The sequence below is a fragment of the Halichoerus grypus genome, chromosome 7 (genome assembly GCF_964656455.1).
Source record: "Halichoerus grypus chromosome 7, mHalGry1.hap1.1, whole genome shotgun sequence".
In the NCBI taxonomy this organism is placed as follows: domain Eukaryota; kingdom Metazoa; phylum Chordata; class Mammalia; order Carnivora; family Phocidae; genus Halichoerus; species Halichoerus grypus.
The window spans coordinates 150535848-150808286 of record NC_135718.1 but is presented as its reverse complement, the minus strand read 5'-3'; the positions used below and the strand labels follow the sequence as shown (position 1 = coordinate 150808286).

The window sequence follows — 272439 nt, the reverse complement described above, 5'->3', positions numbered from 1 at the left end:
ACACTTAAAATAAATTTTAATTTTTTTTTTAAGATTTTATTTATTTGCGAGAGAGAGAATGAAAGACAGAGAGCATGAGAGGGAAGAGGGTCAAAGGGAGAAGCAGACTCCCCGCTGAGCAGGGAGCCCGATGCGGGACTCGATCCCAGGACTCCAGGATCATGACCTGAGCCAAAGGCAGTCGCTTAACCAACTGAGCCACCCAGGTGCCCCAACACTTAAAATAAATTTTAAAAAATAAAATATCTCAGGGGTTCCTGGCTGGCTCAGTCAGTGGAACATTCAACTCTTGATCTTGGGGTCGTGAGTTCGAGCCCCATGTTGGGCATAGAGATTTATTTAAAATAAATAAATTAAATTAAATTAGTAAATGAATAAATAAGATGTCTCAATTTCCCTTGCATCCAAAATCAGAAGTAGGTATCCACGTGGCAACATCATTGCTACAACTGCTATAAGAAATTAGAATTCCGTTTAAAAGCTCTTGACAGTTTCCAATTCTTTCAGTTAAATAGCAAAACAAATGTGCTTGCCATTATGTTCAAGATCTCTGAGCAGTCAGTGCAATGGCGCTGACTTTTTTCCTAATTTTCCTCAATCTAACCACTGTATAATCCTCATTCCATCTTCTGCCATTCCCCGGCGGTGTTAGGAGTTTTTCCTCCTCCCTTTCTATCCTTATTCACCCCGACAATCTGTGTTTATTTGCCATTAAATCAAGGTCTCCTATACCCTTGGATACTGAAAGTCCATGTTCATCTTTGCAAATCCTTAAAAAAGATTTGGACAGTATTATGTTTCCTGGATACTCTATGCTGGTGTTGTATGTAGATGACCTCAGCCTCTAACTCAACAATGCCTACCAGTAGGACTCAACAATTTTACTCTCCTCTTTCATTTAAAAGGGCTACAAGGTGGGGCACCTAGGCGGCTCAGTCATGATCCCGGGGGGCCCTGGGATCCAGCCCCCACGTCAGGCTCCCTGCTCAGCAGGGAGCCTGCCTCGCCCTCTCCCTCTGCCATCCCCCCCACACACACCCGGTTGTGCTCTCTGGCTCTCCCTATCTCTCTGTCAAATAAATAAATAAAAATCTTTAAAAGGGCCATAAGGTTTCTAAGGAAAAATTACAATTTTGTTTGACATGAGTCTATTACCTGTGCCATGTCTTTTCACGCAACACCTCAATACCTCCCAGTAGAAGCCATTCTCAAGGTCCTGAGGACAAGTGCAATTTCACCATGTTGCACCTTTTGAGGCATGGCTGCCTATTATTAACAATAACACCGGGTATTCTTCAATTGCTGACTGTTTAATACAAGAGACTGGAGCTGGGCTGCGGGAAGCGGAAGGAAAATGTTCCCCCTCAAACAGGGCTTAGCCAGGTCTTCCTGATTAGGATAAGAACTTTCCAACTTGGGGCGCCTGGGTGGCTCAGATGGTTAAGCATCTGCCGTCCGCTCAGGTCATGATCCCAGGGTCCTGGGATCGAGCCCCACATCAGGCTCCCCGCACAGTGGGAAGTCTGCTTCTCCCTCTCCCTCTGCTGCTCCCCCTGCTTGTGCTCTCTTGCTCTCTCTCTCAAATGAATAAATAAAATCTTTAAAAAAAAAAAAGAACTTTCCCTCTTTTGTCAGAAGATGGAATCACTTTAGGTGGGATGACGGTAGGTCACAGAGACAAGCAAAGCCCTATTGCCTAATACAGGTCTTCTCTGGACCTTGGAGAGCTGGACAGCCTCCCTGCCCAAGGGCTGTAGCCGCAGCTCTAATTCTGGAAGAGAGACCATTTACCTCTATAATTCTATATATAATCTGGCTCCTCTTGAGCTGGTATTCATCAAAAGACACCTTGACCTCAACATTTTAAATGTTACCAGATAATTCAAAAGACCTCCAACTCTTTCCTTGCTTAAGATCAACAACTGTAAGAAATACCAAAATTGAATTAAAGACAAAAATAAACAAGGAGTTGAACCAGTTCAGTGTGATGTTTTGAATAACGACAAATTCCCAAGATGTTTTAGGGACACAGAAACTTCTGGATATGAACTTAATTTCATAAGACAAATGGAGACATTTTTCCTGATTTATAAATAGCAGTGTGTGCCTTGAATGAGGACAGGGATACAGGTCAGAAAGTGACATTTTTTTCCAGCTTGTCACTCAACACCTTCTCTCAGAGGATCTTTGCTACTTAATCTATGTCTCTCCATGTGCCGAAGAGCTCTTGTAGTTCAAAATTTTATGATAACAAAAGGCATAGCAGTGATTACCTCTGGGCAGGAGGTTAGGGATCTGGGGTCAGTGTATATAGGGAGGGGCGCTAGGAAGCTTCTGGGGACTGCTATGAGGCCATTTGTCAGCAACCTCCCACCTCCCACTTTCAGGGAAGCTGTCCCAAGACAGCTGTCCTGAGGGGCGCCTGGGTGGCTCAGTCGTTAAGCATCTGCTTTCGGCTCAGGTCATGATCCCCGGGGTCCTGGGATCGAGCCCCGCATCGGGATCCCTGCTCAGCAGGGAGTCTGCTTCTCTCTCTCTCTCTTCCCTTCTGCCCTCCCCCTGCTCGCACTCTCTCTCTCTAAAACAAATAAAATATTTTTTAAAAAGAAAAAGCAGATTTTCTATTTTAAAAAATAATTATAAAAAATCAAATTAAAAGCTTGCTGTTTCTCGATCAGCCCAACGTGCCCGCTGCGGGACAGGCCACACACGTGTCTCCTGACCCTCTTCACGTCACTCTGCTGGAATTGGGACTCGGAACCAACACAAGGCAATGCGGATACTCTGGCTGCTGTGAATGGCAAAGCCATTTGTCCCAGTCCAGGAAACTGTGGCAGGCTAACCCATTAACTCACAAGTAGGGGGAAATCTCACTCACCACAGCTCCTGCCACCACCATAGGTGTCCCCAGGAACACGGCTTCCTCCCTGGGCTCAGGCCATGTCTGCTGAGGCTGGCTGGGTCATTCATAAAAGCCTCAAGAATCATGCTAGAAACCCCCTCAGGTAGAAGCTGGTGGCGGAACAGACCGTAGCAGCAGGTGCATTTCCCCCCGATCCCCGGGACGAGCACCATGACTGTGGCTCCGGGGAGAGGATGCTGGCTTGGTTTAAGACGCACTACCTGCTCTTCGGCCACTTTCTTGGGCTTCTTTGCAGCTTCTAGGGGAAGAAAGGGAAGACGCACAGGCTTTGTTCCCCTGGGACAGCTCATGAGAACGGGCCACTGCTAGAGGATGTGAGAATACCTCTATGCAACAGTCTGGCGCCGCGGATATCATCCCTCCTGGCCACCAGCTCCCAGCGGCTGTCCCCTCACCAGTCCACCGCTGGGCCATGAGGCCCCTGAGGTCAGCACTCTCTCTGCTGAGGCTATCTGCCCACTCTCGAGCACAGGCTCAACCCCTGGATTCGTCTGCTCAACTAACTAAAAATGAAAACTATCAGTATGCCGACTGTGAGAAATGGAATCGGGAAGATGGGGACCAGAGGACCCAAGGATGCTTCCTGGATTCAGCACTGACCACTCAGCTCCCTCTGGAAATCCCAAGGCTAAAGCCTCAGGAGCAGGAATAGCTGGCAGGGCACACGACCCTTACCATGTCAGCCCTGAGCCCCTTCACAGCCACACACAGAATGAGGCCCCAGGACACGCCTTAGCTACCTAACACCCTGACTGCTTTAGACCAGACCCCAAGAGAAGCCAGTAGTCAACATCTAGACCAATCTCAAGTCGGCTGCGAAGTGCAGCTTCTGGGCATCTCCACGACTGCCCCGCTAGCCCAGGACTTCAGCATCCAGCCCAGCTCTGCTCCCCCCACTCCCCCGCACCCTGAGCTCCCCCCACTCCCCTGCACCACTGCGGCTGGTGAGACGCCTGCACTCTACCCTCTAGTGGCCACAGGGGGAACAGCAGGAAGCCGAATCTGGCCGTTGTCCTCAAGGGGAACCGAGATGCACAAGGTCACTAGCTGGACTGTCCTTTCTCTTCCTCCCATCTTTTTGTGGATGGTTGTAAATCTTTTATAGTGATGCAAAAGCCTAAGCCACGTTTCTACAACCATTTAAATTGTTACTTCAGTCAAAATTCTATTGGATCCTTATGTGTATGGTTCTCTCTGTACACTCCCTGAATTCAGTTATTATTATCTTGGCAGAAGATGTGAGTCATAACCCCCACCACCAGAGAGTGCTGTCTATGGGCTACGCCAAGGAGCCTCTCCCCCAGGAAGGCCACGCTAATATCATCCTTTTCTGCGTGGGCCAGGATGCAAAGGTTTGGAAACACTGATCCAGCAAGATTCAAAAAAGGGTTTTGAATTAAATCAAATAAGATGCCATGGGGACGCCTGGGTAGCTCAGTCGGTTAAGCGTCTGCCTTTGGCTCAGGTCATCATCCTGGCGTCCTGGGATCGAGCCCAGCATCGGGCTCCCTGCTCGGCGGGAAGCCTGCTTCTCCCTCTCCCGCTGCTTGTGTTCCCTCTCTCGCTGTGCCTCTGTCTGTCAAATAAATAAATAAAATCTTTAAAAAACAAAACAAAAAACAAAAAAGATGCCATGAATGAATTAATGAATGAAATCAGAGTACTTGCTTTGCCTCTTAATAACTGCAAATCACCAGCCTCTCCAAGCCTTGATTTTTCAACTGCGATAGAAAGAATTTACAGGATTATGAGGATTAACAAGGAATGACATAAGTAAAAGCTATAAAACATTATACAAATTTAATTATTACCTTGGACGTTAAGAGTTACACCACCGTTTCCCTAACAGACCACTCCCTTCAATCTCACCTTTCTGCCATATACCCTGCTCTCATCAACAAACTATTCTTCAGACGCCTTTTCCCCCCAAAATCACTCTCCACATTAAAAAATGTCGTCAGCTCCCCTTTGCCTACTCAGTCAAGTCTAAACTCCCACCACAAGGATCTCAGTCATCTGGCTGTCACTCCCTCTGTTTTCCGTGAACCCAACGGATGGGCGGGGGGAGGTGTCCAAGTCCAATCTGTCAGGTACACCAGCCACTAGGGGGCGTAAGGTCCCAGGGTCGGCCTATATTGCAGAAGTTTATCCAGAGAAATCAGAAGCAACACAAAGGGGCAAGTTCAACGCATGAAGCGGGGAGGCCGAAGTCAGAGCTGCAGAAACAGCGTCAGAATGGGATTTAGGCGGAGTACCTGGGTCACTCAGTCAGTTACACGACTGACTCGATCTCAGCTCAGGTCTTGATCTCAGGGTCATGAGTTCAAGCCCCACATCGGGCTCCACGCCTAGCATGGAGCATCCTTTATTATTTTTCTTTTTTGGAGCCTACTTGAAAAAAAAAAAAAAAAGAATTGGATTTAGGGGCAAGGGAAGGACATAAGCCATGTAGTTTCATAAGGATGGGCTCAGTTACACTGTCCTGACAACCAACCTCCAAACCCCAACGGCTTAACACAACAGAGACTTATTATTTGCTAATGCAAAGTCAGCAGCAGGCCTGGTGTGGGGTGACTCATGGTGACTGTCTTCCATGAGGCAGTCTTGTTGCAGAAGTTATGATACATCTGGGGGATGGTGCAGGCTTTTCTTTGCTTCAGCTGGAAGAGAAACCTGTCACTTCTACTCATACCTCACTGTCCACAATTAGTCAAACCGCCCCACCTTCTTTCAAAAGGACTGGTAAGTGTGGCTGTGCTGGATAGAATCCAAAAATGTCACCCACTAGGGGATGGGCTGAATGGGGGATGGGCATTAAGGAGGGCACTTGTTATGATGAGCACTGGGTGTTACACATAAGTGATGAATCCCTAAATTCTACTCCTGAAACCAATATTACACTATACACTAACTAACTAGAATTTAAATAAAAATTTGAAAAAAAAAGAATGTCACCCACAATCCCTCCCCTCCCTCTACATGGAGGTCACTCCTCTCATCAATAGTGCAGCCTACTTCCCCTCTCCCTAAATCTGGGCTGGCATGGTGACCTCCTTTGACCAAGAGAAATGTAGGAGAAATGACAAAGGTGCAGCCCTTAAGCCCTTCTGTTTTTGCTCTCTTGGAACCCAGCCTCCAACGTGGAGCGGCATGGAGGAGAACTAAGGAGCCCCCCCCGGAGCTCCCAGCTGAATGCAGCAGCGTAAGCCACCTGTCTCACGGGGAATGATATGCATTGCTCAGTCAACCCACAGAACCCAGAGAAATAACCCAAATGTCCATCTGTCACCAAACTGGCCCTTCAGCTCGTTAAGCAATAGAAACGGACAAGAGACAGGGGCACCTGGGTGGCTCAGTTGGTTACCTCTTGATTTCGGCTCAGGTCATGATCTCAGGGTCATGAGACGGAGCCCCAGGTTGGCCTCTGCACTCAGCACAGAGTCCGCTTGAGATTCTCTCCCTCTCCCTCTGCCACCCCCCTCCACACCCCCACTCCCCACGCCCCTACTCCCCACGCCCCTGCTCTCTAGAAAGAAAGAAAGAAAGAAAGAAAGAAAGAAAGAAAGAAAGAAAGAAAGAATGAAAGCTCTTTTAAAAAACAGAAAAAAAAGAAATTGACAAAAGGCTAAATGGAGTCCCAGGCAAGGCTTTATTGGGGCTTTTGCTTGAGCACAAGGGAGGCAGATCAAAGAATCCTCAAGTGGGCTCGCTGAGAGGTCAGGCAGAGTTTTTTAAAGAAACTTCGGTGGCGGGAATGCCGTCCATTTCTGTGTCAGGAAGGACGCTGGGTTTGAGGTTGGCGATGAGAGAATAACTACCACGACTTCCAGTGTTTTGATGAAACCTCAGATGCGAGGCCATGTGGCCGAGGGTCCGTGATTTCACATTGTTGGAGCCTTGGCTGTATCCCTGGGGGTTGCAAACTTCTATAAGTTTGCTGTGGCCAAACCAAGAAAGAAGGGCATATGCAGATTTCTATATAAATTATGATTCCATGAAAGATTTTGAGGAGGTGAAGAGGCTGGTATCTTCCAGAGTGCAAAGCAATTTGGAATGTAAAGAACTTCTTTGGGTTGAGTTCCATTGAAGTTTGTCAATGACCTGTATTCCTGAACAATGAAACGTGAATATTGGGTTATGGAATAGTTTCTCTTGATAAATAAACAACGAACAAATACTGTGCGGAGAAAAGAAAAAGGAAGGAAGGAAGGAAGGTAGGAAGGGGGGGAAGGGTGACATGGAAGCATGTAGACGTGGGGATTCATTAGCACCTGTGCGCTTAAAGGTCATGCCTCTTCATGCATCTTCATGTCTAATTAGCAGGTTCAACCTCCACCCTTGAGCATGATTTTCACTATTATTATGAGGAGGGAAGTCGGTGAAAGGTCAGCAGTGGGGTCTGCTCACTGTCAGTCTTTGTAGCCCACATGCTCCTTTCAATAAGCATCCTCCCTTTGCACTCGCCCAAGATGCTACTCAAGAGGCACTGAGTTTTAGCTTTTTTTTCTTCCTCATGGAGGCAGCCAAAGAATGCTGGATTCTGCGGTCAGGGTTGAGGGGACCCAAGTCCAGTCCCTGCTCTGTCTCACATCAACTGATGATAAATAAATAAAACATGGCAAATCCACACAATGGAATATTATTTGGCGATTAAAAGGAATTAAGTACTGATACATGCTACAAAAAGGATGAACCATTTATACGAAATGTCCAGAAGAGACAAATCCATAGAGACAGAAAGTAGATCAGTGGTTGCCTAGGCCTGAGGGAGTTGGGAGGGGAAACAGGGTGTGACTGCAGTGGTTATGGGTGTTTTGGGGGATGTTGAAAATGTTCTAAAACTGACTATGGTAATGGTTACATGACTCTGTGGATATTCTAAAAACCATTAAATTGTACATTTTAAATGGGTGGGTTGTATGATATGTGAATTGTATCTCCAGTAATGCTGCTTTTAAAAAAACCAAGGTTGGGGTGACTGGCTGGCTCAGTCAGTGGAGTGTGTGACTCTTGATCTCAGGGTTGTAGGCTGGAGCCCCACGTTGGGTGTAGAGATTACTTAAGAATAATTAAACCTTTTAAAAAAATTAAAATTAAAATAAAATAAAAACTGGATAGTTTTCAGTTACTGGGGAGGTTTTAAGTATGTCTTTAACTGTGTTTGGAGCAACTTCTTCAATTGTAAATTTTATGAAATCTAAATGCAGATCAACAGTTTCTGGTGAAAACTTAGCATACAAATTGAGCTGAGCTGTGAGTGTTAAATACACACTGGATTTTGAAGAGTTAGCAAGAAAATAAATTTTTTGTTATTGACTACATGTTGAAATGATAATACTTTGGCTACACACACAAATGTATTAATTTCACGGTTCTTTTTATTTCTTTTAATAGTGTCAATAGGAAATATTAAATACATATGTGGTTTGCATTATACGTTGTTTGATTTGCTCTTCACCATTAATTAGGGCCTAAAGCCTAAAGTTACATGTAACTTATAAATTTTGCCCAGTAAAAATACAAATGACCGAAGACTAGCCCAAAGGTGTATTGCTCAGTTTGTCTCTAACTTAGTTGACTTACTCCATCATGCCCTTCCTGACTCTACCAATCTCTATTCTGCAAATGCTCTTTGTTTGGGGTTTGTTTTTTTTAAGGTTTTATTGATTGATTGATTGATTGATTGACAGGGGAGGGGCAGAGGGAGAGAGAAAATCTCAAGCGGACTCTGAGCTCAGAGCCCACTTCAGGGCTTGATCACCTGACCCTGAGATCACGACCTGAGCCGAAATCAAGAGTCGGACACTTAATCGACGGAGCCACCCAGGCATCTTGTGAATGCTTTGAACCAGCTATACGGCAGGTCAGTTTCCTCACTGAGTTGAATAAACCTTTGACACATGTTTACTGTAGAGTTGTATGAGTCATGTTTCAACTTTTTTTTTTTAAAGATTTTATTTATTTGTCAGAGAGAGAGAGAGAGAGCCCGTGGCAGGCAGAGGGAGAAGCAGGCTCCCCACTGAGCAGGGAGCCCGATGCAGAACCCCATCCCAGGACCCTGGGGTCATGACCTGAGCGGAAGGCAGATGCTTCACGGACTGAGCCACCAGGGGTCCCCATGTTTCAACTTTTTAAAATTATATTTTGACAAAGCCCTCCAGTATGGTCCAACATATTCAGATCACTTCTTTAATGTAAAATTTATAAATACTTGGGCCTGCTTCTCCCTCTCCACCCTGCTTTTACTCTCACTATCTCTGTTGCTATCTCTGTCTCTCTCAAATAAGTAAATAAAAATCTTTTTTAAAAATTACAAATACTTCAAATAAAATGTCTAAAAGAAAAAGAAATTCACAGCCTTGTTACCCTAAGAAAATTTTGTATTCATTCTTACCATCTCTCAATTTTTGACTATACTTTTTCACATAGATGTAATTATAAAATGGATGCTAATTTGCATCCTCAATAGGTACATGCATAAAAATCATAAACATTATTCATGTTTTTACATGTTCTTCATGATTATCATTTTTTTTTTAAAGATTTTATTTATTTATTTGAGAGAGAGAATGAGACAGAGAGCACGAGAGGGAAGAGGGTCAGAGGGAGAAGCAGACCCCCTGCTGAGCAGGAAGCCCGACGTGGGACTCGATCCAGGGACTCCAGGATCATGACCTGAGCCGAAGGCAGTCGCTTAACCAACTGAGCCACCCAGGCGCCCTCATGATTATCATTTTTAATAGCTGCATATATTTCATTGGCTTTTGTGTTCTAACTTAACAACTTGCTGATTGTTGAGAATTTGGTTGCTTTCCAACTTTTTACTCTTACAAAGCATGCTACAATGAACATTTTCCACATATGTATGTATATGATCTTTTGCTTCTGTTTATTTCCTTAGGGCAGATTCCTGTGAGAGGGATTACTGAACTTCAGAGTGTGAACAATTTTAGGGCCATTGAAAGGCGCTGCTATAATGTGTCCAAAAAAAGGTTGTGACCATGTACACGACCACCACCAGTCAGTCTACTGATGTGCCCGTTTCCCAAAATGTCCCTACCCTGATGAAAGAGTGTAATTTTGTTTCTGTTTGTGTTTTGCTATAAACTATTCCATGCAAAATAGACTCTCAATTTAAATGCTGCTTATAATTTCCTGTTTCCTATCTGAAGGAAAACGGGCGCTCTGGGGCACCTAACACAAAAATGATTCCTCAAGTGGAGCTCCCACACTGGAACTGAGGAACCCACCTAGCCGACTTCCACAGCCAACAGCCTTTGTTGTGGAGAAATGGATGAGCCCCAGACGCTCAGCCTCCAAAACACAGGACTGGAGCGAGATACTGGTGTGTGGGTAAAATCAGACTGAGGAATGAGTCGAGGATGAATGGAAACATGGAATATAGCTAGAGCACTTCTCCTGTAGAAGTTAAGAATGTGCTCAATAGGCACCATCCTTAAACACAGCGGCACTTGTTTGCTAGAGCTGACGTGGGAGCTTAAACAAAAACTCATTTTCTCACAATTCCGGATGGAGGCTGGACGTCCAAGATCATAAGGTGTGGGCAAGTGTGATTTCTACCGGAGCCTCTCTCCTTGACTTGCAAATGGCCCCATCTAGCAGTGTCCTCACAAGGTCATCCCTGGGTCTGCATTTAAGTCCTGATTACCTCTTCTTATATGAACCCGAATCATATTGGGTTAGGGTCTACCCTAATGACTTCATTTACCTTAATTACATCTTTACAGGACCTATCTATAAATACAGTCATCTTCTAGGGTCTGAGGGGTTAGAACTTCAATTTATGAATTGAATGAGGGGTGGGGGACGACACACACACAATTTAGCCTATGACAGTAGTTTCTGCAATATTTGTTGCAACTTTGTAGACTTAAAAGTTGGTAAGGTTAAGTCCCCTGGAGGGGTCGTATTTATTAAATCACAATTAAAATAGGCACAAAATAATCAGAAAAAAAAAATATCCCTCTTTACATTGTCCTGCAAAGAGCAGTAAAAGGAGATTAATCTCAGTAACTCTTTCCGTAATCCCCTTTCTCCCACCGCTCTCTGTCCACCTGCAGAAAAGCCACCTGCGCACCCCGCTCCCGGGCTGCTTCCCCCGCCACACACTCACCCCCGCAGGCCCCGGCGCTTCGGAACGTGGATTCAGGGAGCTCCTCACGCTCCCAGAGCGGCCTTTCCGGATGGGCCCCTTCCGTAGGTCCGCACTGCCCAGCGCGGGGCCGCGGGCCGGGATGCACCGCCGGGGGGGGGGGCAGTGGGGCGCGCCGCAGGTGTCGCAAGGCGCGAGGAGGCTGGCAAGGGACCGGGTCCGCCGCGGGGCCCCCGTCCCCAGGAAGCCGAGCATCCCCGGCACTCCCGCCGCCTCCCCGGGGCCCCTCCCGCCGGAGCGCGGGTCCCACCGGAGCCCCGGGGGCGACACGGGCGGAGTCCTCCTCCCACACAGCCCGGAGCCCGCACCTTCTCCGCGGACAGATCCCCTCCGAGACTGTGGTCGGGACCGCGAGGAAAGGAAGCAAGACAAGCGGCCGCTAGATGTCCCCTTTGTCTCATCACAGCAGTGCAGGGCGCGGCCGGCCCCCCCCAAGTTTCATTGGTCCTCGGCTGTGGCGAGGAGACAGGCTTCGCGGCCACGGAGGTTCCCGGTGGCCCACCCCGCTCGGGTGGAAGCAAGTTTGGGGGCGTGGCGTCCTGCGCGAGCCCCACATTGGGTGTAGAGATTACTTAAAAAAAAAAAAAAAAAAAACTTTAAAAATTTTTATAAATAAATAAATTTGTTTTTTCTAGTCTCATTTGAACCGATTATAATGCCTGCGTGAGTCTCCCCTATGAGCAAAACAAAATCTTTAACTGGGATCATTTTCATATCTGTATGAGATTCATTTTACCTTTTTTCCGAAAACGATCTTTCAACAATGTTAAGAGGTAGATTCACTGTAATGTTTAAGAAGTTGAAGCTTCAGGACCTCTTCCAAGGCCCTCTACTTAATGCATTATTTTTCTTAAAGAGCCCCCCCCCAACTTGTATAAGCTTCAGGCCCAACAAATCCATACCCCCCTCCCCCTCCCCCTGCTGACTGCCAGCTCCCTCAGCCCACATTGGGTAGTTGAAAGATTTTTATCTTTTTTAATTATTATTTTTTTAAGTAATCTCTACACCCAACCTGGGGCTCAAACTCAACAACCCTGAGATCAAGAGTCCCATGCTCTACTGACTGAGCCAGCCAGGAGCCCTAAAAGACCTTTTTTTTTTTTTTTTTTTAAGATTTAGTTATTTATTTGAGGAAAAGAGAGAGTGGGGGGAGGGGCAGAAAATCTCAAGCCGACTCCCCGATGAGTGCGGAACCAGTGCACGGGCTCAATCCCACGGCCCTGAGATCATGACCTGAGCCAAAATCAAAAGATGGCGGCTTAACCGACTAAGCCACCAAGGCACCCCAAAAAGATTTTTTTTAAGGTAAAATCATGACTCCCATAGAAATATAAAAAAAAAAAAAGAAATATAAAATGAACATGTTAACTACTCATTAATTAGTCCTATAGAGCAAAAATGTAATTTATAGAAATCACCTCCTTTCTGCAGAGAACCCAATCAGATCGGTACAAGACAAAAATCATTCGCATTTCTATGAACATGGACCATCTGCATCATCATCAGACTTCTGAGTTAACTTCTTTCCCTACAGAGTTGCAAAACAGTCAAAGATAATGAAGAATACTAACCTCTGCAGAGTCCAAAATCTCCAAGGCGGGTCCTCTAGTCTAGACAAATCCTAGTATTCCGCTGGGAGGGATGCTCAGTATTCGCCATTTCAAAATCCTTCACAATTTTTCCTTCACTAACAGCAAGAATTTGGGTAGCAAAAGTCACAAGTTGTTTCTTATTTCCTGAGTGTACTGTTTCCCACTGAGCCTCCCTCCAAGCCCTGTTCCTCTGTATCCTGGTGGCTGGCAACTTATGGAAATTCTTCCCAAGGCCTCCAAAGCAGTGCTTGCTTTTGGCTGGTTGCTGATGCAAACGAGGCCATGAATCCTGCCTGTCACTGTCCCCCACCACCCGCTTGCTCTGGGACCTTGACACCGCACTGCCCACAAGGGCCAGGTGATGAAGACTCTCTCTTTGACCAGACTACTGTGAGGTACTCCCCAAACTATGGATGGCTTTCTAGTGAAATAAGGGACATCAAGTTCATTACTAAATTGTGTTTATTTTTGCCATTTGACACTCCTTACTTTCTCGTTTTCTGCTTCCAGAGACTTCTCCCTTTAATCAGTCACTCAGTGGTTTTTAGGTTTGACTCTTCACCCAGCACATTCAACAGTCTCTAGAAGTACCTTCTCCCAAAATGTGCAGCCCTGACTTGAGACCTTTGCCAGGCTATGTTCGATTTGTCTCTTTAGTATGGTTTCAAGACTATCCTAGCTCAAGCATGGTCAATGCCCAGCTCCTTTGCACTGTTACGGGAGTCTCTTGGCAAGCACTCCCATGTAATTCCTATTCTTTCTCATTGATTTATCTTTTTTTAAGATTTTGTTTATTTATTTGAGAGAGAGAGAGAAAGACCACGAGCAGGGTGAGGGGCAGAGGGAGAAGCAGACTCCCGCTAAGCAGGGAGCTAGATGCAGGACTCAATCCTGGGGACTCCGGTCATGACCTGAGCCAAAGGCAGACACTTAACAGACTGAGCCACCCTGATGCCCCCCCCTTTCTTAATATTGTATTTATTTATTTGACAGAGAGCATGAGCAGGGGGTGGAACAAGGGGAGAGGGAGAAGCAGGCTCCCCGCTGAGCAGGGAGCCCAACTCTGGGCTGGATACCAGGACCCTGGGATCATGACCTGAGCCAAAGGCAGACGCTTAACCGACTGAGCCACCCAGGCGCCCTCAATGATTTATTTTTTTATGTGCAAAACATTAACATGGTTCTGTTAAAAAGAAAACCAGAGACCCCAAATGGTGTTGTTTAGGTTAAGGCCCCAAGTCAGTAGACCAAAACTTACTGCCTAACCTAAAAGTAGCTTGAACCCCCCCAGAAATCTAACCTTTAACCAGTCAACAAAGGATTTCCTGGTCAGTACTAGGAATTTTACTGATAGACCCCTACCGTTCCTCTTAGGAGACGACCTTGCCTAAAAGAATAGATTCTTTGTTAATAATTTCCTTTTTCCCACTCCCTCTCTACCTTTAAAAACCTTCCCTTTTCTGTAGCCCTTTGGAGCTCCCCTATACTTGCTAGATGGGATGCTTCCCGATTCATGAATTGATTAATAAAGCCCATTAGATCTTTAAAATTTACTCAGTTGAAGGGCACCTGGATAGCTCAGTCGGTTAAGCATCTGCCTTCGGCTCAGGTTATGATCCCAGGGTCCTGGGATCAAGTCCCACATCAGGCTCCTTGCTAAGCAGGAAGCCTGCTTCTCCCTCTGCCTGCCACTTTCCCCTGCTTGTGCTCTCTCTCTCTTACAAATAAATAAGTAAAACCTTGAAAAAATAATAAAATTTATTCAGTTGAGGGGCACTTGGGTGACTCAGTCAGTTGAGCATCCAACTCTTGATTTCAACTCAGGTCTTGATCTCAGGGTCGGTGGTTCAAGCCCCATGTTGGGCTCCATGCTGGGCATAGAGCCTACTAAAAAAAATTAAAAATTAAAAAAAAATTTACTCAGTTGAATTTTTGTTATTTAACGGTTACAAAAATCAAAACTAGGCAAAACAGTACACTCAGAGAAGTGACACTCCATCTCCTGTCTCTTTCACCCTAATCTTATCACCTCTTGTAGATAACCAATCTCATTAATTTTATCTTCCTGTGTGTTTCTGCAAAAATAATATAGTACGCATTCTTTTTTTTTTTTTTAAGATTTATTTGACAGAGAGAGTCAGCGAGAGAGGGAACACAAGTAGGGGGAGTGGGAGAGGGAAAAGCAGGCTTCCCACCGAGCAGGGAGCCCGATGTGGGGCTCGATCCCAGGACCCTGGGATCATGACCCGAGCCGAAGGCAGATGCTTAATGACTGAGCCACCCAGGCGCCCTTATAGTACACGTTCTTATTTTATCTCCTTTTCTTACTAAAAAGGTAGCCTTGCTTTTTTTTTCATTTAGCAAATATATCCTGGAAAAATACCTCAAATCAGTTAATACGAACTGTAGGGGAGGAAATATTTTTCCTTATTCTCTTCTAGGTTCTTAAACTGATATAAGACAGATTAACGGGAAAAAAAACAAACAGAAGTTTAATGCCATGTATACCTCCTGTACACAAGGAAAACTCCCTGAAATTGCTGAAGCCAGCACCTTAAAGACAAAAGAAGCTGTTGGGGGGGAGAAGTCAGTTACGGGAGGTGACCTAGAGAGGCACAGTAAACAAGAGTGAGGTTGTTATGCAGATTTACCTTGCGGCCTTCTCCATTCAGAAGTTTCTAGAGATTAGGTCACTTCCCTCTTCCGGGTATAAGTGAGGGAGACACCCTTACAAATGGAGATTTCCCTTATAAATGCAAATGTCTCTTACAAAAGGGTCAGTTTTCACATTTCTCTTCTGCCTGTAATTTCTTAAAAATAACCACTTTAAAATAATCAGTATGCCAGAGGCATACTTTGGGGTGGGATATTTTGCTCCCCTTCAAAGTCTTCACTATTTTTTTACAGTTGCATAGGATTTCATTGTGTGAATATATCATAGTTTATTGAACCAAATGCCTGTGTATTTGAACTTTTGGGGGTAGTTTCCAATATGTTGCAATTACAAATAATGCTGCAATTAAGTAATTTTGTGTACATGTATTTTTGTATTGTTAGAGCTCAAGCTTCAGGATCAGTTCCTAGACATGGGGTTGCCAGGTCAAATATTAACTGTGTATGTCGTTTTGTTAAGATATTGCCAAATTGCTCTCCATCAGAGTTATACCTTTTTGTATTCCCACCAACAATATCTGAGTACTTCTTTCCCCACAGCCTTGCCAAATCGAGCATATTATCAAATGAAGGGAAGCAGAACGTCACCCCCAAATATGCCTCTTTGGCATAAGGATTATCTTGAGCGGGATGTTTTAAAGAAACTGTCTGCAGGAAAAGCTCCGAAAAACAGAAGTGACCCTTTGTAAGAGATATTTGCATATATAAGGGAAATCTCCATTTGTAAGGGTGCCTCCCTCACTGTAACAGGAAGAGGGGAGTGACCTAATCTCCTAACTTTTATCTTTGGAGAAGGGAAAGACTTAAATCTGCATAACCTCTTTACCCTGGCTTACTGTGCTTTACCTGAAAACCTCCCTTAACTGGCTCTCCCCCGCCCCCAACATCTTTGTCTTTAGCTAGAGACAGTACTTAAGATGATGACTCACACCCTTTGGGGAAGTTACTTGGTTTTGCTGGGTATCTCATGCATATAGGAGGTGTACATGTTATTAAACTTGTTTTTCTCCTGTTAATCTGTCTTCTATTAAAAAGGGTTCTCTGCCAAGGACCTAGAAGGGTAAAGGAAAATTATTTTTCCTCCCCTACACAAACATTTCAACTTTCGTCAATCTGATGGGTGAGATGGACTATTTTTATTCCCTCATGCTTAAGTATCTCCAACAAACCCTGCCTGTAATTTAGCATCGCCTTGGGAAGGGCCTTGCCAGAAGGGCCTAGCTCCACCTGGTGGTGGCATCTAGTTGCAGGAAAAGCACCCTTTCTCCACAGATACCTGCCCTCGCACTTTTCCTTATCTATTAAATTCCCTGCCCTTTCTTTCCTAATTCCTTTGGGCTGCGACATGTAACACACTCCAAACTTTTTGAGTTGAGTACTAAGCCAATCTGCACCTGATGAGGGAGCAGAAGGCAAGCTGAGGACAAAGCACAAGCTGACACCCGCCACCCCCACCCCAACTCCCAGGTGGGATCTGTGTGACATTCCTCAGGCACTCCTGAGGTCTGCTACGGGAAAGAAAAACAAATGGTTAACTTACAGAGATCACAGTCCAGCAAGACATGAGTCTCCCTCAGTTACAAACTGCCTTAGTGATTTACAAGAAAAAAGCATTCTTATCAATAACCTAATTTCCAGAACAAAACTCCCACTGTCTTCATGTTAATGATTTCCTAGAGGGAAAAACAACCTTAACTTAACAATGACAAGGCCTCCAATATCTTGTAGGTCCTCTTTAGCATACAAAAATTTTTGGAAAACCTCCCTTTTTCGGGGTGCCCGGGTGGCTCAGTTGGTTAAGCAACTGCCTTAGGCTCAGGTCATGATTCTGGAGTCCCAGGATTGAGTCCCTCATCAGGTTCCCTGCTGGACAGGGAGTCTGCTTCTCCCTCTGACCACCCCCTTTCTCGTTCCCTCTCTCTTTCCCTCAAATAAATAAATAAAATGAAGGAAAGAAAGAAAGAGAGAGAGAGAGAAAGAAAGAAAGGAAAGAAAGAAAGAGAAAGAAAGAAAGAAAGAAGAAAGAGAGAAAGAAAGAAAAAGAAAGAAAGAAAGAAAGAGAAAGAAAGAAAGAAAGAAAGAAAGAAAGAAAGAAAGAAAGAAAGAAAGAAAGAAAGAAAGAAAGAAAGAAAGAAAGAAAGAAAGAAAGAGAAAGAGAAAGAGAGAGAAGAAAGAAAACCTCCCTTTTTCCTTACCCCCAACTCCCAAGTATATAATCAGTCACTGCTCACAATCCCGGCTCTTTCTGCCCATGGGTCCTCTCCCTGTGCTTTAATAAAACCATCATTTTGCACCAAAGACGCCTCATGAATTCTTTCTTGGTCATCGGCTCTGGACCTCACCCCACCGAACCTCACCTATATTCAAAAACTGTATCACACCCACACCGTTTACTATCTACATTAGGTGACTTGACTAAAAGATCTGCATTATCAGACCTTACTATTCTAGAAAACTCGGCCCAGAAGATGAAGTTGCAAATAACTAGACATCCCAACCAAGCCTCGTTAGAGTAAAATGGCTCATCAAACAACAGTATTTAGGAAACCCTCCCCTACTTGCTTTTCCTAAGTTATCATGCAGAGGCCCCCCCACATTGACTTAGTTTAAACCAGACTCCAAAACTCTCGACATCTTACCTTTGCCCGCCCCCACTGAGACTCTACTTCCTCAACGTCGGTCTTCCCTTAATTACAGCAGACAATCAACTCAGCTTTGCCTTGCTGACAGATGATTTGGGGGGTATTTGCAGGGAGCCAGCATTCAACTTAAGCAATAAAAAATAAAATGAAATAAAATGAAATAAAATTTGGGGTGCCTGGGTGGCTCAGTTGGTTAAGCATCCTACTTTTGATCTCAGCTCAAGTCTTAATCTCAGGGTGGTGAGTTCTGCCCTGCTGGGCTCCACGCGAACCTACTTAAAAAAAACAGGGGCACCTGGGTGGCTCAGTCAGTTAAGCATCTGCCTTCAGCTTAGGTCATGGTCCCAGGGTCCTGGGATCGAGCCCCGCATCAGGCTCCCTGCTCAGCAGGAAGCCTGCTTCTCCCTCTCCCACTCCCCCTGCTTGTGTTCCCTCTCTCGCTGTGTCTCTGTCAAATAAATAAAATCTTTTTAAAAAAAAACAAAAACAGCGAGCAAGCCGTGTGTGCCCCTGTCACTAAGTTCCAGACGGGGAAAGGTATGGGAATTGTCCTTTGTCATGCCAGTAATTGGGCTTCACCTTCTTTACCAACCTTATTTCACGAATCTACCCGCAGTTTTGTCTTTTTGCCCAAAGACTTTAAAATTTAGAGGATGTCTTCATCTATTAGGGCTCCTGTAACAACGTAACATAGATTGGGTGACTTGTAAACAACAGAAATTTACTTCTCACAGTTCTAGAGGCTGGAAGTCTGAGATGAGGATGCAGGCAGAATTAGCAAAGACCCTCTTCCAGAATATGGGCTTTTTTTTCTTAGTAACCTCTCTACCCAATGTGGGGCTCGAACTCACAACTCAGAAGTCAAGAGTCGCAGGCTCTTTTGACTCAGCCAGCCAGGCGCCCCCAGAATACAGGTTTCCTGCTGGGTCCTCACATGGCTGGAGGGGTAGGGAGCACTCCGTCACCCCTCAAATAAAGCGCTAATTCATGAGACTCCACTCTCAAGCCACAGGCCCCTCCCAAAGGCCCCACTTCTTAATCCCATCCCCTTTGGAGGCTAGGATTCCACGGAGGAATCTGGGCAGAACACAAACATCCAGGCTATGGCAGAGGGCAACCTGTAGGCCACCTGGAACTTAGCTCTATGTTAATGTTGGGGGCTAGAGGCTGTCAGGATCTGCTCCCCCCCATGATCCACTCTTCTTTTTTTTTCCTTCTCAATTCCACATGCCCAAGGCCAAAGGTGACACCATCAGGCCCTTTCTCAGGACTAAAAAGTTTCTCAGCCAACAGGGCAATTTCTCTGCATCCGTAAGGAATGCTTCCTTGAAATCTCAGATCCAGCCTGGGATTCTGAAGGCACCAGTGGGAGCCACACACTGGAGCCCCAGATCACACTCCCCCAGGCACCACTCACTCTGAATTCTGTAAGTGGTGCCTCAGGCCTCGAGTGGGTTTGTGCACCCCCTGCAGGGCCTCCCCACATGGGGTCTCTTATGCATGAATTTGCCAAAAAGCATTCTGGAGTTCTGTAGAGTGACAGTGCTGGGGAGGTTTAGGGAAGCTTTCTGACAGCTCTTCCCATACAGGTAATTAGTATCTGTAACCCTGATAGAGGCAGCACAGTGAGTGGTCTTTCGAATTCGGGCTCTGAAGCCTGTCTATCCAGCTGACATTCTGGCACCACTGTTCACAACTATATGACCCCGGGCAGAGCCCTGAACCTCCTCCTGCCTCAATTCCTCATCTGAAAATACAAATAATAACAGTGCCTCCTCTTAGGTGTAAGGATTAAACGAGTTAGTGCATTTAAAGGATTCAGAAGAGGGGCACCTGGGTGGTTCAGTCGTTAAGCGTCTGCCTTCGGCTCAGGTCATGGTCCCAGGGTCCTGGGATCGAGCCCCGCATCGGGCTCCCTCCTCAGTGGGAAGCCTGCTTCTCCCTCGCCCACTCCCCCTGCTTGTGTTCCCTCTCTCGCTGTGTCTCTCTCTGTCAAATAAATAAATAAAATCTTTTAAAAAAATAAAATAAAATAAAGGATTCAGAACAGGGCTGCCTGGGTGGCTCAGTCGGTTAAGCGCCTGCCTTTGGCTGAGGTCATGATCCCAGGGTCCCTGCTCCGCGGGGAGCCTGCTTCTCCCTCTGCCTGCAGCTCCCCCTGCTTGTGCTCGCTCTCTCTGACAAACAAATAAATAAAATATTTAGAAAGAAAGAAAGCAAGCATATTTAGGACAGTGCCCAGCACTAACAGGACTCTAGGTTAACTATTATTCCAAAAAGCACTAAGCAAATACAGCTTCAAGCTCCTGCCCTCCAACCAGACTGTTGTTCCCTGTGGAACAACTTCAGCTACATCAGTTCTTCTGTGGTTCCTAAATTTGCAGCTCCATATAGGGAAAATATAAGATGACCACTTTTCACCTAAATCTGCTTATCTCAAGCTCTAAAGGGTATGCATCTTTCTCACATCTTTTTTAAATCTATGATGGTTTTTTCTTTTTTTTTTTTTAAGATTTTATTTATTTGACAGATAGAGACATAGCGAGAGAGGGAACACAAGCAGGGGGATTGGGAGAGGGAGAAGCAGGCTTCCTGCTGAGCAGCGAGCCCGATGTGGGGCTCGATGCGGGGTTCGATCCCAGGACCCTGGGATGATGACCTGAGCCAAAGGCAGACGCCTAACGACTGAGCCACCCAGGTGCCCGATGTTTTTTTTCCTTAAGATTTTTATTCTTTTAAGTAATCTCTACACCCATCGTGGGTCTCAAACTTACAACCCTGAGATCAAGAGTCACATGCTCCGCTGATTGAGGCAGCCAGATGCCCCAATCTACTATGGTTTTAACCTGATACTAATGCCACCCTTCTCAGCCTGGACATCCTTAAGGATTTCAACCTGTGTTTTGTGGAGTACTCCCCTCCCAAAAAAAGACATTGAAGCATGGCAGAATATGCCAACCCAAAAGATGCCACTTAAGCATATTGAAATTTTGAGCTGAAGGCAATTAAGAAGTAGATACAAGAAAAGCTCTCTGCCCTTCCCCTATCAACCTAAAAGCAAGACATCAATTTGTAAAGGTGTTTCTCCCATCTTCTCTACCAGATAAGACAGAAGTTAATCACTGGTGAGAGCTCTAGACCCTTAGCCCAGAGATGGCACCAGAAGAACCTACATAACAATCCTTACAAAGTAGCCCTTACTGGGGTTCCTGACTGGCTTAGTCAGTGGAGCATGCAACTCCATCTGGGGGTGTGAGTTCAAGCCCCATGTTAGGTGTAGAAATTACTTAAAAAATAAATAAATAAGTAAAGTGATTACATAGGGAAGAAAAAACTATTAAAAAAAGAAAAGTAGCCCTTATCTTCCATTCATTTTCCCCATATATTTATTTTCCCATAATTTGCTCCCCTAGAAACTCCTTTTCCTTTGTCTTATCACATCTCTAAAAAATGTGTTATTCTTTTGTTAAGATGCTACAAAAGCCCAAGTTCTTTTTTTTCTTTTTTAAGTAATCTTTTCACCCAATATGGGGCTCAAACTCACAACCCTGAGATCATGAGTCACATGCTCTACCAACTGAACCGGGTGGGCACCCCTATTGAAGCCTGAGTTCTAACCACTAATTTGAGTTACTCATCTCAGAGTGCTCCCATGTGATTTCATGATATGCCTGTTAATATAATTGTTAGTCTGGGGGCGCCTGGGTGGCTCAGTCGGTTCAGGGTCAGACTCTTGATTTCAGCTCAGGTCATGATCTCAGGGTCATGAGATCAAACCCTGCGTCAGGCTCTGCACTCAGCAGGGAGTCTGAGATTCTCTCCCTCTCCCTCTGCTCCCCCCACCCCTGCTCATGTTCTCTCTAAAGTACATATATTTACTTGTTAGTCTGTCTTTTGCACTCTGAGTCACAGGTCCCCAACCTGAGAACCTAGGAGGATAGATGGAAAAAGGCTTTTTCTTCCCCTACCATAGACACTGACTGCAGGTGTTCTGTGTGTGAATAATTAAAGTCACAATCTTGTTTGGAATGTTGCCAAAACATTGGTGGAAAGGGGTGAGGAAGGCCTGAGGCCTTGGGAGTTGTCCTTGCTCCTCATCTAACCCCCTGGCTACACTGCCCCTGCCAAGCTCCTTCCCAGGGCAGGTAAAGAGATCTCATTCTCAGCACTTAGCTTTTTTGTGTAGGTTGTCTCCCCAGGGAGTTTCAGTGTGGTTTTTACTTACTTACCACAGCAGTTCAGAGGTAGGAATAACACTCGATCCAGGAGCCCAGCCACCTAGAAAGGACTCAGCATACCAGAGATAAGTAAATGAGTCCACTTCATTCTTTTCTTGGCCCTGCACCCTGTTCTGCTGACTCTACTGCCCATTCACCAAGAACAAAATGTTTGTGGTGCCAACATTTAAATATTCAGGGTCTGGGGTGCCTGGGTGGCTCAGATGGTTAAGCGTCTGCCTTTGGCTCAGGTCATGATCCCAGGGTCCTGGGATCGAGTCCCGCATCCCTGCTCAGCAGGGAGCCTACTTCTCCCTCTGCCTCTCTCTCTCTCTGTCTCTTATGAATAAATAAATAAAATCTAAACAAATAATAAATAAATAAATAAATAAATAAATATTCGGGGTCTGGGATCCTCTGTCCACCATTCCCCTTCCACTTATTTTCATTTGGCTTGCACACAAATAACAAGAGGTAACAACAATGACAGCCAACAGAGCAGCTCCTTAGTTATCTCAACTTACCTCATTCAAATTTTGGAACGTGATACTTACTCATTCACCCTTTATTGATTGGCACAATGTACCAGACACCAGCACAATGTACTGGGCAAATACAATAACACAAGCTCCCCACCCTTAAGGAAGTTGGTGACATCACCTAAGGAGTTATAAATAATAGATTTATTACTGAAAACTATTGCATTATTTCCACATAGTTTAATAACCAACTAGGAATCAACTAGAAACAGAAACTGAATATAAGTGTTGTTCTAAAATGACTTAGGTGGCTGGGTCACCTGGGTGGCTCAGTTGGTTAAGCCTTTAGCTCAGGTCATGATCACTGGGTCCTTGGATCGAGCCCCATGTCAGGCTCCCTGCTCAGTGGGGAGTCCTCTCCCTCTGCTCCTCCCCCCACTCATGCTCTCTCTCTCTCAAATAAATAAATAAAACCTTTAAAAATAATAATAAAATAAAATAAAATGACTTAGGGGCACCTGGGTGGCTCATTCAGTTGAGCATAGGAATCTTGATTTCAGTTCGGGTTGTGATCTCAGGGCCGTGGAGTCCAGCATCACCTCAGGCTCTGCATTCAGTGGGGAATCTGTTTCTCTCTCTCTCTCTTTCTCTCTCTCTCCCTCTCTCCCTCTCCCACTGCCCCTCCCCTTGCTTGCACTCTCTCTTTTTTTTTTTTTTAAGATTTTATTTATTCATTTGAGACACAGAGATACAGAGAGAGAGAGAGAGCATGAGCAGGGGGAGAGGCAGAGGTAGAGGGAGAAGCAGGCTCCCCACTGAGCCAGGAGCTTGATATGGGGCTCCATACCAGAACCCTGGGATCATGACCCAAGCTGAAGGTAGATGCTCAACCATCTGAGCCACCCAGGCACCCCTCTCTCTCTTTCTCTAACATGAATGGATAAATCTTTTAAACAATTAAAATATAAAATAAAATAAAATAAAAGATTCAGTGGGTATGTATCTCTCCACCAGTTAGTTAACCTTCCTCCCCCATCACTTCTCACTGGCATACTGGTTTTCCCTTCACTCCTTTCTCTCCTGCACCCTCTGATGATTTCACTTTATACTTGTCCAGCTGCTACCACCCACTCTGTCTTGAGTTCCTTTCTCCCCAGAGAGGTTGCAGACCTGGACCAAAGGAATCTTAAAGTCTGCATTCAAAACTAAATGGAGTTAACACTTATGATGAGAACAGAGTGATGTATAGAATTGTTGAATCACTATATTGTACACCTAAAACTAATATAGCACTGTATGTTAACTATACTGGAATTAAAATAACTTAATTAGAGGGGCACCTGGGTGGCTCAGTCAGTTAAGTGTCCAACTCTTGACTTCAGCTCAGGCCATGATCTCACAGGCCTGAGATTGAGCTTGGGATTCTCCTCCTCTCTGCTTGTGCTTGCTCTCTCTCTCTCTCTTATAAATAAATAAATGCCTAAGTAACCAGAAATCATTTTTAAAAATAATAAGTAAAATAACTTAATTCGAAAAAAATGGGGTTAGATGCTGTCTTTTAACTTCAAGTAAAATACTAATTGCTGGCCCATCACTTGTTTTTGTGCAGCCTGGGATCTAAGATTTATTTTTACATTTGTAAATGATTGGGGAAAAAATCAAAAGGTCATTATTTCATGACATATGGAAATTATGAAATTCACATTTCAGTGTCCATAAATGAAGTTTTAATGGAACACAGCCATGTTCATTCACAGTCTATGGATGTTTTCTTGCTATACCTGTAAAGTTGTATAGAGATTATATGTCTAAAAGTATAAAGAATTTTCTTTGAAGGTATCTTTGAGCTTGCTGGGTAGATGTTCATCCCCTGAGTCGGAAAAATTCATGGGCAAGAAGTTATAGTTGAAATTAAATGGTAGCATCTATGTCTAAGGAATATTGTGATTTGACCCCTTTATGAATTTTGTGATGGACGAGCGTGTGGAAGTGGCGGCCAGTGGGTGACATAGCAACATTAGAATGGTGATAACAGTAGGAAAGAGCATCATGGTAGAAGCCTTCCAGGGAGTATGAACAACAAAACCAGAATATAAACCAGAGAAATCAATGCTTCCATGTCTTCTCTCCACAGCACATTTTAGTGCAATATAAAAATTAGGTCATGTACATTTTCTTTTAAGATTTTAGTTATTTATTTGACAGAGAGAGACACAGCGAGAGAGCGAACACAAGTAGGGGGAGTGGGAGAGGGAGAAGCAGGCTTCCCACTGGGCAGAGAGCCCAATGCGGGGCTCGATCCCAGAACCCTGGGATCATGACCTGAGCCGAAGGCAGACGCTTAATGACTGAGCCACCCAGGCGCCCGAGTCATGTACATTTTCTTATTGAACTTCTTTGTTAAATAAACTTTTGTAATAGTAATAAAAATTTTATTCTCTGGTCATTTACTTAAGTTTGCCAACCCCTGGCCTAAAATATCCAGTTTGAAGGCGATTGTGCACAGCTCTTGTGTGAGGTGACATAAAGTGCTTTCCAGATCTTGCATTTGCTTCTAAAAACTTCATAGGGTGGGTATTATCACCATTTGTTAGGTGACAAGAGACTGACAGAGAAAACTTTGCCAACATCAAAGGCTGGAGTCAAATAAGGTCTTCAACTCCAAAGCTGGCCATCTTTCCAGGACACAGCACAATCCTGAGAGCTCTGAAGGGCACAGTCTGAATTATAACCAGTCTTCTTTGGACATCCATCCATTGGTCCTAATTTTCTTCCTTGAGGCCATCCATACAGTAATCTTTAAATTGTTCTGTATCTTTCCATCTTTATTTGTGACCAGTTGGCTTTTTGGACCCAGAGGCAGAATCTTACACTTATTACTATTGAATTTTGGTCTATAAGATGGAGCATATCATTCCTGCCTATTGAGATTTTTTTAGTTTTAATTCCAATGTAGTTAACATACAGTGTTATATTAGTTTCAGGTGTACAATATAATGATTCAGCAATTCCATGTATTAGTGCTCAAGATAAGTGGACTCTCTTTTTTAAGATTTTATTTATTTATTTGACAGAGAGAGACAGAGAGGGAACACAAGCAGGGGGAGTGGGAGAGGGAGAAGCAGGCCTCCCACGGAGCAGGGAGCCCAATGCGGGGCTCGATCCCAGGACCCTGGGATCATGACCTGAGCCGAAGGCAGACGCTCAACGACTGAGCCACCCAGGCGCCCCGAGATAAGTGGACTCTTAATCCCCTTCACCTGTTTCACCCATACCCTCCACACACACCACCCCCCCAGCCCCTCTGGTAACCATGTTTGTTCTATTGAGATGTTTTTGAATTCTCATTCTGCAAGCTGATGATGTTGCTCTTCTCTTTGCCATCCACAAATATATGTACGCCTTCTGATTTTCACTGGTCACTGCCAAGCATGCAGTGGCTTTATCCTTCATTCCAGAAGGTGGCACTCATAGGCCACTCTGTCCTGTAGATCCTGTTGGGATGACCGACCGATTCAAGTGACAGTCACAGTTGAAGGGGAAACCCAGGTGGACATCATTACTTTCAATGTCCTCTCCTAACACCCACACAGCCACTTCTAAAAAGAAAGTGAACTTGTTTCAGCTCCTCCTCCTCTTTCTGCATTCTTTCCCATTCAGGAAACTTCTCTCCCAGTTGTCTTGAATCCCAGACCTTCCACTTGCCTAGTACTAGTTGTGAATTTGGGTAAGTTACTAACATTTGTGCCGCTTTTCCCCATCTGTGGAATAGGGAAATTAATAATACCCTATAAATAAATTAATGGATGATAATAATCATTCAACAAGTTACCCCTCCAAAAAAATTTTTTCCATTTCATTAAATTTTCACAGCTAATACCAAAGGGGTACTAAATCAGAGGAGCTACAGAACTAGAGCTTTTTTTCCCTTAAAGTTGCATTTTCTTCATTTATTCCCCTTAAGTTGTCCCCATACCCCCATAAAACATACTTGTCCCTTCATTCAGAAATGGACCAAACCTATTTCCTTCCCTCATCCTTGATATGTAGATTCTGCTGTGGGTTTTTGTTTTTTGGTTTGTTAAGTAGGTTTGTTAAGGGCCCAGCATGGAGCCCAATACAGGGCTTGAACTCAGGACCCTGAGAGCAAGCCCTGAACTGAGATCGAGAATAGGTCACTTAACTGAGCCACCCAGGTGCCTGTATTTTTTTTTTTTTTTGAAGATTTCTTTACACCCAACATGGGGCTCAAACCCACAACCCCAGGATCAAGAGTTGCATGTTCCACCAACCGAGCCAGCCAGGTTCCCCATTCTGTAGAATCTGTTAAAGACAGAACACACCCTGGGGCGCCTGGGTGGCTCAGTCAGTTAAGCATCTGCCTTTGGCTCAGGTCATGATCCCAGGGTCCTGGGATTGAGCCCTGTGTCAGGCTCCTTGCTCAGTGGGAGCCTGCCACTCCTCCTGCTTGTGCTGTCAAATAAAAAAAATCTTAAAAAAAAAAACAAAAAACACAACACATCCTTGACCATCATTTTATCCCCAATCACACTGGGTTCCTGTCCCCATAGAATTGCTTCCCCGCAAGTGTTAATTCAATGTAAGAAATGTCCATTTGCATCAACCCCATTAAGCAACAGGCCAATGGTAAGTTTAAGGAACAGTATCAGGCTCTGTGGAAGGATACCTCAAATCTCTTAATAAGACCATAAAGATTTTGAATATCCAAGTCACTCTGGAAGTCCCTCTTCTTTTAACAGACCTTAAGGATTTAAACAAACTCAATGTGAAAAATAAACGTTTATTACAAAAATGAGTTTTGACATTTCAAAATGAAAACAAACAAGGTGTTTTCCAACTTTGTCAAAGGGGCTGTGGTAAATTCCAAGGCTGGTAATAAATGCCTCCTACTCACCACAAGTGACTGAGGGAGTGAGGAACCATTCACCTCAGACTTGAACAATGAATCACCTCTGCTTCCTTGCCGTGTTTTCTCTACGTTCCTCCCACCCCATCTCCCAAGTAGGATACAAAGCTGAAACATACTTTAAAAATCTCATTCTTACTGAACCGTTTCATAATCTCTACTTTTATTGTTTCATTATTTCCATCTGGAATATTTATTTTTTTATTGGTGCATGACCCTTAACTGATGGTTTGGTTGGCTTTGTTTTTCCTTTTGGATTCTTGATAAAACACTCCATTCTGTTAGGGATTTCCAGATAAGGGAATAAAACATGGCAGAGTGGGGCTCAGCGTCCTCCACAGAAAGAAATAAGCAAAATCAGCCCTAGAAAACCCCTTATTTGCCCTCTTACTAGTTAATAAATAGACTGGGAGACTGTGGTAGATGGGGAAACAGAAATCTAAAGGCAAAAAAGGGTCCAGATGGACAGAGGAAAGCAATGAAAGGCAGGCCCACCTTGCTTACTGCTGCTCACTCCCATGCAGACAGCTTCACAGCCTGGTCTCAAACTCTCTTTTCCTTAAACAGCAACCCCCTACCTCTACCCCACTTAAATAAAGTAGTAATTACTACTTTCAACTACTACTAAAAAAGGAGCTCACCAAAGGGTTTGAGGAACCCTCCTGCCTCAGGCTCCGGAGCAGTTTTCCCACAGCCTTAGAGAAGTCTATTAATGCATCTGGTTGGCAGAGGTGGGAGGGTGGACTTTCTCCTCTCACTGGGTGGATCAGACCAAGCCGAACCCCAGAGCACAGCCTCAGCTTCGGGGGAGGGGAGGGGGGTTGGCACTCCTCCAGAAGGCCCTCCTCCTGCCACAAGAGGGCTCTATAGAATGAGGGTCCAATGCTCAGGCGCTCCACCTTGAGACTGGAACCAGGAAGGGGTGGGACAGGGAGCCAGGACCAACCCAGGTTGCAGGAAATGGGGCCTCAGGCAGCTTCCTGTTTGTACAAAGGAGCCCAGGAACCTCATTTCCCCCACTTCCCACAACAAGAAGCTTTGACAAACCAAGTTTTTATTTCCAGCAACATCCAGCTACATACAAACACACACCGACAAAATCTCACTGAAGAGCTAAGAAGCCCTCCAACATATACTGGATTTCAGCGGGGCTAAGACACGACACACACACACACACACGCACGCACACGCACACGCACACACGCACGCACACGCTCAGCAAAGAGCTAAGACGACTACATACATTCCCACAGCCCTGCAGACATCTCAACAGCGTCCATCCAGTTGCTCCAGCCAAGGGTGATGGTTTGAGCTGCCAGCTCCAGCTTCCTTTTCTTTAGATCAGTGGTTTTAAAACTTTTCTGCTCCGTGACCCCTGAAAGCTCACTATGCTCTCCATAACCAAAGCTCCTGGGTTTTTTTTCCTACAGACACAGCTGGTGTCGGTCTGCTTGTGCTGAGGATCCCAGTGGCACTTCCCATGGGAAGACAGAACTAAGTGGGCTGCAGAGGCAGGAGAGACTTGGTGTTGTCACCAAACAACCTTTTCAGCTGCTCGGTCTGATGAGAGCTCCCCACTCTGAAACGGCCGATACCTCCTTGGCATGGGAGGAAAGGGCCGAGGGATAAGCTCAAGATCACTACTCGTGGGCCACGACACACAGGGGGTAGAGAGTGCCCGCCACTGTTGTCTCCTACTTGGAAGGAAGTCAACGGGCATCAGTCAGGACTCCTGCCTGATCCCTCATAGGGATCGGGAAGGAAGGCTTTTAACAAGTCCCAGGCCACTCAGCAGTGGTGGGAAAGGAGGGGAGGGATGCAGGAGGAAGGGGTACATAGCCGATGTTAACAAAAAAAACCACATCTTAACTAAAATAAAAGTGGGGACCCCTGTGGGGGCTAGAAGACACATAAGGCGTCCTGTGAAAGTACAGACATCACGGGCCAGAGTCTGGTAGCACCGGCGTAAGGCAAGCACAGAGGACAGGATATGAGCTGGACCAGGGTCACACCAGGAATGACGAGGTCTGCCTGAACTCCCCCTGGGGAAATAAAAACATCCAAATCAACTCTACCCTCTTCTATAGCTGATCATCTCCCATACCTGTAGACACAGGCTAGAAGCCCCCTCCTCATCCCAGGGTAGCACACTCACTTCACTGCGAGCAGTGGGCTGGCTGTAAATCACCTTCTTACTCGAGGTCCTGCAGACAAGTCAGAAGACAGAGATGCTCAGTCCCCTAGTGCTCTCCTTAGCCCCTGCTTGCCAACTCCAGAGGCGGGACTGAGAGCTTTACAGAAGCACAGAGTTCTCAGCAGGGAGGTGTGGGTGGAGGGAGATAGAACAAATGGAAAGCCACAGGGAACAGGGAGAGGTAGAAACCCGGATGTCCACCCAACCAGGGCTGCCTCCACCTCCAACCCCTTCCCCTGGGCCCATCTCAGCTTCAAACCACAGGCATCCATGTTTTCAACCTCAGAGATCCCCAGGACAGCACCTCACTCACCCTTTCTTTGTTCCTGAAAGAGAAGAAACGGGACCGTGACTGTGAGCAGGACAGAAGCGAGCCAGGCACAGAAGGGTGGGAGAAACAGCATGCAGTAGGTAAGTGGTGCTCACCCGGGAGATAACCCCGCACATGTGGGCTCACTATCAGGTCAGTACTCAGATGGCACCCCAGAACCGTGCCCTGAAAGGTGGACGATAAAAAGGAGAGCCTTTGAGGGCAAATACTCACTGTCAAAGTAGCCTCGTCTATAGGCGAACCAGATGCCCAAAATCAAGAATCCAAGGAGAATGAGTGTGACGAGGACAGCTGCCACGATGCCCCCCACATTCAACTCCGCTAGGGGACACAAACGAGAGGTCAGTGCCCTGAAGCCTCACTCACACCGCTGACACCGCCACCAAAGCCAGGATGAAAAGCAGACCCCAGTCCCCACCCCAGGCCTGAGCTCAAGCCCCTGCTCCATACACCCTTGCTCACCAGCTTCCATGTGCACAGCATCTGACTTCACGGGGGACCCATACCCATTCTGTGCCTGACAACTGTATTCTCCAGTATCAGAGGCTGACACAGGATCGAAGACCTGGAGGGAAGAAAACCGTTGGCTTCCTGCCTGAAAAAGCCAAGTACCTATTCTTGGTTTTTTGTTTGTTTTGTTTTTTGTTTTTTAAATAAGTTCTACGCCCAACGTGGAGCTTGAACTCACAACCCCGAGACCAAGAGTCGCACGCTCCACCAACTGAGTCAGCCAGGCGCCCCCTATTTTTGTTTTTTAATTGCACTAGAGTTGACATATATTACGTTACTTTCAGGTGTACAACATAGCGATTCAATAGTTCTATATATTATGCAATGCTCATCCTGAGAGTGTCCAAGTACCCATCTTTTGTCTTCTGACCCTGATGCCAAGTTCACCTTGTTGCTGTTCTTCTTCCCCACCTTCAAGGGTTCTATAACCGTGCCCCCCACACCTTTCCTTGCTCCCCCATCCCTACCAGCTCCCCTGTCTTGGGATTCAGGCTATAGGAAGAGTTGCTGAAGGCACGGGTGCTCTTGGGGTCTGTGGGCATCTGGACCCCGTCCTTGAACCAGTAGAACTCAGAAGGGGGAGAGCCGTCTTTCTCGGAGCAGGTCAGCACTGCCCGACTCCCAATGGTGGCAGAGGAGGGAACGTTGACCGTAGGCTTGGACGGAGGCACTGTGAAGGGACAGAAGGGGCTGAGCACAAGGTCAGAGAGCGCTGCCTAGAGGCTAAGTTGCTGATAGCGCCATCCATCAGCTCTAGCCTCTATCCCTCACCATGCCCTCAGCTTCCCCCTACCCAGGGGCGCAGCCCCTCTCTGCTGGCACCGCGACTCTGAATCCTCCCACCCATGAGTGTTCTCACCATCAGTGAGCTCCAAAGCTTAGCAGAGCCTGTGAGGGTTGAGGGAAACAATGAATGCCAAGACCACACAGAAAAAGCGTAGCACATACCAAGCACAGTGAGCTTGACGGTGACCTCCCCATAGGTGTTGCCGCCTTCATCAGAGACCATACACGTATACATCCCCGTGTCTTTCCGGGTCACAGAGTGGAAAGTGATGCCACTATGTGAGAAGGTAACTCGGTCCTCATAGGAAGCTACCGGGAGAGAAGGAGGAGGGGCTGAATGAGCTGGGGGCCAAGAGAAGCTGGGGATGGTGGCAGGAGAGGCCACGGGAAGTGCACGGGACCGGAGCCCCAGGCTGCACGTCTCCCCTGGAATCCAGGCCCAGCAATCCCTCCACAACCTGGGCCATCAGGAAGGAAGTGGAGCAACTCACCCGTGATCTTGTTGTTATAGCAAACGAGGCTGGTGATGTCACCTTGGGCAAACTTCCACTCCACACGGGGAGAGGAGAAGCCGGAGTAGGAGCAGGACAACTTGGCGGCTGCAGACAGGACAGAAGTGAACCGGGGGAAGGTGCCGCAGCAAACGGGAGAGGGGAAATGGCCCCCAACAGCAGTCTGTGCTGGACGCTCTCCAAGTCCCGGGGGGCCTGCACCTGCTCCCGCCAGCCCCAGACACCCCCCCACAGCGGTCCCGCACTCACGTTTGTTCTCAGCAACTCGGACTTCAGGTTCCGACGTGTACACTGCACCCCTGCCCAACTCCAGGGAGCCTGAGGAGGACAGAGGCGGACCCCTCAGGAGGGGACAGAAGAGCCTTCCCGCTGATGGAGCACCCGAGGCCGGGCTCCTCCCACGGCTTCTCCAAGGTGAAGAGATTCAGGAGATCCAAGGTCCTCCTGGGTCTCAGACCCCATCACCAGTATCTTAAATATTTTCTTTAAATGCTTTTTGCCACAACTGCAGGCCAATACTTCCATTATCAACGGAAATAAAAATAAAATATTTCTTTCAAATGTCATTTCTTTCACTTTTTATGTTTCCCTCTGCAACTCCCAATAATCTTTTTTTTTTTTAATTTTTAATTTTTTAAAAGATTTTATTTATTTATTTATTTGAGAGAGAGAGAGAGACCAAGCACAAGCAGGGATAGCTGCAGAGGAAGAGAGAGAAGCAGGCTCCCCACTGAGCAGGGAGCCCGATGTGGGACTCGATCCCAGGACCCTGAGATCATGACCTGAGCCAAAGGTAGACGCTTCACCAAATGAGCCACCCAGGTGCCCCTGCAACTCCCAATAATCTAATTAGATTCCTACTAGTCCAAGAACAGCTTCCCAAATGACATTTCATGGTTCAGAGAAAGCTTCTCAACGAATAATTAATTGCAACCACTTGTCAGACACTCCTGGCAGGAAGCCAGCAAAGCTGGAGGCCAGGGAGGCAGGGAGGGAGGCGAGGAGGCAGGGAGGGAGGCAGGGAGGGAGGTGAGGAGGCAGGGAGGGAGGCGAGGAGGCAGGGGAGGAGCAATTATGAGGATAGTAACAACACTCGACATTTGTAGGCCATTTTGTGTTTTTTAAAGTGTTTTCACATACATTATGTCGTTTGATCCTTGAAACAAGCATGACAGATCAGCAGGACAAGTGTTATTACCCCAGTTTTACACGAGGAACCAAGCCAATGAGAAGGAAAGAACCGTGCCTAAGATCACACAGCTGGGTCTGAGAGGGAGCCCTGGCTCTAGCCAGAAATGGGCTAGATCCTCTCCCGAGAATCTCCCCCTGCCCAGTGGAAAAGGAAGGGAAGAGGTGGTGGGTATTGGGGGTGAAGAGCTGGGTGAGGGGAGGCAGGGCTAACTAACAGGGCAGCGGTGGGTGGGCAGGAGGGTCCAGCATTCGACAGTAAGCACCAGTGACGGGACTCTGGGAGATCCAGGCTCCGCTGCAAACCTGAGCTTGCACAATCACCCCCATTCGTGTTTTCCATGCTCAAATTCACCACGTGTGCTTTCTTTATCCTTCTAAGAGTCCCGTCTTCCTTAGATTAACGCAAGCACATTTTTGCTTTCTGTAATTACTCACATAACTGAATATGGTCTTGAGACTCCCCTTTCTCACCTGAAACATGAAAGGTTTGAACTAGATGTTCTCTAAAGTCCTTGAGGGTTTTTGTTTTTGTTTTGGCATTAGTATTTATACTGGGGCACCTGGTAGCTCAGCCGGTTAAGCGTCTGCCTTTGGCTCAGGTCATGATCCCAGGGTCCTGGGATTGAGCCCCACCCACGTCGGGTTCCCTGCTCAGCGAGGAGTTTACTCCCTCTGCCTGCTTGTGCACTCTCTCTCTCTAACAAATAAATAAATAAAATCTTTAAAAATAAATAAATAAAATTAAATAAAATTTTAAAAGTACTTTTATACATTTATCTCAATTTGACACAACACTGTAAATTAGTCCAGATAAATATTCTCTCTCCCGTTTTACATATGAGAAAATTAAGTATCTGGCCCATGTTTTTCATAGCTATGAAATAGCAGAGCTCAGATTAGCACACAGGCTCCCCTTACACCCTCTTTTTTCCCTTTCTTTTTTTTTAAAGATTTATTTTTATTTTTTATCTTTTATTTATGAGAGAGAGAGTGAGAGTTGGGGGAAGGAGCAGACAGGAATGGACAAGCAGACTCCAAGCTGAGCTGGGAGCCTGATGTGGGGGGCTCGATCTCACGACCCTGAGATCATGACCTGAGCTGAAACCAACAGTCTGATGCTTAACTGCCTGAGCCACCTAGGTGCCCCTTTTCCCCTTTTTATACCATACTTTTATAAGCCATGCTGTTTCTCAGAAAAACCGTGGCTTAATAGGGGAAAGACTATGTAATAAATGTCATTCTTTTAAAAGTCAAGTCCATTTTACCTGTGAATTATTTCTAATACATTGTATCTGTATATTTGGCATTACATTTTAATGTCAAATTTATAACCAAACGTAATAACAGATTAGAAATTAAATCAAATAGCCCTCACTTAATTGAAAACTGAGCACTTGGACATCTCTTACTCAGCTGTTATTGGGACTGAAATGAAAGCTGATAATGAAATGCTTTGATTTTTGCCCCAGTCAGCTTTCTCTGCTTTGATGATGGGAACTCGGTTTTTTTAAGATCCTCAAATTTTACAACTTGCTACCTGTGATGTGCAGCGTGATGCTCGAGCCTGATCTCCCTTCAGGAATGAAGAACTTGTTTTCCAGCTGCTGGGACTTCTGCCAGATGAAGGCCCTAAGCTACCAGCCCTTTTGAAGACAGGCAGGGGGCGTGCCTCCCACATGGGGCAGGGGCAGCTGGTATCCAGTGCCTCAGCAATGAATGAGAGGCGGAAGGCAGCTCCAGGGAGCCCCAGCTCTACTGTCCCAATGCCCCAACCCCCAACTTGGGGCAACACAGAAAGGCTATTCCTGCCCCAAAGCTCCCCTGGGGAATAGGCTGAGGCTACAATGCAACTCAAGTTCTCCCTCCATCCCATCCTACTCCTTTTCCCTTCCCTGCCCTTCCCTAGGTGTGGATCCCAAGAACACTCCCTAATAAATGTCTTGGTACAATAACTGACATCTCGGAGTCAGCTTCCTTAGAATCCAACCTATGACACAACCCAAATAAAGAATAGCTTCTAATTAAACTAAAAACTATTGTCCGAAATAAAGGGCCACCAAAAAAGAAATCACAGCATATGAATTTGGGGATTGTTTCTGCATCACTTCTTTTGCTAAGTTCTTTTGAGACCTCTCAGACCTTCAGATCTAGAACATTCAAGAATAGGGGCACCTGGCTGGCTCAGTCAGTAAAGCATGCAACTCTTGATCTCAGGGTTTAAAGTTCGAGCCCTATGTTGGGTGTAGAGATTACTTAAAAAAATAGATATATTTATACATATATATTTTTTAATTAAATTAAATTAAATTTTTTTTTTTTTAATATTTTATTTATTTATCTGACAGAGAGAGACACAGCAAGAGAGGGAACACAAGCAGGGGGTTGGGAGAGGGAGAAGCAGGGTTCCTGCCGAGCAGGGAGCCTGATGCAGGGCTCGATCCCAGGACCCTGGGACCATGACCTGAGCTGAAGGCAGCCGCTTAACTGACTGAGCCACCCAGGTGCCCCTAAATTTTTTTTTTTTTAAGATTTTATTTATTTGACAGAGAGAGACACAGCGAGAGAGGGAACACAAGCAGAGGGAGTGGAAGAGGGAGAAGCAGGCTCCCCGCCGAGCAGGGAGCCCGATGCGGGGCTCAATCCCAGGACTCTGGGATCATGACCTGAGCCGAAGGCAGACGCTTAACGGCTGAGCCACTCAGGCGCCCCTAAATTAAATTTTTTAATTAAAATTAAATCTTTAGGGGCGCCTGGGTGGCTCAGTTGGTTAAGCAGCTGCCTTCGGCTCAGGTCATGATCCCAGAGTCCTGGGATCGAGCCCCGCATCGGGCTCCCTGCTCGGCGGGGAGCCTGCTTCTCCCTCTCCCTCCGCCTGCCTCTCTGCCTACTTGTTCTCTCTCTCTATCTCTCTGTCAAATAAATAAATAAAATCTTAAAAAAAAAAAAATTAAATCTTTAGGGGGTGCCTGCATGGCTCAGTCGGTTAAGCATCTAACTCTTGATTTTGGCTCAGGTCATCATCTCAGGGTCATGGGACTGAGTTCTGCATTAGGCTCTGCACTCAGCGGGGAGTCTGCTGGAGATTCTCTCTCTCCCTCTCCCTCTGCCCCTCCCCCTGCTCACACTGTTTGTCTCTCTCTCTCCCCCTCTTAAATAAATAAATAAATCTTTAAAAAATTAAATCTTAAAAAAAAATTAAAAAATAAAAAATAAATAGAACATTCAGGAATCACATCACATACAAACACAAACGTCCTGGGCTACAGCCATCCTCCCTGGCTCCTCAACAGTCCTGACCTCCGTTGCCTAGTCCAGCCTTCTCCTGTTTAAAACACAGGGTCTGCCCCTCAGCGCCATCCCAGCCCAGGATCTCGGCTGACCACCTGTGGCCTGATGGCCAATACTCAAGCTCTACTGTGCTTGCGAGTCCCTGCATTTGTCGAGCCCAGCCTCACCAGCACACCCTCCTTGACACCTCACCATCACGGTCTACATTCCCCCTGTCCCTCCTGAACAAGCCTCTGGAACCAAGCTGTCTGACTCAAATCCCAGCTCTGGTACCTCCTAGGCTGAGTGACCTGGGCAAGCTACCTTAGTCACTCTGAACCTTGGTTCACCTATCTGTCAGATGGGGATAATAACAGCTTCTACATCAAAGGCCTGGGGTTGAGAGTCAAACAAGCTAATACAAATAAAGTGCCTATAACAGGAAGCACCAAATAACTATTATATCTTCTCCTATTATTATAATTATCATCATCTGCCCATAGGTCCTTCTGTACACACTTATTTTTCTGACTTCAAAGTTTTCTTCAATAAGACATATATAAATAAATATAAACTCTGCCTGAAAAATGCTTATATCCCAGCCCACCAAACCACCTGTCCTCTCTCATGGTATCTGCCTTGGAAAGGCTAACTCTTTTCTAGAACTTTCACAGACAGACCAGCAGAGTGGAGGGCTCTCCCTCACTGCACCCTATCTCCCTCAGGACACCCACAGACTCCCTGCCCATTGTCCTCAACTATTTTGTATTTCCCTTGCCTCATCATGCCCCACCCCTTTGCCCTGAAGCTTGGACCTGTACTTGGCTCACTGTACGCGCACACACAGATGTCCCGCTAATGCACGTGGTAAACCAAAATAGAAGGAAAATTCATCCTTTTCACGATGACGCTTGATTTACTCTAAGTTCACAGTAAGAAAAGCCACAAAGTCAAAGGCATCAATAGATTTTTGGCCCTTTCATGTACAGAAAGCCTGCCCTCAATCTTGTACTCCTCCATAGGACTCCTCAGTTCAGCCCAACACACTCATTCAGTAGATCTTTGGCTCTCACCTTGGAATTAAAATTGCTTTTACCAAGATCACCAGATATTGCATCCCTCAATTCTAAGATGCCCTGATTATATGATATACATCGATTTAATAATAGCTGCTTGGGGGGACATCATATTAAATGTATACCTAGGCTGTAAGTTACAGCCCAACTTACAAAACACTGAAGTAGTCTTAGAATTAAGGATATCCACAATTTGCTTTTTCAGTTCCCTTCAGTGGCCTCTGTAAGACGCCAGGCCCTGCAGACGGCTCCCTTCCTCAGAAGTCACTCTGGGAGCCCCTGGGCAGCTCATGATCTCAGGGTTGTGAGATGGAGCCCCGCATCAGGCTCTGTGCTCTGTGTGGACTCTGCTTGAGATTCTATCTCTCCTTCTCCCCCTACCCCTCCCCCTGCTTGCTCGCGCTCTCTAAGTAAATAAATAAATAAAATCTTTAAAAAAAAAAAAAAAAGGAAGAAGAAGAAGTCACTCTGCCCTTAGGTTTCTGTGTGCCGCCCCTCTGGGGACAACCATTCTCCTTTTTGAACCTTGCTTTCTCTGTCAATCCCTTAATATGAGTGATCCCCAGCATTTCATCTCAGGCCTTTTTTCCTTTCCACATTCTCTCTAGGAAATCTCAAACACAGCCCAAAATTCCTGTGCACCCACCCGGGGCCAGCTCCAGTCCGCGCCTCCCACCAGAGCTGCAGATGCCTACGGCCGAGCCTCCTTGCGTCCTCTCCACCAGGACTCCACACCCCCTCCTGCTCCCCTCTCTAGGTTGGTGGTACCACCATGTACTTGCTCACGCAAACCAGAAGCCTTCCCGCAGTCACCACCTCTCCCTCACTCTTGTCAATCAAACAGCAAGCATTACATCGTCACCTCCCAAATGTTCCTCCAGTTTTGGCCACCACTTTTTAGTACCATCATCATCTGAGGAATTGCAACTAGTCTCTCAATTACACTTGTTTTCTCTGTCTTGTTTAGTCTTGACCCACGCAAATCCATCCTCCATCCCACTGCCGGAGGAAGAGCTAATACTTGAGTGCTTACTCTGTGCCAGGCACTGTTACAAGCATACCACACGGACCGCCATGTATCCCTACAAGACCCTTAGGGGTTGGGTAATACTGTTATTATCATCTCTATTTTTTTTTTAAAGATTTATTTATTTGAGCGAGCGAGAGAGAATCTCAAGCAGACTCTCCGCTGAGTGTGGAGCCCAATGTGGGGAATGATCCTAAGACCCTGTGATCACGACCTGAGGCAAAACCAAGAGTCAGCCAATTAACCAACTGAGCCACCCAGGAGTCCCTATAATCTCTGTTTTCTACACAGGGAAACTGAGGCCCAGAGCAGCTGAAGCGGTGGTGCAGATTCAAACCAAGGCAGCTTGATACCCTACAGCCTTCCTAAAAATGCACATCTAACACTTGCTTCTAGTTTTCAAGGATTCCACATTGCCTCTCAGATAAAATCCAAATTCTTCACCCAGACAACCCTCTGATAAGCCTTTCTACTCTTGCAGTTTATCCTCTAGCAGTAGAGACTCCTTAAACTCCCAGCAAAGAGCAGTTTCACAACCTCTACTTTGCTCCTGCTATTCCAGCTCTGTGGAGCACCCTTTCCCCTCTTTCTTCATCTGGTCAGCAGCTATGCATCCACATTATTTTCCAAGAAATGACCCACCCACCCCCAATCCTACCACAGCCGGCTTCAGACCTCCTTCCTAGGCTTTAACTACCCCATGCAAAACAGGGGCAAAGCACTGCCCACATTACAATGACCTCATCTGTGCACAGGTATGTCTCCCCTACCAGACAGTAAACCCCCAGGGAGCAGGGACCATGTGTTATTTATTATTCTGAGTACTCAGCACCTTAGCATAATGCTTGGTACAAGTTGACAATGAACAACATAGAGTCTTAACAAATTAGGTCACAGCAGACCATTCACTACAACATCTACTTGTTAAAGTTTATCTACAAAGATAAGCCCATTTTTCAAACTGGCAGGCGGGGCACGCCCAAATGAAGAAAAAACAAACTCAATCCATAGTTCAATCTTTTTAAAATTTTTAATAAACTGTTCTATTTTCAGGGGGCGGGGGAAAGATGACTATTCCATTAATCTTTTTCTTTTGTTACAGATTTTATTTATTTTTAAAAAATATTTATTTATGTGTGTGTTGGGGGCAGAGCAGACTCCCCACTGAGCAGGGAGCCCCAGTTCAGGGCTTGATCCCAGGACCCCGGGATCATGACCTGAGCCAAAGGCAGATGCCCAACTGAGCCACCCAGGCACCCCTCCATTAATCTTTTTCTTAAACTTAGCTTCAGAACTTAAAAATTAAGTGGTTTTTTTAAAGATTTATTTTTAAGTAATCTCTACACCCAACGTGGAGATCAAGAGTCATACACTCCATCGACTGAGCCCTCCAAATGCCCCCAAAATTAAGTGTTTCTAAATTTCATAGTTTTGAAACAGAATGAAACTTCTCTGCACATGGGCAATTTCCAACAGCCATTTTGCAATAGGGACTGATTTCTGCCCCTGGGTTGCAGCATGTCTGCAGGTGTCTGCATGCACAAAGGTAGAGGCTGCTTTCTGCATCCACGGAGGTGTGCAGACAAAAGTGGAAGTGCCAGGAGGTTTTTGATGCAAGGTCTACAAGGGCTCAGTCAGTCAAGCGTCTGCCTTCGGCTCAGGTCATGATCCCAGGGTCCTGGGATCGAGCCCTGCGTCGGGCTGCCTGCTCAGCCAGGAGCCTGCTTCTTCCTCTCCCTCTGCCCCTCCCTCTGTTTGTGCTCTCTAATAAATAAATAAGATCTTAAAAAAAAAAAAAAAAGCACCCAACTCGTGATTTCGGCTCAGGTCCTGATCTCACAACCCGGGAGATCAAGCCCTGAGGCAGGCTCTGCCCTCAGCGGGGAGTCGGCTTGGATTCTCTCCCTCTGCCCCTCCCCCTATTCATGCATGCTTGTGCTCACTCTCTCAAATAAACAAATCTTTTTAAAAATAATAAAAAATAAAACAGCAGCAGAAAGTGGGGGAAAGATGTGAATCCATTTAAAACACCCCCACTCTCTTCATGACCACAAGAACAACCAAGAGACTCCAAGTAGGCCCAGGTCAGCTTAGGAAGAGACTCTGATCAAAGCATTGCCCTTTCTGCAGAGGTAATTTTCAAAATGGTTTATGCTTGTTATAGACTGAATTGTGTTCCCCCTAAACCCTAGTACCTCAAAATATGACTGTATTTGGAGACGTGGCCTTTCACAAGATAATGATGTTAAAATAAGGCCCTTAGGACATGCCCTAATCCAATCTGACTGGTGTCCTTTATACAGACACCAACTGAGCTCCCGCAGAAAGGACCAGCAGCAGGAGTGTGGCTTCACAGGAAACCGACCCCATCAGCACTGTGCTCTTGACCTCCCAGCCTGCAGAACTGTGAGAAAGTAAATCACTGTTGGGGCACCTGGGTGGCTCAGTCGGTTAAGCATCTGACTTCAGCTCAGGTCATGATCCCGGGGTACTGGGATTGAGCTCCACATCCAGCTCTGAGCTCAGTAGAGAATCTGCTTCTCCCTCTTCCTCTTCCCCTCTCCCAGCTCATACCCTCTCTCTCTCTCTCTCATAAATAAATCAAATCTTTAAAAAAATTTTTTTTAATTAAAAATCTTTACAAATTAAAAAGAAAATAAATTACTTTTGTTTAAGCCCCAGTCTGTGACATTTTGTGATGGCGGCCCAGGTGGATGAATACACAGGTCTAAGTTGAACTTCAGCAGTGGGCATTCCGGCTGAATCCCCAGTGACTACAGCCTTGACTTAGGTAATTATGATGACATTTCCACATAGTGAAAGAATCAACATTCTGCACAGCAAAGGAAACCATCATCAAAATGAAAAGGCAACCCACTGAATGGGAGAAACTATTTTGCAAATCACATATCTAATAAAGGATTAATATCCAAAAAATTGAGAACATATAAAGAACTCACAACTCAACAGCAAAAAAACCCACACAATGCAATTAAAAGATCTCTGGGCAGAGATCTGAATAGATGTTTTTCCAATGACATACAGACAGACAGCAGGTACATGAAAAGATGCTCAACATCACTCACCATCAGGGAAATGCAAATCAAAACCACAATGAAATGTCACTTCCTGTTATTATCAAAAAGACAAGAAGTAACAAGTATTGGTAAGGATGTAGAGGAAAGGGAGTATCTGTGCACTGCTGGAAGGAATGCAAACTGGTACAGCCACCCTGGAAAACAGTATGGGGGGTTCCTTAAGAAAGTAAAAATAGAACTACCATATGATCCAGCAGTTCTACTACTGGGAGTCTATCTGAAGAAAATAAAACCACTACTTCAAAAAGATACATGCACCCCTATGCTGACTGGAGTATTATTTACAATAGCCAAGATACGGAAACAATCTAGGTATCCATCAATGAATGAATGGATAAAGAATATGTGGTACATATAGGGGCGCCTGGCTGGCTCAGTCGTTAAGCATCTGCCTTCAGCTCAGATCATGCAGGGTCCTGGGATCAAGCCCTGCATCGGGCTCCCTGCTCAGCGGGAAGTCTGCTTCTCCCTGTCCCACTCCCCCTGCTTGTTTTCCTTCTCTCCGTGTCTCTCTATCAAATAAATAAATAAAATCCTTTAAAAAATTTTAAAAAAAGAATATGTGGTACATATATACAATGGTTTATTATTCAGCCATAAAAAAAAATTGAAACCTTGCCATTTGTGTTAACATGGATAGACCTTGAGGCCATTATGCTAAATGAAATAAAGAAAAATACCATATGATCTCACTTATATGTGGGATCTTAATTTATTTTTTTTTTAAGATTTTATTTATTTATTTGACAGAGAGAGAGCATGAGCAGGGAGGAAAGGGAGAAGCAGGTCCCTGCTGAGCAGGGAGCCAGATGACACAGGGCTCGATCCCAGAACCCTGGGATCATGACCTGAGCGGAAGGCAGATGCCCAACTGAGCCACCCAGGCACCCAGTAGGATCTAAATTTAAAACAAAAACAAAACTAAGCTTGGAGATGGGGGGGGGGGAAGGGTGATGGAGGAGGAAACGTACAAACTTCCCATTATAGAGTAAGTCACGGGGATGTAATGTTTAACGTGGCGGCCATAGTTAGTATACTGTACTGCATACCTGAAAGTTGCAAAGAGTAAATGTTAAAGAGTTCCCATCACAAGAAAAAAAATTCTGTAACTATGTATGGGGACAGATGTTAACTAGACTTACTGTTGTGATTATTTTGCAATATACAGAAATATCCAATCATTACGTTGTGTACCTGAAACTAATATATCTCAAAAACGTAAATAGGGGCACCTGAGTCAGTCGAGCGGCCAAATCTTGGCTTCAGCTCAGGTCATGATCTGAGCTGGGAGCGAGCCCCACGTCGGACTCCCCACTCAGCAGGGGGCCTGCTTCTCCCTCTCCCTCTGCCCCTCCCCTTCACTGCTCATTCTCTCTCTGTCCCTCTCTCTCTCTCAAATAAATAAATAAAATCTTAAAAAAAAAATACATATGGCCATCCCAAAGGTCAAAGTAGATCAATTTGTACTAGCACAGAAATATACCCAAAAATATAAAAACAGTATGTAGAATGATTCTATTTTTTAAAATAATAAAAATAATCTGAGTATATGCAGCACAAAATCTCTAACAGACTCCATGCACACAACTGTGCATATTATCTGAGACCACAGGCAGCCTTTCTTTTCTATCTTCTGCATTTGTGTAATGAGCAAGCATGTATTAAGTGTTTTAATTTAGAGAAAAAGGAAGGGGAAAAGGGAATGAAAAAGGGGAAAAAGAAAATCAGATCACAAGGAGGAGGAAAGAATAAAACAAAGCCAGAAAGGAGAGGCAAAAACACTGATTAAACTTTAAAGGTGGGGAAAAAAAAACTTTAAAGGTGAAACGAGGTAACAGGTAAGTAAGAAATATGAGATTAGGGGTGCCTGGGTGGCTCAGTCAGTTAAGCACCTGACTCTTGAGTTTGGCTCAGGTCATGATCTCAGGGTCCTGAGATGGAGCCCCACACCTGGCTCCCTGCTCAGCACAGAGTCTGCTGGAGATTCTTTTTCCCTCTCCCTCTGCCCCTCCCCCCACTTGTGCTCTAAATAAACAGACAAATTAAATAAAATCTTTAAAAAAAAAAAAAAAACAAGAAAGAAATATAAGATTACTATACCATCAAGATCCTGGAGAGTAGAGGTGAGTCTGATAAATTTCAAGGAGAGAAAAAGGGTGACAGCACAGGTACCTGGAAATAACTGTAGTTGGCAACAGTAGGTAGGCGGAGTGGCACAAGGGGGTGGGAGTGGAAGAGAAGGTGAGTTGGGTAAAGAGAAGGGGAGGTGGTGATGTAGCCACTAATACCTAAACCAATCCCTACATGCTTTCGTACATGTCAGAAGAGAGTTGGTGATGTAGAAATCTGTAGGACTGAGCATATAATTCCTGAAAATCACTATGTATCTGAATAATAAAACAACTGTGGCAAATTGTATTTTCCAAAATAGACATATGGATCTATATGTTTATCTCATCCCACATGCTTTCCTTACGCTGGGACTGAAGTAGAGTCTAGGTTCCCTCCTCTTGAATCTGGGCAAGTGTCATGGCAGAAATGACACAGTGAGCCCTCCCATCAAGGTTGGTGCCCTATGCATTGTCTATTTTTTTTTTAAGGTTTTATTTATGTATTTGAGAGAGAGAGAGACAGAGAGAGAGAGCATGAATGGTGGGGAGGGGCAGAGGGAGAGGGAAAAGCAGACTCCCCACTGAGTGGGGAGCCCAATGTGGGACTCGATCCCAGGACCCTGAGATCACGACCCGAGCCAAAGGCAGATACTCAACCAACTGAGCCACCTGCACCCACACTGTCTCCTTAGATGCTAATCACAAAAATGCTGTAAGACAGTACTACTGTTATAATCCCATCTCACATGGGATGAGAACACTGAGCTAATAGTTGCCCAAAATCATACAGCTATAAACAGCAAAGTGGGAAGGGAATCCTTTTTTTTTTTTTTTTTTTAAGTAATCTCTACACCCAATGTGGGGCTCAAACTCACAACCTGGTGATCAAGAGTCTCACTCTACTGACTGAGCCAGCCAGGTATCCCACGGTGGGAAGGGAATCTTAACCCAAGTCTGCCTAATTTTGAGGCTCCAAAAGTATGATGCTACAGAGCATCTCCATCAGACAAGCAAGGAAAGCCCACTCAACCTTCAAGATCCTGTTCAAATGCCCCTTGATCCATTATGACTTTCCCCAGTCAACATTAATCTCTCCCCAACTTCTAGGAATATAGTCTAAGAAAATAATCAAAGGTTAAGCTTAAAGATGTATGTACAGGGACAATTTCATATTATTTAGCATAGCAAAGAAAAAGAAAACCTAAAAGCCCAACAAAAAGTGAAGAGTTAATTATAATATAGCCATGCAGTAGAATACTATAGAATGGAGGTTGTTTAAAGCACATTTTGTTTAAAAATACATATATGTAATATATATATAAAGTATATATACATATATATCATATTATTCATAGAGGAAAGACTGCAATTAAACACAAGTACTGTTTATTTCTTGATAATAGGATTACATGTGATTTTTATTTTCTCTGTATTTCTGTTTTCCCATTTTTCTGCACTGAGCACATTATTTAATAAAAATTTATCTTTTTAAAAACTTTATCTCTTTCCTTGTATGCTCCCAAAACATTCTGTACTTCGATGACAGCACCTGGCATACGCTGCCGCTTGCTGCTTAGTCAATATATGTCTGTAGTCCTTGGGAAGAGAATCCAAGTTGTTTGTATCTCCCCAGCTCCTAGCACTGTATTTGCCCAGAAAAGTGTTCCATGGCCCCCACCAAAGCACACCGTGATAAGGTGGTCACAGAGGGCGAAGGTGTCCAGGCTTAACAGAACCCACCAACAACCACCCTTGTATATGCAGATCAAACCCACCACAGAAAAGCTTCCTTCTACTGCTTTATTAAGAAACCTTTGTTTCCTCTATACATCCTGTTAATTACTAGAATGTTCCTTAAGTTGCTTTTGTACCATGAATTTGTTTGAATTCCATTTTTTTTTAAAGGGAAGGAAAAGGAGGGAAACCAGCCAGCCAGCCAGCCAGACTCTGGTTTTCTCTAAGAATGCACCCAAACTTCCCCTCTAGGCATCCGAGCTTCATAGGCCCCTCCAGCTGTGCGGGAGCTACAGCTGTGGAGTGAGGAGGAGAAAGCCAGGGCCTCCAGCTCCGAAAGGGTACTCAGTTTACCTAAGGTGGGCTAACTGTTTCCAATGCCCCTGGCTCCCCTCAGGACTTCTTGATGTCAAGTGTGATTCGCTGCTTTATCCCTTATCTCTAGCAGAGTGCTCAGAACACTGGAGACACCAACATTTCCTGGATTAACAAATGAATTTGGGCGCCTGGGTGGCTCAGTTGGTTAAGCGACTGCCTTCAGCTCAGGTCATGATCCTGGAGTCCCGGGATCGAGTCCCGCATCGGGTTCCCTGCTCGGCAGGGAGTCTGCTTCTCCCTCTGACCCTCCTCCCTCTCATGCTCTGTCTCTCATTCTCTCTCTCTCAAATAAATAAATAAAATCTTTAAAAAAAAAAAAATGAATTTGACAAAGCAATACCGTTAGAACCTGGACCTAGGGCTTCTACCCCCCGTTTGCCCTTTCCTCCTCCCCACCGCTCACCCTGTAAAGACTGAACTCGCTCCTGGAGGTTAGGGTAGGACGGATAAGGAATGCGTGGGCAAGAGGAACGCTCTGTGAGCCCAACAACAGGCTGGGCTGAGTCTAAACCGCCCTTCTTGGCTGCACTCTGAGTGACGTCAGTGGCTGGAATGGCCCTCAGGATGGCAGAAGGCGTGATCAGCAGTGTGGGACAGGAGAGCTTTCACTGCACGGCTCCCTCCTGCCCTCTCTGCAGAATTTCCAGTTCTACCTGCTCCGCTCCTCCCCTTCCCCACCCAGCTCCCCAGTACAAGGGAAGGTTGTGCCCAGCCCACCCAGGGCTCACTCCAAGGGCCTGGCATCAAGCTTCCTGTCAGCCAGCTGTTTCCTCCTGTCCTATCCCCAACATTGCGAAACTAATGCCACAGCCGGACTTTAGACAGAAACCCTGCTTATCAGGGAGTCCCAGACAGATGAACTCTGAGTTTTCAATGCCTGGAAAAGCCCAGTATGCATCCACTCACGTGGCTTCCCACAACCCACTCCCCACAACGCTGCACCCTCTTTCACAATTACATCTGACAAGTGGTCATCCAGATCTTTCCTGAACCTCTGAAAAGGAAGCGAGTCTGAGTTTAGAGGTCCCCAAGGTCTCTCCTCAATACTAACAGATGTGAAAAATAAGCTCCATTATTTCCTACTCAATCATGCAAAATGGGTACAGTTTTTCACTCTATCTTTGAGCAAAGGTGTCAGCCCTTTCAGTGTCCACAGAACAGGTGGCCCCTGACCCGGTGACTTGGGGGAGGAGGGTGGGGGGGCTAGACAGTGGTGGGATCTTAAAGACCAAGACCACAACACCCGTAATGCCAATATGAAAAGATCTCCGGGGTATCCAAAGTGAAAAAAACTAGGTGCCTGATGGAGTACATGTCTGTGGTGTACATCAACGTATTAACCTGTTCTAAGTATAAATAAAACTTTTTTATTTTTTTAATTACAAGAGCTCTACCCCAAACCAAAACTAGCTTGGAGACCCCAGGCATGCCTAGGTCACAAAGAAACTAGAAACACTGTAAAGTGAAAGAATCCCACTACCGGGCATTTCCCAGTTCCTAGTTCCGCCTGGCTGCCTGGCTGCCTGGCAGTCGTCAGCCGCCACTAGGTTTCAGGTTTCGAGGGAATAATTCTTTCCTGGGAGTAAATTCAACCAGTGGTAGAGGGAGGGGAAAGGAGAGGTGACTCACCAATGTACAGTTTGAGGTAAAGCTAGCAAAGCTGAACAGCAAAGGTGGAAGGGCTTGAGTCAGAAACATCCATAGAGAAGACAAGCACTCAGACTGAGCCACACATGGGGCAGCAGCTCCTGTCTTCTGGAATGTCAGGTGGGGATCCCCCACTCAAGTGGGATGGGAGGAAAGAACCAAGGTTCCAACCCAGGCTCCCCCTTCTTCCCCGTGGTTACACCAAAAGTCCTCCTATTCACACATGACCCTGCTATAAGTAGAAATGCCTCTCCCTGCCTGGGAGATTGCTGGAAACTTAGAATTCTAAGTGCAGGCTCCCCAGGAAGAGGGAGACCGTGTTTTTGGTCACTGGTTGTGCTTTTCCCAAGCCCAGTTCCCTCAGTGTTTGGGCTCCAATCCCTGCCCCAGCAGCTCAGGCTTTCCTCTCCACAAGGCTTCCCAGGGCTGGCGCTGGGCCTTTGCTTGAACTTGATCATATCCTGCCCTTTGTTCTTCCTCCCTGATGGCAGAGCCCACAATGAGCAACAGCCGTGGTGGGAGAAGAGAGAACACGAGGGCACCCACATATGCTCCAGACACCCCAGGGCCAGAGGACAGACCAGACACCCAAGAAAGAGCCCTTACCTTTTTACCTTTGCTATTTGGACCTTGAGAGCTTGTTTGGAGGTTCTAGCAGGGGAGCGCAGCTACTCGTATACCCTTGACCGAAGAACGGTCCTCCTCTATCGGGGAAGGTCGTCCTCTTCGACCGAGCACGCAGCTTCGGGAGGGACGCACATGGAGCGGTGAGGGAGGAAGGGGACACCCGCCTAGCCAGCCAGATCAGCCGAATCAACCCTGGCCATCAATGGGGTGACAGATGTCGCAGCCAGATCGCCCTCACATCCTACCTTTGCTATTTGGGATCTAGAAGGAGGAAACCTTGCTTCCTTTGACCAACTCTCCTGGGGCAGCATTCTTTCCTCCTCACAAAATCCAAAGGGGTTAACAGCTGCCCAATGATAGTCATCCCTTCATGTACATGTAATGTAGCTATTATCCTGGTCAACCCGCAGGACAAGCATTATTACTCCTGTCCACAGATGGAAAGACTGGGCACTAGTCTAAGATCACAAATAAGGCAGAGAGCCAAACTAGAAACCCGGTGAGGTCATCTGATTCCTATCTCCATCCTCATTTTACTAATCAAATTCCTCCCCCCAGGTCTAGCCGGATTTAAATGTGATATGGTCAGTTCCCCCATCCCCTGGGCATGTCACTTCCCAGGACCCACTGTCCTGTCAAGCTAATGCAACATCACCTCAGGCTCCATTTGAATCCCTGAACAGACTAGAGGACATCCCCAAGCTCAGAATGGGGCTATCCCAACTCTTTCAGTGCCAGTATGGGCTACTGGGGGATGTCACAATGCAGAAAATGAGGAGAGAAAAAGAAAGAGGAGAAGGAAGAAGGATGCCGGCTTCAGGAAGCTTGTAAGCCCGACACACATGGTCGCAGATAGCATCACTGATGGGAAACTTCGGGGGGGGGGGAGCACTGTTCAGCATGAGGTTGAGTACCAGTAGGAGCACCACAAAGAATCAAAGAAGGCCCATGGGTGTCATAAGCAGTTCTAAAATACAGGCAGAAGAAAGAAAGGTGGAGAATAGGAGAAAAGTGGAAACTGAATCAAGGAGGAAAGTGGAGGCATAGAATGAAAAGGACAAGTGAGAGAAGGTAAGAGAGTGGACCCGGGGGCGTTATGCCAAACTTATGTTTGAGATCATGGTTCCTGTGCCACAGGGTGCTTGAGATGCTGGATCCAGCAGTGGAAAAAGGAGAAGGGGCTCAGGAAACTTTGGTTCCATTCCCAGGTCCTTTCATCAACCTGGAAAAGTCATTTCCCCTCTTTGGACCTGTTTCCGTATCTGTACAATAGGGAGAGGGTTAGACTTGCCTCTGGTCCAGTTTACCCCAAGGGCTTATGTTTTTGTGATAAGGGACAAAGAAGTTGTCAATCCACCCGTCTAAGAGCAGGGAATCCATTTCCACCCTTCAAAACTGAGCAAAATGAACTGCCTTATAACCACCGATGCTATTGTAACTGTTCATTTCTTTTACACTTCCTAAAGCATGGACCTCGAGGGAAAAACAAAGATTCCTACAGATCACCTACTGACACAAGAATCCACAGAAGCACACTTACAGGCACTCATGAATCTGACAGATATACGTCCAGCTGGGGACACAGGGTGCCTAACTGGGTGACCCAAACCATACACTCAGTCCGCCCAAACCTATCTATAGACAGAGGCATGCCCCAGCAAGTGAGCCTCATTGTTCCACAGGAAAGGGAGTTTACAAAGGAAACAAAAACTCCCAGAAGCGGTCGGGGGAGGGCAGAGTCCTGGCTGTGAGAAGGATCCAGCCAACCAACAGACAGGTCCTCCCCCTGGGAATAGACACTCAGTCAACAACATTTATTAAGGACTCTCGAGGTAGCTACCCCAGAAAGGAACTTTAAGTGCTGTGCTCTGAGAAAGGTGAGATCTCAAATTTATTTCTTCAGACTTTGCACCCACTTTACCCAGAGCAACCACCGCAACCCAAAGATCCGGGGGAGCTAAGGAGCCTCCTTCAGCAACAGCCAGGGAAAGAGATGTCCACCCCACCTGACCTCCATTAGATTTTCCGAGGGCCCTTCAGGAGCAGGGCATTCAGGGGCCAGAGGAGTCAGGGGTGCGAGGCTCAGGCTTCTCTCGGGTGGTGCGCGGATGTCGGGTGCGTGTTGGAAGGCAGGATGGCCCTTCCCGGGTGCGTGCGGAGAAGTACGTCTGGATGGATGCGTGCAGGGCCCTCGCCAGTAAGTGAGGCTGGGAAAAGTGGGGCTACCCCCTCCCCTGTTTCCGGCTACGTGCGGAAGCCGCGGCTCCCTCCCGGTGGGTGTAGGGGGACCGGTGTGGGGGGAGGGGAGCCAGCCACCGCCAGGGTAAGGAGGGGATACAGGGGAGGGCTGGGGTGGAAAGGGGCACCAGGAGGGTGAGGCTGGCAGGTTTCTCAACTCCTCCCCTCCCGCGGGCGAGAGGCGTGGGGAGCGCCTCCCTCCAACCTCTGACCCGATCCACCGATTCCTCCCGAAACTCCGGGAACTTACACAGGATGACCGATGTGAAGAGAAGCAACTGTTTCCTCCCGGTTCTCGCCTCCGTCCCCATGACGATCAGGGTCCCGATACGACACGGCGGCTGGAGCCCCGTGGAGAGACACAGCTTCACCCGCAGCCTCCCGGAGACTAAAATCCAGCCACCAGGTTGAGCTCCGCCCGGCCCCGCCCCCCCACGACGATTGGCCGGCGCCCCGCCCTTGCGCGTTCCGATTGGTGGAGGGAGCCGCCGCTCCCTTGAGTGACTCACCGTCGCCAGGTGCGACCTCTCCCGCTCCTCCCCACTCGGAGCGATTGGCGCCTTTCCAAGCCCGAGCTGCCTCCGATTGGCCCAGGAGACTGTCGCGTAAGGAGACCGGGCCTCACCTTCTGCAGGTGAGGACACCCTGATTGGGCGGCGTTCCTGAAGTAGGGACTTTCTGACTGGCTGGGTCCTGAGTGAGAGCTGGAGGTGGAGGGGAATACCTCGAAGGGGGAGGGAGGCAAAGTGGTGGTACGGCCGGGCCGCCGAGAGCCGCCTGGTTGCGTTTTCTGTGGTTTGTGTGTTTGTTTGGATGTAAACTGCTGGGGGCTACGGAAACCTTGGCCAGTGAAAACCACACATTCATATGCGAGGGTGCGGGGAGAGGACCGGGAGAGAAGTGGAATGATACCTGGAGACGAGCCTCGAACCGTGAACCTCTGTCGACCCCATTGGCAGCATTAAGCTTTGCGGGGGACTATGCAGAGAGAAGGGAGGGGAAGGAGAGGGGAAGGGAGCCCTCAACCCAAAAGTGGGAAAAGCAGGATTGCATTCTCTCAAGAACTTTCAACACCCAATATATACACCAAACACACCCAGGTAATACAAACTGACCTACAGACAGATGTTCTATAAACATCACTGTGAGTGACTGCATTTGTCCTTTACACATGTTCGATGAATCAGCGGAGCCCTGCATTTCAAAATTGTTTCTCTTCTTTCTGTGCCTGATAGTTGGGTGCTAAGCCCCTCTTGCCATAGACTATGTTAATACTCGAGCTTTCTGTTAATATTTATATTATTGTGTCGCTTTTAATTGAAACTCAACACTTTTACTATTTCTAGCTTTTATTTTACAATGATTTAATTTTAACTGATCTTGCCTGTTGGAAAACTTCCTGAACATTATTTCATTGCAAGTAAGAAGCCCACACCTTTATGCAAAACGGTAGTATTCTTCGACCTTTTTGCATCTCGCACCTTTGCTCCCAGTCCTTGGTCCACTTCTAGTTCCACTCAATTTAAAGCAATGGTTATCAAGCACCTAGTGGGTGTTGTAGGGAAGGAAATACAGATAAATATAAATCACAGTCTCTGACTTCAAATGGCTTACTATCTACTCCCAAGACTAATACAGGAAACAAGACAATATGTTACCAAAAGAAACGTCGTGTTACTAAATCGAAACAAATATTTGGGTGCCCGCCATGTGCAAAATTCTGTTCTTTACCCTCAAAGGAATGTAACGCCTTGAAGAGAGAGGCAGATACAAGGGAATGGAGGAGCCAGGGGAAGGAACCAATCACCGGGCGGGGGGTGGGGGGGCTGTGAGTGTCAGAGAAAACTTCAAGATGGGGGAACTTGAGCAGAAGGTTAGAGGAACTGCAATACTGATCAGGAGTCTTTAGGAGGAAGAGTCATCTTAGAGGTTATTTGGATCATCCTCTTGCCCTATATAGGAAGGTCCATACAACCACAGAGTTTAAACAGCCTCTGCTTAGGGCGCCTGGGTGGCTCAGTTGGTTAAGCGACTGCCTTCGGCTCAGGTCATGATCCTGGAGTCCCTGGATCGAGTCCCGCATCGGGCTCCCTGCTCGGCGGGGAGTCTGCTTCTCCCTCTGACCCTCCCCCCTCTCATGTGCTCTCTCTCATTCTCTCTCTCTCAAATAAATAAATAAAAATCTTTAAAAAAAAAAATAAATAAATAAAAAATAAACAGCCTCTGCTTAAACTCTACTGAAAATTCTCAAGGCAGACCATTCTGCTTTTTGTAGGACTCTTTTTTTTTTATTAAGGTTTTATCTATTTATTTGAGAGAGAGAGAGAATGAGAGAGAGAGCACAAGAGGGGGGAGGGTCAGAGGGAGAAACTGACTCCCCACCCACCCAGCAGGGACCCTGACGTGGGGCTCGATCCCAGGACTCCAGGATCATGACCTGAGCCGAAGGCAGTTGCTTAACCTACTGAGCCACTCAGGCACCCTTTTTGTACAGCTCTTAACTGTTAAAATATCCTTTATGGAATCTGCTTCCTGGTAACTTCAGCCTTTGCTCTCTGGAGTTACAGAAAATAATCTCATTATTTTCCTTCCTTCAAGTATTTTAATATTCTTATTGACAGCCCTTCCTTCAAGTATTTTAATATTCTTATTATGAGCCTTGTAAGTCTTTACTTCTCCAAGCTAAACATCTTTAAATCCTTCAAAGAGTATTCATACGGTATGGTCTCACAAGCCTCCCCCACCCCCGCCCCCTACCCCCATCGCACCCCACCCCCTGCCTGGAGATAATCTCCTATATTTTACTGCCAAGATCTGATCTGGGCACTGGAGAAACCATCTCTCCGTGAGATGGACAGATCTCAATTCAAATCCATTCCCCCAGTTTCTAGCTAGTCCTTTGCCAGCTCACAACTCTCTGAAAATTTCTGCCTCCAGAAGGTAGTTAATGACAGTGATACCTTCTAGCAAAACAAGGATTAAATAATGTAACACATATAATATGCTTACACAGCACCTGGTCCATTTTAAGCACTGCCATGACGGCTATTTCCATCACTTGTACTTACAGCACAAGAATGCATTCACAAATATAATAGCCATATCACACCACTGAGTTAGTTATAGTCAACTTGTGGCAAACTAAAACCCACAAGTCTTTATTTTCACTCGGACTACTATTAAGTCAGGTCTCTCACGTCCTATACTTGTACAGTTGTTTCTTAACTAAAGTACATTTGCTTTTAACCTTATTTGATTTCATATTTTTTGCTTTGAAAATGAAATATTAATGTATAGAAAAATAGACATAAAAATAATGTCCAGGGTTAAAATTAAATGAAAAAAGTAAATACAAATAGTATGCATCCCAGTTATTTCTATACAAAGTATTTGTGTATACAAGTATAAAGCATGCAAGTAATTTTGGAGCATGCAAATGATCTGATACTCCAGGTTCCATAAAGTTGCTTACATAAATAGTTCATAAATTTCATTGTCATTGACATTTGTTTCTTGTAGTCTTTTTTAAATTCTTTTCGTGGGGGGCAACCCAAATGTGACACAAATCTTATAGTCTTTTTTTTTTTTTTTAAGATTTCATTTATTTATCAGAGAGAGGGCACCAGCAGGGGAAGGGACAGAGGGAGAAGGAGAAGCAGACTCCCCGCTGAGCAGGGAGCCTGAAGTGGGACTCAATCGTGGGATCTTAAGATCCTGACCTGAGCCAAAGGCAGACATTTAACCGACTGAGCCACCCAGGTGCCCCAATTTTCAGACTGGTGAGTTTGCCTGCAAAGTAGAAAATTCTGGAAGGGATTATTAAACATAAATCTTGATTCCGTCATCCAATACATTAGCATTTGCACCTGAATTTCTGTTATATGCAAGTTTCATAAACATGCTTTCTATAGCATAATCCAATAGGGTAATAAAAATATTGAACAAGGATGGAGTTGAAAACAGAATCCTGAAGTGACCTCTTTCCAAGCCAGCATGGTACACTCCCAACATTCTAGGTATTGATATTCCCAGATGTTCCTGTTGAGAGATGCCACGTTTCTGTCATATATTTGTCTTATGGATACCTTGAATTTTATAAGCAATCCTGTTAGTCATTTTGCTTTGGTCTCTAGGAAAACCAAATCCAAATCTGCAATTCAAGTCCAAAAATTGATATACATTCCTGACTCCGTCTGACTTTATCCTGACTTCATCTGACTATCCTGACTATGCTCTTCCATTTTCCCTTAGCCTTGACATATTTTTTAAAAAATCCTTTATCCTTTTTGAAATGTAAAGTTTTGTGCACGTACAAACATGCATAGTGACATGCTTCCCTTCAGGAATAAGGACTGACTGCCGCAGTTGTTGGCTTCTTTGGGAGTTCACTAAAGAGAGGCACCTAGTCCAAAGGCACACCCCTTCCCAGGGTCACCTATATCTAATGACTAATCCTCGTGTGTCATTCATGGGTCATCTTGAAAGAAGTTTCAATGGAGTAGTGGGGTAGGCAATAAAACCTGCATGGAGTAGGCTAAGGAGAGAATGTAGATTAAGGAAGTAAAGACTGACTACAAGCAGTTCAAAGGAGATTTTGCTGGGAGGGCAGCAGAGAAAAGGAGCAGCAACCTGGAGGGCAGGTGGAGGAAGTCAGAGTAGGTATTTTGTTTGCATGGAAACACTGTATGCTAATAGCAATGATCCAGCAGAGAGAACAAAACATCCATGCTGTATGAGAAAGAGGGGACAGTTGCAGTACCGAGTTCTTGAGGAGAGAGGAGATGAGATGGCTCAAGCTGAGCATTAAAAGGGAACAGAGCTAACCATCCTCCGTAACAAGAGGGAAATGCATGGTACAGCTGGTTCGTTTGTTCGTAGAAAGTGACTGCTTTCTGTTCTTCGTGGAGTAGAAGGCAAAGTCATTTGCAAAGAGTGCAGAGGGAAAAGGAAGTTCAGGAGATCTAAAGAGTGGGGAGAGCCTTCTGTGCCAATAGCACTCCCACAAATATGGTGAGTGTTTCTAGAATCTGCCCGACTTTCTGTGACAAGTGTGGTGAGCACCAGCCTACAAAGTGACGCAGTATAAGGGCAAAAGATCCTCTGTAGGCTCAGGGAAAGTGGCATGATGACAGGAAGCGAAGTGGCCATGGTGGGCAGACGAAGCTCATTTTCCAGTAAAAGGCTATAAAAGTACAAAGAAGATAGCACTGAGGCTTGAATGTGTTGAGCCCAGCTGTAGATCTAAGAGAATGCTGGCTGTTAGGAGACGCGAGGGAGGAGATAAGAAGGGCCCAGTGATCCAGTTTTAAGCTTCATATTTTGTTTTATTAGGAAGACAATGAAATCTTGAGGTTGTGTTTAAAAAAATAAATACAGGGTGGGGAGAAGTGGAGACAGGAACTGAACACACTAGGAAAGTGTGTATTAGTACTGGTGAGCAGTGTTAACTGCCTACTAATATTTTGGACATAAACTTGAAGAAAGACCAGTCAAACTGGTGTAAATTTACTCTAGCTGTTTGACTGCAGGAAAAGAGTAAGTGGTTAGTTGGGTTTGACCATAGTTGGTTTTTTCCTAAGCAAGTGGATGGAGAAAGCAGCAAGAATGCTAAAGAGGTTTACATCTCTTACTAGTTCTTACTAGTTCTCTGTCCTTCCAGGGTTTCTTTTTGCTAAACATAAGCAATTATAAATAAGTAAGCAAATTAATTAATTATTGTGTGGGTATACATGCACACACATCTCCATATTATCTTACTTTTTTTTTTACACAAAAGATAGCATAGAACATTTTTTATCATGTAACAGTGCATCTTGGAGGTCCTTCCTGAGTACACAGAGAGCTTTCTCATTCTTTTCTACAGTTACATAATATTCTGTTGTAGGCTTATGATGTTTATTTAGCCAGTTTTAACTTAGAAACACCTGGATTACTTCCAGTCTTTTGCTAACATAGGTAATGAAATGAATAAACATGTACGGGTATCACTTCACATGGATGGAAGCTTATTTGTAGGATAAATCTCAGGACATGTGAATGCTGGATCGGTCAAAGGTATACGTAGATATTGACAGATAGTCCTCCCTACAGTTCGTATCCATATATATTTACGTAACTATTAGCATATCTATTCTCCCATAGTCTTGCAAAAGAGTGCTTTATCAAACATTTGCATTTTTGCTAATCTGAATAATGTGAATTAAAACCTCAGTTTAGGGGCGCCTGGGTGGCTCATTCGTTAAGCGTCTGCCTTCAGCTCAGGTCATGATCTCAGGGTCCTGGGATCAAGCCCCACATCGGGCCCCCTGCTCCGCGGGAAGCCTGCTTCTCCCTCTCCCACTCCCCCTGCTTGTGTTCCCTCCCTCACTGTCTCTGTCTCTCTGTCAAATAAATAAATAAAATCTTTAAAGCTAAAAAAAAAAAAAAGAATAAAGCAACCAGTGACTTTAAAAAAATAAAATAAATAAAAATAAATAAATAAATAAAACCTCAGTTTAGTTTTAATTTGTGTATCTCAAACTGAGCATCCCCTAACTTTAAGAGTCCTGTGTATTTTGTGAACTGTCTCTTCATATGTTTCGCTCATTTTTTATTGGGGTAGTCTTTTTCTTATCCATTTGTTTTTTGTTTTTTTTTTTTTTTTTTTTAAAGATTTTATTTATTTATTTGACAGAGAGAGACATAGCGAGAGAGGGAACACAAGCAGGGGGAGTGGGAGAGGGAGAAGCAGGCTTCCCGCAGAGCAGGGAGCCCGACGTGGGACTCGATCCCAGGACCCTGGGATCGTGACCTGAGCCGAAGGCAGTCGCCCAACCAACTGAGCCACCCAGGCGCCCTTTTCTTATCCATTTGTAAGGGCTCTTTATACATTTAGGATTTAGACCTTTGTGTACACTCTGAGTTGATTTTTCCCCCAGTTGGCTGTTTGTCTTTTGACTCGACTTGTGTGCTGTTTGTGTCTTTGCCAGGCGGGCAGAAGGCTTTCAATTGCTTGTTTTGTACTTTATCCGTCTTTTCTTTAATGGCTTCTAAATTTTGACTCAAAATTAAAAATATCTTCTCCACTTTAAGATAATCAAAGAATTCTTTGTGTATAAATTTTTTTAATTGAGATATACTTGATATATAACATTATGTTAGTTTCAGATGTATAACAATGATTCGATATTTGTATATAGTATGAAATGACCTCAAATCTAGTTAACATTTGTTACCATATTTAGTTACAAATTTTCTTTTTCTTGTGATGAGGATTTTTAAGATCCACTGTCTTAGCAACTTTCAAAAACGCAATACAGTATGAAAGAATTCTTATTGATAGTTTCCATTTTTACTTTAAAGTTTTGATCCATGGGGCGCCTGGGTGGATCAGTTATTAACTGTCTGCCTTCGGCTCAGGTCATGATCCTAGGGTCCTGGGATTGAGCCCCGCATCCGGCTCCCTGCTCTGCAGGAGGCCTGTTTCTCCCTCTCCCGCTCCCCCTGCTTGTGTTCCCTCTCTTGCTGTGTCTCTCCCTGTCAAATAAATAAATGAAATCTTTAAAAAAAATAAATAATAAAGTTTTGATCCATTTGAAATTTAGTTTGGTATATGGTGTGGTTTATGGAATTTATCTATCTATCCATGCACATTGTTTTAATTACTAACAGCTGCTCCCCTTCATTGATGCTTTTTCTAGCTTTTCTAGCTATTCTTAATTTCAACTAAACGGATATATTTAGGAAGTTAAGTCTTCTCATCCAAGAATCTTTTAAGTCTTTTCTTTTGTACAAGACTTTTTTTAAGGTCTTTTCATTGTGTTTTAACATTTCCTTTTTATAGGCCTTGAACTTTTTTTTTAAGATTTTTTTTTTTTTAAGTAATCTCTACACACAACGTGGGGTTCAAGCTCACAACCCCAAGATCAAGAGTTGCATGCTGCACCAATTGAGCCAGCCAGGCACCCCATGGTCTTGAACCTTCTTTTTCTTTTAAGATTTTAGTTATTTATTCAGAGAGAGAGTGCACAAACGGGGGAGGAGGTGGGCAGAGGGAGAGAGAGAATTTCAAGTAGACTCCGTGCAGAGAGCACAGAGCCGGTCACCGGCTTGATCCTACCACCCCAAGATCATGACCTGAGCTGAAATCAAGAGTTGGGTGCTTAACTGACTGAGTCACCCAGATGCCCCGTGAACTTTCTTGATAAGTTGATTCCTAGTTATACAAAGGAATGAGATAATGATGAACCATGCATAGAATCTACTGGATTATGAGGAAAACAGAGGTGTAAGTAAAATAATAAATAGCAAAATTTTGGTAAGGTCAATGAATCGGATGACTTGATAGGCTGAGGAATAATTAGGAATGGGAATAGAAGCAGAATGAATCAGTGGGAAGGGTATCCCACTGGGAAATCTGACAACTTTATTTTTTAAGATTTCATTTATTTTTTTTTTTAAGATTTTATTTTTAAGTAATCTCTACACCCAATGTGGGGCTCAAACCCACAACCCAGAGATCAAGAGTCACCGGCTCCCCTGACTGAGCCAGCCAGGCGCCCTGACAACTCAAACTTCTTGACTCATGTTCTCTTTAGAGTCTCCAGCCATGAGCTTAACTTATGTTTTCTTTCAGTTTTAAAAATCTGCTTTCCTATAGTCTTCTTCTTGTGTCTAACTGTGCTTAGTTTCTCTTCTTTGGTTAATAGGAATCCCAGGAGACATGGGATATAAGTCCCATGTAAGCATGACCAAAATGAAGCTGGTAGGAAGCTGAGAGAACAAGCAGACAAGAAAATTCTAGAGAGAGATACAGATGGGAACAACATAATTAATTAACTGGACCTAACTGACATTTAGAGAACACTATACTCCAAAACTGCAGAATATACCCTCTTTTCGAGTGTTCATGGAACATTTACAAAAATTGACTGTACAATTGGCCAAAAAGCAGGTCACAACAGAGTTTAAATCTGTGCATACAATGTATGTTTTCTGACCACAGTGGTGGTTAAATGAGTGTGTCCACATTGTAAAAATCCATCCAGCTGCACCCTTACGATGTCTGTCTCTTCCATTAAATATATTTTCTTTGAAATATGACATACACTCCCACAGCCTGTCACAAGTTCCCTTCCACCAAGTATCAAAATCCGTACGCTATTTTATATACCTCCTTGTGTTTATTACATATATGTCTCTAAATCCACACGTTCCACATGGCACATACTTTACATTTGTTATCCTAATAAACTTCCACAACTATCCAAAGAGATGTCTTTTATTTATTTTTTAATATTTTATTAATTTATTTGACAGAGAGAGACACAGCGAGAGAGGGAACAGAAGCAGGGGGAGTGGGAGAGGGAGAAGCAGGCTTCCTGCTGGGCAGGTATCCCTATGTGGGGCTAGATCCCAGGACCCTGGGATCATGACCTGAGCGGAAGGCAGACGTTTAACAACTGAGCCACCCAGATGCCGCAAAGAGATGTCTTTTAACCCCCATTTTACAGATAGTTGGAATAGTTAAAAAGTAACTGGTGGTGACCACTATGTAGCCTTTGCTTGTTACATCATAACCTGCTACCTTTCATAAGTATTTTTCCCAACTCTCTCCCCTTGCATTTTTCTCCCTGAGAATTACTAAAGACCTCAACAAAAATTCCACATCTGCAGAAGTAACGCCTATAAGCCAGGTCCTGGTGGAATTGTTGGCCATACAAAAATGAAATCAGCAAAGGTGAAGAGCCATTAAAGTTATAAGACAGCATGGTAACTGTGTACCTTATCCCCTGTTCTCCTGGTTTTCCTGTCCTTTATGGAAGCCAGTTATATAATATTATCTGGTTATTTTTCTCCCTTTTTCTTCAGTTTAAAAGCCCTCTGGATGAGGACAGCAAGTGTCCTGCCAAATACATTCTTCTAATTCTTGTGAAATTCAGAGTAATAACAAAAGAGACTGGAAGCTTCCCAAACAGGGGAAATGGTGAGCAAATGCCAGGGTCAGAAGGGAATGGAGTCTACTTAGGCCACTAAAGAAACCAGGCTGGCGGCGGCAGGCACAGAATGAGAAGTTTGGAAAGGCAGGGTGACGCCAGATTCGGGCTACAGATTGCTTAAAAGGCCAGGCCAAGACATGTGCCTGGGCCACTAGGCAACAAGGACTTATTATAAATTATCAACTCTGATAAGATAAAAATGTTATTTTTAAATTTTTTTTTTTATGATTTTTAAGTTATCTCTACACCCAACGTCGGGCCCAAACTCACAACCCCGAGATCAAGAGTCACATGCTCCACCGACTGAGCCCGCCGGGCGCTCCAAGAAATCAACTCTCTCTCTCTTTTTTTTAAGTAAGCTCTATGCCCATCGTTGGTCTTGAACTCACCACCCTGAGATCAGGAGTCACATGCTCTGCTGACTGAAACAGCCAGGCTCAGGCAGCGATGTTTCAAAAAGGCTGGAATTAGGGCGCCTGGGTGGCTCAGTTGGTTAAGCGACTGCCTTCGGCTCAGGTCATGATCCTGGAGTCCCTGGATCGAGTCCCGCATCGGGCTCCCTGCTCGGCAGGGAGTCTGCTTTGCCTTCTGACCCTATCCCCTCTCATGTGTTCTCTCTCTCTCAAATAAATAAATAAAATCTTTAAAAAAAAAAAAAGGCTGGAATTATACAATTCTGGAAGTTGGCAGGCTGGTGAGGCTCAACAAGCACCTACGGAGAATTTGTGTTGTTCCTTTGGGGCACTGCTGGTCAGGGACTGCATAGCCGGTTCCTGCCTTTGAGGAGCTCAAATCAACTGGGAGGGGTTAACAACAAAAATGTCCAGTGGTGGATATGACACGAGTAGATGGGCAACACAACCTGCTGCAGACAAAGTCTGGGAGAGGGAAGAGGCCAATGTAGTCTGGAAAGAAAGGCAGAGAAGGCAAGGGAACGATTGCTGGTAGACTTGGGCTCCCCAGCCTCAGCTGCCAAAATAGCTATGAGGAAAGGGAAGAACTTTACAGGGCAAAGTAATGGGTTGGAACAGCTATCAAGATTATGAACCAAACAGTTAATGAGGGAGAAAGAGGAATGGTCTCTTAATCGATGATCAAGCCAGAGGGCACGGTCGGTCGTGTAGCAGGCCAGCTCGGTTTACCTCCAGGACCCTCTCTGACCCTCACTGGCTAAACAGAAGAAAGCAAATCATGTAGGTTGGCAGGCTAGGATGGAAGCTAAAAACCTAGTTTATGGTGATAGAAGAGAGAAAAGATTAAGGATGCAGCGCCTGGGTGGTTCAGTTGGTTCAGCGTCTGCTTTCGGCTCAGGTCATAAACCTGGGGTCCTGGCATTGAGCCCCCCCCACATCCGCATCCAGCTCCCCACTCAGCGGGGAGTCTGCTTCTCCCTCTTCCTCTGCCCCTCCCCCCATTCTGTTCTCTCTCTCTCTCAAATAAATAAATAAAATCTTAAAAAAAAAAAGGAAAGATTAAGGATGGAACTGAATGGAAGGGGGCCCCAGAAAAATTCTGGGGATTTTAGAGTCCTAGATCTTATCAGGATGGTTGTTACAAGTGAGCATACAATTGTCAAAACTCAATGAACTGAACACTTAACTGTGCATTTTATTGTAGGAAAAGTATGCTTCCAAAAAAAGAAGAAAAGAAATGCTATAATAAAATTATAATACTTGAGGAGTGGGAAAAAAAGACTAGAACAGTTAAGATGCAAACAAAGAGGGAAATTAGACCCCAGGAAAAACTTGAACCAGTCTGAGAACCAAAGGGATGTGGGTATTTGAGGAAAGTACAGACACCTACTATTTGCCAAACCTTGGCATAGAATCACATATTTCGATTTATCTGCAGACCTAGCACTACCCAGCTAAATTCACACAGTATTGTGCTGTGGTTCACCCAGGGGGAGGATGGGAGAGCGGTGACAGAGGACCCGCACAGCCCAGGCCAACAGCAGATTTTGTGGTAGTGCAGGGTGGGCTGTGCCATAAAAGATGCGGGGGGGGGGGGGGCAGTCCTCCGGTCCAGGAGGCAGAAGGGGAGAGAAAGGCAAGGAATGCAAGCTATGTCTGAAGGGATTTCTCCAGAAACTTGAAAATTCAGAAAATTGGGTCCATCTGTGACCCAACTTTCTCTTTCACAAATAATGGAATGGAATTTTATTTATTTATTTAAGCTTTTATTTGAAAGTAAGAATTTATTTATTTATTAAAGATTTTATTTGAAAGTAATCTCTACACCCAACATGGGGCTCGAACTTACAATCCCCAGATCCAGAGTTTCATGCTCTACAGACTGAGCCAGCCGGGCACCTCAAGGAGTAAAAGCTTCAAACAGCAAACCTAAGAAGTCAGAGCTCTGATGTGAAAACATGTAAAAGGTCTGGAAAGATATGCATCGAACTATACCCCACACCAGAGGGAAGTTACATACCTACTGGGTAGTGTTGAATTTTGTCAGCAAGCATGTGCTTTCTCATTTCCTTTATCAGTTAAATTCTGTTCAATCCAGTGTTGGATCAAAGAACAGTGTTGATAAAAACTGGGGCCTGTCTTTGGTGGCTCATACCTGCAATCTACGTTTGACACACCCGTGGGCATGAAGAGTGACATCCATCACTCACTGCTGGGCACCGCTCTTTCATTTACTCAAGCCAGTGACAAAGTTTCAGGGAGGTGAGGTTGGGCTGGGGACCTGAAAGTCTGGGGCAAGGGCAGGCAAACCACGTCTAGAAAGGACTAGATAATAAAAATGTTAGGATTTGAAGGACACACAGTCCCTGTCACACTATTCTGTCATTTTTGCACAAAAGCAGCCGTAGACAGTATGTAAAACAGTCGTGGCACAAGGCCAACCAAGCGAGGCCTGTCTGCTGACCTCCGCAGCAGTGGGCCTGCCTCCAGACTGCACATCAGATTCACTTCAAAGGCTCATAAAACCACTACTACCCAGGTACCACCCCCAAGATTCCAAATCTGGGGGAGGGCCCAAACATTTTTTGTTTGTTTTTAGGTACCAGATGATTCTGATGTGTATCCTGGGCTGAAAACAATTGTTCTAGGGGCGCCTGGGTGGCTCAGTCATTAAGCGTCTACCTTTGGCTCAGGTCACGATCTCAGGGTCCTGGGATCCAGCCCCACATCAGGCTCCCTGCTCATTGGGGAGTCTGCTTCTCCCTCTCACTCTCCTCTGTGCTCTCGTTCCTCTCTCAAATAAATAAATAAAATCTTTTAAAAAAATACACACACACAATTGTTCTAGAAGGAGAATCATAGTCTCAGGAAACTGCTGGAGTTTTGGGGGCAGGAGTGGAGGGTGCAGGGTGGGGGACAGATGAATGGAGAAGGACCCAGGGCTGAAGTCTAGATTAAGATTAGGACTATGTGCAGTCCACCTGACAAATTAAGTGCTTCCAGTATTTTGATTAAATGCTCTTTATTGGATGCTTTTGCGTGCACAGCACTGTAAGGAGCTGCCCCAACCTGAGGAGTGAGCCCCTTCACCACCCTTAGTTAAGGCGGCGATGGGGGCGAGGGAGAGGGGCAATAAGTTAGCCGCCTTCTACCTAACCTTCTTTCTGGGACCATTCTCTATAGGCTCCTGCGAAGTTGCGAGCCCTGTGGAGACAAAGGGGGTGAGGAAGGACAGGCCCGGGAGGCAGTCCCCAGTCCCTCCCCAGCTAGCGCCCCACAGCTTCCCCATACCCTGTGTATCCAAGGCCTTGGGCCAGCTGCGTGGCCTGCAAGCCCCGCCTGCCCATTTGACAGAAGAAAATGAGGTTCTCCTCTTCCAGCTTCGGCTTCTCGGCGGAGTACAAAGCCTGGAAAGCAGCGGGCTCCATCTGCAGGGCACTTTCCAGCTCAGACACTGGGAGGAGTCAAGGGGGTAGAATGGAAAGTCGGCAGTGGGCGATCTCAGGTTCAGACCGGGCCTGGAAGGACTGGATCTTGGGGCCCGGACAAATCTCCAAAGGGCCCCAAAACAACATACGGTGACCACTCCCCCTCCCCTCCAACCTCAAGGGCCAGACAGGCCCACCTGCGCAGGAAGGCAGCCAAACAGCTGAACGGGAGCCACCTCCCCAGCAGCGAGGAGGAGCGGCGGGGGGATACCCAGCGGGGGTGGGGGGGGGGAGATCAAGCGTAGAAAAGCGGGTCCGCCCCTTCCTCGCCGCCTGTAATCCGCTCGAACTGGAAGGGCCAGTTCCGCTGCCAGAATCCGCCTCCCACCAGCCCTTCTCCAGCAAGCTGGGGTGGGGGGCCTTAGAGGAATACAGAACCCCCTGGACCGTGCTTTCCCCACGCCGCCCTAGGAGCCCCTCCTGGACGGCCTCTAGGCCACCCGCGCGGGCGTCCTCTGTCCCATACCCGGGATGTTGAGCGCCCCCGGGATGGTCCCCGCTGCCGCCTCCTCCCGAGACCTCACATCGATGAGCCGGGCCTGGCCGGAGGCCAGGAGCGAACGCAGTTCAGGGAGCGAGACCGTGGGCGCTGAGGAAGGAGGCACGAGAGCCCTGAGCGGAGCGGGCTGCCCGGCACTGCTGCGCGGCGCCCCTCCACCTGGCAGCGCCCCAGCCCGGGAGCGGGGGCGAGCGGACCTGAGCCACGCCCCTCCGCTCCACCTCCTCCCGGGGGCTCCATGCGCTCCCAGGGGGGCCGCAGGTAGGACGGGACGAGGTCCCAGGTGTCTCCCCGCAGCTACCTCCAGCCATGGTGCGCGCCGCCACCGCGAACCGCAGGAATGCCGCCCCGGGCCGCCCCCCGGGTGCCCGCAGCATCTCCCCCGCCCTCGCGGAGCCGGGACCGGAACCGGAAGCGAAGGCACCGCCTCCCGCACCGCCCCCGCAGCACCTGTTCGCTGATAACCCGCGCACCAGGGAAGTTCTTGCGATTGCCCAGCGCCGGGCGGGCAAACTGGTCTGGCCTAGGCACTGGGACTCAGGGTGAGGAACACAGGAGCAGCACCCCACCCTAACCTTGGCCCAACCCTTACTGGGCAAAGTGCAATGCGCCTCCCTCCCTCCTGCCCCAGGGCCCACAAAAGGAAAACCAGGGGACAACAGTGGCTCTGAACGTTTTATCTTTTAAAAAAAAAAAAAAAGTAAAGAAAGAAAGAAAAAGGAAAGGAAAAACCATCCCCACAAGGGGAAGGCCCCACGTGGGCCCGTCTGTTGTTCTCCCTGGCTCCAGAGACTTCTGCACAGGCCTTAGCTGCTTGTCGGCTGATCTCTTCCTGCGGCAGCAGCCACTCACTGCTAGGTATCCTGTTCCCCACTTGTCGCTAAAGCCTGATCCCCAGAGTCCCCGAGTGCACATCTGAGCTCCGGGGTAAGGAAGAAACAGGGACAGCGCCAGAGCCCTGGGGCAAGCCAGAGCATGGCTTGTGAGCAGACCCTCTGCTGGCCCTCTCAGCAAGCACAGGGCAAGCCCCCACGTTGCCTGGGTCCGGTATCCAGCACGGAGACAGCACATGCATCTGCAAGAGCACAAGGCCCGGGGGGCTGCGCGGTGGAGCCGGGCCAGGCTGTCAGCGCGCACCCAAGGGTGTGTTTCACACGACCGCAGGTGGCTCTGTCACAGGGCCTTGGGTCAGAGCCACGCCTTCTCAGCTCCCCCTGGTCCCCCGCCAGAAGCGGGCAGTGAAGGAAAGGGGCACGGGGTTAGGCTGTTGCTCCCGGGCTATGTGCAGCTCTCAGAAAGGGGCAGTAGGGCCCAAAGCCCCCAGGTCCCCACAGTTAATTGCTGTCATTCTTGATGACAACCTCGACTCCGTGGTGCCGCAGCTGAGCTCGGAGCAGCAGGTTCTTGTTTTTCAGATCTTCCACCTGGCATGGAAAGGAGGCCGTGGAGACAGTGAGCAGACAAGCTGGCGCGGCCAGATCCCGCACCGTATTCACACATCCGCTAGTGAGGGGAAAAAGATGAAGCCCCCTCTATGGAAACCAGAGGCGGGCGTCCCTCACTGGCTCACTGGCCATGGAGTTGAGGAGGGCTGGAATGAGGAGGGGTCTGACCTGCTGTCGAAGCACATCATTGTCCAGCTGCAGCTGGTCAAGCCCCTGCAGTTCTTCAGACAACCGGTGGTTACTCTGTCGAAGCTCCTGGATATAATCACAGGCTTTGGACAGAATTCCACCTTTACTCTGCAAGAGAAGGCCAACGAAATGAGGACTAAAATAGGTGACACCTGGCTTGCCTTCCCAAAGCACACACTTTGGACCTCCTTTTCCCCTAAGGGTAAAATGTGGTAGAACATTTCACAAGGATACAGGAACCTCAGAGAAAGATAAGCAAAGATTACTGCCGTGTGTGCCCTCTCTACCATTTCTGGAAACAATACCAGGAGACAGAATTCAGGCATCCTGCCCACTACCAGGGTCTTGCCATGACCTGGCCAGACTTGGTGCTCTCCATGGAGCAGTCTGGGATGATCTTGGACAGCTGCACAATCCAGTTGTTAATCTTGTCTCGGCGGCGGCGTTCCACTGCGGGCCAAAAGGGAGGACAAGGTGACTCAGTGAGAACTCAACCACAGGCCCTGTAGAGCCACCTAAGCTCTCCCGCTCAGACACCACCGCTGTCCCCAATCCCACCAAATAATACCTACCTTCATTATGCTGAGCCCTGCGCTTCTCATCCCGAGTCGTCCTGGGAGCTTCTGACTTCCTGACAACAGAGCCCGGGGTGGCCAGAGTAAGGGAAGGATAAAAAAGTAAGATCGGAGGTTGGGGTACGGATTGACACAGGACTTGGCAGGGACCAAGACCACCATGGCAACTGAGAAGAACCGGGGCCTACTCACGGGGAATAAGGGTGAGTCCTGGGGGCAATGGAGCGCTGGCTTCCCCCCTGCAACACTTCTTGTGGTGACATCATCACAAAGAACTGTCCTGTGAAGATGCAGGGTAGGTTGTGTCAGGACATGGGACTTAGGAACCTCATCAAGCTCGGAGGCCAAGGTCCTAGGCGCCTCCTCTAAAAAGGGAGGCTACTTCCTCCTGCTGGAGGGGCAGCCCCAGACTCAGTGCTGCCCAGGTCTTAGGGGGCAGTGAGGGGTCATGGGAAAGGCCCACCGCCCCCAGCCATGCCCCACGGCCGATCCTAGCCCCTCCGGCCGGCACCCTCACACAGCTCACCAGTGCCGGGAGGGGTCGCCTGCCCCAGGAGTGCCTCCGAGCCCTGGGTGGTAACGACAGCTGCTGCACTCCCCGATGTGGCACCCCCCGCCCCATCTCCCACCGCAGTGCTGGGGAAGTAAGTATAGTGCGTCTCGGCGGCTGTCCCCTCTGCGTCAACCGCATCATCACTGGTGAATGCACCCTGGATCACCGCCTGGGAAGGGCAACAACAGGACAGAGTCCAGTGACAGTCAGCTACTTCCCACTGAGCTACTCTGCAGCTTCTATCCCTGGGGGGGGAAGGAGGGAGAAACAGCCAGAAAGGGAAAACCTAGTGCGTTGAGACAAGGCAGCCCCAGATGCCTCACGCCACCCCCAGCTCCACCCCCATCTCATGGGTTCAGCTTCATCTTACTCCTCGCTGCTCCAGTCCCCTCCCCAGCCCAGGCCCTGGCACCTGGGTCATGGATTGAGTGGCAGGATAGCCACTGATGGCGCCAGTCCCCTCAGTCTGGCCATCCAGCTGCCCCTCAGACACCTGGATCACCCTGTACATCACCTAGAAGCAGGGAGGAAAGGGAAAGGTGCGGAGAGAGAATACAAGAGTCAACGCTGGGGACCCCGGGCCTCTCAGAAAGCTTCTCTCGGATAGACCCCTGAAACAAGAGTGCTTCAGAGACAAAGCTTCAGCAGTCCCCCCTTCTGTCCCCAGAGGTTTCAGCCTAGCCCCCACCCCACGGCACCCCACCCCAACCTCTACTCCAAACCTCCTCCCCCAGCCCCTCCCCCCACCCCCTCAGGAGTCCACATCTTCACCGCCTCCTCCAAGCCAGGTCTCCCCCCCGGACAGGCTCATTACCTCCCTCAACCCCAACCCCAGGTAACACCTGCAGGCAGCTGGCCCCCTCCCTTACCTGGCCCCCATTCTCAGTTCGGAAGACGTACTTGACGTTGGGATCAGGGAAGGTGGCAGCTGACTGGATGCTGGCAATAGCCACACTGGTTGGGTCCTCCCCAGTTGCCACTGCTCCTGAATTAAAAGAGCAAAGGAAAAGTCTGCGACTTACTGCCTTTCTCCCTCTGTTCCACCCGCATGTCATTCAGAAGGACCAGGGTGCACAGGAGATGCGCCCATGGGGGAGGGGGAGAGGCCAGGCTGGGCTCCTGGTCTCAGGTCTGTTTCGACCACTCACCCTCCTGAATCTGCACTGTCCCCTCTTCCGCTTCAGCTGTTTTCTGCTGCCTGTTTGCGACAGGACAAAAGAAAGAAGAAGGGAAGAAGGGAATAAAAAGCTCACTGACCCAGTAACATATGGCTTCCAAACTCAATGGCATCCCCGATAGATGCTGGGTTAGGTTAGAATAACAGCAGCTAGTATTTACTGAGTGTTTACTGCGTGCATAGCACTGAACTACGCACTTAACACACGTTATTATTTAATACTAAGAACAGCACAATGGGGTAAGTAGCACTACTTGCATTCTGTAGATGAGAAACCAGATCACACAGCTAGTAAGTGATGGAGCTGAAACCGGAATCTAGGTCTACCTGACTCGGGAGCCAGTGCTCTTAGCCATTCTGCATTCTCCCAGGCCTCCCATCTCCCGCCCCAGACCCTACCTCTTCTTCACTCACCCCTTCATCTCTCTGTAAGGGGGCACATCCGAGGAGCTGGTCCTTCTTTGGAGGTCTTCGTATCTCCTGCCTCACAGGCCTGAGTGCTAAGTCCTGATAGAAATCAGGGAGTTTGCAGTGAGTCCAGGAAACTGAATAGCCTCTGTTTCAAGAAGCTAGGTTCCATGAAGACTCAGCCAAGAACATAATCCAATCAATCCACAGAGGACAGTCCGTTTCTTCCATTCTGATACTGAGAAGTGGGCTACGGTGTTGAAAAAGTAACTCTACAGATAGTGTTCCTCCGCCCTCCATTATCGCTCCAAGTCATGGTGGAGAGGGGATGATTATACTTAAAGACTGAGACACAACAATATCTGGATGGATCACGACTAAAGTTACCATGATGGGCCACTACTTCGGGATTAGGAAGGCCATGTTTAGACCACCACTACCAAAAACACAGGGCCACTGAACACTACTGCCTCTTCCAGCCTCTGAGCCACATGCGGTACCAAAAAATTTCTGTTCTCAAATCTAGGAAGGGGAAAACTCCCTGAACCATAAGGACATACTCGGCCCTTGGGCCTCATTCTACTTGGCCCCTTGGGCTCCTGCTTTGCGGTGTCCAGATTTATGTCATTTGTTAAAGACCCTCAAGTCCAAGTGTATCATTTTCAAGCCCCTCCCCTATTTTCTTCACCAAGCCTTCCCTAGAACAACACAGTTGCTAAAATGTTGCCATGACAACTCCAAATCAACTGAACCTCAGCAAGAAGGGAAAAAACTCCAGGCTCAAGGTTCGGAAGGAGAGACAATGGAAAAGGAACTCATTTGCAAGGTGTCCGCCTTAGGACCCTGACACCCAGCCGGAGGGCAGGAAAAACAAAGAGCTGAGGAGACAAATGCCTCCAGAAAGATACAGCTCTATGTACAAAGCAACAAAATTATCCCCACACGAACGGGTAAGATTTTGGTCAAGTCTCTACCCATAAGGTCCCCCAAACCTTCCTATCTAAGGAAAAAACTTCAACGGATGAGCCCTGGAAAGTCCGCATCGAAGGAAAGTGTTGACCAAAAAAAAAACCAAAAACACCAAAACCCAAAAAACAAACAAACAAATAAAGAAAAAAGAAAAAAGAAAAAAAAAAAAAGAACTGAAAGTGAAACTGTCCGGAGGAAGTAACGCTGCAAGAAGATCCCAGTCCCTAAGGGGAAGTAGCACCAGCGTTTCGGTACCACCTACCTGTCCATCCTCAAACCTACGAAGGGCCCCTCCGAGGCTTCGGCGCTGACTGCAGGAGGAGGCGATGGAAGAGACGGCAGGGCACGGGAGGCGTCTCTATCGCCCACGGCTGTCAGCCAGGGGCAGCCTCTGAGGACACCCAGCAACCGGGTCGGGCTGCTTATTCAAATCTTAGTTGGACATCCGGAAGCATTTCCTGAGCATTAGGGGATGCGACACGGAAACGCGGACAGGATGTTGTGGCGTGCACGCTCGGGCCAGGAGGGCCCAGCACGAGCCCCTGCTAAGTCTGGACACAAAGGGGAAAATCACCAAGATCCCGAAAGCAGTCCGGCGCCCCGACCTTGCCCGAGAAGGCGGCGTCTCCCCGCAGGCCCCGCAGCCGGCAGGCGCGAGCCCGCGAGCCCGGGAGCCCGCGAGCCCGGGAGCCCGGGCGGCCGCCGCGCTCGGCCCGCGGCCCGGCGCTGCGCACGGCGGCCAGGAAAGGGCGCGGGGCTCGGCGGGCCCGCGGTCCCGGTCCGCGGCTGGCAGCGCAGGAGGGCGGGGACGCGCGCGCTCGGGGGCGGGGAGTGCGCTCGGCCCACAAAGGGGGGCGGGAGAGAAAGAAGCGGGCACGGCCCCCTCCCTCAAAACAAAGGCTTCCTTCCCGGGAGGTCCGCCACCTGAAAACGGGCAGAAAATCAAGGCTGCCCTGCCTGCCGGCCCACCCAGCCTCCAGACCCCCGACTCGCGTCCGGTCCCGAACTCACCGGCCGAGGCCGCCGAGGCCGCCGATCTCCCCAGACCGTGTTCTCCCTCTCCGGACTCGGAGAGCTCCATGGACAGCTGCTCATGCGCACTCCCGGCCTGCGGCCATGTTGGTGAGGGGCGGAAGTGTCTCTCTCGACCCGCCCAGCCTCCTCAGCCTCTGAGCCGCCCCGCTTCCGGTCTTTCCCGCTTGATGTGGCTGGAAGATGCGGATGGGTGGGGGTGTCGCCGGGGCGGAGACGAAGGAACTTCCTGGGATCCGCGGAGAATGACACTGAAGTCTTTGTCGCTCTCGGCAAGAACGGGAGAAAGACAACTAATGTGTGCTACCATCTTTCTGCTGGACGGGGCGTTTTTAGGGGTAGAAGGGAGCGAGGCAGGCTTAGATCAAAGGGAAGGAAGTCGGACGGAGGCGCCATCTTTAACAAGGGCCACTTGGGAGGCCATCTTGGATCAGGACCCTCTTTTGGTGTCCACTGGAGAGGAGGACAGTTATGGGTATACTCTTTTGTATTAGCGTCAGCAGTTACTCACCCAAAGACCCTCAGAGCTTCGAGTTTTTGAGAGGCTTTCAGCTGCCGTGAGAAGGATCTTGATTCTGTTCCTCTCAGTTAAGACCTACCCTTAATGGATGTGGAGCAGTGTGGTGTGATGAGAAGAGTTTAGCCTCTGGAGCCAGACGAACTCGGGTCTCCAACCTGCCGCTCTCACTTCTTACCTCTGAGACCTTTGGCAAGCCTTTGACTTAATCAACCTCCCTAACTGACCTCATTTTACAGGTCTCCCATCTGTAAAATGGAGATACCAGTACCAACCTTACAGAACTGTTATGTAGACTAACTAAAGGGCATAGATTCTTTGCGTGTAGAATACCTAGCCTTTACTGGTAGATAACTAGCATTATGTAAATAAAAGTTTCTCTTCCTCATTTCCTGACCACCGTGAACCTAGCTCCAGTTTCTAGCCACGGGTCTCCATGACAACAACTGAGGAAGAGCACCCAAACAACAACAGCAAAAGGACGTTTTGCCAAACACGAAAACGCGATCCCTATCACCTACGACTCTAATAAGAATAATGAGACCCCACAGTTTACATATAAAAGTACAACTTTTATTTGGAGACATTGCTTCTTACTAGAATGGAACCTGTGGCCCCAGCCTGTCTGGAGAAGCAGTCCCATGGCCTGAGTTATGCCATTCCCCTTCCCTGAAATAGGAGGAAGGTATTCCAGAGGAAAAAGGAGAAGCCAGGGAGATCCGTACAAGGCCTCTTTTCCTAAAGGTGACTGGAGGCAGAGGGTAGAGATTCTGGAAAGGGGGCCAGTCCCTCCTTTGAGGCCTTTGAGGCCTTGAACGAGCTCCTTGACATGTTCCTCCTAATCTAGAGCTAAGAGGGTCTGGAGGTATCCAAGAGCAGAATTAGGATGGGCAGTTCAGAAGTGTTTATGTGTGACAGGCTCTGACCTGGCCCTGTCCTCCCCTCCTCCACCCTGGGCTTCCATGAAGGGAAGTGCACAGCCTCAGAGGAAGGCAGGAACTTGGCTGGAGTTCCCTCTTCATTCTTCACTTTGAAAAACCTCTAAGTATTCTGCCTACTCTATATTCCCTTTGACCAATGACCCCACTCCCTCATAACAGGATCTTGGTGACTTTCTTGGGAATATCCAAAGGGATAAGTGAGTGCTTTGTGTCTGAGACAAACTCAGGTAAACCAACTGAGGCAATGCTTCCCACAGTCAAAAAGAGAAGCTGGAGGGTCAAAGCCTATGGTGTTGGGCACTCCAGCTGCTCAGGCTGCAGAAGAGACAGCTAGTCTGGGACCCTGGAGATTGGGGACAACTTACTGTCCTCTTTGCCCAGTGCTATGGTCCTACTCACAGTCCCTCACCTCTCGCAGGGTTCGCCTGTGTTTCAAATGCATATGATCGGCGCTGGGGGGACAGAAGAGGGACAGGGGGCTGGGGTTCCCTGGGGGGCAGACTATGCCGACTTCGGTGTCCAGACCCTTCTGTGTCTTCAGGTGGGAGCTCCAGGCAGCTAAGTGGCCGAGAAGAATAGGCAGGGATCATACTACAGGGGGAGGTTCTGGGGATGAGGCTATAGTCCCCACCCCCAGTACAGGTCTGGGTCCGCCGAACTCCCTGAGCCTCAGTCCTCTGGCGGTCCCGGGCTAGGGCCACAGCAGCATCAAAAGAAAGACTGCCTCCATTCCTCCAAGAGGAACGGGAGGCTCGGGACGCCCAAGCCCTTTCCCCAGGAGTCCCATCAAGCCGACCAGGCCTCGGGCATGGGTTTGCAGGTGCCACGTGGATCTTGCTACACATTGCACTAGGCATCTTGGCAAATTGTGGTTTGGGGGGCACCACAGGCACAGAGCGGACCTGTTGGACCTGAACCAGGGTGGAAGCCAGGCGCATGCCCACACCACTAGCCGAGCCAAGAGGACAGGGGCACAGATTGCAGCCCTCTGGACTGGGCTGTCCCTCAGGCTCCATCTCCTCTGGCTGGGGTGGCTGTGGGGCTGCCTGTTCTGACTCAGAGGACTGGGAATTGCCCTCTTTGGCACTGTCAACCTCCAGGGACTCTACATGTGACCCTTCAGGAAGGGAGTCCTTTCCTAAATGGTCACCTCCAGCCCCCTGGTCTCTCTCAGACTCTCCATCCCCACTCTCCTGGTCCATGCTGATCTCCCCTTCTCCTTCAGCTGCTGCTTCTGGGCATCTGCCATCTTCACCATCTCCTTGGTCTTCTCTTGCCTCTTGGTCCTCCTGCCCCTTCTGTCCTTTAAACTCATCCTCTCTGCCTCCTTCAGCCTCTTGTTTGTGTACAACTTCCCAGCTCTCCTCAGCAACTTGGTTTTCCTGGACCCTACACTCTGGGTCGCTTCTGGCTTGTACCTGGCCTTCCTCTCCTTCCTCAGCGTCTTCCTCTCTCTCAGTCTTTCTTTCCGTCTGCTTGTCTTTGCCCTGCTCTCCTCCGGTTCCCTCCACATCCTTAGCTTCCTCCATACTCTCATCCTCCTGCTGACCTTTGGACTCCTCTCCCTTGACCTCTGTCTTTTTCCCACTCCCTTCTTGCAAACTGGCCATCACCTCTTGGCTTCCCCCAGCCTGCCTTCCTTCCTCACCTGCCTCTCCATCCTCCACCTCACTCTCTGGACTCCCCTCAGCCTCCTCCCTGATGTCCCATGTGCTTTCAGGCTCAGCCTCCTTGTCCTCCCCAACTTTGCAGCATGCCTGCTCTCCCTCAGCCTGCCCTGGAGCCCCCTGTCTTCCACACCCTGCTGTCTCTTCCTCCAGATTTCCTGGACCCTCCCAGGTTCGGTGTTTGGGCTCCAGAAGGGGACTTAGGTCATCATAGGCACTCAGGAAGACTTCCTCCCCACTTTCCTCCTCTCCTTCGGGCCTGGGTTCAGCAGAGTCCGGGGAACAGCAGCTGGGAGCCAGGACAAACTGCGCCTCATCCAGAGACAGGTCATCCAGGGGTGGCTCCACAGAGAACTCCTCCACCTGTAGGCATAGCACTGGGGTTCAGGACCAGGTGGCCCTGTCCACCCTCTGGCTTCCTTACCACCCCCAAACCCAGCACAGCTCCTCCTTACCTGAGGCCCAACTCCCAGGAGCTCCTCCAGGTAGCCCATCCCAGGGTCGTCCTCCCCAGGGGAGAAGGCTGCTCCTGCTGCTCCTGCCTTGGCCACCTCCCCATCCTCCACCCCCACCCACTCAGGCTCTGAGCTGCTCGAGTCCTCTAGGAAGGAGAAGGAATCCTGCACCTCCTGGGACAGGCAGTCCTCCAGGGCAGGGGCCATGTCCTCTGGGCCACCGTCAGCCAGGGGACCTGTGGCTGAACTTGCCTCCAACTTCTCATCTGTTGGGAGAAAGGTATTCTCAGGAACACAAAGATGAAGACCAGCCTCGATCCTTTCCAATGTGGGTCTTCCTAACATTGCTATGTACAGGGCCAACACTCCCAGCCTAGATACTCCATGTGGCTGATCCTCTCAGATCAATATCCCTAACTACTGGCTTGACTGAGCTCCCACCAGCTGCCAGGCACCAGGCTGTACATTTCACAAGGCATTATCTTATTTTTTCCCCACAAAACAACTCTATAATGTAGGGTATTTATCCTCACTTTAAATATGAGGAAAGCAAGACTCAGATTTGTCTAAGATCCCAGCTCTGCCACCTCCAACCTAAATCAACAGCAAATAGTTTAACCTAGGTCTCTGGTTCCACTGCAAGCAACAGTGACTGTGCCATAAGATTATTTGAGAATGAAATAAGCTGATGCCTGCAAAGTCCTTATCACGGCACCTGGCACATAGTAAGCCTTCAATAAATGTTAACTATTAGTATTAATACCATTATTATTATTATTATTATTTTTACCATCATCTATTATATATCCCCACCTTGTACTTAGTAATCCCTACTGTATATGTCTGACACAGACTCCCATTCTTGGGTATATCAGTGATCTGAAGGATGCCAGAGATCCTCTCTCCATGAATTTCACAGAACCTGATAATATTACTGGATCCCTCCAACCTGGAATCCAGGGAGGCAGCTGAAGGTAACCACCCAAAGCCCAAGGCCCGAGGCCTCTGCCATTCCCAGGACAGATCCCTGGCATCAGAGCTTCAGCTCAGAGTTCTAGTCCCTTCTCCCAGTCCTCGGAAATCCCTGGGGCCTCACCTGGGGGGCCAGGGCCAGGGCCAGAGGCAGGGTTTGGCCGGGGCTGTAGGGTGGGGCACTCAAGGCCACGGGTGAGCCTGGCCAAGGAGACGTTAGTGATGATGTTTGGGGGCACACTGAGGATGGAGGTGATGTGTAGAGGGAGGTTGACATTGTAGGGGTCCGAGATGTGGACTCCAACACAGCGCTCTGCACGGCTGCTGCCCCCGGCGCGGATCACTGACCGCCCCACTCGTGGCGTGCCTGGCTCAGAATTCGTGCCGCCCAGGGCCTCTGCCTCGGGCTCCTGTTCACCTTCTGCTGCCTCCACAGAATCATTCTCCAAGCTGTCCGGCAGCAGTGGGCTTGGCCGGGGACTGCTGGGTCCTGCCAGCCCCTCTGGCTCTGTGGAGGAGAGAGAGGGATAAGCTCAGCTGCGAGGGGCCCAGACACCTCGGGAAGGTTCTGGCGGATGTCCCCTGCTTTCTCAAGCCTGAGAGCCAGGACAGCCTGGAGGGCACCCGGTCCAGCTTCCCTGGGCCACTCCTGCAAATGCTCCACAGCCAGCCCAGTGCACCTACGCTAACTTAGGAACCCCCTTCCCTCTCTGCAGATACACTCACTGGCCATCACTGCCCCCCACCCCCCACAGACACACACACCACTCTGAACCTCTATGTACACTCATATGAACACACCCATTGATTAGATGACAAACTCACTACTAAACCTAACATCTGGGACTGCGGCAGGTGTGTCATAGGCACTCATTATATATTTTTGAAATTAGCACACACGGCCTCGTGCACAGACACAAACACAGGAATGCACACACTATGGGCTCATCCCTAATACTGTTATTCCTTTGCAGACACAGTCACAGACATGCTTGCACACAGGTGTTCACCAGCCTGTGCATGCACGTATACACACGCACCGAGTGCACACCTATACTCACCATCACTGGCCCCAGCTGCAGCACTCAGTGAGTCCATGCTCTTGGCTGGCCGCAAAGTCCCCTTCTCGGATTTGTCCTCTGCAAGACACGGATGTTTGTAGAGCCAGGGTCTGGTACCCCTTCAGCAGAGCCCCCCTACATCACTGCAGACTTACCCCTGTCTTCAGCCCCCCGGGGAAGTTTACGCTTGGTCTCGTGGCCAGAGCGACCCAGATTGAAGATAGATCTCCACTTCCTGACCTTCAAAGACCCCTTTCTCCTGGAGGGAATAGAGAAAACATTAGGGTTGGAGCCTGGTGGTCAGTATGGGGGAGGAGGGCCCAGGAAGGAGGCCTTACTTATGCTCTGCAAACTCGATGATAGTGTGGTAGGGCCGCATCTGTGGGGGTCCGTCACCAGCCTGCAGGATGCTAGGCAGGTGGTAGGGCAGGGACCTGGGCGTAAGGTCTTCGGGGCTGCCTGATGCACGGGCCCCTGGAAGTGATCGCCATCCACTCTCCATCTCCGCACCTAGGAAAAGAAGAGGAATTGGCCAGCCAAGAACAGAGATGAGAGAGGGCTTCAGGTATCCAGATCCTCATGGCACCCCCCACTCACCAGCTAACTACCACGCTACGGGTATACTCAGAGGCCTTTGGAAGCAGACCCTCTGTGTCTAGCTCCTCAAGAGGGAATCCTCAGGGACATGGGGCAGGAGATCCCAGGACACTGGCCCTGTGGGCTAGGGGTGGGAATGATCAGTCAGTAGCCCCAAGAACCAGGATGGCTGCGGGAGGGGTCTGCTCAAGTACAGACTACACCATCGTCTCCCCAGGGTCTTCTCCATGTGACCATAAGCAACATCCCTCCATGAGACTCAGTTCTCTCATCTGCAGAACATGGAGACTGAACTAGGTGACCTCTGAGGCCCTCTGTCACTCTGACATGACTCCGGCAGAGTGTGGTGGTGTGGTGGGTGGGAGGGACACTGACCAGAGAGAGCAGCGCCCCCGAAGAGCTGGTCCACGTGCGTGAGGATGAACTCGACCACGATGGACTGCACGCGCACCTCCATGAAGGCTGCTGTCCCATTGAAGCCGGACGCCTCTATGTCCTTAGACCTGTGGAGATGTGGAGTTATTCCCCTCCAGTCCCACCGTACTTCCCCATTGGAATTCTCCCTAAAAATACCCTAAACCCTCTCCCCTGCATGCCCTTAACCTCATCTCCACCTCTTACATGCATGATTCAAGTCTCAAATGCCACTTCCTTCCGGAAGCCCTCTTGGACACCCCCCTCAGAATTAATCTCTACTTCCTTGGCACACGAGAGTGCCTTGTTATAATGAATATCAGGATTTCTTTCGGTCTGCCTTGCGTCACAGAGAGTGATATGCAGGCCAGTTCTCCAAGAGACTGTAAGATGTTTGCTGAACAAACATTCCACAAGGACTCTTCCTGTTCCAGTCCCCAAGCTCAGTGATACAATGTAAGAAGACACAAAGGCCTTGTGTCCAGTGGGTAAACCGCATCCCACTCAATGTACTTCTGAACCTTCCTGTTTCTCTCTGGGCTCGGCAAGACCCCCACAGCCGTCTCCAGTGCACCCACACAGACACCCCCATTCCCGAGCAGCCTCTGGGGCTAGGCTCTGCCCAGACCCCCACCCACTGCTCACGCATGTGCCCACCTGAGCAGGTTGGGGGCCCACACGATGGCCAGGTTGCGGGCGTGCATATTGGTCTGAGCACTGAATGAGGCCATGTGCACCAAGTGTCGCATGAGGAATTCCAGGGTCCTGCAGAAAGGAGGCATCAGGGGCTAAGGGTCAGACAGAAGACACCTAGGGCAGGGGTAGGATGGAGGTCTGGGAGCCAGAAGAGAAGAGACAAGTCAAGGCCCCAGGGCTGTTTGGGGGTGGTCGGGACTCTGGGAGCGGGGGAGCCCCACGCACCTATAGTTTGGGACAGGGAGTTCTCGAAGCACCTCTAGGATCTTGACCAAGCGCTCAGGCTCCAGTTGCACTCCCACGGCATCCTGGGAGGATGGGAGGAAGGTTCAAGAAACAAGTCAGCTCTGGGGCGCCCGGGTGGCTCAGTCAGTTAAGCGTCTGCCTTCGGCTCAGGTCATGATCCCAGGGTCCTGGGATCGAGTCTGCGTCTGGCTCCTTGCTCAGCGGGCAGCCTGCTTCTCCCTCCCTCTGCCTGCCCCTCCCCCTGCTTGCACTCTCTCTCTCTCTCTCTCTCTGACAAATAAATAAAATCTTTAAAAAAAAAAAAAACAAGTCAGCTCTGCCCCTGCTTACTCCTGGGAGCACTGAGCCCGACTCTCAGAAACAATTCTGGGCAGTACCCCCACCATCCCGCACCCCAGATCTTTCGAAGGATGCTGACATAGCAGAGAGAGCTCAGAATTTGGGGCCTACAAGGCCTGCAGCTGGGTCTTGACTATGCCACTTAATAGCTTTGTGACCTTGAGCAACTTCCTGCCATTCTGCCTTAGCATCCTCCTCAGAAGGCTCTGGCCCAGGACTACCTTGGTGGTCCCTCCCTGTGGGTGCTCCAGGGGCTGTGCGGTTATCCCAAGGTGCCCAGGAAGGCCTGTGCCCACCCAGTCTAGCCTGTGTGGCCTGAATGGTGTGGGCTGCTATTCTGGATTTCTAAATGCTATTCTGCTCAATAAGATGCAACTTATTTGTAAAGTGTTACTGAATTCAAGATAGCATTTTTGTCATGTGTTTTCTTATTCCAAAGATGTTCGACATACAATCTGCTCCTGGAGGGGCATGCCTGAAAAAGTGCTGACTTCTAAGAAGGGTTCTCATTCTCTTAAACGTAAGGAAGCTCTGGTCTAGGTGATTTCCAAGGGCCCTCTGCTCTCTGTCTGGGTTCTACTTTACCCTAGTCTCGCCCCTGCACTGTGTGTGATCTGCAGGCCTTACGAGGAAGGGCAAAGAGAAGAGGGACGGGAGGGCGGAGGTAGCAGGCCCGGGGGGATTTGCAGGGAGGGGTCTTTTCATTCTCAGGTGGTCTTGGTCATTCAGCATCACAGGACACTGTCTGGCGTTGGACACACTTGGGAGGTCAAAACCAGAGCAGTCGCCCCTCAGCCTTGTCTCCCACCCTCCTTGCTTCTCAACTCACAGCAAACTTATCATAGAGGCGGTAAGTGAGCAGGGGGTCTGGCAGTTCTCTGAAATAGGCCTTGCACAGGGAGGAGACGCAGTGAATGTCCTGGAGGTAAACATCTTTCCGCAGGTCTGGCTTCCGCTCTGCCTCAAACTCCTGCCTGGGGAGGTGCAGAGTGGTCAGGAGTGGTGGGGGCTGGGGGAAGGCGGGAGAGGTGAGAGCTGAGCCCAGGGGCCCAGGCAGGGTCGAGGGTCAACATGCACGGGCCTCGGAAGGAGGCTGTTGGGCAAGCAGGCATAGATGGATACGTCACCGCGCGGAGTGGGTGTGAGGGTGGGGGAGGGGCTAGGGAAGGGGGCTGCGCATGAGCAGGCATGCGTGTCAGGGGTGTAGCTGTGGTGTGAGGAGCAAGGGTGGGGTATGTAGGACTCAGTAAAAGTGGGGAGATGAACATACCTGTGTTTCTGGGTAGGTGTAAAAACGGAGGGGTGTAACTCTTAGAAGGAAACATAAGTGTAAATCTTCATGACCTTGCATCAGGCCACAGTTTCTTGGATAACACACCAAAAGCACAAGCCGCCAAAGAAAAAATAGATTACACTGAACATCAAATGACAACCTTTTGTGTGTCAGAGGACTCTACCGAGAAAGTGAAGACAACCCGCCGAATGGAAGAAAATATTTGCAAATCATAGACTTGGTAAGTGTCTAATATCCGGAATATGTAGGGGCGCCTGGGTGGCTCAGTCGTTAAGCGTCTGCCTTCCGCTCAGGTCATGATCCCGGGGTCCTGGGATCAAGCCCCACATCGGGCTCCTGGCTCAGTGGGGAGACTGCTCTTCCCTCTGCCTCCCCCCTCCCAATCCCCAGCTTCTGTTCTCTCTCTTGCTCTCTCTCTCTCATAAATGAATACGATCGTTTAAAAAAGTACCCAGAATATATAAAGAATTCTTACAACTCAAAGGAAACAAATAACCCAATTTAAAAACGAGCAAGGGATTTGAACAGAAAGTTCTCCAGAGAAGATACACAAACCAGTAATCTGCTTGAGTCGCTAGCTATTGGGAAACGCAAATATAGGTGAAGTATCACTTCACACCCACTAGGATGGCTGTAATTCAAAAGACACACAGTAGGGGCGCCTGGGTGGCTCAGTCGTTAAGCATCTGCCTTTGGCTCGGGTCGTGGTCCCAGGGTCCTGGGATCGAGCCCCGCATCGGGCTCCCTGCTCCGCGGGAAGCCTGCCTCTCCCTCTCCCACTCCCCCTGCTTGTGTTCCCTCTCTCGTTGTGCCTCTCTCTGTCAAATAGATAAAATTAAAAAAAAAAAAAAAAAGACACAGTAACAAGTGCTGGCAGATGTGGAGAAATTGGAAGGCTCGGGGCTGTGAGATGATGCAGTACCATGGAAAAGCAGCCCGGCAGTTCCTTAAAGACTTCAACATGGAGTAACCTTATGACCCAGCAATTCCACTCCTAGGTCTATAGTCCAGAGAATTGAAACCATAGGTCCACATGAAGACTTGTCGTGAACGTTCACAGCAGCATTATTCAGAATAGCCAAGAGGTGGAAAAAACCCAAATGTCCATCAGATGATGGATGGGTAAACGAAATATGATTCAGCCACAGAAAGAGATGGAAGTGCCAGCATCTGAGACACCTGTATGAACCCTGGAATCATGCTAGGGGAAAAGCCCGACACAGAAGCCTCCAATTAGACGAGTCCACTTATATGGAAGGTGCAGAGAAAGCACAGTCATAGAGATAGAAGGTAGACCAGTGGTTTCCAGAGGCTGAGGGAAAGGAGGAAAGTGGAGCGACTGCTTTCGGGTGTTTCTTTTGGGGCTGAGGAAATGTTCTGGAATTAGATAGCGGTGATGGTGGTGCGACCTTGTGAATGTACCAAAGAAATCACTGGATTGTACATTTTTAAAGAGTGAGTTTTATGGTATGTGAATCATATCCGAAAATTTTTAAGCTGGGTGGTTGTATGTGGGAGCGGAGACATATGTGTCCGTGTAGACACATGCATGCCAGCCTGGGGGGGAATGGGGTGCGTGGTCGCAGCCTTTCCTGAGGAGACTCCGGAGCGCCTCCCTTAGACAGCACCTGGCACCCATGTTTTTCCTTCTCCCCCCTTCCCCTGGCCTCCTGGCCCATAGAGCCCTCCCCTCACTGCCTGACTCACCGGAGCTTCTGGATGTTGGAAGAGACCCCTGAGAGACGGTAGATCCCGTCCACCACTCCGTACTCCTCCACAAATTCTGCACAGCTCTTTAGCACCTGCGGCACTGGGGACACAGATGGGGCAGAGAAAGAGAAATCAGGTCTGGGAGGTCAGAGACCACCGGGGACCTGAGAGATGGAAGCATCGGGGAAGGGGTTCGGGGAGACTGGAAGCAGAGCTCATGAATAAAAACTTGTCAGCAGGATTCTTAGAGGACATCAGCTCCAGCCTGCCAATCTCTCTGCAATCTCTCTGCCCATGGGGTTTGGAGCCTCTGCATAAATCCCCCCAAGGGAGGGGGCGCGCACTGACTCTCCAGACTGCCCATTCCTGGTAGAAAGCTCTGCTTCATTGAACTGAAATATGTCGCTCTGTAACGACTAGTTTGTTTTCCAGAATTTTCAAAGGGGTAGCAGTCTGGTTGGAAGGGCACTAGGAGTAACAGGACAGGTCTCGAAAGTACATTTATTGAACACTCTGTATAAGATGAAGGAACATTCGTTGTCCTGACCCAAATGGGGCAGAGCTGACAGGGACTATTGTGAAGCACCCTCTCTTGTAAGCAAGTGCGTGGGCATTGGGTCTGTCCTAGGAAGGTACACAAAATTGGGACTGGTCAGTTCAGGAGACAAACACCTAGGTGCCAAGCACTGTGCATTAGGTATTCTAGTCCCCAGATAAGAAAACTGAGGGTCAAAGAAGTGACAAGTGCCTAGTATTGCCCAGCTAGGGCCAGGATCCAAATCCAAGGGTGCAAAAAGTTGTATTCTCTCTCCCAACCCGGCCCCCCTCCCCTGTTACTAGACTTTAAGCTCCTTAAGGACAAGATCTAACTGTGGCCAATTTTTTTTTCTTTTTTGGTGCCCTCTCTGAGGCCCGAGCAGAGTGACCAATTTGATGTCTCTCATATTTTCTGACATGGTGTCTCAGACACAGGAAACCCTCCAACACCAGGTATGAAATCCCGTCTTCACAAGACCACATATTTATCTTTCTGAAGCCTTCCCTGCCTTAAATCCTTTGCTCCATAAACATCTTGCTTCACCCCAATCTTCATTGCTCACCTCGCAGATCTAGAATGAAATATAAACTCAGCACAGTATGTTTAAACCCTTCACAAACCAGGCCCAGCTGCTATCCCAGCCTCAGCTCCAGTCATTTCCCCGACAAACCCTCCGATCCAGCTCTTTGCTACTCCGTGAACAAGCCTTGGTATTACCTTGCCTGAAAATACCCTTCCCTCTGTCTTCGACTGGTCAACTCCTATGACCCCTCAAAACACACCTCAAACATCACCTCTGATTGTGAACCCTTTGCTTCTATCTGTATTATAGTACCTACCGCACTTCGTTATCACTAGTTTCTTTTGTGTCTACACCTCTGACACATAATAACATTTTCCCCAGCGTTTAGCACAGTGTTGAAACAGAATAGGTGCTCCATAATGGTTTATTTATGACTCAGCGAAGTAATCAGTTTTGAGGCTTGGTGACATCCCTTGGAGATTGAAATAGAGAATATTGCCTAAGAAAAAGACTAAGTTCAATTAACCAAGACTTGCCAGAGAAATCCCTGTCACGTGTCAGTGTCAGAAAGAGCTGCTTCTCCTTAACCATCTATTTTTTTTTTTTTCTAATGGGCTTTATGAGTCTTATACCTGATTATGTTTTTCTCTTTACTTGAATTACCAGGAAGCTCAGAGCCCACATCTAGAAACCATATAGCATCACTTGATATGCATTTCTGGGTACCTATCTTACCTCCTCTTCTTGTTTCTCCTTCAACACAGTTCCTTCAGTCATTTTATTCTATCTTTTTGTAAAATTTTGGGATTTTTTTTTAAAGATTTTATTTATTTATTTGACAGAGAGAGACACAGCGAGAGGCGGAACACAGGCAGGGGGAGTGGGAGAGGGAGAAGCAGGCTTCCCGCGGAGCAGGGAGCCCGATGCGGGGCTTGATCCCAGGACTCTGGGATCATGACCCGAGCCGAAGGCAGATGCTTAACAACTGAGCCACCCAGGCGCCCCAAAATTTTGGGATTTGGATCACAATTTTGTCACAATTTTGTGTACCTTCCTATGACAGAGCTGAATCCTATGCACTTGCTTACCCACACACTTCCATCCCAAGTTCTTGGGGAAATTAAGTAATTAAGTAAGATGGAAATACAGAATGAAGGAAATAATAAACCCATCAACCACGATTGTAAACCCTCCTTGTATGACCCCGTTTCCACACCCTTTGCCCGCCTGCACCCCAGAGCCGGGATTTGGGTGAGACAAGGAAGGCACAAGGGTGAAGAATTTAAGGAGGCACCCACTCCTAGGGCTGTGCAGGTGCCAATTGCGCACACACACGACCTTGGGAGTGAGAGCCTCCTTAAGAAAGAGCCACCCAGGGGGCGCCTGGGTGGCTCAGTCATTAAGCGTCTGCCTTCGGCTCAGGTCATGATCCCAGGGTCCTGGGATCGAGCCCCATATCGGTCTCCCTGCTCCGCGGGGAGCCTGCTTCTCCCTCTCCCGCTCCCCCTGCTTGTGTTCCCTCTCTCGCTGTCTCTCTCTCTGTCAAATAAATAAATAAAAATCTTAAAAAAAAAAAAAAAAAAGGAAAGAGCCACCCAGGGGCTCCCGGCTGGCTCAAGAGCCATGCGACTCTTATTCTCGGGGTTATAAGTTCGAGCCCCACACTGGGTGTAAAGATTACTAAAATAAATAAATAAATAAACTTGAAAGAGAAAGAAAGAAAGAAAGAAACAAAGAAGAAAGAAAGAAAGAAAGAAAGAAAGAAAGAAAGAAAGAAAAGAAAGAAAGAAAGAAAGTAAGAAAGAAAAGAAAGAAAGAAAAAGAAGAAAGAAAGAAAGAGAAAAAAAAAGAAAAAGAAAGAAAGAAGAAAGAAAGATCGAACCCAGGGCACTGATGCAGCCCCGAGAGTGAGGGTTTTGTTAAATTTTGTACGCTGGTCCCCTCTCTTGTCTTGCCTCAGTCCTGGCCGTACAGTTCACCCACCATCCCTCCTTCCAGGACCCGGGCCCATTTGCCAGGGTGGCCCTGCCCTCAGGTTCCCAGCACTGAGTGCAGAGGCGGGGCAGACCCTTCTCAGTTGGGTTGCTGCTCTATGCTCAGGTACCTGACGCCACCCCGGCTCTTCTGGCCGCCACATTGCTCCATTGGCTCCTAGTCCACTGTCACCGAAAGCCTAGGCTTCTTTCACAGGAATGGCAACCAGGCCAGATCTTCCCCCATCCTGCTTTCTCTGTGGATTTTGAATCTCCTGAAAAGGCCCTTAAAGGGCACCTGGGTGGCTCAGTTAGCTAAGCATCTGACTCTTGATTTTGGCTCAAGTCTTGATCTCAGGGTCGTGAGATCAAGCCTGGTGTCTGGCTCCATGCTGGGCATGGAGCCTCTTAATATTCTCTCTCTCTCTCCCTCTCTCCCTCCCCCACCACCTCTCTAAAAAAAGGGGAGGGGGCGCCTGGGTGGCTCAGTTGGTTAAACGACTGCCTTCGGCTCAGGTCATGATCCTGGAGTCCCGGGATCGAGTCCCGCATCGGGCTCCCTGCTCGGCAGGAAGCCTGCTTCTCCCTCTGACCCTCCTCCCTCTCATGCTCTCTGTCTCTCATTGTCTCTCTCACAAATAAATAAAATCTTAAAAAAAAAAATTTTTTTTAAATAAATAAATAAATAAAGGGGAGGGGGCGAAAAAGGAAAAGAAAGTATTTGAGAGCCTAAGGAATCAGAGCCACAGAGGAAATGGGTCAAGGAGATGAGGGGAGAGATAACAGTCAGAGAGAGGTGGGGAGTCCAGGAGATAGAGATCAGAGTCATAGGATGGGAGATGAAAGTAGGAGACAGAGCTGAGGTGATGGAGTCAAGGAATGGAGACATCGGGGAGTGGGGGCAGGGGCAGGGAGGAGAGCCCAGAATTTAGAGACCTGGAGAATCAGAAACCTGAACAAGGTAGCAAAAAGGTAAAGTTTAGGAAAAGGAGGAACTCAGAACAGGTAGGGCTTCGGGAAGGAAGAGACCCGCCTTCCTAGGGCCGGGAGCAGGGAGAGGGCGCTGAGATGGAGCAGATAAGGATGGGGAAAACTAAGCTAATCAGGGAGGATAAACTAAGCAGGAACACAGATCTCCACTAGCGTGGGCTTTCTTTCGTGCTGAGTCTTGGGTGAAAGGGAGAAGCCCTTGCCAGCGTCGCCCTGTCCTTTCACTTCCCACCTGTCTGTGCCAGGGGAAGGGGGGATGGGGAGAGGCCGCCACTGCTGCTCTGGAGGCTGAGATCGCGCCACCCGTGGGCTCAGGTGAGGTTCTGAGGAGGGGCAGGAGGGGCTCCTCTCCTCCTCCGGAATTCACTAGGACCAGGCCCCGCAACTAGATGTCTAAGCCTTCAGAGAACAGGCCCCTCACCTGCTGGGAATGCAGAGGCTGGGAGAGGACACAGGAGTGGGGTCTGGGCTGGCTTGGGGTGGGGGTGGTCTGTGTTGTAACACAGGGCTGCCAGGGGCCACAGGGAAGGGCAGCACCGGGGTGAGGAGACCGAACTGAGGGTTTGCAGAGCACTGGAGGAACATCAGCCCCATTGGATCATGTGGCCCTTGGCCAAGAGTCATGGTTCTCAAGAGGAATCCCTTGTAGTGGAGTCAGCCCTGTGCCGGCAGCCGGGCTCTCCGACCCGTGGGAAGAGAAAGGCAGAGCAGAGCCTTCACCGCTGAAGCTGTGTAACACTCTGCTTTGGGGCCCGGGGTTTCCCTTAACGAGGCCAGTGGGGATGGGGGCCTCTGGGGGAGGAGAAAAGGGGAAGGAGGTGTTTGGGGACGAGGGGGCGGGGCTAAGGGCAGGAAATGAGCTAGGAACCACCATCACCCTCCCTCCACTGCAGGAGCCACAGCCCAGAGCAGAGGAGAGGACAAAGAGGAAATGACAGATTGGGGTGGGGTGGGCTGGGGAGGGGGGGAAACGTGCCCTGCTCTGGGAGGAGCTCCAAGTGCCAAAAACAAGCTGGACTGGGCAGCCAGGATACCTGCGGTCAATTTCAAATCAAATCAAGCTAAGTTTGTGAGTGGATACTCCATGCCAGGATGAGCCCAGGGTTGTCCCTGCTCCCGCGGGCTTCCGAGCCCCTCTGGGGAACCCAGGGAGGCAGTAGACAGGCCCCAGAGACAGTCCCACATCCACTCCTTTGCACCCTGCACCCCTATCCTCCACCCAGCCTCAGGGCATCTCTCTTCCCTTCCGTGCATCCCCCATTTTGGCAGCTTCTCCCCTCGCCCTCCGCCTTGAACCTGTTCCTCCTGGGCACAGGGAGGGTCATGGAGATTGGGGGGGATCCCACCCCACACCCTCACTTGCAGCCCACCAAGGCTGCAGAGGGCCCAGAGCCCCACAACCACGTCCCTGGGCACTCTCCTCCAACCAGGAAACCCCCATCCTCCCCAGTGCCACCCTCAGACTTTCCTAGGGCCCTTCTCCTGCTCCTTTCATTCAGACCCAAGGACCGCCTGTTGGCCCTTCTGCCACTCATCTGCTGACCCTGTCGTCCCCCCAGCCTCCCGCTCTGTCCCCAGCAGTGATGCCGTCGCCTCTCTTTTGCCTACCTCTCTGAGTTTCTCATCTCTCCATCCTCTCCCCACCCCCAGCCTCCCCATCCCCAGGTAGTTACACAAGGGAGCCCCCTGCCTTCTCTACTCAGCCATATTTCCTGCCGCACCTGCTCGTCAGCTTCCTGGGCGCTGACCCCAAGCCACTGCCCTTTCGCCATGTCCCTCGGACTGGACCGGACTGCAGAAGCTCCACGCCCCCCACCCAACAGCAGCCCTGAGCCGCCTCCTTACCCTCCTGGCCCGAACGCTGTAGCTGTTCCTGCAAGTCACACCCAAACACCCTCTCCTTCGAGCTGCCCTTCTTCTTTCCTTTCTGCCGAGACTTCATGGCTGGAGCCCCTGGGCCCTGGCCCAGCCACCTCTGCCCCCCCAGGACCTTTGCCCTACCAGCCCCCCATAGGATCCCAAGCCAGCCTCTGGGCTTGGCCCGGCCCCAGGGGGCAGGGCTCCAAACTGGGGGTGGAGGGTGGCCTGGGCAACAGGCAGCGGCTCCTGCCTCTGCCTCTGGGCCCCCCCGGCTACTACGCGGAAGTAGCCGTGGAAGAGGAAGCTGCCAGGACCCTGGCAAGAAGCTGTGTCTCGTGGCCCAGGCTGGTACTCGCCCCTCTGGCCCTGCTCAGCCGTGGGGGAGCAGGAAGCTGTGCAGCTCCTCCAGCCCGCTTCCTGTTAGAGCATCTTTGCAACCACAGGGCCTGGGGTGGGGGAGGCAGCTGACATTCACATCCTCAACCCTTCACTGGGACTTCGCTCATTGGTCAAGGCGAGGTGACGTCAGAGCCCTGGGGTGGGGTGGTGGCGCCTGGGGCGTGAGCAGGTGACTGACACCCTTAGAGACCAGAATTCGGGGGGGTCCGGGGTGGAGACTGGAGGCTGGCTTGAAAGCAAGGTGGCACAGCACCCTGGAAAGCACCCCCCGGAGGGAGGATGCCCAGGCTCAGCCCCGGACGGGCCTGTGACCTCAGTCAAGTCACATTACCTCGCCGAGCCTCGGTGTCCACACGTGTGACCACGAAGGGGGCGAACTAGGTGATCTTTAATCCTTCCAGCTCTTTTTGTGGACCTCACTTGGGTGTTAGCTTCCTTGTAAAGAGTGTATGTACTGCTGTTCGCTCCCAGGCCTGTTTTGGGGAGACTCCGACGTGTCCCAGGAGTGATGACACCGCACACGAAGGCGCGGGCTGTGCGGGAAGGGGCTTTTCGCTCTGTCGGCCTACCCGGGAACTCTCAGAGGTGGCAGAGGGCATTTCTTTCCCCCTCGCCTCCCAGCCACAGGCGTCCTAGCTCCTCGCCTACTTGGGGCCGAGGGGAACGGTGCTGAGAGGGTGTTGAGTTGCCCAGGGGCAAGAGAGAAACCAGGCAGAAGAGTTTTATCTGTTTATTTAAAAACAGAATATCATTTTATGTACAAATATGCACATATTTACACAAAATGTACATCCTAGGACCCCAGATCGTTGGGCTCCACATTCAAAGTCCTGGGCTGGCTGGGGAGCAGGGGATGACGTCTCTCTCTTGGTCCAGAAATCCAGCAGATTTCAGGCCAAGTAGGGTTTGGGCACAAAATCTAGGTATTCTGGCTGAGTGTGTTCAGGTGGGCCAGGCAACAATGGACCGTATCTAACCCCAGCCCAGACCCGCAGAAACTGCCACAAGAGCCCCAGGTTGGTGACCCCGAGGACCCTGGGGGAAAGGAGACATTCCTGCCCCCAGCAGCTCCTTCCCCCCTACCAGAACCAACCGCCCCCCCCGTCCCTTGGGCTGTGATCACTACCCCGTCTCCCCTATACCACAACCAAACAAGGAGCCCTTGTCACCCAGTCCCCGCAGCCCTCTCCCAAGGGACCACAGACAACTGCCTATGCAGCGAGGAGCAGAGAGGCGGCTAGGGGAAGGGCCCAGGACCCCACCCTGTCCTCCTGCAGCCAGGGACCCAGGGGCTCACGCCCCGACTCAGACTCCACAGCGCCAGGCTCCCTCCCAGGAGACTGCCTACATTCAAGTGCCTTAGAAGGGGCACCTTTCCGAGGCACAAGCACAAACCCCCTGCCGGGGTCTGCGCAAGGCCCAGCTTTGTTGACTTCCGTGGAGGCTGGTCTCACACTAAGCAAGCCAAGTAATAACAAACATCCAGATAAATCAAAAGTTTTGTTTTTCTTTTTAAAGATTTGTTTCTCTTATTAAAGTATTCGGAGAAGTATTCCTTAAAGAAACTCCCCCAACAGTTTTATTTATAGAAAATATGCACATGCAGCAGGCCCAGAGGCCACCAGAGGCCACCAGAGGCCACCAGAGAACACCAGAGCGCCAAGGGCTTCTCCAGTAAAAGGGTGCTAGTCTCTGGCCCACCCCTGAGCTGGCTGCTTCAACGTTCGCCCCTCGGCTCCCAAGTGGCGGGAGCCCGGCTCCCCAACTCAGGAGGCCAGAATCCAGTTCCAGCTATGCCAGCACACCTGGGTCTGACCACAGTCTCTGCCCCTCGCCTCCAACTCTGCGTCATTAATACTGCTCTGGGGTCTGAGGAGATAACCTGCGCTTCCAGGTAGAGGTCACACAGCCACGCCATACACGAGCCAAGCCCATCACAGTTCGCTTGGACTCTCACACACACACACACACACACACTCTGTCTGTGAACGCACACAAGCGCAAGCGCGCGCACACGCACACACGAAGGGGGTGGGGAGGACTCAACCGGCAGAGCCCCCCATTGTCGAACAGAAGGGTTGCAGGAAAAGGTCGAGCAGTCAGTGGGATGGGGAGCATCTTCCTCAAGAAATAAGGTGTGTAGGGAGGCCCCCGCGTGATGAGTAGACATTCCCCAGGTCAGCAGAAGGAGCCAGGCTCAGGGGAGGGAGGCAGGCCTGGGTCAGACCAGATGCCCCCGCCCATTGATGTAGATGCCATTGCCCGTGGGTTTGGCCCGCAGGGTCCCATTCTCTTGAACAAAATGGTTCATGGCCTGTTTGATGCCTTCATCCCGATCTTCCTCCTCCTCTGCCCGCCCAGAGCCTGGAGACAGCAGTTCCGTCTGTGTCTCAATCTCCCTCACCGTGGTCAGCGTGGAGTAACTGCGGCCCTCCGGCTCTTCACTCTGGACACCAAGGGCAGGGGCGCGTCAGGAGCCAAGGCAGGGCGGCCAGACCGGGGCGGGGGGGTCGGTGGGGGAGCAGTGGGGTCAGAGGTCAGGTGCAAGCTCAGGGGCTCAGAGCTGGGGGCCGGTAGTGAGCGTCAGGCATGGGGAGGGACAGCCGGAGAACAAAGGCACAGCAGAGGTGCCAGGGCTGAGACACGGGGACTGGTGCGGGGCCGCTGGCCCACCCACATCCGGGAGCAGGAGTGGTGGGGACGCCGGTGGGGCCGGGGGCCTCACCATCACAGAGCAGCTACTGTTGTCCTTGAGACTATCAGGGTGGCCCTCGGCTCTCAGCCCTACACTCTCCTCCGGCTGTGGGGCCCGGACACGGGGGAGGAGTCAGAACAGAGCTCCGCCTCCTCCCTCACCACCGCTCCCCCCACCCCGACCTGTCCACTCTCCCTGGTGCAGACGTCCTCACCGCCCCACCCAGCCCCAGCCTGGAACCGGTGCCGATGGTGGCCTCCCAGAGCAGCCCCCGGGCCCGTGCTGAAGGGAGCCAGGCGGACGAGCCCACAGACCCAAAGCAGCTGCGCCCCCAACTCCACCCCCAGCCCCAGCTGCGAGTCCGGGGCCAGGCCTGGTGGAGGGCCGTGCTTCTGGTCCGCAGAGGGACCCCCGGCCCTGGGGATGCACTCAGCCTTGGCACAGACCTGGCTCCTGGGGTCGGCGTGATGGGAATGCAGCCTCCGGATGGAGTTCTCCCTGGTCAGGGTCAGCTCCTCCTCACTAGGAAAGACGCACCCCTGTTAGCAGCTGGGGGTCGTAGCGGCCTCCCAAGGTGGGCCTAGCTCTGGCCAAGCCTATGTGACACCGGACCGGAGGGGCCGGGCGCTGTGCTGGCCCCACAAGTGTGACTGAGAGGCTGCAGGGGGCGGGGCGTGTGTGCGCGTGCGCTTGCACACCGCGTTAGAGTGTGCGTATTTGGTGATACCCGGGCGTATGGATCCGACCCTCGCTCAGCAGTACGGTTCTCCCCATTCAGCTGCGGCCCAGCCCTTCTCACTTCCCAAAGGACTCTGCCCACCTCCGAAATAAGCTCCCAGTCTCTCTTCTCTCCCAGGCCTGGCCCCCACCTCCTGCTCACCTCGTCTTTGCTCCAGCTTAGCTTGACCCGCCCGAGAGCAGCCAGTACTCACTATTTCTGGGTCATCTGCTGAGCCTTGCGCCGGTGGTACCGGGACATGAGCACGACCACCACCACCAGAAGGCAGAACAGGAGCGCGGCGATCACACCCACCACCACCACAGAGGCTGACACCAGGTCCACCTGCTTCCCTGGGGCATCCTGAGGGTCTGCTGGAGACAGGCCTCTGTCTGAGGGGGGATGCTCAGATCCCTGACCCACCCCCAGCCCTCACAAACCCTGCCACCTGGTCCTCACCAAACACATCCCAAACCACCCCCCTAGCTTGACCCTCTGCAAAGTTCATGCAGTCCCGCCCCTCCGAATCAGCACTGCCCCAATTCACCCTCTCCGGCTCGCTTGCTAGTGCCCCTCCAGGCCCTTGGCCCAGGCCCCCACGGCTGCCCCGGTGCTTACCAAGAACATCCACAGTGACCTGAGAGTCCCTGGAGGAGAGCTCATTGCTGACGTGGCAGACGTAGATGCCACTGTGCTCCGTGGTCAGCGGAGGAAAGCCCAGCGTGTCCCCTTCCGCTCGGACCCCACTGGGCAGAGGCCCGTCCAGCCTGGAGGACAGGGAAGCTGGGGCGGGCGGAGGCTGCCACCACCCGACGTGCCTGGGCAGCTCTCCACCTCCCTCCCCCATGACGTCACCCAGAGCCGCTGGCTGTTCCCACGGTGCCCCTCCCTCCCCCAGGCAGGTCCAGGCAGAGGCCCCTTCTCCCTGCCGCCCAGCCTGACCCGGGCACCCCCCCACACACACCCGGGGAAGATCCACACGTGTGCCATCCCACAGGCTCCCACGGGCATCACGTCATCCAGCCCCGGGTACCGGGCCGACGTGGCACGAGGTCCACACAACGGGACACCCCTTTCCTATCTGGGCTCAGATGTACTTGGAAAATGTAACCGCACGCCCCAACACCCAAGATGTTGCATGGCAGGGATTACGAACAGAGCCCGAGGAAGAGGCCACTGCACGGCTCAGCGGCTCACATAGGAGAACGTGCCTGTCGGGGGCTCCCACACAGGTGCACCTGACCCCTGCCTGGTCCCTGGACGTCTCTGGCCGTGGCGCCGGCAATGCCGGGGGGTCATAGTGCCACTTTAAGAGCAATAACAGCCAGCTGTATCTTTTCGTCTGGTCCGCTTTAGGCACTCACATAAATACATAAAATGCGACTCTTTAAATACTGTATTGTAGGGGCGCCTGGGTGGCTCAGACGTTAAGCGTCTGCCTTCGGCTCAGGTCATGGTCCCAGGGTCCTGGGATCGAGCCCCACATCGGGCTCCCTGCTCTGCGGGAAGCCTGCTTCTCCCTCTCCCACTCCCCCTGCTTGTGTTCCCTCTCTCGCTGTGTCTCTCTCTGTCAAATAAATAAATAAAATCTTTAAAAATAAGTAAATAAATAAATAAATACTGTATTATATTTCATAATTTGAAAGTTAGGGGGAGAAACCAAGGACTTATTGGCTTATTCCCTACCAGTGACCATGTATCGCAGACTCCCTGGTGCAAGTCAATAATAATATTTGTGACCATGCGTATTCTTGCATAGGTCTGCGCATGTGCCCCAATTTATTTGGGGTTCAGGATATATTGTCCCAGCCCATAAGGAGTACACGGAGGCCCTGTGAGAGCAGGACCCTGGTCCCGAGCTATGCCCTCCCCCGGGGCCAGGCTCTTACCGTGTCCAGTTGTACGAGGGAGGGGGGTGCCCTTCACTCAGGCACTTGAGTGTAGCACCTTCTCTGCCGACCTGCCACAGCTTTTGGTCTTCAAGGCCCCTCACAGAGGCCTCAGCGAGGACTGGAATGGGAGGTGGGAGGAGAAAGAAGGGGAATGACGCTTTTGATCATGCTGTTCCTCGAAGGACCCCTGCCCCTGCCACCACCCCGCCCCCCCTTCTCTGTTTCTCTGTCCTTCTCCTTTGCAGCTGAACCTAGCCCAGCGCATCCTTGCTGGGTCCTTGCCACACAGCTCCCTCCCCTCTCTGAGCTCAGAGTCCACACAGATTTATCTGGGCAACAAGCCTCTAAGTCCCTCGGAAAAGATTCACACTTTTTCTGAATCCCCTGTTGTCGCCAGCGGACTCACGGAACAGGTGTTCGGTAAACTCTCCCTGATTCTCCAAAGGCTTAACGATCCTACTCATTCACACATTTCTTGAACAAACATTTGTTGAGGACCTACTTTGTGCCAAAGGCTGGGTTAGTATGAATAGAAAAGAGTCCTATGCCTGAAGAGGCTCAGAGTTTAATGCCAGGAAAACCTTATCTATTGCTCACTCAGTACCACCTAACGCACTACGCATTGTGCGAGATGCTTGGTCTTCGTGGCTTCTAATTCCCGTCAGAACCCTGTAAAGTTCATCTAATTATACTCCTTCTGCTGCTGGGGACAATGCAGACAAACAAGATTGAATAACAGCCGGTATGGAGCAGAAGTAGGGCTTGTCCAACGAGCACGAGGGCCAAGCAGTGGGGCCGGCAGCCCTCGGCAAGCCTGTCTGCCTTCATGGGCGCCTGGGTGGCTCAGTCGGTTAAGCGTCTGCCTTTGGCTCAGGTCATAATCCCAGGGTCCTGGGATCAAGCCCTCCATCGGGCTCCCTGCTTGGCGGGGAGTCTGCTTCTCCCTCTGCCTCTCCCCTTGGCTTGTGCTCTCGCTCTCTCTCTCCCCCCCTCAAATAAATAAAATCTTAAAAAAAAAGAAAAAAGGCTCGTCTGTCTTCGGGTATTTCCAAAAAAGTGCTTTCAATCCCATGTTTATACCCGATTCTCCCAACAACCCTGTGGAGCAGGGCAATCTCCTTTGTAAACAGGAGGGCACAGAAGGTCAGAAGGTCAGAGGGGTCTGAGTGGTCTGTCAAGGTCATCTGGGATGGGCCCCCGGGCGTCTCCCTTCGCACTAGCGCTCTCTAGGCCACATTAGGGGGCCTTCGGGATCCAGCCTGGCCAGACTGGGATGGCTCAGGGTCTCTCTACCCAAGATCCAAGTACTCACAGGCCACTTGGAGGATGTGAGTGATCCTCTGGTCCTGGAGCAGCCCAGGGTGGGACACCACGCAGGTGAGGGGCTGCCCATTCATGCTGCGGCTGGGCACCAGGTGGAACTCTGAAGTGACAGCAGCTGAGCGGGAGTGCTTGAAGGAGCGGCTGGACGCTGTGCCCTTGACCTCCGTGTCCCAGGTCACGCTGGGGGCTGGGCTGCCCTCTGCTGTGCAGGAGGCTGCCAGCGTCAGGCCCTGGCCCTCTTCTAGCGCTGGCCCGGGGTTCAGTGAGGGCAGGGGCGGTACTGCAGGCGGTGGGAGGCAGGGGTCACGGTCAGCACACCCATCAGGAGGCCCCGCCCCGTCCCAGCTCAGTCTTGCACACGCAAACATTTTCAGGCTCTTTTTTTTCTCTTATTTCACCAACACAGGCACCAGAGGAGTGGTAGAATTTCAGCCGACTTCGTACCTTTCTCTACTGTTTGATTTTTTTACCATGAGCATGGATCATTTTTTAATAAACGTAATGAAGTAAATACAAAACCAACCAGACAACATCTATATCCTAATAATCACAGCCACCACCTATTAAGCACTTGCTATGAGCCAGGTATTGTGCTAAACACTTTATAAATGTGATTTTATTTAATCCTGTCAACAGACCAGCAAAGTAGGGATCATTATCCCTGAGTCACAAGAGAGGAAACTGAAGCTCGGGGAGGCTAAATGATTTGTCCCAGATCGTCAGCTCTAAAGGGGATGAAGTCTAGATTCACACTCAGGATTTTGACCCCCAAGGCTAGTGTTACTAAGTTCCACGTGGATAAAGGGAAACTAAAGGCCTTTATTTTTTATCTTCCTAACATGAACAGCTCAAGCACAGGATGGAAAAGATTTAACTAGACCACAGGTCTAGGGCATCCGTGGACCATAAGAGCCCACAGTGCAAAGTAGTGGTTTAAAAGTGATTGTGGTCTCCAATCCAACCACATTCACCGGAGGTCCAGATCAAGAAAGGTATCAGCCACGCTGGTCAGAGCTGGGTCTGCCCGTCCATATCTCAGCCCCACATTTTTAAAACCATGGAGCCCAGGACTGCGAGAGAGGCTGTGAATGAGTGCTTTTGGTAGAACTGTTGCAGAAACTAGCAGGTGTAGCTTCCAGAAGAGGAGATGGGGGTGGGGTGGGGAGAGGAACGACAAAGACCCCCAGCCCTTTGAAAGGCTGAGGTGCGGAAGACAGAATGAGCCTGGGCCACATTGCTTCCGAGGGCGAAAGTGACCAAGGTGGGGAGTGCAGGTCAACAGAAGGAAGAATATTCTAATACATGGATTCTTCCCCGAGGCTGACAGAGCTGTAGGTAGCAAGCTGTTGAGGTCACTGGCAGAGAATTTCTAGATTGGCTGGGAGGATGGACTGGATGAGGATCCCTCACCCCTGCAGGACCCCCTTCCCTCTTCTTCCTGCTCTCCCTGGGCCCCATGCCTTTCTGCAGACCCCATCTCTGCGTCCCCCGGCTTCTGCCCTCGAAGGCGCGGGCGCGGACCCGGGGCCCTGCACCCGCAGCAAACCCCCCCCCCCCCCGACGACCCCGGGCAGCCCCACTTACCCAGCACGCGGAGCCGCAGCCGCGCCTGGAAGCTGCCGGCGGGGAAGGTGCTGACGCGGCACTCGTACTCGCCCTCGTCCGCCTGCACCGCGTTGCGCAGGAGCACCGCGCCGTCCAGGGGGCTCCGTGGGGGCGGCGGCTGCTCCACGCGGCCCTCGTAGGCCGCGCTCACGTGCAGCCCGTATTGGAAGTGCAGCAGCGCCAGCTCCCGGGGGCCCTCGCCCGCGTCCACCCGCGCCCACGCCACCTGCCCCACCTGCTCGCCGGGGTCCCCTCGGTAGAAGCAGGGCAGCTTGGCGTCCTGGCCCAGCACCACGGTCACCAGGTCCGAGGTCTCCAGCTCGCCTGGCCGGCACCGGCCTGCAGGGGGCGGACAGGAGCGGCCAAGATTAGGGGTGCCGCCGGACCGGGGGCGGGGGCGGGGGCGGGGGGGGTGGTGGACACTTATGCGTGATGACAGCGAAGGCCACCAGAACTCCTGGAGCACTTTCTGCTTGCCAAGCGCGTTCCGTCCATTACCTCATTAGATCCACAAAACCTTCCCAAGAGGTGGGCGTCATTATCACCTTTTAACAGCTGAGGAACCTGAGACCCAGAGACAGGAAGTGATTTGCCTAAGGCCACCGGGTCGCTGGCGGCAAGAGTCACACCCTCGCCCAGCCCAGGATCGTGTCCTGGGCAATTGTGAGGTGGGAGGCTCTAACTGGAAGAGAGTTACCCAGCCTCTGCCCTCGGGGAGCTCACGGTCCTCTCCGGGAAATGGATTTTATGCGCCCAAAGACCAGGGAAGCCAGGGACAAACTTTCACCGAAGGTCCAACCTACCACGGGGAGTGGGGCGGGGAAGTGACTGCTTTCTGGAGGTGTGGCCAGGAGCCAAGGCAGGGGTTGAAAACGGTTGGCGTCTAGGATGGGGCATGTAGTGTGGGAAGGGTCCATCCCAAGAGGCCCTTCAGAACATTCTTTTCATGGCTTGAAGATGAGAGACCTGGATTCCCAGAGAGAAGAAGGTATTCTATGTGGGAGGAATGGCACGAACCGAGGCTCGGATACAGGAATGAGCAAGTCACTGAAGACAGAGAGGCCCCAGGTCAGAGGCCCGGAGAGATGAGGTCAGGGCAGACACCCCGCGACAGGGTCAGGACGGGGAGCCAGAAGCCGAGGAGCAGAGACGGGGACCAGCGAGGAAGGGTGTGTCGATGAGGAACAGTAAGAAAGCACCCCGGGGTAGCTCTCATGTCACCTCATTTTCAAAGAAGGATCCCTTCCTTGCCCTCGTGGAACCTGAGATCTGTCCAGGAGGAAGAAGTACATTTGTGGACAAATACAGAAAGGTGTGACCGTCTCGGATTTAGTGCTCAGTGGTGCATTGCAGGCTAGCTGTGGGATGGGACAGTTACTGGGGCCCTGAGTTCTGTGGGAGGGCCTGAGGCAGGAGTTGGGTAGGACCAGGAGGGGGACAGACCCGGAAAGGGGTTCCAGGTGAGGGGCCAAGGTGGGCAAACCCAAGGGGTGAAGAGGCTGGTTGGTTCAGGAAGCAGAGAGGGAAGGACACACCTAAGGCAGAGGGTGTGTGTTGAGCAGGAGCGGGACACGAGGTCGGGCCTCCCACACCAGGCAAAGGGAGTCATGGGGGATCACTGCAGCGGGGGGCCAGTGGCGACGTGCCCTCCGACTAGAAAGCAGGGACCCTGAAGACCCGAGACTCACTAGGAACCCTTCGTGCTGTGGCACGGGGAGGAGGGGACAGCCCTGGGGGAGACTGACCAGAAGGAGAGATGAAAGACAAAAGACGGGCGCCTGTGTGGCTCAGTCGTTAAGCGTCTGCCTTCGGCTCAGGTCATGATCCCAGGGTCCTGGGATCGAGCCCCTGCATCGGGCTCCCTGCTCAGCCGAGAGCCTGCTTCTCCCTCTCCCACTGCCCCTGCTTGTGTTCCCTCTCTCTCTCTCTCTCTGTGTCAAATAAATAAATAAAATCTTTAAAAAAAAAAAAAGAAAGAAAGACAAAGGACAAAGGCAAGTCCTGGGTTTCTAGGATGAGTAACTTAGGAGGGAGGCAGGGCTTGAGGAAGCTCAGGGTCGGGAAGAATAAATGTGGAGCTGGGGAATAAAGTATGGGAAGCATAGGGCTGGGGGCAGAGTGAGGGCTCTCCCTGGGATGGCAAGAGCTCCTTGCCTTGGAACGGACATCCAGCAACTCCCAGAAGAGCATAGCCCCTGCCGCTGACCAGCACCGCACACCTTGCTCACACTGTGCGCCTCCTGGAAGGCCCTCCTCCCTATGTCTGGTAGCTCCTACTCATCGCTGTCTGGGTAACTCCTACTCATCCTTTAGGACTCCGCTTAGACATCACTTCCTCCCGGAGTCCTCCCTTCCCCACCCCCACCCCACCCCCACCTCGGGCAGCGTGAGGTGCCCTCCTCTGTTCTGCCCTAGCGCCCTGCTCTCACCTCGCCATAGTACTTTATCCCCTGGATGGCGTTCGCCCTTTTCTTGTCTGCCTCTCTCACCGGACAGAGCTCCCCGAGAGTAGAAACTGGGTCTCACATCACACAGGGAAACCTGGTTTCTGATTTCGTGCTCAGTGGTATGTGGTCGGCATTCTTGGCACGTAACTGGTGCCCGATTAATTTTATTGACTGAGTGAATGAATGAGAGAGAGAAAGAGGTAGAAGAAGGAAAGGGTAGAAGGAAGGGGAATGAATCTTTGGTTGGGCTGGGCAGACAGGGAGGGGTTGGCATGGCAACCAGGGGTGGAGGCAGGATAGGCTGGCTACCTGGGTTCGCTGCCAAAGGGAGCAGCTCTGGACTCACATAGGGAGAAAGAAGTGGGCGGAGGGGGCAGTTACGGAGGGAGAAGGTGAAGCCCCACTAGAGTGGACCAGAAGGTTCCAGTGAGGCAGAGCCTGGGCCAGGGGAAGGGGGTCCCATGGTCCTGCTAGCAGGGGCGGAGGGAGGGAGGATGCTGTTGGGAGGACCCGAACAGGACGGGACAGACCTGCAGGGCCAGATACCAGGGCCCTGACCTGCCTAAGCTGGTCTTGGTCCCACCCAGCCCAGCCTGGGAGTCCAGCTAACTACCCGCACCCCTCCCAGACACCTCCTCCCGGCGCTGGAGGGTGCAGGCCTGCCAAGGAGGGGCTGGAGGTGGGCTTGAGATAGGGGCTCATCCCCCAGCACATGGTGTCTGTGGTCCCACGGATCCCAAGCCCTGCTCCACCAGGACGCTCAAACCTTCCTAAAGACTATTTCTGGGACAATGTCAGATGGCTTATTTTCCTTCCCTATCCCTACACTTGCCAACCATCTGCCCCTCTCCACAACTAGTCACCCACGTTTTCCCCGACATATACCTTCTCCAGGGCACAACAGGCATATATATGCCTGAGTCACAATCCTCCACGTCCCTCCCTGTGGGTGCAAGATCCCCACTCCCCAGTGATAAGCTCAAGCTTTGTGGGATGAGGTACCCAGGAAAACAGGAGAGTCCCTTCAGGACCTCTCCCACAGCCCCCCACTGTCCTAAATCCACTATTCAGCGGGAGCATCTCAGCTGGGGGCAACACCCTCCTCCAGTTCATGCACACACACGCGTGCGTGCACACACACGCACGCACACATGCGCTCACACACACGCACACACACGTGCGCTCGCGTGCACACGTGCGCTCACACGCGTGCACACGCACACATGCACGCACACGTGTGTACACGTGCGCTCACACAATGCACACGCACACACATGCACGCACACGCGTGCACACATGCGTTCACACACACATGCACACACACACACACACGCATGCATGCACAGGCTACAACGGAAGGAAGAGAGACCTTGGGCTCTAGAATCCCAGTCCTGGGCTAACCGGACCCAGAAGCCCAGACTTCCAGGCCAGGGCAGGCCAGGACCGCCGCCTCCTCCTCTCCCCCACCCAGTGCCCGCCCGGCGTCAGCATGATGATGTCACCAGAGCAAAGGAGACACACCGCCTGCCTGATGAGGTCACCCCGCGGGCATGTGGTTGCCAGGCTGGGCCAAGCCCACGGACCCTTCCGCAGCACATTGTTTGCTGAGGCCGGTGGACTCTGCTGGCCGGGCGCTCCTCCCTCCGACCGTGCCCACCCCTCCTCCCGGGAGCACCGGGACGCTGGTCGGGAGCCGCGGTGATTCAGAGGCTGCCACACAGCAGCAGGCCTAGCCGCAGCCGCCACCAGCCACCAGCCACCACCTTGCGCAAGGGAAGGAACAGGCCCAACTGGCCAGACGGGATCCCTGCCCTCAGCCTCCCCCACCCCTGGCCAGGCCCCCACGGGCCTCTTTGGGGCCCTGCCCTCTGTGTACCCCGCCCGCTCCCAGACAGGCCCTCCACTCCCGGCCTGGGTTGGCTGCCTGCTCCCTACGCCGGGCCTGGGTCCCAGCTTCCCTCTCCGGGTGAGGCCCGGCCCCTGACCTCAGGAGGGGACACTGAGGCTGGCAGCCTCAGATCACAGCGTCTTTGGGGAAGGAGGCTTTTCTTTACGAGGGGCCTTTCTCCATCAGTATCCCTGCTGGTGCAGAGAGGGGCACACGCAGGGGTCCTGGAGGGAGGGTCTGTGAGGAGGAGGAAGGGAGTCAGTGTGAGCCTCCACGTCTGAACGTGGGGCATCTTCGGGAGAGGACCTGGGGGGTCTCAGTGCTGGGCTCACAAGTGAGGCCGGCTCCTTACTTCAACGGGGGATGTTTCGCACTTGTATGTGCTCTCGTCTCATCTTTAGGGAAGTGTAGGTGCTTGGCGGCGGCGGGAGAGAGGAGCCGTGCAGTGGCGCGTGCGTGTGAATGGTGTGCGGACGCTATTCCGTGTGCGTCTCACAAGTCTGTGTCCCCGGCCTGCGCGACTCTGAACGCAGAGTAAATATTTTGATGTCGGTTTCTCCCGGGGCTGCCGCGTGTCTGTCTGTCTTAGCTGCCCTTGGTGTGTGGCTCTGCACCCTGGCCTCTGCGTCCCAGCTGGAGTGTCGCCAGGCACCCCTCCCCACCTCACCCCAGACTTGAGGGCAGATTCATCTCAGGTGGAGGTAGGTACCCAGAGATGAGGTCACTGTCCCTCCAGGTGATGGGAAATTGCCATCCGGGGCTCCCCAGCAGAACAAAACAAAAGCTCACCCTACCCTTGCTCCTCAGGTTCCTGCTAGAAGGACTCCCACCCTTCTCACCACTCCCCCCGGGAGCCCCCCCAGCCCCTCTGGCCCCCCAGGAGGCCTCTCCCTGGGAATCTGTCAGGCCTCTGTTGCAGCCAGCACCAGAAAAACCAGCTCTAGCTCCAGGCCTGGGGTGAGGGTTGTCTGGTGCGGGTTTGGTGGGAAGGGGGGGGGGATCTTGCCTAGGGCTAAGGGGAGGGGTCCAAACTGTCTGGGGGGGGGGCTCATTCTCCTTTGTTAACTCTTGCCTCCCCTCACCACACAGCAGCGGCCTCTACCAGACAGAGCTAGAATATGGGGGAGAGTCTGGGGTAAGAGAGGACCTGGGAGGAGCCCCGAAGCCCCCCATTCGGGACAGGTGGCATCAAAAACCTGCGAGCCCATTTTCTTCCCCCCCTTTCCCCCTACAACCTTGGCCTTGGAGTGCTAAGGAACTCTGAAAACCAGGAGACTCTCCCTCTGCCTTCATCCCCATCCCTCATTTAGCCCCCATTGTCCTAAGCCCCCCAGCTTAGTGAGAGCTTCCCAACCCCGGGCAAAGTGCCCACCCACAGATTAGTGTCTGGGGAGGGGGGCCACACCAATCCCAAAGGGAGGCGAGAACAATGCAGGAGGACAGGCCTTGAGGCAGCCGGGCTCTGGCCCAGACACAGATAAGTCCCCTAAACCCCCCGGAGCCAGAGTCTGAGCCCGGCTGAGTCACCAAACCAGCCACACTGTGGGTGGGAGACCCGGCACTCAGCTTCTCCCAAACTCCCGAGATCCTAGCCACCCCCACCCCGAAATCCTGCCAGCCAACCCCCCCAAAGTGGGGGCCAGCTCTGCCCCACCCCAGATCATCGCGTCAGCCCAGCTCTCAGGACACACCAGTCTTAAAGGCAAGCGGGAAGGGGGTGGCCAGCAATCTAGGGGGAAAGCTCCTGAGGCCAGAAGCTCCCAGGCCCAGTGAGACAGGTGACCCCACCTCCTTCACAGGCCCCCAGGTCTGAACTTGACCTTCGACCTTCGTGTTATATTCAGTGTTCAGATCCAGCCCTGGCTCTTCTCCTCCCTTCCCTCCTGACTCAGCTCCTCACCCCGCTGCCAGCCCTTCTCTTGGCTAGCTTTTGGTCAGTGCTAGGGGAAGTTGTGGGGGCCAGAAAGTCCTGGCCTCCTCTCCTCACGAGGCCTGCTCCCTACGGTGGCTGTCCTCCTCAGCCTGGAGGGCTCCAGGGCCCCGACATGGTGCTCTAGAAGCTGGGACCATGGGCTCTGCGGCAAACCCCCCACTGCTATCTCTGTAGTGGGGGTCCCCTTAGGCCAGCCCCCCTGAAACACTAGGGTGGGGCCAAGGTCACTGGGGCCACAGGGCTTCCCTGGGATTCCCCTAGTCCCTGCTACCTTGGGTGGGGAATATGCCTCCCTTTCTGGCTTCCCTGGGTTGGGGTAGGTCCTGTAGGAGAGGGCCTGCCCACCTCTGTAAACAGGAGTAGAAAAGGAGGGATGGGGCCCCTCCCTTTCTAGGGAACTAACCTCAGGTAGAAAGCTGATCCTAATCCTTGGAGGGCAGACCACAGAATTCAGGGAAGCCCTCACCCTCTGGTCCTGCAGGACCCAGTTGGGCCCAGACAAAGAGCTAGAAACTAGCATCCTACTGGAGGGGTGCCTGTAGATTTGGGCCCCTCAGCCCCAGGGCAGGAGATGGGGGAGGGAGAAGGGAGGGGACCTCACCCGGAAACTCATCCCATTAAGGAGAGACAAAGAGCTGTGGTGTCAGGAGCCTCCCAAGCCTGGGCTCCTCTCCCCATTGGGGTGGGGCAGGGCCCTGGGGCTCAGAGCTCTAATGGCCCAGGAGTTGGGGGGCGGGTGCTCTGATTTGCAGCAGGGCAGGGGCAGAAGGCAGCGTCCAGGATACAGCCACCCTCGGTCCCCGCTGCGAGATGGGTCAGGACGTGTCCCCTGGCGTCACCACAGCTAGCCTGGCCACCTCCTCCAGCACCCTCCACCCCCCCCACCCCACCCCGCCAGGGGCTGGACAGTCACAGAGCCATAGGACTGCAGAGCTGGAAGGCCCGTGGAGACCGTCAGGTCCTACCTCCCGGTCTGCTGAAGTCCACCCTCTTAGCTGCCCAAGGTCACCTAGCAAATTCATAGCAGAAATGGGGCCAGAATGCAAGACTCCTCTGACTGCCAGCCCAAGGCTTTTTCAGAGGCAAGAAATAATCCTGCTTCCCGGGGGGGTTACACACGGAGGAGCCAGAATGGGGGTGGCAGTGGAGGTGGGCATCAGGCTGGGAAGCTGAGGTTGGGAACCAAGCTCCAGGCTTCAGACCACCCTCCAGCTCTGCACAGGTCCTAAGCAGCCGCAGGAGAGTGGTGGCTCACTGCGCACCGGCCACCTGGGATAAGCCCGGGGCCAGGGTGCCCCCGAAGCCATGGCACCTGTCCATCAGGCAGTGGGCAAGGTCAGGGTGATGCCCTGATTACAAGAGGTCTCCTCTCCCCTTCCCTGGGCTCCTCTTAGCAAGAACAGCTTTGTGTCCTGGAAAAAGAAGGCGGGGACCATGTCTTGTCCCCACTGCGTCTCCAGCACCTAGTACCCCAGCTGCACCCAGCGTGCACCCAGATGTGCGAGCCTTTAATGGGCGTGGGGCTGGGAGACCAAGACACTCACCCTGGTCATACTTCTAACACTAGGAATCTTTTTTTTTTTTGAAGGAGAGAGAGAGAGAGCGAGAGAGTGTGTGAGCAGTGGGTGGGGGAGGGGCAGAGGGAGAGGGAGAGAGAGAATCTTAAGCAGACTCCATGCCCAGCGCCAGCCCAATGCAGAGCCCAACACGGGCCTCAATCCCACGACCCTGAGATCATGACCTGAGCTGAAATCAAGAGTCTGGCGCTCAACCAACTGAGCCGTCCAGGCGTCCCTAACATGGAGTAATCTTAAGACGTCACTTGCCTACCTATTTCTTTCAGTTTTCCCATCTGGAAAATGAGGCAGTTAGAGTGGTGACCTTTCTGACCCCTTCCACGTCCTGAGACCCCATGGCTCTGTCCTTCAGGGGCGGGTAGATCCCACAGAAAAGTGGCTGCCACGTAAGTTCCCTGGCCCCAGGGACCGGACCCCACCCTCTGGGCCTGAGCACGTGAGGAGGGTTGTCTGGAAAATGGGAATTAAGACAGGGGTGAGAGGCAGGGGTTGGAGCTCAGTATCCTGTGATTGGAGACTGGCCAACGACCCTTCCGTTCCTTCCATTGTAAGATCAGCGCAAAAGGGATGCCCACCCACCCACACATCTATGCCTCATTCTCCCCACAGCTTCAGCTGGGGACCGAGTGGGGAGTCACTGCTGGGCGCTGCCGGACAATGAGACTCCCTTGCAACTGCACCTGGGCCGATCTAGGTAGGGCTCTGTCTTCCGAGGACCAGGATCCCTCAGTTACTCTTTACCCTGGAAACAGCCTAGGGAATCCCACTGTGGCCTCACCGTGCACACACACACACACACACACACACTCTCTCTCTCTCTCTCTCCCCCACTCCGAAGATTATAAATTCCTGTAATTTATATGCACTAGGCAAGAGCAACATAAGGCATCTACTCGAGGAAATAAGGGGACAGGGAATAAACAAAAGGAGGCCACACCCTATCTAGAAAGTACCCTACCCTAGACCCCCACTCATCTAAGTATCACGCCCACCTGACCACCCTGGCATTTAACAGTGTGCCCAGGGAAAGAGAAGGGCCAGAGTGAAGGAGCTTCCAGCTCCCCAGTTGTCTCCCAGCAGGGGCTCCAATCTCTAGGACATCATGGAGAGGAGAGAAGGAAACAGGAATGCCCTGTCCACTCTCTGGGGCAGCAGGCTTCCTACACCCTGATGACTGCTAAAACCAGCTCAGCCCTGAGTCAGCCCAGCGCCAGTCAGCAGTTTTGGAGCCTGGGGGGGCAGGCGAAGGAGCCTCCAGGAAGCCCTGGGGTGAGAGGGTCCCCACTTGTGCCACCCCCCCCCCCCCCCCCCGCCCACCTGCCCGGGGCCAGCACGTCTCTCCCCCCGGAGGCAGCTCTGGCTTAGGCAAGGCGATGGCAGAGGTGGTTGGGGACCCCAGACATAGTGACATGGCCCGGGGCAGAAACAGGTCAAGAAGGGGGAAGAGTGACCCCGGCTCTCGTGGGGGCACTCCTGGCGGGGGGAGTGGGAGAGAGAGATCGGTTCCTCAGCCCAGAGTCAAAGGAAAGAGAATGTTTCTGTGTGCGCGCGTCAGTGCGGGTGTGCGTGCGCGTGCGCGCGCTGGCTTGGCCTCAGACGCAGGGGTCCTGACGGTCCCGGCGAGTCCTACCTGTAAATGATGCCAGCAGCAGCAGTAGCAGCAGGGCCTCGGGCCCCCACATCTCGGCTCCCAGGGACAGGGCCATCGGTCGGAAGGCAGAGCTGCCCAGTGGTTCTGAAGTTCCCCCGAGTTCTCCCTGGGAGCCGGCTCTCGAGCTGGAGAGGGCACCGACCCAGGAGGCAGGAGATCGCCGAGTCCACCTGCCTGTCCCTCTGGGGGTCTCTGCTGGGGACCCAGCCCCGCTCTGCCCACCCAGCTAGAGCTACCCCCAAAAAGCCGTGGTCGGGAGCTCCGAGCTCCCCCAGAGCTGCTTCCCACGCCGCGGCCAACGACGACGGCGGCAGAAACCTGGGAACCTGCTCAGCAGGTCAGAACAGGTGCGTCTCCGGGGGTGGGGCCTGGCACGGAGACTCAGCAGCCACCGCCCCCACGGCCTGGGCTGGCTAATGGGCGCCACGGAGGGAGGGAAGGACCTGGCGGGGGGGGGGGGGGGGCGGGGATCCCATCGTCAGCTCCAGGCTTTACCTGGCAGCATGGAAGGGGCTGGGAAGGGAGAGGCAAGGTGCTGGGGGGGCGGGGTAGAAGAAGGCCCAGGGTGGCTCAAAGAGGGAGGCACCAGGCCAGGAGGAACAGCGGCAAGGCCCTTGTGGGTGGAAAGGAACCCAAGCATCCCGCACCCTAACTAGCCTTGCTGCCTCCCCAGGGCCTTGCCAAGTTCCCCAATCTCCTGGAGGGGCTCGGCTTTGATGCTGAGAATCGGAGAAGCCCGGAACTGAGAAGTACGGTATTGACCCGTAGACCTCATTCTCCAGACGAGAAAAGGGGCCCAGAGAGGGGAACGGGCTTGCTGGAGGACACACAGCTTCGATAGTAACACGGTTTTCTTGGACATCTCTATCCCTGAGACAGGGATCTAGTTCAAAGACCCTGGAGAAGGAGCTTAAGTGACGCCCTCCTGGGTCCCACCGTCCATAGGAGAAGCCAAAGGACTGACGGAGAAATTAGCCCCACAGACTCCTGGCCTCCCTAGCGGGACCCTCTCTCAGCTTCAACACCTCCCTGTTACCCGGCCAGGAATCCCCAAAGTGCATCAGCACAACTCTCCATGGTTCATTTTACCCTTTTATGCCATGGTCACAGGACGAGAGCACATGTCTGGACTTGGCAAGGGTAATCTTCATTTCAAATACTCTGTCCTTGTATCCTTGTAAGTATACTCACACTCGTAGGACCATGTGCATAAAATGTCACCACCAAGTCACACAAAACCTTCCTGGCCAATCTGGGATAGCCAGAGGAAGGGAGCAAGCTCTGAACTCCCTGAAAACTGGGTGAAGGGGAGGGACAACCTCACGGACAGACTGGGGCCAAAAAAAAAAACAGGTAAGGGGCGCCTGGGTAGCTCAGTCGTTAAGCATCTGCCTTCCACTCAGGTCATGATCCCAGAGTCCTGGGATCGAGCCCCACATCGGGCTCCCTGCTCAGCGGAGAGCCTGCTTCTCCCTCTCCCACTCCCCCTGCTTGTGTTCCCTCTCTCGCTGTGTCTCTCTCTCTTTTTGTCAAATAAATAAATGAAATCTTCAAAAAAACAAACAAACAGGTAAATATGGAGTGAAACCTGAGAAAAGGAAATATAGGTTAAGCTTTGCAGCAGGACTCTTTTGTGTGGCCAGAGGCAGGAAGGAGGACTCGAGAGCACTAAGGGAGGGTCATCTTGCGTAGACTATTTCCCACACCCCACAGCCCACACCCCCAACTCTGTCAAAATCGCATTCATCTTTCAAAGCTGACCTCAGATGCCACATCTTCCACGAAGCTTTCTCAGCTCCTCCCACCCAAAATGAATCTTTCTCCCTCTGCTCTTCCCCAGCCTCTGCTAGTCCCTTTATTATAGCTTATGTACCCATAATTTGTGCACATCTTATCTCCTTACCTAAATGTAAGCTTCGGTTCACAAAGCATGGATTGGAGCCTGCTGCGTGCCAGGGACCCAGCAAATGTGTGAAGCTGAGGGACGGGACCAGAGCTGGGGTCTGTGAACTCCTGGAACCGTCAGGCTTGTTTAATGACCTCGTCTCCGTCACCCCTGCTAGGTCAGCCCGCAGCACTTGGCACGGAACACACTTTTGCCAAAGGCATGAATTGGTGAGTGAATGGATGTCAGTATGGAAAGGGTGGTCCAGGAGGGTCAGTAAAGTGGAGATCCCGACTCCCCTGGTCCTGGGCTATCACCCGGACCCTCACCCTGCCTCTGGACCATGACCCCCCACTCTGGTCTAGATCCAGCTCTTGGCAGTGACCGTGCTCGTGACCTCTTCTTTGTGGGCTATTTCCAGTGGGTCAGGGGTGGCCTCAAGGGCCAGGCCAGATGCCCAAACTCCCCAGTTTCTCTCCACCTCCATCTTGGCAAACCCCTTCCCCTCCTTAGGATGCAGGTCCCCGCCTGTGCCAGAAGGGCAGCCTCACCCCGATGCCGCTTTGAGATCCGCTGAGGCAGGGGTGGAGTAGGGCCAGGGGGGATGGGAGGGGGGAGCATCCCGTGTTATAATTATAATTATCACACCTTGGATCCTATCGCATGGTTTCAGAGGAGCTCCTTTCCTTCCCACGGATTCACCCCTCCTGGTCCAGGAAACCGGAGGAGAAACTGAGGCATGGGGGTGGGACAGCAGTTAGGTCATGGGGTGGGCATCCAGCGCCTGTAGCCCCTCCGCCTTCCCATTCACAATATACCCCCACCCCTCCACAGTGCCACCGGCCAGGAAGTCTGTGAGCCCCTCCATCCTCACCCCTACTCCAGCCATATGGAGCACTGAGGGGAGGCGGGACTTGCCAGAGCTGGTGTTAAGGCCAGGATGTACCCAGTGTAGAGGCCAGGGAGCCACCCCTGGCCTTGGCTTGAGGTAGGAGTCTGGCCCTCCCTCATCTAACAAATACCCATCTCCAATTGCTCTCCGCCCTGTGCCCTCACCCTTGTGCGTCTCACGAGGGCGTGCTCTTGGGGGAACAGGCCGTCTCACTTAGGCTTTTCCTTCCCTCCTCTGGGACGAGGCCTGGGGAAAGGCAGATTCCAGGGCTGGGGCTGGAAGAAAATCCTGGCTGGGGAAGACCTAGACCAGTGCCTGGTTTCCTGGGTTCTGTTCTTTCTTCCTCATTGAACCCCCATTCCCCTCGTGCCTCACTACCTACCCTTCTCCCACCCAAATTCCGGGCCCTACGAATGGGAGCAATTCAAGCCCAGGTGGCATCTTCAGCGTGTGTACCCGCCTGAGAGGCATCACCGTGCGTGCCTGCCTGCCTTAGTTTACTCACAGACACTTAGTGAGCACCACTTTGTGGCAGGCTCCAGGGAGGGGACAGGGACACCTAACACAGGGTGCCTGCCCTCCGTGAGCCCTCAGTTAGGAGAGCTGGGAGACAGAAACTACAGGACGCTGTAGCCCACCAACCTGTGTTCCCTCCATGTCTCTGTGCACCTGCCGCGTCCAGTTTCGGGCTGTTCCTGCCGAGTACAACTGCAGATGTTCACAATCTGCTTGTGTCCAAGCATCTGCTTACAACTCATCTCTGTCCCCATGGCAGGCTGCACACCTAAGGCAAACCGGTCCGAGTGGGTTGTGCTGAAAGTTTTGTTTGTGTCAATGGGACTTGGAGGTGAGTCAGGGAGGGACAAGGATGGGTGGGGTGGGGTGGTGAGAAGAGTGAGAGTGAGGGTCAGGCTGAGTGAGGGGGAGGAGGAGCCGGTCAAGGCGGGGGGAAGGGTTGGGCTGGGGGGCGGCCAGGAGGATGGGTTGGGGTAGGAGTAAACCAGAGAGCTCCTTAATGAGTAATATCCCTCTTTGCAGTGAGATCCCAGGTCACAGAAGAGTCAGAGGCTTGGGGGCAGGGGCAGGGGAGACCCTCGGGCTTTGGGAAAGACGAGAGTGGATTATAAATCAGTGGAACTAGGTAGAAGCCTGCGTGCGGACAAAATGTCTGCCACCCATTGCTACCTGGCTTGGTTTCTCCATGTGAGAGGAAGCGATTTCTGATCTGCTCATTGCCTCGGTTTCTACAGCTGGTGCAGAAAGGCTTTGGGGGTGCTGATCGACGTGGTGGTGGAAGATTGCTGATATGGAATTTGATGCTATCCCCCAGGACCAAGGCTTAGAGCTCACTTCTGCTCCTTCCTAGGATGCCCCCCACATGCAGAGATCCCCATACGGAGCATGGGTTCCAGCAGCTTTTCCTCCACTGGAAAACACCTTTGCCCCCTGGGGCTGGAGTGTCACCGTGCCCAGTATTAGGATGGTGGCATCCTGTTTTCCAAGAGATTGCATCTGAAGGTTCCATCTGACACGTGCTGTGCTGTTCCTATCTCCCTGTGCTGCAGGCCCAGTGACGCCCAGTGACGCCCAGTTCCCGGCCCCATTCCTTCATGGCAACCACACTTCCTGGTTGCCTCCAACACCCCTTGGAGCTCAGGGGGCTGGAGCTGCTTGTTCCTAAAGGCGTCTACAGCTGGAGTGACCCACCTGGGGGAGATGGCTCAGCAAAAGGCACGTGCGGGCCCCGTTCCCCAGAAGGCCGTTGGGTGAGGGATCCCCTCCTCCTTGCTCTCACCCCATAGGCTCCCCAGGCATCTGCAAATACAGGACCAACTCAGGGCCCAGGGCCTGGGGTAAGAGACAGATGCCTTTATTGTTTGACCCTGTGTCTCTGGATGGGCTGGCACTTTTAGAAGGCTCCAGAAATAGGTCATGGCAGGTCTAGGACGAGAGTGGGAGCCCTCATGGAAACCAGTCTCCCAAGCGGGGACCGTGGCAGCAGGGGGCACAGCAGCAAGGAGGGGTAAGAGCAAAACAAGCAGGGTCCTGGGCGCTTGGCAAGAGAACGGGTTCTCGTGAGGATCCCAAGCTGTGCCCCCTGCCCTCTCCCAGTCTCCATCCCAACCACACAAGGCATGAGGCTCCTCCCAGGAAGCGCACCTGCAGGGACACATGTCGCAGCCCCCAGGGCCCAGGTGGCCTGCAGAGGCCGCACCACCAGCGGCGCCTTCAGGAAGCACCAGGCCTTTGGAGTCTCTCACGTGCATCCAAACATTCAGCTTGGACGCGGCGGGTATGGCGCCTCTGCCACCAACGACAGCCACTTCCTGGCCATCGCCTGAGCTCCTGTCACCCCGACTCAGCTGCCCCGGTCTGTGGCAGAAGGCTCGGGGTGCAAGCCGAGCAGGGCAGGCCCCGGACTCCCCTCCTGGGCATCTCCCCACACCGGCCCCAAAAGGCACGCAGGCCTTCCTTGCAGGCAGCCCTAGTCGCTGCCCTCCAGCATCACCTCGAAGCATTTCTGAGCCTGTTTCTCCTCCAGTTCTAGAAGTGGTGGAAAAAAAGAAGGGCTAGGAAGCCAGAAAGAGGGTGAGAGTTCTTTCCTGTGATAGTTTGCAAGATCAGGGAGCACTGGTCCATGAACTAGAAGGAAAGGGTAGAGGAGCAGAGATGAGTCTCACTCCCCCTGCTAGCCTGCTTCCCTCCTGGGCCCAGGCCTCCATGCTCTAAGGTCTTCTGTGGGGAAATCCTACTCCCCGGAAAGGGCCCATACACTGCACCTCACTCAGGTCCTCGTCAGGAACTGATACCCTAGGACCGTGCCCGGGGACAGCCTACAGTCTATAATGTAGCCAAAGGGGAGAAGCCTGGCCACTCCTGGAAGGTTCCAAAGCTCCTTGCAGGAAAGTCAGAGGGTTGGCTCTGTTCAGCAGCACAGAGAGAAAGAGAGAGAGAAGGGCAGACTCAGAGAAACACAAAAGTAGAATTGGTGAGAGACAGATCTCAGGGCACACGGAGACAGGCAGACACCTAGAGAAAGAAAGGAGCAGGGGTGAGAAATAGACACACACGGAGAACGATGAGGAGTAATTCAAAGAGACAAAGAAGCTGAGACAAAGTCTGCAACAGAGACCGAAAGACCTGAAGAGAAATTTCTGAACGACTCCTTGCCCACTGCTGCCCCTTCCACCTACTTCCCTCTCCTGCTCTCCACTTCAACCACTCAGCATGGACCCAATGACATTTTCCTACTCAGTATCGCCAAGTCCCTTAATTCAAGTTTTTCCCCATCCTTAGCCCACCTCCCCCCACCCCCAACCTGCCTGATTGCCTCTCCGCTCCACCCTGTCTGCTCACAGTCCCACCTTTCCCTCACACTCCTTCCCGCTCACGTCTCAATCGAACGAGCTCTCAAGATCTGGCCTCTCGCTGTCTCTTTTCCTGGCCATTCCTCTGTCCTTCTGTTCATCCATGTCCTTATTCTGGCTGAACTAAGAGCAAAGAGCCAGAATTAGGGCCAGGAAGGCATGGGGCCAGGCAGTCAACTGGCCAGAAGGAGCTGGGGAAAAACGTAGAAGGTCAGAGGACAACAGAGGAGCCAGAGAGGGTGGGACAGCCCGGGGGACACAGGCAGAAGGGATGGAGGAAGTCTGGAGAACGTCTCCAGCTGTTGTGCCCTGAACAGAGCTGAGAACCAGGGGTGGCGCCAGGGTCAGAGTGAAGTTAAGGGAAGGAGAAAACAGAGTAAGAGTTCTGTGAAGGATTGAGACGAGCAGACAGCGGTCTGGGGCTGGGACAGACATCTGAGACTGGGAAGCTGGGCTCTAGGCACCCTTGCTCACCAGAAATGGCCACCAGAGGGCCCTGTCAGGACTGGGAGACTTTCAGGATGATCTGGCCCCCAGCCCCCTTCCTGCACAGAGGTTGTCCCTGGATATTATTGGCAGGTGAAAGCAGGGCCAGAAAAGGAGGAGCCCTTCTGGCTGCTCTTCTCCTATTCTCACACAGTCCCCTTTCAGGGCTACCCTTCACTCTATCTTAATGCCCCTTAGTTTCTGGAACACTGACAGGGCCATCACAGACCACTTTAGATGCTGCTCTGGGGTATAAAGTATATGTCATACAAAGGCAGACTGGCTTTTCTTTCCTTTTTTGTCTTGTTCTCCCCCCCGCCCCCCACCTTCCTCTTTCCCCTGGATTCTTTTCTGCCTTCTCCAAGATTCGGGCTTGATTCCGACTAACCAGAGGAGGTAGGAGTCCTGAGCAGCTCCTCCCCTGGGTCTATGTAATGGAAACACCTCCAGCTACTAAATGGGACTGGAGGGGGGATGGCCAAGGAGTATGTGAGGTTCAGGTTCTACATCCAAGTGAAATGCAAACCAGCGAGGACGCAGAGTCAGAGTGGAAGCTGAGAGAAGGAACACTGAGCTGTGAGAGAAAAGCTGGAAAGGCCCCTGGGGTGGGGAGTTCCCTGTTCTACCCAGAAGAGGCAGAAAATGAGTCTATCCCGGGGCACCTGGCTGGCTCAGTCAGCAGAACATGTGACTCTTGATCTTGGGGTTGTGGGTTCGAGCCCCACGTTGGGTGTAGAGGTTACTTTAAAAAAATAAAAGCTCTGGGGAAAAAAAAGAAAGAAAATGAGTCTGGCAAAACGCACATATAGGCCACAAAGGGCCAGCCCCCAGGCAACTCCTTGCCTAAATCCTGGGAGTATGATAGATCTTGAGTCCAGCTGTTAGGAGCCTGGCCAGTCAGAGAAGTCTTGGGGAGAAGGCTGGCTTTTGGATTTCAGTGAGGGACATTAGAAGTTGGTGATATGGGGAGCACCTGGGTGGCTCAGTTGGTTAAGCGTCTGACTCTTGGCTTGGGCTCAGGTCATGATCAGAAGGTCATGAGATGGAGGCCCGTGTCAGGCTCTGCACTCAGTGAGGAGTCAGCTTCAGATTCTCTCTCTCCCTCCCCCTCTGCCCCTCCTCCCACTCGTGCTCTCTCTCAAATAAATCTTAAAAAAAAAGTTGGTGATTTTTTAGAGATTTTGTTTCCATGATCTGAGGAAACTGAGGATCCTCTCTGTTAGACCTCGTAGACCCTGGGAAATCTGGAAATGAGTGGGCAGAGACTTTCAAAGCTCTTACTGGATCTCGGCTTCAGGAACAAGTGGGAAACAGGTCTTGTGACCCTCTGGTCTTTCTGCGCCTTCCTGCCCATACTCTCTCCATGCTGTTTTCTCTGAGGACCAAAAGTTCAGGTCAGGGGGCCTATGCCATCAGACCCCTGTATTACACGTCCGTCCCCACTGCAGCCCTGGTCATTCTCTATGCCTCCATTCCTGGGGCATGATGGGGAATGAGCTGATGGGTAGAAACCAAAGGCAAAAGTAGCAGCCATCACTCCCATTTGCAGCCCGGCACTGGGGACACACGGCCTGTTTCTGTCCCACACTCTGTTTCTGCAGAGTAGGAATCTGTCTGCATTTCCTCCTGTAGCCAAAATTAGTCAGCTTGGATCTGGGCCTCTTCATTCTTCACTGGGTCCTGGAGGGACAGAGTTGGGAAGAGGCTCGGGGACTTGGCTTGAATAAAAGGGAGATACCAGGGAGGGGCGGGAGACTGTTTTTCTCCCTCCTCCCCCACTACACCCCATCCAGCTTCTAAGGCTGGGCAGCTTCTGCCCTGGATCTTATCAGGAGAAACTCCCTGCCCTTCATCTCTAGTTCCAGATGCCACCGTCCCTCAGTTTCCTTGCATTGTATCAGCCTAAGAGGCAAGCTGAAATAAGGAATTATCTTTCCCAGGACTCAGTAGTGAAAAGTTCTCCAAGGCTTCAGCATTTTTCCCTCGCCGCCCCCCAACCCAACCGCACACACACACACACACACAAACACGCACGCACGCACACACACACACACACACACACACTCTTTCTCTCTCTCTCTCCCCCTCCCCTCTCTCTGACGACGTGCCCTAAGAGGCAGGCTCTACCACCCTCTAGTGGCCAGAGCAGAAAGGACGCTCCCAGCCGATCCACCAGGACCTTCAAGGCTCTAGCAGGGAACGTCTTCTGAAAGACACAGCAGTTTATAAATGAGAAAGCTGAGGAGGCCTACAGAGACTCACCCTGAGAGTCAGGGGCACGGTTGGGACCAGAACCCAGGTCTCCTGACTCCCAGGCCAGTGCTTGGGCCCCGTTCCCGGCCTCCCCCTCTGACTCATCCCTGGGGAGGGCAGGTGGATTTGGAAACGGGTGTCCCCCCTGCCCTGCAGAGCCACGCCTGTACCTCAAACCAGCTCGCAGCTTTGATAACAGGGGTCCTTCTGGGGCCCTGGCTGCCCTCCGACTTCCAGGATTGTTCTGGACCTCGCGCAGCTGCCGTCGCCACGGTGACAGCACCGTCCGTTCCCGCAGCTACCCAGGTCTCCTGTCTCCACGGTAACCGGTGCTTTGCGACCTTCACTTTGCAGCGGTCGCGCTTCCGGTGCAGCGGCGGTTGCTGGGCGACGGCAGCGGGAGGCAGGGACCCGGGTGGTTCCCGGGGTAGAGGGGGGTGGGGGGGTGCCATGGCGCTGGCGGGGCCCCCGGGGGGCGCGGGCTGGACCTGGCGGCCGGTGGCTCGGGACGCGCTCCTGGCGCGGGCCTTCCACTCCTGCACTGAGCTGCGGGGCCGCTTCTACCTGGTGGGGGGCCTCCCGGCCGGAGGGGCGACAGAGCCGAGCGGCGACACAGTGGTCTTCGACCCGGCCGCGGGCCAGGCGGTGCAGGTGGGCGCCCGGGGCGGCCAGCGGCGCAGCCACCACGACGCGGTGCCCGTGGGCGGACGCTGGCTCTGCGTGGTGGGCGGCTGGGACGGGGCGCGCCGCCTGGCCACGGTGGCCGCGCTGGACACGGAGCGCGGAGTGTGGGAGGCGTGGAGCGCGGCCCCCGGCAGCCGCCCCCCCGCCGGCCTCAGCAGCCACACCTGCACCCGCATCTCCGACCGAGAGCTGCGGGTGGCAGGCCGGGAGGGCGGGACCCGCACTCAGCGTCGCTACGGAAGCATCTACACGCTGAGGCTGGACCCCGGCGCCCGCACCTACTGGTATGGCACCCCCTGCCCCAAACGTCTCACCCTCCCTTCATCCATGCTCTAGAAGAGCGACGGCTCGGCAGAACCGCGGGCACCCTGTCCACATCCCGACCCCCTTCCCCCGCATCCACCGTGACGAGAGCGCGAGCGTGCTCTCTGCCGGGATCACCCTCTTCTCCTCCGCCCACTGCGCCGTCCGGCCTCCTTTCTGGGCTTGCCGCGGAAGAAAGGCGCTGGGGCCCAGGCAGTACTTCTGCATCCCCACAGCTATAAGGAGGAGGGCTGCCACACAGCCTCCCGCTCGGGTCACTGTGCCGCCCTGCTCCGCACTCCCGGGCCCCACCCAGCTCACCAGCTGCTGCTCTTTGGGGGTTGCAACTCGCCTGAACCAGAAGTAGCTGGGCATTGGAGTCCGGGGAAGATTAAGGTATTATCTACTCACATCTTGCTGAGGGTGGAAGGGGGCTAAAATGGTGAGGCCCAAATCCCCCCCAGCCAACCCCTTCTTTTCTTCCGGAAGGAGGAACCACCTGCTGCCCCCCATTTGATGGAACAGCTTGCCAGGCTTGTGAGCACTGGGCAGGGGTCCCAGCAGGGGCCTCGGGGACTTCGGCATCACTCATGTTCTGTGGTGGGGCCCTTCGCTGTGCTGTTTGGTGGAGAAACTCTGACCAGAGCCAGAGACACCATCTGCAACGACCTCTACATCTATGATACCCGTGAGGGCTGGCTTGGTTAAGGAGGGGAGAAGGTGGGGAGAAGGTGGGGACACGGAAGAACCTGCAGGCGCAGAGAGAGGACGGAGTGATGGGTAGGGAGGAGCAAAAATTGACAAGTTAAAGGAATACACAGAATATTCAATGGTGAAGAGGGTCACAAATCAAGTGAGGAGAAAAAAGGCGGGCAAACCTTTGGTCTCGTGAGGAGCAGAAGCCCCACGGTGCCCAGATTCTCCTGCCTCACTGAGCACTTTCTGACCCAACAGGCAAGTCCCCTTCCACGTGGTTCCACTTCCCCTGTGCAGACCATGGGCTGAAACGCATGGGCCATCGGACCTGCCTTTGGAATGATCAGCTTTACCTGGTTGGGGGTTTTGGTGAGGATGGCAGGACACCTAGTCCACAGGTTTGCATCCTGGACCTATTTATCTAAAGAGTAGTGCCAAGACACAGCCTCTGGTTTGTCGCAAACTCATAAAACCATTACCACCAGAGCTATCCACCTCATTTCAAACGCTTATTAAATTTCAATCTGAGGGCGCCTGGGTGGCTCAGTTGGTTAAGCGACTGCCTTCGGCTCAGGTCATGATCCTGGAGTCCCGGGATCGAGTCCCGCATCGGGCTACCTGCTCAGCAGGGAGTCTGCTTCTCCCTCTCCCGCTCCCCCCTCTTGTGCTCTTTCTCTCTCTCACTCTCTCTCTCAAATAAATAAATAAAATCTTTAAAAAAAAAAAAAAATTTCAATCTGAGAGTCAACTTTGTCTGTGAATCTTTTCGGGGGGAGGGTAGTCAACAAGTAGCCACATCTTTATTTGCAAGGGAAAGGATAAAATATGGGACCTCCTCTGATATCATGAGCTATTAGCCTGCTGGAACCAAACCCCACAAGTCATAGGCTTTCCATGCCTCATGCAGATCCCACCCCTAATATTGGGAGAAAGCTTCAGGCTAGAGCTAAGCATTCTGACCAAAACATTTAATTAACAAAAAAATATTACAATAGCAGAGAAAATAATAATAATAACAATAAAGAGAAATTAGAAGAAGTGGGAGTCAGGGTAGAAAAAAATGCAAAGGCCTTGGTCCCTAGGAGACCAACACTCCGGCTGAGCTGGACTTAGCCCCAGCCCCTTCTGAGTTCTCCTTGGCTGCTGGTTTCTCATCTTCCCCCATGAGACGAATGTTGTGCTTTTCCCGGAATTCATTTAATTCTCTTCCCTTTGCCTGAAGCTGCTGTGTGAGTGTCTCAATGATCTTCTGTATCTAGAGAGCAAGTGACAGGGATTACATGAGGCTTTCAGGACTCCCTTCCCCTGCCTGATACGGACTATGGCTGGGGATGTGATGGAGGGATGACACCTCTAGCCTCACCAAGTATTGACAGGAGAGCCCAGCCACTAAAAGTATGCCTTTCTCAAACACAATGATTTATAAACTTTAATGTACGTAAGAACCACTTGGGCTGTTTGTTTTTAACATGCTACTCCACGGGGCGCCTGGCTGGCTCAGTCGGTAGAGCATGCGACTCTTAATCTCAGGGTTGTGGGTTCAAGCCCCAAGCCGGACGCCGAGATTACTTAAAAAAAAAAAAAAAAAAAAAGCCACTCCACAGGCCCCACCTCCAACTGTTCTGAATCAATGGGTCCGGGAAGCTGCATTTTAAATCAGTCCTCCAGGTGACCTGGATGCAGGTATCCGTGGACTACACTGTGAGAAACACGGCTCTCCCTGCCCCCTCTCCCCTAGATGGGCCAGGTCACAGAGCGCAGGGAAAAAGGCTGGCAGCCCGCAACTACTCCTGTCTGAGTCTAGACTTAACAGAGCATAAACAGCACAGGCTAACAGGCTTTTTATGCTGTCTTCAACATGGGTGCCTACCCACCAGCCTACACCCCGGCCCCCCTCCCGCACCTCAGCTGCCCAGAGCTTCTCGGGGATCCCTGCTCACCTGCTCCTTGTTGTTCTCCAGGGCAGGCAGCACCTCTTTGACCGTCCGCTCCACCAGCACACCTCCAACCATGCGGTAGCACTTGCGGGCCTCATCCACCTCCTTCAGCGTGTCAATCACGAGGCTGCGGCAGGAGGACAAGGCGCAGCTGAGAGTTTGGCCCCACCGACCGCACCCGGCCCTCACAAAATGGCCCGGCCAACGCTCCTTCTGTTTGCTGCTCCCCAACCTCCTCACCTGTGCTCGTTCAGCTCCATCTCCAGCTCAGCTGCTTTGGACGCCAGACCCCGCTGTTCCTGCCGAAGGCGGTTGAAGCCAGCAATCACCTTAGAAGACGAGAAAGACTTAAGTGAGAGAGGAGACGGTGGACATGGCAGAGGCTCCAGAAACAACACAGGAGGGCAAGCTCTGGACACCTACCTTGGAAAAGGAGCGGAACCCACGTTTGTGATTTCTACCTTTAGTCTGTCAGGACTTCCACTCACGCAACACTTACGGAGAGCCTACGTAGCGTGTGAGAACTGTGCCCGGCCCTCCTGCGGCTTCCGCGTGGGGAGGGACAGGCACGGGTACTACGGGGGGGGGGGGGCGGTGCTCAGACTTGCAGGGAGAGAGAGCTGTCCGCAAAGGCTTTGTAGTGGGTAACTCTCATTTGGGTCTGCCCAGCATTCCTCCCACAGGGAAACTGCCCTTCCTGAGCTCAGTAGGCTGCTTGCGGGGCTACTATTCACAGGACCCATGCTCCCTGACCACGGGGGCAGCGACCTGTTCTATACCAGAGTCTCTGTACAGGAACTGATTTTGGGGAAAAGACAAAGAGGTCCAGAAGACAGTGGAAGCCAAGACAACTAGCTGTCCTGCACAGATGATCCTCGGTCCCTCTTCCTGAAATCCCCAAAGCTGCCCTAGTTCTTGAACTTGGTGTGACCCAGTTCTTGAATCTTTCTTTTCATTGTGTTCAATTCTCTGAACGACCCACTCTCCTTCCAAAACACTACTTAAAAAGAAACCAAAAAAAAAGTTGGCCAGAGTCCGTTTCTGTAGCCTAGAAACCCTAACATAGGCTTGCGGAGACACACTGCCATCGCTGAGGCCTGAAGGATGAGAAACTGGGGGAGGATGGGGTGCAAGAGATGCGTAAGAAGTAACGTATGTAAAGGCCCAGAGGAATGATTACTACCAGCTCCTTGTTCCCCAGAAACGGAGCAGGGAATTAACACTTCGTGAAAACCAGACTGGGTACTACTGTCACCACCCCCGTGACTTTCAGTACAGGGCTGAGGACTGTGTGTGGAGAGAAACATCAGATGAAAGGTAGAAAAGGTAATGAGGACAGAAAATTGTGGGGGTGAGTGGGGTAGGAGAAAAAAAAAAAAAAGAAAACCTGGGACCCAGGGACAAAAGACTGGGTTTTCAGGTTTTGTCTCCGCCACATACTGGCTCTATGGCCTCAGACATTTAACCGTATGGTTCTCAACCCTGGCTACACATCAGAATCCCCAGGGTAGCGTGAACAGTGGCATCTCAGAACAATTACACAATCACTGGGTGAGGCCCAGGCATCAGTATTTATTTCTTTCTTAAGATTTTATTTATTTTTAGAGAGAGAGAGAGAATGTGCATGCACGTGGGGGAGAAGCAGAGGGAGAGAGAGAATCCCAAGCAGACTCGCACTGAGCCCAGAGCCTGGGGCTCGATCTCATGACCCTGAGATCATGACCTGAGCCAAAATCAAGAGTGAGACAAGTGGGACACTTAACCCTGAGCCACCCAAATGCCCCAGGCCTCAGTATTTTTAAAAGCTCTCCCACATAATTCTATTAGTGCAGCCAGAACTGAGAACCACGGGGTTACTCTCTTTGAGCCTTAGTTCCCTCACGTGTGAAACACACAGGGAACCTACTCTATTGAGCTGTTGTATCCTGTGAACCAGTTAGTATGAAAGGACTCTGTAAGCAGGAGAGTACATTAACTACTATCTCGGCCTTCTCTCCAAACCCACACGGCCTCCCCTCCGGCCCCTCCTGTTCAGCGGAGAGCAGTGAGCCCACCCACTCAAACTACTGCTGAAGCTCTCACTCCCATTCACATCATGTCCAGTCTCACTGCCACTAATGAACAACCACCTCAACCTTACTAGGATCTTTTATCTCTAGCTCTCTCTGCAAGGCTCATCGACAGCTAGTAAGATCCTTTCTTTTTTTTAAGATTTTATTTATTTATTTGACAGAGAGAGACACAGTGAGAGAGGGAACACAAGCAGGGGGAGTGGGAGAGGGAGAAGCAGGCTTCCCGCGGAGCAGGGAGCCCGATGCGGGACTCGATCCCAAGACCCTGGGATTATGACCTGAGCCGAAGGCAGACGCCTAACGACTGAGCCACCCAGGTGCCCCCAGCTAGTAAGATCCTAACGGCTGACCTGTGCCACCCCTACATCCCTCTACTGCTCAAAAAGCCAAGGAACAGGTCTGGCTAGGACCCTGCCACTTGAGCAGCGGGCTGCCTTCTCCAGGCCCCCACCCATCCATCTCCGTCCACTCCGTCCACTCGTTCCAACAGATGCCTTGAAAATCTAACTCGTCTATAAGCTGTTCTTCCTTCGCCTCCACTGCGTATACCAAACTATTCCATTTATAGTTAGCTTTTTCTCCAATGTCAGTGTTACAGATCAAAATAATTTCACCTAAGGGGCGCCTGGGTGGCTCAGTCGTTGGGTGTCTGCCTTCGGCTCAGGTCATGATCCCAGGGTCCTGGGATCGAGCCCCACATCGGGCTCCCTGCTCAGCGGGAAGCCTGCTTCTCCCTCTCCCACTCCCCCTGCTTGTGTTCCCTCTCTCGCTGTGTCTCTGTCAAATAAATAAACAAAAAATCTTAAAAAAAAAACAATAATAATTTCACCTAAGAAAATTCAGTAACTAAACCAGATTCTAGATGCTCTCCTAGCACCCAAATGACCCACTCTTCTAGATGTATGTTGTTAAATACACCAATGAAATCAGCTTAAGAGTCTAAAATTTCTGAGGCCTGAACTTATTTTCCTTAGTAATTAGTAAGAATCTACTTTTCAACCACCAATTTAACACAACTAAAGGCAAAAAAGAGATTTTTTTTTTTAATTCCAATTTTTCTTCAAACATTCTTGTTAATAAACAACCCCTATCTCCTCCTGGTCCAGTTTATGAACTTGTAATCAAATGTCAAACTAGAATAAATCTATTTAAATGTATGAGTTACCCACGGTTATTATGGAAAATTTCAGCCACTGGTGTACTTAAAGAAAATGACATCTCAGCAGCTAACCGTAACCTAACTGGAAATTAGATGTAAAATAAACTGATATTAACCTGCCATCTCTGAGGTCTGCCACATAATGAAGACAGAAAGGCTGTGATCTATTCTCACATTCTTCCTGTTAAAATACAACTTTTCTAATGGTCTTCTCCCTTATGGCTAGAATTAAATTTCCTTCTCTTTCCCTCATTCCCTGTTCTCCTAAAGTTGTCTGGTATAAGCAGGGACGGCCAGGTCAGTGTTGATTCTCTCAGCCCTACTAAAATCATCATCTTACATGTAAACATCCCTCCTGAAAAAGAATCCAATTAAATTAAAATACCAGCTGTTTATTCTATTCAAAAGTAACTGCAATCCTGGTAACTATACAGAGCTCTTTACATTCTCATAATTGGCACATACAAACAATTTTACACAGGACATGGTTTTCTTCCCTCCCCCCACCCCAGCTTTACTGAGATATGACATATGACATTGTGTAAGTTTAAGGTATACAACATTATGACTTGATATATGTACATATTGTGAAATGATTACCAAAATAAAATCAGTTAACACATTCCATATGTTAACCCCTTCTATGTGCTCACATATAAATACGCATCATGTCTGGGTGGTTCAGTCAGTTAAGTGTCTGACTCTTGATTTTGGCTCAGGTCACGATCTCAGGGTCATAAGATGGAGCCCCACGTCAGGCTCTGAGCTGAGTGTGGAACCTGCTTAGGATTCTCTCTCCCTATCCCTCTGCCCCTTCCCCTCACTCAAGTGTATGCGGCACTCTCTCTGTCTCTCAAAAAAATAATAATAATAATAAAGCATATCGGGGCACCTGGGGGGCTCAGTCGGTTAAGCGTCTGCCTTCGGCTGAGGTCATGATCCCAGGGGCCTGAGATCAAGTCCCGCATCGAGCCCTCCATCGGCCTCCATGCTCTGCAGGGAGCCTGCTTCTCCCTCTAACCCTACTTGTGCCCTCTCACTCTCTCTCTCTGTTAAATAAATAAATAAAATCTTTAAAAAAAATTAAAAATAAGGGACGCCTGGGTGGCTCAGTCGTTAAGCGTCTGCCTTCGGCTCAGGTCATGATCCCAGGGTCCTGGGATCGAGCCCCACATCGGGCTCCCTGCTCTGCGGGAAGCCTGCTTCTCTCTCTCCCACTCCCCCTGCTTGTGTTCCCTCTCTTGCTGTGTCTCTCTCTGTCAAATAAATAAATAAAATCTTTAAAAAAAAAAAAAAAAAATTAAAAATAAAATAAAGCATATCAATTCCTTAAATTTTTTTTAAAGATTTTATTTATTTGAGAGAGAGCGAGAGACAGCAAAAGTGGAGGGGGAGCGGTAAAGGGAGAGGGAGAAGCAGACTCCCAGCTGAGCAGGGAGCCCGATGCGGGACTCGATCCCAGGACCCCAGGATCATGACCTGAGCTGAAGGCAGATGCTTAACCAACTGAGCCACCCAGGCACCCTCCTTAAATTTTGATAGAAAATTATTCCAGGGGCGCCTGGGTGGCTCAGTTGGTTAAGCGACTGCCTTCGGCTCAGGTCATGATCCTGAAGTCCCTGGATGGAGTCCCGCATCGGGCTCCCTGCTCGGCAGGGAGCCTGCTTCTCCCTCTGACCCTCCCCCCTCTCATGTGCTCTCTCTCTCTCTCATTCTGTCTCAAATAAATAAATAAAATCTTTAAAAAAAAAAAAAAGAAAATTATTCCAATTTTATTGCGTTCCTAATTTTCAACCATGCAGCCTGCCTTCTAATCTTTATCGTTATCTTCTTTGAAATTTTAAATATGCAAATGCAATCTCTTTTTAAATACCTATTTTTTCCACAGTCCTACAGTAAAACACCTTCCTCCCACAGTTTGTAAGTAAAAGAACACTACTATATGCCAAGCACTCTGCTACTCTTTATCTCATTTAATTCTAAAATAAAAACACATTTTAAGACATGTACTTCACTTTATAGATCAGTAGAGCAAGGCTGGTGGGTGTGCATGTGTGTGTGTGAAAATAACACAGTGAACCAGTACTTCTACCCAGGTTTGTTGAACTCTAAGAATCCAGTTCCTACTGATGTATTATTACTGGCTTGTCATGTATCACCTCTCATTAAGGTCAAACTAGGGGGTGGCCCCTGGCTGGCTCAGTCAGAAAAGCGTGCAACTCTTGATCTCAGGGTTGTGAGTTCCAGTCCCACGTTGGGTGTAGAGATTACTTAAAAAAGAAAGTCTTAAAAAAAAAAAAGTCAGGGGCGCCCGATGACTCAGTTGGTTAAGTGGCTGACTTCGGCTCAGGTCATGATCCTCAGGACCCATCAGGCTCTGTGCTCAGTGGGGAGTCTGCTTTTCCCTCTCCCTTTGCTGCTCCCCCTGCTCATGCTCTCTCTCAATAAATAAATAAAATCTTCAAAAAAAAAAAAAAAAGTCAAACTATTTCCGATGATTTATTTTCCCGTTTCCTTCCTTCTTTTTTTTTTTGTTGTTGTTGTTTATTTAATCAATACCACATAGTGTTGATAACTTCAGGAAAAATCTATAATCATTACCTTTACCTCCGAAATGTCCTTTGGTCTTCTTACCTACATGATGTTTAGTCTTACTGGGTTCAGTGAAAAATAGAACAATAGGTCAAGAATTATGACTAGATGCATCTGGAAAAGCATTTTCTGGGGTGTCACTCACTAAGTATCTTCTTTTCAGTTTAGTGCCCCCTTTCCTGACAAACATACTCAACTATCAAGAAAATGTCTTTGACCAGGGGCACCTGAGTGGCTCAGTCAGTTAAGAGTCTCCCTTTGGCTCAGGTCATGATCTCGGGGTCCTAGGATCAAGCCCCACGTCATCAGGCTCCCTGCTCAGTTGGGAGTCTGCTTGTCCCTCTCCCTCTGCCCCTCCTCCCTGCTTGTGTGTGTTAACGCTCTCTCTCTAATAAATAAATAAAATCTTTTTTAAAAAAAGAAAGACAAAAGAAAACGTCATTGACCTTACTACTCCAACAAATAACAGTTCTCAGCCCTTCTCTTCATCTTCTATTTTAGGACTAGTCTGTACTCACTGCTTCTACTTCCCCACCTCCCATTCACTCCCAACCCACTTTAAATTGCCTTCTATCTATACTAGTTATTAAATTATTATTACTTATTAAACTACCCTCTCAAAAATCATGAATGGCCTCCTACCGAATTCAACAATTTTTTCTCAATTTTCACTCTGCTTCTTCAAACTCTCTTCCTTTAAGTAGCAACACGGTAGGGTGGAAAGAGCCCAAACTTCTGAGTCTGACATGGGTTCATGTCCTAGTATTGCTCTTTACTTGCTATAATGACCGAGTTACTTAACTTTTCTCTTGGTCTCCTCATTTATAAAATGGAATTCATATACCATACGGAAGGGTTTCTAAACATCAGCACTGATATTCTGGGCAGGAAAATACTTTTTTACAGGGGGCTGTCCTGTGCGTGGTAGGAGATTTAGCAACCTCTCTGCTTCTACCCACTAAAAGCCAGTAGCAGCTCCTACTTGTGACAACCAAAAATGTCTCCAGGCATCGCCAAATTTCTCCTGGGGTGAAATCACAGCAGGCTGAGAACCACAGCCTCAGGGTAACAACGAGAACGAAACTGAGGGAATATGTCCAGTGCCCAATACAAGGAAGGTTCTCTTCTCTCTTCTACCTTCCAGGACCCTTTGGTTCATTGGTTCTCCTACCTCTCTTAACACTTCTTTCCTCTTCCTGAAGTTCTTCCTCTCACCCCCACAGTGGAGACAGGATCTAAGATTCTTTCCATAGTACTTCTCCCTTTATTACCTAGACTATTTCAATTCGTATCTTAGCTACTTCTATGGCTTCAACAATTGCCTTTATTCTACTGCCTGCAAACCCAGGCCTTCTCAGAAATTCTAGACCCATACTTCCAAGTTAGAGGAAGGAGCTCTGAAGTCGGTCAGAAATGATTCCAGTCTAACCATGAGCAAGTTATCTCTTTTTTGAATCTTTTCTTCACCAATAACATAAAGATGATAACTGTCTCCTAGGGTATTGTGAAGATCAGTTAGTTACATCAAGGACTTAGGACAATATCCAGTATATAACAGGTTGTCAATAAATAGCTATTAGTACAGAACATTTCCACTTAAATATCCTACGGATACCTTAAACTCAGGTCATCTGAAGCGGAATTGATCATCTTTTTTTTTTTTTTTTTAAAGATTTTATTCATTTATTTGAGAGAGAGAGAATGAGAGAGAGCACATGAGAGGGGGGAGGGTCAGAGGGAGAAGCAGACTCCCTGCCGAGCAGGTAGCCCGATGCGGGACTCGATCCAGGGACTCCAGGATCATGACCTGAGCCGAAGGCAGTCGCTTAACCGACTGAGCCACCCAGGCGCCCCGGAATTGATCATCTTTTACCCCGTTTGAAACTGTTCCTTTTCTTGTCTCCATTTCTTTCTTTCTTTTTTTTTTTGAAAAGATTTTATTTATTCATTTAAGAGAGACAGAGACACAGAGAGAGCCGGGGCAGAGGGAGAAGCAGGCTCCCTGTGGAGCAGAGAGCCCAATGCGGGACTTGATCCTAGGACCCTGGGGATCACGGCCTGAGCCAAAGGCAGATGCTTAACCGACTTAGCCACCCAGGCACCCGTCTCCCCTATTTCTGCTAATGACACCACTCTAGCCCTCCAGGTAGGAAACCCTGGTTTCATCTTTGAACACACCCTTATCCCAACAACTGCCAAATTTACTGCACCTACTTCAGCAATTTTTCTTAAGCTCTCTGACATCACCCTAGTCCAAGCCTTCATTACCCACGGAGTCCGAACTACTCTTGTAGTCTTCTAAATTATCTCCCTATTTTTGGGCTCTCCAAATTCATCCTATACACTGCTGGTAATTTAATTTTCCTAACACTTGGATGACATAGAAAAATGTTCATGATATATTAGACTTAAAACAAAGACTACAGGGGCACATGGATGGCTGTCGGTTAACTGTCTGCCCTTGGCTCAGGTCACGATCCCAGGGTCCTGGGATCGAGCCCTGCATTAGGCTCCCTGCTCAGCAAGGAACCTGCTTCTCCCTCTGCCCTTCCCCCCTACTCACGCTCTCTCACTCTCTCGCTCACCTCTTTCTCCAATAAATAAAACCTTTAAAAAACAAAACACAGATTACAAAAGTATACATTGTATAATACTAATATTATAAAGTATATAAATACTTTTTTATAGTATTTGTCATGTCCTCCCTTTCCATCTACACAACATACAAAAATATAAAGGAGGGGGAGAAACCTCCTTTGGAGTATTATCAAAGGATATATTCCAAAATGGTAATAGTAGTTATCTTTGGAAACTAGGATCATGGGCAATTTATTTTTTATTTTGTACTTTTTCCTGTGTTTTCTACATTTCCACAATGAACATGTCTTGTTTTATGTAAAAGAAAAATAACAACAGCATACTATACATCCTTCTGTGACTCCCTCACTGCTTACATTAAAAAGTTCCAGATTTATAGACACTGGAGAAGGTATGTGCTATGGTGAGCACTGTGAATTGTGTAAGACTGATGAATCACAGACCTGTACCTCTGAAACAAATAATACATTATATGTTAAAAAAAAAAAAAGAGAGATAGTAGGAAGGGAAAAATGAAGGGGGGGAATCGGAGGGGGAGAAGAACCATGAGAGACTATGGACTCTGAGAAACAAACTGAGGGTTTTAGAGGGGAGGGGGGTGGGGGGATGGGTTAGCCTGGTGATGGGTATTAAAGAGGGCACGTATTGAATGGAGCACTGGGTGCTATATGCAAACAATGAATCATGGAACACTACATCAAAAACTAATGATGTCATGTATGGTGACTAACATAATAAAATTTTTTTTAAAAAGTTCCAAATTCTTTGCCATGCAAAGACTCAGCTTGCTTTAAGCACCACATCTTTCTTATACCTCATGATTTAGCTAAACTGACCAGTCACTGCACTTCATGTCAGCCTGTGCTTTCCTAGTCTAGCTCTCCTCTTCTTATCCTATTCCCTATATCCTATTTCCATTACCACTGTTCCAATCTATCCATTCCTTCAGGCTCAGTTCAAATATCTTTAATATGATCATGTATACATGGAAAAATATGTCTGTCTGATTCTCAAATCACCCACTCAATTGAAAGCCCTGCTCTTCAAGTTACTGACTTTGGGTAAGTTAACTAAAGTCTCTGAAACGCAAATATCCTTACCTATAAAGGGAGAACAATATAACCTGCTCCAAATAGCAGTAATTAAATAACAGAGGAAAAAACGAGTACCTAGTACAATGTGTTACTTCCTTCCATCTTGTATATAAGGGACATATGTAGCTCACATTTGCAGGAGTGATAAATCATATATATATATATATTTTTTTTTTTTTAATTTTTTAAAGTAATCTCTAGGCCCAACACGGGTCTTGAACTCACCACTCTCAGATCAAGAACCACATGTTCTACCTACTGAGCCAGCCAGGCACCCCAATAAATCTAATATTTTTTACCCAGTGTTCTCTCTGGAACACAAAGGCCACATATTGTTAAGCAAGAACAGCCTCAGAACTCAATTACCACAACTGCTCAGTTTCTTTTGAGGGCTTCTTCTCTTTCTCCATAACCCCTTAGATATTGGTTCCACCCTTGTTCTGCTTCTTTTTTCACTTTCTGTACAAACCCTAGATGATTTGGCCCATAACCATGACTTTGTCTACCATCCATAAGCTTATAATTCTCTAATCCGTATCTCTGACTCAGATTTCTGTAACTCAAGATTTATAAGTCAAACCGACTATTAAAAATGTCTCTACTTGAACATCCTACAAGAAACCCAAACTCAAAACCCCCAAATAAACTTATTCCCCAGCTCCCCGCCCTCGACATTTCCTATCTTCCTACATTCCCTATGACACCAGCATCTATCAAAGACAGAAATCTGAGAAACATCCTAGATTCCTATCCCTTTTTCTTCACATTGAAGGCTTGTATTCCATCCCACACTCTAAGTCTACCTGCACCCTAAACATGCCAGGCAGGTTCATGCCTCAGTGCTTTTAAGCATATGAGTCCCTCTACCTAGGAAATTCTTCATTTCCTTCTTGCTTGACTGATTTCTCTCTCATCCTTTAGAACTGAATTGAAGGATTATGTCTTCCAGAAAAAACAACAAACATACTATATTCCAGTCACTGTGCAAAAACACTTTGCATGCACTTCTTGTCTAATAATCAAGAGTGATGAGGTATGCACCACTATATTTTTACAGGAGGGCAAGGTGAGAGAAGTAACTCACAGGAGGTCATCTACACATAATAAACAGTGGAAATGTGATTCAGGCACAGATCTGCCAAACGCCAGTGCACTTCTTCCGCTCTTAGCCACCCCCACTATACCACAGCTCCCCTTTCCCACCCACTCCTCAAATCCCATAACCTCCTGCTTAGTTAGAGGGTCCCTCTTCTAGCTACCATAAAGAGGGGCCTATGTGGAATATTGTACATCTTTACTGTTTGGTTTGTCTTTTCTCAAATGAGTCTGTGAGCGATCTTGAAAACAAGGTCATTTCATGTATCCGTTTTCCTGTACCAAGCAGAGGGCCTCAGCACATGGTAGAGCCTCAGAAAATATTAGGTTCCTTCTCCCTTCCCTTCCACCACAACGGCCCCCCGCCCCCACCTGGGGACTGAAACTATCCTTTCCCCCGCTCCGCAAAATCCCACAGCACTTTATAGCTATTAGGACACTCATCCTTTGCCTCATGTTAGCATTTTGTAGGTCTTATTTTACTATGAGCTCTTTGAAAAATCTTTATGCGGACACCTTTGCCTGTAGTAACTGTTCAACAAATAACTGATAAGTGAACCTGTAATTAAAAGAGCTGTTGTTTATGTTTCCTTTCTATTATGTAGATATCTTCCCACCTCTATTAATCACTAGCCCCATCATTAGCAAACTATGGCTCCCACGCCACAAAAGGCTTTCTGAGTTATTAATCAAACGTTTCCCGATGCTAGACACTGGGGGAAATGCAAACTCGGGTTAGAAAAGAGTTTCTGGCCGCTAAAGAAATCCAATCTAATAAGGACTTGCGAGTCAAAACAGTATGGAACACTAGACTCTTCAAGTATGTGAGTCACGTGGCTCTGCAGAGTGAGGGCGACTGTCAACGTCGTTTCAGGGTCACGTAACAGACCACACAACCAGCCCGTTGACTAATCCCCCGGGATTCGTTACGAGCTGCCCGGCCCAGCCTATCCTGTCTGAGGGTGCGGAGAAGTGGGGAAAGCGACGACCTATCTCCCCTCACAACCGTGCATCCTCCCACACGCTGCATTTCGGGGCTCTGGCCTCCTGCTGGCTCACCCAACACCCCAAGGGAGGCGTGGCCTTCACCTACCAACTGTCCTGCTCTCCCCCCCGGGGCTCGGCCAGCTTCTCCAAGGACCCTCCCCTCTCTGGGCGGCCTCGCAAAGGTGAGACCGGAGTGAGGCCTGCACCAGCCACAGGCTCCCCCCTCTCCTCGCATCGATTCTGGACTCGGCCCTGTTGCCCTCCTTCGGGTTCTCCGCTCCTCACCTGCTCTGCCGACACCGCCCCTTTCCCCGCGCCGCTGCCGCCGCTCTTGCCGGCACGACCGCTGCTCTCCGCCATCTTCGCCGCCTGCTCGGCTTCCGGCGTGCGCAGCTCCGCCCCGCCGTGCGTCACATCCGGCCTGCGAGTTACCGCCCACTCGCTCCGGGGCCTCTGCTTCCAGGCCGTTCTTCTCTCTTCGGTTCGGATCCTGCGGATGGTTTTGGCTATATCTTCATGTAGGACCTACTACCTATCCCGCCCGCCGCGGTGAATTCCACCTGCGGTGCTTTAACTTGTGCAACAGAGACACTGTCCCTGGGAGAGGTGGAAAGGACGGGTTAACCGGAGAGTAGGGACGCGGGTTGGGATCTGCGTGGGTGCCCGTGCCCTCTGCCCTCCACGGGGTGGTGGGGAACGAGGGAAGGTGAACTTCCGCTCCGAGATTCTGGGGTAAGGGGGAAACGTGCTTTGAGCAGTAAAGCTGAGCAGGTGCACGGTCAAGAAGAGAGGCTGGGAAAAGCAAGGAAGTTTCTTGGAGATGTCTTCTGAACCGCGGATACGTTCCGCTGGGGAAAAGGGCTTGCTTCAGTTTAGTATGCGATCCCTGGAAGTGGAGGTATTCAGGTGCCGAGCAAAGCCCTTTCCTCCGTCTTCCCACTTTATGATCTCTTCCTGTAGCCCATAATTACTTACACTAAAGAGTGTTTTAAAGACTTAGGGTGTTTTACTGGGAGGGCCCTGATTCAGCCAAACAGTATGAAGAGAGAAGTCAGAGAATCCTAGAAATATACTGCTTGAGGGAGCGGTTGGTGTCCTGATTTCTCACCTTCCTCAGGCTGGGCTTCATCGTCAGGCCTCCTCACCAGCTCCTGTCCTTTCTTTTGTGTCCTGGACTCCAGATACCTCGACTCTCAATACTTTGTGCACAGCCCAGGTAACGTGTTTTGCTCTGACCTCAGTGCCTGGCACTTAATAGATGCTCAAGAAATGTTTGTTAAATGAATAGATGGTGGGAAACACTGGGGTGCCAACCATCCACAGAACATTTCATCAGTGGGTGCCCTCAGGAGGAGAAATCAAAGGGCCATGCAGCCCTCCTGCCTCCCCATTTGAGACCTTTATCATTAAACTTCCATTTCCCCATGCTGGGAAATCTGAGTCCTGCCTGTGCCATCCACAGGCCCAGAGCCATGGCTATCTCCTCTTCTTCCTGGGAACTGCCGCTGGTGGCTGTGTGCCAGGTAACATCAACACCAGACAAGCAGGAGAACTTTAAAACATGCGCCGAGCTTGTTCGAGAGGCTGCCAGACTGGGTGCTTGCCTCGCTTTCCTGCCTGAGGCATTTGACTTCATTGCAAGGGACCCCGCAGAGACACTACGCCTGTCTGAGCCACTGGGTGGGAACCTTTTGGGAGAATATACCCAGCTTGCCAGGTATCGGGGAAAGGGGGAGGGAAAGGTAGTTTCTTTGTTGGGCAGTGTCCCCGAATTGGCAGATAGGAGGGTAGAACGTTGAGAAGAGTTGTCAGTGCTGTCTCCTCCCCTCTGCCTTCCTTCCCCCAGGGAATGTGGACTCTGGCTGTCCTTGGGTGGTTTCCATGAGCGAGGCCAAGACTGGGAGCAGACTCAGAAAATCTACAATTGTCATGTGCTTCTGGACAACAAGGGTGAGACTTCATAACTTTTTAGCCGTCTCTTTCCAGGCTCTTCTACCGAAACTAACATTCTCCAGAATTGGTTTTCAACTCCGTTTCCTTGGTCAGGAGTTTTCGGGGTGTTTGTGCTTCTGATCCTAGCTTATAAGCTAGCTCCCTGGGACCACAGGAACTAAGTTGGGCTTCTAGAGCACCAGCACTGAGTCTTCCTTCTCTCTCTTCCTCCAGGGTCAGTAGTGGCCACTTACAGGAAGACCCATCTGTGTGATGTGGAGATTCCAGGACAGGGGCCTATGCATGAGAGCAACTCTACCATTCCTGGGCCCAGTCTTGAGTCTCCGGTCAGCACACCAGTAGGCAAGGTGTGAGTTGTGAAAGGATGAGGTGGGGAAGAGAAACAAGAGGGAGAATAGATATACTCGAAGTAATAGAGGATAGAAAGCCCTAAGGAGTGGGGTAGGTGGTGGGTGTGACTAGATGCTATGACAAACAGGACAGGGGTGTTAAGCTGTTTTTCATTCCAGATTGGTCTAGCTATCTGCTATGATATGCGGTTTCCTGAACTCTCTCTGGCATTGGCTCAGGCTGGAGCAGAAATACTTACCTACCCTTCAGCTTTTGGATCTGTTACAGGCCCAGCCCACTGGGAGGTAAGAGGACCCCTGTTCAAAACATAAAGGCCTTCAGGGTGCCTGGGTGGCTCAGTCGGTTGAACATCCTAGTCTTGGTTTCGGCTCAGGTCATGATCTGGGGGTTGTGGAATCAAGCCCTTCGTTGGGCTCTGTGCTCAGCACGGAGACTGCTTGGGATTCTCTCTCCCTCTGCCCCTCCCACTTGTGCTCTCTCTCTGTCTCAAATAAACCAATCTTTAAAAACACACACACACACATACAAACATACAGGCCTTCTTTTAACTTCATTCTCCTCCCTTGGCCCTACTAGCTGAAGGATTTTCTTTCCCTCTCCACCTAGTGGGAAAATTCATTCCCTAGATTGTTGCCTCTCATTATGTTAAAGAATAATTAACATAGTAAATCATTCCCAGGCAATCATCAGAATGGTCACAGTGAGTAGACTGGCCTGTAATGTTCATCACCTATCAGTTTCCCACTAGACGCTACCTTAAGTGAGCGCACGTTTCCCCATCCCCAGGTGTTGCTGCGGGCCCGGGCCATTGAAACCCAGTGCTACGTAGTGGCTGCAGCACAGTGTGGGCGCCACCACGAGAAGAGAGCCAGCTATGGCCACAGCATGGTGGTGGATCCCTGGGGAACCGTGGTGGCCCGCTGTCCTGAAGGCCCAGGCCTCTGCCTCGCCCGAATCGACCTGCGTTATATGCGGCAGTTGCGCCAACACCTGCCCGTGTTCGAGCACCGCAGGCCTGACCTCTATGGCAGTCTGGGCCGCCCGCGGTCTTAAGACTTTGACTTCTGGGAGTTGAGACTCCCACTGTGAGCTGGCGTGGCTGGGACTTGAAGGCAGGGCCCAGGTGCGGCTCCCCTCACTTGGAGAACCTTGACTTTCTCGATGGAACACAGGCTCAGCTTCTTGGGAAAGAAGAAACTTTCACCTGAGCTCAGATTTCAGCTTCAGAAAGGTGGAATTTTATATAGTCACTGTTTATTTCATGAAAACTGAAGTTATGCTGAGGGCTGAGCAGCACTGGCATTGGAAAAAATATAATCATCATAAAGTCTGTGTCTGGGCATCTCCTTTGGGAGCTGAAAGGGGAGGTGGTGGTGTACCAGCTGGACTAGGCTCCAGCTCTAGGCCTCCTGGCTCATTCGACAAGCCTCCCTACCCAAATAAAAGTGCAACACTCAGTGCATGTCCCAGCCCCGCGCTCCGAAGCTTGGGAGTGGGAGTGGGATAGAGAATGGGGAAGGAAAGAGAAGACAGGAGGTGATACTGAATGACTTCACTTTCACCTGTGATGCCCTTTGCCCAAGCCAGAAGAAAGCCAAGGGGAAAGGGCTGCAGGGTACATGATTTATTTTCACTTGAACATGGAAGGGAAGTCTCACACTCCCCCTTCCCCTTCTCAGGGGGAGTGTATTTTAATCAGCACCCCCTTCTCCGTCCACCCTGTCGGGAGGGGCAACTCGGCTGACCCAGTCCTCCCTTGAAGAGGGTTTGGCAAAGGGGACAAAGGACGGAGCCGCACCCGACAGAGGTCTGAAGCCCTGGAACGGAGGGAACGGGGCAGAGAGGAGCAGCACCAGAGGCCAGGAGAGAGCGGAAAGGGCCACAGCTTCTTTGTTTTTTAAAAATTCTATAATTTGGGAGAGGGTGGTGATTCATTTCCAAAATACACTTCAGAGTCCCACCTTCCACACAGCTCCCTTACTCACAGCCCTTTGGTTTTTCAGACAAAATTGAAGAGCCCTCGTAAAGCCAGAAGCACGGATAACCCCTCGACGCACCCAAAAGCAGTGTTCGCTTCCATCCCTTACAAAGACTACGTTCTGTAGCCTCTGCTTCTCCCTCTACGTTTGTCTTACGGCTCAGTGGCAAGGTGGCTGTAGAGACACATTAGGAGGGTACGCGGGAAAGGGAAACAAGGGGGAGGCCCAGGCACGTGGGTGCAGGGAGGGGTGGGGAACACCACTTCCATTTTCGTCTTTTCCTTTTAAAAAAAAAAAAAAAGGCAGGGGTGTGATTGGTCGGAAGGGCAGAGGACCAACCCCAGAACAGTCCGTGAGCTCCAGAGGCGGGCGGTGGGGACAGTCCCCCGAGGGGTGAGAGGGGACGGTCAGGGCAGCGCCTGCAGCATCAAGTTCCTCAGGAGTTTCTGCCGGCCCAGCTCGTAGTCCTCCTCGTCCACGTTCACCAGCAGCTTGATGGCTTCGTGGCCCACAGCCTGCTTGAGGGAGTCTGTGATAAAGACGCCTTTAAGCGCCTCTAGCAGCGAGCCATTGATGTAGTCGCGCCAGAATGCGTCGAGGTAGGTGAGCTCAGAGAACTTGATGTCACAGATGATGGAGCCCAGGTCCCGAGACTTGAGGATGGTGTTGGCCTGGTTAAAGCGCTCAAACTGGCGCTCAAGTGGGTCCTGCTTGTTAGAGAAGACGTTGCCTTGCAGAGCGGTCTCATGCTGGCAGTACTCAGCCCGCACCCGCAGCCTGATGTCTGTGGGGAAGAGAAGACACGCACGAGTGGTTGCAAGGGGGGCGGAGGGGTGGAAACGAACAGCTGAGCGGTGAAGTTGGGCGCATCGCCTGCCAGCCTTTCTGCCTCTCCCCCAGGACTAGTTCTTTTCTATGTACCCCTGAAATCCTTGCCTGAACGCAAGAGTTTCCCTTAAATGGGCCAAGGCCAGGTCAGATTATCGCCACTGCTCACAAGCAGCACCTTAACTTCTAGGAGATCTTTTCCTAAGTAACAGGCACACAAGTCCATTTTAGTACTCGATCATGCTTGGTTCATCCTACAACAAGGATGTTGTAACATCATCCCTTTGATTAGTATTAACTAGAAAGAGCTGAAAGGTACTCTGCCACAAAGACAGAGGAATTCTCTCCCCAGAGACTAACGCATTCAATCCCACCACGTCATTCAACCATTCAACACGAGCCCTGCACTGCCCGGTATCTCAGCAGTTCTTTCTGTCTCCCCCTCAGGTCCACTCCGCCTCTAGAACCCTTCAACTTCCTCACCACATGTCTGCTTTTCCTTGGGGTCTGGTGTTACTGACTTCCGGCGTTTTCGTTGGCTCCCAAGTGTGGCTCTCCCTCGAGCTGGCCGCTTGCTACACATCTGAGGGCCCGAAGTGGGGCAGCACACCACAGGATAGTGGGGAGGCACTGATCAGAGAGTAAAAGGGGAAAAAACATCATAGGGTAAAAGCAGAAATGCAAACACGTCCCTTGGAATGAGAAAGGACTCCTTTAGAGTTAGCACCAAAAACCGTATCAATAAAGTGACCTGAAAAGAGGACAAAAGGTGGGGACAATTACAGGACCCAGGTGAAGCATTAACACCTCACCTGATTTTCATAGGGGGCTAGATACTGGGGGGGTTGGGGGGCAGTGAGAGAGACACAGTATCCTTTCATTCAGGCTGGCAAAGCTGGGACAATGAACGGGTTTTCCTCAACAAGGAGGAAAGAGAGAACGCGCACATCTGTGTGTGTCAGGTGGGTGCCCACGATGTCAAACATGCGGTGCAGGTTTTTGTTTTTTTTTTTTTTTTTAGATTTATCTATTTATTTGAGAAAAAGAGTGTGTGTGTGCAGGGAGGAGGGGCAGAGGGAGAGGGAGGAAAAGAGAGAAAATCTCCAGCAGACTCCCCGCAGAGCAAGGAGCCCAACACGGGGCTCGATCCCACGACCCCAAGATCATGACCTGAGCCGAAATCAAGAGTCAGATGCTCAACAGACTGAGCCACCCAGGCACCACACACCCCCACCCCCTCCTTTTTTTAAAGATTTATTTAATTAGAGAGAGGAAAAGAGAGGAGGGAGGGAGAGAGAAAGCACATGCAGGAGCACGTGGGGGCGGGGAGCAGAGGGAGAGAAAATCCCAAGCAGACTCTGTGCTGAGCATGGAACCCAACACAGGGCTTGATCCCAGGACCCTAAGATCACAACCTGAGGCAAAACTAAGAGTCGGATGCTCAACCAACTGTGCCATCCAGGCACACCCCCCTTTCTTAAAAGTTAATGCTCTATACCCAACGTGGGGCTCGAACTCACAACCCTGAGATCAAGAGTCAGATGCTCGACTGACTGAGCCAGCCAGGTGCCCCTGGTTCCTTCTTTCTTGAATACAAAAATTAGGAGGAGTTAATATTTTCTTACCTGTTTTGGGGGGTTGTGGAGGCCTCGGTTCTGGATCGCTGAGGGCTCTGGGGGTCACATAGCGAATTGACGTCTCCTCCAGATACTTGTCTACAAGATCAGGGCACACTATAGGAGGGGAGGGAGTCATTCAGGAAGAGATCCTCCCCCCCCCAGTCCCCCTCCAGTGGGCCTCCTAACTGGCCCTGGGCACCCCTAGGGTCAGCGCCTCCTCCCACGTGGACTCCTGCGCTGCTCACCCCGGCCTCCCACGACTCTGCCCAGGCCCCTGTGTCCCCAGCCCCCGTGCACCCTCACCAGCCCGCCGCCTCTTGAGGGTGACGTAGGGCAGCAGGTCATGACGAGTGATGATGCGCAACAGCTGCAGCACCTGGCGGAAGTTACTCTCGTCACAGCGGCCCTGGCGCTCCAGCGCCAGTAAGAAGTCACGTCCGTTCCGGATGAGGCCACGCTCGTGGTCGTCAATCACGTCGACAAAGAGGAAAGAAAGCACGCGCACGTCTCTGTGCGTCAGGTGGGCGCCCACGATGTCGAACATGCGGTGCAGGCTGTAGAGCCCGTGCTCCTGCTCACCGCGCTCCTCCGGCCACAGCTGGCTCGCCCGCCGCTTTCGGCCCGCCATGCTGGGGGCTCAGGTGCGCAGCGCTGCCCACGACCCCCGCTCAGCAGCTGCAGTCCCCACTATGCTGTAGGGACAAGGAAAGAACCCGTGAGCTGCTCGATGGCAAGAACTGGTCTCATTCACTTGTCTGTCCACAGTGCCTAACACAGTGCCTGGCACAGAGGAGTGCTTACTGAGTCTTTATTCAAAAAGTATTCATTGAAAAGTAAAGCCTAGAGCTCTCCACATCCAACAGATGTTGTCCTAAGTCCACACCCTACTGGAGAAATACAGTCACTTCCCCTAAGTGAGAATGTTCTATGCAATTTCAGGGCTGCATATTCAGCAGGAGTTGCTATTAGATGTTACCCCAATTGATTGTTCTCCAGTCCCCAAAATACTGCTTTTGGTCCCTTGTGCTCTCCCTCCCACCCCGCCGACTACCTCACCTCTTAAATGTAGGCAAAACTGAGAAGTAGAGAATTCACTCTTAATATGGAAGCTGCAGCAGATGAACTTACGGACTGACAGTAGGGAACCTGAAAATCTTTAGGTTGAGAACTAGTTTCAATTCTCCCTGTGTCATTAACAAGCCGTGTAGCTGTAAGACCCTACGCGAGTCACTTCACTTCAAAGCCTCACTGCCCCCATCTACAAAACATGAATGAAACTACTCCTCAGACTTGTCAAGGATCCAATTAGAAAATACATGTGAAATTGCTGTGTCAACTAAAGAGATTCAAAGAGATAAGCATCCCTAACCTCTGCAGCCCAGACCCATCCCCCCACATTCCTATCCTCATTTTTCCTACAATCCAACTAAGTTCAAAAGCATAACTGCACAGGTTAATAATATTCACCAAAACTCACGGATTTAAATCAACAAACATTATTAAGCTCCGGCACTGAGCATTCTTCTAATGCTCCTCTGCCAGGTGTACTCCCTTGATGGCCACATACCATGTGGATATACCCCCTTCTGACCTTCCCTCCTGGTTGTCATCTGCCCGTCCCCTCAAAACGACTGACAGCAGCCTGACATTCATTCTATAATCTGGTGTTTGATTCACAAAGTTCCACCAGCAAGCTGGGTAATGTCAATGACCAGCCAGTAACCAAGCTTCAAGTCCAGAGGCTTCCATGTCCACTCTAGTCACACATGTGTGCTGCTCCTCCAGACAGTGCCATCCAGTACTGCTCCACCCCTGACCACAGCTCCAATCACTCGAATCATTATAAATTCCATTGAAGCTACTTCTAAATATGTCTTAAATCACCTCATCTTTCCACTGCCCCTGCCCTGGTTCAGGTCCTAATAATCTCTCACCTGGACTATGGTAACACCCTCTTCAAGGGCTCTCCTTACCAACAATCTTAACCTACCTAAATCCATTCCCCACATCCAGGTGAATCAGCTAGCTAAAATGCACAACTGAGGGGCGCTTGGGCGGCGCAGCCGGTTAAGCATCCTACTCTTGGTTTCTGCTCAGGTCTTGATAGCAGAGTCCTGGGATAGGGCCCTGCATCAGGCTCCACGCTCAGCACAGGGTCTGCTTGAGATTTCTCCCCCTACCCCTCCTGCTTGTGCTCACTCTCTCTAAAATAAGTAAATAAAATTTTTAGAAAAATAAATAAAATGCACAACTGACCACATCACTTTTCTGCTTAAGACCTATCTACAGCCTCCTCCTTACCTATAAGAACACTGGTAAACTCCTTACACAACACACCAAACCTCTGAGATCTGGCCCTGCCTACCTTTCAGACCTCATAACCCACTTTTTATTCTCCTCCATTATCAATTTGGTTATAGCTCAAATACAGCACGCAGTTCATTTCTCTGTCCCTTTCTTCAGCCTACTCCTTTTGCCTGAGTGCCCCTCTCCCTTCACTGTCCCATATATGCCCCATCACCACCCTTTTTCAGATGGCTAAACTCCTACTAATCCTTTAAAAGTCAGCTCAGATAAGATCTTCAAATTCATTCTCCACACCTCCATGCTGGGCTAAGTAGTACTCTTCTGTGCTCCTACGGAACATCGTGCATATTCTCTTTAAACCCCTTATCAAAGTGTACTAAAACTATCTGTGTATTATTATCTTAGTAGACCTTAAACAACTCATGTAGACAGACTAAGTCATATTCATCTTCATATCCCCAGTGCCTAGCAATGGATAGAGACTGGCACATAGTACTCGCAACCTACTGAACTAAACTTAGGACATCATCACAAGCAGTATCAATTAAGAAACTCATACAAGTCTAAGAGAGGACTTCATTAGAAACAGATACACACAACCTAGTTACATGCATACTCTCTAGCTAGCTGCAGCCTCCCCTACGCTGTGCAGAACTTCCCATACCGCAGCACCCTACTCAGCAACAAGATAGGTTGTCCTGACAATTTATACGCCAAGAAACTGAGGCTAAGTTAAGAAAGAGAATAAACGATAAGCTGCTTCAGAAGAGTCAAGCTGATGGGCTCTCAGAAAACTGAAGAGCAAGTACAACCTGGTCCTCTCTTGCTCAATAATCCTAAGAAAGAAGGAGAGACTCCTTCCCTTAAGAAAAGGGGAGGTCCACCCTGGAATCACTTAGCCCCGTATCATGGGTTCTGATACGTGGACAAGAAATATAGCTCATATCTGCTTATGAGAGCCCAGATGCCCCCACCCCACCCCTAACCCCGAGCATGGGAAACAGCTGGGAAAACAGTTACCCAACTATGGACTGGTTTTCTCTGCCTCTTCCTCTCGTTTCACCTGTTGTAGTTACTGGGTACAAAATGGGGGGGCGGGGGGCAGAGGATGAAGGAAAGTAACTCCTTGCTCATAGCAGGCAACATGAGAAAACTGAGCCTTAGACTTCTTGTTCCCTATCCCACCTGTTCCTTTTGGCCAGCTGTTGATTATGAGGATCCCAGAAAAAGCAGATGGGCAGGTTTCACATTCAACCAATCCAAAGAGTAGGTTGCTAGAGAGCTCCCGAATTCAAAGTGTCCTGACTATGAGCCCCTAGAAATGAAGGAATATTGTCTCCACATACCTTCCCACTGGAAAATGAGGCCATAGGAAAGCACTATGGTCCTAATTATGTATCAATGGATGCAATTCTATAATAGGTCTCAGTCCTCTGAGAGTTAACTCTCTAGATATGAGAGAAAAAACAGCCACCTTTAAGTCCTAGATCCCAGGCTGGATCATTCAAAGGGCCAGGAATTATCATAGCTTCCAGGTCAATGGTTCTCAACCAGGGAGGATTCTGCCCCCCAGGGGACATGTGGCAATGTCGGGAGACATTTTAGACTATTATGACTGGAGGGGGCAAGGGACCGCGCTACTGGCCTGCAGTGAATAGAGGCCATGGATGCTTCTAAACATCTTATAATACACAGGACAGCCCCCACAACAAAGAATTATCCAGCCCAAAATGTCAATAATGAGGGATGGCTGGTTAAGCGTCTGCCTTTGGCTTGGGTCATGATCCCAGGGTTTGGGATCAAGCCCTGTGTCCTCTTGGGCTCCCTGCTCAGTGGGGAGTCTGCTTCTCCTTCTCCCTCTGCTTCTCCCCTCTCTCACGTCTACACGCGCACACATGTGCATGCGCTCTCTCAGATAAATAAATAAAATCTTAAAAAAAGGGGCGCCTGGGTGGTTCAGTCGTTAAGCGTCTGCTTTCAGCTTGGGTCATGATCTCAGGATCCTGGGATCGAGCCCCACGTCGGGCTCCCTGCTCCGCGGGAAGCCTGCTTCTCCCTCTCCCACTCCCCCTGCTTGTGTTCCCTCTCTCACTGTGTCTCACTGTGTGCTCTGTCAAATAAATAAATAAAATCTTAAAAAAAAAAAAAATAATGCTGAAGCTGAGAAACCCTATTGTAGATGGACCATGATGAAGGGTCAAAAGAAGAGAGACAGCATGTCACTTTCCACCCTAGATCTAGAGAAGGATGCCATTGGGTCCTTCTGACCCAAACCCATCAAACAATATTCCAGAAGAAAAGAAAAGCCAGTCAGACATAGACTTATTTAACTCCTAAGTTCAACGAGCACTAAGGAGTTCCATCCCACTCCAACCCTGGCTTCTCTATCACCTGCTGTGGCCATTCAGGTGAGCAACGAGTGGTGGGGCTATACTCTCCTCTGCCCCATCCCAGGAGGTCGAATGTGACCTCGTTCAATCCGGACCTCTGTGAAGATAAGAGAAATGCCATCCTCTGCAAGACAAACAAAAAGGATCCTGCACTTAATTCTCACAGCCATCTTTAAAGTCCTGAAACTAGACCAGTTGCAGACCCTTCCTTGCTCGACTGCTGATCAGACATTCTGCTTACTCAATGAAGCAAAATGTAGAAGAAGTCTAAGTTTCCCAAGGCCATGTCCTTGAAAGAAATGTCAGGAGGCTGACATGCAGGCTAATAGGCAGCCCCCCCCCCCCTTACTTATCTCCTAGGATGGTGAGTTCACTCACTTAGCAATCCAGATGGGGTTCCAAGAATCTAACTTCAGCATTAAAAGAACATGGCCAACTTCCTCTTAAACCAAAATATACTCAGCTTTCTGTGGCAGTGAAGCTTGGGAACACAGCTTAAAATATACAGAGATCCTAGATGAAAGATAATCAGAGTAGTAAGAAGAACGTACCCCCTGTAAACAATAGATTAAAAAGAACTCCTAAGTCCTGAAATATTGCCAGATATCAGGACACAAAACACTCCAAAGAGTCCTGATCCCGCTGGCTGGTTTGGGTCCGTTTGAGAACCTAACATGAGTCCCCCTGTTACAGTTTCCCAATTTTTTTTTTTAACCCCCAAGAATAATTCTTTATTCCCAGGAATTGCTGCTGCATTTCCTGTAGTTTTTTGTTTGTTTCCTTTAGGGAGGTCCAAACCAGCCAAATGCCAACAGACGGTCTGTATGTATCTACAGAACTGCCTATCAGGTTTCTACTTCCAAGCAAAGTCTAGTCTCATCCCAACCAGAAATGACATCTGTATTTTTTTGAGGTACTTGATTCTCTCAGAAGTCCGTAGAGGAAAGTCATGTGTAAGAAGTACAGAAAGAGGGGCGCCTGGGTGGCTCAGTCAGTTAAGTGTCTGCCGTTGGCTCAAGTCATGATCTTAGGGTCCTGGAATCGAGCCCCACATTGGGCTCCCTGCTCACAGGGAACCTGCTTCTCCTTTTCCTCCCTGCTCGTGCTTTCTCTCGCTGCCTCTCTCTAATACATAAATAAAATCTTAGAAAAAAAAAAAAGGAAAGAAATACAAAAAGAATGATTTCTTGAAATGAAGATGAAAGTCTAGTTTCATCTCAACAGGGATGGCATGTATATTTTCACAGAACCAGAAGTATTTGACTCTCTCTGAAGCCCTTAGGGAGGAAAGTCATGTGGAAGAAGTAAAAAAGAGTGATGTTTTGAAACTTGGAATGAAAACGACATGGAAAAGCTTCAAGATGACTGAGAGAAAGTAAAGAGCTTTCTTGCTGGTGGGACAAGGAAAATGTAACCAAGTATCTGAAAGTCAGAATTACATAGTATGTTTTCAAAAGGAAGATTCCAGGATCCCTGAACAACTAGAAGGAAGAGTAAGCTAGAGGAAAAGCCTTCCCATGGAAGGTGCCTCAGCAACCCCCCAAGGGTAACATTAGTAGATGTCCCGTTAGAGTATAATGTTCCATATGTTAAACAATGTTTCTCTCGGAGCTGACCAAGAAGACTACATAATAACAAACCAAAGCTGGGGGCTTGCCCCCAAACACCTAATTTCTGCTCTCTTTTCCTTCCTACCAATCTCCAGTTACCCAGAAAGACAGTGACTGCAACAGATCTTATTCACTCAGCTATGTAGGTGAAAACTCATTTTCCCTGGCATCTAACCCATTACTGGGCCAACTCCAACACATTTCTCATGCCATTCCCATCCATTCCCTTCCATTGTTCAAAAACAATAAAAAGTTCCAGACTTACCTTTGCAAGAAACTTAATTTCCCAGGTCTCTTCCTAGCACAAGGTTGGAAGCCAGCAGCAAAACAAAAACAAATAGGGGGGGGAGGGGGAAAGAGTCAATTTTCAAGCTTTATTTTGAAACATCAAAGGCCCAAAGAGTTAGTCTCAGTTACAAAAATACACAAACACACCTAAAGCCATTTCGATTAAAGTGATCCACTCTGAGCAAAATGAGAGAACTCACCCCAACCAAGTCCCCAGGCTTCCCTCTCTACTAACCAATTCACAAAACAATACCAAATCAAGAATTTCCAGACTCAATGGCTCATGGCAACTTGTGGGAAATTCAACAACTTGTGGGAAAACCAATTATGCTCTGATACCTTCTCACCTGACTCCTCGATTCCTTGAAACCCACCTATTTTGTTACAATATTAACATTGATTTTCAGCTTTAGGGAGAACTGGGGGTGGGGAAATGGTTACAGCCAAAGAAGGCACTTTGTATCACTTCGCTTATCAGACCAGAACTATCCTCCAAATTTTGTCTTCTGCCCTTTCCCTTAGCACACAGTGAGAGCAAAATATCCACTGGGGCCGCATTCGCTCAGACATCTACATTTCACCAGGGAACGTTTTCTATATGTGAATACTGACCCCTCCCTCTTAGCACATAAACAGCAAAAGAAAGGTCTGGAAACTAAAGCACTCATTTAATTATCCAGGTTGCCTAGATGCCATCCTGCTTTCTGTTCCCTTTCTCGGACTTCCACAGCCTCCTCCTTGGCATATAGGGGTCCAACTCAGCACGGCTGTTTCCCCAGTCTTAAACTGCTAATTGCTAGAAACTAGAAAAGTCCTTTACTCCTTCTACAGTTTGGCGGCGGTGACACTGGCTTCCCCATTTCCCCTTCTTTCAGTAACCAGGAAAAACAAGGGAGCAGTAAGTCAGGGAGCCTTTGGAAAGCAAATCCAGTTGAACCTTCATCCAACCCCAATTCTCTGAACCATTCCCTTCTGCCCTTCCCACCCTATTAAAAGCTAAAGGCCTGGCAATTAGAATTGGTTGCAACTGATGCTGCTTAACTCTGCTCTCTCTCTTCCTTTCCACGGGGGGGGGGGGTTGGGGGTGAGGGAAACCCCCAACCTCTATCACCCGTGCAGCTCCACTGTCCTATCTACCAGCCCATTCCCCTTCCTCCCAAACTTTCCGCCTAGTCTCTCACTTTCCCCATTACCTCGTCACACCGCCACGCTCTCCATTCCCCCAAAACCTCCGTGCTCTCCTTTTCCACCCAAATTCTCCCCTAGGCCCTTCCCCCTCCCACCTCCAATTTAACACTTTCAAAGCCTCCCCCAAAACGTCTGAAGTCCCCTCCTCATCCTTTCCCACCTCCTCACAACACCGCTCTCAAGAGTCCAGTCCCTCCCACCACATGCCACCAGCCCCTTCCCCTTCGCACCCTCCGCCGCTCCCTCCCGAGCCCACCGCCCTCAATCCGGCGGGATCGCAGCCCCACTCCCACCTCGGCCGCGCCAACACCCCCGGCCCGGCCCGGCCCTTGTTTACGCCCCTCCCCGCGCCCACTCCCCCGCCTCGCCCCTGCCCTCTCCCACAGTTGCCACCTCCCCCGCACGCCCCCTCGGCCGCTCCCCTCCCCCACCTCGCAGCGTCCCGTCACCTCCCTCTCTCGAGGTTCTCGGGCTGGACGTCGCCTCCGCCTCCCCCTCCACTTTCCTTCCCCAAGCCCTCCGCGGCCCCGCCCGGCCCCGCCCCGTCCCGCTCGCCTCCCCCTCCCCACTCCGCCGCCCCGCCGCCTCACTCTCGGCTCAGGCTCGGCGTCGCCATGTTGGATCCATCCGCGCCGCCCTCCCGTCCCGTCGCACGCCGCCGCATCCGGGCTCCAGCCGCTGCCGCTGCCGCCGCCGCCGCCGCCGCCGCCGCGGGCGTGGAGGGGGGGGCGGCCTCGTCCTGAGCAGCGCCTCCCGGAACCTGGCCGGTTAGCAGTGGCTTCGAAACCATAGTGAGGCTTGAGCCGGGGTGGCCATGCTAGGTGAGGGCAGCCTGGCAGCGGCATTAACCGGGGCGTGGATAGCTTCACTTTGGGAGGAGAGACTAGAGACTGGTAGCCATCTTGCTTTGGGGCAAGCGGGCACCGCAGGTTCTGCCTGACGGCGGCTTCAGGGCCCTAGCGAGGAGGGAGTGAGGATTGCTTTCTCGAGTGTGAGAACATTGGGGGCGCCAGAGCTGGCTGGTGTCGACTTCAGGACCCATCGAAAGACTGGGACTAGCAGCCATGACTCATAAGGGCGGAATATTGCAAGGGTCGGACTGCCCCGCGAACTTCGGGAAAGGTTCACGATCGGGATTTGACCTTTGCCCTGGACTTCCGGTAAATCCGGACGTTCCGTAAACCTCAGTCCGGAGCTGAAAGCGCTGCCCAGATGCCCCTCGGATTTCATTCTTTGAGCATTTGCCTTTTAAGCACCCGCTTCCTGAAGGAAGTGTCGCCTGAGCCGAATCCTGGACTGGTGGGAAATGGGGCTGGGGGGCCGGGTACGTTCTGGAGCTGTCAGCAGCCTGTTGGTTAAAGGAGAGGTAATAAATGAGGCCCGTGAGAATGGGAGGGACCGATTACGCAAGGCCTTGTGAATTAGTTGATTTTATCCGAAGGGCAACGGATAGGCCTTGAAGAGCTTGGCTGAGAAGTGAACAATTGTATTTGCGTTGTTAAAAGATCGCTGGTTGCAATGGGGAGAATGGATAGGAGGGAACGAAGTTAGAGGCCAGAACAATTGGAAAGCTCTTCTCCAGGCAGGAGACGGCGGTGGTCTGACCTAGAGGAGGGAGACTGAGGATGGGAAAGAACATCGGAAATGGGGATGAGGCAGAGATTATTTCCCAGTATTCTGAGTTGGGTAACTGGGGAAAAGTGATGCCATCTTCTCTTTGGTTTGGGGGCAGAGAATGAGTTTAGGTGCCTGTGGATGGATATCCATCCATTAGACAGTTGAACATTAGATCATGTGGGTTGGAAACCCAAAAGTTTGAGGTGTGTGCGCGAGCGAGCGTGTGAATATAGTTAGGTGTTGAAGCCATGGAATTGGATACGGCCTAGAGAGGAGTATCTGCATCTGGAGAATGAGATGAGGGAAGAAGACAGAAAAAGGGACATTGAGAAGGAGCAGACAGAAGGGAAAGAAGTAATCCAGGAGTGAAGTACCAGGGAAACTGGTCAAGGTGTTAAAGGTAACAGATTAGCTAAGGTATGTACTACAATGTGTCCATTGGGTATTGCAAGAGCAAGTCCTTTGGTAGTTTTAGAGGAAGTTGTTTCAGAGATACGGTGGGATAGAAACCAGAGTGAGGTAAACTGAGTGACTGGAAACAGACGATGTATAAAGAGTTTTCTTGTGGTGTTGACTGTAAAAAAGAGGCTAGAGGTAGGGTGTAGCATGAGGCGGGATTCCAAAGAAAGGGAAGGACTTTTAGATGCCTGTGGCACAACCAGACCTACCGTACCAATGGCAATTGAATACACAGATCTAAATGTAGGAAAATTAAATGGAAATTATTAAATGAAAAAAAGCATGAGTAGAAGAATACATGTGGCACATTTACACAGGCATTTAAAAATTAACCATGGGGGCGCCTGGGTGGCTCAGTCGGTTAAGTGTCTGCCTTATGTTCAGGTCGTGATCTCAGGGTTCTGGGATCGAATCCCGTGCTCGCTCACTCGCTCTCTTTCTCGTGCCCTCTCAAATAAATAAATGAGATTTTTTTTTAAAGTAACCATGAAGAGTGGGTCTGAGAAGGATGAAATTTCTACTTTTTATTTTAGATCCATCTTTACTGTGTGGATTTGTTCTACTATGTACATATATTACTTTTATAGAAAACTACTTTTTTAAAACTCCAGTGATGTATAGGCCAGAAATTCTGAATCATGAACATTTCAGTGGCAGTTGAAGCCATAGATTTGGGCAAACTCCAGAGAACAGCAGAGGGCTAGGAAGAGTGCTCTGGGGGAATTCCAACATTTGTAGTACACAAAGAAGAGCCCTTGGAGAATCTTTGAAGAGGAACAGCCAATGAGAAAGAATAAAAATTAGGTGATGATTCTTATAGAATCAGAGGGAAGAGAGTATTTTTTTTTCCTTTTTTTTTAAACTAATTTATTTATAAATTTATTTGAGAGAGAGAGAGAGCATGAGCAGGAGGAGGGACAGAGGGAGAGGAAGAAGCAGACTCCCTGCTGAGCACAGAGTCTGATGTGGGGCTCGATCCCAGGACCCTGGGATCGTGACCTGAGCCGAAGGCAGAAGCTTAACTGACTGAGCCACTCAGGTGTCCCTTTTTCTTTTCTTTTCTTTTTTTTTTTTAAGATATTATTTATTTATTTGAGAGAGGAATAGGGAGAAGCAGACTCCCCTCTGAGCAGGGAGCCCAATGCCAGCTTTGAGGCTCGATCCCAGGACCCTGGGATCATGACCTGAGCCAAAGGCAGATGCTTAACCTACTGAGCCACCCAGGCGCCCAGGAAGAGAGTGTTTCAGAGTTGTCCCCAGAAAGGCAGCTAACAGGAAAGGTGATTTTAGCTCCAGACCTAATTTTCCTGGAAGCTTGGTACAAAGGTCAAATCCAGATCATGAACCTTCCCCCAGATAATATGTGGAATTTGATCCCTGTGCTGTTCCACCCTTAACGCATCATGGCTGCCAGTCCCCGTCTTTCAAGGGGCCTTGAAGCCCACTCTGGCGCCACCAGTGCTGCCTCTCCCGTTGCCTACTATGGCCCTGAAGCTGCTATCAAGGAAAACCTGGGGGCGACTGGGTGCCTCAGTCAGTTGAGCTTCTGTCTTTGGCTCAGGTCATCATCTCAGGTCCTGGGATCGAGTCCCGTATCGGGCTCCCTGCTCAATGGGGAGTCTGCTTCTCCCTCTCCCTCTCTCCCCACTTGTGCTCTCTCTCTCTCTCTCTCTCCCAAATAAATAAATAAAATCTTAAAAAAAAAAAGAAAGAAAAACCTGTGTGGGGGTGCCTGGCTGGCCCAATGGGTAGAGCATGCAGCTCTTGATCTCAAGATTGTGAGTTCAAGCCCCACATTGGGTATAAAGATTACTTGAAAAAATAAAATAATAAATTGGAGGTGGATTATCTCTTAAAAAAGAAAGAAAGAAAGAAGGGGGGAAAAAACCTGTGTTGCAAGAAATGGTGAAGATAAGGAATTGAAAGTAGGAGTATGGGTTGGAGTTGAGAAGGTCAAGCAGTAACTAGGGGAAAAAAATATAAATAAAAATAAACTCATTTAAAAAAAAATAACTAGGAGTCACATGGATTTTCCTAAAACCACCCAGAATGAGGGGAAGAGCTGGCTGAGAGGTTAATGAACAAGGTGCTGATGTCAACAAGCACGAGGGCTAACGGGCCAGAGAGCCAGTGGCGTCAGCTTCCAGGAGGAACGAGTTTTTGCAAGAAAAGGAAAGCACAATCGTCTGAGGATGAACAGCCTCTGCTTTAGAAGGTTGCTTCCATTAGACAAAGTCAAAATTTCTACCCCACTCATTTTCCCCCTGAGCCCGCGGGGGGAACTCTGTTCCTTTGTACGCAATCTCCTATATAGCCTCATTTTCTTCACAGAACGCTCCCTAGCTTTTCCTAGAGGAAGACTCATCAGGGCAGAGGTAGCTGTGATGTTCCTCTACATCAGCTCCTGTCCCTTCCTCAGAGCCTCAGCAGAGAAGTCGTCCCTCTGACTTTCCAACACTGGCCCCTTCAGCTTGACCCCAATTCCCCTCCTCTTCTGCTTCTCAACACTATTCCCACAGCTGCCTCTTCCTTCAGTGGAGTCTTTACCCTGACATCCCTCAGCTACCTTTCACGTATTCCCATTTCCACTGTGTCCTCCCCTATAGTTCTTAACTCACTAATGCTCAGTGATTAGAAAAGCATTTTTTCTGAACTTAGAAAAATCTATCACTTCTGCTTATTGGTCCCATTTTTCCCCCTCCGGGTCAACATAGCACAGCTGCATATCAGTGCTCCAGATAGCTACCATGTCCCCACTAATTTTTTTTTTTTTTCAAATCAATGATCTGTCTAAAAATCTCCTTAATCTGTTCCCTTTTTTTCGTTCCCCTGCTCTGACTTTCACCAATAGGACTTTGGGCAAGTTCCTTAATTTCTCTGAGCTTTTCTTATCTGTAAAGGGCAAAGATAACATCCACCCCATAGGTCATTGTTTTAATGATTATATTAAATTAGCAGATGAGATGTTAGCATACGGCCTAGCCCATTGTAAGTGCTCTAAAAGTGTTACCTAATATTTATGTATTATGCTTTTCACCAGGTTTCAGAAATTTCCAAGGTTCTTTATCAGTGCTCTCTGCTGCCCCCATGGGGATAACTTTTTCTGAGTCACTGGGTATCCTACAGGTCCTGCCTCAAAGCAGCCCTGTTACACCAACTTCACCAGCTAATTAAGAGAATCAGTTCTTTGGTTGGTTGTTCAAATAAAAATGCTTCTGTATTCCAGCCCATTTGCTATCTTTTTAAAAGAATGTGTCAGGAAACCTATGTGTTTCTGAAATCAAGACATAACTGTCTGACATTTTCCTAGTTTCGTTAATTTAGTAACACTGGCAGGCGCACCTGGGTGGCATCAGTTGGTTAAGCATCTGCCTTTGGCTTGGGTCATGATCTTGGGGTGCTGGGATCGAGCCCCACATTGGGTTCCCTGCTCAGCAGGGAGCTTGCTTCTCCCTCTCCCTCCCACTCTTGCTCTGGCTCGTGCTCTCAAATAAATAAAATACATTTTTTAAGATTTTTTTATTCATTTGAGATAGAGCGAGAGAGAGCACAAGCAGGACGGAGGGAGAGGGAGGGAGAGGGAGAAGCACCCCGAGATCATGACCCGAGCTGAAGGCAGACGCTTAACTGATTGATGCCACCCAGGCACCCCAATAAATAAAACATTTTTTAAAAAAAGAAAGAGATTTGGCGCACCTGGGTGGCTCAGTCAGTTAAGCATCCAACTCTTGGTTTTGGCTTTGGTCATGATCTCATGGGTTGTGGGACTGAGTCCCACAGCTGGCAGGCTTCCTGCTCAGTGGGGAGTTGGCTTGAAAGATTATCTCCCTCTGCCCTTCCTCCCACTTGCGTTCTCTCTCTCTCTCTCTCAAAGTAAATAAATAAATTGTATTTAAACAATCTAGTAACACTGGCAAGGAAAGTCATTCAGTCATTTACTTAATGAGTGTATGATAACTGTCTACTAATGTCAGATGCTGTGATAGGCATATAGGAGAGGATACACAGTGGTGAACAAAACAGACATGTCTTCACAGAGCTCACTAAGGAAAGAAAAATATTGTAAATTGAGATAGGTGCTATGAAGGAAAAGAACGGAATGCTATGACAGACAGAAAAATAAATGATCAGGGAAAGTCTCGTTGAGGAGGTGACATGGAAACAGACCAGAAGGCCAAGACGGAGCCAGCCATCTTGCAGAGAATGGGGAGGAGTATCCTAGGCTGAGGACACCTGCAAAAGGTCCAAAAGCAAGAAAGACCCGGCACCCTGGAAGCCTGGATCACTGTAGGCATCTGGGGATCACAGCCTTCTTTTTCATTGTTCGTAAATCACTCTTTAATAACTCCTCTATAATTTTACTAAGAATAATCTGTTTTTTAGTTTCCAGAATTCACCATCTAGAATTTCCCTCTTTGAAAATGTGGACATTTGGGGTGCCTGGGTGGCTCAGTCGTTAAATGTCTGCCTTTGGCTCAGGTCATGATCGAGGGTCCTGGGATCAAGCCCTGCATCGGGCTCCCTGCTCCGCGGGAAGCCTGCTTCTCCCTCTCCCCCTCCCCCTGCTTGTGTTCCCTCTCTCGCTGTGTCTCTCTCTGTCAAATAAATAAATAAAATCTTCTAAAAAAAGAAAAAAAAATGTGGACATTTGCGGTATTGTGAGTTCTTTAGATTATATAAAGGGGACACAATTTCACTTACATAATACTTCTGATTTCTAGAATACCATGTGTCCAGGGCCTGAACTCATTTAAAATGCTAAGAATCCTGTTACTATTTTAGTTTATCATTAATGAACTTATAACTAATAAAAAGAATTTTCCTCCTCATATTTCATCATTTCTTCATGTTCCAAGCTATAGCTATTTATATACAGTTTTATATAGCTAAAATAATAATGTAATTAGCTTTATTGCAGATGATGTCTTATTTACCTAGACAACTCATGAGAATCCACTTTAAAATTACTACAAATAATAGTAGAATTTAGTTAAGTGGGAAAAAAGTAACATGCAGAAATAAATATCCTTTATATATATAAACAGTAAGTTAAAGATGTAATTAAAGAAAAGACTCCATAGCAACAAAATAGATAAAATGCCTAGGAATAACCTTAACAAGAATGTGCAGGATCTGTCTGAATTTTAAAATGCTACCCACATAAAAGAAAACTTGAAAAATGGAAAGTAACATCATGTTCTTGGATAGAGAGAATGAATATATAATGATGTCACTTTCCCAAAGTTGTCTATAAATTTAATATGATCTGTAGAAAAATATTGGCAGGATTTTTTTAAAGCAATTTTTAAAGATTTTATTTATTTGAGAGAGAGAGAGAGAGCACAAGCTGGGGGGGCGGGGGCAGAGGGAGAGAGACAAGTAGGCTCCCCGCTGGACAGGGAGCCCCATGTGGGGCTTGATCCCAGGACCCTGAGACCATGGCCTAAGCCAAAGGCAGATGCTTAACCAACTGAGTCACGAAGGCACCCCTTGGCAGAATTTTTAAAAAATAAAACAAGCTTATTTTAAGTTCACATGGAGAAATAAAGAAGAATTGAAAATCCTGGGAAAGAAAAGGAACGAATAGAAGCTAGCCCAACCAGATAGAAAAAATGTATTACAAAGCTACAATAATTAAAACAAGGGGATAACACCCTATGGACAACTTGATGGAACAGAATAGAAGTGAAAAGACCTAAATACATACAGAAATTTTGTATTGATAGAGGTGTCACTTTAGATCAGTGGAAAGAATTTGTGTTATTTAATATGTGGTGTTAGGACAACTGAGTCAACATCTGGGGGAAAATGTTGGATCTCTACGTCATACTCTTCACCAAAATTAATTCCATATACATTAATAGCCAATCACAATTAATGTAAAATACTAGAAACTAAAACATAAGGGCACAAAAATGTTGAAAGTAAAACAATGGCAAAAGATCCACCATGCAAACAGAAACCAAAAGAAAATTATGTAATAACGGATAAAGTAGATTTCAAGGCAAAAAGAGTACTAGAAATAAAGGGCATTTCATATCAATAAATTCAACTTACCAGAAAGCTGTAAATTTGTATGCATTTAATAATAATCTCAAATTATGTAGAGGAACAGAGCTACAAGGAAAAAAATAGACAAATTTACAGTCATTATAGGAGATTGAACATACCTCACTGTAAAGAGCGTCCCTTAACTGATAGAGAATATTTCTTTAAAAAGGCGGGGGAGGGGTGCCTGGGTGGCTCAGTCATTAAGCCTCTGCCTTCAGCTCAGGTCATGATCCCAGAGTCCTGGGATGGAGCCCCGCATTGGGCTCCCTGCTCCCCGGGAAGCCTGCTCCTCCCTCTCCCACTCCCCCTGCTTGTGTTCCCTCTCTCGCTGTGTCTCTCTCTCTCAAATTAATAAATTTTTAAAAAAATCTTTTAAAAAAAAGATTGATTTTAGAATCAATAGACCAAAAAAAAAAAAAATCAATAAGGATATAAAAAATTTAAATAATATGAGCAGCAAATTGAATTCAGCAAGCATATGTAGTTCACTATACCCAACAACTGCAAATTACAAATTATTTTCTTTGTCATTTGTTTGTTTCAAGTTTTTATTCAAATTCCAGTTAGTAAACATATAGTGTAATCTTGGTTTCAGGAGTAGAATTTAGTGATTCATCACTTAACATATAACACCCAGTGCTCATCACAACAGCCTTCCTTAATACCCATCACCCACTTAGCCCATCCCCCACCCTACAAATTATTTTCAAGCACACTTCGGACATTTTAAAAACTGACATATTGTGCTACAGAGCAAATTTCAACAAGTTTCGAAGGATTGAAAATATACACTGTTTCTTGTTCTCATTACAGTTAAGCTAGAAATCAGTAACAAGGTAACTAGAAAGTCTATTTAGAAATTATGAAATACACTTCTAAATAACCCCCCAAATTACAACTGAAGTCAGAGAATAATTTGAACTGAATGATAATAAAAATACTATATGCCAAAACTTACGGGATGGGGCTAAAGCTATGTTTTAACAAGAAAATATATAGTCTTAAGTGCACATATTAGGAAAAAAGAAAAGCTGAAAATGCATTATCTCAAGAACCGAGAAGAGTAAATTAAACCCAAAGAGAGTAGAAGAAAGAAAGTGTGCACACAGAGATGTCTGGAAGGATATACACTCAAAATGATAGCAGTTTTTAATCTCGGGGTAAGATTTTTATTTTTATTTTTTAAAGATTTTATCCATTTATTTGACAGAGAGATAGAGAGCACAAGTAGGCAGAGAGGCAGGCAGAGGGAGAGGGAGAAGCAGGCTCCCCGCTGAGCAGGGAGCCCGACGTGGGACTCGATCCCAGGACCCCGGGATCATGACCTGAGCCGAAGGCAGCCGATTAACCAACTGAGCCACCCAGGCGCCCCAAGATTTTTAATTAATTTCATTTTTCTATATCATTTAAGTAAGGTACAATAAACAAAGCCATTTTCATTTTAGGAAAAAAAGTAGTAGAGGAAAACATGGGATAATCTTTTTGTTGTTGTTGTTATTGTTGATGTAGTCTGTACACCCAACACGGGGCTTGAACTCACGATCCTGAGATCAAGGGCTGCTCACTCTAAGCACTGAGCCAGCCAAGTGCCCTGAGGGTAACTTTTATAAGATAATCTAGACTGTTGTAGTGACATACCAGAAGCTGTAAGTAAAAAGACTGATTAACTCAACCTCATATGTGAAAAATGTATACATGGTTAAAGATACTGTGAAAGGGCACCTGGGTGGCTCAGTCGGTTAAGTGTAGGACTCTTGGTTTCAGCTCGGGTCATGATCTCAGGGGCCTGGGAGGCCATGTCTGTCGGGCTCTCTGCTCAGCAGGGAGTCTGCTTCTCCCTCTCCCTCTGCGCTTGTGTGCTCTCTCTCTCTCAAATAAATAAATAAATAAATAAATAAAATCTTTTAAAAATACTGTGAAGAAAAGCAAAGACTGATAATAAACTGGGAAGATTATAACTAATCACAAATGTCTAATTGCTTTGATACAACGACAACAAACCCTCATACAAATCACTAAGAAAAAATGAATAGTAATTTAAAAGAGGCGAAGGATATAAGAATTTATAGAAAAGGAAAAAGGAAATACAAATGAATGCTAAACTTCTCAGAAGACATTTAGCCGGGGGGGCTCGCTGGCTCAGTTGGTAGAACATGTGACCCTTGATCTCAAGATCCTGAGTTCAAGCCCCATGTTGGGCACAGAGCTTACTTATTAAAAAAAAAAAAAAAAGATTAAAAGATTAAAAAAAACCACAACTGTCTTGAGATTCCACTTCTTCCATCAAGGAATTGGCAAAAACAACTCTGTTGTTAATAATGATTTGTTTTGGAGGAAACCTTGATATTTCATTTATTGCCAATGGTAATACAAATTGGTTTAATCTTTATGGAGGGCAATTTGGCAATATTTAACAAAATTTAAAAGGCACACATCTTTTGAGGCAACAGTTCCATATCTGCGTATTTATTGCAATGTACAAAATGGTGGGTGGACAAACCTATTAACTGCAGAACTGTTTGTAATAACAAAAACCTGAACACAATCTAAATATCTATTCACTAGGGTCTGGTTGAATAAGTTATGGTAGATCCCTGCAATGGGGTGTATCTACTACAGAAGAAGAGGCGGAAAGAGAAGGAAAAGAAAAATGAGATAGTGTTATAAGCATTAATATGGAACAACCTCCAAGATATATTATTTAGTGTGGGGCACCCGGGTGGCTCAGTCGTTAAGTGTCTGCCTTTGGCTCGGGTCGTGATCCCAGAGTCTTGGGATCGAGCCCGCATCAGGCTCCCAGCTCAGCGGGAAGCCTGCTTCTCCCTCTCCCACTCCCCCTGCTTGTGTTCCCTCTCTTGCTGTGTCTCTCTCTGTCAAATAAATAAATAAAATCTTTTTTTTTTTTAAAAAGATACATTGGGGCGCCTGGATGGCTCAGTCGTTGGGCGTCTGCCTTCGGCTCAGGTCATGATCCCAGCGTCCTGGGATCGAGCCCCGCATCGGGCTCCCTGCTCAGCGGGAAGCCTGCTTCTCCCTCTCCCAGTCCCCCTGCTTGTGTTCCCTCTCTCGCTGTGTCTCTCTCTGTCAAATAAATAAATAAAATCTTTAAAAAAGTAAAAATAAAAAATTAAATTAAATTAAATTTAAAAAGATACATTATTCAGTGAGAAAAGGAAAGTGCAGAAATGTGTATAGTGTGCTCCCATTTGTGTAAAAAGTTTAAAATATATATATGTGTGTAGATATTAGTAAGTGCATAGAATATATCTGGAAAGATATACAAAAAACTAGCTGGAGGAGAGGGGCCCCTGGAGAAGGGAACTAAACAGCTAAGGAATGGGGTAAGAGGGAGACTTAACATTTGACTCTATATCCTTTTGTACCCTTTGAATTTTGAGCAGGTACGTGGATTAGCTATTCAAAAGCAAATATTTTAGGGGTGCCTGGGTAGTGCCTGACTCTTGGTTTTGGCTGGAGTCATGGTCTGGGAGTCCTGAGATGGAATCCCACATCAGGATCCACGCTCAGTGTGGAGTCTGCTTATGACTCTCTCTCTCCCTTTCTCTCTGTCCCTCCCCCCCAAAACCAGCACTCTCTCTCAAATAAACAAATACATCTTTTAAAAAAAGCGGGGGGTGTGCCTGGGTGGCTCAGTTGGTTAAGCATCTGACTTTGGCTCAGGTCATGACCTCAGGGTCCTGGAATTGAGCCCCCCTACTCCCGCCCTTGAGGTCCCTGCTCTGCAGGGAGTCTACTTCCCCCTCTCCCTCTGCCCCTCCCCCCATTCATGCATATGCATGTGTGTGTGTGTGTGTGTGTGTGTGCGAACGTGCGCACCCGCTCTCTCTCTCTCTCTCAAATAAATAAATAGAATCTTTTAAAAACATTTTAGGGGCACCTGGGTGGCTTAGTCATTGGGCGTCTGCCTTCGGCTCAGGTCATGATCTCAGGGTCTTGGGATTGAGCCCCACGTTGGGCTCTCTGCCCAGGATAGAGTCTGCTTCTCCCTCTGCCTGCCGCTCCACCTGCTTGTGCTCTCTCTGTCTGTCAAATAAGTAAATAAAATCTTTAAAAAATTTTTTAAATAAAAATAAATAAAAGCAAATATTTTAAAACCACATGTATGTAAAATTTTGTGTTCTGATGTTATATTTATTTCACAGGTATTTTCATATAGCATATGGCATAGAACTGATATAGTATTAATGGTTTTTAGGAGCATTTTCCCCCTTCTGTTATAAATAATGATCTGGATATTTGCTATTAATGTGATATTTTCTCATGCCTTCCTGCCTTACTTGTGCTGTCTGCCTAGGATGCCATACTTCCCCTGCTCTCCTTGTACTCATCTTGAGAGTTCTGGTTCGAATGCCATCAGCTTTACCCTATTCTCTCATGCATTGTTACTCAGACAGTACTTTGTATACTTCCAGAACAGAGATTTTTTATTTTATGATTGTCTGCATATTAGTTTCTCCTCCCCAAAGACTACGTCTTTTCATCTTTGTTAACCAAATCCTCTGGCACCCCAACCCTTGCCCAGATCTTACTAGCTAGTAGGTAGAAGTGAAGTCACATGAACAGTTAAACTCAAAGTCCATAGTTCCAAAGTTCCTGTGAGTCCCCATTTCAGCCAATTTCAGGGAAGAGGTTGGTTGTCTCATATACGCGCCTGCAGTTCTGCAATGCTTGGCTCAGAACCACCAGATTCTCTTTGTGTTTCCAGAAGCCCAGGTTTATTACTGAGAGCTGTCCGCTCTTTTGGAGTCATCAATAACCCCTTGCCACCACCTCCAATTCCTTATATCCCAGTTGTTAATTTTATTTTGGCCTGGAAATGGTAGAAGGACATTATCTGTTGGTTAAAGATGTGATCTCTAGAGCTAGACTATGCAGGATTTAATTCCAGTTCTAAAAAAGCCCTATATTACATAGTCAGTTAATTAGGGCTTTTTTCATTGAGCCTGAGTGTGCCTCAGTTTCTTCAAATGTAAATGAGGATAATGAGAATACTTTCCTTAAGGTTGTTGCCAGATTTAAATGCTTAAATGCTTAGGACATTTGCAAAATGCTTGGGGCAGGGCCTAGCATGTAGTAAGCAGTGTGTGAATGTTAGTTATTATCATTCTTTTTACCCAGTGCTTCTAAGTGCAGACCCAATTTCCCGCAGCATAACAGAGACCAAGTTATAATTTACAATGATTCTTTGCGGAAGAATCCAGAATAATTAAAGTCAGTAACAGAGAAAAATTTCCAAAAGTGACTGTCCATCTACACTGATTCTCTTTAGGGTGGCTCCCTCTCTGTAATAGAGCCAGCATTTTCCTCACCATTCTTTTTTTTTTTTTTTTTTTTTTAAGATTTATTTATTTATTTATTTGAGAGAGCGAGAAAGAGAGGGAGTGTACATGAGACGGGGGAGGGTCAGAGGGAGAAGCAGACTCCCCACGGAGCAGGGAGCCCGATGCGGGACTCAATCCCAGGACTCCGGGATCATGATCTGAGCCGAAGGCAGTCGCTTAACCAACTGAGCCACCCAGGTGCCCTCCCTCACCATTCTGAGGTATCTTCCTGCATATTGGAGTCTGGACCAACCCCTTAAAGACCAGAATGGGGAAAGATTTCAATTTCTTCCCTAATCCAAGATTTACTTCTCCTTTTGTCCCAGGAGCTACCTTTTCCTATGATGACTGACAATGGGACTTTCAACTACTTTCAAGGGTTCTCCCATATACCCAACTGTACTATCCCATTAAAATAATGATCTGACATCAGTGCATTTCCTAGAATTGAGTTATCCAATCAATCCTGTTCAATTCCTTTTTGTAGCTGTTTTAGGATAATTTCCATGAGGGGAAGGACTCTGCCTGCCTTGTGCACTACTGTGTTCCCAGTGCCTGGGTATAGTAGGGATTCCATAAACATTTGCTCATGAAGGAGTTCCTTTGAAAAAAGAAGTTCAGGGGTGCCTGGGTGGCTCAGTCAGTTAAGCATCTGCCTTCTGCTTGGGTCATGATCCCTGGGATTGAGCCCTGCATCAGGCTCCCTGCTCAGAGGGAAGCCTGTTTCTCCCTCTCCCATTCCCCCTGTTTGTGTTCCCTCTCTAGCTGTGTCTCTCTCTGTCAAATAAAAAAAAAAAAAAAGAGAGAGAGAGAGTCGCATGCTCCACCAACTGAGCCAGCCAAGTACCCCAGATTTTTATTTTAAAAATATCGATTGAGCCCTTACTTTGTGCTAGGCCTTACAGTATTACATTTTAGAAATACAGCAGTGAACAAGATAGACACATGGTCTCTGCCTTGAGCTTCAAGTCTTTCAAGACAAACAATTAACAAAGTGTGATGTATCGTTAATATAGGGAAGTATGCTAAGGACTAGAGGTCTTCTGCCTGCATTTGAGTAAGGGCAGCTCTGCATTGACCATTTTTGTATTTTGAGATTCCAAGTCAAGATTTTCTTTGTAAATTTTCTCCACTACTACAGAAAGCTTGAAAATTCTTGCCATATATTTAATCTGAGTTTCATTCCGAAAGCCTATTATGTGAGTGAGTGAATGAAGAGACACTGCATATATAGTTATAACCCTGTAAGCATTACTATCCTCCTTTTATACATGAGAAAATAGTTACTCTCCAAAATCTTTTCCCCCCAACTGTATTGAGGAGTAATTGACAAATATAATTGTATATATTTAAAGTGATGATTCAATATGCATGTATGTGTATATATCATAAACATATATGCATGATGATTATAAATACATATACATTGTGGAATGATTACCAAGATGAAGATAATTAACACATGCTTCATATAGTTGACTCACATTGTTAATTCTTTTTTTGTGTGTGTGAATGCTTAAGATCTACTCTCAGCAACTTTCTAATATACAATACCATATTACTAACTATAGTTACCATGTTCTACATTAGGTCCTCAGAATTTATTCTTTTTATTAGAAACTCTGCACCCTTTGACCTATATTTCTACATTGTTCCCTCACCCCATCTACAAAGTCTTGTGACAATTAAATAGAAAGCCTCATTCCAAATCTCTGTACTCTGTACCACCCCACAGTGCCCACACCCAAAAGTGAATAAATTTTTATTTCCCCTAGAAGAGCAGTCTCTAGTGAGATATTACAAAGCTTTGCCTTAGCTTTCTCCAATATGTAATTTTTTAAAAAGATTTTATTTATTTATTTACTTGAGAAAGAGTACAGGACGGGGAGGGAGAGAGACAAAGAGGGACAAGCAGACTTGGTGCGAAGCATGCACTTGATCCCACCACCAGGAGACCAAGACCTGAGCAGAAACCAAGAGTTGGACCCCCAACCAACTGAGGCCCCCAGGCGCCCCCCAATATGTAATGTTTTAAAGAAAGTAATATAGCATTCTAATAAAAGACAAAAACTACATTATCATTCTAATGAACACAGACAAAGCATTTAGAAAAAATCCAACATCCATTCATGATAAAAACCCTCAACACCAAGATAGAAAGGAACTTTCTTAACCTTATGAAGAGCATGTACAAAGAGCTTACAGCTAATATCATACTTAATGAAAAAAGATGATGCTTTCCCCCCTAAAACCAGAATAAGACAGGGATCTGTGCTCTCAAAACTTTTATTCAACATTGTACTGGAAGTTACAGCCATTAGAAATTAAGATATAGCATGCTTATAATTAAGACACAGCTTTGTCGATGGACTATAGAAGTTGATGATTAATAGAATATGATCCAAAATTACTGCCACAGGCTGAAAGATTAACGGAGTAAACATGAAATATAAATTAAAGCCAAAATTAATGTGTTCAGGCTGAAAAAGCAACAGGAAGATACAAAATTCTGCAAAAGCATTACCGAGTACCTACTGCGTGCCATGCACTAGAATGCACTAGAATCCTCACTGGGTGATTTGATTCCAGACCAAAAAAAATGTCTAGGCTAGACTAAGGCAAAATTTCCTGCGATCCCTAAACTCCTTTGACACTTATTAAGAGTTCTCTAATTCGACTCTGTTAATTCTTCAGGATCGAGGCTGTCTAGTATACTTTGATTTTCCATGGTTTCCAATAATTAGCACAAGTTTAATGCCCTTCTATTGGATGACTGCTTTGCTTCCGCTACCTGAGCCAAACTACACAGAAGCTAAGGACCGTTATTTACACATGTGAACAGCGCATTTCAGAAAGACAGTGCCCGTCACGGTGCCCGGAACAGCCTGAAAATCTAACAATTCTCCCAAGTTTGGGAAGGCGTCCGAGTTTTCTGAGATTACTTCTCTGAGCATGAGCGGAAGTCACCCTTTGGGCAGTCTGCGGTTTTTTTCAAATGATAGGTGCTATATTAAGGAGCAATCAGCTTCATTCTGCTTTTCCCGTCGCACCCACAAGCAAGTGACCAGGTGGCAAATTTGTCTTCGTTACAAGAAAATAAAGACCGCACTCACAGAAGCCCTAAAGCAGCCCAACACCCCATCTTCCCATAGTAAAGATGGCGGCCCCCTGAGTATAGACTACAGGCAGTACTACTTCCGCGTTTTTCGTGCGCCCTCGTCCAACATGGCGGACGAGGCCACCCGGCGGGTGGTGTCCGAGATCCCGGTATTGAAGACTAACGCCGGACCTCGAGATCGTGAGTTGTGGGTGCAGCGACTCAAAGAGGAATATCAGTCTCTTATCCGGGTTAGTTGTGCTTCTGCGGCCGACCGCGTCGCAGAAGGGTTGCGGGTAATCAGGTGTTCTTAGGAATAGGCTCCGTGTGGAAGCCGCTTCCGGTTATAAAATTTAACTCCCAGATTCATAGAAGCTGGACGATTGTGGGGCTGGGGGAATTTAGTGAGGTATGTGGGGAGGAGGCAAAAGAAACTCTGTTTAGGTGCCCCATTGGGGCCAAAGCAGCAGGGATACGCCCTCCCGGAAGGTGACGTGTCCCTCTGGCTCCAGGTGTTTGCTCTCCTGGATGTAGGGGAGGTGGTCAAAAGGAATTCCTGGGGCTCTAAGTCCCAGTCGCTTCTCTCTGTTCCCTCTTTTACCCTTCCTAAGGGAGGAACACACGCTAGGGCTTAAAATTCCAAGTAAGCATTAGTTGCAGAGGGTTGAGGAGTTAAGCTCACGTTAGGAGTGAACCATCTTCTCAGCAAATCTCCCTTCTGTGGAAAGAGAAGACAGTTTATCTTCCTTGCAGTGGTCTCTGCCTGTTTCAAAGGCCAGCAGCTCTCCTGACACACGTATTTATTTTCACTAAAACAAACATATTTGTACACCTAGCACCTAGGGACGGGATCCAAATCCGAATAAGGTGGAGCCTACTGAGATAGATGGAAACAAACCATTATAATAACATTAAGGGGAAGGAAAGGGAGAGATTGCTAGGATGTTTTGAGAGCAGAAGGTGAGACACCTAATCCACCTTGGGTCTGGTTGGGGAAGGCTTCATAGAAGAGGCAGTGCTTGAGCTGAACCTACATAACGTAAGTTAGCCTGATAAACATGAGATGAGAGAGGGATGTTCACGGCAAAAGGAACAGCATGAGCAAAAGCATGGGAGTTACAAACAAATGGCATGATGTGTATAAAGAAACATAAGTTCAGAGTTGCTAAAGCATCAAGTGTATGACAGGGAGTGATAGACAAGGCTTGAGAGATAGGCTTGAGTACTTGAATTTTATCTCGGAGGCACTTTGAAGTATTTTAAGCTGAAGAGTAACCTGCTTAGATTGGATTTAGACCAATCACAGTGAGTAGAGAGGAAAATAGAACTAAAAGAGATAAAATTGAAGGCAGAAAACAAATTAGGAGGCTGTCATTAATCCAGGCAAAAGAAAGGTGATGACCTAAACTGGATAGTTTTAGAGAGGATAGAGAGAAGGGGTAGATTTGAAGAACCTTCAGACACCGTGAAGGATTGGTGGAGAGGAGAGGAGAGGGAGCGTCCAGGATGATTCCCACGGTTTGGCTTGCATTACTGAGTGAATGCTAATACTGTCATCTGAGATTGATGCAGTGGAGAAATGGTCTGAAGAACGGGGGGGGGGGGGGGGGATGCTGAGTTTGAGGTACCTGTGAAATGAAGTTAGAAATCTCAGTATATAATTGGATATGGAGTCCAAAGCTCTGAGAAATGGTCTGGATTAAAATAAAGATTTGGAAATCAACACCCTGTGGGTACTAGTCAAAACCAGGACTATATGAGATCCTCCAGGGAAGGAGTGTACCATAAAATGAGTTGTGGGCTGAGGGCAGACACTATCAGAAGTGGGACGAGAACCCAGACAATGTCATCAAGTATTTTGTCCTTGCTAAACTGAGTGGGACCCAACTGTTCTATTCTCTGCTCTGAGCAAGTCTCCTGCTTACCAGTGTAACTTTGTCTTCAGCTTTGCTTATGTCAGAAAAGCTGGGTACATACTAAGAGAGAAAGTAATTGCATGCTTTTCTTTTGAGGGAAGAGGGACTGCCTTTGGCCTCAACTTTCCTCTCAAAGACCTCATTCTCTGCTTTTAGTATGTGGAGAACAACAAGAATGCAGACAATGATTGGTTCCGACTGGAGTCCAACAAGGAAGGGACTCGGTAGGCAGACCCTCTTGGGAGTTTTGGGGGTGGGAATCTTACGTGGCTTGAGCATTTTAATGTCCCAAAGCCCACTGCCGGGCCTTCCCTGCCTCCTGTTAGCTGTCTCCACTCCCACAGCTCCAGAGTTCCTCAATTCCCATCCCATGAGTCTCCCAGAAGAACGGGCAGATTGGACTGAGGTTTGGTCTTTGTTATAGGTGGTTTGGAAAATGCTGGTACATCCATGACCTGCTCAAATATGAGTTTGACATTGAGTTTGACGTGAGTATGATGGAATGGGAAGTATGGAGGTTAGTGGAAGGGGAGGGATTAGGTGATTGTTAACAAGCTAACCTTTCTTGGAGGGACCAAAGAAAACTTTTAAAATGGGAGGGAAATGCTGAGGTTTGAAGCAAGCATAGATTACAGCTACTCATGTCCATATCCAGAATCCTGGTGTGTACATGCTTCTTGGGGGATTGGCGTTGTCAAACATTTCAGTTCAACCAAGAAATGGGTATTGATTAGATTAATTCATTTCTATCCTGCTATCCTGCTTCTGTTTCATTAAGGCCTTGTAATTTCTCCAGATTCCTATCACATATCCTACTACTGCTCCAGAAATTGCAGTCCCTGGACTGGATGGAAAAACAGCAAAGATGTACAGGTGGGACTCAATAGGAGATGGGAAAAGGACAAAGAGGACTTAGGAGAGAACTCTGGGACAGGAATTTTCCCAGAGTCAGCTTGCCTCAAGGGCTTCAAGGCCTCCCTCTGCCAAGTCTGGGCAAAGTACTTAACTAACCTTGTGCTCAGTTCTGATCACTAGTAGTTATATTGTGCTTCCCAGAGGCCACTATGCTTTATGGTAAACTTTGCATGTCAACACCTTCTTCCTCTTGTCCCTCTCATAGGGGTGGCAAAATATGCCTAACTGATCACTTTAAGCCTTTGTGGGCCAGGAATGTGCCCAAGTTTGGACTAGCTCATCTTATGGCTCTGGGGGTAAGTTTGGGGTATTTGATATATAAGGGAAGGGGGAGGAATTAGTCACGGAGCAATATAAGAAAAGTAACTGAGAATAAACAAGGAATGACAAGTGTTTTCCTGGGGCATGTTCCCGTAGAATCTCTCTGGGAAGGAGCTTCTGATGGAGCAAGAGGCATCGACCGTGTGGTAGTAATCTCACAGGGTCTCCCTTGTATTGCAGCTGGGTCCATGGCTGGCAGTGGAAATCCCTGATCTGATTCAGAAGGGCGTGATTCAGCATAAAGAGAAATGTAACCAATGAAGGATCAAGCCACTGAGGCAGGACAGAGGGACCTTTGATAGGCTACGTTCCTGCTTTCTGTGCATCACTCTTACTCATCCAACTGCTTCCTCCCATACCCCTTCACCCATAATTGTTACTAAGTAGCTGCATCAGGCATTGCTGAAAAAAAGAAACAACAGCATTGCTACTGAATTTCTAAGGCTACACAGGGAGGAGTAAGACTGGGGTTTTGGGGAACCAAAAGGCAATTTGTATCTCTTCCCCAGGTGGAGCAATTTGAGATCCAGGAAGGATGGGAGTGCTGAAAGTGGGTGCATAGTCTTTTTGGTTTCTGGAGATAACTCATCAATAAAAGCTGCTTCCTCTGGTGGCCCGTGGTTCTCATTGGTGGCTGTGAAGAGAGGGTGAGCAGGCTAAGACCCAAAGCACATGTACAACTACATTAGTTTGGGAGGGAGGGGAAAATGGAGGAGGATGCTGTGGTCAGGAGCTGGGAAATGAAAGGAAATCTTGGACTGCTCTCCCTCCTGCTGAGATCTGCTTGCAGAGATCTGCTTGTGTCCTTTAGCGGGGTGCCTACTGCTTTGGTCTGCAAGATGCTTGAAGAATGGTTTTGCAGGACCAGCATTCCCCGCCCTCCAGGGATCTTCCCATCCCTATGTGGAGTGCTGGATGCTTCTCCACTAGTCTGCGGGCTGGACCCAGGCATTGCAGCGTCCCACACTCGCACCCCTGCTCCCTGGGAAGGATCTGTGCTGCAATCCTGGGGGCCATGCTACGATTATCAGATCTACATCCCTATGGTTTGGAGCGATGGTTTTAAAACAATTCAGGGCAGATCTGGGAACCGGCGGTCCTAAAGTTGGCTGCGTTTCCATGGTGGCGGCGGCGGAGCCAAGGGGCGGGTTCACGCAAGCGCCGAGGAAGCAGGTGGGTGGATTCCGAGTGGGGGTGCGCAGGCGCTGTGAGAGGCGGTGAAGCCGGTGGCCGGTGGCCGGGCGGGACCAACAAAGATGGCGGCGGCCCCTGCGGCGGGAGAGATCTGGGCAACAGCTGCGGCTAAAGCTGCAGCCCGGCCCTCGGGGGGGCTGCACGGGGGTAGTAGGGGGTGGCCCTGAGCTGGGGCTTGGCCCCGGCTGGCCTCCCCCGCCGCCTCACCGGGGGACAGGTACGGGCCGGGGCGCTATGGCGTGGGGGGGGCCGCGGGAAGACTGCTCCGGACCCGAGAGGACGCCCTCCACAAAGGCAGGGCGCGGGGGGCCCAGCAGGCCTGGGGGAACTGGGCTGGAGGGACAGCATCCATGGACCGCAGGGAATACGCCGCTGGACCCCGTAGCCAATCAGCGGCCTCGGCCTTTCTGCCCTCGAGGGGGGCGGACCCGGCTGAAGCCCTGCTGTGGTGGGAGAGGTGCGGAGATTAGGGTCGGGAAGTCGTTCGTCCTCCCTCCCCGCCGCTGCCCCTGAGCCCCGACACCTCGTTGGAGCTCAGGGGTGGGGGAGGGAGTGATTCGCAAATCACTCATTTAGTCTGCTTCATTTGCAGCCCAGAGGGACAGGGGTTTGAGGGTGGAATGCTGTCTTTTGGGTTGTTTTTCTGACATCCACACCCTCATTTGTCCAGAAATTCTGAGTGACCCAGGGCACATCCCACTTGATTAGCCAGGTGTGGGGGCCCTTGTCATGAGCGGTTAGATTATAAAGACAGCATATAGAGACTATCATTGGCTTTTCAGTAAAGCTGTATTCTGCAGGAAGGGCGTGAGGAATTTAGAAAGAATCACAGTGGTGGGCTGCTATCATTCATTCATTTACTCAATGGATACTAAGTATTTACTTTGTGTCAAACATTTTGCTAGGTACTGGGGATACAATGACTGATATGATAGACACAGTTCCTGCCCTCAGTGTATGTAGAAGCTAGTGTGGTAATGTAGGTTGCCATCTCCCTCCACATTCAAATGCTGACCCTCTCTTCTCCTCCCAGGTCCAGCCTGTGGTGTCCACAATGCCCCAGGCCTCTGAGCACCGCCTGGGCCGGACCCGAGAGCCACCTGTTAATGTCCAGACCCGAGTGGGATCCAAGCTACCATTTGCCCCGAGGGCCCGAAGCAAGGAGCGCCGAAACCCAGCCCCTGGGCCGAACCCCATGTTAAGACCTCTGCCTCCCCGGCCAGGTCCCCCTGAGGAACGGCTCAAGAAACTGGAGCTGGGACGGGGACGGACCTCAGGCCCTCGTCCCAGAGGACCCCTTCGGGCAGATCATGGAGTTCCCCTGCCTGGCTCACCACCCCCAACTGTGGCTCTGCCTCTCCCTTCCAGGACCAACCTAGCTCGTTCCAAGTCTGTGAGCAGTGGGGACTTGCGTCCTATGGGGATTGCCTTGGGAGGGCATCGTGGTACTGGAGAGCTAGGGGCTGCACTGAGCCGCTTGGCGCTCCGGCCTGAGCCTCCCACTCTGAGACGTAGCGCCTCTCTCCGCCGCCTCGGGGGCTTTCCTGGTCCCCCCACCTTGCTCAGTATACGGACGGAGCCCCCTACTTCCCATGGCTCCTTCCACGTCATATCTGCCCGGCCCTCTGAGTCTTTCTACTCCGATGACAAAATGGTGAGGACTTGCCAGCACACGTGGCCTTTCATGCCCATGTTCCTCTATGCCTCTAGCTTTCTTGCCATCACATGGCTTTCTTTTCCTCTTTTCCCTAAGTTCCTTTCTCAATCCCTCATTACAGCAGCTTGGACTCTCCACTCCCTTAAGTACCCTTGAGCTTCATAGACCTTTTTCAGGTTTTCTGTGACTCCCCAGCATGGTGTGCCATTTCAGTCTCCAGGGAATTAACCCAACCATTTGGAATTCTTCTCCGGGTCCCCAGGCCCTTACTCTCCCTTGCTTCACCTTCTCTCCTAGGATGCTGCCTAGGCCTAATTAATCTCTGGAGCTGAAGAGGGGCGGGCTCAGAACATCTGAGTTAGTGTGGTTGTCCATTTCCCGAGCTAAGTGAGCTAGGTTTGATTGCAGTTGGAGCCATCAGGAGAGGGCTCAGGAAGGGGCCACGGGGGCGGGAGGGGGCTTTGGGAGAAGCAGGGTGGGTGTGGGGAGCAGCTGGGCAGCCATGCCAGTGCTTGGGGAGCTGCCCCAGGAGCTGCAGCGCCGGCTGGCTGGGCAGAGGAGTAGGTGGGGAACAGGTGGGACAGCCCTGGCCGAGTCCGTGGTACACTCAGCCGTGATGGGCTTACTGCTCATGGCCTCTGAGGTAGGGAGCCCCCAAGACCCTGTGAGGGAAAGAGGGTGGAGTTTGGGGGTGAGGCTCAGGGGTGGGAAAGCTGTGGGCAGCATGCTGTTGAAAGGTTAAAGTGCCAGGTGGGATACATGGGAACCTGCCGACTCACCTCTGACCTTCCAGGCTCATCACACACTGCTTCTGGGCTCTGGTCATGTTGGCCTCCGAAATCTGGGGAACACGGTGAGAGCCACTCTCCTGCCCTTCGTTGCTAACAGGAATGTGGAGTGGGGTTGGGGGAGGGGCGCTGACTTGGGGAAGGTGGGGAGGGTGGGGAAGGAGAGCACTGAAGCTCTCCTAGGCTTCCTGGCCCTGGTCTGCAGAAATAATGGCCGTGTCTCTCCTGCTCCCCAGTGCTTCCTGAACGCAGTGCTACAGTGTTTGAGCAGCACTCGGCCTCTTCGGGACTTCTGTCTGCGAAGGGACTTCCGGCAAGAGGTGCCTGGAGGGGGCCGAGCCCAAGAGCTCACTGAAGGTGCGGCAACCACTCCTGCTCCCACCTCTCCAGTCCCCTCCCCAACTTCTGGGTCCATGTGCCGGTCATGGCGGCCCCAACCCTTAAATCTGGCGGTTGTGTTTTTTTGCTGGTGCCTGCTTCCCTAGAGATTGTTTTCTGCCCTCAGCCTGCTTGGGCTTGCCTCTTCCAGTCATGAACCTCTGCTTCCCCACACCCACCCCAACAGCCTTCGCGGATGTGATTGGTGCCCTGTGGCACCCTGACTCCTGTGAAGCTGTGAATCCTACTCGATTCCGAGCTGTCTTCCAGAAATATGTTCCCTCCTTCTCTGGATACAGGTGGGAGAGCTAGAGGGTATGAGATTTCTCTCTGGCCATGTGTGGGGGTTGGGCCAAGCCGGGGCCCTGGTAGCGCTGTTCGGAGCCTTCAGATGTTCTTCATCCAGGAAGTGGGGACCGATGTCTGGGCAGGAGATAGTGTCTTTGGATTCGGGGATGGGGGTGGGGGAGGTGTCAGTTGCCCACCCTCTGTTTCTGGCTGTAGCCAGCAGGATGCCCAAGAGTTCCTGAAGCTCCTCATGGAGCGGCTACACCTCGAAATCAACCGACGGGGCCGCCGGGCTCCACCGATCCTGGCCAGCAGTCCAGCGCCCTCTCAACCGCGCCGTGGAGGAGTGCTGCTGGAGGAACCTGAGTTGAGGTGAGGTCACTCTCCCTGGCAGTTTCTCAGCAGCATGCATCCTTCACAGAATGAGGATGGGAAAGGCTCAGTCCAGGGAAAGGCTCAACCTAGAAAATGGTTTGAGAAGCAGCGCAGAAGGAGGAGGAAGGAGGCCGAGGGGTGGGGATGGAGGCCAAGGCTAGGGTAGGGATGTCCTTGGCCTGAGGGAGAGGGGATAGCTAATTCACAGCCAGGCACATAAAGAGTTTAAAGCTCAGGGAAGTCTGCTATTCTTCTCTTGTCCCTTTCTTTTCCTCTCACCTTGGATTTCCCCCAAAAGTCTTCTGAAGCGTTACTCCTTTGACACTTCTCTGAAATGTCGAGAAGGAGCTGGGGTATGGGTGGGGTGCAGGACTGTGTGGGTCATTTCCGTGGTGCTGGGGTGCCCAGTGATCCCCCGTCTCATGGGTGCTCCCTACTTCCCTTGATCTGCGGTAGTGATGATGACCGAGCCAACCTAATGTGGAAACGCTACCTGGAGCGAGAAGACAGCAAGATTGTGGGTACGGAGTGGGCAAAGCTGCGCGGGATGATTGGTGTGTGTGGGGGTGCGGGCTTGGGAGAAGAATTGACACTGTGAAGGGGTGTGGGGACAAGACTAGACGATGAAAGTGTGGACGGACAGGGGTGAGGGGTTTGTTAGGAGTGCTGGCATTGGGAAAGGAGGGGACGGGCAGAGGGGTGGGAAGAGACGGGGACCCAAGGAATCTCAGGCGCCCCACAGTGACTGTTTCTCCTGCCTCTTTGCTTCTATCTAGACCTGTTTGTGGGCCAGTTGAAAAGTTGTCTCAAGTGCCAGGCCTGTGGGTATCGCTCCACGACCTTCGAGGTTTTTTGTGACCTGTCCCTGCCCATCCCCAAGGTGGGATTCCAGAGGATTCCAGGGGTGGATGGGACATGGGTTCTGTGACCCATCCCTACCCACCCCCAGAGCGTGGGAGGGAGCCCTGTGGGTCTCTGGAGTAGAACTGAAGCCTGGATTGATTGAGAAGACTCGGAGAAGGAAATTCAGAACATGCTGACCTTTCATTCCCATTCCCCCCCTCCCCCCAGAAAGGATTTGCTGGGGGCAAGGTGTCTCTGCGGGATTGTTTCAGCCTTTTCACCAAGGAAGAAGAGCTAGAGTCAGAGAATGCTCCAGTATGTGAAGTTTCACAAGGGATACAGTAAGGGTGGGAGACCTGGGGAGGCGGGGGGCTATGGGTAAAAGGGGTTGCATGATGCTTTGGTATGGGGGAATAATACTTGTATGTCTGGGCTTGTGTTGGAGTCTCAGATATGTCCTAATAATCCTCGGGCCAAGGGGAGTAGCCCGGAGGATACAGAAGTCACGGGGAGCATAGTGAATTTGTATGTGAGTCAGGGGTCAGAAAAGCCAGTCGAGGTGAGGAGTGCATTAACATGACATTATTTGACATTTATTCAGGTGTGTGACCGATGTCGGCAGAAAACACGAAGTACCAAAAAGTTGACAGTACAAAGATTCCCCCGAATTCTCGTGCTCCGTATCCTAATCCTCAAATTCTTACTTCTCCCATCCGTTTTACCCCCCCCCCCCACCCACCCCATGTTCCATGTCTGCAGAGGCTGGACATTTGGGAATTGAACTTTCCTACCACACTCCCAGGGCGTGTTCCCGGAGGGGAGAATGGACACCATTCACGACCTCTGCCCCCTTCGAAGGCCCTCTGCCCCCCAAATGCTCCTTAACTAGGGCTTAGATCTTAATCGATTTTCCGCCTCCCGAGGCTCTATCAAGAAAAGTTCAGTAGGTGTGGATTTCCCGCTGCAGCGACTGAGCCTAGGGGACTTTGCCAGTGACAAAGCCGGTGAGTCTGGAAGGGAAGGACCTGCTGAGCTCCTCTGAAGGGGAGGGAGAGTGGGCGCGGGCACAGCTCTGACGGTAGAATGCGATGGCCTCTAACCCCCCAGGAAGCCCCGTCTATCAGCTGTATGCCCTCTGCAACCACTCGGGCAGCGTCCACTATGGCCACTACACAGCCCTGTGCCGGTGCCAGACTGGTTGGCATGTGTACAATGACTCTCGGTGAGAACAGCCTCCCGCGCCGTTCCTGCCCCATTCCTGCCCCATTCCCGCTGCAGCGCGCACACGGCGCACACACTTTTCCCTAAGACGAGGCGGCCCCGCCCCCGGAGAGCAGAGTGCTCTCCCAGCTGCTGGGAGGTTGCTCCGGTGGGGAGGAGGGGATGTACGGGAGTGACCCCAACCCCCACCCCATCTGCCTTCTTCCCAGTGTCTCCCCTGTCAGTGAAAACCAGGTGGCGTCCAGTGAGGGCTACGTGCTGTTCTACCAACTGATGCAGGAGCCACCCCGGTGCCTGTGACACCCCCTTTAAGCCCTGGCACCTGTGAAACCCGTTCAACACCCTTAAGCCCCAGGCTCCCCATTTACCTCAGAGACGTCTATTTTTGTGTCTTTTTAATCGGGGAGGGGGGAGGCGGTGGTTGTAGCTCCCATTATTTTTTTTATTAAAAAGTACCCTTCCACCTGGAGGCTCCCTTGTCTTCCAGCCCCATGTACAGAGCTCCCCAGGCCCCTGCCCGTGTACAGCCCCCAGCCCCTCTACAATCTCACTTTTTGTGAATAAATTTATTAAGAAAAAGTGATGTCCTTATTTCTATTTGTGCTTAGGGGGTGGATACAGAACTGGGCCGAATTGGGAGTGCTCCTGGGACCCAGTTCCCTCTCTGAACAGATGGGGGTGCTCTCGGAGCCGGGTGAAGGTGGGGGTGCCGGACGCGGACACGCGGGTGCGCCGTTTGCCCAAGCAGCGAAGGTCTACGTTGGGGGGAAAGAGGGAAGGCGAACCGGGGCCCCGTGAAGCTGCGGGGAAGCCGGTGCAAGCACTGGGGCGCCGGGTTCTGCCCGGAAGGGGGCTGCCCCTCGAGGGCGAGGCACCGAGGACCCCTGTTGACAAACACGGGGCACGTTGCCGGGCGGCCCCGGCTCCCGTAGGCCCAGGCTGTTGCTAACATCAAGGAGCTGTTTACGGCGCCGTCTCCCCACGGAGCAGCCCCAGTGTCCCTATCTGCTCTCCCTACACCCCGCGCTCGCGTGGCCTCCCCGCGGGCCGTCACCCTCCCCGGGCCTGGGAAGCCGGGGCGCGCTGACCGCGTTCCAGCCCGCGCCGCCGCAGCCCTGGGGGCGGGCGGGGCGGGGCCGGGCCGGGCGCCCTCCAGTCAAGCGCCGCTCCGCGCCGCCGCCGCACGCCGCGGCCGGGCTCCGCGGGGCGGGGGGAGCCGCCGCCAGCCCTGTGCTTTCATTGGCTGACGTGATCCGGGGCCTCCCGGGGGCCACCAATCCGGAGGCGGGGGAGCCCGGGGCCGCGGGAGGGAGTGGACAGGAGTCGGAGGGCCCGAAGGGGGCGAACGGAGCGGTGGGGCGCCCCGCGGCTCCCGGAGCCCTGCGCGGGCAGATAGCGTGGGCGGGGCCCTTATCCGCCTCCCCGCCGAGCGCCGGCCGGGGGGCCCCGAGACCTCTCCCTCCGGTTCCCTCAGTCCTCTCGCGGGTGAGTCCTGGGCCCTGGGCGGGGACCTCACTGGCCCCACCTCGTCCGCCGGCTCTGCCGCAGTTTCCCCCGAAGCAGTGCGTGGCCGGGGGTGGAACGTGGAACCTGCGGGGGGCTTCTGCAGAGCAGGGTGCTCCCCGGTCAGCCTGTCCGATCGCCCCTCTCCCCTAGGCTTCCCAATGGGCCGGACCGTGATCGTGCTGGGTGGTGGCATCAGCGGCTTGGCCGCCAGTTACCACCTGAGCCGGGCCCCCTGTCCCCCCAAGGTGAGTGCCCCATCATGCCAGAGGGAGCCTCCTTTAATACTCTCCTCCCGTATCCGGCTAAAGGGAGCGCGCCACCGTCTTCCCCTGCGGACCCTTTACCCCGAGGCTGTAGGCCGTGCAGCGTGTCTCGCTCCTGTCCCCAGGTGGTCCTGGTGGAGGGCAGTGAGCGTCTGGGAGGCTGGATCCGCTCGGTCCGAGGGCCAGGTGATGCTATCTTTGAACTTGGACCTCGAGGAATTCGGCCGGCGGGAGCCCTGGGAGCCCGGACCCTGCTCCTGGTGAGGGGATTATGGAATGCCCAGGAGGGCTTGCGGAGGGGCCTTCACTAGAGGACAGACTTGGGAGGAAGTATTGGTGGGCCAGTCCTTTCCTTAGTTTCTCCTCTTCTTGAGGATGTTTGGAGAGCAGGTTTCTGAGCTTGGCTTGGACTCAGAAGTGTTGCCTGTCCGGGGAGACCACCCAGCTGCCCAGAACAGGTTCCTGTATGTAGGTGGTGCCCTGCATGCGCTGCCCTCTGGCCTCAGGTAACGCTGTCACCTCCTTACCGCCCGTCTTTCTACCTTGCCCGCATCCTGTCACCCCTTCCATTTCCCCATCTCCCAGTCTGTCCGCCCTCCCAGCAAGAGGAGCCAGATGAACAGAAATGACTATGCCTTCCTCAGTGCAGGGGGCTATTCCGCCCTTCGCCTCCCTTCTCCAAACCTCTGTTTTGGGCTGGGCTGAAGGAGTTGACTGCGCCCAGGGGCAAAGACCCTGATGAGACTGTGCACAGTTTTGCCCAGCGTCGCCTTGGACCTGAGGTAACACGGCCCAGAGGCCCCCAAATCCCTCTCCTCCTAACCAGCAGCAGAGCCCCCTACTCAAACCTTCCACCTAGGGGCTCTTCTGTATCATTTGGGAACATCCTCTCCCTCTCTTCACACCCAGTAGTCCCCAAAACTCAGCGTTGAGACTGAATGCCTCCACTTCCTTCCCATTCTTTTGTTATAGGGGGACTGCTCCCCACCCCAAACCCTACCCCACCTCTGATCCCTGCAATGCAGCGGCACTGGAAAGTAGTCTGTGCAGCTTCTTCCTTGGCCTCTCACTCCCAGTCTCCCTTAAGGTGGCGTCTCTAGCCATGGACAGTCTCTGCCGAGGAGTGTTTGCAGGCGACAGCCGGGAGCTCAGCATCAGGTCCTGCTTTCCCAGTCTCTTCCAAGCTGAGCAAACCCATCGTTCCGTTTTACTGGGGCTGCTGCTGGGGGCAGGTGAGTGGGGGGGCTGGTTCAAGGGATGCAGATATTAAGGACCGCCGGAGTAAGGGACTGGAGGTCAGGGACGCTGTTTCAATGATCCTTCTTTGCCTCCCCTCGTGCAGGCCGGGGCCCACAGCCCGACTCAGCACTCATTCGCCGGGCCCGAGCCGAGCGCTGGAGCCAATGGTCACTGCGTGGAGGGCTGGAGACGTTGCCCCAGGCCCTTAACACCCACCTGACTAGTAGGGGGGTTCATGTTCTCAGAGGGCAGCCTGTCTGTGGCCTCAGCCTCCAGGCAGAAGGGCGCTGGAAGGTAGGAGAGCCCCCTGGTGTGTAACATGTGTGTTCGAGTTTCCATCTTTGCCTGAATGGCCAGGGTTGGCAGGACTAGTTACTCGTTGTTTTCCTGCCCTAGATGTTATTTAAACACGGGCTATCCAAGGGTCTTAGGCCTTATTTGTAGACGTTCCTCCAAGACCTGTTGGATCCAACTCTGGACAGAGGTGGTGTTTGTGAGTGGCTTAGATAGGGGAAGGGACAGCCCAGCCCCACTGCACATCTCCGAGTGGCCACACTGGCTTCCGTCCGGCCCACTGCCTGGAGTGATGGCGGGGGTGGGCTCCGTGCCGACTGCAAGGGGGGGTCTCTTCATCCTGGGGCAGCACTCAGTGTCTCCTGCCAGTTCGGTGCCTGGGAATTGGAGGCAAAATTCCCATTACCTCTGTTCTCACATGTTTTCGTCCTGTCAGGTGTCTCTGGGGGACAGCAGTCTGGAGGCAGACCATGTGATTAGCGCTGTTCCAGCTTCAGGTACTGGGGTAGCCGCCCTCCCTGTCCCCAGCCAGAGTGAGGCCAAGTGTAGCTTCCTGGGCCAGCGGGAGCACGCTGTGAACGCCTCCTGAAGCAGGCCCCTGGCTGTTGTCCCCCAGTGCTCAGCGGGCTGCTCCCCGCCCAGGCCGCACCTCTGGCCCGCGCCCTGAGCGCCATCCATGCTGTGTCCGTGGCTGTGGTGAACCTCCAGTACCGAGGAGCTCGTCTGCCTGTGCAGGTGGGCGTGGGCACAGATGAACGAGAGCCACGGGCCCAGCCGGAACCCTCGTTCCCGACCCGGGCTCTTGCTGCCTCCAGGGATTTGGACACTTGGTGCCATCTTCAGAAGACCCGGGCGTCCTGGGAATCGTGTATGACTCCGTTGCTTTTCCTGAGCAGGATGGGAGCCCCCCTGGCCTCCGAGTGACGGTGAGAAGCAGCAGCTTTGCTTAGTGGGGGTTTCCAGAGGCTCCCTCTGTGCCCACTAGGTCAGGCCAGGCTGGTCAGTGCCACGTTCTCTCCCTAGGTGATGCTGGGAGGATCCTGGTTACATACGCTGGAAGCCAGGGGCTCTGTCTTACCTCAGGAGCTGTTCCGACAGCAGGCGCAGCAAGCGGCTGCCACCCAGTTAGGGCTGAAGGAGCCACCAACTCACTGCTTGGTCCACTTACACAAGGTGAGTTGAGGATGCACCGCTTGGCTCCCACTGGAGGCAGGGACCGGTGTACCTGTTGCCGTCTACTCGGGCTTGGCCGTCACCAACCAGAATTTCCCCGCATCCCCTCTTCTCTCCCCAGAACTGCATCCCCCAGTATACGCTAGGCCACTGGCAAAAACTGGGTGAGTTGGGAAAGCGGCTGTGTGAGGAGGGCAAGGAAACCAGACCCCCAGCAGTAACAGTCCCTTCATCTTCTCCTTCCAGAGGCAGCGACCCAGTTCCTGGCTTCTCGGAGGCTGCCCTTGACTCTGGCCGGAGCCTCCTATGAGGGGGTTGCTGTCAATGACTGTATAGAGAGTGGACGCCAGGCAGCAGCCCGGGTCCTGGGCTCGGAGCCTAACGGCTGATCCCCAGCTCTCACCTCCTCCTTGCTCTGCTTTACCCACGAAAATACAAGTTGCTGGAGCTTGGCTGGGTCTGGTTGTTCCGTCACCTCCAGGCATATGGTGGCGGCTGGGGGGGGGTTGGCGGTGGAGGAGCGGGTCGCAAAGGTAGGCACAAGGTGCCTGGGATGCAGCAAGCAGGAGCAGAGGCAAGACAAAGTCCTTTATTAGAAAATATATCAAAATCCCAGCCCCCTGAGCCAGGTCCAGAAGAGGAAGTGACTCCAGCACTGGCAGAAAGTACCCAGGGAGGGGCTTCCTTCACCAAACGTACTTCCTCGGAACCATAAATAGAATAAATATTCACAGAGGTCCCAGGAAAAGCCAGATCACTCTTCTCTCCACGGAAGAGGAAGGACTTGGGGTCCAGCCCTGCTCTTACCCCAGGGGCCAGGGACTCTGAGGAGTCATCACATAAAATCATGACATCAAGGATTCACAGTCATAAGCCCTAGCAGGTGACCCTAGAAAGAGGGACCCCCAGGACTGAAGGAGCCCAGCTCCAGTCCAGCAGTGAGGAGAGGCCCTCGCCTCCAGCGCAGCCCTGGAGTTCAGTCCCCCCACATCCCTCTAAGACCAGTGAGGAGCTGAGGGTGGGGAGAGTACAACCCCTCTGATTCAGTCTCATGATTGAGGAGGGCAGGAAGGAGGAGTCAGTGTGAACCACGGGGGGCTGTGTGGTTGCCAGCAGGCAGAGGGCCGGGCCTGGCTGGGGGCCGGCGCTGCAGCATCTCTTGACGGAAGGCCTGGGAGGAACCAGGTGGGTAACGGGGACCAGAGGGAGTCCGGGGACCCCGAGGGTCAGTTCCAATGTCTGCTGTGATGTTGGTATAGAGAGGGCCCAGCTCTCGAGCCAGCAGTCGGTATGTCAGTGAGTTCATCCCATCTTGCGTCCAGGAATTCTGAGTACGGACCAGGAGGTCAAATCTGAGGGTCAGAGGTTGGAGAACTAAGGCCCAGAAAGAAACAGCCAGGAACCTAGGGAACATTAGGATGCAGTACTTTCCCTGGGGGTGCAGAGCCCTACGGAGGCATAGCGGTTCCCAGGCAGTCCTCCCTACCTGTGGGGGTTTTCCTCATTGCCCTTATCGCCTCGATGCTTCACCATCTTGTAGTGCCCCACCGATGTGGGGGGGCGAGAGATCTTCATCCCAGCCAGACGCACCCTGCGGGAAAAGGGAGGGCACCTTGGAGGACCCCAAGTGGAGGAAAGCTGCTGACCGGTCAACAGGGAGAGCTACGGCCAGCAAGGAAGCAACATATGTTTCTGTACACAACGACTAGTATTAGTTAGGCAAAAAAAGTGCCACATACTGGAAGAGAGAAAGTCAAACAGAGCGAAGGAAACGGCACGAGGGAATGTAAGGGCTGGACGCAGCCAAGTCCGGGCACCCTTTGGCCTTTTAACAATGGGCAGGTAGGTCCGCACCTCCCATCTTTGTTTTCTAAGTGGCTCCCAGGAACTGCCCTGGCATTTGCTCAAAAGGACAGGACAAGCCCAGGAGTTGCAGCCCCAAGCTCAGCAATTCCTACTTAGAACAGTGGCTAAGCGGCCTTGACTCCCTCACCCTGCACCCCCCCCAACCATTAGTGTTAGGAAAAGAATGGAACCAAGTAATCAGGACCCCACCTCTGACACACAGAAGCAAGAGCCGAAGATGGCCTGGGAAAGTACTGAAGGAACACGTACATTTAGAAATTGCTGGATCCTTTACACACATAGAGAGGACAAGAACTCAGAGAGGTCATCTGGAGGACACGAGGGGGAGGGGAAGCAATGGGTCCAGCATAGCAAGCCCAAATTTTCACACCACAGATAGGAAATTGGGTCAGCTAAGGCTGAAGGTCAAAATGTTTCACATGCTAAAAATGAGCTGGCATCATGCCAATGACACAGACTTAAAACCAGAAAGCGATTCTGGGCGATATGGAGCAGAGCCCCTCCTCCACAGCCCCATAGGAAGTGGTCTGGATGCAACGTTAGCAGAAGGCAGGACTGAAGTATGTCTAGGCCCCTTTCCAGCTCTGGAATCCCATGATCCTACAGCCTATTGATCTTCCCTTCTCTCCCAGAAACAGAACTCACCAGATCTAGGAGACTGAAGGGTGACAGAATGGGGAACAGCACGAAAAGCCTGACCTGGGTAGATGGGAAAAGCTAAGGGAGAGGAATGGGCACAGTGCAGGACCAGGGAGCTAAAGCCGGTGTTAAAGGGTTAGAACCAGGGGTGGTCTCGGAGGACAGGGATCCAGGCCAAGGTGGGGGTGGGGAGTGGTGGCAGGAAGTCTGACCTGGTAGCAATGTCGTCATCCTCACCACCCCAGCCCCAGTATTCATTGGGGAAGCCATTCATCTTCAGGTACTGGTCAGGAGTGAGCGCCGAGACTCCTCCAAAGTACTGGGGGTACGGGAGGCTAGGGAGAGAAAGATCCGTGGGTTCCACGAGTCTTTTGGGGAGACATCCCTACCCCACAATCCCCTTGGCTCTTCTTCTTCCAATGGATGGTGGGTGTCCCTACTTCCCAGCACCCTCTCATGCCCTCTACCTGTATCCGAACTTGTTCATGGCAACAGCAACATGCCGGGGTCCCCGGGGGTCACACACATACAAATTGTGGTCGTTCTCAGGCAGAAGGTCCACGTCGTGCAAGAACAGGCAGTCCCACTCCTCGTCACGCAGGGCCTCCCGCACCCCAACGTTTAACAGCTTGGCCCTGTTAAATGTTCCATTTCCAGCCTGGAAAGTAATGGAGAAGAACCAGACCACATCTGTAGGTAGTAGCGTGGAGAAGAGGGGGCAGAAGGACAAAAGTGAAAGGAGGAGAATCAAAGCGGGGGGAGTGGGGCAAGGAGAATGAAGAGAAAGCCAAACTTTCATTTTTTCATCCAACAAATCGTTTTTGAGCATCAGTATGTGCCCGATTACTTACATGCTACTGTTTAGCATTTAATCCTGACAACCAACAGCCATGGAAAACAGGTGTCTATTAGTTTTCATTCTTTGCTTCATTTTAGGGGGTTAAGAATCTTGTTCAAGGTCACATATGGGACAAATGGCAGGACTGGTTTTAGTCCAAATCTGTCCAATTCCAAATTTGTGCCATTCCCAATTCAACCAAGGAAAAATCATGGAGAGTACAGGGCAGTCGGAATACCCTGAACAGAGTAAGGAGGACTAGGGGGCTAACAAGCTGGCAGAGCAGGGCTAGGTGCTTCTCCACATTCAACAGTCTGACCCTCTTAAAATTATTCCAGGGACCCACAGTCGGAGAGCTGTGCGGCACTTCCTCGAGGCTTCCTACCAGAAAGTCCGAGTGGAGGAGGCTGGGAGTACCTGGTGGATGACATAGATGCCGTACGCAAGCTGCTGACGCTGCAGGAAGGGGTGCAAGTGGTAGAGCAGCAGGCGAAGGTGGTGCTCCCGGGCCCGGTGGGGCACAATGACGGCTGTGCGGGAGCGGGGCTCACACCCGGCGGGGCGGTACCGGCCCCCCGGTTCCACCCGGGGATTCCTCTCCACAATCTCTGCCAGTGACGGCACTGGGCTAAAGGACACGGACACGGGACCCACTGTTGGGAGGGAATGGCGAGGTCAGGGATTAGAGGGGCGACGAGAAAAGAAGGACCTGCAGGGCCTGGGAACACCGCTGGCCCCGGCAGTCTGGTTCTCGGACTCTGCTCCCCCAAGGGCTTACACAGAAATCTACACACCTTGAGCTTCCCATCATTGGGACAGCTTTGCAAAGTCTGAAAGGTGCAGGCTCTTTACTTAGCCTACCTTATTTTAGGGTTCCATAACTCCTGCCTCACTAGGTTAGAAGATGGAGAACACAGAAGGACCTCAAGCTAACTAACTAACCAACCCGGGGCTCATCTACAAAGGAAGTAATCGCCGGCCCAAGGCAGCAAGAGAACATGAACGGCCAGGCAATGAAAGGTTGTGGCTCAACCCAGGAGTCCAATCCAGAAATTCCAAATCCAGAGCCTGCTGATCTCAACCTCTGCCCACCTTTGGTTACATTAACCCCAGGTCCTAAATCTCACGCCTGCCGCCCTAGCCCTGTCCCCACACCCTGGCCTTCCCTTTACCTCCTCCTCCTTTCTGCACTCACCTAAAAGAGGAGACCGTTCTGGACAGTAGGGCAGACCTTGAGGAGCTGGAGGGCCCCCTGGGGCAACAGGGGCCCCAGGTAGGTGACTGAGGTTACTGTAGACATCATGGGGATGAGAATAGTCAAATGTCGGCCCCTGCTCTCGGCCAAATAGGGCACTGAGGCTTCGGAAGCCCCCCAGTGACAGGTACATCATGACAGCCAGCTGGGAGCCCACAAGCAGGGCCAGTGTGCAGGGCCGCTCCAGCAGCCTCCGCAACATCCTGGGCTCAGGTCTGAGGAGGGAGAGAGGAGAGTTCTGGGGGCAGGCAGGCGAAGAGCAAGCCAGCAGAGAGATCATCAGTTACGAACCAAGGTGGTGCCAAGAGTTAAGAGGAAAAGACGCAAAGAGCAAAGGTCACAGAAGGGAGCACACAGGTGTACAGTCATGCACCGAAAAGAAACAGAATGTAACCACCAGCAGCCCTACCACTTGCCATTTCCAGCCTAAGTTTCACTCTCCTCCACCTCCTCTCCAAACCACTCAGGCCAATTACTCTCAGTCCCCACCCCCAAGGATGCTTACATCATTCAGGTCCTTTTCAAAGGAGTCTCTGGAGAACCTCCCTCCCAATTTTAGAGAGGGGTGGACTCACCTAGGTTCAAGCTGTCTTCTTCGGGATCATGGGGACTTCAGGGGGTCCCGGGGGGGCAGAGATGTGAGGCATTATCTAAAATTGGAAATGTCACAGAGGACAGAGAAAGGCTCCATCCAGCACTCCAACAGCGATCCTGGGACCAGCTGGAACAGAAGTGGTCAAGGATAACCACTCACCCAGAGGGGCAGAGATCAAGATCAGGGTGGAACTGGTTTCCCAGCAGTAGAAGTGAGGGAAAGTGGCCTGGGAGGGAAAAGGGGAGGACCCAGAGATGCTAGGTCCCTGGCCTGTGCCCCAGCTGCCCTGGAGTGTCAGGTGTACCTGTACTTAACCATACCCCACCCCGACAGGACCGACCTGTTTGGGGAGTGGGGACGGGGTTGCTAATGGAGACATTATTTTCGCCAAGGGGTGAGGCAGTCACGACAGGATTGTGGAGTGGCCTCAGGAGAACCCAGGGCGGAGTAGGAAACAGGTTCCTTTCCGTTCTTCACGTGCCTGGGCGCTAGCCCCGCAGGTGCAGGGAGCGTGACCACCTGGGAGCTGCAAGCAAACAGCCCCGGAGCGCGGCGGGGAGTAGGATGGGGGTGGCGTCGTCTACCTTTTCTACCCTATCCCAGTCCTAGCGGGGGTAGGGAGGAGGGTTACCGCTAAAAGTGAGATGGGGAGTGGGAGGGCTGGGCAGAGCCCGTCGGGGGTATCTGGGCTGGCTCACCTAAGGGGCGTGGTCAGCGCTCTGCGGAGGGTCACAGCCCAGTTCTTTCGGAGCACCCCAACCTCCCACCCCAACCTCCTCTTGCATTTGCAATGTGAGCCCACCGGCCTCTGTCCATATTTCCACCTGGGACCCCCTCCCTGCTCAAGCTGGTCTCCAGCCTTTACCCGAAACTTCTCATCCTCCTAGTCGCCCGAACCTTTCTCCCGGGCCTCTCACCCCATCATCCCCAGCCCACGTACCTGCTCTTCTGCTTCCCGTCGTCACCGCCACCCCGACAGCCTGGCAGGCATCGTCACCGCCATCTTGGAAGCGGGCGCCGCTGGGCGGGGCCTCGCGTCACGGGGCGGGGCCTCGCGTCACGGGGCGGGGCCTGGGTGGAGCCGCCCGGGCGGGCGGGTGGGCGGGGCGCGGGGGGGGGTGGGACCGAGGCCCGAGCGCAGCCCAGCGCGGCTGGACTGCTTGGGGAGTCGTCGGGGGCCTCTCCCCTCTGGTTCCACTCCTGACCGGATGCCATTTCCCACCCCTCAGACTGGGAGGATAGCAGCTCAAATCAGGACTTTCTTGCAGGGCCGAGCTTGGCCCAGAGGCCAGTGCGACAGTTTCTGGCGCGTCCCGAGACCTGTCACCGCGGGCCAGCCGCTTCCCGGAGTGTCCGTGGTGCCCCCGCAACTTAATGCCACTTAGTATCAGAATTGTTTCTTGCTCAGGGTACATCGTTGCGACTGCTCTGGCGCATTTTTGTATCCCCGTGGTGTCCCGCAGGCCTTGAAATAGAAACGATTAGTTAATAAAACAAGGAAACATTGAGTGAGGAGGGAAGGGCGGCGTCTGCTTTAATGTAAAATTGTGTTTTCCCAGATATTAGAGTAAAATGGACGCTCCATTAGTACGCAATATGTTTATCTCGTGGCTTTCACTACCCTCTTAGCATGTTGTGTTTCTTAGAAGCAGATGTTCACACCCAGGAAACTTAGAATAACTCACAGTGTGTGCCTCCAAAAGGGAGGGATATAAACAATACAGTGCGGTAAATATGATTGCCCAGAAACTGCAACTCATTCAGACGTAGAAACTTGGGAAAGACTTCCCAGAAGTGATGGTTAATGGGGAACCGGAAGGACTCATCTATAGCACATCCATCTGCCCTATGAGATTCTGTTTCCGAGGGAGCTATTTTACAACTCTGTGTAGGTAACTGATCCACATGCAAATTCTGTGAGGACTGAGGTTCAGTGAGCCCCCTACTCCCTACATTGTAAAAAACAAAAAACAACAGTTTTTGCCTCCATGTTCATATTCATTTTTGTGTTCCTGATCTGTAAATGTGTGTTCTTTAGATTTCTTTTAAACTAGGTATTACATTGCATTGAATGGACGGAGGTTTCTGTGATTTGTCCTGCATAACCCACCACCCCACCCGCACACTGGCAGGCAAGCTAAAGAATGTTGTTTGTGAGACATAAGTGACCCAAGGAGGCTGGTTAATTGACATTAACTGGCCTCCAGGTCAGAACTGGCCCTTCTGGTCTGGGCGCCAAGAGCTATAAAATTTGCCTACAGCCCACCATCTCCAGGCTGGGCTGGCTCCCCAGAATGGAATCCAGGAGGGGAGGCAAACACACCTAGCCCAGGCTCCTTGAGTATGTAAAGACATGATAACATAGGAATGCAGCTGGCTCCAAGCTGCACATAGGCAAACAAATGTTGAACTTCAGACCCCATCATTTGCCCTACAAGTACAGCCCTTATAGGGATGGTCAGTTGGAAGTCTCAGCTGGAGAGGCCTCTCTCCATCGGCATTCCAGCTTGGCTGACTCCATGGGGGCTTCCCTACCCGCTGATGAGGTTGGATGTTGTAAGTACCCGATTAGATTGCCTTCATCTATGCGCAGATTTTCCTTTTCTTCGGTTTCTTTTAGATTTTCCTTTTCTTCGGTTTCTTTTAGATTTTTATAATATCAATAAAGTGTTTTTTTCCCTTCGAAATGGAGAGTACAGCTGCTGTGAATCTTTTCTTTAGAACACACATCTCTCAGTTCCCACGTGAGTTAAATAAAATCTGTAACACATGTTCATTTTTATTTGGGTATTGACAATAACTCTGTCCTTGGCCAAACTTTAGACAGGCTCCTCTGAGGCTTCTTTTCAAATAAACCTCATCCTTGGACCACTGGCCACTTTGAGCAAGAATTCTGCTAAGTCAGGTTAACCAGAATCTCCTCATCCCTGATGTAATCATCCACTGACCCTATACATATCCCCTCGTCCTGATTGTATTCAGAGTCAAGTTCCACCTCTCTCCGGTTGGGATAGTCTTCACACTTATCCCAATAGTCCTGAAAAAAAGTCTTCCTTACCTTTTGAGCAAGTGTCAGAATAATTCTCTTCAGCAGCGGGAGAGTCATAATTTTACCTTTTTCTGAACATTGTGTTTTATATATTTTTAAGATTGTATTTATTTATTTGAGACAGAGAGAGCATGAGCAGGGAGAGGGGCAGAAGGAGAGGGAGAAGCGGACCCTTGCTGGGCAGGGATCCCAGGACCCTGATCTCATGACTGTGAGCCTAAGGCAGACGCTTAAATGACTGAGCCACCCTGGCTCCCCAGAACATTGTATTTTAATAGCTGTCTAGAGTTCTGGACACAGGAAACCATAAGTGCAAAAGTCTAAAAATGAGAAGAAAGGAGGGAGTTCGGGAAATTAAAAATGGATCAGTAAGGCTAGCCAATCAGGTGAAGGGCATGGTGAGCTAGGAGTCAGAAGAGGTGAACAGGTGCCAGGTAGTAAAAGACTCCATAAACGCTTAAAAAGAATGGATTTTATCCTGGGGGAAGAGGAAGGCGGGAAAGTGCTCTAAACGGAGAGTGCTACTGTCAGAACTTTAGGAAGTTCTCTCTGGTGGAAACACAGAGCATTCACTGGAGTGGTCAAGACTGGATGCAGGAACACCATTTCGGAGGTCACTGCAGAAATCCAGGAGTGAGGTGAGGCTCACGCAAAATAAGGCAATATCAGTGGGGGCGGTGGGCGCCTAGGTGGCTCAGTTGGTTAAGCTTCTGCTTTCTGCTCAGGTCATGATCCCGGGGTCCTGGGATCAAGCCCCCATGGGGCTTCCTGCTCAGCGGGGAGCCTGCTTCTCCCTCTCCCTCTGCTTGAGCTCTCTCTGTCAAATAAATTAATAAAATCTTTAAAAAAAAAAAAAGGCAAAATCAGTGGGAATAGAGGGAAGAGGTTGTCTTTGAGGACTTTACAAGGCCAATAGGGCTTGGTGATTGCGTGGATGTGCCTATTCAGGGAGTCAGAGGACTCCTCGATTCCTAATGCGGGCCACTGGGTGGATGGCGACTCCTTTCAGTAAGAAACAAAACTTAGAAGAGGCACATATGGGTGAAACAGTAGAGATGACAAGTTAAACTTTGGACTTAATGAGTTCGAGATACCTGTGGGGGTTCAAAATGAGACAATACTGGGTTTCAGTATGATTGGCTCTGAACCCCACTGGCTGTGTGATGTTGAACAATACACTTTCTGCGTTTCATCTGTAAAATGAACCCCATCTAAAGGAGGTTTGTGATAATTAGAACTATGGGACAGTGATGGCGGAAGTTAGGTCTTCAGTATATCTGAATTTGAGCACAAAGTAGGAGCCAAGTAAAAGCTCTGATATTTTAAGGAGCTCACTGGGTAGTAGAAAAGACAAACATATGGAAAATGGAAGGGCACATAGGTGGCTCAGTCGGTTCAGAGTCTGACTGTGAATTTTGGCTCAGATCATGATCTCCGGGTGGTGGGATCGAGCCCCACGTGTCTGGCTCTGCACTCAGCGGGGAGACTGCTAGAGATTCTCTTCCTCTCCCTCTCCCTCTGCGCCTCTCTCCACTCTCTCTCTCTAAAATAAATAAATAAATCTTAAAAAAAAAAAAGAAAAGAAAATGGAAATGTGGTTCTCCCCGAGGACCTCTGTTCCTCTATGGTGTTCAGTTCTGTAAAACTGACCATCTTCTTTTTTCTTTTTTAAGATTTTATTCATTTATTTATTTATTGAGAGTTTTTTGGGGGGTGGGCAGAGGGAGAGGGAGAGAATTCCAAGCAGGAACATGGAGCCTGACTCAGGCCTGGATCCCATGACCCTGAGATCATGATCTGAGCCAAAATCAAGAGTCAGACGTTTAACTGACTTAGCACCCTGACGCCCCCTTACCTTCATCTTCTATCCCAGCTCTCTGCCTGCCATGTGCTACAATTGTCCTGCATTCACTTATAAGTTTCCTGTTTTCAAGAACTCGCACCTCCACTCCATCTCACCCTGGCCACTCTTTGGACTTAGTCATCACCCAGAACTGCTACATCTCTGAAAGCTTAAATTCTAATGTGCTGTTTTTTACCACAATATCCTGTCTTTATATGTTCTGAATAAATTCTGGGGCTCCTAATGGCCCAGTCATGACACGCAATGCAATAGAAGAAACCCAGTCTACTACTCAAAACTGCTTCAGAATGATTTAAATCTCTGGTTTCTCAAGGAAACATCGGAGGTGGGGGGAGGAGAGCATGGAGCGGGAGCACATTTAATGCATTGCCCAGTGTCTTTAAAATCCTCTCCCCCATTCAACATTGTCCATTGAGATGGTAGCTTCTCCCCAAAACTCTCCCTTCCAAACTTACTTGGCTCCTTACAATATTATCCTCCAGCTTAGAGTCTGTTCACTTTAGGGTCTCTTTGGTTTTGCATAACAGAGAAGAACCCTGGAGCTGACTTAGCAAGCAGAAATTCTTTCCTCCTCCATCGCCATCCTACTCTCCTTAGGGGCCCTGCAGTCTTACAGCCTATTTCTAGAAGGGGAGGCAGATACCTCCTCCAAGAATCCTCCTGTGACGCCATGTTCTGTGCTAGGCTCCCCTCATCTCTCATGACATCTGTCACACTGGTCTGGCATTTTGGTCTCAGCCACCAGACTGTGAACTCTGAGGACAGGGACCACGTCTTCCCTTTTATCATCCCCTGAACATAACCAAGACCTTTTAGCACAAATTCGACAAAATAACCTATCTTAGATCTGACCTAGACAGTTCCTTGGTAGAATTATTTTCTGATGCTAATGCAGGAGTGGGAAGGGGGGCTGGCAAAGGAAGAGATCTGAGGCGAAGAGAGTCAGCATGTACTGACACTTACTAGAAGCCAGACATGGGGCCAAGCATGTACGCCATTATATTCTCAAGTTCTGACAACCTCTCCATAAGGCAGGTGGTAGTAATACCCATTTTGCAGATAAAGAAACCATGGCTCCCAGAGATCAAGTAATTTAAGATCACATCATTACATGTAAGTAGCAAAGCTTAGATTGAGTCTGACTCCAAAAATCTGTGTCCTTTCCCGATGCTGTGAGAGCATGATTTGATTACAGTGTATAACCCAATGGCTTTATTTATTGAACAAACAAATGCGGTAAATAGTCAATTCTCCTTGGGAAACTAGGCCAATTAATATATTTTCCTCTGACCCATTTTCAGGCCCAAATTCTCATATTTTCAGCTTCTCAATGCTTATTACCTTATCAAGAGAATGTGCTGGTGTGTCTTCGTGAAGTTGGACAGGTGTATGTCCAAGTGTGTCACTGTTTGTGTGCTTGTGTGCTTGTGTATTGGTTAAGTCCTCTTGCTGGTTTCCCAAAGACTGTGAGGGATGCCTTAAATGTACTTCCTCCCCTCCTTTTCCTTCCTAATGCTACTTAGTACTCTGGACCTGTCCCTATATAAGGTCCTTTCTGGGGAAATTATTCAGTATTGTTGCTCTCAGCCCCCCAGCCCCCCCCAACCCTGTTCCCCTCAACCTTTCTCTGAGCATTTTTAGAACTTGTGGTTTCCCTTAGCTGTCAGCTGCTTAAGTCTTGTTGCCAATGATTTTGGCTTCCCTTCTAGCAACAGTCAATGGGGAAAATATTCAATTGGTTCAGAAGCATTCTCTTAGCCAATAAAATATTAATACATCGAATTCCACTTTCTTCCCCCTTCTTCCCCCACAAGCCCTGACCAATGAGATGCTGGCATTTGTCACTTACTGTCAACCTGGTATTTCAGAAGACACAATACTGTGATACTATGTAGAGATTAAAGAAGTGGGGCTAGGGATGGAGTAGAGGTGTGCACGAGTAGCTCATCCTGAAACCTGGCTTTCCCACCCGCACCACAAAAATAGAGGTTGGACAAATGCCCAGATTTCCTCTGCTCTAACCACAGAGGCAGAGAATCTGAGGGGCAGAAAGAGCTTAAAGAAATCGGCTCGGCTCAGAGTTATTGTTCAACTTCCCCAACCCCAAACACACACACACACACACACGCACGCGCACACACACACACGCACACCACTTACCATCCCATAAAATGGTTGTCCAAACTCTGCTTGAACTTCCCCAGGGACAGGGAACTCGCTGCCCCGGCACTCCCTGACTGGTCTCTCTTCAGCTCATCATTGTTCCCTCTTTTCCCCTCTAAGACCAGATACTTGAACTGTCTCCGTGCCTGCTTCCTTCCTGTTATTCCTGTTTTCTCCTGAATACACACCCACACCCCAGCACAGGCCCATGAAGGCAATGAGTAGGCAGACTGGGGAGAGAAAGCTCATCGTAGCTCTTGCAGGGAGGTATGAATTCCCCGCATCCCTAGCAAGAACTTGTTGGACCCTTGAGTTCAGGATATTAGGCAGAGTCTACAGCCCGGGTATGGGAAGGGTGGGAGGGGGGAGAGCATTCCAGAAAGGGCCCGGGCCTCGCCTGGGAGGGAGGGCTGTGATGCCCGTCACTTCCCTTTGGGGAGCTAGCTCTCTCCGTCCTCCTCTCTCACGGTATGCCTCCACACGCCCACCCAATCACTGACGTGGCCACTAAGCTCAATCCGTTTCTGGGAAAAACTTCTTTATGCCAATCAGAACCCTACTCAGTGAGTGAAGAGCTTCCGGATAAGATAATACACACGAAAGTGGTTTACAAGGCGGGAATTCCCAGGAGTGTGTTGGGAAGGTGAGCAGGCCATCAGGATGACCTGTTCCTCGGCCCAGCTGCGACTCACCCTCCTTAACCCTCGTGGCCATCAAGTCTGGGCTCGGGCTCGGCCGCGCCATGCAGTTCTTTGTGCCACCCCCTTGTTTCTCTTCGTGGGGGCACAGCACGCCCCCCCCCGCCCCCCCGCAGCGAGCTCCTTCAGCCGCGCATTGTTTGTCTGTACTGTGCAGGTACTCAGCGCGGAGCTGGGCTTATTGCGCCATGAGCTCATGGTACTGAGATCTGTAAACACGCTATTGGGGCTCCAGCTTTGCTAACTAGGTGAGACAGTTGAAGACCTCGTCTCAGACTCCCGGTTACACCTCCTCCAGGCTGGCTGGTAGGAGCGCAGGAGGGGAAGCCCGGCGCCAAGCGGTGGGGGGGTCAGGCACGCAGGAGGGAGAGAAGGGACCGGCCCTGTTCCTGTCGCTGCCGAGCCGGTCGGCGGAAAGTACGGGGCGCTGTGTGAGGCACCGCCTGGTACAGACCTCGGCGAGCAGAGCCTGACCCCAGCGAGCACAGCGCACACAACCACCGCAACCTCCATGGCCTGCCTCAAGCCCCGGCCCCAGCTCCATGCCCCAAGAATCTTTGGAGGTGAGTGAAGCGGCTCTAGCTCCCCCATCCTCCCCTCTTCCACCCCCACCCCAGGGGCTTCTTTACCCACGGATCGTCCCTCACCTCCGTATTCAGTCCCTTCCCCAGTCCCCAGCAGTCCCACGACTGCCTGCCGTTCTCGCGGGATCCACCTGCCGCCCTTTCCCAACCCCGTGTCCTTCACGACACACACAGGATTGCCAAGCGACCTCGCCTGCTCAGAAGGAAAAGCAGAGCTGTGTCTCGTGCCCTGCTGCCCGTCAAGTGTGCTACCTCCAGCCAATGCCTGGCTGCCCGTCACCCGAGACCGGCCTCCGCGCCACTCTTCTCGCCCCCTGGACGGCCCCCCACCCACCCAGGTCCCGCTCCTCTTCATTAAATCCCGCTCTAACCTCACATCGGCAGAGAAGTCTGCTGGATCCACACTGGTTGATTCTGGGGGCCCCCGTCCCAATCACTCAGTAGTCATAGGATAACCTCTCACACGGTTCAGCCTTTACTATTTTGAAAATACTGTATCGTTTGTTCCCAGAACAAGCCGGTGGGGACAGGCATCGTTATCCCCTTACACATGTGAGCCACCTCAGGCTCAGCGTCAGTGACTTACCCAACACCGCAGCTAAGAAGCAGCTCAGACTCAGACCCACGGGCTCCCCTCTCCAGCGCTCTCTCCCCCCCGAGGACTACGCCCCAGGGCCCCCCTAGAGCTCTCATTACTAAGGGCCTGTTGGCGTGGACATAGCCGTTCCTGTTCTCTTTGCGCCTTCTTGTTCTGATCGGTTGTGCTTGGAGCCGAGTATTTATGACATCTCCATTGACTGGAGGTCTCCGGCGATCAGGGACGCAATTGTCCTTTCTCTGATCATCCCTCAGAGTCCAGGACAGCGTTCTGCCAACCAGAGGAACTGGGCTCAGGGGCCAGGGCAGGCACCACTGGCGGGAGCTTTCCACCTTCAGGGGCGCTGCAGACCCCAGGGGCAGCGGAGAGGGCAGCAAGGCGGGCCTAGTGCTAACGTGCTGGGCGCTGACCCAGGGCCAGGCGTTATGCGGTTCTTTATTTACATTATTTAGGCCTCACGACATTTCCAAGGGAGGTATTGTTATTGGCAAACGAGGAAACTCATGTTCAGAGATGCGGAGCCAGGGTCCAACCCACCTCTGTCTGAGTCCGAAAGGAGCGCACATAAATAGCAGAAGTCAATATATATTTTAAAAATATGATAATCCCTTACTCCCTGAAGGCCTATCCTACCCTTGACTCTTCCTTCCCCAGAAAATAGAATTCAGGGAGAGGAAAGCAAGGGCAGGATGTACCTCATACATGAACACACACACACACACACACACACACACACACACACACACCAGTTATGCCTATCACCACCACCCTGGATTTCCTAGCCAGGGTGAGGGTTATGAGGGATGGAAGTCAGTTTCCCCAGGACCCTAGCCCTCATCCCCTTCCCTGCTGCTAAATAAAAGTGAATAAATACTAAATAAATACAACTGCTCCCCCCTCCCTCCCGTGACCAGCAGGGCAGAGGGGGCAGTGTGGATGGGGACGGTCTCCCAGCCCCTTCCATCCACCACCCGTCCCTGCCGTCCAGGGCAGGAAACCAGGGCAGGGCCAGCCTGCACATCGGGGCGGGGAGGAGGGCAGGCCTCATCGTCTCAGCCCCTCCCCACTGTGTCCGTGTGTCCGCGTGTCCATGTGTCCGCATGAGGCAGCCGCAGAAGCCCCCTCTTTCTGCCAACTCAGTCCGAGGCCCCGGTGCCCGGAAAGGGCAGCGGGGATGATGAGGTTATTTCCTGCCCGCCCAGGGGCGCCGCCGGAGGATCTCCAGAATCTGTGCCTTGCGGTGCAGCCAGTCCTGGGGAGGGGGACGCGGTGTGGACGGGGCTGGCTGGGGCACGAAGAAGCTGTATCGCAGGCGAGCGTTCTGGGGGTTGCCGGCTACCAGGACCTGCAGCGTTAAGGGCTGGGCCAGTGGCCCGTGGCCCGACAGTGTCTCGGAGGCTGCAGTAGCCCCGCTGTAGCGGAGACTGACCGCCCCGGGCAGCACCACATCCGTGGGCGAGGGCATCAGTGTGTATTCACCGTTGAGGGCGTGGGAGCCATCTGGAAGCTTCAGGGCCAGGTAGAGGCTCCGGACACCAGGGCCCCCCTGCTGCCGGACCAGGATATGCGTGGCCCCCGCGGGGATAGTGACCACGTTGTTGTATCCGTACCTGAGCGGAAGGAGAAGATGGGGAGCTCAGCATCTTCCTGAATGCCCTCGGCCCTTCTGAGCTGTGTTTGTACAACTGTATGTGTGAGTTTCTGTGTGCAGAGAGTTGTCTCCCCAAACCTATGTGAGGTGTCCAGCCTAGATCTGAGCTACATGCACCCTCCTCCCTCTCCCCTCTCGACCCCTTACTGAGGTGCCCTTCTGAGCCCACCTCTTTGGCTGGTGCCGGTCCAATTCCTACTCTCCCTCCAGGAGCAAGTCCTCCCCCGCCCCCCGCCCCGGAAGCCCTCCCTGATGCCCACCAGGGCCCTACAGCAGCCCGAGGCTGAAACCTGTTGAACAGGTGGAACACTGTGCTGGACCTCGTTACTCATCTGTCTCCCCCACTAGACTGTAAGCTCTTTGACAGGAGACACAGTGTCAAGGTCACCTCTGTACCCCCAGGGCCAGGGAGGAGGAAATCAATAGAGAATGAACCTGAATTTTCTGAAGGAGCCAGACTGTTTCCTGCAGCTAGAACCATCCCCACCGCACACCATGCACTTGTCAAACTTCTTCTTGGAGCCGATAACACGATCACAGCCAGCGTGGATGCAGCGGCCCTGGACACAGACTGAGGAGCTGTCCGGGGAACACGGAGTCCCATCTACCACCTGCCAAGAGAGGGAGCGATGCCAGGGTTCTTCCTAAGTCAGGAGGGGCTGGTGAGCCAGACCAGACCCATATCCCACCAGGGAGGGGACGTCATAAAGGCTGGGGGGGAGGGGATGAAGACTAGGTGTGGAGTGAGCCCCAGCCGTGTGAAGGGGTAATAATCCTAACGACAATAGTAATTGTAAAAGCCACCGTGTTCAGAACATTCACTCTGAATCAGGCACTGTGCTAAGTGCTTTATGAGCTAGAATATAAATCTCACAGCCACTCTTTGAGGTTTCTAGAGATGGAACACTGTGGTTTAGAAAGATGAAGAGACTCTCCCCAAGATTAGACGGCTGGCAAGCGGAGGAGCCAAGATGGAAACGGCAGGTCTGAGTCTCAACACCAGCCCCGAACCTTGATGGTAGCGACCCAGACGGACGCTAGAGGGCGGCCGACGTGTAAGAATGCTCCCCAGGGGAGGGCCGAAAATTCTTCGAGGGCTTGTTCTTCCTTCTGCCTTGGACGACCCGCCCTATCCCAGAGAGGGAGTGCAGGGACGCCACTGTCTCCAAGAGGCCTGTCCAGTGAGGCGCGGCCTCCCATGAGCCCAATGAGGCCACCCCTGTAAGTGACAGAGGAGCCCACAGAAAGGGGTCAAAGACTTGCCCAAAAGGCCACGTCCGTTCTTACGCAATAGAGAGATGGGAACCGGGAGATGGGAAGAGAAAGATAAAGAACCCAAGGCAAATGGGACGGGCTGCAGCAGCCTGACTGGCAACTGATCCAGAACCTGGGGCTTGTTTTCCAAATACCCGCGGACAGAGAAGTGTGAGTGGACCCCGGGCGGGCCTGGCAGGGCTGCGGGAGGGCCAGCAACGGTGCTACTTTGGAGGATCTTTGCCGTCAGAGAGCAGGGGGCTTCAGGAGAGAGAGGGAGGACAGACGGTGCCCGGGGGCATCTGGCCCTCACCCGCGGCTCCAGCACATAGTAGTAGCCCAGGGCCCGGGCCTGGCAGGTGAGCTTGCACTGGTCCCGGGGGGCCACACCCGCGTAGCGAGGGACCCAGTCCATGGGCCCCGGGAAGCTCTTGAAGAGGTCAGTGCGGTGGTTGTAAGCAGCACATTGCTCCTCACGGAAGGTCAATGCTGTAGGGGGAAAGGGCCAGTCAGAGTCCTCTTTCCTCACGACACCCCATGTGAGCCCCTCCACCTAAGCCCCTCAGAGCTCTAGACAGCCAGATTGCCAGAGAAGCTTCCCAAAGGGTGAAGTTACTCCCCTCAACAGCAGGGACAGCTCTCCCTGCCCCCCCCGCCCCGGCCCCGCTCCAGGGACGAGACGGTTCCTGCCCTACCACCCCCTCCTAATGGCTTCTGTCCCTCCCACTCCTCACCTGAGCCACTTGGGCAGGCCTGGGTGTTGCAGGAACGGAAGCGGGTGCGGCGGCCTTCACAGTACTTGCCACCGTTCCGGGGGACCGGCCGCGTGCAGTCCCGGGAAGAGAACTGGACGCCGCCCCCGCAGCTCCGGGAGCAGTCGCCCCATGACCCCCAGGGGCCCCAGCCTCCCGCCTGTGGGATCTGCAGAAACACAGAACGGAAGGGTGGCATTTAGACACTCTCTGCTGGGCCCAGGGCCGGCCCCTCTCCTCCAGGCCCTCCGCTCCTCCCCTGCCCCGGGATCTCACGTTGAAGTCCTGAAGCTGGTCCACATGGAGGCAGCGGCCCCCCATGCAGGCCTGCGCCGGCCCGCAGGGGGTGCCATCGGCCCAGGGGGAATGCTTGGTCTGGCACATGGCGTGGCCATTGAGGTGGCCGGAGCACCAGAGGGCGGCACAGGGCGGCGGCAGCTGTGGACAGTGGCGCGAGTGGGGCCCGAAGGTCAGCTGACACTGGCGATCAGCGTCATAGTCCTTGCCAGGGAAAGTCACGGGCAGAGGCAGGGGCGCCGCTGGCTGGTCTAAGAGACAGTGCCCTGGGGAGGAGGTAGGGATACGAAGTCAGCCATGGGCCGAGGAAGAGTCTAGACTGCTAGCTGAGAGTCTCGACTCCCCGGGGCCTGATGGGATCCTGGAATCCAAATCCTGGGGCTGGAAAAAGCTTTAAGTAGCAGATACAATTTATTGGGTGCTTATTACGTGATGAGCGTTGGCTAAATGCCTGACCAGCCTGTCTCATTTAACCATGGCAAACACCTGCGAGGTGGTTACCATTTCATGCCTGCTTTACAGATCGGCCACACGGACGTGAAGAAACTCACAGTCACACATCTACACGTGTCTAAAGAACAGAATCAGGCTAAGAACCCGAAGCGCTAAGTCTTCCTACCTGTTCTCACCGACTACAGACCTCTTGAGCCTGCTTTGTCTCAGCATCCCTGCCCAGAAGTGGCCACCCCGCCAGGCTTGCATACCTCCGGTGACAGGCAGTCACTCCCTTCACAGCCAGCCCGTTCTCGTGTGAACAGTTCTGACCCTTAAAAGGTCAGATCTCATTCTACTGCACCAAAACTTGCCTCCCTTGGCTGTGCTATTTCTGCTAGAGGAAGTGGGAACCACACAAAGACAGAAGCGTTTCTCACCCCATCCCACACTGCAGAGGAAACTCATTTGAGGCACTCAGGTTGGCCCATGCAGAATGCAGCAGAAGAGAGAGTACAGCCCGGGGGGGGGGGGGCGCGGGGAGGGTAACAGAGCGCCGCACAGGGACAGGGCGGTGCCATCTGCTTACCGTAGCCATTGTCCAGGAAGTCAGTGATGAAGCGAGCACTGCAGGGGGACCAGGGCTCCTCGGGGTCCACGTGAGCCATCACAGGAGCCATGACGTGGCGGGAGGTGCTCCCAGGCCCATTCAGACCAACACATGGCTTTGAGTTGTCATGGAGCATGTTGAAGACGTGTCCTGTGAGAGCGGAGGCCCTGTTAGGGTCCCAGGGTCCCATCTCTGTGCCCTCAGGGGGCTTCAAGCCCATAATAACCTGGTTGCAGCTGTGGATGGTCAGATCCATTCCCTATCCCACACTGTCCCCAATTTCCTTCTGGAGCTCTAGGGCTCCTCAATATGGAGCCCCCACTGCTCTGTCTCCCCTTCCCCCCAAACACACTCAGGGCACCTCCCAACCCTCTCTTCCTTGTAGCCAACATTCCTAACCCTGAACCCACCCATTCCATCACTGACTCTTACGAATAACATCTCTTTCAATATTGTGCCCTCCCCAAACACACACACACACACACGCACACACGCAGAGTTCACAGTAAGTTTCCACACACTATCTCATTTAATAGAAAAATCTAAACGTCTATGCCCACAGCAGAGAAAGATAATGGCCCTGGACCTAGGCCTGGGGAGGAAGAAGCACCACTTTGTGACCCCCTATCTGCCTTCTAGTGAGCTCACTGTCCCCTTCGCCCAACCCGAGAGCTCTCATGCATCCCGGTTGCCCCACAGCCCCACTCCCAACTTACCCAGTTCATGAGCAGCCGTGAAAGCCGACTGGAGCCCATCATCCTCCACAATAGCACAGCTCCGAGCCGGGTCACACACAGTGCCCACATCGGCCATGCCCAGAGTGTCACAAGTAGAGACCCCACACAGGTCCTGTGAAGAGGGATCACAGAAGATGCATGAGGAGCCGAGACTCCAGGGTCCGCTGGGATGAGATCTAGCCTCGTGGGGACCTGGGCCTTAAGGAGCCAGCGCCGTCAGGGCCCAGATGGCGTTGGCAGTGTGGCTGGGGCCAGGTGCCCTGTGGAACACCTCCAGGGGCACCATTTCCAGCACAGTGTACCCGTGGTGCTTCTTGGAGCTCCGCGGCGCGGGGCCTACGGGGCTGATGGGGGCCTCACCTGCCGGGTGAACAGAATGGCCGTGTCAAAGTGGTCTGGGTCCGAGTCCTCAGGGGTGTTGAGTCCTCGCTGCCAGGTGCAGAAGCTGCGCAGGGTCTGGGCGGCACTGGGTCCCACTTGGGGCCCTTCCTCGCCCGGCCCGAGAATCACGAGCCGAGTCACCACCAAGCTGACGGGGTTGCGGATGCTCGGGTGCTTGAAGGCCTTGGCTGCGGCGGCCATAACTGTCAGCAGGTAGCGCTTCAGCCCTGCCCCGTGAAATGCTGCCATCTTGTCATCTGCCACGACCAGAGTCTCCACAAATCTACTCAGCGAGGCAAAGCGCTGGATTGGAAAAAGGAGGGGAGCGTCCTGAGAGAGCCTCCCAGGCCCCTGGCTCCTTTTCCCCTCCCTTACTTCCTGGGTCTGGAACTCAGCAGAGCCAGCTGGGCCGCACATACACCGCGGATTCCTGACGGGTCTTGGTTGGGCCCTCCCCCAACCCCAAGTTCCAGGGCTTTTGTGGTAACTCGAAGAAATCAGCTGTTGGTGCTGAGAAGGGGAGGGGAAGGGGATGCCACGTCCCAGGGCTGCTGAGCCCCGAGGTGAAAAGCAGCTGGGATTGCCTCTGGGAGGGGCTTTGGGGTCCCCCAGGCCGAGTGCGCTGGGGCCTGCAGGACTGGAGCTGGAGGGCCGGGCTGCAACGTGTCGGCCCTGTGTGGTTGGAGGAACAATTCAGTCAGCGGCTAGGGCCAGGGCCAGATCTCAGCGTGGCGGGTGTGGAGGGAGAGCGGCTGGTCTGGATTAAAGCGAGAGAGGGAAGGAGGGAAGAAGGGGGAGGCCGGGAGTGGGAGGGAGGAAAGGATGGAGTGTCAGGCAGCCTTGCAGTCAGTCCACAGTGTGGGAAGGGGACTGACCAGAGGAGGTATGGGATGCCTTTCCTCCGCGTCCACTTTTGCCCTACTTTGCAGTTTGCCAGAACTATTTTGAAGGCAGCACCAGAAGCCAGAGGTCAATCCCTTGGGCTTTAAACCTCACTCCTTTAGCCGGCAGTGGGGGTGAAAATCAAATTTGGGGCACAGAAAAGAGTCAAGGCCCAGGGGGCTGTCGGGAAAGCTTTCTGGCAGGAGATGGTGCCAGGAGAACGCCGTGGCCAAGCAGGGCTGGGGTGGGCAGAGGGGTGCTCTTTCCCAGCACAGAGTCTCCGACCCACGTCTGGGAACCCTCCTCGGGGTCAGCAGCCTGGCCAGGGGAAGGGCTGGGGCAGGGAGAAACCAGAGCCTTCCCGAGAAAGGAGACTAGCGGAAAGAGGAGAGGAAGACAGAAGGCAGGGAAGAAGCAGAATGGCCAGCAGGGGAAGTGGGTGGAGAGAGGGTGAATGGGGGTCAGTGGGACAGACATGGCGGGAGGACGCTGCAGGACACAGACTCCGGGGCTGCCTACCTTGGCTCTTCGAGGGCTGGGGCTGGGATTCCCGGGAGGAGCCTTGACGTTGCACATGGGGCCCTGGCCGCTGGCAGGACTCTTCCGGCGGAGGATGTGAGCCCCAGGCCCCCCGGCAGAGTTAAGGGTGCCTCCCTCCAGGGGCTGGATGTGGAGCTCGGTCCCCCGATACTGCAGCACCCCTAACAGGGCTCCCCCGTCCCAGTGCAGAGATGCTACCGACTCCGGATCTCCGTTGACGGTGCCGGTGAGGTAGGTGCCTGGCTCGGCCCCTCCCAGCAGCTCAGGGGCTTGGCCCAGGTACTGCACCGTCAGCCCCTCGACCCGCACGCCGGGGTCCTGCTCCAGCTCTAGCAGCAGCGTCTCCCCAAAGGCTGACAAGCGGCACAGAAGCCTGGCAGGGGCGCCCAAACCAGGCAGGACGCTGCCATTGAGCTTCTCTGGAAACACGATCTCCTCCTCCCGGGGGAGGGGGCTGGCCGGCCGGGCTGAGGGCAGGAGGGAGACCAGCGGCAGCAGCAGCAGCAGCTGCCCCACCAGCCCGGAGATGGGCACGGCGGGGAGCAGCAGGCGGGGTTGGACTCCCCCCGGCCAGCACCCTGCCAAGCCCCTCCTGGGATGCCGGTCCGTCCGGGACATGGCACCGGCGCTACAGCTGGGAGGGAGTGAGGCCGTCTGGGCACCGAGTTCTCCCCGCCCTGGCTTTGGAAAGCTCCTCTCTGCAGCCTGGGGGCTCGGACTTGTGCCAGGGGCAGAGGCAGAGTTTTCAGAGGGGCTGGGGACCTTCAGAGGAGATGGAGAAAACTTGGCCCTTAGGCTTAGGAGAGGCGCCTAGTGGCCTGGCTCCTCCAAACTCTCCTCTCACACCCCCTCCTCTCCCGGGTCTTTGTCTCTCCCTGCCCGTGTCTTCTGCAGCTTCTCGGGCCTCTCCTTCTGGGCTCCCTCAGACTGTCTGGCTTTGCCTCTGTGCCTGCCCTGTCTCTGGCTCCTTCCGCTGTGCCTTTGTCTCTGTCTCTCTCCTCCTCTCTCGCCCGTGTCTATGTGTCTGTGGGTCTCCCTGTGGGTTCTTCCCAGCCTCTCTCCGCGCCAGCTCTTTTAAGCATCCCGAGCTTCTGCGATTGGCTGAGCTATAAGCCATTCAGACAGGAGCTCTGTTGGTAGGACTCAGATGGGTGTCTCATTGCTTCCCAAAAATCCTAGTTTTTGTTTTCCTTTAAAAAAAAAAATGGGACTTGCCCAGGGGAGGGGAATCTCTAGCAGCCGGATGGATCACAGGCACTGGGCCAGCTGATGACATAGCCTTTCCCCAAACCCCACAGTCGGCTCTCAGCTGTCTCTCTCCCTTTTTGGTGGGACAGAGCCCCAGGAGGGGTAGGAAGTCAGGGAAAGGGCCTGGTCAACACGCACAGAAAGGCCATGGTCCCGGGAGAATTCTCGCTCCCATTCTCTAATCTGGCATGGCCTCCCTTTTCTCAGGGCTTCCTCGTGCTGCCCTCTGCCCCTAGAGGCTGGTTTCCAGAGCTGAGGCAACTGAGTGAACTGTCAGGGAAAGACCGTGGGGAACAGGTAAGGAAGCACCAAGAGGGCAGAACAAAGAAAGGAGGTGGCTGGACTTGGCTCAGGATGGGACCAAGCAGTGGGAGAGAGAAGAGGCTGCAGAGATACAGGGTAGGCAGGTGAGGAGACAGTGATCAGGGAGCTTACTGCCCAAAGGTAGGATGGGTCTGCTTAGAATGGGCACATGGAGCAGGCAGCGGAGAAGGCAGGAGGGGTTAATGACTTTTCCTTTATAGAAGGAGGATCCAGGGTGGCACCTCCTCTTCTTTAACACTCCTCTCCTTCAGGCTCCCTGTTCCTGAGTTACCACTACCCACCCCCTCCAAAGCCCAGAACAGCCAATCCGCCTCCATTCCCCCCAGGGCTCCCCCTCCCCACTTCCTGACTCCCCATTTCCCTGGCCCAGCTCCCAGTAGCTTCCCCCAGGCTCTTGGCCCTGTTCCTACCCACTCCCAACTGCCCCAAACCCTCCCCCAGCCTCAAGTCAGCCAGCCCCCAGCACAGAAAGACTTGCTCTCCTAGAAACCCAGATGCACCCAAAGTCAATCCATCCTAGGGAATCCCCACCTGGCTCCCTCTTTTGGCCCCACCTTGCCCTGAGAACACAGTCGCTCCTGGAATATCTAGTAATTTTTTATTTCTCATTCCCCAGGGGACACGGAGAAGGTGGAGGATGCACTGTGTACAGAGGGAAATTAGCGTACTGAGAAACGGGAACCCAGCGCCTGAGGTGGGGAGAGTGCCTGGGGAGGAAGAGGTAGTGGTGGGACAAGGCAGCCAAATGATTCCCTTGGTTTGGTTCTGGACGGGAGAGAACTCAGCAAAGAGGTCTTGGGGGTGGACTCTCGAGATAAGGAAGTAAAGGGTACAGAAGTAGGGGCAATTTCTGCCCACTCAATGCTATGGCCACTCCTTTCCCCAGGATATCCCCAGGAAAGAGAATGCAGTCAGCGGTCCCTTTCCTTTCCCAGAGGCACATCACCTGCCCCTACCCCCATTCCTCTACCCACTCTCTGCCTTGTCACCTCCTGTCTCCCAGATCATATCCGCCAGAATGCTTCCTTTCCCCCTCCCTTCCTGCTCAGGTCATGAATACCTGCCCTGGTGCCCACCACTGCCAGACCTACCTCTTCCCCACCACGTGCCCTGACCCTGGTCCTAACTCTGGAGGGGGTTGGGGCTGCGGGAGTCAGACAAAGGACAGGAGACCAGAAGGGGCAGGGGCAAGAGGAGCTATCACCAGAGGACTCTTACTGCCCCTTTCCAACCCCCCATCTGAGATGAGGACAAAGGGGGTGACTAAGCAGTGAGAGACAAAGGGCCTTAGAGTCACAGCAGCAGTGTGTGGGGGTGTTGGCTGCAGGGAGAAGGCACAAAAGATGCAGTGTCCTAGGTAGCCCCCCAGGAGCCCTCACCCCCGTCCCAGCTCAAGTCGCCTCCAGGGCCAAGCAGCCCGGACTCTAGCCTGACTTCTCCCAGCTTGGATTAGGGCAGATAGACGCAGTCCCCACACCTCCAGCATCGCCCTGCCCTCTCATCACGGTCACTGTGTTCCAACTACAGAGGGAGAGCAGGCTCAGGGAAAGGGTGGGGGGGAATGAGGGAGAGCCTCTGCCTGGCTGTGGGGGCTGCCCAGTCCACCCCGGTTCCAGTCAGTTCCCACAGCCAGGGATATGGCCCCACCCTTTGGTACGGTTCCCATTAGGTCAACTCCCAGGCTAGAAGTCTGGCTTTCCCCTCTTTCTTCACAGCTAAGAATTCCCTCTCTGCCACTTTCCTGGTCTGTCTGCCCCACCCTGCTGCACTGCTGGTGGGCTGTCTCAGGGACCCTGTCTGGGGGGGATCGATCTGGGGACTGCCTCTTTCCAGGCTCAGAGTGGGAGGCATGTGCAAACTCAACGGGTGGCCCAGCTGCAGCTGGGCTTGGAAGCAGAGGGAGCGAACAGGAACTAGCCTCCAAGGCTGCAAAACTCTTGGTCTCTTCCACTACAGAACTGGCATCAGACTCCTGGTGGCACTGGGACTAAGGCAGGGTCAGAAAGACATGAGGGGAAGAGGACTTGACCCAGGATGGAAGTAGGGGACGAAACATCTCCAAGGGCGCTTCCTGGGTCTGTCATTCTGCAGCTTCTGGAAACCTGGCAGACATCAGGGTCCCCAGAGGGCCCCCGCCCCCCCCCCCCCCCCGCTCCCGATCTGGGCGGAGGTGGCTCCTCTGCACCCAGCAGCCTGCTCCAGTGCTGGTGGCCTTGGCGTCCTCCTCTTTCTTCGCTTCGGTTTGGCGGGAGCTCTGAGAGCCGCCCAGCCGCGCTGGGGCCCCCGTTCCCTAGCCCATTTGGGCCACCTCGTAACTAGCGGGCTTTCTCCGCTCGGAACCCCGCAAAGCCTGGGGCTGTCCGGGAGGGCCGGGCTCCGCCGCCGCCACCGGGAGCGGGGCTCGGGCGGGAGGCGGGGAAGCACGCGCGCGAGCGAGCGCCGGGCCCCGCGGGAGCCGTAAGTTTCTCCGGCTCCCGCCTCGGCGAGCCAGTCACGAGCAGCGACAAGCACGGCGCCCGGCCGCCGCTCCGAGAGCGAACGCGAAGCGTAGGCGCGGAACCCGGATGTCGCCGGCTCGCGGCGGCGGCGGCCCCGCCAGCTTCCAAGAGGGCGGCCCCGTGGCGCCAACAGGCGTGAAGCCGCGAGGAGGCGCGCAGGAGGCACTTCCGCCCGTTCTCCTTCGCGCAGTCCGCGGCGGGGCAAGATGGCGGCGCTGAGGGCTCTGCGCAGCCTCCGGGGCGTCGCGGCGCGGGCGCTGCGGCCCGGGGGCCGGCTGCCGGTTCAGCCCAGCAGGTGAGACTCCGGGCGGCGCTCGACGCGTAGCCCCCGACGCCAGCGGCTCTCGGGTCTGGCGCCTCCGCGGGCCCCGTGACCCCCTAGGAAAGAATGACCCAGGCCTGTGACCCCGCGCCCAGGCCTGCTGTCCCGGGCTCCAGGATGCAGTGGCGCCCGCTCCGGCCGAGGGAGGAAAGAGGGGTGAAACCAGCTGCCGGGGGACCCTGCCCCTGAACGTTAGTGATGGTGTCACCTTGCCCTTGTGCCCCGCTGCTTCTCCCGAACCTCCTCGTGGGTGGCGTGCGGCTGGTGAAAAGGCTCCTCAGACGAGAAGAGGGAAGCACTCCTGATGGGGTTAAAGGAGGAACACAAACCCAGACAACTCCCCCAACGGCCTCCCCCCGCCCCCGTTGGTCCCCAGGACATCATTCAGGCCTCACCCGGGCCGAGCCAAGGAGCCAGCATGCCCCTCTCCCCCGCCCCTGCACGGGCACCGCACACCTCTTAGTCTTCGGTTGACCTTGAATACACACCTTGCTTGCATTCACATTCCCCAAGGTGGAAATACGAACGTGATGAGAAGTTGAAGGAGCTAGGATCCCCAGCCTTGCATGCACAGGGGTGATGGGTGCAGTGATTGCAAGAGTAAGTTGTTAGTAGGAATGGAACGTCTGGAGTTCCAGCTTGTTCTGCTAAAGCTACACTGTGTGCCAGGGGCTTGGTGTTGGGGAATCCCAGGGCCCTTCCCTGGGCCCACCCGGGAGTGCATGGGAGCAGAGGAACCAAGCGCTGTTGAGGCCCTGTGTCTAGGGTCTGTCTTTAACTCCCTAGAGGTGCTCGGCAATGGCAGCCAGATGCGGAATGGGCAGAGCAGTTTGGGGGAGCTGTCATGTACCCCACCAAAGAAACAGCCCACTGGAAGCCTCCACCTTGGAATGGTGAGTTCCCAGAGCCGCTGTCCCGACTCACAGCCATCCCTGTCCCAAGCTGATTTCTGAGTGCTCCTGAGCTCTGTCAAGGCAAGTTTGCGCCCTCGCCCTTTTTGCTTCTTTCACCAGCGCTTCAACAAACACAGGAACACTGATAATAGGGCAGGTATTTATCAAGTAGAGAAGGAAAGGAAGAACATCCCAGGAGAAAAAGAGTAGGTCCTAGTCAGCCCTTGGAGATCCCTACCAGATTTATATTTTTAGCTTCAGCTTTTTCCGGAGGTTCAATATATTTCCATTTCCTTTGGTAGAAAAGGTTTTTCCCACTGGTACTCAAATGACATCTTCCAGACTACGAAGCATTTTGCCCCCATCAGAAGTAGCTCTTCCTTGTGACTTTTTGATTTTGATCAGTGGTACTCACATTCTCCTAATTTCTCAGGAATGAAACATTTTAGTCATCTTTGGCTCTTTTTTCTCTCTTGCCCTCCCTGTCTAAATCCAAGAAGTCACCAAACCATGCAGATTCTTTTATAATGTTACATATCAGATCATCTTTTCCTTTCTTGTTCAGATCTATTTTGTATTAGACCTTAATTAGTCAGGGGTCTCTTCACTGATCTGGTCCCCCTCCAGCTATGCAGGACAATGTAATCACCTTCATCTTCCCCAAACATCATTTTACCATGGCATTCATTCTCTCGCTCAGAAACCTTCAGAAGCACTTCCAGTTACTTTTCAAAAATCTTAACAGTGACAGTAGCCAAGTGTTTACCATGTGTCAAGTGTTTGGTGTGCATTATTTCACTTAGTCCTTGCAACAACTCCATGAGAGCGATACTAGTATTATACCACTTTTGAAGAAATCATGGTGCAGGGAGATAAAAAACTTGATCAAGGACTCCTACCTGGATTTGTACTCGGGTCTATGTGACTCCAAAGCCCATGGTGCAGAATTTTGGTTGAAAAGTTAAGCTCTGGTTTCAATTCTCTGCTCTCCCATTTACCAGTGAATAAAGTGCCTATTTCATAGCATCCCTGTAAGGATTAAATGGGATCATAACATGAATCAGTTAGTGTAGTGCCTGGGACATGGTAAGTCCTCTGTAAGTGTTGTTATTAATGATACTGATAATTGAACCACTACCCCCTCCTGGCTGCCAACACTCACCTTCTGCCTCTTGGTAGATAGAGAGTTCCACAGATACTTCCTTGTTTCAAGATTTCACCTTTGTTGATTCCATAGCCCGGGATGCTCTTCTGTCTACCTGTTTGAGTATACTTAATATTATAATATTAGTATATTGTAAGTGTAACAACACTTACAGAGGACTTACCATGTCCCGGGCACTACACTAACTGATTCATGTTATGATCCCATTTAATCCTTACAGTGATGCTATGAAATAGGCACTTTATTCACTGGTAAATGGGAGAGCAGAGAATTGAAACCAGAGCTTAACTTTTCAACCAAAATTCTGCACCATGGGCTTTGGAGTCACATAGACCCGAGTACAAATCCAGGTAGGAGTCCTTGATCAAGTTTTTTATCTCCCTGTATTTAAGAACCAGCTCATATCCTGCCTTCATGAAGTCTTCACAGTGTTCTTTTCTTCCTTTAAATACTTAACGGCTAAGCCATTTACTTGGTACCTTGTGAATTTGGTCTCTCTTACTCGTTCCTCACATGTACTTACTTCCCAAATTAAACTCTATGCTTTTTGAGGGTAAACACTGCCATTCGGTAGTAGTAAGAATTAAGTATGCATTTCCTGATTGGCTGGGCATTCATCAGATAGATTTGGAGGGCAGTGTATCATAGTGGTTAAGAATGTGGACTGTGGAGCTGAACAGGTTGAGATCGGTCCTGACTGCCAGTTGCTAGCTCTCTGAGAAGTCATTTATCCTCTCTGGCTTCAGTTTCACCAATAAAATAAGGATAATAATAGTACCCACTACTCATGTGGTTGTTAGGGGAATTAAATTAATTAAAATCAGTGCTTAGGGTAGTGCTTGGCACATAAGGACTATATGAATGATATTAGTAATATCTCTGGGGTTTTTAAAAATATTTATTTATTTATTTGAGAGAGAGCACATGTGCGTGTGGGGGAAGGGGCAGAGGGAGAGGGGGAGAGAGAATCCTCAAGCAGACTCTGTGCTGACCACAGGCCCAATGCAGGGCTTGATCCCAGGACCCTGAGATCATGACCTGAGCCGAAATCAAGTCAGACGCTTAACCGACTGAGCCACCCAGGTGCCCCCAGTATTACCATCTTTAGAAAGGTATCTGGGAGACATGGAAAGAGTAAGGTTCGTGTGTGGTTCCTCTTGTCAAAAAATTTAGATCTTCCTCCCCTTTTTCCCATGTAATGGTCTTCTTCCTGGTTATGTTGGCGATTAGGGAATTAACAGGGTGTGGAATGGTGACATGGAAGATCTATAGGGAGAGGCTAACTCCTTGCTGTCTCTTGGGGGTTCTCTAGGGAATTACCATTTGGCTCTGAACTCTTTCCCACTTCTCAGATGTGGACCCTCCAAAGGACACAATGGTGACAAACCTGACCCTGAACTTTGGGCCCCAGCACCCAGCAGCTCACGGTGTCCTGCGACTAGTGATGGAATTGAGTGGGGAGATGGTGCGGAAGTGTGACCCCCACATCGGCCTGCTGCACCGAGGCACTGAGAAGCTCATTGAATACAAGACTTATCTGCAGGTGTGGGGGTGAACAGGGGCCTGCTGACGGGACCTGGGGATGCCGTGGCCTGGGACTTTGCCAGTTTGCTGCCCTCCAAAGCCCCAGGGAGGAGGGTGTTGAGGACATGAGGACAGTCTTGGGGAGATGGAGGGATGTTCCAGGGGATGCGTGACTGAAATCCATCTAGATTTGGTTTATCCAGCAGAAATGCTTGGGAGCCAGAGCTACACCCCAGCTTTTCTCCGGATGACTTTTGGCTGGCCCCTTTACCCTTTCTCTAGTGCCTCAGGTTCCCTGTTCTTATATCCTAGTAGGACGTCAAAGCCGGTGTCCCTGGGGACAGGGGAAGAGAGGAGACGTAAGCTTCCTAGGATTAACAGCCGATTCTTGTATCTTCCAGCTGTCTTAAGTTTGTTTTCGAAACACTCAGTGAGTCAGAGTGACCGGGAGGGAGTTTGTGGCTGTGTGCCGTTTTTAGGAGAGCTCTGTGACCCAAGTGGTGAGGGTCAGATTGGAAGGAATTGGAGCTGGGACAGGCATCTGAAGTTTTTTCTTACTGTCATGAAGAAAGGTCTTGCTCACAGAGGGTGACGGAGGTAGGATACAACCAGCTGACTAGGACGTGATCCCCCCAGAGAGTGCAGGCAGGGATGGTGCCTGGTCCCAGAGAGTATGGAGCTAAACCCTGCAGCATTAACCCACGTCACAGTGACATCAGGACAAGAACTGGCTGTCCCAAAGACGGGCCTCCCAGCCCCGCCTCCTTCCTGGAAGCTGAAGCGGGTTCGGCAGACGGCTTGACTGGCTTTCTTGGCATTCTAGGGAAAGAACCATTTCTCCCCGATCAGAAGCCAATCCAGTCCTTCTCGGGGCTCTGTCTTCCTTAAATCCCTCACTCCCACCCAGTTAGTCCTAAGACTGGTTACCTTTCTCCTCCAGTGCCTCAGAGAGGCACTCTTGTTTGAGACTGTTGTGGGCCGGAGGAGTGTGACCAGAGGTACGTTGGAGTAGCTCCTACCGGCCCGCAGGAACAGATGGTTAAGTTTTCGGGAATTTTGTGAGCCAGTTGTTAAACAGAGCCATTATTAAAAGTTAGATTATGGTAGCTCGCAGTTTAATAAATTATATCAAAAGGTAAGAAGTCCTCAAAGCTCATCCCTTTCTTATTTTGCTTTGCGGTGCTCTGAAGTTATGTTACTGTATCTGCTTGGCAGAAGTACCACACATGCTGAGCTACTCCACCCAGCACCGGGTTCCGTTCCGTGGCTTACAGCTGGCCCTGCGAAGTGGAGTTGCACCGTGGAAGTTGGCACACACAACACATAGGGTTCCCTCCCAGCCCTTCAGAGATCTGATTTTTAACCATTTCCCAGCATGTACCACTGGTATTGGCTGCTGCCTTGCTCAGCTCCGGGGACTGGAAGGCTTTGTGCAGCACTAACTCTGATGCCCGTGGAGAGCAGTGCTCTTGGCGGCTGGCTGAGGGCTCCTGGCCCGTTAGCTGTGACCCACGCTCTTCCCTTTTCCCAGGCCCTTCCATACTTTGACCGGCTAGACTATGTGTCCATGATGTGCAACGAACAGGCCTACTCACTGGCTGTGGAGAAGTTGCTCAATATCCAGCCTCCGCCCCGGGCTCAGTGGATCCGAGGTAAGCCCCATCACCTTCCCGTGGCCCTCCCCGGCCGCTGCCCAGCTTAGGAGCATCGCACCCAAGCTTAGTATGCAGACCCCAGGCTCCGCCCACAACTGCTGTGTCAGCGTCAATCCTTGGCTCCTATGTCCTTCTCTTCTTTTTTTTTTAAAGATTTTATTTATTTGACAGAGAGAGACACAGCGAGAGAGGGAACACAAGCAGGGGGAGGGGGAAAGGGAGAAGCAGGCTTCCCGCAGAGCAGGGAGCCCAACGCGGGGCTCGATCCCAGGACCCTGGGATCATGACCCGAGCCGAAGGCAGACGCTTAACGACTGAGCCACCCAGGCGCCCCTATCCTTCTCTTCTTGTCTTCACCTGTCTACAGTGCTGTTTGGAGAAATCACGCGGCTTTTGAACCACATTATGGCTGTGACTACACATGCCCTGGACATTGGGGCCATGACCCCTTTCTTCTGGATGTTTGAAGAGAGGGAGAAGGTAAGAGAAGGAGGATAGGATAGGCAAGGGGGTACAAGAAGTAGAGAAGGTTCTTGAAGGAGAGACGAGATTAAAAGGAGAGAGAACATAGAACATTTAAAGGAAGAAGGTCTAATTAATTTGGGTTATGTTCTTTTTTCTTTTTTAAAGATTTTATTTACTTGTCAGAGGAGAGAGAGAGTTCACAAGCAGGGGGAGCGGCAGGCAGAGGGAGAGTGAAAGGGAGAAGCAGGCTCTCTGCTGAGCAGGGAGCCCGATGTAGGGCTCGATCCCAGGACCCCAGGATCATGACCTGAGCCGAACGCAGCCGCTTCACCCACTGAGCCCCCCAGGCATTCTGAACTTGGGTTCTAGTCCTTTTTTTTTAAATTTTATTTATTCATTTGACAGAGAGAGACACAGCAAGAGAGGGAACACAAGCCGGGGGAGTGGGAGAGGGAGAAGCAGGCTTCCCGCGGGGCAAGGAGCCCTATGTGGGGCTCGATCCCAGGACTCTGGGATCATGACCTGAGCCGAAGGCAGACGCTTAACGACTGAGCCATCCAGGCGTCCCTTTGGATTCTATTCTTAAGGAACTCTGTGTCGTGAGGGGTTGGTTGGGTACCAGAAGGCAGGGGGTAGGGGAGTGGACCAGCATGTTGCTGGACTTGGGGCCCAGGACTTTGTCACTAATTCCCAGTGTGTCTTATCAAGATGTTTGAATTCTACGAGCGCGTGTCCGGGGCTCGGATGCATGCTGCTTACGTCCGGCCAGGAGGTGTGCACCAGGTGAGCCAGCTCCCCTGCCTTCCCCAAACTCCCAGCCCACGCCTATATCCTCCATGGCCACTGGAGGGCAGCGCTGGCCGGTGGAACCGCTGACCCTGAAGCCGTGGGGCAGGGAGGCTGAGCCCGGCTCACTGTCATTCTCCATTTGGCTCCTAGGACCTGCCCCTTGGGCTTCTGGATGATATTTATGAGTTTTCTAAGAACTTCTCTCTTCGGGTTGATGAGTTGGAAGAGGTAAGATAGCAGCCAGTGGGGAAAATCCCTCTTTTCCCCTCAAGAAAGGCTCGTGGGATTTTAGTCCCTCGTAAAGAACCACAGAGGCATCTGAAGGGAGTTATAAAGAGCGTTCACATCCAGTTTTCTTGATCAATAGATGCTGACCAACAATAGGATCTGGCGAAATCGGACAGTTGACATTGGGGTTGTGACAGCCGAAGACGCGCTTAACTATGGGTTTAGGTGAGAGAAATGTGATTTCTGCGCTCGGGTGGGGGGATTCCATCCTAATACCTTGGCTTCAGGAAGGTGTGGCGCCGTCCGTGCCGTGCTCTGAGATTAGATCCCGTGCCCAGAGTGTGTGTGTATTGGGGGGCAGGGAGACCAAGGAAGAGAGTGCGCCTCCTTTCCTGGTTCATGGAAAGGGACCCTTGTTCCCGTCCCACTCCCCAGTGGCGTGATGCTCCGGGGCTCAGGCATCCAGTGGGACCTGCGGAAGACGCAGCCCTATGATGTTTACGACCAGGTGGACTTCGATGTTCCTATTGGCTCTCGAGGGGACTGCTACGATAGGTAAGGCCCAGATGTCTCAGCTCATTTTGCAGCTGTTTTTCCCTGTCTGACTTTTCTCTTGGCTACTTTCTTTATTCCCGTATTTTCCAACAACTCCTGGAGCTCTTGTGTCTGTTAAACTAGGTTGTTGTTCAGAGCCATTTCTTTTACCCTCACGTCTCTTAGATGGAACTAGTTTGGGCTGCATTCTTACAGCTGAGAAAGCTGAGGCGTAAAAGTTAGAGATTGGCCTGGGATTATCCTGTTCGTGGTGCTTGAGACGAGAATCCTCCTGATCCGGTGCTCTTTCCACTGGATTCTAAGCTTCACATTCCATTCCTGTTTACTGGCCCTGAGTAAGATTGGCTTCTGTTTTCTTTTCGAGCCAATTTGACCCTGTCCCGTTCTATAGTCCAGGAAGTGTCTGAGAGGGTAATTGAAGAGGGGACTACTACAGGCCATGGGCTGAGCAGATGAGGAGAGGACCTGGGGCAGGGGCCAGCACCAGAACCAGAAGACTAGAGCTTTTACCGGGGCGGCCAAGGCAGGCAGAGATGCCGCACTGGGAGAAAAGAGGGAGATAACAAGTCAGCCAGCCCTCTGGGCCGGCCAAGGGCATCCTCACATCTGATGCTCTGAACCTGCCTCATCCCCTTCAGGTACCTGTGTCGGGTGGAGGAGATGCGCCAGTCCCTTCGAATCATCGTGCAGTGTCTGAACAAGATGCCTCCTGGGGAGATCAAGGTTGATGATGCCAAAGTGTCTCCCCCTAAGCGAGCAGAGATGAAGGTTGGCTCTGGCGAGAGGGGAGGGTGGGAGGGGCGGGCAGCCAGGGATGAGTGTCCTTGGGTTGCGCCCTACTTCTCGTGTTTCCTCTTTGAAAGAATTCACTGTGGGAGTCTTAACCTCCCGTAGACTCCTCTTTTGCTCACAGTGTGGGTTTTAGTCTCCCCCAGGGGGCAGGTTATTTCCTGTGCTGCGGGAAGGCCTGGGAGACATTTGGATCTGGCTCACTGCTGCTCCCTTTCTCCTCTTTCCAGACTTCCATGGAGTCATTGATCCATCACTTCAAGTTGTACACGGAGGGCTACCAAGTCCCTCCGGGGGCCACATACACTGCCATTGAGGCTCCTAAGGTGAGGAGAGTCGGGAAAGGAAAAGGCAGCCCAGGGCCTGGGGGGCTGGAGACAGGTGTGCAAATAGAGGCGTGGGCATCAGCGAGAGAGGGACACGTGGGTGAGTAGAGAGGCTTCACTGGCAGAGAAGAGTGTTCTTCCTGTTCACGGAGGCAGCTAACCTTCTTCCTCGGACAGGGAGAGTTCGGGGTGTACCTCGTGTCCGACGGCAGCAGCCGCCCTTACCGATGCAAGATCAAGGCTCCTGGTTTTGCCCACCTGGTAAGAACCGAGCCCCAGGGATTCTCACTCCACTGAATCAATCCGTCATTAGTCACGTTGGGTGAGATTTTGATGAACTTTCCTTCCTCCTCGTCCCACCCCGCTAATCTTGCCACCACTGTTGCTGTCTCCGTCTCTCCAGGCTGGTTTGGACAAGATGTCGAAGGGACACATGCTGGCGGATGTTGTTGCTATCATAGGTACAAGACGCCGTAGACGAGGGAGTGTGGGACTCTAACTGGGGCAGAAACCGAACGCTTGCTGTTCAGCAGAGACTGGGCATGGACTCAGCTCCTCAGTCCGCTGGGCACAGTCGTGAGTTCTGGATTTTTGATAACACCGCTTTTTTTCTCCTCCCGCTGATCTCTTAGGTACCCAAGATATTGTGTTTGGAGAAGTGGATCGATGAGCTGGGGAAAGCATTTGATCCCCCTGCCTGTCTGCTTCCTCCTCGGAGCCTGGCCGTCCCTGGACAGGGACTGTGTGTGTGTGTGTGTGTGTGTGTATGTGCGCGCACACCGTGAACACTCAGCCGTCAGGCTTTCTGTGCATGTACTAGAAAAGGAGAAATTATAATAAATTAGCCGCCTTCTGGCCGCTCTGCCCAAACCTCTGATATGTCTTTCTCGGTATCTTACCGTCTTTGACTTTGTTGGAAAAGTTAAGAATGTGAATTAACCCTCCAGTTCTCTGTGAAACTCAGTTATCGCCAGTTTTTCCCGTTCATCTCCACCCCCTTCTCTGACTCTTGGCCTGTCCACTTCTCCATTCCCCATTTCCTCTTTTCCCCTCAGTTCCCCCTGCCCAAACTTGGCTGCCTACACAAATTGGTAAACCTCTCCAATCAAGACGGGGGTAAAATTCCACGTGGAAGGGAAAGGGCTGCGGTGGGGTCTCAGGGACCCTGAAGGGACAGTTTATTCCAGATGTATATCTGAACACGGGGTGATGGCCGATTTAGCCTTTCTCCAGCACAGGCGTCGCCCGCCCGCCCCCCCATCCCTCAGTGCCTGGGGCTTGGTCACCGAAGGACTGAGGCATGAGAACCCAGATCTGACTCCCTTAGTTGGCCTTCCGGGAGCCGCCCGGGCTCTGGTGCAGGAAGGGGAAGGGGCCAAAGCTGGGGGAAGGCGGGGCAGGAAGGGGGGAACTCTGTGGTCAGGGAGCCGCCGAGCACAGCTGCGCAGTGGCAGCAGAGCGTCCGATCCCCGGCTCACGGCCCTTCAGCCCCCTGCCCAAGATGATTCCAGCAGTGGTCTTGCTCTTACTCCTTTTGGTTGAACAAGCAGGTGAGAGGGTCTGGTGAGGGCTCAGGAGCTGGGCCCCAGGGTGGGAATCGAGGGCATTCGTCTGAGGGCCGAGGCAGGGGCAGATCGGGAAAGGATGACAGGTGAGCGCAGGGTTCGGATGGGCACTGAGACCTTGAGGCTGGTCCCTTCTGGTCCCCCTCAGGGCACAAGAGTCCTAGTTCCCTCCTTTCACGTCTCCTTACTTTTTCAGGATTGATCGTGGGGAAAGCTTCAGTTTGGCAGGGGAGGGAATGGTTGTATGACATGAAAAGCTGGGGAGAAGCTCCTTTTCCCGCGATCAGCGTTTCCTGTGTGGTGCCTTTGGGCTAGTCCACTGGGAGCTGATCTCTAGCTGGATAATAATATTCATAAAGCCCCTCTAGGAAGGCGGGAGCCTGTCCTTCGGCTTGGGAGTGAGGCAAGGATGGTCAAAGTAGACCTGTTTTCTGCCTCTCTGGGTCATCACCTGCCTGGGCCACTCTGCCAACAGCTGCTATCGGGGGGGGGGGGGGTGCAGCACGCAATGCCCGGTTCTAGAGGCCTGAGCACCAGCCAAGAAATGGAGGCAGACACGGGACAGTCTCAGCAGCCCAAGGCTCCAGTCAGTCACTCAGCTTCTGAACTGTCACGTCTTGCTGGCTCTGGGCTCGCTGTGTGTGTGTTTTGACGAGGGTTACAGCTGGGGGCTGGGGAGGAGGGGGGTCGTGAAACTTCAGGGAAGTGGGAAATTGAAAGAGACCGGCCGGGGAGTCCAGCAGCCCAGCTGTGAGGTGGAGGGAAGGATCCCGTTGGTGCCGGCATGCTGTCACCAGATGAGGACAGAGCGGGGGCACCGAGGCAGGTTAGGACACGAGCTCTGGAAGCAGAAAGCCTGGATTTGAGCGCCGGTTCTGTCACGTAGCCCTCTGGCCCTGAAGGAGTTACTTAGCTTTCCCGAGCCTGCGTTTCATCCTCCGTAAAATGGCGATAATGATGTCGTGCCCCCCCCAACCCCCCAGCCGGTAGTTTTTCGATTTATGAAATATTGTGCAAAAGGGCGTCATGGCACGTGCCTGTGAGCCCTTCAGATAGCGACTGAGGGCCGATAGAGGCTGGTGCTCAGACCTTATTTGATTTTTTAAATTGCACAAAACTTCCTCTCTCTGTGGCCCAGAGTGAGTGAGTAACAGGGCAGAGTGCCCAGAGACGGAATCCAGCTTGTGGTCATCCCCCCGGAGCCTGGGCAGAGACGCTCGCCCGGCCGTGCGCAGAGCCGTCGGGATCTGGGAGGCCTAGGAAAGCAGATACCTGTTCTCCCCTTTTCAAGCCCCCTACAGCGGGCCGGAGAGTGATGAGACTGAGGCTCAGAGATGACCAATAACCGAGTAATTGCCTTCCCTCCCTCCCTCGGTTCACATCCTTCCTGTCCAGCCCTCAGCCACAGGTCACAGGACTTAGCAGAGACACTCCTGTGGTTTCTTCAGTGAAATTTGTCATTGCATGGCCCTCACCCTACCGCTCTGGGCTGAGGTTTTGGTCTTCGCCCAGTGAACACAAATAAGTCCCTTGAGGGCTGTGAAGAGCTCAGTGGTGCCTGAGGGACTGACAGAGTGAAAACCAGAGGGCTGGGGGCCGCGGGGGGCCTTGAGGGGGCTCCCTCCTGGGCTCTCAGCGCCTGTAAGCTCCATCAGAGCAGGCAGCAGAGCGCCCCCCACTTCCTGGCCCAGCCCTGCCCCAGGGTGAGGAAAAGGGGGAAAGCTGGGAAAAATCGGCTCCAGGGAGGAAGAACAAGTGTCTCTTCTGGGAGGCTCCCCACCAGGCCCTGTCCCACCTTCCGGTCCTGTCCTCTGAGCGCCGGACCTTGCCTGATGCTCCTGACCCCGCGGGCACCCTCTGTCCCCTCAGCCGCGCTGGGAGAGCCTCAGCTCTGCTATATCCTGGACGCCATCCTGTTTCTGTACGGTATCGTCCTCACTCTGCTCTACTGCAGACTTAAGGTGAGGCTGCGGGAGGGGCTGGCGGGAGGCCTGGGAGGGCTGGGCTCGGCTTTGAGGAGCGGGAGTAACGGGTCCCCCGCAAAGTTGGGGGGGATGGGGCTGGGCCGCTCACTTCGCCTTTCCTGATTACCTTTCCCCCGCTCCAGATCCAGGTGCGGAAGGCAGCTGTAACCAGCTTCGAGGTATGGCCCCTCCTGCGCCCGGGTGTCAGGGCTACAGACGCCAAGCTTCCCAGGTCCCCTCCCACTCCCCCCTACCCACCCCGCCGCCGAGCCAAGTCACAAGTAAAATACTCAGCAGGCGACAAGGGCGAGTGGACAGTGACACTGAGTGCGTGAGAGTCGTATGCGGTGTGTGTGCATCTGCAGCCACGCGGGCCAACGGGCATCCATGCCCCGGAGCCCCCAGTGCCCTCTAGCCCAAGCGGCCAGCCGGCCCTGGCCACATACCTCACCGGGGTGGGGAAGAAGGGGCCGAGGGTCCCCGCAGGAGGCGTGGGTGTCTAATGCCTTGTCCCTTTTGCCTCCGCAGAAATCAGATGGCATTTACACGGTGAGTGAACCTGCCTTCCCCCCCCACCCCCCAGTCCTGGGAAGTCAGCAGAAGAGGGTGGGGTTTTGTGTGATCTTTGGAAGACATGGGGTCTATGGGGGTGGGTGGGAGCCCTGCGATGGGCTCAAGCTCCTGACCATCCTCTGACCTCCACCTCCAGGGCCTGAGCACCCGGAACCAGGAGACTTATGAGACCCTGAAGCATGAGAAACCACCCCAGTAACTTTAGAACAGATGCCCTTGGCCACCTCCTTCCCCTTCTAGTTCTCCTAGCCCTCAGGTCGGCGTCTCCTTTGCCTCCCGTTAAAGCCAGCTGGCCACCTCTTTAATGATGCTATGTCCCCCATTACTGCACACCAGTGGTTCTTCCTCCCCACCGAAGACCTCTGCTCGGATGCTAATCATTAATGTTTATATTCTAATCTCACCACCTTTCCCCACCCTTCTCCTTCCCGTCTCCCACTCCCACTCAACAATGGAAAGAGTACCACCAATAAAGCCGCCGCAACCTGGACTCTATTCATTTACCATATATTTATTCAGCCTCTACTAGGTGCTAGGCTGGGGACCGAAGATGCCGTTTTGAGTAACCAGCCCCCGACCTCACAGAGCTCACAGTCTGGTAGATGTCGGGGCGAGGTTGCTCGCTCGAGGGGTGAAAGCTGACCGTGGCTGGGGCAGGGATGAGACCCTCGGCCCCAGGTCCGCTGGCATGGAGCTGGAACAGGGAGGGAGGTGTCGGGAGTCTGGGCACGTTCAGAAACATCGGAACCTAAGAAATGACGTCTGCACCCAGCTTGGCTTTCCGTGTCTGGCAACTGAACCAAGGTTGGGTTGTGGAGTAGCCTGGCTGTGCAACCCCAACCAGTCACCAACCCGGATCAGAGTGAGCTTCAGGGAGCAGCGTGGGGACAGCTCCCAGCACGCACGCATCTGGGCATTAGCACAGCTGAGACGCCAAACACGCAGAGCGGATGGCCCGATGAAGCCTCGTGTGACGCCCCTGATGGAAGGGTTTATGGGAACAGTGAGTTTTCAGTGGGTTCTGGGGCAAGAGGGACCTTAGAGGGCCAGGTAAGGGTTGGAGGTGGGTAAGGCAAAGGGGAGCAATGGGGTCTAGATGGGAGGTCAGCTCCTCTGAGTGCCAGGGCGGGTGACTAAGGAATCGCCGTGGTCAGGTCCATGCTGGTCCCGTTTCCGGCTCCGCCAGGAGGCAGCATTTCCTGCATCCCATCAGATGCCGCAGGTCCTACCTCCGACCCAGCAGCCTCGGCAGAATGGGTCTCAGGTCCCCGGGCTGACCCCTGGCGCCACCCATACTGGGTAAGACTCAGCACTGCACAGCGACTTACACCGTCCACTATGGTTCCTGGCTCTCTTGCACCGTTGGATCTGCTCACTGACCCCGGGAGGAAGATCCAGCTCTTTGAAGTTAATTAACCTGTCCAAGGGCATCTTGCAAGTGACAGACTGAGCTCTCTTTGTCCCCACACATCTTGCCACGTGAGAGAAAAACAGAAACTAGGGAAGAAACTTGCCATGAGTGGTGAGGGCCTTGAAGGCCAGACTGAAGACTGATGGATACACGGAAGGAATTGGAGCCATGTCTGGTGTCTGGGAAGCAGTGATTTCAGATGAGCTATGAGAAATGAGCCAGGGAGGTAACTGCTTTAAGTGTGAAGTGGGAACAAACTTTTATTGGAAGATGCCTCCTCTTCCTTGAGCTCCACTTTGGTATTGTGAGTCTCCCACATTGGCCCAGCCTGATTTCCACTCCATTTTGATTTAATCCAGGAGACCTGTCTGGCCCCTAGCCGGCCTCATGTCTATGAGTTCCAGATCTGACCACCCGGCCAGTTCTGTGACTAGCACCCAGATAATAGGGGGAGAGGTTTGGAATATGTGTTCCCCAGACAGGGGGTCTAGGTGAGAGATTTTATTTTATTTTATTTTATTTTTATTTTTTTTATTTTTTTTAAAGATTTTATTTATTTATTTGAGAGAGAGAGAATGAGAGAGAGCACATGAGAGGGGGGAGAGTCAGAGGGAGAAGCAGACTCCCTGCTGAGCAGGGAGCCCGATGCGGGACTCGATCCTGGGACTCCAGGATCATGACCTGAGCCGAAGGCAGTTGCTTAACCAACTGAGCCACCCAGGCGCCCTAGGTGAGAGATTTTAAATGGAAAGAGGGTTTGAGCACTTTTGGGGAAGAAGAGTGAATCTATCTTTTCTGTAGGATGGGGGGAAGCATGGTATTCCCCTGGCTCAGAAGGGAAGCCAGGGTCTCGGCTGACACCTCTGGGTTCATTTATGGGAAGCCTTCTCTTCATAGAAGGATCAAGAGGAAGTTCTGGGGGAGGGGGTGCCCTCCTTTCCTGTGACCTCCAGTAGTCTAGGGCCTCAGTTTGTGAAACTTCCCTGCTGTTCACCGTCCCTTGTGCAGTGCAGATCCCAGGCTGGGGGAAGATGCGTCAGGCATGGAGAAGAATCACAGACACCACTTCCCCGTTGTTTCCACCATCTGTCTCTTCATCCCTCCCTCCACTCCTCACACCAAACCCCTCTCCTAGCAGGAGCAGGCCTCTTGGTCCTCCCCTCACCAATACCCCTACTTCTCCCAGTCCCCCAAAGCACCAGGCTCACACCTGACTCCTTCAGTATTTATTGTAGAAAACAAGGAGCATGTTGGGAGAGGGCTCCAGACCTGGCCAGTGGGGATTCTAGGGGCCAGCAGGGGAGGGAAGACAATGGTCTGGACGCCTCACTGGGTGGTAGGCTGTGTTCTGAGGTCCATGAAATTGCTCAAGAAGTTGATCAGGTCAGTTCCGGCCTTCTTGACCAGGGGTGTTAGCTGCTCCTGCGTCTTCTCAAAGTAAGCCCTGTGTATTCAAAGGATTAGAGGCCAGTGTGAGAGACCATAGGCGCTGGCAGGGGCCTCGTGGCTCGTGGGAGGTGAGACCCGGCTCCCCAAACTCTAGGGCCTGGTCCATCCTGGCATGGCAATGCTCCCAGGAGAGGAGGCAAGCCCTCCACTGAGTAGAAGAACAGATTCTGGAGAGAGAAATTCAAAGCCTAGTTCCTGCTGGCCCTATCTGTCCAAGAGGTCCCTGGGATCTACAAGGTGGCAAAGGAATTATTCTCTCCAACTTAAACCTCACCCTCTCTAACTCTCACCCTTGAGCTCCATCTTCTGTGCAACCTCCCATCTTCTCTTCTTTCTCTCTATAGCTCCCTGGTTCCTGAACCCCTTTCTTTATTTCTTCTCTTCTCTTTTCTTTTTTTTAAAGATTTTATTTTTAAGTAATCTCTATACCCAATGTGGGGCCTGAACTCACAACGTGGAGATCAAGAGTTGCATGTTCCATTGACTGAGCCAGCCGGGTTCACCCCCTGAGCCCCTTTCACTGAGACTTACTTGGCCTGGGCCTGAAGCTCTGGGCCCTTGGCCTTCTCCACCAGGTCCTTGCCATAGTCGGCCACGGTCTGGAAGTACTGAGCGACCAGGCTCTGCAGATTCGGCTCCTCCGCCTGTCTCCGAACAAAAGCCCCTGCACACACACACACACACACACACACACACACACACACACACACACACCTCGTCAGCTGGGTCCCCAACAATGAGTCCTGGCCTCCTGCCATACCTCTGTCAGTAGCCAGCCCCCTCTCTCAGCCCCCTCCCCAAACAGCTACCCAGCTCCAGGTCTTTGGATGAGCTTTCTGAGCTTTAGAGAGGGAGTGATCTTCCTTTGGAGCACTCTGGCATGGGAGCCCAGGCAGATGGGTAGCTAGGACCCCTAAGGGCACCTTCTCCTTCCTGGGACCCCTCTCCATATCACACTCACCTTCAAGGCTACAGACGGCGAGGAGAAGCACAGCCAAGGCAAGCAGCTTCATGGTGGTAACAGTGGGGATGGTGGCCTGGAAACAGTTGGGGGTGCGGGAGGAATGAGCTTCAGCCCCCCCCAGAGACCCCTACCTAGGTGCCCACTCCACCCTGGTTCCTTCGCTTCCCACCATTAAAACCTGGTCCGCTCTGGATCCTGGCCACACCGCTCGCTCCCTTACCCTACCTGGTCGGCGTCTCTGCCCTTGCTGTCTGTGTCTGGCCTGGCTGGGGAGATGGGAGCTATATATATTTCTGCTTCCCCACCCCCCTGTCAGGTGATAAGGACTGTGGAAGAGCGCCATTGGGGCAGGGGCCACGTTGGAGTAAACAAGTGGGAGAAATGGGGGAGGAGAGGACACGCGTGTGGGGGATCATGGTGATGAGGTGGGAGGCAGGGGGTGCAGGTCTTAGTGGAGGCCAAGGGGTATACTTCAGGCTTATTCAACTCTCATTCTTTTGGGGTCTGGGGCTAGCAGTCTTTGGATTTGAATGCTGCGGGAAGCAGGATTCCTAGTTTTCTTCCAGAAAGCCCTGACATATAAGCCCTCAGCCCTTGGTAACTTTGTCCCACTGTGGCTAGATTTTGTCTCCCCAGCCCTATCCCCTTCACTGCAGCTTGGTAGAGAGGTATTGGGGAACAGAAGAAAGGGGAAAGGAGTTGAAATCAGGGGCAGGGGAATGAGGATTAGGAGGATAAGGGTTAGGGCCAGAGGGCAGGTGTGATTGAATCTGTCCTGTTTTCAGTTAATGTGTAATGAGATGAGGGAGAAAACATGAGAGCCCAGAATGACCCTCCTGAGTGCTGATAAATGAGTACACCCTACCCCCAATAAAACAAATTCAGAAAGTAGCCCCTGCCTTCCCCTTCCCAAATGGTGGGCTCTGGCAAGAAAGGAGGTGAATGAGAGTCTTCTACCAAGGATAAAGGTTGAAGTTCCCTGGTCACTGGATTACCTTATCATTCTAAGGTGATGGTCACCCAATATGAGTCAGCAGGGGCCAGAGCATCCCTCTGACCAAGGCCCCAGCCCCTGTGCCAGCCCTAATTGTGAGGGAGGACAAAGGTACATTCCCCAAGCCCAAGGCATTTGGGTGAAATCAGCTAAATAGATATCAGAAGCATTTGTATCTTTTACCCTTTTGCCCTCAAAAGTGTACATAGAACATTCTTGAGAGATGGAGATGGAGGTGTGAGGGAAGTGACCAGGGCCTTAAAAAAATCTTACTCCATCTACAATTATTCCTCTGTAGAGTGCTTAGTACTTGAAGGGTGCTCCATTGACTGTCCCTGGCTCTGGAGTGGAGTGCATTTGGGGGCCAGAGCCCATATTCCTTGATTTTATCTGCCAACTCTACCTGGGCAATGAGGGAAGGGTTAGCCAACAGGGGGCAGTTGCTTCAGGGAATCATTCTGCTAGAACTAAGGCTGCCACCCCTGCTCCTCTATCCCAAACTCTCACCCAGTCCCATTCCACCAAGAGAACTACAAGGTGAACTTTGAGAGGTGTAGACCTCCATGTCTCCATAGGGAGAGCGGTACTTGCGAGTGGTACTCATCTGGAGGTGTGTACTGTGTTCTGGGGCGTACTATGGGGGGCTGTGAGGAGTCCCTAAGGGGCTCGAAGTAGGGGGCACCTGGGAGCCATATGAACCAGGGTTCGAATGCAGTATTCACGATCATTCCCTCTGCCACCCTTCACAAAACGGAAGCCTCCAGCCTGTGCGGCGAAAGGAGTTGGCCCAAGCTCCAAGATGCTCTCTCTGGTGTCTAGTACATTCACGGCGTTTTCCCGACCTTGTTGAGGCCGGGCGATCTAAGGCCATCTACTTGAGTAAGTCTGAGGAGCTGCCAATCAAGTCCCGCCCGCCTCTGCAGTGCCTGGGTTGGAGCTCTCTTGGACCTGACTCTGCCTCTCCTCTGCTTCCTCCTCTCCCATTGGCCCCTGGGAGACGGAGGCAGCTTTTTTTTTTTTTTTTAAATCGATTGGGCGGGGCCCAATCAAGGGAGGGTCGGGTCTTTGATGTCTTTTTTTGCCCGATTCCAAGATGGCGCTCATGACCACGCTGATAATGCAGCGTGAAGCCGCAGGACTGCCATCACTCAAGATGGCTGCCCCCATCAAGATGACCGGGGTGTGCCGGGGGAAAAGGGACAGCATGATAATCTGAGACGGTAAGGGCTATTGCTTCATTGCAAGCCTCGCCTTGGGGCCTAGGAATGAAGAGCAGAAAGACTGGGAAGCTGGGTGAGGTCTGTGATGAGAGCTAGGATTAGAGAATGGGGGAGGGGACGGGGTGACAGGTGGGGTGAAGAATCAAAGATGGGACGGGAGTGTGCCTGGGGTTCAATCTCCCCACCGGTACCCTCTCCCCACTCTTCCTGTTCCAGGTCTAGCATCGGACCATGTGGAAGTTTCTGGGACGGGGGAGTCGGATGATGGGGGGTGGGACCCGTGGGGGGGAGAGGGAGCAATAGCGTCCTTTCTCAGGCTAACCCGGCCCCTCCCCTGTTCTCTGGAGTGAAATGGGGAACACACTGGGCCTGGCACCGATGGGGGCTTTGCCCCGCCGGAGTCCCCGTCGAGAGGAACCTCTGCCCAACCCTGGGAGCTTCGATGAGCTGCACCGGCTATGCAAAGGTGAGAAGTTGGCATTTGGGTGTCTCACGTTGAAGGGGCAGAGGAGGGGAGGGTCTTGAATGCTGGGTGTCCTGTGATGGGAGCAGGAAAGGGGAGATCCCAGCTGGGGCATCCAGCCTCAGGGAGGATCGGGTGCCCGAATGGAGTGGAACATTTCGCGGTAGGACTTGAAAGGAGGTCAGTGCCTCCAGAGTGCTTTCAATGGGATTGCAAGGGGAGACTACTTCTTGGGGTAGGGGTTCCTTGTCTGTGCTTATGTTCCTCCCCTTCCCCTCCCCTCCACGCCCTTCAGATGTGTTCCCAGCACAGATGGAGGGAGTGAAGCTCGTTGTCAACAAGGTTCTGAGCAGCCATTTCCAGGTGCTCCCACTTCTCTGGCCCTCCTTACGGTTCCTGCCTGCCTATCCCTGGATCCTCTCCTCCTTGCCTTTGTACTCAAGCCTTAACCAGGCTATGTGGGACAAATGAGGGAGGATGTGGGGCTCTCTTTACTTCCCTTGCCTGGGGACTTGTTGCTTTTAGTTTTGGTGACCCTCTGTGTATGCTGGGATATTTGGGATTCTTATTAGGCCTTCTAGATGGGGAGAAGAGGAAGGGTGGAACGGGGATTGAAATGGGCAGGCATGCTTTCCTCCATGACTTCTCTTTCCCCAGGTGGCTCACACGGTGCATATGAGTGCCCTGGGCTTGCCAGGCTATCACCTCCATGCGGCCTATGCAGGGGACCGGCAACTTAGCCCCACCGAGGTGAGGACTCCTCACACCTGGGTCATCTCCCTCAAAGCCCAGCCGGGACGCGGGTCGAGAGGAGGAGGAAATGAGTGCGTTATGGGGAAGAATGTACAGGGCACCTGCTTCTCTGTTTCCTCTGAATGGGAGAGGGTGGGGGAAGTATTTGTGATGAGCCGGAGTTTGTCTCTGTGGCTCCACTAGGGGGCGCTGGGTACTGTTAGGAAATCCTGGCTGGTTGCATGGAAGCTGAGTGGTGCCCCCCAGCTCAGGCTTACTGTGCGCGCTCTTCAACAGGTGTTCCCCACTGTGGTAGGGGATATGGACAGCAGTGGCAGCCTCAACGCCCAGGTCCTGCTCCTCTTGGCAGAGCGGCTCCGAGCCAAGGCTGTCTTCCAGGTGACCCATGGTTCCTGCCTCCATCCTGAAGCATTTCCTCTTTCCCCATGAGTGTCCTGCTCAGGGGGGGCTCCAGGGAGAGGAGCAGGGCAGGAGTGATCGTCCGGGCGGGGGCGGGGGTGGGGGGGCTTTACTCCTTGTTCTCCCTACCCAGACGCAGCAGGCCAAGTTCCTGACGTGGCAGTTTGATGGCGAGTACCGAGGAGATGACTGTACAGCCACTCTGACCCTGGGGAATCCCGACCTGATCGGGGAATCGGGTGAGGAGCTGGGGCGGGGTGCTTGCATCTTGGCCGCCTCTGCCTTCTCATCGTCTGTACAGTTGAGGGATTAGAAACTTCTTGGGCAGGCTGGCCTGGGTGCCGCCCCTGGGACCGACTCCGTGTCTCCCCACTACCCCGCAGTGATCGTGGTGGCTCACTTCCTGCAGAGCCTCACCCATCGGCTGGTGCTGGGAGGAGAGCTAGTTTATCACCGGAGGCCAGGCGAAGAGGGCGCCATCCTGACACTGGCTGGGAAGTACTCGGGTACGGGGTGAGGGGGAATCGTGACAGGGAGGGGACATTCTGAACTCGGTGAGGGCTGCTGGCCTGCGTCCTGCTACAGTAACGCTCCTTGTCTCCCGCATTTTGGTTTTTACAGCGGTACACTGGGTAGCTACACTGAATGTGGGATCAGGTGGGGCCCATGCAAGTTATTACCACAGGGCAAACGAACAGGTGAGACTACCGATGCCGCCCCCGCCCCAGCAAGTCAGTGGGGAACTGGTGCCCCTGCACACCTCTGCAGGCCGCGCTGCCCTGCGGCTCTGCCCTCCCACACGGCACAGATGTTTCACGCATGCCTCCGTCTCACTGACCGCCCCCTCCCCCTCAGGACTCCTCTGGTCCTCACTGACGCACATCCCTCTCCCATCCTTGCCCATGGTTCTCAGGTCCAGGTTGGAGTGGAATTTGAGGCCAACACAAGGCTACAAGACACAACCTTCTCCTTTGGTTACCACCTGACTCTGCCCCAGGCCAACATGGTATTTAGAGGTAAGGGTTATGAAGATGGCGTCCGGACGTGCTGAGGGACTGGGCGGACAGAGGGAGGAGGGAAGCGTCCTTCTGACCTTGCTTCTGACCCCTGTCTCCAAGCCTGTGAAATAACCTCGTGTGTATCCTGTTCCCCAACAGGCTTGGTGGACAGTAACTGGTGTGTGGGTGCTGTGCTGGAGAAGAAGATGCCCCCCTTGCCTGTCACCCTAGCCCTTGGAGCCTTCCTCAATCACTGGCGCAACAGATTCCACTGTGGCTTCAGCATCACTGTGGGCTGAGGGGTCCCAGAGCCAGCCCCCACAGACGCTGGAACCTCCAAGTCAGGTGCCCTAGGGCCAGAGACGAGGCCCCCTCTCCAGAGCCCACCTTGCCGGGTGACCTGTGGGTCCCAGGAGCAGAGTGGGGGACAGGACCGTGCCCTCCTCAGAACTGGAGCTGCCACAGGGGCAGCTGCTGAGGCAGTGGTGTGAGGCCCCCACCTCTGCCACCGGCCCCAGGCTCCTCTTCCCATGCTCTTGTGGCTCTGGACTAAGGGAGAAGGATTAAGGGGTGTGTCTGGCCAACTTTTCTCCCCTCACTTCCCCCCTTCTTCGTTTCCCTATCGATTAAAGCTCCTAGGTTCTTCCTCTTCAGAGCAGAACAGTCTGCATGGGATTAGCTCCCTATCCTGTTTTCCATCCCAGAGTCTCCCAGGGCTGGGAAGAGGACGGCTGAAGGGCTAAATCTTTGACCTCAGAAAGTGCCCCCCGCCCCCATTCCCAGAAGGAGCTTCTTTACCTCTTAGCCCTGAGGCTTCCTCCTTCCCCATCTTCCATGCTTCCAGACAACAACTCTGTCCCCGTGATCATCCCCACCAACCCCAAGACTGCATGAAGAGGCAGTTATTGCTTTAGTCTTTCATTGCAACCACTGGGCTCCCTTTCTACTGGTTCCAACCTCTGGCCCCAGCATTTTCCCCTTTCCAGTCCAACGTGTGCAGATGGCTGGGCTGGGGGAGGAGGCAAGCTGGGGCCTCAGCTGCAGATCTCCTGGAGCAGTGGCATCATGGCGGACAGTCCCTGGATGTGCTGGATTTGGTACCCATATGCGTTGTTAATGCTCCGGAGCTCAGCCAACAGGCCCAGCAGCTTCGCATACAGAAACCTTTGGAGGAAGTAGTGGGGTCACCAGGGAAAGAGGAAAGTTAGGTAGCCGAGAGTCTTGTCTTGAGGTCTTGCTCCCCTGAACTTTCCCTCAGTGAAGCTAGGTCTGAACACTAGAGAAACTCATGCTCTGGTTTGACAAATTTATCAAAAATTCCAAAGGTCCCCGAGGTCTTCTCTCACCATGCTGTTTTTCTTGAACCCAGAGGTCTGAGGGCCAAGTGTGAAGAAAGCCCCAGACTTGGTCAGAACTTCACCTGTGTGGAATCTGTGGATCTGGCCTTCTAGAGGAGGTTCTAGAAGGTGGGTGTGTTCTATGGTCTAAAGCATCCCTCTTCTGGCCAGACTGGCTCATTGAGGAAAAACGAGAACAAGCAGAGTGTACCTCAGAGCCTGGATAGATCATGGACTGTTGAGCCAGGGACTGGCTTTGGCCATGAAACTGAATGACCATAATAACTTCAAGGGGGATGAAAAATTAAAGGAATGGGCCAATGGAGAGGAAGGGAAGGGTGAAGGAAAGAGAGCAAATGAGAATCTTGGAAGGCTGCTTTAGCCTGCAGAGTTGGGTGGGTGAGGTGATGGATGCCACCAATCTCAGGAATGCTATTATACGGAGCCTGCGAGCTACGACTTTGCATCTCTACTGAATAAAAAAAAAAAAAAATCTGGAAAAAATCAGATGAAACAGCAGTAGGAGCGATTTGGATGCCAGAACCATATGAGGTGCGAGGGAAGGACTAGAGCCCCCAAGGGACCTGGTTTCCCAGAGGGAAGGACAGTAAAAGCATTCCTCCTGAGCTCAGTGTTTCCCTCGCCTTCCTGCCCCGGCGCAGCCTCCAAGCCCCCAGGCTCCCCCGTACCGATCCCGATGCCTTGGCGGCTGGCCTTTGATGTAGCTCTGCAGGGTCAGTGCCATCATCTCTTGCAGACGATCGATCTCCTCCTTCTGGGTAACCCCAGGCCTGTCTGTAAGAGGGGGAGGGGGGCGGGAAGGACAGGTGGGGAGCAGGCGTGGGCCTATAGCACAGCTGGACCCAGGCTGGGTTTGAAGCCAAGGCCCTGGCACAGAGGGATTCACAGGGCTGGGAGTTTGGGCAGAGGTGGAGGAGCAAAAGCTTCTGGGCTTTGGGGGATGCTCACCGGGAGAGAAGAGGGCCATGGCGGCCATGAGCACATACTCGGGCTCCTGGAGCTGGAATCGCCTCAATGTGGCATGGAAGCGAAAGAGCAACTCTAAAAACTCTTCCTGGAACCCCACTGTGGGAGATGCTAGCCTCAGGATCCTTCCGGTCACCCCGCCACAGAGCGCTCGGCAAGGGCCGCGTACCCGCGGGCCTCACCGTGGACGCCATCCTCCAGCGTGTAGCGGAGCGGCCCACAGAGGAAGTTTCGTGTTTGGAGACAGAAAGTGGTATTGAGTGCGATATGGCAGATTTCAACCGCTGCTCCCTTGAGAAGGGAGATCTGGTCCTCCATGGGCAGGGACCTGTACGGAGCAGACAAGAGCATTTTAGGCTCTGCCCTGAACTTCAGAGAGGGAGAGGAGCTCCCAGTGCTGCTTGAGATACTTAAAACCGGAAGAGGGAATTCAAGACCTGGTGCTTGGAAAGGCTGCAAGATGGGTTTAGAGGGTCAGTGACTGTTTTTGGTGTGTGTGTGTGTGTGTGCGTGGTTATAATTTATTGGAGGGTTTTCCTCCTGAAAGGTAAGGGGAGGTCACATACCGGAAGAGGGGCAGATCCTTGGTGAACTTGATGACTTGCTGTACCATGAAAGTGTTGACCTCTGCGAAGTGCTCGAGCAGAGGCAGTGGGGGGACTGGGATGGGCAGGCGCTGGCGGTGGATGAACAGATGAGCCGGCGGCTGCAGAGATCAGAGCCCGAGTGAGTGGCCCTGGCCCCAGGGATCTCTCCAGCCCTCTCCTGGAAGAGTTCTGGGCCGAGGAGCCTGTCGACGGTGGGGTTCTGGGGAAGTCTCGTCCTCCGTCCTGGGGCATGGCACACCCGCCCCCTCCCTCGGGTCAGCCTCCTCAGGCGCCCCGTTGGTCCCCTTTCAGACCAAAGTCCATATAAAGTCTCACCCTGAACTGCACGAACTGGTCAAACATGGTGCCCACGTGGCGGGCGTGGGCCCCCAGGAGTGTCTGGACTAACTCTTGCTGCCCCTTGCTCAGCTGCACAGCTGCCCACTGTGCCCGCCGCTGGGCCTGCTTCGCCCGCCGCTGGGCCAGGGCTTCTGCCGACAGGATCACTGCGCCCAGGGAAGATGAAGGCCAGCGCCATTGAGACCCGCGGGGAGCACCTCTCTCTGCCAGCCCCCTGTCTGGGAGCCTTTGGGTACCGTGAGCGATGAAGGATGTGGGGAGGGAGCAGCATTCCTGCGGCCTCCTTGGGCGCGGCTGAAGTCCTAGAGGCCCCAGGGGGTAGGCGATCCCTGTCCACCCTCCCCAGCCCGGGAGGCCCCACCGCGGAAAACAAGGCACCAACAAGGCACCAACCGGGGGAAAGGAGGGGTAGAGAGTAAAGCGGTCGCAGTGAAAGGAGATGTCTGGTTTCTGGGAAACCACTGAAGAGGGAGGGCTCTTGGTTCCTAAAGCATCACCTTCTGTTTACATAGCCCTATAACGTCAAGGGCTCTGAGGTTAAATCTCGCTGGATGAAACAACCCTATGGGTAGAGGGTAGTCAAGGCAGATGTTATTATCCAGATTTTTCAGATACATAAGCGGGCTGGCATTCTAGTGGCAGGTCCAAGGTCACAAAACACTAAAGTGATGCAAGCCAAGATTTTTTGACTTCTACAGTTTCCGCTGCTCCATATTGAAAAGTAGTGTGCTATCACGGGAAAGCAAGGGCTTGGGAGTCAGATGGAAGAGTCTGAACATGGACACAGTAACTTTGTATCTGAGTGAGCTCCGGCACATTGACTTCTGTGAGTTCCGGTGACATGGTCTGTTGGGAGCATAGCCTAATTATGTGGCACACAATAACGGCGTGCAATGATTCATTCAACAGTTATCAAGTACCTACTAAGTGACATGCACCTTATGTGAGAGACAGAGATTCAAGCCATGTGGTTATCTAGGGGAAGAGCAATCTGGGTGGAGGGACTGGCAAGTGCAGAAGTCCCCAGCAAGGTGTGCTGGTGTGCTTGAGGGTGTCACTGAAGTCAGTGTGGCTGTGAGTGATGGAGCAAGGCAGGAAGAGTAGGAGAGGAAATCTGGGGGGCTCTATGGGGGAGCTAGACCACGAGATCTCAGACTGTAAGAGAGGTGGGGAGCCACTGGGGTTTTGAGCAGAATAGAAACATCATCTGACTTGTTTCCAAAAGCTTACTCCTCTTGCGTGGAGAATATGCTTTGGGAACGAGGGTAAAGCAGAGAGACCTAGTCAGTGGGTTCTCGTGTTGGTAGGGGGCCAACTCACTTTCCTTCTTCATGCCAGCATCTAGGCACTTCTGCAACCTGCAGGCTGGGCAGTGGCGCCTCTGGGCCTTGTTGACCTTACAGCTTCCAGCAAAGGGGCAGGTGAGACCAGTGTTTTTGCTGACTGTTCGTCTGTGAGAGATGGAGACGTCTGGGAGGGTGGTCGCGGATGGCAGTGAACAGGTGGCTATGTGAGGGGCTGAGACGACATGATCTACAAGGATGTGTGGGGACGTGGGCTAACCTGAGCTGTGCCCAAGGGTCCCTAAGGGTGGGTAGGGCACAACACATCTGGAGCATAGGCGCACAAGGTCACTGGCTTGGTGCTTTGCAGGTAGTGAGTACAGAAGAAGTGCCCTTGACTCAGGGGTTGTGACCACAGGACAGACACAGCCTTCCCCTTATTATTCTATTCACGCACCTATTTATGAGATGTTGAGGTTGGCAAGATGTAGCATGCTAGCCACAGGGCAGTTAGGCTCCGAGAGGCAGGAGTAACACAGCTGGATGAGCTCGGCCATGTGCCACAGCTCAAAGACTGCCTGGTGGGCAGTTTGGGAGGTTGTTTCTCCTGGGGAGGAGGCTCTTACCTGAAGAAGCCCTTGCAGCCCTCACAAGTCAGGGCGTGGAAGTGATAACCGGTGGCTCGGTCCCCACATACCATACAGCTCCTCGGCCCATCCTCCCCACTGGCCATGGCTTCAGATGTTGCAATGGCCGTTGTAGGCCCCTGGATGTGGGAAGGGTTAGCGGTTAGCTGGAGGCCACCCTTGATGCTCTTCTCCCGCTTCTTTAGAACCTCTTCCCAAACCTGCCCTGGGCCTGACCCTCTGCATTGTCTGTACTTTATTGCTTTTAGTCTCTGGCCCCCAAAAGATTTCCTACCTGCTACTCTTAGGCCTGTCACCTGCAGGCCACAGAATCTGGTGTGGGCTGCCTCTCCCCAGACTTCCACTCTGCCCCTGCTTTCCCCTTGGTCTCAGGACCTGCCAGTGTTTGCAGTTAGGGATTATGGCCCTCTGTACCTGGAAAACAAGGAACTTCTGCTGTGTGTGGCCTCCAGTTGTTCTCAGCGACTACCTAGATAAGGCACAGACTCTGGACCCAGGGCAAAGGCCCAGGTGGGAGGTTTTCCCAGCATGCCCATGGTGTAGGTTGCTGGCACCTGGGGGACCTCATGACTCACTAGAAGCTGCTGCTTATCAGACCCATGGAGATCTTCCCTACTACTGAGCTTTAGGCTAGATCTGTAGGCCTCCTTTGAACCTGGATCTTGGATAAGCTGGGAAGAGAGAGGGAGAGACAGAGCAAGGTTTTTCACGTGCAGTTTGACAATAGTAAAAGAATAGGCATACCAATTGCACAAGGCTCCCAAAAGGAAGGTTCTTGGAAAGAGACCAGGGTCTAATTAAGAGCTTATGCGAAGAGCTAGTGAGATCTACACTTCCTAACTAGGGGGGGCTGAGAATTACGTCAGAGTGGCCTCTTAACAAATTAGAGGTAGTAGTTAGGATTGATTTGAGGACTCTTGCACCGAGCTGGCTTCGTGGGCACGTGACCTGTGCAGGTACACAGGACCCTGACCTTGAGGGGTCTCGGGTTTGGTTTCATGCTCTGCCATTGCTGTCTTGAAATTCTCAACGGTTTTTGAACAAGGGAATCTGCATTTTCATTTTTCAGTGGGTGCCACAAATTATGCTCTCGGTCCTGCCTGGAGCCAAGATGGACTTCTAATGAATAGGTTTAAGAATCGCAAGTAGGAGTCTTCACCAGGGTTGTCTAAGTGCTTCATTGGCACTGCAGAATATTTTTGCAGGGGTGAGTGTGAGTGTGTGTGTGTGTGTGTGTGTATTCTCCCAATATCTATGAACAGAAAAAGTATCTCAAAAGCTATTTGGATGTTTTGGGGATGGACAATATGTTGGTTACATCTATGTTGGATAAATCTGTTATCATACACGCACTGGAATAAAGTCCAAAGCTGAGTCTTCTAATTTGAAAGGTCCTTCTCACTACAGATCTCCCCGGGTGTTTGCTGTTTCTGCACTGTACAGTCCTCTCCCACTAGAAATAAGCATTTTCCTTTTTTTTGGTCCTGTCTTTTTCTTCCATTAAGAGTTCAATTATAATTAACGTTGCCCTAAATATGAGTTTAAAACCCACGTGCAGGTTGGAGTCATAAAAACACAGAGACAGGGAAGAGACAGAGCCTTGCTTAGGTCCCCAGAATGAATTGTATAAACTATTACATTTTGCAATAAGTGGGGTTCCAGAGAGCACAGGTGCTTAGATCTGGTTCTTGGGAGATGCTGAGCACATCTCTGTGTGTGCATCTGTTGGTATGCTCGCCTGAGTGTGACTGTGAGAATGTGTACTCATTCATTTAATCAACAAATATTGACTGACAACCTACTATGTGGTAGACAGGAGGGGTGAAAAGATGAATAAGATGCTTTTCTGGCCTTATGGAACTTAAATGTGCTAGTGAGGAAGACAGACCTTTGCACAGACATAAAGAAACATAATCAGATCAATGACGGTGCTGTGCACAGAGCATATGGGACCACAGAGGAGGGGCACCTAATCCGCTTTGGCAAAAAGGTGTTGAGGAAGAGGCAGGAAAGGCTTCCTGGAGGAGTGAGAACTGGGTTGATTTTGAAAAGATAATGAGGAGTTAGGTGAAAACAAAATGCAGTTCAGAATGCAGAGAGTGCAACCTGAGAAAGTTCCAGAAGCCAGATACAAAAAGGTGTGTGTGTTGTCGAGCCACAAACAAGCCTCTCCTGCTGGAGCCCAGCACTTCAGATTGGGAGTGGGAGGGGAGGATTCTGGAGAGGTGGTCTAGGAGGCCGAGGTGTGCGCAGGGCCAGTTCACGGGGGACCCCCTGTCTCCCAGACTAAGTAGCTTGCATCCATCAGGAAGCTTCTGAAGAGGAAGTGGAGAAAGGACATGGGCAGACCTATTCTGGATAGATCTATCTTATTCTAAATACCTTACGTTGCCGGCTGTTTGGAAGACGGATTTGATGGCGCAGGACCAAGGCAACGGGACCAGGAAGGAAGCTGTTGCCATAATGTAGTTGGGAGAAGATCATGCCTGAGCTAGCCCAGTAGGAAGCTGCGGAGGAAGAGAGGGTTTTGAGAAATACATGGGAGGTGCTGTCTTTGGAACTTGGTGGCTACTAGCGTGTGCTGAGGAAGAGGAGGAAGAGTCAAACATGACTCCAGGTTTCTAGCATGAGTGATTAAGTGGATGCGGGTACCATCCCCTGGCAGAGAGATGACAGGAGGACGGTGTTCTGCATACACCCACCAGTTTATTAGCGGACTTCACTTGGACGTCACATAGGCATCTCAAATTCAGTAGGTCTTAAAATGGTGCTCTACGATATCTAAGGACAAGCAATGAACTAAAAAATACACTAGTAGGACTGCCTCAAACTGCACAGCAAAGGAAACCATCAACAAAATGAAAAGGTAACCTACAGAATGGGAGAAAGCATTTGCAAAGGACCCATCCAGTAAGGGGTTAATATCAAAACTATATAAGAAACTCAATAGCAAAAAGCAAAACCAAAAACAAACAGCCCCCACCAATAATCCAATTAAAAATGAACGAAGGACCTGAATAGTCATTTTTCCAAAGAAGATGTTTAAATGGCCAACAGGCACATGAAAATGTGCTCAGCATCACTGATCATCAGGGCAATGCAAATCAAAACCCCAGTGAGATACCACCTCACACCAGTTAGAAGGGCGATCATCAAAAAGACAAGGGATAACAAACGGTGGCGAGAATGTGAAGAAAGGGAACCCTTGTGCGTGGGAATGTAAATTCACAGCCACCATGGAAAACAGTATGGAAGTTCCTCAAAAAATTAAAAATAGAACTACCATCTGATCCAGCAATTCCATTTCTGGGTGTATATCCAAAGGAAATAAAATCTCTGTCCTGAACAGATATGTGAATCCCTGTGTTCATTGTCGCATTATTTACAACAGCTAAGAAATGAAAACAACCTGGGTGTCCATCAAGGGATAGATGCATAAAGATGCGAATACACACACACTCACACACACACACACAGTGGAATACTATTCAGCCATAAAAAGAAGGAAATCTTGCCATTTGTGACAACATGGATGGACCTTGAGGGCTTTATGCTGAGTGAAATAAGTCAGACAGAGAAAGACAAATACTGTGTGATCTCACTTATATGTGGAATCTAAGACAAACTCATAGAAACAGAGATCAGATTTTTGGTTGCCAGAGGTGGATGGTGGGGGATGTGGGGGAATTGGGTGAAAGTGGTCAAAAGGAGGGGCGCCTGGGTGGCTCAGTTGGTTAAGCGTCTGCCTTCGTTCATTCGTCTCAAGTCATGATGCCAGGGTCCCGGGATCGAGCCCCGTGTCGGGGGGGCTTCCTGCTCAGCGGGGAGCCTGCTTCTCCCTCTCCCACTGCCACTCCCCCTGCTTGTGCTCTCTCACTCGTGCTCTCTCTCTCTCTCAAATAAATAAATAAAATATTTTTTAAAAAGTGGTCAAAAGGTATAAACTCCTAGTTAAAAGATAAAAAAATTCTGAGGATGTAATGTAGAGCATGATGACTCTAGTTAACAATATTGTATATTTGAAGGCAGCTATGAGAGTAGATCTTAAAAATTCTCATTACCAGGGAAAAAAATTTAGGGCTATATCAGGTGAATCATTTCACAATATATACATATGTCAAATCATTATGTTCTATACCTCAAACTTATATGATGTTATATGTCAAGTATATCTTAATAATACTGAAAAATAAAATAAAATGAACCACTGTCAACCCCCACTAACTTCTGTATTACCTAACTTGGTGACTATCCCAGCATGAGAAAGTGGAAAGTGCGTGAGTTTTGGAGTCATACAGACTTAGATTTAAATTCTGACTCAGGCTGTCGTTAGCTGAATTACTTTTGTTGCTCCTTCCCTAACTATTTGACGTCACTGAGACCCAGCTCCGTGAGAGTCTGGTATCACCAGGCTGGGCCAATCCCAGACAAGGGAAGGGAAGCTGACTTCCTCCTCCCAGATCCGTAGGACATGCTGAGAGGGGAGTTCAGTTTGGTGGAGAGATGCTCTGGCCCAGTGCTGTCCCTTCTTCTGGGGCCCAGGGATCGCCCTGAGCCTTGTTCTTCTTGTAGGTGCCTTTGGGACATGCCTCTCTGAGCACAGAATAAGTACAGAAGTGCTCCCAGCCTTGGGGTGCCGGGCTGGCTCAGTCGAAAGAATGTGTGAGTCTTGATCTTGAGGTCATGAGTTTGAGTCCCATGTGGGGTGTAGAGATTACTTAAATAAATAAAACTTAAAAAAAGAAAAAGAAGTGATCCCAGTCTTAGAGTCTCTCCCACAGAGCAAGACTGAGGCTGGGAGCTGCTGGGGTATGCCCCTGACTTCCACAGTGAGCAGGCTTTCAGAGTTAACTGGTGTCCTTAGCCTCTTCCCACATGCCTGTCCCAGCGTCTGAAAAACATCTGTGTTGGTTATGGCCTAGTGAGTTAAACTCTCTGAACTTCAGTTTTCTTATCTGGAAAAGGGGGTTAATAACACCCATTAGCCAGGTTTGTTGTGAAGATTACATAAAGTAATATATGTAAAGTTACTTAGACAGTGTTTGGAACATGGAAGGAAGTCGATACATATTCATTCTCTTACCCTCTTCCTTTCCTTCCTCTCCATTGCCACCTGCTCCCAGATGCCAAGCCAGAAGCTGGGGAGTCCCCTAGCCTTCTTTCTCTCCCTTGCTCCCTAAAAATGATCAGATGTCAAGCCTGTCATGCCATCTCCCAGCCTCTTAGCTAAATTCAGGCCGTCCTCCATTTCCCACTTATTACTGCAGTAACCTATTAAATTATTCTCCCTACACCCAGCCTCATCTCCTTCCAGCCCATCCTCCATGCTGTTGCTATTTCTAAAATGCAAATTTGATCATGTCTCTTTCCTGCTTAAAATTCTTCATTTGCTTCCCATCACCTTCAGGATAAAATCCAATCTCTTTAGCATGTCACACACAATCCTTTGTGATCTGGCCCTGATCTATCGCTCTGGCCTCATCTACTCCAACCCCACTTCCCTCCCCTGATCCAACACATCACATTTTGGCTCTAGATGTGCTTAAACATTTAGAAATCCCTGAACACGCGATGCTCACTCACCTCTGAGCGTCAGCCCTTGTTATTCCATCCGGTTGGAGTTGCCATATACACCTCCACTTCCAAATCACCACACCCCTCCTCCCCGGTCCTCCTGATCCACCTGGCCCTGCAGGCCTGAGCACAGAAGATCGCCCTGGGAGCCTGGGGGTCAGAGCTACGCCTCAGCACACACATCTGTCACAACACTTACCACGTTGCAGAGCAATTGTCTGTTTCTTTCTGACTCTTGTCAATCAACTGTGAATTGTTGAAGCCAAGAGCCGCCTCTGTCACTTTTAGATCCTTAAGGTTTACATACACCGGGCACATTTAGTACATGTTTATGGAATGAGTAAATAGGCTAGGATATGCATTAAGGTCTGATTCCAAGCTCATGCCCTTCCCACGTGGCTCATATGTTATTATTTGGGAATGCACTCATTCATTTAGCAAATATTTAATGGAATCTACTTTGTGCCAGGCCTGTTCTAGCAGCGCAGGTTCCGTGGGGTCGCCTGGATACATTCTTGTTTCCCTCTGTGGTCGCTGTCTTTCAGAGAGGATCCTGATCCTTTGCTATCCTGATTCTCTGACGGGATACTTAGTCTTCTAGTCTGATTCCTGACTCCATTCTGACTTCCGAACCAGTGCTGGCTTCGGTTCCCACCTGCTATGTTTGCATTTGACATGTCACTGACCTCACTCAGGTGTCCATGGAGCCCAATCTCCAGTCTCACTCAGCCTGCTTTTTCCTGTGCGCCGCCCCCCCCCCCCATCCCGGGTTCTGGCTCAAACACTTCCCTTCTCTTCTGTTACTTTCCCTACACTCACCCAGAGTCTTATACTTTGCACAACAGCAACATCTCCATCTTGTTCTCCTGGCTCCTAATCTTTCCCTTGCCAAATTAGTCCTGTTTCCTCTGCAAGAATAATCTAAACACGCTGTTTGTGCGAGGTCAGGTTTATATTCCTTGTTCTGATGTTCAAGGCCCTCACACGTCTCCTGCAGCTTCCCTGTCATCAACCACAACCTTATTTCATCATTTTCCTCTTGTTAACACCCAGAAGACAGATGGATACATCTTTTTTTCCTTCTTCCCGTTTCCTTCCATCATTTGCCTAAATTTTATTATTCCCTTAAGGCCCAACCAAATCCCATTTTCCCCAGGAAGCTTTTGGCTCTTTTGGCCCAGGACCATGTCTTTCTTCTTTGATCTATTACCATTTACTATTATACAACTTACACTTTGTAGCACACTTAGGTAATGTAATCATTTATGGCCGGTGAGCCAGATCTGGCCTGCTGCCTCTTTTTGCAGAGCCTATGAGCTAAGAATGGTTTTTACATTAAAATTTAAAAAGAAGAAAAAGAATATTTTATAACACATAAAAATTATATGAAATTCACACTTCAATGTCCACAAATAAAGTTTTATTAGAATAGAGCCCCACTTACTGGCTTATTGTTCAGGACTGTTTTCAAGCTGTAGTGGTTGGCTTGAATCATTTCAACAGAGACCATCAGGCCTGCAAAGCCTAATGTATTTACTATTTGGCTGTTACAGAGAAAGCTTGCAGATCTCTGATCTAGGATCTTAGATTCTCTTTATAATCTCTGCATAGCTGTTTAAGAAATTTGGAGAGGTCTGCTTCATTAAAGACAATCTTTTCAATGCTAGTTAGCAATTCATTAGAAAGGTGGGGGAAAACAGAAGAATAGGCTGCATAGACTGAGTAGGAGCTAGCCTAGTTAGAAACTGGGTAACTTAGGCAACTGCATCCCATTGGTAAGTGAGAGTCAGAGGATCTCAGGTGGATGGGGGAAAAGACCTGATCTGTCCCCTTCTTCTCTGTTTCTGATTTGGCAGAGAAAGTGTAAAAGCAGATTGGGTGATGTATAGAAGTGTTGAATCACTATATTGTACACCTGAAAGTAATATAACACTGTATGTTAACTATATTGGAATTAAAAAAAATTAAATTAGTGGGGCGCCTGGGTGGCTCATTCGGTTGAGCATCTGACTCTCGGTTTTGGCTCATGCCATGATCTTGGGGTCCAGGGATCCAGCCCCACCCTGCGTGGGGCTCCGTGCTCAGCGTGGAGTCTGCTTGAGATTCTTTCTCTCCCTCTCCCTCTGCCCCTTCCCCTGCTCACGCATGCTCTCTCACTCTCTCTCTCAAATGAATAAGTAAAATCTTGAAAAAAAATTTTTTAAGTACTAAGGAAAAAGAAAGAAAATGTAAAAGTACAGAGGAGCTAGCTAGAGAAAGGGTATTTGAGGTCTTATCTGAATCTGGTTATTGAAAAGAGATCAGTAGTTCTTTCTTGGCTGAGAGTAGCTCAGCTATTAATGACTCAGTTATTACAGGCCATGAAGGAAATTATCAAAAGGGTGTCGTAGCTGAAGCTGAGAGAGTTTGGTTTTGACTCACTGAAGCTTTATGTAGGCTAAGAGGTTTTGCAATGCCTAGAAGTATCACAGACAAGAGAGTTTGAAGGATTTCCTTAAAACAGAAATGAAGGCTAGATATTTAGATAAACAGGAATGGCAGTTGAAGTTATCAGGGAGTTCATGACTTTTCCCTAGGTGTTCTGCTTCTCTTCATCTTGCTCGAATCGTATTTTTTCCTTGAAACTTATATGACATAATTGTTTAGTAAAATTCCATCTTCTTGAAAAATAATCTCTACAGATTGGGACTGTGGGCTTCACCTTTCACATCCACTCCCTGCACCCGCTTGGCTAGTAGACTCTGGTTCTCAAACACGGGCCACCAGATGGGTCGCTCCTTGAATAGGAGGAAGATGCAAGCTAGACTCTAGGAGGCAGGACTTGCAGGCTGAAACCCATTTTATTTTTATTTATTTATTTATTTATTTATTTTTAAAGATTTTTTATTTATTTGACAGGGAGAGACACAGCGAGAGAGGGAACACAAGCAGGGGGAGTGGGAGAGGGAGAAGCAGGCTACCCGCGGAGCAGGGAGCCCAATGCGGGGCTCGATCCCAGGACCCTGGGACCATGACCTGAGCCGAAGGCAGTAACGACTGAGCCACCCAGGCGCCCCGGCTGAAACCCATTTTAAAGGCAACAATAGGTGCAAAGTCATAATAAGTAAGTTGTTGCCATAATAAGTGTGTCTCCTTTTTTTATAGTTTCACCATCGTGCCTGGCACAGCGGAGGGCACATTGTCACAGTGAGACTGAATGAATAAGCAGTTGTGTTTTTTGTTCGTTTGTTTTTTAAAAATAAGTTGTGGGATTTTTCTTTTCTTTTCTTTTTTAAGATTTTATCTATTTATTTGAGAGAGAGAAACAGATAGTGACAGAGATAGAGAGAGAGAACACAAGCAGGGAGGAGAGGGAGAAGCGGGCTCCTGCCGATGCAGGGCTCAATCCCAGGAACCTGGGACCATGACCCTAGCCGAGGGCAGACCCTTAACGACTGAGCCACCCAGGCACCCCTGAATAAGGAGTTGTAAATTAACTTTGGTGGGGAGCCCATTACCTATTCAAGTGGATGCTAAGGGACCATCTTTTTTTTTTTGAGAGGATTTTTTTTTTTTCATTTTGTGGGAGGTAAGACTGATGAATCGTAAAATGTCTTTCTACTCCTAAGATCTGTAATATTCCCAATCAAACAGGCACTTCACAATTTCCCTGTTCTTTGCCCCGGAATACGCCACTTGCTTTCTTGTCTGTCTCTCCTCTTCCCTCTCTCTTCCTCTCTTTTTTTTTTTTTTTTTTAAGATTTTACTCTTAATCAGACTGCCATCCTACGACTAAACCTTGATCTGCAACATCTCTCGGCTTTACCCCTTCCACTCACGGTTTCCTGCTTCTAATGTACCCTCTTGATTTCCTTCCAGCTCTTCTTTCTTCGCTCCCACAAATTCGCACACTCCTTTCCCTCGCTCTCCTTCCTCCTTCGTGTATTACTCCTTCCTCTCCTCCTCTGCTCGCGCTCCTTCATTTTCCGTGCTCTCATCCCCCGACGGTCTCCCCCTCCTTCCCGCTCTCTGACTGTCTTACCCTAGTTTGGAAATGCAGCAGACCTCTGGGCCTGCCACCATTGGATGCGAGGGGCCGTCACTCTGCGGCAGGAGGAGCTCCTATTGGTCGGGCTGGAGGCGGGTGCGGAGCTGACTATAAAAGGTGGTCCCGGAGGAGGCGCGCGGAGCGGCTCCGACTGGACCGGGTCGGAGGGGGACACCTGGCGGGAACCTGGTCGCCGAGAGCCGGGGTGCGGGTTCCGGAGCAGCGGCTCCCCGCACTAGACTCGGCCCTGCTCGTCAGCCGGGACGCGCCCCTCGGAGCCCGGCCACTCGCGGCAGTCGCCCGCGCAGCCCCGAGGGCCCCTCGCCGCCCCTGCACGTGCCGCGCCCCGCGCGCCCCGTCCGGCCGCCGCGATGAGCGAGGTGAGCGGCGCTGCCGGCCCCCCACCCCCCACCCCCGCCCCCCGCTCCGGGCGAGCCTGCGGCGGGGAAGCCGTGGCCCGGGTCCCGGGGAGCCAGGGAGGGCGCGGCAGCCGGGAGCCGCGGAGACCTCCGGGGGCGCCCCACTGCCCCTCCCGGGAAGTTCCCACCTCGGGCGCTGGGAAGCGACTGGAAGACGGAGGCTTCAAGCCCCGCACTGTGCAGGGAGCTTTTTTTTTGCGGGGGGGGGGGGGTACTGGAATCGGGTGTGAAGTGGGACTGCGGTCTCAGGCGATAAGTCGCCTCCTCGGGATTCCACCCTCTGCATCTGTCTTGCCGCTCCGAGGTCACTCGGGCTTCCCTTCAGTCCCCGGACCTCGGAGAGAAACGCTCGCCTGCATGGTCCTTCTCCGAGGGCTGTGTTGCTCTTGCACTGCTTAGGGAGCCTTCAGCAAGAACTCCAGCCTAGCCCCCTGGGGTGGCCACATTTCCCCTTTTAGGAAGGGGGCATCCCACCCTCCGCTCATTCAGACCGGAACCAACCATTGGAGGGACCATGTCTGATATTCCGGAGCCCCTGTAGCCGGGGCATGTCCACTCCTGGAGAGCTGTCCCCTTCAAGAGAGACCTCCCTCTGCAGTGCTTGTTACATCCTAGGTCTTCCTGTCGGGATCCACCGTGTTCATCTGAGCCAGAGCCAGTCCATTAACTGGGATTTTTCTCTTTTCCCAGAACACCATCCATAGGTCGGGAGGGGTCAAAGCAGAGACTTAGAAAGACCTCTTCCATTGTTTGAATGCATTCCGTAGGATCCAGGATCAAGGATCTTCCTTCCCAAGTGAAGTCAGTGCGGACGGTAGCATCACAAGCCTGCTCCATGCAACCCCGTTCCCAGTGCCCGGATCTTGTGATAAATCCAACTTCTCGGCTATATGCCAGGTCCCAGACCTACTACTTACTAGCTATGTGGCCTTAGGCCGGTTCCTAAACCTTTCTCTGCTTCAGTGTTTAATCTATAAAATTGGGGTAATACAGATTGTTCTGATTCAGTGAGTTAATATATGAAAAGTACTTAGGACATGACACAGAGGACGCACTCAATCTACTTTAGCTATTGTTATTCTGTCCCTGTTTCTTCTTTTCTGTTTTGGAATATTACAGAAAATGAGCACAAGACTTCTCAAGAATACCAGGCTAGTGGGGGGACAGGACCCTGGAGCTGGGTCTCAGTTTAGATCTTTATCTTTAGTAGGAGCTCTGCTGACCTCCCACCAAAAGTTGTCATCCAGGGAGCCCATTAGTGCTAATTGCTATATTGTCTTGGTTGCCATGTCCACTGAGTTTATCCTGGAAAATTCGGCTAGTCTGGGGGCTGCAGATGAACTAAAGTGGTTTCTAGTCCCTCAGCTGGTTGTGACTGCGACCATGGCAGCCTTTCAGAAAGAAAAGGAAAAAAATATATATATATTGTTCAGTCTTCTTTCCTCTTGCTTCTAACATGAGCAGCTGTGATATGAGAAGAGAGGTGTTCTTTGCCCTCTTTTTCACTGAGGGCCGGAGTTCAAGGCCCCCTCTAGAGTTTCTAAATCTGCAAGTTGCAATTCAAGCCATCCCCTGGGAGTTTGTGATCTGAAGGCTATGCCAACATGAAGATGTGTGGTTGGTCTGAGCTTTTGGGGGCAAGTGCACAGACTCTGTAGGACATGCCACAGGGGCTGGCATCTACGGTGGTATTTGGTGGAGTTCAAAGCTGTTTCAGCAACACGGAAAACAGTTTCGTGTTTGAGGGGAAAGTCAAGTCTTGACTTAGTTGCTGAACTTGGCTAGCCTCACTCAGGAGCTCAGCAGAATGACGACAATAGGATCCTTGGATGGGGACTAGCTGTCAGTGTGTGTGCAGGGCTGCCCAGCCTCCAGGCTGTCAGAGTGAGTTGGTTCTAACTAACAATTTAGCTGTCAAAGCTGCCTTCTAATATGGAGCTGAGCCTGGCTTCAGGGATGAGTATTTATAAAATCCAGAAGCAGCCACCTGGGTGTACACAGAGACTAGCTCCTTCTGAGCCAGATCCCCAGAGGGGCTCTGCTTCCCTAGAGGCCAAGATCAGGCCTGTTTTCTTCCTCTTGAAAGAGCTCTGATAAAAAGCGGAAGTATTGCTCAGGGCTCTGGAGCTCTAGGGAGACTCCCGACCGCTTCATTTCTCTCGGTGCATCCCCACGGGGCTCCTTGCTCAGGCAGAAGTGCCCAGCCCAGGAAAGCCCTGTGCACCCTGAATCTTACATAAGCTTCACCTCCCCCACCTGCTTTTTTGCTTGCTTCAGAGAAACTGCATGAAATGAGAGGAGTTGGGATCTCATGAAGAGATTCGCATTTCAACTGAAGAATAAAAACTGGAGAGCAGTCTTCAGACCTGGCGCGACCGAAGAGTAAGGGTGCTGGTGGGGCCGCTGGGGAGGATCTCCAGCTCTACTTTGCCTTCGTGGCTGTTTGCTGTCCCTCAGTACGGCAGCAGAGCATCTCCCTGTCCATGTGCGTGTATATTCGTGCACAGAGGAGCTGCGGGGACTCATCCCCAGCTTGTCGTATTCACAGCTGCAGGCCGGAGTTGATTGCTGTGAATCACAGTCTATCTCTGAGAGTTCGTAACTTTTCGCTAGTTTCAGTGAGGGATGGGAATGGGCGATGCATTCATTCCCTGGGGGCTCTTGCCTGTAATCCCTTGTCATATGGTGGAGCTGGCTGCTTCCAGGTACACTTGTAAGTTCTCCTGTGATCCTGTTGCATTTCTCAACCGGGAAGAGCCCAGCTGGGGGAATCCCTTGGTCTGGCAGTCATTCTGTTGCAATGGGGGTCATGGATGATTGGGAACTGTCCTCATGGTGTCTGTCTTGTGTTTGGGCTGGCAGGGGCTGGACCAAGGAACAGATCAATGAGAAATCTCACTAGGAGAGAGCTTAGAACTGATACCTCCTCCTTTATTATTCTGCTTGCTGTCCTCTTAGGTAATAGGAATGGGATATCACATTTGGGGGATCACATTCTCTTTCCTGTGCATATCTGTCAGCATCCCCACAACGGAAGTTTGGTCAGGTTGTCTTCTGTGAGCCAGTTTTTAGGGAACCTGGTAGGGACTTGGAGGAAATCCAAGTGTCTCTCTCTCTTTGGTATTTTTTTATGATTATGTTTTTTTTTTTTTAAGATTTTATTTATTTATTTGACAGAGAGAGACACAGCGAGAGAGGGAACACAGTAGGGGGAGTGGGGGAGGGAGAAGTAGGCTTCCCACCGAGCAGGGAGCCCGATACGGAGCTCGATCCCAGGACCCTGGGATCATGACCTGAGCTGAAGGGAGATGCTTAACGACTGAGCCACCCAGGAGCCCTATGATTATGGTTCTATTGGACATATAAAATAGAAGGGCTAGCTACTTAATATTGGGATGCCTTCCACCTCTGGAAATAATCTGTCTTCCAAAGTAAGGGAAACCGGAACTTGGTTCTAGAACTTGCTCGTCCCTTTCTTAGTCACCGATCCCAGGTTGTTGTCTCTGGCTGCTTGAGCAGGAGCCTCTCACTGGGAAAAGTGGATGACAGTTGTCTTCTAACCGGGGATATGGACGACTCTTTCTCCTAAGCTGCAGCTGGGATCTGTTACCTCTCAGAAGGGCAAGTCTCTATAAGGGCAGGCACCCATAAATAATGTGGCTGGAGTCCAGATATGCAAACCTGATGCCTCTTTCATGTCTGTCTGTGGAGGGTCTTAACCGATGAACTGGATGGAGATAGGGTTGAAGGGGGAGAGGGAGGAAGAAGGATCAGGTCAGTAATTGTCTTTTCAAGGTAGTGTTCTATGAATGCCTTTCCCCGTTTTCTGTTTTTATGTAGTTCCAAACTGTCTTTCATGAGTCTGTTTTTATCATGGGAAAAAAAATGAACTTGGTTTGCAAAAATTCTTTCAGATAGAAATACAGGTATATCTTTCACCAAGAGACTCTCAAATAATATATCCAGACATTTTAGTGATATAATTTTAGATTTGTTAAGAAGCCCTAAAGCTCATCTGACCCCATCTTCTCATCTTATAGATGAGGAAACTGAGGCCCAAACCTTATGTAAGTTTACATGCTAGAACCAAGACAAGGGGCACAGACTTCTCACAGCAAAAGAATTCCTTAAGAGTCCTTTAATGTGTTACCCCGGTGAGTCTAGAATGCTTTAATTTATATGCAACTGTTAAGGAATAGATCGCCAAGTACTTTTTACAGGAAATCTGAACAGTGTGATTTAATAAATGCTGAACCAGAGGGGAGAGAGAGAGGAGAGACCAGCATGAGATAAGAGTTATCAGCAGTGGACATTTGGGTAGAATACTAGGCAGGATGAGTACTATCCTTCCTGATGCAGGATGATGTCTGGTCATCCTGGAAGTGGGTGCTGAAGTGACGTGGGAAGCCTGGAGGCCCCCTTTTGTGGTTCTTAGTTCCTGGTGTCCATCATTGATCCCCATAACTGCAGAGCATCAAGGACCAGAAGGAGCAGTTTTCTTTCTGAAATGAAAGAAATGAGAGCAATACTCTTAACTCTAAAGTACTTGACTTGGAGGACCCAGTGCCGGAAGTAGAGTTGGTGTCCCTGCTAACCAAACAGGGGCTGAACATTGAGGCCTTCGTTGGGCTCCTTGACTTCCAAGAAGAGTACAAAGGCTTTGGGAGGAAAACTCTAAGAAGGGGGGAACAGGAGAATGTATTCGACCTGCTAAGTAAGTGATGGGAGCCTACTGGGATCCCGGGATCCTAAGTGCATGGTGTTCTACATCCATACCCCGGACCGGCTGCTCAAAATGCCTTGACTTGCCCCAGACTTGTTTTACCTGCAAGAGTAAGCCAAGTGAGAAGCAGATCCGAAGCCACTTTTCCTGGGAGATCTGCATCCCTGCAGGTGCCTATAAACCAGTGCCTCAAAAGCTGGCCCTTGACCCGTTCTCCTCCCCGAGGTCTAACGATTGCCTCATTCCAGGCTGACTCCTAAAGGCCTGCCCACCTGGTTTCCCAGCTCCCCCCCATGCCCCAGGGAAAAGAGGTGCCGTTTACCACTCTGTCGTCCTTGCTGCTGCCTCCCTCCCACACAAAGCCCTCCAGCTGAGTGTTTGCTTTGTCGGCTGTGGGGGGATTAATACGTTTATTCTGGGACATTAACGCCATGGGTGGGATGCACATTGAAGATTATAGTAATAAATGATGCTTTGGCACTACTCGCTCTCCCCCACCCCTGCCCTCAGTGTGGGGTAGAAGGCACAGCTCCAAGCTGTGTGCAGAGCACCACAAATAACCACTCATTAAACCATGGCAGCCCATGCTGGGGGGAAGGGCCGGGGCTGTTGACTCACTGCGTACCGTGAGCTGGCATGGCCAAGGAACTCTGCCTTGGACTCCGGTGGGGGGTTACTGCTATTCCAGGCAACAGGGCTGGGGTGGCTGAGGGGACAGGGGGCTTGGGAGCTGGACTCTGCTTGGGTTCTATTCCTGTCTTGGGAGGCATCTGAGTTATAAGGTATTTGGGTTGTAGTCCTTATTTGAGGAGAAGAATGTGTGTATATAGAGCCTGAGGGAAGAATTCCTGGTTCTGCTTCTGTTAGTATGTGGAGGGTGACCTTGAACAAGTCTTTCCGAGGCTGTCTGAGGACTGCAGCTGGTTGCCGCACTGGAGGAATTGGAAAGGCTCCAGCCGCGCTCCAAACAGTCGGCTGGGGTCTCTCCCAGGCAGCCGGGCGGCTCCTGGGGCCCCTCGGAAGCCCTGCAGCAGCGACCTTCGTCTAGCATCGGGGGAGGATACGTCAGCAGGGGGAGAAGGGTCCCTGGGGACCCTCTTCGTCACCACTTGGAAGCAGATGCACTCACTCCAGTCCGCCTTCACTTTCTGCACCTCTAAAGCAAGCCGGGAGCTGACAGAGCCTAGGATTTCTGACAATACACCAGTGAGGAAAGGGTCTTTTGGGACTCCTCTATTTAGGACTTTTAGGATTCAGGCCCTTTGGAGGTTTCCTGCTGTGGACCGCAGGACAGGATTCTGAGTACCTGTGCCCATTCATGTGAGCCAAGTGACTCCGGCCGAACTGTGTATATGATGTGTTTTCATTTGCAAAGCACCCAAGCCGGATCGTGCAAATCCAGAGTGTGCAGAGGTGCTCCTTTGTTCCTCTGTTGCTGCCGCTAACAACCTGTGATGCTGCTTTTCAGAGCCCCGGGGCAAGAGGGGTACAGGGAAATCTGCGCAGTTTCCCTTCCCCAGGTTAGGTCTCACTTGCTGCTTGGAGCAGAGGGGGTGACACCCTCTTGCCTCTTCTGGTGACACGGGTTGCTGTGGCAACAGCATCACTGAGGAAAAAGACAAAGAAAGGAAGAGACACAGCCGGGGCAGGAGGCAGGGGGAGCCAGGCCCAGCGGGAGAAGGTCTCTCTTCCCCAGTTACCGCTGCCTGTCTGCTCTCAGCCTCTTTGCCGAGACAACACCAAGCAACCATCCCTCTGAGATAGCGGGTAGATTTGCACAACCATCTTTATGATTAAAACAAAAACGTGTGTGTCGTGTCTTAGGGTTCTTTGAAATGAAATGTGAACTTTTACGGGGGTTCACGACACCCCTCCTGTGCACCTGGGAGGGGCTCCAGGAGGCTCCAGGCTCCAGACATGGGCAGCGGCTGGACAGAAGGCGGTTTCTGCCCAGCAGACCATTGCTGGGCCCTTTAGCAGAGGCTTAGAGCCCTCATCAGCATTTCTGGGGACAAACATAGGGAAGATGGAGACTTTGATTTCCAGTGTCGGTTTACAGTAAAAAGAGATTGGTTATGAAGCTCCCACGGTGGCAGAATAAGCCTCAAGGGCCCTTAGAGCAATCCTGGGCATCGTCTTCCTCCTTCAGTCCTACTTAGTGAAGACTGACTCGATGGCCACTTTAGGCTTTGATCCCAGGACCTTAACCACACATTACCCCAGGGACTGGACCTGGTCTTTTTTTTTTTTTTTTTTTAAGATTTATTTATTTATTTTGGAGGGGAGGGAGATGGAGAGAGAGTTTCAAGCAGACTCTGTGCTGAGCACGGCTCTGAGATCACGACCTGAGCCGAAACCAAGAGTCGAAGGCTAAACCAACTGCACCACCCAGGCGCCCCATCCCCCTTGACCTATTCTTATATATAACCCAGAGTTACATTACTTCAAAACAATAACTATTTCATATATGCTAGGCATTTTACATATATTGTCTCCAGTTCTTTTCCCCCTTCGAAACAGTATATTAGCCTTTTCTGCAGTGAGAGATTTGAGCACAACCCAATGTCCCACAGCTAGGGATGGCAGAGCCGGGGCTTGAAGAGGGTCAGTGCAGATCCGGGATATGAAACCAGATCTGTCTAGCTCTACCTAATATGCCGTGGTGCTCCTCCCAGGAATTTGAGGCTCGCGAAATTTTCATTCACATAAATGTGGAGTACCTACTCTATGCAAGACATAGGTTGTTGTTACCATGATATACAAATAAACGGTAACTGTGGACTTTGCTTTGAAGGGAATGGCAATCTGGTGGGTGAGGAGGGTGGCGAAGGAAAGGCAAATACACAGTAGCTCTTATACAGGTAATAGGAAATACACTTCTAGAGAAGTTCTCCTTCATCCTCAGCTCCTTTTCAGGCCCATAGGCTGAGCTGAGGAAAAGCAGTGACCTGGCTTCTGGTATCTTCACCATCTCCGAACCGGTGATGCTGAGGCCCTCAGCAACCTGGAAACAACTTTGATTTCAGAAACCTAGATGCAGTGGCAAAAAGAACAGAGTGGGGGCGCCTTTCAGTCATCCCACAGATATGGGGTGCATATCATGTGTAAGGTCTTTGCTAGACCCTGGGGGTACAGCACTGAAGAAGATACGTAGAGCCCCCACCCGCATAGGAACTTGCACGGAAATGGAAGAGAGTACATTCAGTATCTAACCACGGAATTAATTTAGTTACACGAGTAATAAGTGCTGCCAAGAAGAAATCTGGGTGCTATTAAAACATAACGAAGGCCCTAGATGGGACGCCTGGGTGGCTCAGTCAGTTAAGCGTCTGCCTTCAGCTCAGGTCATGATCCCAGGGTCCTGGGACCGAGCCCCACATCAGGCTGCCTGCTCAGTGGGGATCCTACTTCTCCCTCAGCCTGCTGCTCCCCCTGCTTGTACTCTCTCTCTCTCTGACAAATAAATAAATAAAATCTTAAAAAAAAATGAAGGCCCTTGCTGAATCTGGGGAGCTGAGAAGAGCTTCCTGGGAGGAGCCCTTGAGGGGAGCTCTGTAAGATAAGCAGGAATTAACTAAATAAATAACTAAAAAAAAGAGAACCATGTGCCAAGGTCCTGAGATGGGAAGGGACAAGGTATGTTCCAGAGACAAGGTTACTGAAGTAATCAGAGGCTGCAAACGTAGGGCCCTTATGACCACATTAAGGATTTTCTTTATCCTAAGGGCATCGGTAACCACTTGGGCTATTGCAGTGGTCCACATAGGAAACAGCTGTGTGAGGGCCGTCGCAGTGGGGAGACGTGAATGGAGTAAGAGATGGGAGATAAAGTTAACAGGAGTTAACACCCAACTGGATATGCAGTGTGATGGGAAGAAGGTGTGAAGGATGCTTTCCAGGTTTCTGGCTTGTACAAGTAGATGAGATAGAGAATATTTACAGAAGATTAGGTTGGGTCAGTAGAATTATGAATCCAGTTTGAGACACATGGAGTTTGAGGTTTGTTTTTTTTTTTAAGATTTTTTTTTAAGATTTTATTTATTTGAGGGAGAGAGAAAGAGCATGTGGGGCGGGCAGCAAGAGAGGGACAAGCAGACTCGATGCGGGGCTCAATCCTACAACCCTGAGATCATGACCTGAGCCGAAATCAAGAGTTGGTCGCTTAACCGACGGAGCCACCCAGGTGCCCCTAAAGTTTGAGGTGTCTGTAAAACATCCGGTGCAGGTGTTTTAGAACACGAAGGAGAGGTCTGGGATAGAGATGTGCATTTGAGCCCTCAGTGGCCTGGTGTGCTGCTCCGTATAGTAGCCACTAGCCACATGTAGCTATTCTCCTTATTAATTATTTCATGAACAATGATTGACTTATTGATTAAAATTAAATAAAATTATCAATTTTATTCCCCGGTTGCACTAGCCACATTACAACATATTCAACAGCCACATGCATCTAGTGGATGCCATACATCAGACAGCACAGGTAGAAAACATTTCGATCATTGCAGAAAGTTCTGTTGCAGTTCTACTGCACACTTCTTCTGTCATGGGCCAGATACTAAATATTTTTCGCTTCGTGGACCATATGGCCTCTGTTGCAACTATTCATCTCTGCTGATGTGGTGCCAAAGATAAGACGTAAACAATGGGTATGGCTGCAAAACTCTATTTACAAAAACAGGCTAGAGGCCAGATTTGGCGGGGGGCTGTGGTTTGTCAACCCCCATGCTACTGGACGGAGCCGGTATAAATGATAACAAGTCATAGGTACAGAGAGGATCACCTAGGAAGAGAGAACAGAAGGGAGCCTAGCTCTAAACCTGGAGAGTCTCCAATACTTAAACACTGGGAAGAAATGCCCAGAAAGGTAGGAGAAAATCAGGGAAAACCATGATGCCTCAGGAGCCAAGGAAAGAAGATGGGAGAAGAAGGTGACATGACTGAGCGTCAAATGCCTCAAGAGGTCAAGCCAAATGGAGCTTGCCCCTTTGCATTTGACTTGGTATCAGAGAGAGTATTGGTTATCAGAGAGAGCATTGGAGTTTCTGGGAGTAGGAGGGGGGACAAGTGAGGCTGAAGTGGGGTGGAGAGTGTGGGAGCTGAGGAAGTGGGAGACAGTAAGTGTTCAGAGGGCTCAGCTATGAAGAGAAGGGAGCTGGGAGAGGCCTGCCCCCCCTCCCGCCCCCGCCCCGTACACCTTTCTCCCCTGCCTTTCTAAGTGCTCCTTCTCAGTCTTGGCCAGCCTCTTGACCTCTCCTTCGCTGTTTTTCACACTTAAAACATTAAGGTATAATTTCTATGCAGTAAAATGTGCCCTTATCAGTGTATAGTTCTGTGAATCTTTTTTTTTTTTTTAAGATTTATGTATTTAAAAAAGATATTATCTTTGAGAGAGGGAGAGACAGACAGGGTGTGCAGGGGCAGGAACAGACAGAGAGGGAGAGTGAGAATCCCAAGCAGACTCCCCACTGAGCACAGAGCTGACGTGGGTCTCAATCTCATGACCCTGAGTTCATGACCGGAGCCCAAATCAAGAGTCAGACACTTAACGGACTCAGACTCAGCCACCCAGACGCCCCAGGTCTGTGAACTTGACAAACATGTAGTCAGGAAACCACCACCACAATCAAGATACAGAGCAGTTTCATCATCCCCAAATTCCCCACTTCCCCTTTGTAGTCACCCCTCCTGTGACCTCAGCCTTTATCAGGCACCGAACTGATCTTTCTGCTTTCGCTATAGTTTTGCCTTTACAAGAATGTCGTAAAATTGGGTCTTGCTTCTTTCACTTAGCCTCATGCTACTTTTTTTTTTTTTTTTAAGTAAACTCTACGCCCAACGTGGGGCTTGAACTCACAACCCAGAGATCAGGAGTCACATGCTCTGCCGACTGAGCCAGCCCGGTGCCCCTAGCATAATGCATTTGCGGTTCATCCACATGGTTGTGTGTATCAGTAGTTTATTCCTTCTTTTAATTGCTGAGTAGTATCATATAGTATGGATGGACCACACTTTGTTTATCCGTTCCTCAGTTGAGCGACATTTGGTTTGTTTCCAGTTTTTGGTGATTATAAGTAAAGCTGTTAGAAACATTCACTTACAGGTTTATGTGTAGAGGTTTTAATTTCACTTGAGTAAATACCTAGGAGTAGGATTGCTGGTGTTAGCAATAAAGGTGTGCTTAACCTGCCAAAGTAGCTCCACCATTTTGCATTCCCAGCAACAATGTATGAGAGCTCCAGACACTCCATATCTTTGCTAGCACATGGCATTATCATTTTAAAAGAACCATTCTAATAGGTATGTAATGGTATCTCAGTGTTATTTTAATTTGAATTTCCCAAATGACTAATGATGTTATATATCTTTTCTTGTGCTCATTTGTCATCCATGTGTCTTTGGTGACATGTCCAAATATCCTGCCCATTTTTGCAAATTGCATTCATGTTACCAGGATTTGAAAGCTCTTTAAAAATCCAGGATACAAGTCCTTTGTCAGATATATGATTTGCAAATATTTTCTTCCAGTCTGTAGCATGTCTCTTCATTCTCTTAGGAATGTCTTTCAAAGAGCAGTTCTTGTTAAAAATAGAGCTACCCTATGATCCAGCAATTACACTACTAGGTATTTGCCCAGAGGATACAAAAATACAGATTGCTACTTCTTTTTTTTTTTTTTTTTAAGATTTTATTTATTTATTTGAGAGAGAGAGAATGAGAGAGAGCACATGAGAGGGGGGAGGGTCAGAGGGAGAAGCAGACTCCCTGCTGAGCAGGGAGCCCGATGCGGGACTCGATCCAGGGACTCCAGGATCATGACCTGAGCCGAAGGCAGTTGCTTAACCAACTGAGCCACCCAGGCGCCCTGGATTGCTACTTCTTAACCGTATGACTGACTCTCTCTCTCTCTCTCTCTCTCTCTCTCTCTCTCTCTCTCTCTATATATATATATATATATATATATATATATATATATATAAAATGGAATATTACCCATCAAAAAGAATGAAATCTTGCAATTTGCAATGACATGGATAGAACTAGAGTGTATTATGCCAAGTGAAATAAGTCAGTCAGAGAAAGACAAATACTATATGATTTCACTCATATGTGGAATTTAAGAAACAAAACAGATGAACCTGTGGGAAGGGGGGAAAAGAGAGAGAGAAGGAAGCAAACATAAGAGACTCTTAATGATACAGAACAAACTGAGGATTGATGGAGGGAAGTGGGTAGGGGATGGGCTAGATGGGCGATGGGTATTAAGGAGGGCACTTATGATGAGCCCTGGGTATGTATGTAAGTGATGAATCACTAAATTCTATTCCTGAGACCAATATTACACTATATGTTAACTAACCAGAATTTAAATAAAAATTTGAAAAAACAACAAAACAAAACAAAGAGCAGTTCTTAATTTTGACAAGGTCTAATTTATAATTTTTTTCTTTTATGAATTCTACCTTTGGTATGTCTAAGAAATCTTTGCCTACCCCAAGGTTTCAAAGATTTTTTTTCTATATTTTCTTCTAGAAGTTTTATAGTTTTAGGTTTTGTATGCATTTGGAGTTAATTTTTGTATGAAGTGCAAGGTTTAGATTCAGTTTTTTTGGTTGTTGGGGTTTTTTTTGCATATGGCTATTCATATTTTTTGAAAAGATCCCTCTGACCTTTAAATATTGGGGTTCCTCAATGCATGGTCCTAGGCCTGCTTCTTTTCCCTCTAATGGTAGTTGAAGAAGGAATTCAGATTGAGGAAGCCTTCTTTTCCTTTTTTAAAAAGAGGGAGAGGTTTTATATACGAGAGTGAGGGGAGTTGATTGTAAGGACTCCTGAGAAGGAGGAAGGAGAATGGGATCTTAAGCTCAGATGGAAGGACAGGAGTTCATCCAAATGCTGATGAATGCCCTGGGAGGAGGTGTCATCCAGGGAAAGGGAGGCCGTGGCCATGTCAGATCCCTCTCGGCACTCTCCAAGCCTTTCTTTAGGCTAACAGGCCTTGCCTACCCTTTTTCTCCTTCCCCCGTGCGGAGGGAGAGTCCACAACTTCGAACTGCAGAGGAAACAAGGGTATATTCACAGGGGCCCGGCAGCCACCGCCAGGATGACGGAATGGAACATTGTCAGGCCCAGAGGTGAGGAGAGAAGGAATATAGGAAGGTAGGCAAGGGGAAAAATTAGGGCCCTTTGGGGAAAGGCGAGAGCAGATGGGCCTCAGGGTTGCTAATTAGTGTTTGGTGCGTGTTGAGAAGTGAGAAACATTGAGTCCTGTGTGCGCAGTGAGGCTGAACTGAACCAAGCTCCAAGCTCACTAGAAACGTGGAATAGCAGACCTGAATGTGGGTGAGGGAGTCATTTGGAATGGAAACCAGTGGGATGGTCCTACCCACGGAATTCTGAGAATCTGAAGGGCTAGCATCTGGCCCTGGGAGTGACGAGCATACCCTCAGGTGATAGCTGTCGCCCAGAGGTCAGCCTAGCGTGTGCCAGGAGGCCCACCGAACACATGTCGAGATAAAAGGCAGAATCAGGGTGGTCTGCTCAGCTAGCAGAGTAGGACTCTGAGTCAGTAGGCGTGGTCTGGGATCAGGTTCTGCAAGAACAGGTAAGATTTCCCCATAATGGGCGGACATGTTCCCGGTAGAGCACACGTGAAGAGAGTGCTGGGGACTGTGGATTGAGAGACAGACCGGTCCTTGACAGTGGGAATGGTAGGAAGTCACGATCCCTAGGACTTTCCTTCCTACCTTCCTTCCTTGGCTAGACTTGAGGAGATAGCATAGCATGGTGTTCAAACGCACGGACTCTGGAGTCAGACTGTCCCTTTGTTTTTTTTTTAAGATTTTATTTATTTATTTGACAGAGAGAGACACAGCGAGAGAGGGACCATAAGCAGGGGGAGTGGGAGAGGGAGAAGCAGGCTCCCCGCTGAGCAGGGAGCCCGATGCGGGGCTCGATCCCAGGACCCTGGGATCATGACCTGAGCCGAAGGCAGTCACTTAACCGACTGAGCCACCCAGGTGCCCTTTTTTTTTTTTTTTTAAGATTTTATTTATTTATTTGGAGAGAGAGAGCATGAGAGGAGGGGCAGAGGGAGAGAGAGAAGCAGACTCCCCAGTGAGCAGGGAGCCCAGCGCTCCATCCCAGGACCCTGGGATCATGACTCGAGCCAAAGGCAGACGCTTCACCGACTGAGCCACCCAGTGGCCCCATGGAGTCAGACTGTCTTGATTCAAATTCTGGCTTTGCTACTTCTTAGCTGTAGGACCGTAGGCAAGTTAATGAACCTCTCTTACCTCAGTTTCCATGCCTGTAAAATGGGAATAGTTACAATAGCCCTCTTATGGGGCTGTTATAATGACTCATGTGCCAGTGTTTATGAAGTGTGTAGAGATGTGACTGGCACGTAGAAGGTATGACACATGTGGTTATTAACAAGGCCAGGGGAGGTGGCGTGCTGCAGTCCGGGATCTCCTTGCGTTCTCCTGCTGAGTCCTATGAGGAAAAGGAAGGACTTGCTAACCCACTTCACTGTTGTTATTACAGGTCAGAAGAGCTCAGTGTTGAAAGAAGCAGAAGAGCCCCCGAGAGTTTGTAATCCATACCTGGCTAGGATGTGAGGCAGAGAGAGGCTGAGAAACCCTCCCTGGTCACAGCTCCTGTGGGTTAGCATCGATCCTGCGGAGGTGTGAGTTTGTGGGAGAGATGCTCTTACGGAGCATGTGGTATCTGGTTCACCCAGAGCGGACCTCCGTGCCTCCTTGGTTTACCCACAGTGCAGCTAGTCTGATTGCTTACAGGTGATGTACCAGAGGACCTTGATTCATCGAAAATCGCTGAGTTTCTGGAAAACAAACAGAGGGTTGGGGCAGAGACCAGGGACCAGGAAAGGGCTGAGAACTATAGAGAGTGTGGGAGCTAACAACCTGTGATCTAACCGTCCCCACCCCCAACCTCAGCAAATCACCAAAAACTAAATCTAGAAATCCCGTGTTCTGAGTGGCTATTTTGAGAACTGGCTGGAGAGGGTGGAGGGAGGAGGGGCAGGAGGTAGAAGACTCAGCATAGTGCTTTTCAGCAGGAGGTACGAGGGAGATTTCAAGGGGGCATGGTGAGCAATAGGGGTCTTCTCCTCCTTATAGCACCCTTTTCTGGTCTCCCCAGCGCCCTCTCATACATTTAAGCCAAATGGAGCTGGGAAGCCCTGGAGGACCAGACAGCAGCTGAGCCATGACTCCATTCCAGGGTCAGTAATGTCAGGGGAGACTCAGGAAGGGGGACAGCCTGCTGGGTGGAGGGAAGTGTGGCCCGGGTGGTTCTGTCCTGACACATATTCGGGCTTGGAGGATGCTCAAGATTAGCTGATCCAAGAAGCAAAGTAGAGGAAGAGACAGCCATCGGAGGAGAGATATTTAGAATTGGGACCAGATTTTCCTCCAAAGGGGAGGGGCTGGGGTGAGAGAAAAGAGTCAGTGGATTAAGGGAACAGGCTTAGAGTCAGACAGAGGGATAACAAAGCAAGGTCAGAGTCTCGATTGCTGGCAATCGAGAAAGTAGGATTTAAAGTCAGAGATCATGGGACTATAGAATTTGCCTCTTGACCCCTGACCCTCTTGTCTGGACTATCGACTGTTAGCCTATTACCCATCCATGGCCTGCTTTTGCAGTATGGGCGAACCTCTTGTGGTGACGGCGTACCAGAGTGGAGCGTGTCAAGTAGGTGACTGCTGGGCCATTACATCAATCGTGTGCAAACAAATAAATAAATAAATAATGACTATGACCACAGGAAGATCATGGGGGAAGAAAGCAATGACCTGCCGGTCTCCCAAGAATCTCAGGAACAACCTTTCTTTTCATGGATCCTTTCTTTTGGTCAAAGGGGGACTAGCAAGAATTCCATAGAGTTTCAGGAACAATTTTGTGACTGTTCTTCCAGATTTTTAAATAGATAGATAGATAGATAAGCAGTCTATATCTTTTACAAAATTGGACCATATCAATCTACATCCTACTTTTAAAAATAATAATTTTGTTTTACTTTAAATTAATATTTTCTTTTTTCCCCCTAACTTTTTATTAGAAAAATGTATCGGAGTTGAAAGAATAATAGTTCAGTGCGCATCCATATGTTTTTCACCTAGATTCAGTCATTATTAGCACGTTACCATATTTGGGCGAGCATGTGACAATATTCCATCTTGTGGGAATAGTAGAGCTTGGTGGTTTGAATGTGGAGTCCGCTGCTCTGGGTCCCAAAGCCAGTTCTGCTGGTTTCTAGCAGTGTGGCTTGACCTTGGACAAGATCTTTAGCATCTCAAAGCCTGTTTCCTCAACTATAAAATGCGGATGACACCTCGGAAATTTCAGAGGATTCAATGGGATAATGTTGAGCATGTAATAAATTCTCAGTAAATATTGTTTGGGTACTTGTCTTATCTCTTCACTCAGCCTGGAAGTTAGGGACAATCTCTTAACTGGTTTCACTTTAAATCCATGTCCATTACCCTCATGTGGGCCCTAAGTGCTGCCTGGTAATCCTACCTACCATGTCTCATTGTTCACTCTCTTACTTTCTTACATGATTATCTCACTCTTTCTCTTTTCTCCTCAAACCTTTTTTTTTTTTAATATTTTATTAATTGATTTGAGAGAGAGAGAGAGAGAACACAAGCAGGGGGAGCAGCAGAGGGAGAGGGAGAAGCAGGCTCCCCGCCAAGCAGGGAGCCCGATGTGGGGCTCGATCCCAGGACCCTGGGATCGAAGGCAGACGCTTCACCGACTGAGCCACCCAGGCGCCCCTAAAGTGATTTCTTAGAAACAGGTCAAACCATGTTTCCTCCGCCCCAAACTTTGTAATGCTTTTCCATCAACTCAGAAAAAAGTCCAAGCCTTTGCTCTGGTCCAGAGATATTCATATTCTGGCCACCCACCCAACTTCATTTCTTCTGCTCTCTCCCTTATTCACTCAGCTCCAGCCGTGCTGGTTTTCTTACTCTTCCTTGAACATAACCAGGCACAAAACCTGCCTCAGGGACTTTCCACCTCATGTTTCATCTGCCTAGAAGGCTCTTCTCCTACACACTGACAGGGCTTCCTTCTATATGTCACTGAAACCTCTGCTCAAATGTCACTCATCAGAGAGGCCTTCCTAGACGGCGCTGTTTTATTTTCCTTCTTGGAACGTGTCCCTAGCGGGCATAGTTGTTTAATGAGTTCAGGAACTTTATTTTGCTCTCTGCCGTGTCCCCAGTGTCTAGAATCATACTGGGCATGTATGGGCGCTGACATCTTGGTTGAATAAATGAATCTCGTGTTCCTTCTCTACCCTGTAAGTGCATAGAACAAAACACAAGTAAGTGGCTGATAAATATTTATCAAAATCGGGTCTAAATGGCATAATCTACATAACATAAACTGGATTCTATCAGCTTATTAAAGCAGAGCCCTGATATCTGGCAGTCATTCAACCAAGATTTGCATCGATAAAATGAGGGAGAATGGTGTATACTCCACTGAACTATTCTAAGGATGCGATGGCAAAACCTTCGTGAGAAGCCTGTATTTTAGCAAATAGCAAGTACTCAAATTGTGAAATGAGTAAACAGACTCCAAGGGTACCTAGGAGCCCACAGGCGTGACTCTGTCTCAAGATCAAGTGTACCTTGAGATAGGAATGTCCAGAAGGAGCAGCTCTATTGATATAATTCCAAGGAAGGGGAATTCCTATTATTTTAAATTTAACTCTCCATCTGGACAGAGAAGCTAGAAAAAAGCACACATATCAGTTGATTAATCCAATTTCAAATTCATGGCCATGGCCTTAGGAGGGGCCCCAGTGCTTCCCAGCAATGGGAATATTACTGTCCCCTAGTTCATTCACTTTCCTACTTTGCTTAGATGAGTATTTCATACTTTCTTTCCCCCTTCTTTCCTTCAAGACCTCTTCCCTCCTCCTCTTGGATGATGACCTTGTTACCTATTTTACTTCAAAAACAGAAGCAATGAGAAGAGACCTTGCAAATGTCCCCACCTGCCTGCCTCTGGGCCTATAAGATCTGCCTTCCCTCCAGTTACTGTGGGTGATCTGTGCTTAGCTCCTGTTCAGGGCCACCCACTATTTAGGCACTAGATCTCACCCCCTTTCTCCTCCAGCAAGGATCCTCTTTCTTTCTTTTTTTTTTAAAGATTTTATTTATTTATTTGACACAGAGAGAGAGATAGTGAGAGATAGTGAGAGCAGGAACACAAGCAAGGGGAGTGGGAGAGGGAGAAGCAGGCTTCCCGCCGAGCAGGGAGCCTGATGTGGGGCTCGATCCCAGGACCCTGGGATCATGACCTGAGCCGAAGGCAGACGCTTAACGACTGAGCCACCCAGGCACCCCAAGGATCCTCTTTCTGTCCCTACACTTTGCCCTTCTCTACTGAATCATTTTCTTTCTTTCTTTCTTTTTTAGATTTTATTTATTTGAGAGAGAGAGAGAGAGAAGGAGCATGAGCAGGGGGAGGGGCAGAGGCAGAGGGAGAAGCTGACTCCCTGCTGAGCAGGGAGCCTGGACTCCAGGCTCAATCCCAGGACCCTGGGATCATGACCTGAGCTGAAGGCAGATGCTTAGCTCACTGAGCCACCCAGGCACCCCTCTACTGAATCATTTTCATAAAACACAATCATTCTATAATTTCTGCCATCTTAAGTCAAATCTTCTCATGCCCCATATCCCCCTCAAACCACGTTCCCACCCCCATTTTTTTGGAACTCCTTCTCTCTTTGCTGCTTCAATCTCTCTTCTCCATTTCCCTCATGAACCTACTCTAACCAGACTTTTGCTCCCTTCCTCCACTGTGACTTCTCTTGTCAAAGCCACCAGTGATTTCCACACAACAAAACCCAGTGGTCAATCCCCAGTCTTCATCTTACTTGGCCTACCTGCAGAATTAGACACAACTAATCACTCTCTCCTGCTTGAAATAGTTTCTTCACATGCTTTCTAAATTCCTATACTCTCTTGGCTTTTCTCCTACCTGACTTCTCAATTTTCCTTACTGATTTTTCCTCATTTCTACAACCTCTCATCCCTGGAATGCCCCAGGATTTGATCCTTTTCTCTTTATCTGATGGTGATCTCACAGTCTGATGGCTTTAAATGTCATCCATATGTTAATAAAGGCCTAATTTATATCTCTAGGCCAGATCCTGCTCCTTAACTCCTCTTGGATATCCAGCAGCTTATAAAAGCATCTCCTCTTGAGTAATTAATAGGCCTCTCTTTTTTCCTAAAACCTGCTGCTCCTGCTGTCTTCTCCGTTTCGGGAAATGACAATTCTGTTTTTTTTAGTTCCTCAGGCCAAACACTTTGGAGTCATCCTTGACCCCTTTCTCAAAATGCCACTTATCCCATCAACCAGTCCCTTTGGTCATAGCTTGAAAATATACCCAGGATCGAACCACGTCTCACCACCTCCACCACCACGGTGCTGACCCCAGCAACCATTACCTCCTGCCTAGTTGTCTGCAATAACCTCCTAGCAGGTTTTCCTGCTTCCTCCCTCGTGCCCGCTTTGTGCAAATTGATGGTCTCCGATGCCTTCTCATCTCACTTATAAAAGTCAAACTCCTTAAGAGGACTCCCGGGGCCCTACGTCATCTGCCCACCCTAGTTATCTCTGATCTGGTCTCCAGCCCCCTTCCTCCTGCTTCCTTCCTCTCTCCACTCCAGCTGCATCGGTCTCTTGCTATTCCTCAAATAAGCTCATCTCACTTCCACCCACGGTCATTGGAAGCTTCTGCCCAGACTCGGGTAACCCTTCTTCACTTATCTCTTTTAGCTTTTGGCTCAAATGCCACTTTCAGACAGAATTTTCCTGACCACTCTGTATAAAACTGTGTTTCTCCATTCCCACAAGCACTCACCACCCGCTTCCCTGTCTTTTCTCTGTAACACTTCCCACCACCTAACCTAATATTTTATTAGTCTCTCTGTGTACTAGAATGTAAACTCCATGAGGGCAGGGGTTTTGTCTATGAGCTAAGCGACCGTTTTGTCCTCTGCAATGTCCCTAGCACCAATAAATGCTTGTTGAATGAATTTTGATGACTTTTCTCCCTCTCTCTGATCTTCAGACCCACTTCTTCAAAAGATTAAGGAGTGCACCTAATGATAGCAGGACTTTAAATTGTTGATGATGAGTCTAAAGGGATGGCACCTTAATACTTCTATGAATATCTAATACTCTGATTTCTCTTTTCCAGCTTAATACCAAAACATCCCCAGCAACCAACCAGGCACCTGGCCCAGAGGAAAAGGGTGAGTGGGGTTGGCCCAGGTGGTTTGTAGAGTGGGTAATTACAGGGATGTGAGGACAGGTAGGGCTATAAGTCTGGAAGCTCCTAGAGTGGGATGTAATTGGAATAGGAATATGGACAAGTGAAACAAAGCACTAGGTTAGAACCACTATACCTGTAGGCTTTCTTCCACTTTTTCCTAAGAAGTAAACCTACCAGTAGTTACTCCTTGATTGTGGAAGCTGGCTCTGGAGTGCTTGGAAACAGGCACTGTGATAGGAAGAGGCTCATGAGATAATCCAGCCACTGTCTCAATCAGAATTGGGGGAAAGCTGGGGAAAGTCAGTATGCTCTGGGACTCTGAGTTGTAAGACTGAGGAATAAGTGATGATAGAAGACATTTGTCATCTTGGTCTAAGAGTAGCAAAGCTCCTAAGTAACTAGAGCTAGTTCTCGGCCTCAGTACCCTGACTCAAGCTTCCAGGAGAGTGATCAGGCATTCTTGGTCCTAGCAAAGACTGGAGAACCTCCCAGAGCCCAGCAAGAAGTGGACCCTAACCACTGTATTTGGGGCCTGGAGAAAGGTGCAGGGACAATGCCGGTTTACTCATCAGTGAATCTCTCAACTCTCTGCAGGGAAAGCTGGTGGTGCCAAGAAGGCTGAGGAGGAGGAGGAGATTGACATTGATCTGACAGCGCCAGAAACAGAGAAGGCTGCCCTTGCTATTCAGGGCAAGTTCCGGAGATTCCAGAAAAGGAAAAAGGATCCTAGCTCCTGAATAACCAGCCTTGTCCTTCACTCTCTCCCTTTTCTCCCCTTCGCTGCAGTTCTGACTCCTATGTGTCTTTGTCTCTTTGTCCCTCTAGCCTCTTGTTGAGGCAAGTTCAATCCTTATATATTATTTTCTCTGGTCCCCCCCAAGCCATCGCAACAGTGGAGGCACAAGGAACGTGGGGGAAGATGAAGAATTCAATTGGCAGCCCCTTGCCTGAGGGTGGACCAGTTTGTCCTTGGGACAAGCCTCCTTGACCAGCACCTATGTCTGCCCCGTGAGGTTGAAGAGCAAGAGGCTTTGAGGTTGAGAGAGGGACCCCTGGCAGTCGGGGGCGGGGGGGGGAAGCAGTCAGAGTAGGGTGCCTGAGGGGGGGGCCTAGGCACTGTTCTGCCAGTTACAACAGTCACACTTCAGGTAACGTGTTTCTGCTCTTCACATCCTTCTGCACCAACACATCCTCCTTCCCTCCTATGAGCTAAGCGACCGTGGGGACCGGAGCCTCCCTCTCCTCGAGGCCAACCCAGATCAAGCACCTTCCACATTAGTGCATGCTGAGTAGATGAGTTCCAAGGCAGGGAGCCTGGGACGGGTGGAGGCCAGAGAAAGTTGCCTTCACCGTCCAGTCTAGGACCATCAGGGGCAGAGGCAGAAGGGGTTTCAAAGGGTTGCGGGCAGGGAGATGGGCCTAGAGTAGATTTGGGGGGGAAAGAGAGGTAAGGGCAGGGAGCTTTCTGGAAACACAGCTACTGCCGGTAGACGTGTACTACGTGTACTAGACAAAGGATTTCTGCTCCCCTGCCCACCTCTAACTTCCCAAATCCAGCCATCCCTAGAGGCCGCGCCAACCCAGGGACCCCTGTAGTTTCCACCTGCCCCACTGCGGAGTCACAGCAGAAGTGGAAGAGCCACTCTGTGTGATTCGAGCATGTTTGATCATGATTAAAAAAGAAAAAACCCCAGTGGAGTCATCTAACCTCTACTTCTGCTTTTTTCTTGGGAGGAATGCAAATGTAAGCCTGAGCTGGCCTCAAGGAGGGTGGGAGACTGACCACATGGACCACACCCTGGCACAGGAACTGAACATGTAGACTGAAGCCCACCCCTGCCTCCCCCGCCCCCGGACCTTGCCCTCACCTTGATTCACCGCCCACACGGTCTCTGTCTGAGGCTGTCACCGCCCCCGTGCACACCTGCGAGGCTGCTCGCCACCTCCCCGCTCGCCTTCTGGCTCAGAGCACGCCTTGGGATCTATGCCTTGGAAAACAAACCCAACCTTCCTTGCTCCCTATCCCCAAATGACCTGTCCGCCCTGTCCCCCGTGCTCTGTCTTCCTCCCACATTCCCTCTCCCTCCCGCTGTTTCTCTAACTTAGGGGAAGGAGAAGATGACTCTGGGTCCGGAGAGAGCACCACTGACGTGCTGAAGATTTTAAACCGTGAATTAAATAAAATGATGGCATTCAGGGGCGCTTGCACTGCTGAGAAATGGTCTCTATACAGTGAAACTGGAAGCCGAACACTGGAAGATCAAGCAAGAAAAGCTCATTCTCATACACTCTCTTCACTTCTTAACATTCACCCTTCCTTTCCTGATTCAAGAATACAGGAGCTGAGGGGCGCCTGGGTGGCTCAGTCGGTTGAGCGTCCGACTCTTGATTTCAGCTCAGGTCGTGATCTCGGGGTTGTGGAATCGAGCCTGCGTGGAGCTCTGTGCTCAGTGGGGAGCCTGCTTGAGATTCTCCCTCTCCCTCTGCCCCTCCCCTCACTCAAAAATAAATAAATACATACATACATAAAATCTTAAATTAACAAAAAGAATGCAGAAGCTGAAACCATGTAGCAGCTGGGAGTAGGAAGCAAGGGACAATATCCCTGGAAGGCAACCTATATCCCAAAGTTGATCCTTGCCTAGCAAGCCCGGGGCTACAGGATATTCCATGGACATGAGATGGGTGTTGGCCGGGACTCAGCTTGGTCTGCCCCTGTGGACGTTGAGGTAAGACAGGTGCTCCCTGTTCCCGGTGATCTGGGCTTCCGAGAGCGGGGGGTGCTAAGCCAACGGCAGGGTTTGCCACCAGCCCTCTCCTATTGACTCCGCTGCTTGGACGGTTATCTGCCTATTGGTTTTTTTGCCACATTGATCTGGAGCACGGTGCTGAAATGTTTTTCCCCTTCACCATTTCTTGCTCTAGAAGCATTACACTTGCCCTCAGACGTCTTTTAAAAGAAAGGGCATTGTAGCAAAAGTACCGTCTGTAGCTTTGGGAAAGATGGTTCTAACCAGAAGGGTTTGGGCATCTTTCGCGGAGCCAGTGGTAGTTCTCAGTAAAGGTTCTCAAAGCTAGTTTCTCTCTGCCAGTCCTACTTCTACTGCGCGGCGCTCGAATTGACCCTCTTCTCCTGTAGCTCCTCCTTGGGACCCTGGGCTTGGGCTGGGATCTCTTGCTTAGGGCCCTAGAGCCCTATTTCTCTTCCCTGTCCCTCTGGTTCCTGACGCTGGAGACACAATCCTGGAGTATTGGTCAGTAAGGAATTGTTCTTGGGTACTTTGTTTTGTGGAGCAAAGACTGCAAGTCTTTGGGGACTGGTGAGTGCTCTTCTAATACGTGGCTTAACAGAAGAGACAGGCAGAAACAGTCAAGGGGAAAAAAGCAAATTCAGTTATCACATGTCTATCACTGACATGCCTTTCGGTGCTTTTCCATCTGTGTAGGGAGGGGTGTCGAGCTGGGAGGATAGCCCTGATGAAAGTGGAAGAGGTCTGGAGATCTGAGCAGGGGGAATACTTCGGAATATGTTCCCAGAGCCCAGACTTGAGGGTGAGGGTTTTGGGAGAAATTCAGGCAGCTAAAGGGGACAAGGATTCTGCTTCCCAGGACAACCCACTTTCAGGGACTTGAAGTCCTTGCTGGGAAGGACTCTTGACCTCTCCTTGATCTGGCCCTAGTATAGAGGCAGCTTTCCCATGTCCGTCTCTTTCTCTTGCACTTGACTCCTGCTCTAATGTCCTTTTGGGGAGCTGCCCTTCCTGCCCACTTCTGCCTCTCTCTGCCCCTCTTCTCCTTGCTGTGTTTCCTTTATTTCTGGGGTTGTTTGTGGGGGTGGGGGGTGTGTGGCTATTCTTGGGAGCGACTTTGTTCCTGCTGTACTTGGTCCCTGAGACTCAGCCCTTACGGGAATCACTCTCCAGTGAGCTGTTCCTTCCTGTTCTTCACCATCTTCTCTCCAAATGCAGCACCTCTGCTGCCTGTGCCTCTGAAGACTGAGGGTTTGGAGGTCAGGAGGTTTGTTTCTTTTCTGGTTGTTCGGGTAGCAGCTAGACTTGAGATCTACAAAGGCAGAGACTCACAGTCCATAGATGGTCAGAAAGTAAGCCCTTTCTCAAGGCTGCAGGAAACGCTTCCTTATTCCCTGCTTGACCACGTCCCTCCTCCATCCAGCATTGGCATCCACAGCCCTCCCTCTTCCATCCAGCATTCTATTTTTCGCTTAGTGTGATGATGATGATGATGGTGATGATGATGAGGATAGTAATTGGCCTTTCTTACCTAGTCACCTAGATCTTATCACCTAGATCTTACCTAGTCATCTAGGTCTTACCATCCTAAATCTTACCTAGTCACCTAGATCTTACCAGCCTAGATCTTACCAGTCACCTAGGTCTTACCAGCCTAGATCTTACCTAGTCACCTAGATCTTACCAGCCTAGATCTTACCAGTCACCTAGATCTTACCAGCCTAGATCTTACCAAGTCACCTAGATCTTACCAGCCTAGATCTTACCTAGTCACCTAGATCTTACCAGCCTAGACCTTACCAGTCACCTAGATCTTACCAGCCTAGATCTTACCAGTCACCTAGATCTTACCAGCCTAGATCTTACCTAGTCACCTAGACCTTACCAGCCTAGATCTTACCTAGTTACCTAGAATCTTACCAGCCTAGATCTTAGCAGTCACCTAGATCTTACCAGCCTAGATCTTACCTAGTCACCTAGATCTTACCAGCCTAGATCATACCTAGTCACCTAGATCTTACCAGCCTAGATCTTACCTAGTCACCTAGATCTTAGCAGCCTGGATCTTACCTAGTCACCTAGAATCTTACCAGCCTAGATCTTACCTAGTCACCTAGAATCTTAGCAGCCTAGATCTTACCTAGTCACCTAGCTCTTACCAGCCTAGATCTTACCTAGTCACCTAGATCTTACCAGCCTAGATCTTACCAGTCACCTAGATCTTCAAGAATGAAACCAGGGAGCCATCTCTGCTAGATTAGCTGCAAGTATTCTTACCCACACGTAACTCTGTCAGCTTCAGTTTCATCATAGTGAGCGTCCTTAGGAATGCTCATCCCCCAACTTGGGGTAACTCCCTAACCTAATGCTCCCTCAAGGGCATGAATGGTGATGACTATAATCATATCTAAGATTTGCAAAATACTACATGCCAGACACTGTACTAAGCACTTTTATATAATTAACTCATTGAATTCTTAGAACCATATAACATAGATACTATTATCCCCATTTTACCCATGAAGAAACTGAGGCACAGAGAGATTAAATAACCTTCCCAAAGCAAAGTGAATGGTTGAGCAAGGACCGGAACCCAGGCAATCTGGCTTCAGAATCTGTGCTCCTTGTACCACCTTGATAAGGGACAGGATGAGTGAAGGCAGACAGCTTGGAAGGCACTGATGTTGTCCAGCCAAGTTTGAGAGCAGAGATTCCCTTAGCTGAGCTCAGGCATGCCTACTTGGTCTCCTGTGGCCCACACAGGTAAGATCTGGATCCTCTCTGGCCCCCCTCCTTCCAGGGAAGGACCAGATCTGGCTTTACCTGCCTGCTCTGCCAGACTCCTCCTAGAATTCTACTGGTGCCTGATCTCATCCACTGCCTCCCCTGGTGCTGGATGAAGTGGAATGGATAGAGAAGTGGGCCTCAGAACTTGGGAGGTAGGGTTGATATGTGGGCCTAGAGGGAGGGTCGATAGACTCACATGAGGTCTAAGGCTGAGTAGATGCGGGCATCATGAAAGGAAACCAAACTCTTCCTTAACTCATGGGAGGGTTCCTGGTCACATTTAGTCCCCTCAGCCACTTCTCAACAGGGAGACGTACTGCCCTCTAGGGGATGTTTTGGAAATCCGTGAGGGTAATTTTTGGTTATCTGCATACGTTGGGGGGTTGGGTGGGCATGGAGGAGGGTCTCCTGGTATTATTTCATGTCTTGGGGCCAAAGATGCTAGGCGTACTGCAATGATCAGGACAGTGTTGCACAAAATGTCCCACATCCCACATGTGTTTTCAAAAGTCCCACCGGATACCAATGTAGATGAAAAACCTCTTATCAAGGGAGCCTAGGACTCCGCTTCATTTTACATACGAACACAAAGTATTTTTTGAACCATTTCAAACACTGAATCCCCCAGGAATGCAACTAACACGTAGATTGAAGGAACTTATCATTTGCTTTGTTCAGAACTTCCACCAAGAGTTGCTTACCATTTCAGAAACCCATGTCGTCAAAGACGCTGCTACTTGGGGTACCCGAGCTGCCGATACCCGTCCACGTGCAGCTCTTGCTGTTGCGCTCACAAGGATTCTGTACTAAGTTCAAGGCTCTGACTACTATATGATATGTGTAGTCGTACCTGACATTACATATTAAAATGCTTTCCATTTTAGAGGTGCCTGGGTGGCTCAGTTGCTTAAAATACTTTCCATTTTATTACAAACTAATCTTTTATTTCACCTTTACAATATAGTTAGAGAGAGCATTAGATTCACTTTTCGAAAGTAGGTATCTAGTTTATATTGCATATGAATATTGTTCAGGAGGGAAAAAAGGGGCACTGGACTGAGGGCATTAGGAACTATTGCCCTAAGCCTTTGGAAAGCCAGGCCCAGCACTAGCCTGAAGATTCAGGACTCTTTCTTCTGCTTCCATGCCTTTTCTCTCTAAAAGAGACCCCCAAAGCTTCCAGCTAAGCTTTAAGTCTTTACCATGTGCGGGGCACTCAGAGAGGGACCACAAGATAAATAGCAGGATTTGGGGGGGAGGGGGGCTCAGCTGGGAGCCACATTTAATGCCTAGGAAGGAAAGCCTTTGCAGGACAAAAGGACCATGTCTGCCTTGTGATGGTGTCTGAATTGTGAAGCAGACAGCGATAGACTGAGATCCAGACCAGCGCACAGTAAGTTAGGTCCTTCTCCCCGAGGGTGCTGGGGGAGAAGTTCCTCTACTTCCTTCAACTGAAAAGAGAGGAAAAGGGAGGGAAGTAGCGAATGATGAGGCACTGTCATGGATAGGACTTCTACTCTGTGCCAAGTGCCTAGTGACATGGCTTACACATATTCTCAATGTCTTCTTTGAAATGCACCATAGGTTAGATATTAACTTAACCAAACTCAAGGTTTTGAGGTCAGGTCATTTGTCCTAGTTCACAGAGAGCTACAGCAGGAATTAAAACCAGGTCTGATTTGATGCCTGTTTTAGGTCTTGCCAAAAACGGGGGTGAGTTCCTTCTCCAGACCATTCCTAACTTGTGGTTCTTTTAGAATAAGCAAAGAGATTTAAGTGAGTCAGATTCTGCTGAATCATTGTTCTACCTTAAAGCAATACTAGACAACATTCACACGCGAGAATCAACCCTCTGCTTATGAGATTGCTCTCTGTCTCTCACTGTGTGTGTATGTGTGTGTGTGTGTGTACAGACACATTTGCTCAGTCCCAGACATCCTACTTTTGTGGGGGAAGCATACCCATTTGGCTTCTTCTACACTGGGTAACTGCTTCCTAAGGAAGTGTTCTGATCCCTTTTATTTCCTGAGCATGACTAACCAGGAGTGAGGAAAGCCAGTGAAAACTACTATCTTGATGGAGCCTGGCTCAATGGACAAGACACTGCTCTTTAGCTGTAATTTCTCACAAGGACTTTGCAAGCATTTCATGTTCCATTTATTTCAATACACAAAAACTGTCTTCTGGAAAGGAATATAGAACATAGATTTTGATTTAACTTCCTTTTTTCCAGCTTTTTTGGAGATATAATTGACCCATAACATTGTATAAGTTTGTATAAGAGTATACAACCTGTTGATTTGAGACATTGCAAAGTGATGAGCACCATAGTATTGGCTACATCCTCTTCTCATTACATAGTTACCATTTCTTTTTTGTGGTGAGAACATTTAACATCTATTCTCTTAGAAACATGCAAGTATATGATTCAGTATTAGTAGCTATTATCACTATGCTGTACGTTAGATCCCCAGACTTGTTAATCTTATCTTGGTATAATTTTTTTTTAAAGTAGGCTCCTTGCTCAGCATGGAGCCCAAAGTGGGCCTTGAACTCACAACCCTGAGATCAAGACCTGAGCTGAGATCAAGAGTCTGATGCCTAATGGACTGAACCACCCAGATACCCCAGTATAATTTCTTAATAGTCATTTTGTCAATTTCACTTTTCTAAGAGAAGAATACACTAAATTACATGGTGAGTATTAGGAGGGCTTCAGGACTAGAAAGAAAGATCTGATTTAAAATCTTCTAGATGACCCCAGGGGCACCTTGGTGGCTCAGTTGGTTAAGCATCCGACTCTCGATTTCGGCTCAGGTCACAGTCAGTGTTGTGAGATCGAGCCCTGCATCGGGCTCTAGCTCGGTATAGAGTTTGCTTAAGATTCTCTCTCCTTCTCCCTCTGCCCCTCCCCCACCTCTCTCTCTCTCCCCCTCTAAAAAAATTAATTAATTAATTATTTTAAAAAGGGGGTACCTGGGTGGTTCATTCAGTTAAGCCTCCAACTCTTGATGCCGGGTCAGATCTTGATCTCAGGATCATGAGATCAAGCCCCATGTCAGGCTCTGCACTGGGCTCACGCCTGCTTAGGATTCTCTCTCTCCCTCTCCCTCTGCCCCCCACCTCCCGCATGCTCTCTCTCTAAGAAAAAAAAAAGTAAAATCTTCTAGATGACCCCAAAGCACTTTATAAGGGAGGAAGCTGTTATTGAAGGTTTTTCTGAATCAGCAATAACTCTTTTTATTCTAACTCCAATCTAATAATCTGACATTCAGTATTTCTCTTGTATGGGTTCAGCTCCTAATTCCAACTTGTTTGTGTTTGTGTGTATATGGTTTTCCCACACCACCAAGCAATTCTCTAACACTACGTGGGTGTCCTACAATTCAACTCAATTCTAACACTTGGGGATAATGTCAGACCCCCCAGGTTAAGGGTTTAATCCTATAAGACTGCTCCCCACCCCCTTCAGATGTCCATTGCTGGTCCAGGTTTTCACTTGTGCTTCTGACCAACTTGCTATAGGTCATAGGTTTCAACCCCCTCCTTGGATTTGATTAAGTTGCTAGAGCAGCTGACAGAGAAACATTTTACCTACCAGATTACTGGCTCATTATGAAAGGATAGACCTTTAGCATGGCCAGATAGAATATAGAGGGCAATGTATGGGGAAAGGGCCAGGAGCTTCCACGCCCTCTCCAACTGCACCATTCTCCCCACATTTCCAAGTGTTTGCCAACCCAGAAGCTCTCTGAACCCCATCCTTTTAAGTTTTTATGGAGGCTTCATTACACAGGCATGATTGGTTAACTCATTGGCCATTGGTGATTGATCCAACCTCTAAGCCCCCCTCCCCTCCCTGGAGGTCAGGGGGATGGGACAGAAAGTTCCAAATCTCTAATCACACGGATGCTTCTCCTGGCATCCAGCACCATCTTTAGGTTATCTAGGGGCTTTCCACATGTCACCTCACTAACATATCAAATGACATCTTTATTGTTCTCATCAATTAGGAAATTCCAAGAGTTTTGGAGCTCTATGCCAGAAACAGGATGAAGACCAAAGATGTATTTCTTAATATAAATGTCAAGATCACACCTTGATTCTCATTAACAATTATACAATATCACACCCATTTAATAAATTGAGAGGGGTTCAGAGGGGTTAAAAAACTCCCTTAAAACTTTAGGCCCTTCTGACTCCCTAACTCACATTTTATTCTGCTCCCCTAATTGGTCTCCTGCCTTCAGAAATCATGTGTGATCCACAGCCCTGGCTTATGGGCCAGGGTGGAACGTTCAGCTCCCTTGAGTGAGCTAAGCAGGAAAAGATTAGAGAACATCAGGTGACTATGGGACCTGAGCTTCCCATCATGGACCAGCTGTTGTTTCATCCACCTAGCGATAAGACTGGGTATACACAACAGCATTTTACCGTTAATGGAAGCTGTATATAAAGAACCAAGCTTGAACAGGTCCAGAAGGTAACTTGTAAGAGCAGGTGGCCCAGGATCCTTTGACACTGCTCCAGTTGCATTGCCCCCTCTTCCTCGATGCACGACCAGTCAACGGAATTAGAAACAAACAAACAAACTTCAGTCTGGTTTATATGCTGGTACCACCCCAAAGTGAAGAGCTAAAGGGGGACCTGGCTGTCTCAATCGGAATAGCATGTGACTCTTGATCTTGGGGTTGTGAGTTCAAGCCCCACATTGGGTGCAAAGATTACTAAAAAAAATAAATAGGGGCACCTGGGTGGCTCAGTCAGTTAAGTGTCAGACTCTTGATCTCAGCTCAGGTCTTGATCTCAGGGTTATGAGTTCAAGCCCAGTGTGGAGCCTACTTAAAAAAAATTCTTTTTAAATGAATCAATAAACAAACTTCAAAAGTGAAAAGCTATAGCATTATGGCTCCCTCAGGAGTGACACTGAAGGACAATGGTGAAGGAAACTTCTCTCATTGAAGGAAAAAGACTAGTCTTAGTGGGTAGTACATTTGGTTGTCTACTCTTTGGAGTGAGAAATGGCCAGACGTACAGATCTACCCTGCTTCAAGGGCAGTTACTAACGGTTTGGCTGGATGGTCAGAGACCAGAAAGAACAAGATTGGAAGACTGGTGGCAAGGAAGTCTGGGGAAGAGATGTGTGAACAAAATGCTGAGAATGGGCTCAGATGGTGAATGCCCACCAAAGGCCTCTTTCCCTGTTCACCCCAGTGCTTGCTCAATGGTCTCTTGAACCAAGTGGTCATGTTGGTAGGCCTGGAGGCTGTGAATGAGCTCAACAACATAGATTTCTCATCAAGGCCGATCTGGTTAATACAATTGCTGAATGCTAACATCTCAGCAGCAGAGCCCAACACTGAGTCCCTGATATGTACTATTCCCTGGGAGAACCAGCCAGACATCTGATGGCAGGTTAATTATATTGGACCTCTTTCATCACAGGGGGTGTATAGATTTGTCCTCCCTGGAACAGTCATATTCTGGACATGGATTTGCCTTCTTTGCTCATAATACTTTGCCAGCACCACCTTTGGTGGATTCACAGAATGCCTTACCCATAGTTGTAGCATTCCCTATAGCATTCTGTCTAATCAAGGAACTTACTTCATAGAAAAGAAAGTGCAATAATGGGCTTGTGCTCATGGAATTAAGTGGTCTTACCATATACTCCATCACCTAGAAGCAGATGCCTATTTGAAACATGGAAGGGCTTACTGAAGACTCACAGCAACAGTTGGGAGACAACACTGGAAGAACGGAGCTCTGTCTTACCGATGCCAATAGATGCTTTGAATCAGAGACCATTATATGGTGTCGTCTTCCCCACAGCCAGAGTATAGGATTCAGATGTCATGGGGTGGAAGTAGCGTGGCTCTTTCACTATTACACCTAATAACCCCCTCACAGAATTTTTGTTTCTCTCAGCAACTTTGAGCTCTGCTGGTTTGAAGGACTTATTTCCCAGAGGGAGAATGTTTCTACCAGCGAACACAGTTGTTCCATTGAACTGGAAGATGAGACTATCACTTGGTCATCTGGGAACCAAGAGGTTCAAGGATTACTCAGCTGGCTGGTGTGATTGATCCTGATAACCTAGAAGAAATTTGGGCTGCTGGTGCACACTGGGATTGGAGAGCTATTTCTGGAACCCAGGGGATTCTCTGGGCACCACTTAGTACTTCCATGCCTTATAGTAAATGGTAATAGAAACATGTAGCACCAAAAAAAGGCGGGGCAATTGAGAACTCAGACCTTGAGTCAGAAATGAAGTTTGGGTCACTTTACCAGGTAAAGAACCTTGACTATCTGAGATTCTGGCTAAGGGCAGGGGAAATACAGAATGAGTAGTGGAAGCAGTTCCTAAATATCAATTATGGCTTCTTGTCCAATTACAGAAACAAGGACTGAATTGACATATTTTCTATTTGCTTGTTTTAGACAAACAATTATGGCTTCTTTTTTTCTTTTTTAAAGATTTTATTTATTTATTTGACAGACACACAGCGAGAGAGGGAACACAAGCAGGGGGAGCGGGAGAGGGAGAAGCAGGCTCCCCGCTGAGCAGGGAGCCCGATGCGGGGCTCGATCCCAGGACCCTGAGATCATGACCTGAGCTGAAGGCAGACGCGTAACGACAGAGCCACGCAGGCGCCCCTCTGGCTTCTTGACCAATCACAGAAACAAAGACTGAATTGACATATTTTCTATTTGTTTGTTTTAGATATGTTTATTTGTCTAAGTTAAGCATTTTATTCATCTCTTTCTTCTCATATTTATGTTATCATAGAAGTTGTTAGACATTAACTTCACAATGTAGTCTTTAGGTAACAGAGTATTCAGTGGGACTATGACTGGGTTTGAGGAGTAAACAGTGTAGCCAGAGATGAGCACCATGACTTGTGGTCTGGTTGAGGAGCTGTGAGAGCTCTGTGTGTGTAGTCTGACCGTAGCCTCCCTACCCCAACCTCACTCCCACCCATAAATATTTGTCCAATTTCTTGGATGTTTTAAGGCAGGGTAGCAAATTCATACATTAAGAGTGGTCAGGCAGGTAAGGAAATGAGTAGTGAGAATGCAGGTCTCACCTGGACGGGGGAACAATATTCAGCTTAAGATGATTGCTGCCCTGTGACAATCAAATGTAGCTTTAATTTAAATAAACAAATACACATCATGTGGGACAAACAAAAGATGTCTTCTAGGTTGTTTCAATCTCTACTTTTTTTTTTAAGATTTTATTTTTAAGTAATCTATGTTCTCTGTCTCTCTCAAATAAATAAATAAATAAATAAAATCTTTTAAAAAGGGTGGGGGGAGGCTCCTGGGTGGCTCAGTCAGTTAAGTGTCTTCCCCCCCCCCAGCCCCTGGAAACCACCATTCTACTTTCTGTCTCTGTGATGTGACTACTCTAAGTACATCATATAAGTGGAATCATATAGTATTTGTCTTTTTGTGACTGGCTTATTTTACATGGCATAGTTTTCTCAAGTTCATTCATGTTGTAGCATAAGTCAGAATTTCCTTTCTTTCTGAATAATAGTCAATCATCCATTGATGAACATTTGGGTTGCTTCCACATTTTAATTATTGTGCATAATACTGCTCTGAACGGGGGTGTACAAATATCTCTTAAGATCTTGCTTTCTATTGTTTTGGGTATACATCCAAAAGTAGACTGCTGAATGATATGGTAATTCTATATTAAATTTTTTGAGGAGCTTCCATATTGCTTTCCACGGGGGGCTGTGCCATTTTTACATTCCCACCAAGAGAGTACAGGGTTCTAATTTTTCTACATCCTTGTTTTGTTTTTTGATAGTAGCCATCCTAATGGGGGTGAAGCGGTAGCTCATTGTAGTTTTGATTTGCATTTACCCAGTGGAATCTATTAGCCTTTATATTAAAATGAATTTGGGTTAATTTTTCTTTTTTCTTTTTTTAATTTTTCTTTTTAAGAAAGTGGAAGACACCTCTTGAAGTAAATGAAAGCACTCTGGTCTTTGGCAAAACTGGTGTTTAAAATCTTATCTTTAGGGCACCTGGGTGGCTCAGTCGGTTAAGCGTCTACCTTCAGCTCAGGTCCTGATCCCAGGGTCCTGGGATTGGGTCGGTGGCATCGGGGGCTCCCTGCTCAGCGGGGGGGGGGGGGGGGGGGGGCGGGGGGCTGCTTCTCCTTCTACCCCTCCCCCCTGCTTGTGATCTCTCTCTCTCTCACTCTCTCAGGTAAATAAAATATTTAAAAAAAATAAAATCTTGGGGCGCCTGGGTGGCTCAGTCGTTAAGCGTCTGCTTTCTGCTCGGGTCATGATCTCAAGGTCCTGGGATTGAGCCCCGCATCGGGCTCCCTGCTCCGCGGGAATCCTGCTTCTCCCTCTCCCACTCCCCCTGCTTGTGTTCCCTCTCTCGCTGTGTCTCTGTCAAATAAATAAATAAAATCTTTTAAAAAATTAATAAAATCTTATCTTTAACCTCTTAATAAGGTGAAGAGATGACTTGTGGGAGTCTTGTTTTTTGCCATCAGTGACCCCCCCCGAACCCCCCAGGGAAAATGATATATATATACGTCTTTCCACAATCATCTAAGTATTTCAGGATATTAATGGTGTACCTAAATTAGCATACCAACAACCTAGGTAATGATTTATTAAGAGCATAGCTCAGATAGTGAACCAACTACAGTTGTATGTGTGTGTGTTTATAGGTCTGGGATTTATGCTAGTTTGTAAAGTGTAATCCTTTAGGCAGGATATAGAAACATCTCTAAAGGACTGATCCCTAATATCTTCATTGCACATCAGTTTATAGTTTACAAAGGTTTCTGTATACAGGATCTCATGTGGTTCTCATAAAAATCCAGGGAATTA

General features: G+C 50.4%; 20 protein-coding genes and 2 long non-coding RNA genes across 59 annotated transcripts; 10 read left to right on the top strand and 12 right to left on the bottom strand.

Moving 5' to 3' along the window:
- Positions 1-6553: 6553 nt before the first annotated feature.
- LOC118530968 (uncharacterized) lies at positions 6554-11396 on the bottom strand. Its single transcript, XR_004914913.2, has 2 exons — positions 11058-11396; positions 6554-7032 (listed from the first exon to the last, which is right to left on the bottom strand). It is a non-coding gene; the product is annotated as an uncharacterized LOC118530968 (long non-coding RNA).
- Positions 11397-27486: 16090 nt separating this feature from the next.
- F11R (F11 receptor) lies at positions 27487-50735 on the bottom strand. 3 transcript variants are annotated; one of them, XM_078078446.1, is made up of 10 exons: positions 50604-50735; positions 32209-32277; positions 31939-32046; positions 31610-31756; positions 31129-31331; positions 30614-30716; positions 30365-30472; positions 30134-30146; positions 29782-29830; positions 27487-29668 (listed from the first exon to the last, which is right to left on the bottom strand). In XM_078078446.1, exons 1-10 carry the CDS (start codon positions 50662-50664, stop codon positions 29633-29635), a joined length of 897 nt encoding a protein of 298 aa, XP_077934572.1. In that variant the 5' UTR covers positions 50665-50735; the 3' UTR covers positions 27487-29632. The 3 variants fall into 3 exon arrangements, with proteins under 3 accessions (XP_077934572.1, XP_077934573.1, XP_077934574.1); XM_078078447.1 differs by lacking the exon at positions 30134-30146; XM_078078448.1 differs by lacking the exons at positions 27487-29668; positions 29782-29830; positions 30134-30146; positions 30365-30472 and adding an exon at positions 30246-30316.
- On the top strand, positions 49863-51947 carry LOC118527198 (uncharacterized). Its single transcript, XR_004913005.2, has 2 exons — positions 49863-49992; positions 50608-51947. It is a non-coding gene; the product is annotated as an uncharacterized LOC118527198 (long non-coding RNA).
- An 11801-nt stretch (positions 51948-63748) lies between these two features.
- TSTD1 (thiosulfate sulfurtransferase like domain containing 1) lies at positions 63749-65162 on the bottom strand. Of its 2 annotated transcripts, XM_036078908.2 has the most exons (4): positions 65032-65162; positions 64698-64820; positions 64035-64197; positions 63749-63947 (listed from the first exon to the last, which is right to left on the bottom strand). In XM_036078908.2, the coding sequence occupies exons 1-4, from the start codon at positions 65105-65107 to the stop codon at positions 63896-63898; spliced, it is 414 nt and encodes a 137-aa protein (XP_035934801.1). In that variant the 5' UTR covers positions 65108-65162; the 3' UTR covers positions 63749-63895. The 2 variants fall into 2 exon arrangements, with proteins under 2 accessions (XP_035934801.1, XP_035934803.1); XM_036078910.2 differs by lacking the exon at positions 64698-64820 and having other exon boundaries at positions 65032-65147.
- A 230-nt stretch (positions 65163-65392) lies between these two features.
- Positions 65393-72007, bottom strand: USF1 (upstream transcription factor 1). 4 transcript variants are annotated; one of them, XM_078078438.1, is made up of 12 exons: positions 71058-72007; positions 70309-70597; positions 69084-69176; positions 68641-68690; positions 68362-68477; positions 67905-68006; positions 67466-67661; positions 67132-67219; positions 66937-66995; positions 66720-66814; positions 66344-66472; positions 65393-66154 (listed from the first exon to the last, which is right to left on the bottom strand). In XM_078078438.1, the coding sequence occupies exons 3-12, from the start codon at positions 69089-69091 to the stop codon at positions 66065-66067; spliced, it is 933 nt and encodes a 310-aa protein (XP_077934564.1). In that variant the 5' UTR covers positions 69092-69176; positions 70309-70597; positions 71058-72007; the 3' UTR covers positions 65393-66064. The 4 variants fall into 4 exon arrangements, with proteins under 4 accessions (XP_077934564.1, XP_035934796.1, XP_035934795.1 ...); XM_036078903.2 differs by lacking the exon at positions 70309-70597; XM_036078902.2 differs by lacking the exon at positions 71058-72007 and having other exon boundaries at positions 70309-70795.
- Positions 72008-72146: 139 nt separating this feature from the next.
- ARHGAP30 (Rho GTPase activating protein 30) lies at positions 72147-88291 on the bottom strand. Of its 3 annotated transcripts, none has more exons than XM_036078878.2 (12): positions 87857-88291; positions 81985-82087; positions 79813-79957; positions 78624-78706; positions 78360-78467; positions 77664-77791; positions 77030-77201; positions 76847-76950; positions 76692-76769; positions 75755-76138; positions 74659-74924; positions 72147-74566 (listed from the first exon to the last, which is right to left on the bottom strand). In XM_036078878.2, the coding sequence occupies exons 1-12, from the start codon at positions 87951-87953 to the stop codon at positions 72932-72934; spliced, it is 3303 nt and encodes a 1100-aa protein (XP_035934771.2). In that variant the 5' UTR covers positions 87954-88291; the 3' UTR covers positions 72147-72931. The 3 variants fall into 3 exon arrangements, with proteins under 3 accessions (XP_035934771.2, XP_035934772.2, XP_035934773.2); XM_036078879.2 differs by having other exon boundaries at positions 74830-74924; positions 87857-88290; XM_036078880.2 differs by lacking the exon at positions 87857-88291 and having other exon boundaries at positions 79813-79953; positions 81985-82082.
- A 694-nt stretch (positions 88292-88985) lies between these two features.
- On the bottom strand, positions 88986-115204 carry NECTIN4 (nectin cell adhesion molecule 4). 9 transcript variants are annotated; one of them, XM_078078440.1, is made up of 11 exons: positions 115054-115204; positions 98933-99121; positions 97307-97469; positions 96483-96842; positions 94888-95178; positions 93573-93693; positions 92302-92450; positions 91898-92057; positions 91412-91487; positions 90996-91070; positions 88986-90716 (listed from the first exon to the last, which is right to left on the bottom strand). In XM_078078440.1, the coding sequence occupies exons 3-11, from the start codon at positions 97398-97400 to the stop codon at positions 90492-90494; spliced, it is 1551 nt and encodes a 516-aa protein (XP_077934566.1). In that variant the 5' UTR covers positions 97401-97469; positions 98933-99121; positions 115054-115204; the 3' UTR covers positions 88986-90491. The 9 variants fall into 9 exon arrangements, with proteins under 9 accessions (XP_077934566.1, XP_035934777.1, XP_077934567.1 ...); XM_036078884.2 differs by lacking the exons at positions 97307-97469; positions 98933-99121 and adding an exon at positions 113912-114310; XM_078078441.1 differs by lacking the exon at positions 98933-99121.
- A 114-nt stretch (positions 115205-115318) lies between these two features.
- Positions 115319-117249, top strand: KLHDC9 (kelch domain containing 9). The gene is made up of 4 exons (XM_036078887.2): positions 115319-115851; positions 116107-116266; positions 116360-116558; positions 116825-117249. The coding sequence occupies exons 1-4, from the start codon at positions 115334-115336 to the stop codon at positions 116989-116991; spliced, it is 1044 nt and encodes a 347-aa protein (XP_035934780.1). The 5' UTR covers positions 115319-115333; the 3' UTR covers positions 116992-117249.
- A 270-nt stretch (positions 117250-117519) lies between these two features.
- Positions 117520-130530, bottom strand: PFDN2 (prefoldin subunit 2). Its single transcript, XM_036078907.2, has 4 exons — positions 130386-130530; positions 118744-118832; positions 118507-118630; positions 117520-117821 (listed from the first exon to the last, which is right to left on the bottom strand). The coding sequence occupies exons 1-4, from the start codon at positions 130458-130460 to the stop codon at positions 117645-117647; spliced, it is 465 nt and encodes a 154-aa protein (XP_035934800.2). The 5' UTR covers positions 130461-130530; the 3' UTR covers positions 117520-117644.
- NIT1 (nitrilase 1) lies at positions 130487-133736 on the top strand. 6 transcript variants are annotated; one of them, XM_036078890.2, is made up of 7 exons: positions 130487-130618; positions 131218-131316; positions 131563-131817; positions 131947-132050; positions 132267-132400; positions 132563-132688; positions 133191-133736. In XM_036078890.2, coding segments are annotated over exons 1-7 (987 nt in total). In that variant the 5' UTR covers positions 130487-130616; the 3' UTR covers positions 133458-133736. The 6 variants fall into 6 exon arrangements, with proteins under 6 accessions (XP_035934783.2, XP_035934787.1, XP_035934781.2 ...); XM_036078894.2 differs by having other exon boundaries at positions 130521-130618; positions 131282-131316; XM_036078888.2 differs by having other exon boundaries at positions 130530-130649.
- A 277-nt stretch (positions 133737-134013) lies between these two features.
- On the bottom strand, positions 134014-145702 carry DEDD (death effector domain containing). 3 transcript variants are annotated; one of them, XM_036078897.2, is made up of 6 exons: positions 145204-145702; positions 143403-143435; positions 137134-137522; positions 136837-136944; positions 135695-135841; positions 134014-135167 (listed from the first exon to the last, which is right to left on the bottom strand). In XM_036078897.2, exons 3-6 carry the CDS (start codon positions 137456-137458, stop codon positions 134791-134793), a joined length of 957 nt encoding a protein of 318 aa, XP_035934790.1. In that variant the 5' UTR covers positions 137459-137522; positions 143403-143435; positions 145204-145702; the 3' UTR covers positions 134014-134790. The 3 variants fall into 3 exon arrangements, with proteins under 3 accessions (XP_035934790.1, XP_035934791.1, XP_077934571.1); XM_036078898.2 differs by lacking the exon at positions 145204-145702 and adding an exon at positions 145045-145142; XM_078078445.1 differs by lacking the exons at positions 143403-143435; positions 145204-145702 and adding an exon at positions 141906-142022.
- A 15556-nt stretch (positions 145703-161258) lies between these two features.
- UFC1 (ubiquitin-fold modifier conjugating enzyme 1) lies at positions 161259-164944 on the top strand. Its single transcript, XM_036101456.2, has 6 exons — positions 161259-161430; positions 163252-163319; positions 163520-163583; positions 163892-163968; positions 164216-164306; positions 164512-164944. The coding sequence occupies exons 1-6, from the start codon at positions 161308-161310 to the stop codon at positions 164590-164592; spliced, it is 504 nt and encodes a 167-aa protein (XP_035957349.1). The 5' UTR covers positions 161259-161307; the 3' UTR covers positions 164593-164944.
- USP21 (ubiquitin specific peptidase 21) lies at positions 164842-171654 on the top strand. 4 transcript variants are annotated; one of them, XM_036101432.2, is made up of 13 exons: positions 164842-164978; positions 166559-167179; positions 167976-168035; positions 168207-168327; positions 168536-168647; positions 168853-169008; positions 169468-169532; positions 169788-169891; positions 170083-170169; positions 170456-170534; positions 170751-170858; positions 170962-171076; positions 171285-171654. In XM_036101432.2, exons 2-13 carry the CDS (start codon positions 166580-166582, stop codon positions 171373-171375), a joined length of 1698 nt encoding a protein of 565 aa, XP_035957325.1. In that variant the 5' UTR covers positions 164842-164978; positions 166559-166579; the 3' UTR covers positions 171376-171654. The 4 variants fall into 4 exon arrangements, with proteins under 4 accessions (XP_035957325.1, XP_077934561.1, XP_035957326.1 ...); XM_078078435.1 differs by lacking the exon at positions 164842-164978 and adding an exon at positions 164999-165742 and having other exon boundaries at positions 166559-166918; XM_036101433.2 differs by lacking the exon at positions 164842-164978 and adding an exon at positions 164999-165742.
- Positions 171655-172392: 738 nt separating this feature from the next.
- Positions 172393-176002, top strand: PPOX (protoporphyrinogen oxidase). 5 transcript variants are annotated; one of them, XM_036101435.2, is made up of 13 exons: positions 172393-172560; positions 172732-172826; positions 172970-173104; positions 173235-173350; positions 173494-173626; positions 173932-174076; positions 174187-174377; positions 174814-174874; positions 174994-175112; positions 175193-175303; positions 175401-175550; positions 175672-175714; positions 175797-176002. In XM_036101435.2, the coding sequence occupies exons 2-13, from the start codon at positions 172740-172742 to the stop codon at positions 175937-175939; spliced, it is 1434 nt and encodes a 477-aa protein (XP_035957328.1). In that variant the 5' UTR covers positions 172393-172560; positions 172732-172739; the 3' UTR covers positions 175940-176002. The 5 variants fall into 5 exon arrangements, with proteins under 5 accessions (XP_035957328.1, XP_077934562.1, XP_077934563.1 ...); XM_078078436.1 differs by lacking the exon at positions 172732-172826 and having other exon boundaries at positions 172394-172560; XM_078078437.1 differs by lacking the exon at positions 172732-172826 and having other exon boundaries at positions 172394-172560; positions 172890-173104.
- Positions 176003-176119: 117 nt separating this feature from the next.
- On the bottom strand, positions 176120-181811 carry B4GALT3 (beta-1,4-galactosyltransferase 3). 5 transcript variants are annotated; one of them, XM_036101451.2, is made up of 8 exons: positions 181684-181811; positions 180724-180798; positions 180089-180386; positions 179311-179546; positions 178523-178713; positions 178268-178390; positions 177037-177141; positions 176120-176902 (listed from the first exon to the last, which is right to left on the bottom strand). In XM_036101451.2, exons 3-8 carry the CDS (start codon positions 180348-180350, stop codon positions 176629-176631), a joined length of 1191 nt encoding a protein of 396 aa, XP_035957344.1. In that variant the 5' UTR covers positions 180351-180386; positions 180724-180798; positions 181684-181811; the 3' UTR covers positions 176120-176628. The 5 variants fall into 5 exon arrangements, with proteins under 5 accessions (XP_035957344.1, XP_035957341.1, XP_035957338.1 ...); XM_036101448.2 differs by having other exon boundaries at positions 180089-180363; XM_036101445.2 differs by having other exon boundaries at positions 180724-180869; positions 181684-181800.
- Positions 181812-190116: 8305 nt separating this feature from the next.
- ADAMTS4 (ADAM metallopeptidase with thrombospondin type 1 motif 4) lies at positions 190117-199041 on the bottom strand. The gene is made up of 9 exons (XM_036101431.2): positions 197215-199041; positions 195793-196116; positions 195412-195544; positions 194675-194845; positions 193633-193919; positions 193339-193525; positions 192918-193093; positions 191786-191961; positions 190117-191309 (listed from the first exon to the last, which is right to left on the bottom strand). Exons 1-9 carry the CDS (start codon positions 197851-197853, stop codon positions 190883-190885), a joined length of 2520 nt encoding a protein of 839 aa, XP_035957324.2. The 5' UTR covers positions 197854-199041; the 3' UTR covers positions 190117-190882.
- Positions 199042-201440: 2399 nt separating this feature from the next.
- Positions 201441-210886, top strand: NDUFS2 (NADH:ubiquinone oxidoreductase core subunit S2). The gene is made up of 14 exons (XM_036101443.2): positions 201441-201600; positions 202414-202520; positions 205038-205228; positions 206741-206861; positions 207232-207344; positions 208038-208112; positions 208269-208346; positions 208486-208571; positions 208782-208901; positions 209540-209669; positions 209921-210016; positions 210194-210277; positions 210420-210477; positions 210649-210886. Exons 1-14 carry the CDS (start codon positions 201512-201514, stop codon positions 210684-210686), a joined length of 1386 nt encoding a protein of 461 aa, XP_035957336.1. The 5' UTR covers positions 201441-201511; the 3' UTR covers positions 210687-210886.
- A 521-nt stretch (positions 210887-211407) lies between these two features.
- Positions 211408-214613, top strand: FCER1G (Fc epsilon receptor Ig). 2 transcript variants are annotated; one of them, XM_036101460.2, is made up of 5 exons: positions 211408-211566; positions 213451-213542; positions 213689-213724; positions 214074-214094; positions 214255-214613. In XM_036101460.2, exons 1-5 carry the CDS (start codon positions 211518-211520, stop codon positions 214315-214317), a joined length of 261 nt encoding a protein of 86 aa, XP_035957353.1. In that variant the 5' UTR covers positions 211408-211517; the 3' UTR covers positions 214318-214613. The 2 variants fall into 2 exon arrangements, with proteins under 2 accessions (XP_035957353.1, XP_035957355.1); XM_036101462.2 differs by having other exon boundaries at positions 211423-211566; positions 213353-213542.
- A 2127-nt stretch (positions 214614-216740) lies between these two features.
- On the bottom strand, positions 216741-218270 carry APOA2 (apolipoprotein A2). 2 transcript variants are annotated; one of them, XM_036101458.2, is made up of 4 exons: positions 218168-218270; positions 217940-218015; positions 217510-217642; positions 216741-216973 (listed from the first exon to the last, which is right to left on the bottom strand). In XM_036101458.2, exons 2-4 carry the CDS (start codon positions 217989-217991, stop codon positions 216856-216858), a joined length of 303 nt encoding a protein of 100 aa, XP_035957351.1. In that variant the 5' UTR covers positions 217992-218015; positions 218168-218270; the 3' UTR covers positions 216741-216855. The 2 variants fall into 2 exon arrangements, with proteins under 2 accessions (XP_035957351.1, XP_035957350.1); XM_036101457.2 differs by lacking the exon at positions 218168-218270 and adding an exon at positions 218112-218136.
- Positions 218271-220001: 1731 nt separating this feature from the next.
- TOMM40L (translocase of outer mitochondrial membrane 40 like) lies at positions 220002-231328 on the top strand. 2 transcript variants are annotated; one of them, XM_036101454.2, is made up of 10 exons: positions 220002-220156; positions 220373-220622; positions 220915-220982; positions 221277-221369; positions 221649-221750; positions 221905-222010; positions 222155-222277; positions 222393-222469; positions 222685-222787; positions 222929-231328. In XM_036101454.2, the coding sequence occupies exons 2-10, from the start codon at positions 220508-220510 to the stop codon at positions 223066-223068; spliced, it is 927 nt and encodes a 308-aa protein (XP_035957347.1). In that variant the 5' UTR covers positions 220002-220156; positions 220373-220507; the 3' UTR covers positions 223069-231328. The 2 variants fall into 2 exon arrangements, with proteins under 2 accessions (XP_035957347.1, XP_035957348.1); XM_036101455.2 differs by having other exon boundaries at positions 220003-220156; positions 220473-220622.
- Positions 223804-228080, bottom strand: NR1I3 (nuclear receptor subfamily 1 group I member 3). Its single transcript, XM_078078434.1, has 8 exons — positions 227950-228080; positions 227361-227491; positions 226017-226186; positions 225660-225799; positions 225276-225421; positions 225076-225192; positions 224796-224901; positions 223804-223933 (listed from the first exon to the last, which is right to left on the bottom strand). Exons 1-8 carry the CDS (start codon positions 228054-228056, stop codon positions 223804-223806), a joined length of 1047 nt encoding a protein of 348 aa, XP_077934560.1. The 5' UTR covers positions 228057-228080.
- A 6359-nt stretch (positions 231329-237687) lies between the features above and the next one.
- Positions 237688-260236, top strand: PCP4L1 (Purkinje cell protein 4 like 1). Its single transcript, XM_036101464.2, has 3 exons — positions 237688-237951; positions 257961-258015; positions 258630-260236. The coding sequence occupies exons 1-3, from the start codon at positions 237943-237945 to the stop codon at positions 258770-258772; spliced, it is 207 nt and encodes a 68-aa protein (XP_035957357.1). The 5' UTR covers positions 237688-237942; the 3' UTR covers positions 258773-260236.
- Positions 260237-272439: the final 12203 nt, after the last annotated feature.

Coding starts and splice junctions, on each gene's coding strand:
- F11R (XM_078078446.1), bottom strand. CDS start 50,664: ATGGGGACGGAGGCGAGAACCGGGAGGAAACAGTTGCTTCTCTTCACA. Junction 31,757..31,938: donor CTATAACAACAAGATCACGG/GTGAGTTGCTCC, acceptor CTCTCCCGGTAG/CTTCCTATGAGGACCGAGTT. Junction 30,717..31,128: donor ATCCCAAGACAGGGGAGCTG/GTAGGGATGGGG, acceptor TCTTCCCTCCAG/GTCTTCGATCCTGTGTCAGC.
- TSTD1 (XM_036078908.2), bottom strand. CDS start 65,107: ATGCTGCGGGCACCCGGGGGGCGGCCCGGGGCGGCATTCCTGCGGTTC. Junction 64,821..65,031: donor GGCGCGCACCATGGCTGGAG/GTAGCTGCGGGG, acceptor CTCCTTCCTCAG/CGCCCACGGTCTCGCTCCCT. Junction 63,948..64,034: donor CAAGGCCTTGGATACACAGG/GTATGGGGAAGC, acceptor TTGTCTCCACAG/GGCTCGCAACTTCGCAGGAG.
- USF1 (XM_078078438.1), bottom strand. Junction 68,007..68,361: donor GAACTGAGAATGGGGGCCAG/GTAAGGGAGGGG, acceptor CCCTGCTTCTAG/GTGATGTACAGGGTGATCCA. Junction 67,662..67,904: donor CCACTCAATCCATGACCCAG/GTGCCAGGGCCT, acceptor TGCCCTTCCCAG/GCGGTGATCCAGGGTGCATT.
- ARHGAP30 (XM_036078878.2), bottom strand. CDS start 87,953: ATGAAGTCTCGGCAGAAAGGAAAGAAGAAGGGCAGCTCGAAGGAGAGG. Junction 79,958..81,984: donor TCCAACATCCAGAAGCTCCG/GTGAGTCAGGCA, acceptor GCACCTCCCCAG/GCAGGAGTTTGAGGCAGAGC. Junction 74,567..74,658: donor TCCTGGGAGTTGGGCCTCAG/GTAAGGAGGAGC, acceptor CTATGCCTACAG/GTGGAGGAGTTCTCTGTGGA.
- NECTIN4 (XM_078078440.1), bottom strand. CDS start 97,400: ATGCCCCATCCTAGACGCCAACCGTTTTCAACCCCTGCCTTGGCTCCT. Junction 96,843..97,306: donor TCCCCGCCCCACTCCCCGTG/GTAGGTTGGACC, acceptor CGCCCCCTGCAG/GCCGGTGCCGGCCAGGCGAG. Junction 93,694..94,887: donor TCACATCCTCCAAGTGGCCT/GTGAGTACTTGG, acceptor CTCCCATTCCAG/TCCTCGCTGAGGCCTCTGTG.
- KLHDC9 (XM_036078887.2), top strand. CDS start 115,334: ATGGCGCTGGCGGGGCCCCCGGGGGGCGCGGGCTGGACCTGGCGGCCG. Junction 115,852..116,106: donor CCCGGCGCCCGCACCTACTG/GTATGGCACCCC, acceptor GCATCCCCACAG/CTATAAGGAGGAGGGCTGCC. Junction 116,559..116,824: donor CCTCTACATCTATGATACCC/GTGAGGGCTGGC, acceptor CTGACCCAACAG/GCAAGTCCCCTTCCACGTGG.
- PFDN2 (XM_036078907.2), bottom strand. CDS start 130,460: ATGGCGGAGAGCAGCGGTCGTGCCGGCAAGAGCGGCGGCAGCGGCGCG. Junction 118,631..118,743: donor ATGGAGCTGAACGAGCACAG/GTGAGGAGGTTG, acceptor CTCCTGCCGCAG/CCTCGTGATTGACACGCTGA. Junction 117,822..118,506: donor TGGAGAACAACAAGGAGCAG/GTGAGCAGGGAT, acceptor CTTGCTCTCTAG/ATACAGAAGATCATTGAGAC.
- NIT1 (XM_036078888.2), top strand. CDS start 130,597: ATGGTTTTGGCTATATCTTCATGTAGGACCTACTACCTATCCCGCCCG. Junction 131,818..131,946: donor GAATATACCCAGCTTGCCAG/GTATCGGGGAAA, acceptor TCCTTCCCCCAG/GGAATGTGGACTCTGGCTGT. Junction 132,401..132,562: donor TCAGCACACCAGTAGGCAAG/GTGTGAGTTGTG, acceptor TTTTCATTCCAG/ATTGGTCTAGCTATCTGCTA.
- DEDD (XM_036078897.2), bottom strand. CDS start 137,458: ATGGCGGGCCGAAAGCGGCGGGCGAGCCAGCTGTGGCCGGAGGAGCGC. Junction 135,842..136,836: donor TCCACAACCCCCCAAAACAG/GTAAGAAAATAT, acceptor CTCTCTGATCAG/TGCCTCCCCACTATCCTGTG. Junction 135,168..135,694: donor CAAGGAAAAGCAGACATGTG/GTGAGGAAGTTG, acceptor TCTTCCCCACAG/ACATCAGGCTGCGGGTGCGG.
- UFC1 (XM_036101456.2), top strand. CDS start 161,308: ATGGCGGACGAGGCCACCCGGCGGGTGGTGTCCGAGATCCCGGTATTG. Junction 163,320..163,519: donor TCCAACAAGGAAGGGACTCG/GTAGGCAGACCC, acceptor TCTTTGTTATAG/GTGGTTTGGAAAATGCTGGT. Junction 164,307..164,511: donor CTCATCTTATGGCTCTGGGG/GTAAGTTTGGGG, acceptor CTTGTATTGCAG/CTGGGTCCATGGCTGGCAGT.
- USP21 (XM_036101432.2), top strand. CDS start 166,580: ATGCCCCAGGCCTCTGAGCACCGCCTGGGCCGGACCCGAGAGCCACCT. Junction 169,009..169,467: donor CTGGAGGAACCTGAGTTGAG/GTGAGGTCACTC, acceptor GATCTGCGGTAG/TGATGATGACCGAGCCAACC. Junction 171,077..171,284: donor CATGTGTACAATGACTCTCG/GTGAGAACAGCC, acceptor CCTTCTTCCCAG/TGTCTCCCCTGTCAGTGAAA.
- PPOX (XM_036101435.2), top strand. CDS start 172,740: ATGGGCCGGACCGTGATCGTGCTGGGTGGTGGCATCAGCGGCTTGGCC. Junction 174,077..174,186: donor GGGGCTGCTGCTGGGGGCAG/GTGAGTGGGGGG, acceptor CCCCTCGTGCAG/GCCGGGGCCCACAGCCCGAC. Junction 174,875..174,993: donor TAGCGCTGTTCCAGCTTCAG/GTACTGGGGTAG, acceptor GTTGTCCCCCAG/TGCTCAGCGGGCTGCTCCCC.
- B4GALT3 (XM_036101451.2), bottom strand. CDS start 180,350: ATGTTGCGGAGGCTGCTGGAGCGGCCCTGCACACTGGCCCTGCTTGTG. Junction 177,142..178,267: donor GATGACGACATTGCTACCAG/GTCAGACTTCCT, acceptor CTTTTCCCGCAG/GGTGCGTCTGGCTGGGATGA. Junction 176,903..177,036: donor AATGAGGAAAACCCCCACAG/GTAGGGAGGACT, acceptor TCTGACCCTCAG/ATTTGACCTCCTGGTCCGTA.
- ADAMTS4 (XM_036101431.2), bottom strand. CDS start 197,853: ATGTCCCGGACGGACCGGCATCCCAGGAGGGGCTTGGCAGGGTGCTGG. Junction 195,545..195,792: donor CCATTCTGTTCACCCGGCAG/GTGAGGCCCCCA, acceptor CCCTCTTCACAG/GACCTGTGTGGGGTCTCTAC. Junction 194,846..195,411: donor CACGGCTGCTCATGAACTGG/GTAAGTTGGGAG, acceptor CCGCTCTCACAG/GACACGTCTTCAACATGCTC.
- NDUFS2 (XM_036101443.2), top strand. CDS start 201,512: ATGGCGGCGCTGAGGGCTCTGCGCAGCCTCCGGGGCGTCGCGGCGCGG. Junction 208,902..209,539: donor CGAGGGGACTGCTACGATAG/GTAAGGCCCAGA, acceptor CATCCCCTTCAG/GTACCTGTGTCGGGTGGAGG. Junction 210,478..210,648: donor GGATGTTGTTGCTATCATAG/GTACAAGACGCC, acceptor CTGATCTCTTAG/GTACCCAAGATATTGTGTTT.
- FCER1G (XM_036101460.2), top strand. CDS start 211,518: ATGATTCCAGCAGTGGTCTTGCTCTTACTCCTTTTGGTTGAACAAGCA. Junction 213,725..214,073: donor CAGCTGTAACCAGCTTCGAG/GTATGGCCCCTC, acceptor TTGCCTCCGCAG/AAATCAGATGGCATTTACAC. Junction 214,095..214,254: donor AATCAGATGGCATTTACACG/GTGAGTGAACCT, acceptor CTCCACCTCCAG/GGCCTGAGCACCCGGAACCA.
- APOA2 (XM_036101457.2), bottom strand. Junction 217,643..217,939: donor CGCCGTCTGTAGCCTTGAAG/GTGAGTGTGATA, acceptor GTGTGTGTGCAG/GGGCTTTTGTTCGGAGACAG. Junction 216,974..217,509: donor GAGCTTCAGGCCCAGGCCAA/GTAAGTCTCAGT, acceptor TTGAATACACAG/GGCTTACTTTGAGAAGACGC.
- TOMM40L (XM_036101454.2), top strand. CDS start 220,508: ATGGGGAACACACTGGGCCTGGCACCGATGGGGGCTTTGCCCCGCCGG. Junction 221,751..221,904: donor GAGCCAAGGCTGTCTTCCAG/GTGACCCATGGT, acceptor CTCCCTACCCAG/ACGCAGCAGGCCAAGTTCCT. Junction 222,788..222,928: donor GGCCAACATGGTATTTAGAG/GTAAGGGTTATG, acceptor GTTCCCCAACAG/GCTTGGTGGACAGTAACTGG.
- NR1I3 (XM_078078434.1), bottom strand. CDS start 228,056: ATGGCCAGTGGGGAGGATGGGCCGAGGAGCTGTATGGTATGTGGGGAC. Junction 227,492..227,949: donor GGCTGCAAGGGCTTCTTCAG/GTAAGAGCCTCC, acceptor CATCTCTCACAG/ACGAACAGTCAGCAAAAACA. Junction 225,193..225,275: donor GCTGGAGGATGGCGTCCACG/GTGAGGCCCGCG, acceptor CATCTCCCACAG/TGGGGTTCCAGGAAGAGTTT.
- PCP4L1 (XM_036101464.2), top strand. Junction 258,016..258,629: donor ACCTGGCCCAGAGGAAAAGG/GTGAGTGGGGTT, acceptor AACTCTCTGCAG/GGAAAGCTGGTGGTGCCAAG.